At 39.2% G+C, this 244,402-nt stretch overlaps 3 protein-coding genes across 7 annotated transcripts; all 3 read right to left on the bottom strand.

The window, feature by feature from the left end:
* Positions 1 to 1,823: 1,823 nt before the first annotated feature.
* Positions 1,824 to 10,840, bottom strand: pet100 (PET100 cytochrome c oxidase chaperone). The gene is made up of 4 exons (XM_061982269.2): positions 10,686 to 10,840; positions 10,465 to 10,551; positions 10,349 to 10,381; positions 1,824 to 2,333 (listed from the first exon to the last, which is right to left on the bottom strand). Exons 1-4 carry the CDS (start codon positions 10,710 to 10,712, stop codon positions 2,244 to 2,246), a joined length of 237 nt encoding a protein of 78 aa, XP_061838253.2. The 5' UTR covers positions 10,713 to 10,840; the 3' UTR covers positions 1,824 to 2,243.
* Positions 10,841 to 15,911: 5,071 nt separating this feature from the next.
* Positions 15,912 to 127,316, bottom strand: brd4 (bromodomain containing 4). Of its 2 annotated transcripts, none has more exons than XM_072916019.1 (19): positions 127,246 to 127,316; positions 65,618 to 66,029; positions 65,196 to 65,333; positions 64,973 to 65,108; positions 64,550 to 64,890; positions 63,949 to 64,332; positions 63,738 to 63,866; positions 50,011 to 50,241; positions 48,094 to 48,308; positions 44,695 to 45,017; positions 44,518 to 44,613; positions 42,069 to 42,437; positions 38,337 to 39,146; positions 32,964 to 33,070; positions 32,725 to 32,884; positions 32,512 to 32,636; positions 28,500 to 28,705; positions 21,484 to 21,772; positions 15,912 to 16,084 (listed from the first exon to the last, which is right to left on the bottom strand). In XM_072916019.1, the coding sequence occupies exons 2-19, from the start codon at positions 65,891 to 65,893 to the stop codon at positions 16,016 to 16,018; spliced, it is 4,404 nt and encodes a 1,467-aa protein (XP_072772120.1). In that variant the 5' UTR covers positions 65,894 to 66,029; positions 127,246 to 127,316; the 3' UTR covers positions 15,912 to 16,015. The 2 variants fall into 2 exon arrangements, with proteins under 2 accessions (XP_072772120.1, XP_061838028.2); XM_061982044.2 differs by lacking the exon at positions 127,246 to 127,316 and adding an exon at positions 102,264 to 103,183.
* A 9,070-nt stretch (positions 127,317 to 136,386) lies between these two features.
* On the bottom strand, positions 136,387 to 227,290 carry pbx4 (pre-B-cell leukemia transcription factor 4). 4 transcript variants are annotated; one of them, XM_061982041.2, is made up of 10 exons: positions 226,530 to 227,290; positions 203,534 to 203,647; positions 199,747 to 199,820; positions 152,397 to 152,641; positions 147,547 to 147,737; positions 147,316 to 147,451; positions 147,064 to 147,220; positions 139,627 to 139,697; positions 139,020 to 139,106; positions 136,387 to 137,087 (listed from the first exon to the last, which is right to left on the bottom strand). In XM_061982041.2, the coding sequence occupies exons 1-10, from the start codon at positions 226,709 to 226,711 to the stop codon at positions 136,998 to 137,000; spliced, it is 1,347 nt and encodes a 448-aa protein (XP_061838025.1). In that variant the 5' UTR covers positions 226,712 to 227,290; the 3' UTR covers positions 136,387 to 136,997. The 4 variants fall into 4 exon arrangements, with proteins under 4 accessions (XP_061838025.1, XP_061838027.1, XP_061838026.1 ...); XM_061982043.2 differs by lacking the exon at positions 139,627 to 139,697 and having other exon boundaries at positions 226,530 to 227,287; XM_061982042.2 differs by lacking the exon at positions 203,534 to 203,647 and having other exon boundaries at positions 226,530 to 227,287.
* Positions 227,291 to 244,402: the final 17,112 nt, after the last annotated feature.

Here is a 244,402-nt window from a genome sequence, read left to right as displayed (position 1 = left end):
AACACTTTTTACAGTAAACAAATGGTAAAAGAGTACTAAACAATTCCATTAAAAAAAAAATTGGTGTCATTATTAACTTTCTGTCCAAGCTTGTATAATCTACTGCCTTGTTCAATTGTAAAAAAATATTCTGTGCCTAAAATTCACATTTCTATCACAATTATCATACTGTAAACATGGTAAGCTAACTTCATTAAAATTAATAGTCCTGTCAATAGCATGGAATTACAATTCAAATGTAGTTTTTTTGTAAGCCTTTCAAAAGAATTCAAAATATGAAAAATTAATGAAAATTAATTGAAGCCATCAGACACTTGAAAAGTGGCACATCACATCTCTAATGTAATCATTTTAACTTTTCAACAGAAATAGCACTGCAAAAATATTAAGGACATACTTCTGTATTTTGGTAGTTAACATTTAACAAGATTTCTTCAACTTGGACTTGTTTTAAATGTTTTATGCCACTTCAAGTTGTCAAAGACGTGCTGTGAAATACAGCCGACAAGATTGCGCACCAAACACGAAGCAAGGCCAAAGCGCATGGTGCAGGAGAACAAAGGACTTCTTTCATTTAAGGTTTGTGATAAACCATCAAACTCATTCGTTAAAAGGACTCTATAGTAATATAAAGCGAGTTTTTCTGGACATTATCATGCAAGAAAAGTTTATTTTTGGGACCGCGATCACCGCGTAATGATTTTTAAAGGTTGCATTACAAACATTTAACTGTCCAATGTGATCAGCCAGTGCGATTGGAAGTCCATGCTCAATTATTGCCTCCGTAAATAAAACTTCGGCATTTATCACATCCAAAGAATCTGTTTGGGCGACGAAAAACGTTGAAAGTTTTCCACTTGTATCGCTAGCAACGGCATTAGACTTGTGTTTTTTTGTCCCAACGTGGTCTTTTACATCGCTAATTCCTCCGTGTCCGATCGAAAAATCTTGTCTGCACAAGGTGCAATTCGCGTAGTTTTCACCCTTTTTTTTTTTTTTATTAATGAAAAACCGTATTTTTTATCACTGCAACCGTAACCCGGAATAGGTTGATGAAAACCGTACGAATTACGGGAAAACCGGAGTAGTTGGCAGGTATGCTTCTTCCATTTCTTTGTCATATTTGAAAACAGCTCATGTTTTCCATTTCTTCTCTTGATGCTCTGTCAGCAAGTAAACTGTGTGTGGTAACCTTGAGTTCTTTGGAATGTATTATGGCTAGGGAGACGTTGTGCTTGTATTATGGCTAGGGAGGGGGAAGGAAAGAGGGGTTTTTTGGCGTTGGGAAGACAGACCATTTTGGGAGGCGCAATAGAATGTTCTAGGGTTAGACTGGTCTCAAAATGTATATTGGCAAAGCTTTGAAAATATACAACAAAATACCCATTCTGTCTCTGGTGGTTTTTCCAACTCGGATTTAAGTGTCGTAAAGAGCTTGGGAGCGAATTGTGACTTGAATTCCCTGGGAGGAACAACTGGTCCAAAAACGCAACAATGATCATTCAGCCGAGACACTGTGAAGCTTGTCCAACTCCGGTCTCTCCAAACGGACTCTGGTGTGGCAGAGACCCAGCAGCTGGTCTCCATGGCCAAAAGGCAGATCCAGAAGTCCACGAAAAAGCACCGCAGAAGTCACGAAAGTGCCACCCCTTGTCACACAGTCCCAAAGGGACCAGAACCAAAAGGGGGAAAAAAACACACATGAAAAGAAGAGGAACACAAAAGGATGACACAAGAGCACAGAGCTCCTGCCACCAGCAGCCACTAAAAAAAAAAAAAAAAAAATTAAAAGTATTAAATAAACACTAAAAGAACCACTCAAATTCTACTTTTTAAAACACAATAATTTAATAACTTTCATAAATCATGTAAGCCGGTATGGCATTTTGGGAAAAACCACGTTCCACATCACTGGAAATTCTGAGACATTCTCTTCACAATGCTACAGCTTTTATTCTAGAACATGTTTTTTGTCTAATAATGCATTGCAAGATTTTAGGAGGATATTAAAATGCATATTTACAGATAACTCTGGACTGTGTGATGAAACAAATCATTCCAATAAACAATTTCATTAGCTTGTAATGACATGTGGTGCAACTACAAACAAAACAGAAAAGTCCAAAGACACAAACTGACTTCATAACAATGATGTAATAAGGTATTTAGGTACTTCAAAAATCATCATCATTGAGACACACGTGCATGGGCAATATATACAATACACATTTCACTAAATAATCTTAGTTCTCGGAGTCCATGGAGATTTGTCTCGCCAGCCGCTGCTCGCTTCGAACTCGCATCCTCTCCTTGAATTCCTCAAACTCTTTCCTCTGGAAGAAAACACACAATTGGACACAATGTGGCAAAGTGAATGAACACCCCCCAAAAAATTAATTGTATAAATTGTTTTAAGTAGACTGTCGATTTTACAGTAAAAACTTTACATTTACAACATTTTACTGTAAAATACGGTTTTGTTTTGACGACATTTTACGGTAAATGGAAAAAAAAACAGTACCGTATTTTTCGGACTATAAGTTGCAGTTTTTTTCATAGTCTGGAAGAAAACACACAATTGGACACAATGTGGCAAAGTAAATGAACACCCCCCAAAAAATTAATTGTATAAATTGTTTTAAGTAGACTGTCGATTTTACAGTAAAAACTTTACATTTACAACATTTTACTGTAAAATACGGTTTTGTTTTGACGACATTTTACGGTAAATGGAAAAAAAAACAGTACCGTATTTTTCGGACTATAAGTTGCAGTTTTTTTCATAGTCTGGAAGAAAACACACAATTGGACACAATGTGGCAAAGTAAATGAACACCCCCCAAAAAATTAATTGTATAAATTGTTTTAAGTAGACTGTCGATTTTACAGTAAAAACTTTACATTTACAACATTTTACTGTAAAATACGGTTTTGTTTTGACACCATTTTACGGTAAATGGAAAAAAACAGTACCGTATTTTTCGGACTATAAATTGCAGTTTTTTTTCATAGTCTGGAAGAAAACACACAATTGGACACAATGTGGCAAAGTAAATGAACACCCCCCAAAAAATTAATTGTATAAATTGTTTTAAGTAGACTGTCGATTTTACAGTAAAAACTTTACATTTACAACATTTTACTGTAAAATACGGTTTTGTTTTGACACCATTTTACGGTAAATGGAAAAAAACAGTACCGTATTTTTCGGACTATAAATTGCAGTTTTTTTTCATAGTCTGGAAGAAAACACACAATTGGACACAATGTGGCAAAGTGAATGAACACCCCCAAAAAATTAATTGTATAAATTGTTTTAAGTAGACTGTCGATTTTACAGTAAAAACTTTACATTTACAACATTTTACTGTAAAATACGGTTTTGTTTTGACGAAATTTTACGGTGAATGGAAAAAAACAGTACCGTATTTTTCAGACTATAAATTGCAGTTTTTTTCATAGTCTGGAAGAAAACACACAATTGGACACAATGTGGCAAAGTGAATGAACACCCCCAAAAAATTAATTGTATAAATTGTTTTAAGTAGATTGTCGATTTTACAGTAAAAACTTTACATTTACAACATTTTACTGTAAAATACGGTTTTGTTTTGACGAAATTTTACGGTGAATGGAAAAAAACAGTACCGTATTTTTCAGACTATAAATTGCAGTTTTTTTCATAGTCTGGAAGAAAACACACAATTGGACACAATGTGGCAAAGTAAATGAACACCCCCAAAAAATTAATTGTATAAATTGTTTTAAGTAGACTGTCGATTTTACAGTAAAAACTTTACATTTACAACATTTTACTGTAAAATACGGTTTTGTTTTGACGACATTTTACGGTAAATGGAAAAAAAAACAGTACCGTATTTTTCGGACTATAAGTTGCAGTTTTTTTCATAGTCTGGAAGAAAACACACAATTGGACACAATGTGGCAAAGTAAATGAACACCCCAAAAAAAATGTATTGTATAAATTGTTTTAAGTAGACTGTCGATTTTACAGTAAAAACTTTACATTTACAACATTTTACTGTAAAATACGGTTTTGTTTTGACGACATTTTACGGTAAATGGAAAAAAAAACAGTACTGTATTATTCGGACTATAAGTTGCAGTTTTTTTCATAGTCTGGAAGAAAACACACAATTGGACACAATGTGGCAAAGGAAATGAACACCCCCCAAAAAATTAATTGTATGAATTGTTTTAAGTAGACTGTCGATTTTACAGTAAAAACTTTACATTTACAACATTTTACTGTAAAATACGGTTTTGTTTTGACGACATTTTACGGTAAATGGAAAAAAAAACAGTACCGTATTTTTCGGACTATAAGTTGCAGTTTTTTTCATAGTCTGGAAGAAAACACACAATTGGACACAATGTGGCAAAGTAAATGAACACCCCCCAAAAAATTAATTGTATAAATTGTTTTAAGTAGACTGTCGATTTTACAGTAAAAACTTTACATTTACAACATTTTACTGTAAAATACGGTTTTGTTTTGACGACATTTTACGGTAAATGGAAAAAAAAACAGTACCGTATTTTTCGGACTATAAGTTGCAGTTTTTTTCATAGTCTGGAAGAAAACACACAATTGGACACAATGTGGCAAAGTAAATGAACACCCCCAAAAAATTAATTGTATAAATTGTTTTAAGTAGACTGTCGATTTTACAGTAAAAACTTTACATTTACAACATTTTACTGTAAAATAAAGTTTTGTTTTGACATTTTACGGTAAATGGAAAAAAACAGTACCGTATTTTTCGGACTATAAGTTGCAGTTTTTTTCATAGTCTGGAAGAAAACACACAATTGGACACAATGTGGCAAAGTAAATGAACACCCCCCAAAAAATTAATTGTATAAATTGTTTTAAGTAGACTGTCGATTTTACAGTAAAAACTTTACATTTACAACATTTTACTGTAAAATAAAGTTTTGTTTTGACATTTTACGGTAAATGGAAAAAAACAGTACCGTATTTTTCGGACTATAAGTTGCAGTTTTTTTCATAGTCTGGAAGAAAACACACAATTGGACACAATGTGGCAAAGTAAATGAACACCCCCAAAAAATTAATTATATAAATTGTTTTAAGTAGACTGTCGATTTTACAGTAAAAACTTTACATTTACAACATTTTACTGTAAAATACGGTTTTGTTTTGACGACATTTTACGGTAAATGGAAAAAAACAGTACCGTATTTTTCGGACTATAAATTGCATTTTTTTTCATAGTCTGGAAGAAAACACACAATTGGACACAATGTGGCAAAGTAAATGAACACCCCCAAAAAATTAATTGTATAAATTGTTTTAAGTAGACTGTCGATTTTACAGTAAAAACTTTACATTTACAACATTTTACTGTAAAATACGGTTTTGTTTTGACAACATTTTACAGTAAATGGAAAAAAACAGTACCGTATTTTTCGGACTATAAGTTGCAGTTTTTTTCATAGTTTGGCCGGGCTCCAGTGCGACTTATATATGTTTTTTTCCTTCTTTATTATGCATTTTCGGCAGGTGCGACTTATACTCCGAAATATTTGGTACTACTGTTTTGGGGGGGTTTTTACAGAAAAAGCTGGCAGCTTAGTTGCCAGAATTTTTGTGTTGAATTGACATTGATTTCTACAACATGATATTGTTCATGGAAAAAACGTACAAGTTCTTTTTTTATTCTGGCAACTTAGCTGCCGCTTTTTCTACCGTAAAAACTACTGTACTGTCTTTCCATGTACAGTAATAGACCGTTAAAGACAACAACCGTAGATTTTACGGTCAAAAACTGGCAGCTCAGTCAACAGAATTTTAACACAGAAAAAGAGTTAATAATAATAATAACTGATTTATATGGCGCTTTTCTAAGTACCCAAAGTCGCTTTACATGTAGAATTGAGTTGTAGTTTTTTTCAATTTACAGTAATATGCTGTAAAGCAGTGGTCCCCAACCTTTTTGGAACCGCGGACCGGTCAACGCCTGAAAATTTGTCCCACAGACCGGGGAAGGGGGAGGGGGTTTATTTTAAAATTTTTTGTCATAAAATAATACAATCATGTGCGCTTACGGACTGTATCCCTGCAGACTGTATTGATATATAATGTAGAGCAGGGGTGCTCACACTTTTTCTGCAGGCGAGCTACTTTTCAATTGATCAAGTCGTGGGGATCTACCTCATTCATATATATAATTTATATTTACTTATTTATGAAATATATGTTTTTCTTAACAAGTTAAAGGTGTTTAATGATAATGCAAGCATGTTTAACACATATAGTTAATATTGTTAAACAATTAAAGGTGTTTAATGATAATACAAGTATGTTTAATACATATAGTTAATATTGTTAACAAGTTAAAGGTGTTTAAAGATAATGCAAGCATGTTTAATACATATAGTTAATATTGTTAACAAGTTAAAGGTGTTTAATGATAATACAAGCATGCTTAATACATATAGTTAATATTATTAATAAGTTAAAGGTGTTTAAAGATAATACAAGCATGTTTAACACATATAGTTAATATTTTTAACAAGTTAAAGGTGTTTAATGATAATACAAGCATGTTTAACACATATAGTTAATATTGTTAATAAGTTAAAGGTGTTTAAAGATAATGCAAGCATGTTTAACACATATAGTTAATATTGTTAACAAGTTAAGGTGTTTAAAGATAATACAGGCATGTTTAACACATATAGATTCCTTTCTTTCATGAAGACAAGAGTAAAAGTTGGTGTATTACCTGATTCTGATGACTTGCATTGATAGGAATCAGACAGTAGTGCTAAAAACGTCCGCATTTTCGAATGGAGGAGAAAAAAAAGTCCTCCTTTCTGTCCAATACCACATGAAAGTGGTTGGTTTTTGGCATCTTATTTGTCCAGCTTCCGCACTCCTTTGTATACACTTTACAAGAAATACATTGTCGGCAAACTCCGTAGCTTGCTAGCTTGTGCACGCCAGCTTTCTGAGACTCTTGTTTTGTTAGCGCAACTGTGCAACTGTGCAGTCGGTCTTTGGAGTTTTGACGACAGGTACGGCGCCAGAGTCTGTTGAAATAAAGTGTTTCTCGCCTTCCAGTCGGTAATTTTAATGAGCTGGCAGCAGCCAGCGTCATCTCAGAAGACCCTCGGGTGCCGTGAATGTCAATCAAGTGACGAAAGTGACGTCATAGTGAAGATTTATGATCGCTCATTTTTAGGACTATTTTTTTAATGCCTGGCTGGTGATCGACTGACACACCCTCCGAGATCGACCGGTAGCTCGCGATCGACGTAATGAGCACCCCTGATGTAGGTGCACTAAGTGTAAGTGTGTCTTGTGTTTTTTATGTTGATTTAATTAAAAAAATTAAAAAATTCTTGTGCGGCCCGGTACCAATCGATCCACGGACCGGTGGTTGGGGACCACTGCTGTAAAGAACAACATAAAACGTATTATCATTTTTATTAATTTGATGGGTAGTTTGTTTTAAATTTCAGTATTTTTATTTGGACAAAAACATGTTTGGAAAGTATGATAATATACTGTAATATTTGTTGCAATATTGGATGCTACTATTAAAGTTTAAAAGGCATACAATTTCAAGCAGTACATCTATTTTTTTCTGTCAAAATGGAAAAAATGAATCTCATTTAGTGAGAAAATATGAAGTACTTTATTGACACATATTTGCGGGACAGATACAAGGATGTGGCCCCCAGGCCTTGAGTTTGACACCTATAGTCTGATCATTTTAATTATTTATTTATTTAACTTTGACATCCAATTTATACCCGTAGATCGCAAGAAAGACACTTTTTGTTTTCCTGCGTAAGGATTGTGATTAGTTCTTCGTCGAAATGGGAACATATAAGTATCCCATCAGTTTGCATCCCGGTGAGAGCAAACATTGTACAGTAAGGGATTGTTTTATTGTAGTCATAGTTTCATGAATAATCATATATTGTGTCTAACTGGGGCTGCTGAGATCACCCTCCTTCCTTCAGAAGCAGCCTCAGCGACGTAACCAGGGACCTCCCAAATAAATAGAGGAGCACGTGGGACTGTACCTTAGAGCAGTGGTTCTCAAATGGGGGTACTTGAAGGTATGCCAAGGGGTACGTGAGATTTTTTTTTAAATATTCTAAAAAAATAGCAACAATTCAAAAATCCTTTATAAATATATTTATTGAATAATACTTCCACAAAATATGAATGTAAGTTCATAAACTCAGTGAAGCACAAGCTCAGATTTCTCACTAAAATGTCTGTCAAAAAGAACTGTGAAAAGAAATGCAACAATGCAATATTCAGCTAGATTTGTTGTGGACATGTTCCATAAATATTGATGATAAATATGTCTTTTTTTGTGAATAAATGTTTAGAATTAAGTTCATGAATCCAGACGGATCTCTATTACAATCCCCAAAGAGGTCACTTTAAGTTGATGTGTGTAGAAATCTTTATTTATAATTGAATCACTTGTTTATTTTTCAACAAGTTTTTAGTTATTTTTATATCTTTTTTTCCAAATAGTTCAAGAAAGACCACAACAAATGAGCAATATTTTTGCACTGTTATACAATTTAATAAATCAGAAACTGATGACATAGTGCTGTATTTTACTTCTTTATCTCTTTTTTTTTTCAACCAAAAATTCTTTGCTCTGATTAGGGGGTACTTGAATTAAAAAAAATGTTCACAGGGGGTAAATCACTGAAAAAAGGTTGAGAACCACTGCCTTAGAGCGTAGGTCGGATCTGTAACTAGAGTACAGCCCAATACGTCTCTCCTCATTGAGCAAAATGTAACTCTGTCTCTGCATGATTCCTTGCTTCTTGTCTTGTTTAATAAATGTCATCAGTGTTTGAACCTGACGGAATACTAAACGATTTGTGAACAATACGATGCATCGGCGCATGCGTCGAGCTCATAGAGCGAAACCCTGTGTCGGTGCGCGTACCGCTTTTAGAAAGTCACGTGACCGATCATGAGCTGTTTTGGTCACGTGACCGATACGCGAACTGTGTCGCACTGACGCCTCCTCTGTGCCCTGTGAGCGGCTCTTTTCTACAGCCGGAGAAATAATAACTAAGAAGAGAAAGCGTCTAAAATTGAATACATTGGAAAAACTGTTTTTTTTTAAAAATAAAAATGTGTAAAAAAAATTAAATAATAATTTCCAGGTCCACAAGCATCCTCATTCACAACACGTTCTCTTAGATTTCCATGTTATGATACATGTTCACATTATTTATTGACTGTATCTAAAAAAGACAAAAAATATATTTTTATTTAAATGAAGTTATGAAATAATCCTAAATGAAATACAATGACTTGGTTTATATTATTGTATATACTAGGTCAGTGGTTCTCAACCTTTTTTTCAGCAATGTACCCCCTGTGAATTTTTTTTTTAAATTCAAGTACCCCCTAATCAGAGCAAAGCATTTTTGGTTGAAAAAAAAAAAAGATAAAGAAGTAAAATACAGCACTATGTCATCAGTTTCTGATTTATTAAATTGTATAACAGTGCAAAATATTGCTCATTTGTAGTGGTCTTTCTTGAACTATTTGGAAAAAAAGATATACAAATAACTAAAAACTTGTTGAAAAATAAACAAGTGATTCAATTATAAATAAAGATTTCTATACATAGAAGTAATCATCAACTTAAAGTGCCCTCTTTGGGGATTGTATTAGAGCTCCATCTGGATTCATGAACTTAATTCTAAACATTTCTTCACAAAAAAAAAAATCTTTAACATCAATATTTATGGAACATGTCCACAACAAATCTAGCTGAATATTGCATTGTTGCATTTCTTTTCACAGTTCTTTTTGACAGACATTTTAGTGACAAACCTGAGCTTGTGCTTCACGGAGTTTATGAACTTACATTCATATTTTGTATTATTCAATAAATATATTTATAAAGGATTTTTGAATTGTTGCTATTTTTAGAATATTTTTTTAAATCTCACGTACCCCTTGGCATACCTTCAAGTACCCCCAGGGGTTCGCGTACCCCCATTTGAGAACCACTGTACTAGGTCATAAAATCAGTGTCAGTTGAGTCGGTCCATAGGTTGCCTGTAGGGATTTTTAATGTCCAGCAGATGTCAGTATTTAGTGACACAGTATCGACACAGTATCAATACAGTTTTGCAATGTGTCGAAACGCTTCATGACGCCTCATCAACCCATCACTAGTGAACAATATGTGACCATATAAGGCAATGTTACAACATCAACATGAATACAAATGCTCCCCTTATATATTTGTATGGAGTAAAAAGAAAGTAAATAAATAAAATACGTGAATTTAAAACTCACCCGCTGGGCCTCATTAGGGGGTAACATCTCCCTCTGAGTGGCGGGAAAAATTCCCAACATGTTAGTTTATGCGGGGGAAAAAAAGACGGGGATGGTTATTAAAAGAGGCCACCAACCTTCTTCTTCAAGACGTACTCCTCAAAATAGTCCGGTTGATTGGAGATCCAGAACATGGTGACGGGAAAAGTGACATAGAAGATCATCTTTGATCCAAAACAAAAACAGCACAGTCATTACGTCATCATTACTCGCTTCGGTTTACAACACAAACATACGCCTGTGGTGTAACAAATACAACACTTTGTATATTCGCAAGCTTTAAAATGAATCGACTTACTTTGCATATTTCTAATTTTACGCCCATTCTGGTCAAAAAACAAAAAAAATGACTTTCCAGCCCATCAAAAGTAGACCTTCACGCTGAACACTTCCGGGTTACTTCTTCTTCTTCTCTATTTGATTGACGGCACAGGGCCCAAGACTTGAATGTGCATTACCGCCACCTAGCGGAGCAACTGTGTACTACTGGAAGTTGACCTTCTTAGAGGTCCAATCATGCGAAAGACAACGCGCATGCGCTTTGATGATTACTTATTTGACCTAAATACATATCAGTTACGTTTGTGCTTACAAGAAAAATAAGTTATTTTTATTTTAAAACATTGGAATGTATTAGTGTCCACCAACAGGGTTATAAATATACTATTTGCTGAATAATACATTATTATTATTACTAATATGTCCGATAATGGCTTTTTGCCGATGTCCGATATTCCCATATTGTCCAACCCTTTAATTACCGATACCGATATCAACCGATATATACAGTCGTGGAATTAACACATTATTATGCCTAATTTGGACAACCAGGTATGGTGAAGATAAGGTCCTTTAAAAAAATAATAATAATAATAAAATAAGATAAATTAATTAAAAACATTTTCTTGAACAAAAAAGAAAGTAAAACAATATAAAAACTAGGGATGTCCGATAATGGCTTTTTGCCAATATCCGATATTGTCCAACTCTTTAATTACCGATACCGATGTCAACCGATACCGATATATACAGTCGTGGAATTAACACATTATTATGCCTAATTTGGACAACCAGGTATGGTGAAGATAAGGTCCTTTTAAAAAAATAAATAAATAAATAAATAAGATAAATAAATTAAAAACATTTTCTTGAACAAAAAAGAAAGTAAAACAATATAAAAACTAGGGATGTCCGATAATGGCTTTTTGCCAATATCCGAAATCGTCCAAATCTTTAATTACCGATACCGATGTCAACCGATACCGATATATACAGTCGTGGAATTAACACATTATTATGCCTAATTTGGACAACCAGGTATGGTGAAGATAAAGTACTTTGAAAAATTAATTTAATAAAATAAAATAAGATAAATAAATTAAAAATATTTTCTTGAATAAAAAAGAAAGTAAAACAATATAAAAAGAGTTACATAGAAACTAGTAATTAATGAAAATGAGTTTAAAAAAAATAAAATAAAATAAGATAAATACATTAAAAACATTTTCTTGAACAAAAAAGAAAGTAAAACAATATAAAAACTAGGGATGTCCGATAATATCAACCGATACCGATATATACAGTCGTGGAATTAACACATTATTATGCCTAATTTGGACATCAGGTATGGTGAAGATAAAGTACTTTGAAAAATTAATTTAATAAAATAAGATAAATAAATTAAAAATATTTTCTTGAATAAAAAAGAAAGTAAAACAATATAAAAACAGTTACATAGAAACTAGTAATTAATGAAAATGAGTAAAATTAAGTGTTAAAGGTTAGTACTATTAGTGGACCAACAGCACGCACAATCATGTGTGCTTACGGACTGTATCCCTTGCAGACTGTAATGATATATATTGATATATATAATGTAGGAACCTACCAGAATATTAATAACAGAAAGAAACAACCCTTTTCTGTGAATGACTGGGAGGGAGGTTTTTTGGGTTGGTGTACTAATTGTAAGTGTATCTAGTGTTTTTTATGTTGATCTAATTAAAAAAAAAAAAAAAAAAAAAAAAAAAAAAAAAAAAAAAACGATACCGAAAAAACCCTGATACCGATAATTTCCGATATTACATTTTTAAAGCATTTATCGGACATCTCTAATTATTAGTACAATTATTATCTCTGATAAAGTCAATACATACGAAAAAACGTGCGGATTTAGTTGCTGTTCACAATTGCAACCACAGGATGGCGGTAGATCGCCAAAAAACAACGACCTAGCACAATTGTAAATTCCAATTTAAAAAAAAATGGTTTTAGTGAGTTAGTTTGTTTATTATTTCTTCGGTCAGTGGTCAACAAAATAAACAAACAGTTGTACATTCATAAGTTGAAAATGTTGCAGACCGAAAGGTTTTAGGCTGGAGTTGAACACTTATTGCAAGATGAGCTTCCAAAAAATAAATTGTACATATTGTCAGTTAATTATATCTAAATAAATGCACGCCTTAATTTTTTTAATGTTTATATTATGTAATTTAAAAAAAACACAACTACCAAATACAAAAAAACATATTTTAAATAAAATTATGAGGTGGCGACTTGTCCGAATGCAGCTGAGATAGGCTCCAGCGACCCCAAAAGGGACAAGCAGGCCCGGCCCTAACCAATCTGGCGCCCTAGGCAAGATTTTAGGTGGCGCCCCCCCACATCGGCAGTGAAGTGTATATACTCACAAGAAACCGAATAGCTTTGTCTTTGACCTTTTTTTTTACTTAAAGAAAGCAAATTAACAATCAGAATAGTTAACAAGATAAAAAAAATATGAATAAATAAATGAATGCAAAAAATAAAAAATGAATATATGAAATACAATATTTTTTACATACATATTGCTTAATTAACATTAATGATGTGCACTTTAACTACTAGGCTTACAACTATACCTAATATATAAAGGGGTGGAAAAGTGACTATTACCTGCAGGGCAAACATTAGCTAACCAGAAGGCAATAACACCTGCTTAAAAGATCTAATACAAATGTCCCTGAGGAATGTAAGGTGGGAGTACTGTAATTACCTAACGTTACATTATTATTTTCCATAACAATTTAGCCCCCTCCACAATATTAACCCGACGTTAAAACAGAACTAGCTACTTATTGATTAGCAATTGCCGAATCATGTAACATTAGCTTAATGCTAAAAAGCCAGGTTACTATCACATTCTGTAACAGACAAATAATTTCATGTAGGCTAACGTTACCTACCTGCTACCTCTGTCTTTTCTCGTTTCTCCTCCTCTTCTTTTCTCTTTTTTCTTCCCTGGGCACCTGACAGTTTTGGCCGTTTTGACATCTTGTGTTGATTTTTTGATGTGGTGACGTCCAAAAAGAGTCATGATACGGGAAGGGAGGGGGCGCATATATAATATTTCTATTATATAGGCTTTACTTTGCATTTTAATTAACGTGGGATTATTTTTTGTATTTAGAAATAATAGTACCAACTTTTTTTTTTTTTTCTCCAACATTTGTGGCACTGGCGTGGCGCCCCCTGATGGACAGCGCCCTTAGCATTTGCCTATACGGCCTATGCCACGGGCCGGCCCTGGGGACAAGCGGTAGAAAATGGATGGACGGATATAAAATGAATATACTGACAGTTTATTCATTGAGGACAAAGACTACAAGAACCACATTTTTTGTTTATTTTTTTAATTGTTTTCTATAAAAGAGATGAGTTTATTCCATGATCATAACAGATTTCAATCAGAGACCTCATATAATAGCAAAACAATAAACCGAGGACACGTGTGAACAAATAAAAACAACCGGGAAAAAAAAAAAAAAAAAAAAAAAAAAAAGCCGAACACATTGTAACACAAAATAAAATACCTGAATAAAGCAAACTCTCGAACCGAGTCAGCACATTCTCTGGAGAACACATGGCACGACTGTTCTGGTGAAAAGGAGGAAACCCAAGCGAAGAACGAGTTCAGCTCTTTGTCCGTTCTGTGATATATTCTTATTCGCTCGACTTCACTGGGAATTAAAAAGGTGGCTTAAGCAAAAAAAAATAAAAAAAAAATGCTCCTGCTGCTTTTTTCTTTTGTAGAACACTCCTCTGCATCTGTGCATCACACACTTAAAAAACACACACACACAAACAAAGGCAGTCATTCAAATGTACACAATCCCACGCACACACACACACGCACACAAATGTCGCAAGGCTGTGACAAATGTTAAAAAGAGAGAGCGCACACGTTAGAAGTCCAGCTAGAAACTCAAATTTAAAATGTCGGGCCAAATATAAAAACGCTGTCCTTTTTCCTTCTTCTTTTTTTTTCTTTACACAAACTTCAAAAAAATATATATAAATTACACTCACTCCTCCACTAGCCCTGCACCCTCTCCTCGAGTGTAATACAAAATAATAATACAATACAGGCACTGTAGAAAAAAAAAAAAACATAAAAAGGAGACACACTGAGTGAGTGAAAAAAGACCGGATGCTAACTCACAAAAGTACAGAGCCCCTAAAGGGACATGGGGGAATAATTTTTTAAAATAATAATAATTTTTTTTTTTTTAGACATGTATCTCGTGCGAACGAGAAACTTTTTATAAAGTTATCAAAAAAAAAAAAATGTTTATAATTTTTTTTTTTTTTTTTTAGACAATTTTTTAATTTTTAATTTATTTATAACTTTATAAAAAGTTTCTCGTGCGCACGAGATACATGTCTAAAAAAAAAAAAAAAAAAAAAGAGATAAAAAATACAAAATTTCCCCTATGTCACTTTAGGGGCTCCGTACAAAAGAAAAGGAACAAAGATAAACATTTCTAGAATGAATGTGTGACTAAAAATCCAGTAGTGCGACTGCTGATATGAACATTTTTTTGACAAGCAAATGTGGTGCGCTTTGTAGTCAAATAATAATAATAATAATAATAATAACTAAAGCTCCTGACCTATGAAACCTTCAACTGTCAAATACTTGCTGGACTTAACTGTATTATGATGCATATATTGGGGTTTTCCCTATAAATGATGGACAGGAAAGGTTGTTTGGCATAGATGTGTCTGTGATGGAGTGTGTGGATTTAAAAGAGCTAAAGAGGGCAAAGGATAGAAATAAAAAAAGAGTATTTGTAGTATAAGAAAATACTTCTTGACAGTAGATAGTAAAGAGGATGAAGGGAGCAAAGTAGTACATGTTGTATTGTTGACGTGTGTGTGCAGGCCACAGAACCGCATGGTCTTAAAGAGAGATGTGTAAGGCAAACTGTACCTTCTCTATTGAGAAATATACATGATTTACAGTGTGGAAGCCCCCCCCCCCCCCCCACCACCCACTCAGACCGTTTCATGTGTTCACATCCCACAAACAGAACATAAAAAAGAAAAGGGAGCAGTCTTGTTCTCCACTCGAGTTGACGTGTCAGTAAGTATTCAGAGCATATTTAGTCGCCGTCCTCCCGACACGGCGTCACGGTCCCGCCAGAGCGCAGCCAGACTAAAAAAAAAAAAAGGTATCCTCACTCTCTGCGGCCACCGTGATGACGTCATCATCCCCCTTGAGAAGTTCTGTTTTTGCAAGTATGCGGGGGTCCTTTTTTTTTTTTTTTTTTTTTTTTTTTTGCAGTTAGGTTTCCATTCGTCTTCCTCTCAAAAGAGGTTCTCCTCAAAAATGGCCATTAAGTCACTTTGGAAGTTCATGTCGATCGTTGCTGTCATCTGAGGAGAGAAAGAGAGTGTCAGGGAAATTGTTTCAACACCTGCAACCTTTCACAACTGTGAAGTAGTTCAAGCTTAGCAATCTAGTGAAGTTGTCACGTTGTGTAAATGGTAAATAAAAACAGAATACAATGATTTGCTAATCCTTTTCAACTTATATTCAATTAAATAGACTGCAAATACAAGATATTTCATGTTCAAACTCCGCCGCTTCCTGTCTGGGGAACGCTCTCCCTGACCACCTGAGGGCACCACAGACTGTGGATGCTTTTAAAAAAGGCTTAAACACCCTTCTTTTTAAAAAAGATTTTTTTTTTTTTTAGATATATGCATACTAGTTCTAGTTATTTGGCTGTTCTAGTTTTTATTTTTATTTATTTTTTATTATCTTTTTATTTTAATTTTTTAATACACTGTAGCACTTTGAGGTTGTTTACCGTATTTTCCGCACTATTAGCCGCACCTAAAAACCACAAATTTACTCAAAAGCTGACAGTGCGCCTTATAACCCGGTGCGCTTTATATATGGATTAATATTAAGATTCATTTTCATAAAGTTTCGGTCTCGCAACTACGGTAAACAGCCGCCATCTTTTTTCCCCGTAGAAGAGGAAGTGCTTCTTCTTCTACGCAAGCAACCGCCAAGGTAAGCACCCGCCCCCATAGAAGAGGAAGCGCTTCTTCTTCTACTGTAAGCAACCACCCGCCCCCGTAGAAGAAGAAGAAGCGCACAGATATTACGTTTCATTTCCTTTGTGTGTTTACATCTGTAAAGACCACAAAATGGCTCCTACTAAGCGACAGGTTTCCGGTTCATGAAAAGACGCAATCTCTCCATCCGCACACGGACTACTATTTCACAGCAACTGCCTAAAGACTTTCAAGAAAAGCTGGCTACTTTCCGTGCATATTGTAAAAACAAGATAGCTGAAAAAAAGATCCGGCCAGAGAACATTTTTATCAACATGGACGAGGTTCCACTGACTTTTGATATTCCTGTGAACCGCACTGTGGATACAACGGGAGCACGTACGGTGAATATTCGCACCACAGGGAATGAGAAGTCATCCTTCACTGTGGTTCTAGCTTGCCATGCTAATGGCCAGAAACTTCCACCCATGGTGATATTCAAACGGAAGACCTTGCCAAAAGAGACCTTTCCAGCCGGCGTCATCATAAAAGCTAACTCGAAGGGATGGATGGCTGAAGAAAAGATGAGCGAGTGGTTAAGGGAAGTTTACGCGAAGAGGCCGGGTGGCTTTTTTCACGCAGCTCCGTCCATGTTGATATACGACTCCATGCGCGCCCACATCACGCTGGTTTTTAATATATTATTAAAGTTTGACTGACCCATCTGACTGTTTTTTTGACATTCCTTTAGCGCAGTTAGATGCGGCTTACAACACGGGGCGGCTTATAGGTGGACAAAGTTTTGAAATATGCCGTTCATTGAAGGCGCGGCTTATAACCCAGGGCGCCTTATGGTGCGGAAAATACGGTACTCAATGTAAAGTGCTTTTTTTTTTTTTTTTTTTACAAATAAACATACTTGCCAACCCTCCCGATTTTTCCGGGAGACTCCCGAATTTCAGTGCCCCTACCGAAAATCTCCCGGGGCAACCATTCTCACGAATATCTCCCGATTTTCACCCGGACAACAATATTAAGGCCGTGCCATCACCATACAAACAGCGTGCAGGCACTGTCATATGTTATACGCGGCTTCTGCGTACACACAAAAGTCACTGCAAGACATACTTGGTCAACAGCCATACAGGTCACACTGAGGGTGGTATTATCTTTTTTTTATTTTTTATAAATACACTGTAGCACTTTGAGGTTATTTACTCAAGGTAAAGTGCTTTTTACGAATAAAATCTATTATTAATATCATTATTAACGTTGTTATTTTTTGCAAATATTAGCTCATTTGGAATTTGATGCCCGTAACAGGTTTCAAAAAAGCTGGCAAAAAAGACTGAGAAAGTTGAGGAATGCTCGTCAAACACTTATTAGGAACATCCCACAGGTGAACAGGTGGGTGCCATGATTGGGTATAAAAGCAGCTTCCATGAAATGCTCAGTCATTCACAAACAAGGACGGGGGAGGGTCACCACTTTGTCAACAAATGCGTGAGCAATTTGTTTAAAAACAACATTTCTCAACCAGCTATTGCAAGGAATTTAGGGATTTCACCATCTACGGTCTGTAATATCATCAAAGGGTTCAGAGAATCTGGAGAAATCACTGCACGTAAGCCATGATATTACGGACCTTGGACCCCTCAGGCGGTACTGCATCAAAAAGGCACATCAGTGTGTAAAGGATATCACCACATGGGCTCAGGAACACTTCAGAAAACCACTGTCAGTAACTACAGTTTGTCCCTACATCTGTAAGTGCAAGTTAAAACTCTACTATACAACATTTATCAACAACACCCAGAAACGCCGCCGGCTTTTCTGGGCCCGAGCTCATCTAAGATGGACTGATGCAAAGTGGGGAAAGTGTTCTGTGGTCTGACGAGTCCACATTTCAAATTGTTTTTGGAAACTGTGGACGTCGTGTCCTCCGGACCAAAGATGAAAAGAACCATCCGGACTGTTATAGGCGCAAAGTGTAAAAGCCAGCATGTGTGATGGTATGGGGGTGTATTAGTGCCCAAGGCATGGGTAACTTACACATCTGTGAAGGCACCATTAATGCTGAAAGGTACATACAGGTTTTGGAGCAACATAGGTTGCAACATTAAAAAGTGGTACTATGATAAAAAAGTAGTACTAGTACAAGTCAATATTGAGGTTAAAAGTGGTACTATGATAAAAAAGTAGTACTAATACAAGTCAATATTGAGGGTAAAAGTGGTACTATGATAAAAAAGTAGTACTAATACAAGTCAATATTGAGGGTAAAAGTGGTACAATGATAAAAAAGTACCGGTAGTACTAGTACAAGTCAATATTGAGGGTAAAAGTGGTACTATGATAAAAAGTAGTACTAGTACAAGTCAATATTGAGGGTAAAAGTGGTACTATGATAAAAAAGTAGTACTAATACAAGTCAATATTGAGGGTAAAAGTGGTACTATGATAAAAAAAAGTAGTACTAGTACAAGTCAATATTGAGGGTAGTGGTACTATGATAAAAAAGTAGTACTAGTACAAGTCAATATTGAGGTTAAAAGTGGTACTATGATAAAAAAAAGTAGTACTAGTACAAGTCAATATTGAGGGTAGTGGTACTATGATAAAAAAGTAGTACTAGTACAAGTCAATATTGAGGTTAAAAGTGGTACTATGATAAAAAAAAGTAGTACTAGTACAAGTCAATATTGAGGGTAAAAGTGGTACTATGATAAAAAAGTAGTACTAGTACAAGTCAATATTGAGGATAAAAGTGGTACTATGATAAAAAAAAGTAGTACTAGTACAAGTCAATATTGAGGGTAAAAGTGGTACCGGTACTATGATAAAAAAGTACCGTATTTTCCGCACTATTAGCCGCACCTAAAAACCACAAATTTACTCAAAAGCTGACAGTGCGGCTTTTAACCCGGTGCGCTTTATATATGGATTAATATTACGATTCATTTTCATAAAGTTTCGATCTCGCAACTTCGGTAAACAGCCGCCATCTTTTTTCCCGGTAGAACAGGAAGCGCTTCTTCTTCTACGCAAGCAACCGCCAAGGTAAGCACCCGCCCCCATAGAACAGGAAGCGCTTCTTCTTCTACTGTAAGCAACCACCCGCCCGCGTAGAAGAAGAAAAAGCGTGCGGATATACCGTACGTTTCATTTCCTTTGTGTGTTTACATCTGTAAAGACCACAAAATGGCTCCTACTAAGCGTCAGGGATCCGGTTCATGAAAAGACGCAATCTCTCCATCCGCACACGGATTACTATTTCACAGCAACTGATATTCCTGTGAACCGCACTGTGGATACAACGGGACCACGTACGGTGAATATTCACACCACAGGGAATGAGAAGTCATCCTTCACTGTGGTTCTAGCTTGCCATGCTAATGGCCAGAAACTTCCACCCATGGTGATATTCAAAAGGAAGACCTTGCCAAAAGAGACCTTTCCAGCCGGCGTCATCATAAAAGCTAACTCGAAGGGATGGATGGATGAAGAAAAGATGAGCGAGTGGTTAAGGTAAGTTTAAGTTTACGCGAAGAGGCCGGGTGGCTTTTTTCACGCAGCTCTGTCCATGTTGATATACGTATGTTTGTGATTGCACATTTGCGTACATTTTGGGAGTGAACAGAGTTGTTAGAACGCTGGTTTTTAATATATTATTAAAGTTTGACTGACCTATCTGACTGTTTTTTTGACATTCCTTTAGCGCAGTTAGATGCGGCTTACAACACCGGGCGGCTTATAGGTGGACAAAGTTTTGAAATATGCCGTTCATTGAAGGCGCGGCTTTTAACCCAGGGCGCCTTATGGTGCGGAAAATACGGTAGTACTCGTACAAGTCAATATTGAGGGTAAAAGTGGTACTATGATAAAAAAGTAGTACTAGTACAAGTCAATATTGAGGATAAGAGTGGTACTATGATAAGAAGTAGTACTAGTACAAGTCAATATTGAGGGTAAAAGTGGTACTATGATAAAAAAAAGTAGTACTAGTACAAGTCAATATTGAGGGTAAAAGTGGTACTATGATAAAAAAGTAGTACTAGTACAAGTCAAAATTGAGGGTAAAAGTGGTACTATGATAAAAACGTAGTACCAGTACAAGTCAATATTGAGGGTAAAAGTGGTACTATGATAAAAAAGTAGTACTAGTACAAGTCAATATTGAGGGTAAAAGTGGTACTATGATAAAAAAGTAGTACTAGTACAAGTCAATATTGAGGTATGATAAAAAAGTAGTACTAGTACAAGTCAATATTGAGGTATGATAAAAAAGTAGTACTAGTACAAGTCAAAATTGAGGGTAAAAGTGGTACTATGATAAAAACGTAGTACCAGTACAAGTCAATATTGAGGGTAAAAGTGGTACTATGATAAAAAAGTAGTACTAGTACAAGTCAATATTGAGGGTAAAAGTGGTACTATGATAAAAAAGTAGTACTAGTACAAGTCAATATTGAGGTATGATAAAAAAGTAGTACTAGTACAAGTCAATATTGAGGTATGATAAAAAAGTAGTACTAGTACAAGTCAAAATTGAGGGTAAAAGTGGTACTATGATAAAAACGTAGTACCAGTACAAGTCAATATTGAGGGTAAAAGTGGTACTATGATAAAAAAGTAGTACTTGTACAAGTCAATATTGAGGGTAAAAGTGGTACTATGATAAAAAAGTAGTACTAGTACAAGTCAATATTGAGGTATGATAAAAAAGTAGTACTAGTACAAGTGTGTATGTCATGTTTGGCTGATCTTACCGCTTCCCGCCGCCGCCTCTCCTGCTCCCGTCGCCTCGCTAGCTCCCTCTGCTGGTCGAGTGGACTCTGTACGGCGGGCTGCGGCGGTGTTGGGGGCTGCGGGGGAGGCTGGATGACGGCTGGCTGAGGCTCTGGCTGCTGTGGGGGTTGTTGTGGGGGAACCTGGATGTGCTGCTGCTGCTGCTGTGCCTGTTGGTGGTGGTGATGATGCTGCTGCTGCTCCACACGCCTGCGCGGCTCCTCGTGCACTCTTCTGCTGGGCTCCAACATCTCCTCGTCATCGCGACCTCTGGAACATGTGAGCATGACAATTCAGAACGAGAGAACTGAGAGGGTATTGAACTTATTACCAGGCTACAAAGATTTACAACTTGGACTGGGATCTGAACGGAGGCTGTAAAAGTACCGAAAAGAAAAGAGACGCTTTTTATCTTCCTCAGCTGTCAACTTAACAAGCGTGAAGCATCAATAATAACATGGACTTGTACACAACATTGGAATAGAGATACTATTTGACCACTAGAGCAGTGTTTTTCAACCACTGTGCCGTGGCACACTAGTGTGCCGTGAGATACAGTCTGGTGTGCCGTGGGAGATGATCTAAATTCACCTATTTGGGGTAAAAAAATATTTTTTGCAAACCAGTAATTATAGTCTGCAAATGATGTGTTGTGTTGGAATAATTGTTTGTAAGTTATCACAAAAGAAACGTATTATGAATGCTGTCTTTCGAGGCCTAACAAGAGGAAGAACGCTCATGAAACGCCACTGTGATTTCAACACGGACAGATGGCAGGATCTGCTCAACTTCCAGAGGAACTCTCTTTGAAGTGTTAAACGAACTCTCTCTGAAGTATTTTACAAACTCTCTTCCAACTATTTGGTAACCGAGGTCAACGCTATTTACGACCCGCTGCCCTCTTGAAGTTGCCATGGTCAGGAGACGGGAGGGGTTATCCATTGTCCTCCAACACCAGACATCCTCTTCTTGGACTTCAATGAGACCGAAAACAATGACTGTTTTACATACTTCCTATTTCTAATGTGACATGTGTTGGTGCGTGAACATTGAACATCTGAATAAATGAGGAGACGAAAACCTTCTTCGTCAGAGCGTGGTGCAGGACTGTACAGAGAGTGCAGTGGCCATGTCTCTCCTCAATATTGAGTCCAAATTGAATTCTGTCTCTGTTTGATTCCTTGCCTTTTGTCTTGTTTAATAGATGTCCTCAGTGTTTGAACGTGACAGTTGTTGTTGAGTGTCGGTGCTGTCTAGAGCTCGGCAGAGTAACCTTGTAATACTCTTCCATATCAGTAGGTGGCAGCAGGTAGCTAATTGCTTTGTAGATGTCGGAACAGAGGGAGGCAGGGTGCAGGTAAAAAGGTGCTTAAATGCTTAAACCAAAAATAAACAAAAGGTGAGTGCCCCTAAGAAAAGGCATTGAAGCTTAGGAAAGGCTATGCAGAACGAAACTAAAAACCAAACTGGCTACAAAGTAAACAAAAACAGAATGCTGGACGACAGCAAAGACTTACTGTGGAGCAAAGATGGCGTCCACAATGTACATCCGAATATGACATGACAATCAACAACGTCCCCACGAAGAAGGATAAAAACAAAGTAGATGCAGGAAAAGTACTAAAGTACCAATGATTGTCCCACACACTCCGTGTGGTGAAATTTGTCCTCTGCATTTGACCCCATCCCGTTGTTCACCCCCCTGGGAATCATTTTTGGTGATTTAACCCCCAATTCCAACCCTTGATGCTGAGTGCCAAGCAGGGAGGTAATGGCTCCCAGTTTTTATAGTCTTTGGTATGACTCGGCCGGGGTTTGAACTCACAACCTACCGATCTCAGGGCGGACACTCTAACCACTTAGGCCACTGAGACATGAAACTGCTACATGAAATTGCCCAAAAAAAAGAGAAAAAGCCACCAAAATAGGAGCGCAAGACAAGAAGTAAAACCCTATACACATGAAAACAGCAAAAAAGTCCAAATAAGTCAGGGCGTGATGTGACAGGTGGTGACAGTACACCTACTTTGAGACAAGAGCTATAGTCATGCATGCTTGGTTATGCTTTAAAGTCATATCCAACAATTGCAATGACGACTTTTTACTGTTAACTGAGTTTCGTTTTTTAATGATTTCTGCTGGTGGTGTGCCTTCGCATTTTTTCAACGCAAAAAATGTGCATTGGCTCAAAAAAGGTTGAAAAACACTGCACTAGAGGGTGAAATTTGACATCATTATTAAGGGCGTCCAAACTTTTTTCCAGCAAGGCAAATAAAGCAAATTAGTGTGATATATAATAATATATCTTTTCATTCACTCATGTGGTTTTCTACACCAAAATTCATCTATTTATCTTATTATTATTATTCTCCAGATTTTGGCACGCTCTAACTTCCACATTTTTCACCCGATTCAAACCGTTCCAACTTCAAACTGTCGGGAATTCCCTTGACAAAATCCAAAAATTCCCAGAATTCCAGGTTTTTGGGGACATTTTTCCCATTCAAACTTAATTGGCTATTTTTAAAATTTCTACCATTTACACATTTTTCAACCTATTCAAACCATTCTGGAAATTCAAACTACCCTTTATCCAAGTTCCAAAAAATTCCAGGATTTTCCAGAATTCCTGCTTTTCCAAAGTCTTTTTTTCTGGCAACGACTCCTTCCACATTTTTCAATGCAAATTTTGGGGAAATTCCCATTGAAATCAATGGAACATCCTTCAAAGTTCCAAAACTCCCACATTTTTCATCTGATTCAAACTGTTCCAACTTCTAAATATTCAGCCTGTTTGGGAATTGTGCACTCTACTTCAACAATTCTAAAAAAAAAAGTTCCAGGATTTCCCATAATTCAAATTTTTTTCCTTAATTTTCCACATTCAAAATTAATTGGCCATTTTTTAAATTTCCACCATTTACACATTTTTCAACCGATTCAAACCATTCCACCTTCAACACATTCCACCATTCTGGACATTCAAACTACCCTTTATCTAAGTTAAAAAAATTCCAGGATTTTCCAGAATTCCTGCTTTTCCAAAGGTCCTTTTTTCTGGCGACTACTCCTTCCACATTTTTTCAACGCATTTCAACCGTTCCACCGTCCAAACATTCCTCTTAATCAGGACAAAAAACTAAGTTGTTTTTTGAACCTCGAAAAATTCCCTGTTTTCCAGAAATTCCATAATACCAATTCTCAATTCAACATGTTACTACTTCAACATTTCCCGACCGGTTTGAACAATTCCAACAGCAACCATTTTAACTCATTAAGACCATTCAAGTTTTTTACCATTTTAAAAAAAAATTCACGCTTTTCCTGAAGTTCCCAAATTTTTGGGAAATTCCCATTGAAATCAATGGAACATTCTTCAAAGTTCCACAACTCCCACATTTTTCATCAGATTCAAACTGTTCCAACTTCTAAATATTCAGCCTGTTTGGGAATTGTGTGCTCTACTTCAACAATTCTAAAAAAAAGTTCTGGAAATTCAAAGTACCCTTTATCCAAGTTCAAAAACATTCCAGGATTTTCCAGAATTCCTGCTTTTCCAAAGGCCCTTTTTTCTGGCGACGACTCCTTCCACATTTTTCCACACATTTCAACCGTCCAAACATTCCTCTTAATCAGGACAAAAAACTAAGTTGTTTTTTGAACTGGAAAAATTCCCGGTTTTCCAGTAATTCCAGGAATTCCGCAATACCAATTCTCAATTCAACATGTTACTACTTCAACATTTCCCGACCGGTTTGAACAATTCCAACAGCAACCATTTCAACTCATTAAGACCATTCAAGTTTTTAAATTCACGCTTTTCCCGAAGTTCCCAAATTGTTGGGAAATTCCCATTGAAATCAATGGAACATTCTTCAAAGTTCCACAACTCCCACATTTTTCATATGATTCAAACTGTTCCAACTTCTAAATATTCAGCCTGTTTGGGAATTGTGTGCTCTACTTCGACAATTCTAAAAAAAAGTTCCAGGATTTCCCATAATTCAAATTTTTTTCCTTCATTTTCCACATTCAAAATTAATTGGCCATTTTTTAAATTTCCACCATTTACACATTTTTCAACCGATTCAAACCATTCCACCTTCAACACATTCCACCATTCTGGACATTCAAACTACCCTTTATCCAAGTTAAAAGAATTCCAGGATTTTCCAGAATTACTGCTTTTCCAAAGCCCTTTTTTCTGGCGACTACTCCTTCCACATTTTTCAACGCATTTCAACCGTTCCACCGTCCAAACATTCCTCTTAATCAGGACAAAAAACAAAGTTGTTTTTTGAACCTCGAAAAATTCCCGGTTTTCCAGAAATTCCATAATACCAATTCTCAATTCAACATGTTACTACTTCAACATTTCCCGACCGGTTTGAACAATTCCAACACCAACCATTTCAACTCATTAAGACCATTCAAGTTTTTTTTTACCATCCATCCATCCATCCATTTTCTACCATTTTAAAAAAAAATCACGCTTTTCCCGAAGTTCCCAAAGTTTTGGGGAAATTCCGATTGAAATCAATGGAACATTCTTCAAAGTTACACAACTCCCACATTTTTCATCTGATTCAAACTGTTCCAACTTCTAAATATTCAGCCTGTTTGGGAATTGTGTGCTTTACTTCAACAATTCTAAAAAAAAGTTCCAGGATTTCCCATAATTCCTATTTTCTTTCTTCATTTTCCACATTCAAAATTAATTGGCCATTTTTTAAATTTCCACCATTTACACATTTTTCAACCGATTCAAACCATTCCACCTTCAACACATTCCACCATTCTGGAAATTCAAAGTACCCTTTATCCAAGTTCAAAAACATTCCAGGATTTTCCAGAATTCCTGTTTTTCCAAAGGCCCTTTTTTCTGGCGACGACTCCTTCCACATTTTTCCACGCATTTCAACCGTCCAAACATTCCTCTTAATCAGGACAAAAAACTACCGGTAAGTTGTTTTTTGAACTGGAAAAATTCCCGGTTTTCCAGTAATTCCAGGAATTCCGCAATACCAATTCTCATTTCAACATGTTACTACTTCAACATTTCCCGACCGATTTGAACAATTCCAACACCAACCATTTCAACTCATTAAGACCATTCAAGTTGTTTTGTTTACCATTTTCAAAAGAATTCACGCTTTTCCCGAAATTCCCAAATTTTTGGAGAAATTCCGATTGAAATCAATGGAACATTCTTCAAAATTACACAACTCCCACATTTTTCATCTGATTCAAACTGTTCCAACTTCTAAATATTCAGCCTGTTTGGGAATTGTGTGCTTTACTTCAACAATTCTAAAAAAAAGTTCCAGGATTTCCCATAATTCCTATTTTTTTTCTTCATTTTCCACATTCAAAATTAATTGGCCATTTTTTAAATTTCCACCATTTACACATTTTTCAACCGATTCAAACCATTCCACCTTCAACACATTCCACCATTCTGGAAATTCAAACTACCCTTTATCCATATTCAAAAACATTCCAGGATTTTCCAGAATTCCTGCTTTTCCAAAGGCCCCTTTTACTGGCGACGACTCCTTCCACATTTTTCCACGCATTTCAACCGTTCAACCGTCCAAACATTCCTCTTAATCAGGACAAAAAACTAAGTTGTTTTTTGAACTGGAAAAATTCCCGGTTTTCCAGTAATTCCAGGAATTCCGCAATACCAATTCTCAATTCAACATGTTACTACTTCAACATTTCCAGACCGATTTGAACAATTCCAACACCAACCATTTCAACTCATTAAGACCATTCAAGTTTTTTTTTTTACCATTTTCAAAAAAATTCACGCTTTTCCCGAAATTCCCAAATTTTGGGGGAAATTCCGATTGAAATCAATGGAACATTCTTCAAAGTTACACAACTCCCACATTTTTCATCTGATTCAAACTGTTCCAACTTCTAAATATTCAGTCTGTTTGGGAATTGTGTGCTTTACTTCAACAATTCTAAAAAAAAGTTCCAGGAGTACCCATAATTCCTATTTTTTTCTTCATTTTCCACATTCAAAATGAATTGGCCATTTTTTAAATTTCCACCATTTACACATTTTTCAACCGATTCAAACCATTCCACCCTCAACACATTCTGGAAATTTAAACTACTCTTTATCCAAGTTAAAAAAAATTCCAGGACTTTCCAGAATTCCTGCTTTTCCAAACCCCTTTTTTATGGCGACTACTCCTTCCACATTTTTCAACACATTTCAACCGTTCCACCGTCCAAACATTCCTCTTAATCAGGACAAAAAACTAAGTTGTTTTTTGAACCTCGAAAAATTCCCTGCTTTCCAGAAATTCTATAATACCAATTCTCAATTCAACATGTTACTACTTCAACATTTCCCGATCGATTTGAACAATTCCAACACCAACCATTTCAACTCATTAAGACCATTCAATTTTTTTTTTTACCATTTTCAAAAAAATTCACGCTTTTCCCGAAATTCCCAAATTTTGGGGGGAAATTCCCATTGAAATCAATGGAACATTCTTCAAAGTTACACAACTCCCACATTTTTCATCTGATTCAAACTGTTCCAACTTCTAAATATTCAGCCTCTTTGGGAATTGTGTGCTCTACTTCAACAATTCCAAAAAAAACCTTCCAGGATTTCCCATAATTCCTATTTTTTTTTCTTAATTTTCCACATTCAAAATGAATTGTCCATTCCCGCATTTTTCAACCTATTCAAACCATTCCAACATCAACACATTCAACTCATCCTGGACATTCAAACTAACACTTTCCCAAGTTCCAAACCAAATTCGTTTTTTCCTGGAAATTCAAACCCTTCAACAATCAAACCATACTACATTCTGTCAGCATTTCACTTCAACTTCAGCATTGGAGCATTCACACGCAATTCATTCAGGAATTGCCTCTTCTATTTAACAAATATTTTATTTTTGGAATATACTGAGGTCACTTCTGTCTCGGTCTCGCCAAACAATTAAGGCCACAATGTACTTGCCGAAGTTTGTCCTGCTCGCGACGTAGCCTCTCCTTTTCCGCCTGCTCGACTTGTGCCTTGAGGGCCTTCTCCCGCTCCTCCTTCTCGCGAGCGGCTCGCCGGAACTGCTCGAAGCTGTCGCTCGATGACTTGACGGCCGACAAGGGCGTGGACGTGGACTTTTGGGCCAGACTGGCCCATGAGCCCATGTTCTTCAGTTTCACATCCTGAGGGTGGGACATACAAACAATTGTAATAATGTACAAACAATTGTAATAACGAGAAATGTGTTTTCCCATTCATTAATAATATCAGTGCTGTCAAAAAATTAAAAATTAAAATGATCTGATCAACATATTTTCCGGCTACTTTTCTCTCAAGCTTTGAACCCTGCAGCTTATAAAACCGTGCGGCTAATTTATGGATTTTTTTTTTTCCCGCTAATGGCTATAAAGTTTTGTGTTCAACAAATAGTTTTCAAACAATACAGAAAAAAGGTTATTTTTTGTGCTATGGCGCCACCTTTTTGACGAGGTCACTCACAGGTGGTAGAGGTGAACGGCACCGTGTCCCCCCCCCCCTCTCAGTAAGCTGTGGAGTCCCCCAAGGCAGTGTATTAGGGCCTTTACTGTTCCTAATATATGTAAACGACATGTCATCAGCATGCGACTGTGAATTGTTCCTGTTTGCGGATGACTCGGCCCTGCTGCTATCCGGCAAGGACAAGTCACAGGTGGAAAAAACTCTGTAGAATTTTCACCTGGCTCGCTGACAGTAAGCTATCCATACAGTTAGGTAAAACGGAATCCATCCTATTTGGGTCCCACATCAACCTTAAGAAAGTCAGTGACTTCACTATTTAAGTGGATGACATTGTTATCACCAGGAAAGATGAGGTCACCTACCTAGGTTCCATTCTAGAGGCTAATCTTTCCTGTGATAAAATGGCAACCAAGGTAATCAAAAAGGTCAACCAACGAACAAGATTTCTCTACAGAATCTCCTCTCTGGTCAACAAAAGCACCTTGAAGATTCTAGCGGGAACTCTCATTCAACCCTTTTTCGATTACGCATGCACCTCCTGGTACCCTAGCACCTACAAAACCCTCAACTCTAGACTCCAAACATCCCAGAACAAGCTAGTCAGATTAGTTCTAGACCTCCACCCCAGATCACACCTCACTCCTACCCACTTCTCCAAAGTGGGCTGGCTCAGGGTGGAGGACAGAGTCAAACAACTTGCACTGAGCCTAGTCTATAAAATCCGCTACACCTCCCTGATACCGAAGTACATGTCAAACTACTTCCATAACGTAAATGACCGCCATAACCACAACACCAGGGGGAGCTCCACTAACCACGTTAAACCCAGATTCCGATCTAACAAAGGTCTTAACTCATTCTCCTTTTATGCCACATCAATATGGAATGCACTCCCAACAGGTGTAAAAGAAAGTGCATCTCTATCCTCCTTCAAAACCGCACTAAAAGAACACCTCCAGGCAACTACTACCCTAGACTAATACCCCCACCACATCCCACCACCCCGGATTGTAAATAATTAAATGTAAATAATCAAATGTATATACCGTATTTTTCGGACTATAAGTTGCAGTTTTTTTTCATAGTTTGGCCGGGCTCCAGTGCAACTTATATGTTTTTTTCTTTTTTTATTATGCATTTTTGGCGGGTGCGACTTAGACACCGAAAAATACGGTACTTGTTCTTATGCTTTCTGAGCTCACTATGTTCACTGCTCGCTGTACATATCCTACCAAGTCAGACCTACACTGTTACAATGTCCATTTCTCAGATGATATAATTGTTGATGACTGAAGTATGCTGATAGCAACCCATCCACGGTGCTGTGGGTTGAAAATGTACTTCCTGTTTTGTGCTTTGAACCGGAAGTATAACCGGCCATAGCACATCTGCTTAAAATGATTCTTCGTTCATCAGTCCAAGCAACATTTGTACGTTTTACAATATAACTAAAACAATTCATGCTTACTAAAACCGTCCCATGTGTGATGTGTGTAGAAGTGTTTTCATGCATATATGTATGTGCAATTGTAATGTCATCAAGCTGGTGTCGTTAGCCTTTAACCCCCAATTCCAACCCTTGATGCTGAGTGTCAAGCAGGGAGGTAATGGGTCCCATTTTTATAGTCTTTGGTAGGGATGTCCCGATCCGATATTTGGATCGGATCGGCTGCCGATATTTGCCAAAAATTGCGTATCGGCAAGGCATGGGAAAATGCCGATCCAGATCCAGTTTAAAAAAAAACTCCGGTCCGTGTTTTCCAACGCACCGATTTAAATAATACATTCCACTTTTCTGCTGCTCCGTAATTTCCGTTCCGCATTTTCCAGCACACCTTCAACACATCCACAGGTCTGTGAATTCTCACGCAGTTGCTTTTAGCTGCTGGCATTACACGACAGGCTCTTCTCACTCTTTCCTGTGTCTCCCTCTTACAGACAGCAAGCGCACCTTCTTACACACGTCACATACTGTCACGTCATACGTCACATACGTATACGTCCTCCCCGAGCAGAGAGGTAGCAGCATGGCTAATGTTAGCTGTGATGCTAGCGCAGCCGTGCGAGCAACGCTCCCTCTAAGGTGCGCGCCTGTGCAATTGCGCACTGTTTAAGCGTCCTCTGCGCATAGCAAATCTATGCCACGCACAAAATCAAATAAAAAAATAAGCGCATAACAATTTTCGACACACGGACACGACAGAGAAAACAGTTTTCGTCATCATTGTTCAAATATTGTGACGTCTGTCGAGACGCTTATCTCCATTCGGTGCCACACGTCCACACCATCAAAATGCTGAGGCAAAAATTTCCACATCAACACCGTATGAAAAAATTAGTGATTTTTTTAGTTGTGATTTCCTTCTCTGCATGAAAGTTTAAAAGTAGCATATATTAATGCAGTATGAAGAAGAATGTTTTAATGTAGACATGCAAGCCTTGAAAGAACATTTTGAAAATCAAGACTACATTTCCTGCAAATGGGTGCATTTCTACCCTATATTTTAACTTTAGATTTATTCTCATATCAAACTCTTTTGGCTGTCTTTTTGACACTTACATCCGGCGCCCCCCTCCACACCCCGGATTATAAATAATGTAAATAATTCAATGTGATTATCTTGTGTGATGACTGTATTATGATGATAGTATATATCTGATAGTATATATCTGTATCATGAATCAATTTAAGTGGACCCCGACTTAAGTTGAAAAACTTATTGTGGTGTTACCATTTAGTGGTCAATTGTACGGAATATGTACTTCACTGTGCAACCTACTAATAAAAGTCTCAATCAATCAATCAAAACACATAGAATCATCATACTGCTGTGATTATATGCATCAAGTGTTCATTCAAGGCTAAGGCAAAATATCGAGATATATATGGTGTATCGCAATATGGCCTTAAAATATCGCAATATTAAAAAAAGGCCATATCGCCCAGCCCTAGTTTCAATGATGCCATTTCTGTTTGTCATGTATAATTTTGTCTATTTTGTGTTTATCCTTGAATAAACAGGTCAGTTTCTTGTTACCAACCATTGTGTATTATTCAAACTCCCCTAATTCAGCTGGCTAGTTGTTATCAAGTGTACTAAAACCCTTTTCAACATGATTCTGACAACTAAGTAGGCTAAATAACTTTAAACTTTAATACATGCTCGGATAGGCCAGTATCTGTCAGTATCGGTATCGGTATCGGATCGGAAGTGCAAAAACAATATCGGTATCGGAAGTGCAAAAACCTGGATCGGGACATCCCTAGTCTTTGGTATGACTCGGCCAGGGTTTGAACTCACAACCTACCGATCTCAGGGCGGACACTCCAACCACAAGGCCACTGAGTAGTGTAAAGTTCTAACTTATATCTGTTAGGAAACTCGCTATGGAAGCACTAAAAACTACAACAAAACCACAAGGAAGTGTTTTAAAGGTAAAAAAAAAAAAAAGAAGTCATAATATAACCCATTTAAACACTGCTTTTTACCTTTTTGGGTGCGACGGGCGCCTTAGATTCCTGCTTGAACTTCTCCTTCTCTTGCAGGGAGGGCTGTGGTCCGCTGGGCTCAGAGGAGCGGATGACGGGACGAGAGCTGTCCGTTGACTTCACATCTGCTCAACACAAGTGTGCACAAACAACAACAAAAATGTCAATAAAAGTGATGCTTTTTGAAGAAAGACACACGGGGTTGGGGCTTACCATGTCTTTGTTGCTTACTCTGCTGGATGAGAGCCGGCTTGCTGTCGGGATGCTTTAGATGCTCTGGCCTCAAGGCGGGGTTGAATGGCTCTCCTCTAATCACCGCTGACGGAGGAGGCTTGTCCTCTTTGAGTCCTCCTTGGCTCCCAGGAGCCCTTTGCTGTATTGCCATTAAAAAAAAAACCAGTCATCCTCTTGCTTACATTGTAAATGATTCGCCGATCAATGCGGTCTCTCACTTTCTTGGGCTGCATATGGTGAGGGGGAGACTTGCGGGACACTGGAGGGTACTGAGGAAGTTGCGGGGAATGCATCATGAGCGGAGACGGGTTATCCCTCATGTGACCTGTGCACATAAGGACACATAATAAATATGGCGTTTTAAAATCGTGTTTTTTTTCATCTTCGTCTTTTTAGCAAAGGTAAAACCGTTTTTATTCTTTTAACCTTTTTGAACAAGTCGTGCATGCTTTTATTTCAAGTGGCCTGGACTACTGCAATGCACTTTATGCTGGCATTAGCCAAAAAGCTCTCTCCCGGTTGCAGTTAGTCCAGAACGGGGCAGCACGACTTTTAACAGGGGCCAGGAAACGCGAGCATATACTACCCCAATTCTTGAGACTTTGCACTGGCTTCCTGTTCATTTTAGAATTGATTTTAAAATCTTCACTGCAAAAAGTCAGTGTTCAAAAACAAGAAAAAAAATACAAAAATTAGGGGTATTTTATTTTTAACTAAGCAAAATTATCTGCCAACAGAAGAAGAAAATTTGGACTTTCCAAAACAAGCAACATTAGCTAACCTCAATGAACCCAAAAAATACCTTAAAATAAGTATATTCTCAGTAATAACAAGTGTACTTTTCTTGGTAGAAAAATAATATGAGACCTTTTTGCTCAATATGTTGAAAAATATTCTTAAATGAAGTAAATGCTAGTGCCATTATCTTGACATAATGATATGCGCTCGGCATCATGATTTTTTTTTTTAATGCTTGAAGTAAGAAATTATTACTTTAAAAAAGTAGTTTTATACTTGTGAGTGTTGATGACACAGCTTTGCAACAGTTGATATTCTAGTTTCATACCTGCCAACTTTTGAAATCAGAAAAACCTAGTAGCCAGGGTCCAGGGGCAAAGTCCTGGTGGGGGGTTACTTCGCCCCCCGACGCAAAATGATTATTAGCATTCAGACAGGTTAAAATGTTGCTAAAACCATCACTTTTCTATCAGTCACAGTGACTTTTCAAAACAAAAATATTACAGCAAAAATCATATGGGTTGATTGACATGTTTATTCTGTAAGCTAACTTCAATAGTTTGAAATTATTTTGACAGTTAATGCCAGTTATCCTGTCAACCTTTCACAAGACTTCAATTTGTTAATTGAAAGTATAAACAGTATAAACAACTTTTACAGTAAACAAATGGTAAAACAGTACTAAACAATTCCATTAAAAAAAAAATTGGTGTCATTATTAACTTTCTGTCCAAGCTTGTATAATCTACTGCCTTGTTCAATTGTAAAAAATATTCTGTGCCTAAAATTCACATTTCTATCACAAATTTCATACTGTAAACATGGTAAGCTAACTTCATTAAAATTAATAGTCCTGTCAATAGCATGGAATTACAATTCAAATGTAGTTTTTTTGTAAGCCTTTCAAAAGAATTCAAAATATGAAAAATTAATGAAAATTAATTTAAGCCATCAGACACTTGAAAAGTGGCACATCACATCTCTAATGTAATCATTTTAACTTTTCAACAGAAATAGCACTGCAAAAATATTAAGGACATACTTCTGTATTTTGGTAGTTATGCTGTCAACATTTAACAAGATTTCTTCAACTTGGACTTGAAAGCATAAATAGTATAAACACTTTTAACAGTATAACAGTACTAAGCAATTCCAATAGATAACATTGGTGTCATTACCTTTTTGTTTGCTCAATTATTGCCTCCGTAAATAAAACTTCGGCATTTATCACATCCAAAGAATCTGTTTGGGCGACGAAAAACGTTGAAAGTTTTCCACTTGTATCGCTAGCAACGGCATTAGACTTGTGTTTTTTTGTCCCAACGTGGTCTTTTACATCGCTAATTCTTCCGTGTCCGATCGAAAAATCTTGTCTGCACAAGGTGCAATTCGCGTAGTTTTCACCCTTTTTGGAACGGATAATTATTCCCGGATAGGCTTTTGGATATTCTTCACGGAATGACTGCAGTTTTCTTTTCGGTTTAAGACTCATATGCGATTTTTCTCCGGCTGATTCCATGATCGTTCGCTCGTTTGGAAACAATGGCCTCGTGCTTGGCAGCGGTGCTATAAATAGCCTCGCGCATGGCATTCGGAATGGCTCGATAGGAAGTTACGGGAAGCAGTGTCGATTGTCATTGTTGTTACGCGATTTCGTGAATAAAACTTAAAAACAATTATTTTTTTTTAATTAATGAAAAACCGTATTTTTTATCACTGCAACCATAACCCGGAATAGGTTGATGAAAACCGTACTAATTACGGGAAAACCGGAGTAGTTGGCAGGTATGTTCTAGTTTCAAGCATGTTTTACTCAATATAGGTCATCAAATGTCAGCAACAAGCTGTAATATCTTACTGAGATCATTTAGGACCAAAACCCTTAAAACAAGTAAAACACTAACATAAAATCTGCTTAGTGAGAAGAATTATCTTATCAGACAGAAAATAAGCAAATATCACCCTTATTTGAGATATTTCATCTTACTTAGATTTCAGTTTTTGCAGTGTTGCTGTTTGCTTTTAAAGCTTTGCGTGGACTGGCACCTCAGTATATCTCGGACCTCATCCAAATTTACACTCCTGCGCACGCTCTGAGGTCCGAGAGCCAGCTCCAGCTCGTGGTGCCCAAGACCAGACTTAAAACTAGGGGAGACAGGGGCCTTCTCTGTGGTCGGCCCTAAGCTCTGGTACACTCTGCCCCTCCATGGTCCAACTGCTCCTACAGTGGAGTGTTTTAAGTCTCGTCTTAAGACCCACCTTTATTTTCTGGCTTTTTAACACTTGTGTGGTCTTCTGTGTTTTTAAATTTAGACTTTTATTTATTGTTTTAATTGGTTTTACCCTTTAAAATTGTTTTTAATCATATTTATTTTTAAATTGTTTTTATATTTATTTATTTTTTGTTTTTAATCAGCCATTGGTAGGGGTGTAACGGTACGTGTATTTGTATTGAACCGTTTCGGTACGGGGGGTTCCGGTTCGGTTCGGAGGTGTACCGAACGAGTTTCCACACGGACATATTAAGTAGCGTAACGCACGTTGTGTAAACAATGCATAACACACAGCATGCTAGAAGCTAACGGGCTACGATAAACTGACCATACGTCCTCTTTTCACCGGACATGTCCTCTTTTGCGGAGCTGTCAGGGCGGAGTTTCTTAAATGCCTCAAATGTCCGGCATTTTGAGTTAGGGTTGCGCGCATTTTCAATGTACGTTCAGGGTTAAGAAGGGGTTAAAAACAAAACAAACTGTGCGCACAGCACCATTGGTGAGGGAGGGGCAGAGACAGAGAGAGAGAGAGAGTTATGATAAACGCGCATGCGTCGCCAGGCTCTGCTTTTTATCCATAGATTTATCAGATTTAATTTTTTATTATCTATAGCAGGGGTGTCAAAAGTGTGCCCCGGAGGCCATTTGCGGCCCACAGCTAATGTTTTAAAGGCCCACGGCACATTCTAAAAATACTATTAAAATAAACAAAAACATAACAAAAGTGAAATAAAAAAGCTTATAGGTTAAATGTAATTTAGAAAAAGTTGCATTGTTGACTAATAAAACAAAGCTGTTTTTTTTTCTTTCAAACTGTCATTGCTCAAAACATAATATTGAATCAAAATCAATGTTATTATGAATTATTGACCTATCCAAGGTTCCCATTACTTCACATCAAATATTCCACTAAGAAAAATATTTTTGGTGGAAGATTTTGCAAATTTGGTAAATAAATAACCCAAAAATGTGTATTTTGTTGTTTTCTTACTGTACCGAAAATTAACCGAACCGTGACCTCTAAACCGAGGTACGTACCGAACCGAAATTTTTGTGTACCGTTACACCCCTAGTTTTACCCTTTAAAGGGGAACATTATCACAGTTTCAGAATGGCTAAAACCATAAAAAATCAGTTCTCAGTGGCTTATTATATTTTTCGAAGATTTTTTCAAAATTTTACCCATCACGCAATATCCCTAAAAAAAGCTTCAAAGTGCCTGATTTTAACCATCGTTATAAACACACGTCCATTTTCCTGTGACGTCACATAGTGAAGCCAACACAAACAAACATGGCGGAAAGAACAGCAAGCTATAGCGACATTAGCTCGGATTCAGACTCGGATTTCAGCGGCTTAAGCAATTCAACAGATTACGAATGTATTGAAACGGATGGTTGTAGTGTGGAGGCAGGTAGCGAAAACGAAATTGAAGAAGAAACTGAAGCTATTGAGCCATATCGGTTTGAACCGTATGCAAGCGAAACCGACGAAAACGACACGACAGCCAGCGACACGGGAGAAAGCGAGGACGAATTCGGCGATCGCCTTCTAACCAACGATTGGTATGTGTTTGTTTGGCATTAAAGGAAACTAACAACTATGAACTAGGTTTACAGCATATGAAATACATTTGGCAACAACATGCACTTTGAGAGTGCAGACAGCCCAATTTTCATCAATTAAAATATTCTGTAGACATACCCTCATCCGCACTCTTTTCCTGAAAGCTGTTCTGTTCAGTTTTGGAGTTGATGTCAGCAGGCCAGGGAAGCTAGGGTCGATAGGGGGTTTAGCTCGCTCGTCTGCGGGAACAAACTGCCGCCATTGCTTGCCGTGCTACCGATGTCCTTTGTCCCTGAATTGCTCACACACTCCGGCAGATTCAATGGGGGTCTGGCGGCAGATTTCTTTGACTTTATGGTTGGAAATGCATCTGCTTTGAGTGTCGCAGGATATCCACACATTCTTGCCATCTCTGTCGTAGCATAGCTTTCGTCGGTAAAGTGTGCGGAACAAACGTCCAATTTCTTGCCACTTTCGCATCTTTGGGCCACTGGTGCAACTTGAATCCGTCCCTGTTCGTGTTGTTACACCCTCCGACAACACACCGACGAGGCATGATGTCTCCAAGGTACGGAAAACAGTCGGAAAAAACGGAAAATAACAGAGCTGATTTGAGTCGGTCTTTGAGAAAATTGTGGATTGCTTCCCGATGTGACGTCATCGCTCCGAGAGCGAATATTAGAAAGGCGTTTAATTCGCCAAAATTCACCCATTTAGAGTTCGGAAATCGGTTAAAAAAATATATGGTCCATTTTCTGCAACATCAAGGTATATATTGACGCTTACATAGGTCTGGTGATAATGTTCCCCTTTAAAATCGTTTTTAATCGTACTTATTTTTATATTGGTTTTATATTTATTTATTTTTTGTTTTTATTCAGTCATTGGTGGAGCTGAGGATAATATTTGAATATTGTTTTTAATATTGTTGTGCAGCACTTTGGAAACATTTGTGTTGTTTAAATGTGATTGGATGGTCCCATCCTAATCCCGAAGGTTGTCTTGCCGACTCACCTGTGAGGAAAGGGTCCGGCTTGGCCGGGTGAGGGGACAGCTGCTCTGGGGGCTGCTGCTGCAGGATCTGCTGTGCTTTGCTGCTGGGCATGGCCACCTTGTGCGGCGGCCCCTGAGGCTGACCGATGAGCGCGGGAACCTGCTGGTAGCTCAGCTGCTGTTGTTGCGGGTGCTGCTGAGGCTGACTATGTGGCAGGTGGCGCTGGCCCTGGTGGAGGGACAGCTGCTGAGGGGGGGCTACCGGAGCCTGCATCTGGATTGGAAGCTGAGGAGTGGGCAGTGCATTTTGGGAAGAGAGGAGAGGCGGGGCCTGGACTGACTGCAGCAGAGACGACTGTCCTGTCTGCTGCTGCTGCTGCTGCTGCTGACGAGCCTGCGCCTGGAGCGCCTGCATGGGCTGACGGGCTTGCTGGAACTGCTGCAGGTACAATTGCACTTGGTTCATAGGCGTTGCGGATCCCGAGTCTTCGTCGTCCTCCAGCAGCATCTGGGGAGGCTGGGAAGACAACAAGCCCTGGGGCGTGAGTGTCGGCGGGGACATGGGCCTCTGGTGCATGGGCTGAGGAGGGTGCAGGATCTGCATGGGGAGCTGATGCGGTGCAGATGCCGACTGGGGCTGGAGCTGCTGATGTTGCTGCAACGAGGGCTGCTGCTGCGGCTGCTGCTGCTGCTGCTGCTGCAATGTTGGCTGCTGCTGCAACACTGGCTGCTGCTGGGGAGGTGCTGCTTGCTGCTGAGGGGCTTTGGGGTGAAGAGGTGCTGCCTTGTGACTGGGTCGAGAGGGCTGCTGAGGCAGGGAACTGTGCAAGGCTAGACCAGGGGAAAACAACACATATATTAAAATATGCTACCAAGTAGGGTTGCGTGATATAGATGATATGTAGAGATGTCCGATAATATCGGGCTGCCGATATTATCGGCCGATAAATGCTTTAAAATGTAATATCAGAAATGATCAGTATCGGTTTCAAAAAGTAAAATTTAGGACTTTTTAAAACGCCGCTGTGTACATGTACAGAGCGCCAATAAACCTTAAAGGCACAGCCTTTGCGTGGCATACTTGGTCAATAGCCATACAGGTCACACTGAGGGTAGCCGTATAAACAACTTTAACACTGTCACAAATATGCGCCACACTGTGAACCCACACCAAACAAAAATGACAAACACATTTCGGGAGAACATCCGCACTGTAACACAACATAAACACAACAGAACAAATACCCAGAACCCCTTGCAGCACTAACTCTTCCGGGACGGTACAATATACACCCCCCCCCACCTCAATCCCGCCCACCGCAACCTCCTCATGCTCTCTCAGGGACCGCATGTCCCAAATTCCAAGCTGCTGTTTTGAGGCATGTTAAAAAAAATAATGCACTTTGTGACTTCAATAATAAATATGGCAGTGCCATGTTGGCATTTTTTTTCCATAACTTGAGATGATTTATTTTGGAAAACCTTGTTACATTGTTTAATGCATCCAGCGGCGCATCACAACAAAATTAGGCATAATAATGTGTTAATTCCACGACTGTATATATCGGTATCGGTAATTAAGAGTTGGACAATATCGGAATATCGGCAAAAAAGCCATTATCGGACATCTCTAGTCGATAGATCGCTATTTTTTTCATTATCACAGAAACGTTTTTTTGTCGTTTTTGTCATTGTTTACAAACTCAGGAAATAAGAGACAATGTTTTATTATTATGTTGCATTATGCAATGATGTTGTTTACTATACATTTTCATTTTGTTTGTTTATTTTAATTCATTCAAGGTCAAACAAAAAAAAAATCAACCTAATAAATCATGAACTTAGAAGACTCAACTTAGAAGAATATTTTAGATTTTTTCTTCTATATTCATAACATACTGTACATATTTCATAACATACAACAAAATAACTAAACATGGAAACAATAATTTACTCCATATCATCTTTTTATCATCATAATTTTTACATTTTTTTTTCAAACACAGTAATTTACATTGTTTTGTGTCACTGTTAAGATAACACATTTGACTGAAATGCTTCTTTCCATTGTCCCTGTTTTGTATTTAATAAAAGAGAAGATTTGATTATTTCATTGATAGTGTTTCATTCTCTTTTTTTGTCTTACTGTAATTGTGAAAAAAAAATTGGAATCATTCAATAATCCTAAAAACATTTTCAGCATCAACACTGGTATGGCCCAGGGGTCGGCAACTTTTACCAGTCAAAGAGCCATTTTGACCAGTTTCACAAATTATAGAAAACGATGGGAGCCGCAAAATTTTTTTGAAATTTAAAATGAAAAAGCACTGCATACAATTTTTTTTGTTGCTTTGTGCTATGTATAACCAGGGGTCTCAGACACGCTGCCCACACCTTTATGTGGAATTTGAAAGCTGGTGCGGCACGCGGGTTTTAAATGAATGGCGCTTGTCAGCGTCATGCGTGCCGTGATGGTACAGCATATAGCACCCACTACAATTAGCGTGCCTGATGAGCCACACGTTGTATGGGGCTTACGCTTGCTCACGTCGGTGACAGCAAGGCATACTTGGTCAACAACCACACAGGTCACACTGACGGTGGCGGTATAAAAAAAAACTCTTACTAATAATGCGCCACACTGTGAACCCACACCAAACAAGAATGACAAACACATTTAGGGAGAACATCTGCACCGTAACACAACATAAACACAACAGGACAAATACCCAGAATCCCATGCAGCCCTAACTCTTCCGGGATACATTATACACCCCCCCCACCAAACCCCGCCCACCTCAACCGACGCACAGAGAGAGGGGGGGGGGGGGGGGGGGGGGGTTGGTGGTAGCAGGGGTGTATAATGTAGCCCGGAAGAGTCAGGGCTGCATGGGATTCTGGGTGTTTGTTCTGTTGTGTTAAGGTGCAGATGTTCTCCCGAAATGTGTTTTGTCATTCTTGTTTGGTTTTGGTTCAAAGTGTGGCGCATTATTAGTAAGAGTGTTAAAGTTGTTTTATATGACCACCGTCAGTGTAACCTGTGTGGCTGTTGACCAAGTATGCTTGCTGTCACGTACGTGTGCAAGCAGAAAATGTATATTGTATAACAAGTGTTGGGCTGGCACGCTGTTAATACAGATTGTAGAGGGCGCCAAATGTTGTACCATCATGGCACGCCCTTATTATAGCCATAAGGGTGAAAATCGGAGAATATTAATCCCGGGAATTTTCTGTGAGAGGCACTGAAATCCGGAAGTCTCACGGGAAAATTGGGGGGTTCAGCAAGTAATCAGAGTGATCAAAGAGCCGCATGCGGCTCCAGAGCCGCGGGTTGCCGACCCCTGGTATGGCCAATACCGCCCCGTAACTATTTAGTATTGGATCGATACCAAGCTATTATTAATAATATCACCCAAAACTAAAGTGTCAAACTACATTTTAACAGAAGTGTATATAGAACTGCATTACAACAGAAAGTAACCAGATATCAACAGGAAGTCATCAAGTAGATTAATAATGAAATGAGGCAATATGTTACCTCATACGTCAGCAGTTATATTAGGGGCTTTTGTAACTTGTTTTGAAATTATTCTACTGTGTTATCATTTATTATGCCAGATAAGATATCATGATAGTTATTGTTATCGCAAGAGGCTGCAACATAGGATATATTGTAATATAAATTTTAGGCCCTATTGCCCATCTTTACTGCCTTGTAGAGATGACGTACGCCCGCTTTAGAGGCAAACCTACCTGGAGATGGCAGAATAGGATGTTGGTTGAGAAAGGGATGTGTGTCCGGTGACACTGGCCCAGCAGGGTTAGCGCTGAGCTGAGGAGGCGCCGGGGATGCGGAGTTGCCCGTGTGGTGGGAAAGATGCATTAAGGGCTGTCCAAAAGAAGGCAGAGAATCAAAGCTGTTTTCCAAAGTCTGGGAAGACTCCAGGGCAGTGACGGGCGGGGCCATATAGTCCACAGGCGGTGGTTGATGCTGCCTAATCTGAGACTGAAAAGCTGCAGCTTGGGGATGAAGCACAGGCAGAGCTGGAGCACCCTGCATGTGAGAATGCGTCTTCTTCTCCTTAACAGACTGGGCCTTCTTCTTTTGCTGCTTTACAATCCCTAAAAATTTGGACACAATTGTTATTTATTTTTACATTCTCCCGAGGGGTGTAACGGTACTTGTATTTGTATTGAACCGCTTCGGTACGGGGGTTTCGGTTTGGTTCGGAGGTGTACCGAACGAGTTTCCACACGAACAAACTAAGTAGCCGCCTCCGCTTCCTTTTGCCTCTGTCTCTGTCAGTCCTCTACACAGCACCCAGCATTGTCCCACCCACACAACCATCTGATTGGTTACAAACAGTGTTGGTAACAGCCAATCAGCAGTGCGTATTCAGAGCGCATGTAGTCAGTGCTTAGCAGGTAATCATCAGGCAGCGGACTCTCCCCAAATTATAATAAACACCTCCCAGTCAACTACTAGTAACATCACTATGAGCCCGTTGACCTTCTAGAAACACAAAAGGCAGCTCAGCTCGCTCGCAGTCCTGGCTTGAGGTGAAGGCTAATTCGCTTTTAGCGTAACGTTAGCTCATTTTGCGGTGTGTGTGTGTTACGGACAGCAAAGCCCTGTCTGTCGGTTATTTCACTTTACCTTTTTCTGTGTTGATTGAGCTGTGTTGAAGCAGCAAAAAAGGACATTATGTTAAATGAAGAGTTTCTGTCTCTGATAGTTGATATAATAATGTAACTGCATCATTAAGCCTCCATGAACTCCGTGGTGTTCAGGGATGAATAGTCTCTCCTATTGCACCATTTTTTCAGCTATAGTTTTTTTTTCTTTTTTTTTTTTTCTTTAGTTTATTTGGAACATGAACACACTTACATCATAATACATCACACAATTTCATATCATTTCATTTTACATCATGCCCGAAAAGGAGTAGGAAGAAGCAAAGCTTATTTGATCCTACCCCTTTCCCACTTCAAAGCGTTTACAAATATATAGAATCATTTACTGACCTTTTTATATAATAAAATAACATATATGAATTAGTATACAACAGTTTTGTAATATGTAATTAATTAATTAATTCAGTCATTATTAACATACTTAGATGAAGAAGATCTTATTTTCAATAACGTTGAAAGTATTTCTCATAATTCTTCTTTTTTGTACGCTGTAAGCACTATTATTTTGAACAACCTCTTAAACTGGATCATATCAGTACAATTTTTAACTTCTTTACTTAATCCATTCCATAATTTAATTCCACATACTGATATGCTAAAAGTTCTAAGTGTTGTACGTACATATAAATGTTTTAAATTATTTTTTCCTCTAAGGTTATATTTCTCCTCTTTAGTTACATTAATCATTAGTAATGCAGCAGCTTAGTTTTGAATGGCAGGGTCCCTGCTATCACATGTTGATAAAAATATAACATTTACATAATAAAAATCAACTAGAGGTTTCCCAAATGCTGTAATAAATTAAGCATGATGAGTTGACTTGAAACTGTTTAATGTTGCACTTTTTATATGTAGAAGAAAAGTTTTGTCATTTTTATTTAATCTGAGCGACAACTTGAGGCAGTTTAATGTGGATTAACGTGGGCAGAATTATTATAGTGTTCCCAATGTAAAAAGGATAAAGCCATTGTTTTAACATTGGGAACACTATAATAATAATAATATATCCGGAAGCATTTAAAAAAAAAAAATGTATCTCCTTAAAAACATGTAGTAAAAATGCATATCCTTTGAAAATGTGTCTAATAATAGCCACAAACTGGAGGATACGTTTATAATCAGGATACAATAAAAAATAAAAAAAAAGGTTTTATGGAATAATAAATGAACATCATACGAGAAATGCAAATTATTTATGTGTTTGGAAATGAATGACTGATTTAAACATTTTAGAAAAAGACACGTCATGGAGTGATGATTGGAAAAAGGCAAATAAGCCCTACATATTAAATATTAAAAATAGACTGAGTCAACTAAACATCTTGAATAGATTGTAAATAACCCAAAAATGTATATTTTGTTGTTTTCTTACTGTACCGAAAATGAACCGAACCGGGACCTCTAAACCGAGGTACGTACCGAACCGACATTTTTGTGTACCGTTACACCCCTAATTCTCCCTCATTTATCTAAAGGAATTTAACCGGCCTAATGCGTAGCGACTCACCTGGAGCCTCTGTTTCGCTCTCGGAGCTGGAGCCGCTGCTATCTGAAGAAGATCCAATCTTTTTGGTGGAAGCCATGGATTCCAAAGACTTTTCCGCTGCAAGACAGTCAAGTCATGTCAACACAAAGTCTCTGCAACGCAACAACTCACTCACGCAGTAACCCCCTAGAGGCTGACCTCCACCCTTCTTCTTCTTCCGAAGACACGTGGACACGTATCTCTCCAGCTCCCGCAGCGTCGACGGCTTGAGCGTTTCAAAGTCAATCTCGATCTCGTCGGGGTTGGAGTTCTTGAGCGAGGGCTCTCTGGACTGGATGATATGCACCACACGGCCGAGTTTGTCACCGGGAAGCTTGTTGATGTCCAGGCTGAGCTGCCTCTTCTCTTCGTACGTCATAGGCTTGCACTTTTCCCCTGAAGCCAGGGTTGCCAGATCATCCTCTAGGCTAAGAACAGGTGGCAGGTTGGAGGGTTGGCTGTTTTTCATGCCCTCTTTTTTACTGTCAATACAACAGAACAGCGTTTAGGAGGCTGGATCAGAAGGTTCAGGAATAATACACATTTACATCAATATATTATCATAGATTCCCTAGAATTTTCAAGTAAATATGTCTTCAGACTAGGGTTGTACGGCATACTTGCCAACCTTGAGACCTCCGATTTCGGGAGGTGGGGGGTGGGGGCGTGGTCGGGGGTGGGGCGGGGCGTAGTTGGGGGCGTGGTTAAGAAGGGAGGAGTATATTGACAGCTAGTCACCAAGTCAAGTATTTCATACATATTATATATACAGTATATATATATATATATATATATATAAAAATATATATATATATCCTGAAAATATGCAAACAAAACTGTGTTTAGATAATTGATACTTCAAACTTGCATAAATAAATATTAAGGAATATAACATAACTTGGCTTCTGAGAGTTTCAAAATGTAATGAATAAAATGCTAAAGTTGTTGATAAACAAGCAATTATTTTAATAATTAAATATCCATCCATCCATCCATTTGCTACCGCTTATTCCCTTCGGGGTCGCGGGGGGCGCTGGAGCCTATCTCAGCTACAATCGGGCGGAAGGCGGGGTACACCCACCTATGGTCATTTTAAATGAATTATTATGATAATTTAAAATCAATTATTTAAAATATGTTAATTTTAATGTATAATTCTATGGCTGGATGTAATAAGGAGTCACGAAAAAATACAAATAAAAATACAATTAATTTTGATGTTTTTAGCAAAATATAGTAAAAATGTATTTAGTTTTTTTTTTTTTTTAATTAATAAATATATTTATTTTTAGGTAAAATAAACATAATAATACAATTTATCTCTAGTCTGGATGATTTAGTTCTTGTCACCCTGTTGTCCTCCCGTCATGAAAAAAGGCTGTCCTCACTCAGGTCCGCATGGAGCTGGAGGGGGCGTGGCTTCCAGCTCCGGCTGAAAATCGGGAGATTTTCGGGAGAATATTTGTCCCGGGAGTTTTTTGGGAGAGGCGCTGAATTTCGGGAGTCTCCCGGAAAATTCGGGAGGGTTGGCAAGTATGTTGTACGGTATACCGGTATTGGTATAGTACCGCGAAACTAATGAATCATATTCAGTACTATACCGGCTCTAAAAAGTACCGGTCCGCCAACCCCCCCCCCACTAATCCTCGCCTCCATAGCGACGAATAAAGTGAGTTTCTTACAAGCATCATCCCTGCAGGACGAGCAATAGCTAAACATGCTTCACTACATATCGCTAATGACGCCGTTCCTGAATGTAAACAAATGCCATGGGTGGATCTACACCTGACAGCCACTGTAATGATACCAAGTACAGGAGCGTATAGTCCAGGGGTCGGCAACCCGCGGCTCCGGAGCCGCATGCGGCTCTTTGATCACTCTGATGCGGCTCAGCAGCTTACTTGCTGAACCCCCCAATTTTCCCGTGAGACTTCCGGATTTCAGTGCCTCTCGCAGAAAACTCCCGGGATTAATATTCACCGATTTTCACCCTTACGGTTATAATAAGGGCGTGCCATGATGGTACAACATTTGGCGCCCCCTACAATCTGTATTAACAGCGTGCCAGCCCAACACTTGTTATACAATATACATCTTCTGCTTGCACACGTACGTGACAGCAAGGCATACTTGGTCAACAGTCACACAGGTTACCATGACGGTGGTCATATAAAACAACTTTAACACTCTTACTAATAATGCGCCACACTTTGAACCAAAACCAAACAAGAATGACAAACACATTTCGGGAGAACATCTGCACCTTAACACAACATAAACACAACAGAACAAACACCCAGAATCCCATGCAGCCCTGACTCTTCCAGGCTACATTATACACCCCTGCTACCACCAAACCCCGCCCCCACCCCAAGCCTGCTCCCTCACACATCAACCCCCCCCCCTGTGCGTCGGTTGAGTAGGGCGGGGTTTGGTAGCAGGGGTGTATAATGTAGCCCGGAAGAGTTAGGGCTGCATGGGATTCTGGGTATTTGTCCTGTTGTGTTTATGTTGTGTTACGGTGCAGATGTTCTCCCGAAATGTGTTTGTCATTCTTGTTTGGTGTGGGTTCACAGTGTGGCGCATTATTAGTAAGAGTGTTAAAGTTTTTTTTATACCGCCACCGTCAGTGTTACCTGTGTGGTTGTTGAGTAAGTATGCCTTGCTGTCACCTACGGGAGCATGCGGAAGCCCCATTCAACATGTGGCTGATCAGGCACGCTGGTTGTAGTGGGCGCTATATGCTGTATCATCACGATACACATGACGCTGACAACCGCTATTCAATTATAACCCGCGTGCCGCACCAGCTTAAAAATTCCATAAAAGGTGTGGGCAGCGTGTCTGAGACCCCTGGTTTGCACAAAGCAAAAAAAACAACTTTGCATGCAGTGTTATTTCATTAAAAAATTTTGCGGCTCCCATTGTTTTCTATAATTTGTGAAACTGGTCAAAATGGCTCTTTGACTGGTAAAGGTTGCCGACCCCTGGACTAGACGTATAAGATTTCATGGGATTTAGCGATTAGGAGTGACAGATTGTTTGGTAAACCTATAGCATGTTCTATATGTTATAGTTATTTGAATGAATATGTTACGTTAACATACGAGGCACGTTCTCAGTTTGTTATTTATGCCTCATATAACGTACACTTATTCAGCCTGTTGTTTACTATTCTTTATTTATTTTAAATTGCTTTTCAAATGTCTATTCTTGGTGTTGGCTTTTATCAAATACATTTCCCGAAAAAAATGCGACTTATACTCCAGTGCGACTTATATATGTTCTTTTCCTTCTTTATTATGCATTTTCGGCCGGTGCAACTTATACTCCGGAGCGACTTATAATATAAAAAATACGGTACAATACAAGTACGTATTGTACTTGTATTTTAAATTGCTTATCATTATATCCTGTGTAATTTTAATGGTGGATGTTAAATGCGCCACAAAAGGACTACAGATGGAAATTAGCAAGGTGCTAAATCTGGTGCAGCCATCTTCTTAATGTAACTGCTCATTGTCCTTCAAATAAACAAATACAAACAAACAAACAAACCTGGATTTCTTCTTAAGAAGCTCCTTGTTGTTGGTACTGGACTTGGACCTTTTGGACAACTGCGAAACAGGGATCGCATCCTGGATCTCGTCAAGGATGCCCACTTTCTTCTTGTGTTTGTCTTTCTTCTTCTCTTTCTTTTCTTTCTCTTTTCTCTTTGGTTTGCTGGCCTGAGGCTGCGACAGGGCGGCCAGCTGCTCGTGGACAGCCTTCAGCTGCACCGGGACAAGGGGGAGCAAACGTCTTAGCACGAGCAAGGACTTGAAAGGCAAATCTATAGACACACTTGTTTTGTTTTTCTTTGCTCTATGCTTTTTTAACCTGTAAAGCACTTTGGTTCAATTTAAAAGTTGTCGTAAACGTGCTATATACAAACCCCGTTTCCATATGAGTTGGGAAATTGTGTTAGATGTAAATATAAACGGAATACAATGATTTGCAAATCATTTTCAACCCATATTCAGTTGAATACGCTACAAAGACAAGATATTTGATGTTCAAACTCATAAACTTTATTTTTTTTTGCAAATAATAATTAACTTAGAATTTCATGGCTGCAACACGTGCCAAAGTAGTTGGGAAAGGACATGTTCACCACTGTGTTACATGGCCTTTCCTTTTAACAACACTCAGTAAACGTTTGGGAACTGAGGAGACACATTTTTGAAGCTTCTCAGGTGGAATTCTTTCCCATTCTTGCTTGATGTACAGCTTAAGTTGTTCAACAGTCCGGGGGTCTCCGTTGTGGTATTTTAGGCTTCATAATGTGCCACACATTTTCAATGGGGGACAGGTCTGGACTACAGGCAGGCCAGTCTAGTACCCGCACTCTTTTACTATGAAGCCACGTTGATGTAACACGTGGCTTGGCATTGTCTTGCTGAAATAAGCAGGGGCGTCCATGGTAACGTTGGTTTGATTGCAACATATGTTGCTCCAAAACCTGTATGTACCTTTCAGCATTAATGGCGCCTTCACAGATGTGTAAGTTACCCATGTCTTGGGCACTAACACACCCCCATACGTCCACAGTTTCCAAAAACAATTTGAAATGTGGACTCGTCAGACCACAGAACACTTTTCCACTTTGTATCAGTCCATCTTAGATGAGCTCAGGCCCAGCGAAGCTGACGGCATTTTTGGGTGTTGTTGATAAACGGTTTTCGCCTTGCATAGGAGAGTTTTAACTTGCACTTACAGATGTAGCGACCAACTGTAGTTACTGACAGTGGGTTTTTGAAGTGTTCCTGAGCCTATGTGGTGATATCCTTTACACACTGATGTCGCTTGTTGATGCAGTACAGCCTGACGGATCGAAGGTCACGGGCTTAGCTGCTTACGTGCAGTGATTTCTCCAGATTCTCTGAACCCTTTGATGATGTTACGGACCGTAGATGGTGAAATCCCTAAATTCCTTGCAATAGCTGGTTGAGAAAGGTTTTTCTTAAACTGTTCAACAATTTGCTCACGCATGTGTTGACAAAGTGGTGACCCTCATCCCATCCTTGTTTGTGAATGACTGAGCATTTCATGGAATCTACTTTTATACCCAATCATGGCACCCACCTGTTCCCAATTTGCCTGTTCACCTGTGGGATGTTCCAAATAAGTATTTGATGAGCATTCCTCAACTTTATCAGTATTTATTGCCACCTTTCCCAACTTCTTTGTCACGTGTTGCTGGCATCAAATTCTAAAGTTAATGATTATTTGCAACAACAAAAAAATGTTTATCAGTTTGAACATCAAATATGTTGTCTTTGTAGTGCATTCAATTGAATATGGGTTGAAAATTATTTGCAAATCATTGTATTCCGTTTATATTTACATCTAACACAATTTCCCAACTCATATGGAAACGGGGTTTGTAAATAAAGTTGACTTGACTTGACTAAAAGTAACCCCTTTTGCACTGACCTGCTCCTGGAGCTCCGCCAGCCTCTGAGCTCGCTCCTCTTCCGAGTCGTCCGTCGACGATTCGGACTCGGAGGAGGAGTCACTGGAGCTGTCGGAGGAGGAGGCGACGTGGGCCAACGGAGGCTGGGGTTTGACCGGGGCAGGGTGGTGAAGCGGGGGAGCGGGGACAGAGGCAAGCGGCTTGATCTCTGGCTCGTCAGGCATCTTGGCGAAGCGCATCTCAAACACATCCTGACAAGAACAACAAAACAGGTTGGCTTTCTCTTTCATACTCGGAATTTAAACTCTCTACCTTTAACTGGTGTATAATTTACACTAAGCAGGTTTTTAAATTATTGCATCATCCCAAATATACTGTAAGATGATCCTGAATATTCTAAAACATGTAAATAAGTTGTTTAATTTGAGTAGTTTACTCAACATTTAATAACTGTGCTGTCCAGCTGTTATATATTAATTTCTTACACTTCTAAACCTCATTGCGAATATTACACAGTAGACTTTGCATGCAGTTGCAATTCCAAGACGTTAGATGGCAGTAGTGTACAGGCCCTGATGTGTTGCCTAGTTTTGCCATTAAGCTGAATCTAGTCTTAAATTGTTTATACTAAAGTATTGTACTTATTACCTTTCAGCTGTTTGATTGTAACGTGCATCTTATTTGTTTTGCAACATTACCTAGAACAGCGGTTATTAACCTTTTTGACCTCGGGACCCAACCTTTCCACTACTGAAGGGCCCGGGGCCCACTTAAATATTTACACTGAATTAGTAATCTTACTAATCCTCTGATCATATTACAGAAAAGAGCAGTGCGGATCATTCACAACGTTGTTTTTTTTTGTTTTCAAATTTGATGATCTTGTTAAATATAATACATCAATAATCTTATATAAAGCATTTAGCAAATTATTGGTGCCTAATCGACAGAGTTTTTTTTATACCACGAGTGCAGGCTCATAACTTGTGAGGCTTTGGATATTTCTCATTGCCGAGAGCTCAAACCACTCGTAAATGTTTTTGTGTGTCTGTATGCGGAATAAAACTATGGAACAAACTGGACTTACAACACAAGCAATGCCAAACTATTCATGGATTTAAACTATTATACAAACATAGGGTCTGGTTCATATATAGAGATGAGGGTCTTTAAATTGACTTGCTGTTGTACTCTTGTCTCAAAGTGTTAACATGTGCTCAATGTTTCTCTCCCATTATTGCTATGTTGTCTATTACCATTATTACTATGTTGTCTATTACCATTGTTGGTATTTTGTCTATTACCATTGTTGGCGTGTTCATTCTTCCTACATTGTTGAAACTAATTTTTGTTACAGTGTAATTAGGGCCCGCATGGCCCATTGTATAAGGACTCCCAAAGGGAGTCCTTATGCAATGGGACATAAGGACCTATTGAATTTGTAAGGTTTTATTCTTTATTCTTCCGCCGCCACATTAAACTGTAATTTGACCCACTTAGCATGCTTCAAAACTCACCATATTTGACCCACACATCAGGACCTGCGAAAATTGCCTTTTAAAAAAAAAACCGAACCACAAAACTCAAAATTGCGCTCTAGCGCCCCCTAGGTAAAAAAAAAACTAGACTGCCTGTAACTCCCACTAGGAAGGTCGGAGAGACATGAAACAAAAACCTCTATGTAGGTCTGACTTAGACCTACATTTCATAATAGTACATTTTCGGGCTAAAATCAACATGAAGTTGGCAATTCCCCCTTCAAGACAAAAAAGTACTAAAAACAGTCACTTTTGCCTCTTTGAGCTGTAATTTGACCCCCTTAACATGCTTCAAAACTCACCAAACTGAACGCACACATCAGGACTGGCAAAAATTGTGATCTAATAAAAAAACCTAACCCCAAATCTCAAAATTGTGCTCTAGCGCAATTTTTTAATAAAACGCACAAAAAACTGCTCCTCGGATGAAAAAACTGACAAAACTGCCTGTAACTCCCACTGGGAAGGTCGGAGAGACATGAAACAAAAACCTCTATGTAGGTCTCACTTAGACCTACATTTCATAAATTGACAACCCCCAGCAAAAATCAACAGGAAGTTTGCTATTCCCCCTTCAAAACACATTTTTTGTAAAAACCGGTCACCTTCCTTCAAAAACTATCTTCTCTGAGCGCGTTTGTCGTTTCGGCTTCAAACTAACACAGGAGAGAGATTAAACCCTTGTGTATAAAATAACAGAACAGCGTTTTAATACCTGCTCCGGTTTTGATTTTATGACCCTTCAAAGACCCGCTGCGCTGATGCTGCTGCGCTGCTGTTTTTTTAAGATGGCTGCTTAAAAGCAGGAAGCACCAGCGTGCCCACACAATGCAGACAAGGTAGGTACACTAGACAAAAGTATTGGGACACTTATGACTACCACCGGACAAAAGTATTGGGACACTTAGGCCGAAAACTGGACAAAAGTATTGGGACACTTAGGCCGAAAACTGGACAAAAGTATTGGGACACTTGGGACTACAACTTGACAAAAGTATTGGGACACTTAGGACTACAACTTGCCAAAAGTATTGGGACACTTGGGACTAAAACTGGACAAAAGTATTGGGACACTTAGGACTAGCACCTGCCAAATACGCGGGCCCGACCAACGCTGCTTGCAGCTTTAATTATTATTGTTACCTGTGGTAATGCCACTATGATACAACATTTGTATTATAATCCTTGAACAAAGTAACAGTGAAACTCAATGTATTAATCACTGAGTGGAGAACTGGGGGTGGGATTAAATACATTATCTTCTTCCCACTCCCTTTCAGGCAAAACTGGATCATCCTGCTTACATACTGTACATTACCTTTTGCATTATATTGGTATGTGTTGTCTACCTTGTAGTTTTTTTTTTTTATGTCATTGCCTGAAATAAATAAATGAAAATGAAAAAATGAATTGTATCGTATTCAATACTTACAGGGTTTCTCGAAGTATCAACAAATCTAATTTAATGTTTTGAATGCTACTTAAAAAAATGTTAAGCCCATCCCCTACTGTATAATGTATCCCGGAAGAGTTAGGGCTGCATGGGATTCTGGGTATTTGTCCTGTTGTGTTTATGTTGTGTTACGGTGCAGATGTTCTCCCGAAATGTGTTTGTCATTCTTGTTTGGTGTGGGTTCACATTGTGGTGCATTATTAGTAAGAGTGTTAAAAGTTGTTTTTTTTTATACCGCCACCGTCAGTGTGAGCTGTGTGGTTGTTGACCAAGTATGCCTTGCTGTCACCTACGTGAGCAAAGCGGAAGCCCCATACAACGTGTGGCTGATCAGGCACGCTGACTGTAGTGGGTGCTATATGCTGTACAATCACGGTACTCATGACGCTAACAAGTGTCATTAAATAAAAACCCGCGTGCCGCACCAGCTTTCAAATTCCACATAAAGGTGTGGACAGCGTGCCTGAGACCCCTGGTTATACATAGCACGAAGCAAAAAAAACAAACTTCGTATGCAGTGTTATTTCATTCAAAATTTCAAAACATTTTTGCGGCTCCCATTGTTTTCTATAATTTGTGAAACTGGTCAAAATGGCTCTTTGACTGGTAAAGGTTGCCGACCCCTGATATAGACGCAATTTTAATCTTTTGACAATGATAATCTTGAATAGTTAAAAAGTTTAGATTACTGATGCGGTCCGTGTGGACCACAGCTGAAAAACTCCTATTTTCGGCAGCTCGCTAGGCTGCGCTCGTGGCTCGACGTAATGGTTCAGAAACACTGACCTGGAAGCAGTCCGACTGTGTCTGCTCTGAGAGCCGTTTGTGCTTGTTTGTCCGCTAGGTATTGAAATATGGCACCGTTTTGAATTTAGGTGAATTGATACCAAGTAGTTCCCGACGGAATTCGTTCGGTGGCTATAAAAGTACCAAATTCAGTACTCAACCCAAAGTGCATGTATAAATTTCTCAACCCCTGGTAACAGTCCCCAAGGACTGTTTTCACTGCTGGACTCTAGAAAGAGGTTCCGCGGCCTCCGTAGCAGAACCTGCAGGTTCTGTAACAGATTCTTCCCTCAGACCGTAAGACTCTTGAACGCATCATAATAATCTCCTCAATTCCACCCAAAAACGGATTAACTGGCTGGAATATAAAGACAATATAACATACATCCATAAACCTGGATGCATATGCAAAAGTGCAATATATTTATCTGTACAGTAATCTATTTATTGATATCTGCACCTTATTGCTCTCCTATCCTGCACCACAACGAGCTAATGCAACAAAATTTCGTTCTTATCTGTACTGTAAAGTTCAAATTTGAATGACAATAAAAAAGGGAGTCTAAGTCTCTAAGTCTAATGTCTGGGGGCAAAAATGCCATCTTATATTATCTTATATACTCAGTTGGGGACGTCTCTGCGCTGCTGACTTGTCTCTGCTCAAAATGATCTCCTGCTGGTCCCACTATGGACTGGACTCTCACACTATTATGTTGGATCCACTATGGACTGGACTCTCACACTATTATGTTAGATCCACTATGGACTGGACTCTCACACTATTATGTTAGATCCACTATGGACTGGACTCTCACACTATTATGTTAGATCCACTATGGACTGGACTCTCACACTATTATGTTAGATCCACTATGGACTGGACTCTCACACTATTATGTTAGATCCACTATGGACTGGACTCTCATACTATTATGCTAGATCCACTATAGACTGGACTCTCATACTATTATGCCAGATCCACTATGGACTGGACTCTCACACTAATATGTTAGATCCACTATGGACTGGACTCTCATACTATTATGCTAGATCCACTATGGACTGGACTCTCATACTATTATGCTAGATCCACTATGGACTGGACTCTCACAATATTATGCTAGATCCACTGTGGACTGGACTCTCACAATATTATGCTAGATCAACTATGGACTGGACTCTCACAATATTATGCTAGATCCACTATGGACTGGACTGTCACAATATTATGCTAGATCCACTATGGACTGGACTCTCACAATATTTTGCGAGATCCACTATGGACTGGACTCTCACAATATTATGCTAGATCCACTATGGACTTGACTCTCACATTAATATGTTAGATCCACTATGGCCTGGAATCTCACAATATTATGCTAGATCCACTATGGACTGGACTCTCACAATATTATGCTAGATCCACTGTGGACTGGACTCTCACAATATTATGTTAGATCCACTATGGACTGGACTCTCACACTATTATGTTAGATCCACTATGGACTGGACTCTCATACTATTATGCTAGATCCACTATAGACTGGACTCTCACACTATTATGTTAGATCCACTATGGACTGGACTCTCATACTATTATGTTAGATCCACTATGGACTGGACTCTCATACTATTATGCTAGATCCACTATAGACTGGACTCTCACACTATTATGTTAGATCCACTATGGACTGGACTCTCACACTATTATGTTAGATCCACTATGGACTGGACTCTCATACTATTATGCTAGATCCACTATGGACTGGACTCTCACAATATTATGCTAGATCCACTGTGGACTGGACTCTCACAATATTATGTTAGATCCACTATGGACTGGACTCTCACAATATTATGTTAGATCCACTATGGACTGGACTCTCACACTATTATGTTAGATCCACTATGGACTGGACTCTCATACTATTATGCTAGATCCACTATAGACTGGACTCTCACACTATTATGTTAGATCCACTATGGACTGGACTCTCATACTATTATGTTAGATCCACTATGGACTGGACTCTCATACTATTATGCTAGATCCACTATAGACTGGACTCTCACACTATTATGTTAGATCCACTATGGACTGGACTCTCACACTATTATGTTAGATCCACTATGGACTGGACTCTCATACTATTATGCTAGATCCACTATGGACTGGACTCTCATACTATTATGTCAGATCCACTATGGACTGGACTCTCACTATTATGTTAGATCCACTATGGACTGGACTCTCACTATTATGTTAGATCCACTATGGACTGGACTCTCACACTATTTTGTTAGATCCACTATGGACGGGACTCTCACAATATTATGCTAGATCCACTATGGACTGGACTCTCATACTATTATGCTAGATCCACTATGGACTGGACTCTCATACTATTATGCTAGATCCACTATGGACTGGACTCTCATACTATTATGCTAGATCCACTATAGACTGGACTCTCACACTATTATGTTAGATCCACTATGGACTAGACTCTCACACTATTATGTTAGATCCACTATGGACTGGACTCTCATACTATTATGTTATATCCACTATGGACTGGACTCTCACAATATTATGCTAGATCCACTATGGACTGGACTGTCACAATATTATGCTAGATCCACTATGGACTGGACTCTCACAATATTATGCTAGATCCACTATGGACTTGACTCTCACAATATTATGTTAGATCCACTATGGACTGGACTCTCATACTATTATGTTAGATCCACTATGGACTGGACTCTCATACTATTATGCTACCGGTATATCCACTATGGACTGAACTCTCACACTATTATGCTAGATCCACTATAGACTGGACTCTCATACTATTATGCCAGATCCACTATGGACTGGACTCTCACACTAATATGTTAGATCCACTATGGACTGGACTCTCATACTATTATGCTAGATCCACTATGGACTGGACTCTCATACTATTATGCTAGATCCACTATGGACTGGACTCTCACAATATTATGCTAGATCCACTGTGGACTGGACTCTCACAATATTATGCTAGATCAACTATGGACTGAACTCTCACAATATTATGCTAGATCCACTATGGACTGGACTGTCACAATATTATGCTAGATCCACTATGGACTGGACTCTCACAATATTTTGCGAGATCCACTATGGACTGGACTCTCACAATATTATGCTAGATCCACTATGGACTTGACTCTCACATTAATATGTTAGATCCACTATGGCCTGGACTCTCACAATATTATGCTAGATCCACTATGGACTGGACTCTCACAATACTATGCTAGATCCACTATGGACTGGACTCTCACAATATTATGCTAGATCCACTGTGGACTGGACTCTCACAATATTATGTTAGATCCACTATGGACTGGACTCTCATACTATTATGCTAGATCCACTATAGACTGGACTCTCACACTATTATGTTAGATCCACTATGGACTGGACTCTCATACTATTATGTTAGATCCACTATGGACTGGACTCTCACACTATTATGCTAGATCCACTATGGACTGGACTCTCATACTATTATGTCAGATCCACTATGGACTGGACTCTCACTATTATGTTAGATCCACTATAGACTGGACTCTCACTATTATGTTAGATCCACTATGGACTGGACTCTCACACTATTTTGTTAGATCCACTATGGACGGGACTCTCACAATATTATGCTAGATCCACTATGGACTGGACTCTCATACTATTATGCTAGATCCACTATGGACTGGACTCTCATACTATTATGCTAGATCCACTATGGACTGGACTCTCATACTATTATGCTAGATCCACTATAGACTGGACTCTCACACTATTATGTTAGATCCACTATGGACTAGACTCTCACACTATTATGTTAGATCCACTATGGACTGGACTCTCATACTATTATGCTAGATCCACTATAGACTGGACTCTCATACTATTATGCCAGATCCACTATGGACTGGACTCTCACACTAATATGTTAGATCCACTATGGACTGGACTCTCATACTATTATGCTAGATCCACTATGGACTGGACTCTCATACTATTATGCTAGATCCACTATGGACTGGACTCTCACAATATTATGCTAGATCCACTGTGGACTGGACTCTCACAATATTATGCTAGATCAACTATGGACTGGACTCTCACAATATTATGCTAGATCCACTATGGACTGGACTGTCACAATATTATGCTAGATCCACTATGGACTGGACTCTCACAATATTTTGCGAGATCCACTATGGACTGGACTCTCACACTATTATGTTAGATCCACTATGGACTGGACTCTCACACTATTATGTTAGATCCACTATGGACTGGACTCTCACACTATTATGTTAGATCCACTATGGACTGGACTCTCACAATATTATGCTAGATCCACTATGGACTGGACTCTCACAATACTATGCTAGATCCACTATGGACTGGACTCTCACAATATTATGCTAGATCCACTATGGACTTGACTCTCACATTAATATGTTAGATCCACTATGGCCTGGACTCTCACAATATTATGCTAGATCCACTATGGACTGGACTCTCACAATACTATGCTAGATCCACTATGGACTGGACTCTCACAATATTATGCTAGATCCACTGTGGACTGGACTCTCACAATATTATGTTAGATCCACTATGGACTGGACTCTCACACTATTATGTTAGATCCACTATGGACTGGACTCTCATACTATTATGCTAGATCCACTATAGACTGGACTCTCACACTATTATGTTAGATCCACTATGGACTGGACTCTCATACTATTATGTTAGATCCACTATGGACTGGACTCTCATACTATTATGCTAGATCCACTATAGACTGGACTCTCACACTATTATGTTAGATCCACTATGGACTGGACTCTCACACTATTATGTTAGATCCACTATGGACTGGACTCTCATACTATTATGCTAGATCCACTATGGACTGGACTCTCATACTATTATGTCAGATCCACTATGGACTGGACTCTCACTATTATGTTAGATCCACTATGGACTGGACTCTCACTATTATGTTAGATCCACTATGGACTGGACTCTCACACTATTATGTTAGATCCACTATGGACTGGACTCTCATACTATTATGCTAGATCCACTATGGACTGGACTCTCACAATATTATGCTAGATCCACTGTGGACTGGACTCTCACAATATTATGCTAGATCAACTATGGACTGGACTCTCACAATATTATGCTAGATCCACTATGGACTGGACTGTCACAATATTATGCTAGATCCACTATGGACTGGACTCTCACAATATTTTGCGAGATCCACTATGGACTGGACTCTCACAATATTATGCTAGATCCACTATGGACTTGACTCTCACATTAATATGTTAGATCCACTATGGCCTGGACTCTCACAATATTATGCTAGATCCACTATGGACTGGACTCTCACAATACTATGCTAGATCCACTATGGACTGGACTCTCACAATATTATGCTAGATCCACTGTGGACTGGACTCTCACAATATTATGTTAGATCCACTATGGACTGGACTCTCATACTATTATGCTAGATCCACTATAGACTGGACTCTCACACTATTATGTTAGATCCACTATGGACTGGACTCTCATACTATTATGTTAGATCCACTATGGACTGGACTCTCACACTATTATGCTAGATCCACTATGGACTGGACTCTCATACTATTATGTCAGATCCACTATGGACTGGACTCTCACTATTATGTTAGATCCACTATAGACTGGACTCTCACTATTATGTTAGATCCACTATGGACTGGACTCTCACACTATTTTGTTAGATCCACTATGGACGGGACTCTCACAATATTATGCTAGATCCACTATGGACTGGACTCTCATACTATTATGCTAGATCCACTATGGACTGGACTCTCATACTATTATGCTAGATCCACTATGGACTGGACTCTCATACTATTATGCTAGATCCACTATAGACTGGACTCTCACACTATTATGTTAGATCCACTATGGACTAGACTCTCACACTATTATGTTAGATCCACTATGGACTGGACTCTCATACTATTATGCTAGATCCACTATAGACTGGACTCTCATACTATTATGCCAGATCCACTATGGACTGGACTCTCACACTAATATGTTAGATCCACTATGGACTGGACTCTCATACTATTATGCTAGATCCACTATGGACTGGACTCTCATACTATTATGCTAGATCCACTATGGACTGGACTCTCACAATATTATGCTAGATCCACTGTGGACTGGACTCTCACAATATTATGCTAGATCAACTATGGACTGGACTCTCACAATATTATGCTAGATCCACTATGGACTGGACTGTCACAATATTATGCTAGATCCACTATGGACTGGACTCTCACAATATTTTGCGAGATCCACTATGGACTGGACTCTCACACTATTATGTTAGATCCACTATGGACTGGACTCTCACACTATTATGTTAGATCCACTATGGACTGGACTCTCACACTATTATGTTAGATCCACTATGGACTGGACTCTCACAATATTATGCTAGATCCACTATGGACTGGACTCTCACAATACTATGCTAGATCCACTATGGACTGGACTCTCACAATATTATGCTAGATCCACTATGGACTTGACTCTCACATTAATATGTTAGATCCACTATGGCCTGGACTCTCACAATATTATGCTAGATCCACTATGGACTGGACTCTCACAATACTATGCTAGATCCACTATGGACTGGACTCTCACAATATTATGCTAGATCCACTGTGGACTGGACTCTCACAATATTATGTTAGATCCACTATGGACTGGACTCTCACACTATTATGTTAGATCCACTATGGACTGGACTCTCATACTATTATGCTAGATCCACTATAGACTGGACTCTCACACTATTATGTTAGATCCACTATGGACTGGACTCTCATACTATTATGTTAGATCCACTATGGACTGGACTCTCATACTATTATGCTAGATCCACTATAGACTGGACTCTCACACTATTATGTTAGATCCACTATGGACTGGACTCTCACACTATTATGTTAGATCCACTATGGACTGGACTCTCATACTATTATGCTAGATCCACTATGGACTGGACTCTCATACTATTATGTCAGATCCACTATGGACTGGACTCTCACTATTATGTTAGATCCACTATGGACTGGACTCTCACTATTATGTTAGATCCACTATGGAGTGGACTCTCACACTATTATGTTAGATCCACTATGGACTGGACTCTCATACTATTATGCTAGATCCACTATGGACTGGACTCTCATACTATTATGTCAGATCCACTATGGACTGGACTCTCACTATTATGTTAGATCCACTATGGACTGGACTCTCACTATTATGTTAGATCCACTATGGACTGGACTCTCACACTATTTTGTTAGATCCACTATGGACGGGACTCTCACAATATTATGCTAGATCCACTATGGACTGGACTCTCATACTATTATGCTAGATCCACTATGGACTGGACTCTCATACTATTATGCTAGATCCACTATGGACTGGACTCTCATACTATTATGCTAGATCCACTATAGACTGGACTCTCACACTATTATGTTAGATCCACTATGGACTAGACTCTCACACTATTATGTTAGATCCACTATGGACTGGACTCTCATACTATTATGTTATATCCACTATGGACTGGACTCTCACAATATTATGCTAGATCCACTATGGACTGGACTGTCACAATATTATGCTAGATCCACTATGGACTGGACTCTCACAATATTATGCTAGATCCACTATGGACTTGACTCTCACAATATTATGTTAGATCCACTATGGACTGGACTCTCATACTATTATGTTAGATCCACTATGGACTGGACTCTCATACTATTATGCTAGATCCACTATAGACTGGACTCTCACACTATTATGTTAGATCCACTATGGACTGGACTCTCACACTATTATGTTAGATCCACTATGGACTGGACTCTCATACTATTATGCTAGATCCACTATGGACTGGACTCTCATACTATTATGTCAGATCCACTATGGACTGGACTCTCACTATTATGTTAGATCCACTATGGACTGGACTCTCACTATTATGTTAGATCCACTATGGACTGGACTCTCACACTATTTTGTTAGATCCACTATGGACGGGACTCTCACAATATTATGCTAGATCCACTATGGACTGGACTCTCATACTATTATGCTAGATCCACTATGGACTGGACTCTCATACTATTATGCTAGATCCACTATGGACTGGACTCTCATACTATTATGCTAGATCCACTATAGACTGGACTCTCACACTATTATGTTAGATCCACTATGGACTAGACTCTCACACTATTATGTTAGATCCACTATGGACTGGACTCTCATACTATTATGTTATATCCACTATGGACTGGACTCTCACAATATTATGCTAGATCCACTATGGACTGGACTGTCACAATATTATGCTAGATCCACTATGGACTGGACTCTCACAATATTATGCTAGATCCACTATGGACTTGACTCTCACAATATTATGTTAGATCCACTATGGACTGGACTCTCATACTATTATGTTAGATCCACTATGGACTGGACTCTCATACTATTATGTTAGATCCACTATGGACTGAACTCTCATACTATTATGCTAGATCCACTATACACTGGACTCTCACACTATTATGTTAGATCCACTATGGACTGGACTCTCACACTATTATGTTAGATCCACTATGGACTGGACTCTCATACTATTATGTTAGATCCACTAAGGACTGGACTCTCATACTTTATGCTAGATCCACTATGGACTGGATTCTCACACTATTATGTTAGATCCAATATGGACTGGACTCTCACAATATTATGCTAGATCCACTATGGACCGGACTCTCACAATATTATGCTAGATCCACTATGAACTGGACTCTCACAATATTATGCTAGATCCACTATGGACTGGACTCTCACAATATTATGCTAGATCCACTATGGACTGGACTCTCACAATATTATGCTAGATCCACTATGGACTGGACTCTCACAATATTATGCTAGATCCACTATGGACTGGACTCTCACAATATTATGTTAGATCAACTATGGACTGGACTCTCACAATATTATGCTAGATCCACTATGGACTGGACTCTCACAATATTATGTTAGATCCACTATGGACTGGACTCTCATACTATTATGTTATATCCACTATGGACTGGACTCTCACAATATTATGCTAGATCCACTATGGACTGGACTGTCACAATATTATGCTAGATCCACTATGGACTGGACTCTCACAATATTATGCTAGATCCACTATGGACTTGACTCTCACAATATTATGTTAGATCCACTATGGACTGGACTCTCAGACTATTATGTTAGATCCACTATGGACTAGACTCTCACTATTATGTTAGATCCTCTATGGACTGGACTCTCACAATATTATGCTAGATCCACTATGGACTGGACTCTCACAATATTATGTTAGATCCACTATGAACTGAACTCTCACACTATTATGTTAGATCCACTGTGGACTGGACTCTCATACTATTATGCTAGATCCACTATGGACTGGACTCCCATACTATTATGTTAGATCCATTATGGACTGGACTCTCATACTTTATGCTAGATCCACTATGGACTAGACTCTCACACTATTATGTTAGATCCATTATGGACTGGACTCTCATACTTTATGCTAGATCCACTATGGACTAGACTCTCACACTATTATATTAGATATATATATTGGGTAGCCCTTTGAGACACTCGTGATTTAGGGCTATATAAGTAAACATTGATTGATTGATTGATTGATTTACAGTTTGAGTGTAGATTTAGTTCAGGGTTTATCAGTACAACCCAGCAGCAAGAATTTACCTGTAGCTTGCGTGCCATAGCCACCACCTCATGGTCTGGTGGATTATACTTGTAGCAATTGGAAAACATTAGCCGCACATCAGCAGCAAACTCCTGTGGATCGCGGCATTGCCTGTTCTCCAGCTTGGCCTGTTAAGGGAAATCAAGAAAATTAATGATTTTTTTTTTTTTTTTTTTTACCATGAGCTCCCGGTCATAATCTATACTTGACCTTAATGGTGCTTAGGTCCATGGGATGTTTGATGATGTCGTGATAATCGTGCAGTCCCAGCGCGGCCACGTCCACGGGCTTGTAGAAGGGCCAGGCGTACGTCATGTGTTTCTTGGACAACATCTCCCTGACCAGGCTCAGACAGTATCCCATCTGATCTTGCGGGACGGGGCTTTGGCCGCTACTCGAGCCACTTTGTCCCATCCCCATCGCTACTTGGTGCTGCGAGTCTGGCGCCTCCTTCTTGATGACTTTGGTGGGGCGGGCGCTCTCCCGCCGGGGAAGAGTCTTACCCGACTTGGACTCCGCTGGGGAAGACTCATTGAGCTGGTCATTAGCTGTCGGTGTTGTAGTGTCTGCTTTTCGTTTCTGGCTCTTTCTTTGCTGAATAGCAAGAAAACAGCAAGTGAGGAGGACATGTTATTATTATGGAATGAATATACGCTAGCCTCTGCCTATAACCTGGTTGTAAGTGCAGATCTCTTGTGTGCCTAACCTCTGTTCTTATTTATCTAACCTCTCTCTTGCAAAAGACATATTGATGTATGCAAGATAAACCCATTAAAATTAAGTTAATGATTCCCATGTCTGTCGCACTCACTTTGGTCATGGTGATAGGGTTTTGCAGCAGGGGGGCAGTGCTCTGGATGGACGTTGGGGGAAGGGAGGTCTGAGCAGGGGGAGGCACGGAGGTCATCATGGGAATTTGAAGAGTGCAATCCAATTGGCCCAAAGAGTAGGGAGCTCCAAGCTGCGGTGTGTGGCTTGCTATCGTTGGGGGGACGTGGGGAGGCAGGGCCTGCATCAAAGGCTGAGGAGGTAGTGAAGGCGGGCCCGGCACCGGTCCTCTGATCTGAGGTGCTGCTGAGATGTTCGACAGGCCCCGTGTTTGAGGGGTTGTGGACGAAGGATCAATTATAGCCCCTGGTTTTAAGCTGAGACCTGGACAAGAGACATGGAAAGATTCTCAACAGTCTGACAGAGGCACACCATATGATAATGATATGGATTTTAAATCACGTACCGCCATCTCTTCGACCTCGGCCCCTGCCCTTCCCTGTCATGACTGGAATCTCAACTTCTTCCTGAGGCATTTCGGCAACCTTTTGGAGGAAAGCCTTTTCCAGAGCTTTAGCCATTAGGACTATGTCATCTGAAGGCTGCAGCGAGAGACAAACACGGAGTAGAGCGGAGACTCAGTCAGCCTCTGTACGTGCACCTGATAACCAACAGCTGCGGTGTTATACCTTATTGTACATGTAGCAGTTGGTAAACATCTTGTTGAAGTCTTGAATACATTCTTGGGCGTTGCAGTAGTAGCTGTTTTCAAGCCTTTTCTTGATTGTTCCCATGTCCATAGGATATTTTATTATTGTGTAGTAGTCCTGTAGAAAGATCAACAGAAATTAAACTGACAAATGTCGGAGAGAAACTCTGCAGTGGAGAGTTCCTCCTTTGCTTACATCACAAAGAAAAGCAGGTGCTCATGACAAATCTGACAAGTCCATGACTAAACTTGTAAGGGTCCTAAAACATCATCATTGCAAAGAAAGCATGTCTGATGATGAGTGTGTTTAATTGCAAAACACTGTTAAAAATAGTGGGCTATATATTCAACTCAGCATGGATGTAAACAATGGTTGTAGATGTATGCAGCGAACAAACTTACAGGCAGACCGAGTTTGACAGCATCCACTGGTGCTTGGAAGGGCCAGGCAAACTGGTGTTTCCACAGGGCCTTAAACCCCACCTTGAGCAGGTAGTGCAGCTGATTGGTCTGGCGCTTGGGCCTGTCAGGGTTGATGTATTCCGGGGGCGGAGGGTTGCCGCCTGTCTGGGGCTGCCCCTGGCCGCCGCCGCCGCTGCTACTGCTGCTGCTGCTGCTGCTGCCGCCCGACATCTGCGCTGCGTCCAGGCCGTCCCCCATCCTGACGGGGTTGGGCATGGGCTCTGGCCCCGGAGCGGGGGCTGGAGCGAGGGCAGGGGGAGCGGTGTTGGCAGTACACCAGTTCAATCTTGGCCCCGGCACAGACTCCACTGACAGAGCACCACTGATCCCATTGCACTCTTCGCTGGACTCTCTAGGGGGAAAGAAGAGGCAGACGGTCATTTCTACCTCTTGCAAGTGTTTTAATCTATGCTACCCTTAAAGTCAGAAAAAAGTAATTAACATACCCATAGTGGAGAAAAGCACTTAAACAGCTCTTTGCTGCATACAGTTATATACAGGTAAAAGCCAGTAAATTAGAATATTTTGAAAAACTTGATTTATTTCAGTAATTGCATTCAAAAGGTGTAACTTGTACATTATATTTATTCATTGCACACAGACTGATGCATTCAAATGTTTATTTCATTTAATTTTGATGATTTGAAGTGGCAACAAATGAAAATCCAAAATTCCGTGTGTCACAAAATTAGAATATTACTTAAGGCTAATACAAAAAAGGGATTTTTAGAAATGTTGGCCAACTGAAAAGTATGAAAATGAAAAATATGAGCATGTACAATACTCAATACTTGGTTGGAGCTCCTTTTGCCTCAATTACTGCGTTAATGCGGCGTGGCATGGAGTCGATGAGTTTCTGGCACTGCTCAGGTGTTATGAGAGCCCAGGTTGCTCTGATAGTGGCCTTCAACTCTTCTGCGTTTTTGGGTCTGGCATTCTGCATCTTCCTTTTCACAATACCCCACAGATTTTCTATGGGGCTAAGGTCAGGGGAGTTGGCGGGCCAATTTAGAACAGAAATACCATGGTCTGTAAACCAGGCACGGGTAGATTTTGCGCTGTGTGCAGGCGCCAAGTCCTGTTGGAACTTGAAATCTCCATCTCCATAGAGCAGGTCAGCAGCAGGAAGCATGAAGTGCTCTAAAACTTGCTGGTAGACGGCTGCGTTGACCCTGGATCTCAGGAAACAGAGTGGACCGACACCAGCAGATGACATGGCACCCCAAACCATCACTGATGGTGGAAACTTTACACTAGACTTCAGGCAACGTGGATCCTGTGCCTCTCCTGTCTTCCTCCAGACTCTGGGACCTCGATTTCCAAAGAAAATGCAAAATTTGCATGGTTGGGTGATGGTTTGGGGTGCCATGTCATCTGCTGGTGTCGGTCCACTCTGTTTCCTGAGATCCAGGGTCAACGCAGCCGTCTACCAGCAAGTTTTAGAGCACTTCATGCTTCCTGCTGCTGACCTGCTCTATGGAGATGGAGATTTCAAGTTCCAACAGGACTTGGCGCCTGCACACAGCGCAAAATCTACCCGTGCCTGGTTTACGGACCATGGTATTTCTGTTCTAAATTGGCCCGCCAACTACCCTGACCTTAGCCCCATAGAAAATCTGTGGGGTATTGTGAAAAGGAAGATGCAGAATGCCAGACCCAAAAACGCAGAAGAGTTGAAGGCCACTATCAGAGCAACCTGGGCTCTCATAACACCTGAGCAGTGCCAGAAACTCATCGACTCCATGCCACGCCGCATTAACGCAGTAATTGAGGCAAAAGGAGCTCCAACCAAGTATTGAGTATTGTACATGCTCATATTTTTCATTTTCATACTTTTCAGTTGGCCAACATTTCTAAAAATCCCTTTTTTGTATTAGCCTTAAGTAATATTCTAATTTTGTCACACACGGAATTTTGGATTTTCATTTGTTGCCACTTCAAATCATCAAAATTAAATGAAATAAACATTTGAATGCATCAGTCTGTGTGCAATGAATAAATATAATGTACAAGTTACACCTTTTGAATGCAATTACTGAAATAAATCAAGTTTTTCAAAATATTCTAATTTACTGGCTTTTACCTGTAATGTGCTAGACTGGCTTGTTTTACTGTAGAGTAGTAGACCTTTGCTATGCTTTTTAGGAAGTTGTGATACAAAATTGTCTATACAACTTTACACTCAATAATCCACAAAGTCACCCAAGGTGAACAGAAGCCCAACAACATTAAATCATCACATCAAGTTTAATTTGGCCGAGATTAGTTAGTTATTATTAGAGATGTCCGATAATATCGGCAGTCCGATATTATCGGCCGATAAATGCTTTAAAATGTAATATCGGAAATGATCGGTATCGGTTTCAAAAAGTAAAATGTATGACTTTTTAAAACGCCGCTGTGTACACGGACGTAGGGAGAAGTACAGAGCGCCAATAAACCTTAAAGGCACTGCCTTTGCGTGCCGGCCCAGTCACATAATACATACTTGCCAACCCTCCCGAATTTTCCGGGAGACTCCCGAAATTCAGCGCCTCTCCCGAAAACCTCCCGGGACAAATATTCTCCCGAAAATCTGCCGATTTTCAGCCGGAGCTGGAGGCCATGCCCCCCTCCAGCTCCATGCGGACCTGAGTGAGGACAGCCTTTTTTCACGACGGGAGGACAACAGGGTGACAAGAACTAAATCATCCAGACTAGAGATAAATTGTATTATTATGTTTATCTTACCTTAAAATAAATATATTTATTAATTTAAAAAAAAAGAAAAACTAAATACATTTTTACTATATTTTGCTAAAAACATCAAAATTAATTGTATTTTTATTTGTATTTTTTCTGACTCCTTATTACATCCAGGCATTATAATTATACATTAAAATAAACATATTTAAAATAATTCATTTTAAATTATCATAATAATTCATTTAAAATTACCATATTTAATCATCAAAATAATTGCTTGTTTATCAACAACTTTAGCATTTTATTCATTACATTTTGAAGCTCTCAGAAGCCAAGTTATGTTATATTCCTTAAGATTTATGTATGCAAGTTTGAAGTATCAATTATCTAAACACAGTTTTGTTTGCATATTTTCAGGATATATATATATATATATGAAATACTTGACTTGGTGAATTCTAGCTGTCAATATACTCCTCCCCTCTTAACCACGCCCCCAGCCATGCCCTGCCCCAGCCCCGACCACGCCCCAACCTCCCCACCTCCCGAAATCGGAGGTCTCAAGGTTGCCAAGTATGACATAATATCTATGGCTTTTCACACACACAAGTGAATGCAAAGCATACTTGGTCAAAAGCCATACAGGTCACACTAAGGGTGGCCGTATAAACAACTTTAACACTGTTACAAATATGCGCCACACTGTGAACCCACACCAAACAAGAATGACAAACACATTTCGGGAGAACATCCAAACCGTAACACAACATAAACAAAACAGAACAAATACCCAGAACCCCTTGCAGCACTAACTCTTCCGGGACGCTACAATATACATCCCCCCCAACCCCGCCCACCTCAACCTCCTCATGCTCTCTCAGGGAGAGCATGTCCCAAATTCCAAGCTGCTGCATGTTAAAACAAATAATGCACTTTGTAACTTCAATAATAAATATGGCAGTGCCATGTTGGCATTTTTTTCCATAACTTGAGTTGATTTATTTTGGAAAACCTTGTTACATTGTTTAATGCATCCAGCGGGGCATCACAACAAAATTAGGCATAATAATGTGTTACTTCCACGACTTTATATATCGGCATCGGTTGATATCGGAATCGGTAATTAAGAGTTGGACAATATCGGAATATCGAATATTGGCAAAAAAGCCATTATCGGACATCTCTAGTTATTATTATCGGTATTAAAAGGTACTTATACAATCGCTGAAATCTTTAGACCAGGTTTTTTTTTTTATAACAAAATAAATAGACACACAGTAGGAAACTCCACTATTTTGCATGTTTTGTGTTTCTTATGCTTCACTTATAGTGTTTTAGTCTTAGTATTTTAGCTTTGTTTGTGCCATAGCACCTTAATATTTATTTGAATGAAAAGAGCTTAACAAAATAAAAATCTATTACTAGAGATGTCCGATAATATCGGGCTGCCGATATTATCGGCCGATAAATGCTTTAAAATGTAATATCGGAAATGATCGGTATCGGTTTCAAAAAGTAATATGTATGACTTTTTAAAACGCAGCTGTGTACACGGACGTAGGGAGAAGTACAGAGCGCCAATAAACCTTAAAGGCACTGCCTTTGCATGCCGGCCCAGTCACATAATATCTATGGCTTTTCACACACACAAGTGAATGCAAAGCATACTTGGTCAACAGCCATACAGGTCACACTGAGGGTGGCCGTATACACAACTTTAACACTGTTACAAATATGCGCCACACTGTGAACCCACACCAAACAAGAATGACAAACACATTTGGGGAGAACATCCGCAACGTAACACAACATAAACACAACAGAACAAATACCCAGAACCCCTTGCAGCACTAACTCTTCCGGGACGCTACATTATACACCACCGCTACACCCTAAACCCCCCACCCCCACCCTACACACCTCAACCCCGCTCCCCCCAACCCCGCCCACCTCAACCTCCTCATGCTCTATCAGGGAGAGCATGTCCCAAATTCCAAGCTGCTGTTTTGAGGCATGTTAAAAAAAAAGAATGCACTTTGTGACTTCAATAATAAATATGGCAGTGCCATGTTGGCACTTTTTTCCATAACTTTAGATGATTTATTTTTGAAAACGTTGTTACATTGTTCAATGCATCCAGCGGGGCATCACAACAAAATTAGGCATAATAATGTGTTAATTCCACAACTGTATATATCGGTATCGGTTGATATCGGAATCGGTAATTAAGAGTTGGACAATATCGGAATATCGGCAAAAAAGCCATTATTGGACATCTCTAGTTTCAACCTTAAGTGTTGGTTGCATGTTATTCAAAAAAGATGTGAATGCATTGTTTACGTGCTTGTTTGTATCCATAATTCATTTATACCTAATTCCTTTACAAGAAATAACAGGAATAGAGGAAGCTTTACCTGTACTGTCCAGTATTCGGTATTTATTTCTCAGCTTTTAATTTAAATTTTAAAAATGTTAATTTAATATGGTAATACTACCCATCTGGAGTTTTACTGCGGTTATTATTAGTTTGTAGATACATCCTAGTGCAGGGGTCGGCAACCTTTACCAGTCAAAGAGCCATTTTGACCAGTTTCACAAATTATAGAAAACAATGGGAGCCGCAAATTTTTTTTGAAATTTTAAATGAAATAACACTGCATACAAAGTTTTTTTTTGCTTTGTGCTATGTATAACCAGGGGTCTCAGACACGCTGCCCACACCTTTTTGTCGAATTTGAAAGCTGGTGCGGCACGCGGGTTTTAAATGAATGGCGCTTGTCAGCGTCTTGCGTGCCGTGATGGTACAGCATATAGCACCCACTACAGTCAGCGTGCCTGATCAGCCACACGTTGTATGGGGCTTCCGATTGCTCACGTAGGTAACAGCAAGGCATACTTGTTCAACAACCACACAGGTTACACTGACGGTCGCGGTATAAAAAAAACAACTTTAACACTCTTACTAATAATGCGCCACACTGTGAACCCACACCAAACAAGAATGACAAACACATTTCGGGAGAACATCTGCACCGTAACACAACATAAACACAACAGGACAAATACCCAGAATCCGTTGCAACCCTAACTCTTCCGGGATACATTATACACCCCCGCTACCAAACCCCGCCCACCTCAACCGACGCACAGAGAGAGGGGGGGGAGGTTGATGTGTGAGGGAGCAGGGTTGGGGTGGGGGCGGGGTTTGGTGGTAGCACGGGTGTATAATGTAGCCCGGAAGAGTCAGGGCTGCATGGGATTCTGGGTGTTTGTTCTGTTGTGTTTATGTTGTGTTAAGGTGCAGATGTTCTCCCGAAATGTGTTTGTCATTCTTGTTTGGTTTTGGTTCAAAGTGTGGCGCATTATTAGTAAGAGTGTTAAAGTTGTTTTATATGACCACCGTCGGTGTAACCTGTGTGGCTGTTGACCAAGTATGTCTTGCTGTCACGTACGTGTGCAAGCAGAAGATGTGTATTGTTTAACAAGTGTTGGGCTGGCATGCTGTTAATACAGATTATAGAGGGCGCCAAATGTTGTACCATCATGGCACGCCCTTATTATAGCCGTAAGGGTGAAAATCGGTAAATATTAATCCTGGGAGTTTTCTGCGAGAGGCACTGAAATCCGGAAGTCTCACAGGAAATTTGGGGGGTTCAGCAAGTAAGCTGCTGAGCCGCATCAGAGTGATCAAAGAGCCGCGGTTTGCCGACCCCTGTCCTAGATGAAATCATAAAAAAATGAAGCATGGAGTAAAACTGACACATTTTGACAATAAACCTATGTATATATATATATATATATATAAATATATATATATATATATTTGCACTGCCTGAGCGCCTAATGACGGTCATTACAAAGGCTGATGTCCAATGTGTGTTGAATTTGAAAACTCGCACCATGTAGTGTAAATAAGGCAACTGTGACCCAATTTAGTCAAGTGAAGTGAATTATATTTATATAGCGCTTTTCTCTAGTGACTCAAAGCGCTTTACATTGTGAAACCCAATATTTAAGTTACATTTTTAAACCAGTGTGGGTGGCACTGGGAGCAGTAGGTAAAGTGTCTTGCCCAAGGACACAAGGGTAGTGACGAGGATGGCGGAAGCGGGGGTCGAACCAGGAACCCTCAAGTTGCTGGCGCGGCAACCACTTTACCAACGGAGCTATACCGCCACATTTAAACATGAAAACGACTCCTATGTACATGGATGTGACTTATTTGAGTAAAACCTAATTATGGCTCGTCTCTACTATCAATACGTACAGGACCTACTTGAACCCATCTCTTCAAAAAGGCTTTAGGCTTACACGAGTGTGGGTCTGTGAAGAACTGCATTCTTGATGAGTCATTTTTATGGGGAAAGGGAAGGAATTTGTGCAAACACATGACCATCGCCTAGGCCTCCTGGAGAATCTGACTAACTATCTGAGGTCATAGTGCCAAGATGCAATACCTGAAGCAGACCAGTTTGAGTCATGGACACTGCAAGGATACTCCCATGTACTCAATATGATACAGCCCAGGCATGCATCTCAAGCATGCAGCGAACCAACAAATATAGATCCGATGCATCCTGGTAGGATTGAGTGAGTCAACAAAATGCAGTGTGTAAATAACCTTGGCAGGGGCAGAGGGCAAAGTGCAAAAGACAATATGAGTGCCGCTCTGCATGGATTACACAGCCAGGCGTCTCAAATAGTGTCCTATCTCAAGTTTCCTGAGGAGCCCTCAAGTTGGAGGGAAGAATGACTTGGAAACGATCACAACTCTTATAAACGCATGCTGATATGGCTGGGATGACCACAACAAAAACAAGCACAAAAGTACATAAAGCAAAATACATTCTGGAACACTAAGCACTCCACAGGAAGTAATGATCAACACACTCTATTCACCAACTATAAGTTTTAAAAAGCGACAAACACACGATATTAAATATATAAAAGAATGAAGGTGTCTAATAATTAGAAGGTGTTTATATTATTATTATTGTGTGAATGCTTATATGGTTTTCTACACCACAATTCATCCTTCTTCAGATTTTGGCGCACTCTACCTTCCACATTTTTCATCCCATTCAAACCGTTCCAATTTCAAACTGTTCAGTCTATTCGGGAATCGCAGGCTTTCCATTGACAAATTCCAAAAATGTCCACATTTCCCAGAATTCCAGGTTTTCCGGGACATTTTTCCCATTCAAAATGAATTGGCCATTTTTCCAACATTTCCCAGAATTCCAGGTTTTCCAGGACATTTTTCTTATTCAAAATGAATTGGCCATTTTTCCCACCATTTCCAAATTTTTCAACCGATTCAAACCTTAAACATATTCCACGCATCCTGTCCTGGAAAACCTGGAATTCTGGGAAATGGTGGAAAAATGGCCAATTCAAATGATCATTTTTACAAGTTCGAAAAAAATTCCAGGAATTCCCAGAATTCCCGTTTTTCCAAACCCTTTTTTCTGTCGAATACTCCTTCCACATTGTTCAACCGTTCCACCGTCCAAACATTTCCCTTAATCAGGACAAAAAACCTAAGTTGTTTTTTAACTGGAAAAATTCCCGAAATTCCCAGAATTCCCGTTTTTTTCAAACCATTTTCCCCACTTTTGTCTGTCGACTATTCCTTCCACATTTTTCAAACCGTTCCAACTTCAAACTGTACAGCCTATTCGGGAATCGCAGGCTTTCCCTTGAAAAATTCAAAAAATGTCCAGATTCCCCAGAATTCCAGGTTTTCCGGGACATTTTTCCCATTCAAAATGAATTGGCCATTTTTCCACCATTTCCACATTTTTCAACCGATTCAAACCGTTCCACCTTCAACATATTCCACGCATCCTGCACATTAAAACTATATTTTTTTCAAGTTCGAAACAAATTCCAGGAATTCCCGTTTTTTCAAACTCTTTTTTCTGTCGACTACTCCTTCCAAATTTTTCAACCGTTCCACCATCTAAACATTCCCCTTAATCAGGACAAAAAACTAAGTTGTTTTTTGAATTGGAAAAATTCCCGGTTTTCCTGAAATTCCAGGATTTCCCATTTTTTCCAAAACCTTTTCCCCCCCTTTTTTCTGTCGACTACTCCTTCCACATTTTTCAACCGTTCCACCGTCCAAACATTCCCCTTAACCGGGACAAAAAAACAAAGTTGTTTTTTGAACTGGAAAAATTCACGGTTTTCCCCAAATTCTAGGTATTCCCTAATGCCATTTCTCAATTAAAAATGTTACTGCTTCAACATTTCTCGACCGATTTGAAAAATTCCAACACTAACCATCAGAACATTCAAAATTTTTTTGCATTTTCAAAACCAATTCCCTTTTTTTCCCGAAATTCCAATTAAAATCAATGGTACATTCCAAGTTCCACATTTTTTATCCGATTCAAACCGTTACAACTTCAAAATATTCAGCATGTTCAGGAAGTGTGTGCTCCTATTCAACAATTGTAAAAAAAAAATTCCCGGATTTCCTAGATTATCAGTTTTTATGGACATTTTCCCCATTCAAAATTAATAATCCATTTTTCACACTTCCACAATTCCAACCTATTCAAACCATTCTAACATCAACACATTCCAATCATTCTGGACATTCAAACTAACACTTTCCCAAGTTCCAAACCAAAGTACTGTTTTCCTGGAAATTCAAACTCTTCAACTTTTAAACCATTCCAACATTCAAACTATTCTTACATTCATACTACATTCTGTCAGCATTTCAGTTCAACTTCTACTCTGAGGCAGGGTCTAAACTGAGTCCCACAGGAACTAAAATACCTAGGTGTTTGGTTGAACTGACGAGCTACGCGCTTCTCCTAGTCACGACAGAGACCTGCCATATTTTAAAGTTCCAAAGAGTTATATACAAGATCGCAACAGCAACAGGAAAAATGGACGCAGCCAGCGAAAAATGTATATCATTTATTAATAAAATTTTCAATCCACTGCTCATCGGTAAAACTGGGGAGAACCTTTCTCCACCAGTCTTCTACTTCAGTCCAGACCCAGACGGACGGCGAGGAGTGTTGTGCAATGAGTTGCAGCAACATCTGAAATACAACGAGAATACGTGTGTCACACAATGCATAACGTTGCCTTGTGGATCAATAAAGTTTGTCTAAGTCTAAGTCTAAAATATCCACACATTGCAATCTGCTCAATACTAACAGTCAAATACCGCCTGGAATGTTTACTTATAGGATACGTAGGCCTATACAATCAGCACAAACAGTAATTAATAATAAGTGACTTAATCTAAAGAGGTTTATTAGGCCTTCAAAAAACAATACGATTTTTTTTTGTTATTCTTATAGCCAGACCTCTGAGGAAGGCAACAGTTGCGGCCGAAACCGTCAGGTACGGAATTAAACACAGGTCTGGCTGTAAGAATAATAAACTCGAACAAGTGACTTACTTATCTGCGGCGCGTTGTTATCCTTTCGTCTTCCATGAAACAAAGAAATATCGGCTGTCGCGGGATTCCTCGTGCCCTTCCCCCTCGGTGTGCTCTTCCATTAAAGGGGAACATTATGACAAGACCTATGTAAGCGTCAATATATACCTGGATGTTGCAGAAAAAAGACCATATATTTTTTTAACCGATTTCCGAACTCTAAATGGGTGAATTTTGGCGAATTAAACGCCTTTCTAAGAGCGATGACGTAACAACGTGACGTCACATCGGGAAGTAATCCGCCATTTTCTCAAACACCGAGTCAAATCAGCTCTGTTATTTTCCGTTTTTTCGACTGTTTTCCGTACCTTGGAGACACCATGCCTCGTCGGTGTGTTGTCGGAGGGTGTAACAACACGAACAGGGACGGATTCAAGTTGCACCAGTGGCCCAAAGATGCGAAAGTTGCAAGAAATTGGACGTTTGTTCCGCACACTTTACCGACGAAAGCTATGCCACGACAGAGATGGGAAGAATGTGTGGATATCCTGCGACACTCAAAGCAGATGCATTTCCAACCATAAAGTCAAAGAAATCTGCCGCCAGACCCCCATTGAATGTGCCGGAGTGTGTGAGCAATTCAGGGACAAAGGCCCTCGGTAGCACGGCAAGCAATGGCGGCGGTTTGTTCCCGCAGACGAGCGAGCTAAACCCCCTGGATGTCTTGGCTCACACCGTCAAGAGAAGAATATCGACCCTAGCTTCCCTGGCCTGCTGACATGAGGGTATGTCTACAGAATATATTAATTGATGAAAATTGGGCTGTCTGCACTCTCAAAGTGCATGTTGTTGCCAAATGTATTTCATATGCTGTAAACCTAGTTGATAGTTGTTAGTTTCCTTTAATGCCAAACAAACACATACTAATCGTTGGTTAGAAGGCGATCGCCGAATTCGTCCTCGCTTTCTCCCGTGTCGTTTTCGTCGGTTTCGCTTGCATACGGTTCAAACCGATAAGGCTCAATAGCTTCAGTTTCTTCTTCAATTTCGTTTTCGCTACCTGCCTCCACACTACAACCATCCGTTTCAATACATTCGTAATCTGTTGAATTGCTTAAACCGCTGAAATCCGAGTCTGAATCCGAGCTAATGTCGCTATAGCTTGCTGTTCTTTCCGCCATGTTTGTTTGTGTTGGCATCACTATGTGACGTCACAGGAAAATGGACGGGGATTTATAACGATGGTTAAAATCAGGCACTTTGAAGCTTTTTTTAGGGATATTGCGTGATGGGTAAAATTTTGAAAAAAACTTCGACAAATATAATAAGCCACTGGGAACTGATTTTTAATGGTTTTAACAATTCTGAAATTGTGATAATGTTCCCCTTTAACGTTATTAGATGCCAAATTTGACCACCCATTGTTATTATTCCTTGCAAGCAGACGATCATGAACACAGTAGCCTACGAGGTCTCCCTTCTTGCTTGTGTTGTTTCTCTGTTCACTTTTCGCGGGCGGGTTGTTGGTTGTTTCGCAGTGGTGGGTGAGGCGCTTAAGTAATACGTCACGGATCGCAGGCGGATATGCATGTTTCTTACCAAGGTCCCCGGCATCCTCAGCCATGTGTGAACGTGAAAAGGAAAAGTCCCTATGGGGAAAGGTAGTTCCTATAACTAAACTCGAGTGCGCTAGTTCTTAGGACTGCGCCCCGAGAACTAGTGTATGCGAATCCGGCTTATAGTACCGTACCTGTCACGCTTTAAACTCCTTGTGCAGGTCTGGATGTTTGTTATTTAAATGTTTACCTAAATTTGAAGCAACGGTGGTAATGCTGTATTGACACATTAGGCAAAGCATTGATTTTAAACACTTCCATGTTTAAAGTGTCACCTTTATTGATAGTTCTGAAGCCCAAATACCTTCATATTGACTTTCATGCACCCTTTTTATTAACCAGTAGTATTGTTGTTATTTTGTCATTATTACTTAGGATGCTTTTTCTGATTGTATGCGCTCAGTGTGTGCCTTTTGACACACGAATGCGCCCCACGGCAGCACATGTGGATGAAAAATAACTACGGGTGTTTTCCAAAGGCAATAGTACCTTTTTTAATTCTTGAATACTAATAATTCTTATTAGTAGCGATGTACTGGCTTTGATTAGAGGTGACAGAGCTTTCGCCGTTGCTGCTCCCAAGCTCTGGAACGACCTACCCCTGAGTGTTAGACAAGCCTCCTCTCTTCCTGTTTTTAAATCTCTCTTAAAAACATACTTTTATTTCATGGCTTTTAACACTGAGTGATATCCATCCTGCAATGGCGCCCCATAATACACCTGCTGTGAACCTGTTTTTATGTTTTTATTTATTCTATTTTAATTATTTATTTTTTATCGTGTTCTGTTTGTGTTGTGTTGTGTTTGCTCGGTACTCGTTTTATCTTTTAACCTGTTCATTGTACAGCACTTTGGCTACCCCTGTGGTAAATTTTAAATGTGCTTTATAAATAAAGTTGATTTGATTTGATTTGATTAGAATTAAAAAAGTCAGGACACTGACTGAACGACGACAATCTGCAGAACATGCCATCAATGAGTCTCTAAACTCGTGGCCCGCCACTTCATTTTATTTGGCCCTCAAAAGCCTGGAAATAATATGTATCAATAAAGTACTGTAACTTTTCTTACTGAATGTATTCTTTCTTTCTATTTTGGGAGAAAACAAATAGATGTACTCCACGTAATTGCAAATTATGTAACTTAAATATTGTCTAATTATGCAAAAAAAAAATATTATCAAACATTACATTTTTTAAATCAAAATAAATACTAATAATAATGATTTCAAAGCAAGTTATCCATCCAATTGTGCAATGTAAAAGTAACAATAGATTTCATGGTAAATTTGTGAAATTTACTGTGGTTTTTACAGCATTTTTCTCTATATGAAAAAAACAGTATTTTTTTACTGTAATAAACTGTGGTGCCTTTTTGGCATTTACAGTAATACACTGAAAAATCTACAGTTGTTGATTTGTGGGGGAAAAAAAAAAAAAAAAAAAAAAAGGCAGTTCAGGTGCCAAAATTTGACTGTAAAATTGCAGTTCTTTTTATTTATAGTAAAAAAAAACCATACATTTTACAGTAAAATTCTGGCAACTGAGCTCCCTTTTTTTTTACTATAAAAACAGCAGTATTGTTTTTCCACTTACAGTAATATACACTACATTTTGAGGTGAAATTATTGCAACATACCATATTTTTTTTTTACATTTTAGTTTTTTTAAAATCTACTAATAAAATGCATAAAAACATTGTGTAATAATAATAGTATCAATCAATCAATCAATGTTTCAATTATATAGCCCTAAATCACGAGTGTTTCAAAGGGCTGCACAAGCCACAACGACATCCTCGGCTCAGATCCCACATCAGGGCAAGGAAAAACTCAACCCAATGGGACAATGAGAAACCTTGGTATTAGTATTCACTGTTAGAAGCGGCCCTCTGGGGCCAAACATAACTGCGATGTGGCCCTCAGTGAAACCCACTTTGACACCTCTGCTCTAGTGCATAATGTCTTATCCCACTAATAAATATTGCCAGATGGTACTCAAACACCCTCAGAGTGACATTAATCTACAATCTAGCACAAGAGTAAAACTTCTGGGAGCACAACTACACCTTCACCGGATTAAAGCATCTGTTGTCGGCACAGATCCAAACAAATTTAAAAAAAAAAACGGCTCACGAGTCACGATAGCTGTCCACATTGTCACCTCTTCATGTCTATTTGTGTGTGGGCATCGGTTGCCGTCTTATGCAACTAAGTTCCACTCATCAAGTTTCTGACACGTATTGTTCGTATTAGACATCTGGTGTACTAGCGAGCGAAGGGTTTTAGTAAGTTATGACATTTCACAGAGGCTGACATACACTTATGTTGGAATTGATTGTTTAAGAAAATGGAAAAGACAATGTTTTAGTTCCCTATTTGAAAATAGTAAGGTGCATATCACATGTACATTGAAAGTTGAACAAGACTGTCACATTCTCTTGGTGTAGTTTATAGTCTGGTCTAGTAAACTTGGACTGGTGACATTCATAAATAAATACAATGATAAATGGGTTATACTTGTATAGCGCCTTTCTACCTTCAAGGTACTCAAAGCGCTTTGACACTATTTCCACATTCACCCATTCACGCACTGATGGCGGGAGCTGCAGTGCAAGGCCCTACCACGACCCATCAGGAGCAAGGGTGAAGTGTCTTGCTCAAGGACACAACGGACGTGACTAGGTTGGTAGAAGCTGGGGATCGAACCAGGAACCCTCAGGTTGCTGGCACGGCCACTCTCCCAACTGCACCACGCCGTCCCCAACATCGCCCATCTTTTACGTGGAATTTAAAATATTGACTATGAACAATAAAACACTGAATATTAACAACTTATGAACATCGCCTCTCTTTTACGTGGGATTGAAACTATTAACTATGAACAATAAAACACTGAATATTAACAACATGTGAATGGTAAATGGGTTACACTTGTACAGTGTTGGGTTAGTTACTGAAAACCAGTAACTAGTTACAGTTACTAGTTACTTTATTTCAAAAGTAACTCAGTTACTAACTCAGTTACTTAAACCAAAAAGTAATGCGTTACTGTGAAAAGTAACTATTTAGTTACTTATATTTTTTTTTTTTTTTTTTTTAAGGCCCCATTTAATGCCCTTTTAGCCTTCATTTTAGTACTGTTATTGCACTGGAGAATAATACAATCTGTTGATCAACTTGACATGCATTTGCATCACTGAACTCTGCTAAGCAATGTGGTCTACATACAACACACAAAGACAAAGATATGTTTTAAAGGGCCAATTTGTTTCAGACCAGAACAAATTGACAAAACTATTTTAAATAGCTGCAACTTAACATACATAAGTAACAAACAGCATAATAACAACATAGCTGTAAAACAAGAAAGGCACACACTACATACATAAAGCCTAACCAGGCGTTATTTTATCTCAAGGAATTCTGAAATAAAATCATGTCTGAAGCCCAGAACACTCTACACATTTCCCCACTTAGTTTAGAGAAAAGGAAATATTAGCCTGGCCCACTAGTATCCCTCTTTAGGTTTGTGAACTTTATAGTCTAAACATTTAGAGTGATGTGATAATCAAACACTCTAAAAGTCTAAAATGAAAGAGTATATAAGAGAATTGACAGAGTGTGTGTACCTTCAGTGTGCAGTGCCTCATTAAAATCCAGCCGCTGTTGGAGGTGAAGTGTGTGTCTCTTTACTAGCTTCGTCGAAGCATGTTGTTTTTGTCGCTGTTTCAGCATATTTGAAACTTACATTCAACTAAAATGTTCTTTTCTTTGTGGTCGATAAAAGAAACGTACTGAAAATATCTCCATTTTAAGAAACTCGGCTTCGGGGTTCGCCATGACGTCTTGATAGTAGACACAGACACGCCCCCTCCCACACACACACACACACACACACACACACGTACACACAGACAGCGCGCGGCGCGCCTCTTTTTTGTCGCCTCTTCAGCAGCGCTGCAACACTCAGATCTTCTCAGTTTCTAGCCGATACTACATAAAAAATAACGCAAAATATCGCAGAAACGCATCATGTAGTAACGGTAACTGAGTTACTGAATATAAAAAATAACGCGTTAGATTACTAGTTACCGCCGATAGTAACGGCGTTACTTTGTAACGCGTTAGTCCCAACACTGCACTTGTTAGCGCTTTTCTACCTTCAAGGTACTCAAAGCGCTTTGACACTATTTCCACATTCACCCATTCACACACACACATTCACACACTGCCATGCAAGGCCCTAACCACGACAGTAGCAAGGGTGAAGTGTCTTGCTCAAGGACACAACGGACATGACGAGGTTGGTAGAAGGTGGGGATTGAACCAGGAACCCTCAGGTTGCGGGCACGGCCACTCTCCCAAAAGCGCCACGCCGTCCCCCTCCATTCACTGGAGAAGCAAGTTAGCACTAGCTCCCTAGCGAGCTTAAATGCTAACATGAATACTTTATACATTAAGGTCTTTCCCCATTGAGAAACGACATACCCCAATCTAAACTTGTATAAACACTTTGCTGTTTAAGCAACTGAACTCTTCAATTGTGCACATTCAACCTACAAGCTCTACAAGCAGTCATTTGCTAAAATCAAAAAAGTTCATTTTATTTCTCATTAATGTACACTCAGCATCCCATTTTGATAGAAAAAAATGAAATTTTTGCTAATTTATTCAAGAAAAACTGAAATATCGCATTGTCACAAGTATTCAGACCCTTTGCTGTGACACTCATATTTAAACTCACATTCTGTCTATTTCTTCGGATCTTCCTTGAGATGCTTCTGCTCCTTCATTGGAGGTCTGCTGTGTTTAATTCAACTAATTGGACTTGATTAGAAAAGGCACACTATGTAAGTAAGACCTTATAGCTCACACAGTGCATGTCAGCGCAAATGAGAACCATGAGGTCAAAGGAACTGGCCTTGCAAGGAGCTCAGAGACAGAATTGTGACAAGGCACATATCTGGAAAAGGTTACAAAAATAATTTCTGCAGCACTAAAGGTTCCGAAGAGCACCGTGACCTCCATAGTCCTTAAATGCAAGACAATTAGGGCGACCATAACTCTTCCTAGACCTGGCCGCCCAACCATACTGAGCAATCGTGGAAGAAGAGCTTTAGTGAGATACGGAAGAAGCCAAAGATCACTGAGGCTGAGGTCCAGACATAAACTAGGGCAGGGGTCGGCAACCCAAAATGTTGAAGGAGCCATATTGGACCAAATATACAAAAACAAATCTGTCTGGAGCCGCAAAAAATTAAAAGCCATATTACATATAGTGTGTCATGAGATATAAACTGAATTAAGAGGACTTAAAGGAAACTAAATTACCTCAAATATAGCTACAAATGAGGCATAATGATGCAATATGTATAGAGATGTCGGCAGGTATTATCGGCCTATAAATGCTTTAAAATGTAATATCGAAAATTATCGGTATCGTTTTTTTTATCGTTTGTTTTTTTAATTTTGTTTTATTAAATCAACATAAAAAACACAAGATACACTTACAATTAGTGCACCAACCCAAAAAACTCCCTCCCCTCATTCACACAAAAGGGGTTTTTCTTTCTGTTATTAATATTCTGGTTCCTACATTATATATCAATATATATCAATACAGTCTGCCGGGATACAGTCCGTAAGCACACATGATTGGTCCACTAATAGTACTAACCTTTAATAGTTAATTTGACTAATTTTCATTAATTACTAGTTTCTATGTAACTGTTTTTATATTGTTTTACTTTCTTTTTTATTCAAGAAAATATTTTTAATTTATTTATTTTATTTTATTAATTTTTTTAAAAAGGACCTTATCTTCACCATACCTGGTTGTCCAAATTCGGCATAATAATGTGTTAATTCCACGACTGTATATATCGGTATCGGTTGATATCGGTATCGGTAATTAAAGAGTTGGACAATATCGGAATATCGGATATCGGCAAAAAGCCATTATCGGACATCCCTAAATATGTACATATAGCTAGCCTAAATAGCATGTTAGCATCGATTAGCTTGCAGTCACGCAGTGACCAAATATGTCTGATTAGCACTCCACACAAGTCAATAACATCAACAAAAATCACCTTTGTGCATTCATGCACAACCTTAAAAGTTTGGTGGACAAAATGAGACAGAAAAAGAAGTGGCATAAAACACGTCCTAGAAAGTCGGAGAAAATTATGCATGTAAACAAACTACGGTGAGTTCAAGGACCGCCGAAATTAGTAGGACAAAACGGCGCTCGCCAAATACTCGAATCAGTGAAGCATGTTTAATACAAACAGTGTGCTTTATAACAATTAGGGAGGTTTGTGTAATGTTTGTCCTCCTACAGAAACCATATTAAAACAAAAAATGTATTTTTCCCCCTCATCTTTTTCCATTTTTCATACATTTTTGAAAAAGCTCCAGAGAGCCACTAGGGCAGCGCTAAAGATGCGGCTCTAGAGCCGCGGGTTGCCGACCCCCTGCACTAGGGAGATGGGAGAAAGTTTCACCAAGTCAACTATCAGTCCTCCATCAGCCGGGGCTTTATGGCAGAGTGGCCTGACCGAAGCCTCTCTTCAGTGCAAGACATATGAAAGCCCACATAGTTTGCCAAAAAACACACGAAGGACTCCCAGACTACGAGAAATAGGATTCTCTGGTCTGATGAGACAAAGATTGAACTTTTTGGTGTTAATTCTAAACGGTATGTGTGGAGAAAACCAGGCACTGCTCATCTGTCCAAAACAATCCCAACAGTAAAACATGGTGGTGGCAACATCATTTTATGGGGGTGTTTTTCAGCTGCAGGGACAGGACGACCGGTTGCAATTGAAGGAAAGTTATACTGCAGTCAAGTACAGAGATATCCTGGAAAGAAACCTCTTCCAGAGTGCTCAGCACCTCAGATTGGGCCGAAGTTTCACCTTCCAACAAGACCAGACCCTAAGCACACAGCTAAAGCAACAAAGAAGTGGCTTTGGAGCAACTCTGTGACCATTCTTGACTGTCCCAACCAGGACCACGACCTAAACCCAAATTGAGCATCTTTGGAGAGACATGAAAATGGCTGTCGACCCACATTCACCATCCAACCTGAAAGAACTGGAGAGGATTTGCAAAGAAGAATTGCAGAGGTTCCCTAATCCAGGTGTGAAAAACTTGTTGCATCATTCCCAAGAAGACTCATGGCTATACTACAGACCTGAGCAAATTACAGCTCTCTTAAGATGGTCATTCCTGCCCGCCAGACATTTCCACTTAATTTTGATCAAGTATAGGGCTCTCTATTCCATTGGATAGTCTGATGTTTAGCTCGTATCACCATGAATTAATTAACGTGGACCCCGACTTAAACAAGTTGAAAAACGTATTGGGGTGTTACCATTTAGTGGTCATTTGTAAGGAATATGTACTGTACTGTGCAATCTACTAATAAAAGTTTAAATCAATCAATCAATCTGCTTTTTGTAGAAAGATCTACGCCTCTTGCATACTTAGATAGTTTGAGCGCTGTTTTGCTGCACAACATTCATTATTATTATTTATCTTGGCTTGGTGGATAATGATAACTGTGATTATTTTGATCACTGTAACCTTTTAATTGATTGATTGAAACTTTTATTAGTAGATTACACAGTACAGTACATATTCCGTACAATTGACCACTAAATGGTAACACCTGAATAAGTTTTGCAACTTGTTTAAGTTAAAAATTAAAATAAAATCTAAAAATAAAATTAAAATAAATAAATAAATAAATACAAATAAAAATACAAATAAAAAGCTTCGAGGTCGGTATAAACAACCAGAATTATTTCGTACACCGTATCGATTTTTTGAGAAAATGAAAGGCTTTTAAGTGCGCCTTATAGTCCCAAAAATATGGTAATATAAACGTAGCAATTGTGTGGGTGAAAATTGACTATAAGTAACGTTTGGCAAATAGCCAAAGTAAGACATTAGAGTAATCACTTTTAATAATTGGCTAGAGTAATAGAATAGAATAGAATAGAATGGACTTTATTGTCATTATATTTGCATATAACGAGATTAAGGACTCCAACTTAAGGTGCGGTAGTGGAAACAACTATGGGATAAAAATAAATTACACAAGAAGTAATAGATAAAAAATAAGAATTGAAATAAACAGACTACTATCCAATAAAAAATAATAAGCAATCCTGTACAACAGGGGTGCTCATTACGTCGATTGCAAGCTACCGGTTGATCTCGGAGGGTGTGTCAGTCGATCACCAGCCAGGCATTAAAAAAATAGTCCTAAAAATGAGCGATCATAAATCTTCACTATGACGTCACTTTCGTCACTTGATTGACATTCACGGCACCCGAGGGTCTTCTGAGATGACGCTGGCCGCTGCCAGCTCATTAAAATTACCGACTGGAAGGCAAGAAACACTTTATTTCAACAGACTCTGGCGCCGTACCTGTCGTCAAAACTCCAAAGACCGACTGCACAGTTGCACAGTTGCGCTAACAAAATAAGAGTCTCAGAAAGCTGGCGTGCACAAGCTAGCAAGCTACGGAGTTTGCCGACAATATATTTCTTGTAAAGTGTATACAAAGGAGTACGGAAGCTGGACAAATAAGATGCCAAAAACCAACCACTTTCATGTGGTATTGGACAGAAAGGAGGACTTTTTTTCTCCTCCATTCAAAAATGTGGACATTATCAGCACCACTGTCTGATTACAATCAATGCAAAAGTCATCAGAATCAGGTAATACACCAACTTATATTCTTGTCTTCATGAAAGAAAGGAATCTATATGTGTTAAACATGCTTGTATTATCTTTAAACACCTTTAACTTATTAACAATATTAACTATATGTGTTAAACATGCTTGTATTATCTTTAAACACCTTTAAGTTGTTAACAATATTAACTATATGTATTAAACATTCTTGTATTATCATTAAACACCTTTAATGTTTTAACAATATTAACTATGTGTTAAACATGCTTGTATTATCATTAAACACCTTTAACTTGTTAACAATATTAACTATATGTATTAAGCATACTTGTATTATCATTAAACACCTTTAATTTTTTAACAATATTAACTATGTGTTAAACATGCTTGTATTATCATTAAACACCTTTTACTTGTTAACAATATTAACTATATGTATTAAACATACTTGTATTATCATTAAACACCTTTAATTTTTTAACAATATTAACTATATGTGTTAAACAGCTTGCATTATCATTAAACACCTTTAACTTGTTAACAATATTAACTATATGTATTAAACATTCTTGTATTATCATTAAACACCTTTAATTCTTTAACAATATTAACTATATGTGTTAAACATGCTTGCATTATCTTTAAACACCTTTAACTTGTTAACAAAAACATATATTTCATAAATAAGTAAATGTAAATTATATATATGAATGAGGTAGATCCCCACGACTTGATCAATTGAAAAGTAGCTCGCCTGCAGAAAAAGTGTGAGCACCCCTGCTGTACAATATACAAAACAATATACAAAATACTATACAATATACAGAACAAGACAAGAGTACTGGAGTAATAACAATCAGTGTCGGATGTATTGCCCTCGAAGGGTAATATTGGACAGTAGGGTATTAGGGTAGGATATTGTATAGGGGTGAATTATTTATTATAAGTTTGAGTTCAAGATGGTGACAGCTCTGGGAAAGAAGCTGCCTCTAAATAATACTTAATTCTACTTCAGAGTGATGAGTGGAACGAGAGAAAGAACAATGGCAGACACGAAGACACCTGTATTGCTTTCCAGAACTGAAATCAGTATTACGACTTATACCGATGTAAACGGTCAGACAATATATGGTAAAAATCGAACGTACCACACAGGTCCTAACAGCATGTCCCATCCTGCTCATCCAGCAGCTGAGCGGAAATAGCTGGCAGGGGTAGTGACCAGAGAGTACATCTGTGTGCCATTGTAAGAATGATTCACTCCCCAAAAATGTTCCTGTGCTGCCACGCTGTGTGTGTGTGTGTGTATGTGATAGCTTGAGCTAAATCCAAGCATGGATTTGTTCTTTGTTGTCCCTGACTTGACTGGGAACTCACACTAAAATAAACAACTTGCAGGGATTCCACACATAAATATGCTTCAGTTTGGCACGCTAAGTACTTTAAAATGATGGCTCATTTGTATAGACAAAGCTATATACAGTATCGTTAGTTTGTTATGAGACCCTGATGGAATACAAACAGGAAATGTTGGCTTTTCAATGGCACTTAAGAGCCCATATACTTCAAACAAAAATAAATAAAAAAGGGATTACTAACACAAAGTGGCAAACCGCTGGCAGACAGTCAGCCAACCAATAATGCATGAATGAAGAAGCTTAGCATTGTGGCTTTTTTTCGCCGGCACATAGAGCGGAGCCCAAACCTTGGCCTGTGGTTGTGAACATTCTGGCTTGAGATGTCACATTCCCTGCTGGCTCCAAGTCATCTGAACTGAAGTCAAAAATTACTCAGCTACTTGCAATATCCTAACTGGGAAAAAAACACCTTAACTAAATGTACAATAAATAATTATTGGTGCAGATTTTAGACATCTGATATTATAACTTTTAGTAATAGTACCAAATTGCAATGTGCAGTAGGTATTTTGTTTTTTGATGGTTTTTCCAATGCAAAATTTCACTTTGAGACAAGTATCAATCAATCAATCAATCAATCAATGTTTACTTATATAGCCCTAAATCACAAGTGTCTCAAAGGGCTGCACAAGCCACAACGACATCCTCGGTCCAAATCCCACATCAGGGCAAGGAAAAACTCAACCCAATGGGACAATGAGAAACCTTGGAGAGGACCGCAGTTGTGGGGACCCCACTTAAGGCAACCGGTGCAATGGACGTCGAGTGGATCTAGCATAATATTGTGAGAGTCCAGTCCATAGTGGATCTAACATAATAGTGTGAGAGTCCAGTCCATAGTGGATCTAACATAATAGTGAGAGTCCAGTCCATAGTGGATCTAACATAATAGTGAGAGTTCAGTCCATAGTGGATCTAACATAATAGTGAGAGTCCAGTCCATAGTAGATCTAACATAATAGTGAGAGTCCAGTCCATAGTGGATCTAGCATAATAGTGAGAGACCAGTCCATAGTGGATCTAACATAATAGTGAGAGTCCAGTCCATAGTGGATCTAACATAATAGTGTGAGAGTCCAGTCCATAGTGGATCTAACATAATAGTGAGAGTCCAGTCCATAGTGGATCTAACATAATAGTGAGAGTCCAGTCCATAGTGGATCTAACATAATAGTGTGATAGTCCAGTCCATAGTGGATCTAACATAATAGTGTGAGAGTCCAGTCCATAGTGGATCTAACATAATAGTGAGTCCAGTCCATAGTGGATCTAACATAATAGTGAGAGTCCAGTCCATAGTAGATCTAACATAATAGTGAGAGTCCAGTCCATAGTGGATCTAACATAATAGTGTGATAGTCTAGTCCATAGTGGATCTAACATAATAGTGTGAGAGTCCAGTCCATAGTGGATCTAACATACCGGTAATAGTGTGAGAGTCCAGTCCATAGTAGATCTAACATAATAGTGAGAGTCCAGTCCATAGTGGATCTAACATAATAGTGAGAGTCCAGTCCATAGTAGATCTAACATAATAGTGAGAGTCCAGTCCATAGTGGATCCAGCATAATAGTGAGAGACCAGTCCATAGTGCATCTAACATAATAGTGTGAGAGTCCAGTCCATAGTGGATCTAACATAATAGTGTGAGAGTCCAGTCCATAGTGAATCTAACATAATAGTGAGAGTCCAGTCCATAGTGGATCTAACATAATAGTGAGAGACCAGTCCATAGTGGATCTAACATAATAGTGAGAGTCCAGTCCATAGTGGATCTAACATAATAGTGTGATAGTCCAGTCCATAGTGGATCTAACATAATAGTGTGAGAGTCCAGTCCATAGTGGATCTAACATAATAGTGAGAGTCCAGTCCATAGTGGATCTAACATAATAGTGAGAGTCCAGTCCATAGTGGATCTAACATAATAGTGAGAGTCCAGTCCATAGTAGATCTAACATAATAGTGAGAGTCCAGTCCATAGTGGATACAGCATAATTGTGAGAGACCAGTCCATAGTGGATCTAACATAATAGTGAGAGTCCAGTCCATAGTGGATCTAACATAATAGTGTGATAGTCCAGTCCATAGTGGATCTAACATAATAGTGTGAGAGTCCAGTCCATAGTGGATCTAACATAATAGTGAGAGTCCAGTCCATAGTGGATCTAACATAATAGTGTGAGAGTCCAGTCCATAGTGGATCTAACATAATAGTGAGAGTCCAGTCCATAGTGGGGCCAGAAGGAGACCATCCCGAGCGGAGACAGGTCAGCATGTTATTTGTATGTTTGGTAACACTTTAGTATGGGGAATATATTCACCATTAATTAGTTGCTTATTAAAGTAACAACAAGGACTTAATTTAGAGTTATTTGGACACTAGGGGAACATATAAGGGTTAGGATTAATAATAAGCAATAATTCTGAGGTTATTGAGGGAAGACCCTTAGTTAATGGCTTACTGGTTGTATAAGAAGGCCATGCAGAATAAGGCATTAATAAGTACTTAATAATGACTAATTAAGAGCCAATATGTTACTAATTTGCATGTTAATAAGCAACTAGTTAATGGTGAATATTTGTTCCCCATACTAAAGTGTTAGTTTGTTTTTATTTAACTTGGTATTTAAGTTTCAGTTAGAATGTTAAAACATACGAGAAATACAAGTTACCGTATTTTTCGGATTATAAGTCGCAGTTTTTTTCATAGTTTGGCCGGGGATGCGATTTATACTCTGGAGCGACTTATGTGTGAGATTATTAACACATTACCGTAAAATATCAAATAATATTATTTATCTCATTCACGTAAGAGACTAGGCGTATATGTGGAGTTGGCAGAGTTGTTTAGAAGCGACACCGAGGAAGAAGATTTCATGGGATTTAGTGATTAGGAGTGACAGATTGTTTGGTAAACGTATAGCATGTTCTATATGTTATAGTTATTTGAATGACTCTTACCATAATATGTTACGTTAACATACCAGGCACGTTCTCAGTTGGTTATTTATGCCTCATATAACGTACACTTATTCAGCCTGTTGTTCACTATTCTTTATTTATTTTAAATTGCCTTTCAAATGTCTATTCTTGGTGTTGGCTTTTATCAAATACATACAAATTCACATATACTCACATACATAGGTACCTACGCTCCCACATACATACACAAATACAGTACATATTTACATACTCAAAGTTCGTACATCCACACGCACATTCATTATACAAACATACACATACACATACTGTACATATACATTCACTGTACAAACATACATATACACATACTGTACATATACATTCACTGTACAAACACATATACACATTCTGTACATATACAAGTACATATGCATACATACATTCATGCACATAATCACGTTTCATCAAACATATATTAACGTTGTTGTCCTAGGGTAAACTGGGTGTAACACATGGCACACTGACAAAGCTTAACCTATTTTTACTATAACAATCTACAAGGTTACGGTAGGTTGCTTCTCTTTCTTCCCCTCCATTTTTCTGCATTCTTTCGTATCTCAAGTTATCATTACGTATATGTGTTGTTGCATTTGAACAACTGTATTGTTGATAATAAAGGTAAAGTATTGGTATTGTTCATTATCAATAGCGCTATTTCTATTGGTATTTGTATTGATCCATTTGTAGTGTAATAATGCTCATTGTCATTTCTGTATTATTTTCGCTAACTGCTTATTTGCTATCACGTTTACCATCATATTTGTACATGTCGTATTTTCTGATGTTGTTGTTGTTGTTGTTGTTGTTGTTGTGTTTGCTGTTGTTGTCTCTCTGTCTAATCCCCCTCTTGTCCCCACGATTTCCCCCTCTGTCTTCCTTTTTTTCCCTCTTTCTATCCCCTCCTGCTCCGGCCCGGCTGCACCAAATGATAATATAAATACATTTAATAAAGTCAAATACAAATAAGGCAACAAGAGAAGTATCCTCTTTAGTAAAGTAAATCTGAACAGCCGATATGGGCATCTACATCAACTATATGATTTGCCTGAGAAGCTGGACAGGACAAAAAAAAGAAAAAGAAAAAAAAAAAAGAAAAGGATTTTATCAAAAAAATGTCCCCAAAAATGCGACTTATACTCTAGTGCGACTTATATATGTTGTTTTCCTTCTTTATTATGCATTTTCGGCCGGTGCGATTTATACTCCGGAGCGATTTATAATCCGAAAAATATGGCAATTGCATTTGAAAGGGTATACCTCCATTATTAGCATGTATTGTTCATTTTGTTTCAAGATATAATGGCAATAATATCTTTTATCTGCAATAATTTGGAGGTCAAATTTTGTTATCGGCCCAGGCCTAGTTATCGTACAGCCAGTTTTACTGCTTATTTTTCTGCAGAATCAAGTGTCTCAACAAAGAACCTCACGTGTTTTTTTTTGCTTAGTCTTGTGAGGGCTATACACCTCCCTCTTCCGGCTTATAGCACGTACTGGCGGAACTATGCTTGTAAGTAACACACATTAGCTTTGTGTGTGGTCAGCTAATGACTGCCATTTAGCAAAGCTCGGTACTAATAGGGTTGAAATTGGGGGTTAAACATACTTGCCAACCTTGAGACCTCCGATTTCGGGGGGTGGGGGGTGGGGGGGCGTGGTTGGGGGCGTGGCTAAGAGGGGAGGAGTATATTTACAGCTAGAATTCACCAAGTATTTCATATATATATATATATATATATATATATATATATATATATATATATATATATAAGAAATACCGTATTTTCCGCACTATTAGCCGCACCTAAAAACCACAAATTTACTCAAAAGCTGACAGTGCGGCTTTTAACCCGGTGCGCTTTATATATGGATTAATATTACGATTCATTTTCATAAAGTTTCGATCTCGCAACTTCGGTAAACAGCCGCCATCTTTTTTCCCGGTAGAACAGGAAGCGCTTCTTCTTCTACGCAAGCAACCGCCAAGGTAAGCACCCGCCCCCATAGAACAGGAAGCGCTTCTTCTTCTACTGTAAGCAACCACCCGCCCGCGTAGAAGAAGAAAAAGCGCGCGGATATCACCGTACGTTTCATTTCCTTTGTGTGTTTACATCTGTAAAGACCACAAAATGGCTCCTACTAAGCGTCAGGGATCCGGTTCATGAAAAGACGCAATCTCTCCATCCGCACACGGATTACCGGTACTATTTCACAGCAACTGATATTCCTGTGAACCGCACTGGATACAACGGGAGCAGGTACGGTGAATATTCGCACCACAGGGAATGAGAAGTCATCCTTCACTGTGGTTCTAGCTTGCCATGCTAATGGCCAGAAAATCCCATGGTGATATTCAAAAGGAAGACCTTGCCAAAAGAGACCTTTCCAGCCGGCGTCATCATAAAAGCTAACTCGAAGGGATGGATGAAGAAAAGATGAGCGAGTGGTTAAGGTAAGTTTAAGTTTACGCGAAGAGGCCGGGTGGCTTTTTTCACGCAGCTCTGTCCATGTTGATATACGTATGTTTGTGATTGCACATTTGCGTACATTTTGGGAGTGAACAGAGTTAGAACTCTGGTTTTGAATATATTATTAAAGTTTGACTGACCTATCTGACTGTTTTTTTGACATTCCTTTAGCGCAGTTAGATGCGGCTTACAACACCGGGCGGCTTATAGGTGGACAAAGTTTTGAAATATGCCGTTCATTGAAGGCGCGGCTTTTAACCCAGGGCGCCTTATGGTGCGGAAAATACGGTACTTGACTTTCAGTGAATTCTAGCTATATATATAATTATTTTATTTTTTATATATATATATATATATATATATATATATATATAAATAAAAGAAATACTTGAATTTCAGTGTTCATTTATTTACACATATACACACACATAACACTTATCTACTCATTGTTGAGTTACGGGTTGAATTGTCCATCCTTGTTCTATTCTCTGTCACTATTTTTCTAACCATGCTGAACACCCTTTCGCAGGTACCCAGAAAAGTTTCGAGTACCACCAAAAAACTGAATCTCTGAAGACAGTATAAAAATCTGTGTTAAAGGTGTACAAATACTGTTTGTATAATAAGCATGTTATTGTTTACAAATGAGGGTTAAGAGTTCAGTACTAAAAAAAAAAAAAAAGAATGTGGCTTAAGTACAGTTTTTTAATTGAGCTGCTGCATTTTTTGGTTGGGTTGTTTATTTATTTTGAGGAACTTCTCCATTTGTAAAAGGGGAGGAATGTTATAGAGTGATCTATGATGCCATCTCCTGGTGAATGTTGGCTATAGCGTACTGGGGTTACTTTTTGGTTGGCCAACGATTTACGTGGTGTTGCGCACTTGACGTCAAGTGTGTGAGTCTGTTCTGAAGTCTACAGTAAAGAGACGTACTTTATCACCTCGCCTGGTTATTGCCTCCAACTCAATATATTACAACAACATTGCTGTTTACGGCAGACGAACTGCTTTACGGTAGGATAAAACATGACTGCTGTTGTTGTGTGTTGTTACCGCGCTGGGAGGATGTTAATGAAACTGCCTAACAATAAACCCACATAAGAAACCAAGAACTCGCCCTCGATCATTCTACAGTTATAACGTGTGTTGTGGGAAAGCGGACGTGAATACAGGCTGTTGACACGTCACTCAGGTCCGCATGGAGCTGGAGGGGGCGTGGCTTCCAGCTCCGCCTGAATTTCGGGAGATTTTCGGGAGAAAATTTGTCCCGGGAGGTTTTCGGGAGAGGCGCTGAATTTCGGGAGTCTCCCGGAAAATCCGGGAGGGTTGGCAAGTATGGGGTTAAATCACCAAAAATGATTCCCGGGCGCGGCCACCGTTGCTGCTCACTGCTCCCCTCACCTCCCAGGGGGTGATCAAGGGTGATGGGTTAAATGCAGAGAATAATCTCACCACACCTAGTGTGTGTGTGACAATCATTGGTACTTTAACTTTTTAACTTAACTTTTAATATTAGCTATCATTGAATGTTTATTCCCTCATAACAAAATGACTGCAAATTGTTAGTTGCATCTCTGGGACTGCTGTTGTGTGTGTGCGTGCGCTCCTTGCGTGCACGTGTGGACTGAGAAGCAATGTTTATTTAGTGTAGTGTTGCCAAGTTACGACAGTGTGACGTGTCGTGTCGTAAAGCACCGTTTAGCGGCTGAGTGTCATTGCATCCGTTGGTTTAGATAAAGTGGTGTGAGCGGTGTCATTGTCAGTGTGGTCTTGGACGTTGGCGCAAACTGGCATCCACGTGTATGTCAGTCAGGCTACAGCTGTGGCTACAAATGTAGCTTACCACCCCCGTTGTGTGAAATGTGGAGTGAATTTATTAATAGTGTCTTAGTGTAGCGTGCTTTAATAGGGCCGCACGATTTTGAGAAAAAAACGTACCGTATTTTCCGGACGGTAGGGCGCAATGCCGATGAATGGTCTATTTTCGATCTTTTTTCATATATAAGGCGCACCGGATTATAAGGCGCATTAAAGGTGTCATATTATTATGATTTTTTTCTAAATGTAAAATACTTCCTTGTGGTCTACATCAGGGATGTCCCGATCCGATATTTGGATCGGATCGGCTGCCGAGATTTGCCAAAAATTGCGTATCGGCAAGGCATGGGAAAATGCCGATCCAGATCCACTTTTAAAAAAAACTCCGGTCCGTGTTTTCCAAAGCACCGATTTAAATAATACATTCCACTTTTCTGCTGCTTCCTAATTTCCGTTTCGCATTTTCCAGCACACCTTCAACACATCCACAGGTCTGTGACTTCTCACGCAGTTGCTTTTAGCTGCTGGCATTACACGACAGGCTCTTCTCACTCTTTCCTTTGTCTCCCTCTCACAGACAGCAAGCGCACCTTCTTACACACGTCACATACTGTCACGTCATACGTCACATACGTGTACGTCCTCCCCGAGCAGAGAGGTAGCAGCATGGCTAACGTTAGCTGTGATGCTAGCGCAGCCGTGTGACCAACGTTCTCTCTGTGCAATTGCAAACTGCTCAAGCGTCCACTGCGCATAGCAATTACATGCCACGCACAAAATCAAATAAAAAAATAAGCGCATAACAATTTTCGACACACAGACACGACAGAGAAAACGGTTTTCGTCATCATTGTTCAAATATTATAACGTCTGTCGAGACGCTTATCTCCGTTCGGTGCCACACGTCCACACCATCAAAATGCCGAGGCAAAAATTTCCACATCAACACCGTATGAAAAAATAGGGATTTTTTTAGTTGTGATTTCCTTCTCTGCATGAAAGTTTAAAAGTAGCATATATTAATGCAGTATGAAGAAGAATGTTTTAATGTAGACATGCAAGCCTTGAAAGAAAATTTTGAAAATCAAGACTACATTTCCTGCAAATGGGTGCATTTCTACCCTATATTTTAACTTTAGATTTATTCTCATATCAAACTCTTTTGGCTGTCTTTTTGACACTTACATCCAACACCCCCCTCCACACCCTGGATTATAAATAATGTAAATAATTCATTGTGATTATCTTGTGTGATGACTGTATTATGATGATAGTATATATCTGATAGTATATATCTGTATCATGAATCAATTTAAGTGGACCCCGACTTAAACAAGTTGAAAAACTTATTCGGGTGTTACCATTTAGTGGTTAATTGTACGGAATATGTACGTCACTGTGCAACCTACTAATAAAAGTCTCAATCAATCAATCAAAACACAGAATCATCATACTGCTGTGATTATATGCATCAAGTGTTCATTCAAGGCTAAGGCAAAATATCGAGATATATATCGTGTATCGCAATATGGCCTTAAAATATCGCAATATTAAAAAAAGGCCATATCGCCCAGCCCTAGTTTCAATGATGCCATTTCTGTTTGTCATGTATAATTTTGTCTATTTTGTGTTTATCCTTGAATAAACAGGTCAGTTTCTTGTTACCAACCATTGTGTATTATTCAAACTCCCCTAATTCAGCTGGCTAGTTGTTATCAAGAGTACTAAAACCCTTTTCAACATGATTCTGACAACTAAGTAGGCGAAATAACTTTAAACTTTAATACATGCTCGGATAGGCCAGTATCGGTCAGTATCGGTATCGGATCGGAAATGCAAAAACAATATCGGTATCGGATCGGAAGTGCAAAAACTTGGATCGGGACATCCCTAGTCTACATAACATGTAATGGTGGTTCTTTGGTCAAAATGTTGCATAGATGATGTTTTACACATCATCTTCAAGTCGCTTTCTGACAGTCTCTTCCGGATGCGCCGTTTTGTGGGCGGTCTTATTTACGCGGCTCACCTTCGACAGCGTCTTTTCTCCGTCACCTTTGTTGTAGCGGTGTAGCGTGCAAGGACGGGAGTGGAAGAAATGTCAAAAGATGCCGCTAACTGTTTTAATGACATTCAGACTTTACTTCAATCAATAACGGAGCAGCATCTCCTCATCCGGAAACAACAACATCGCCGAAAACGTGTCCCGTGAAAAACCATCCGACCTGAACTCGCTAATAACTAAAGTTCCTTGGGTGAATAATGTAAACTCACTACACCGGTATGTTTTAGCACTTTCATGGCGAGTTTACTGACAGATATAAGTAAGAACTTTACACTACTTTATATTAGAAATGGCAACAGTGGAGGATGAATGTGCCATAACAAGAAGATAGAGAAAAAGAAGAAGCTTATCGACGACGGCGTTGGCAAGGACAACAAAGGCAGACGCACACAATTATTCAGGACTTATGCAGATCTCAAATACAGATCAGCAGGTACCAGAAGGTAAGAAAATTTGCTTTTGCATAATATTGTGAAACAAAACACCAGATAATGTCTTACCTTATACACACACCATAATAATACTTGTATGTTTTAAGCACAGTACAATCCATCAAGTGGTGCGGCTTCATAGCTTACCAAAGTCCTACTAAAACATTTTGAGAGATGTTTGAGCGCCGTGTGTAATGTTCTATATTTTCAATAAATATATTAAATGTTGTTGTTTACTTGAGTCATATTGCCATATGTGTGACTGCCATCATATTGCAGTCTACACGTATCTCTTATGTTTGACTGCCATCTACTGGTCACACTTATCATGACACCATGTACCATTAACCTACTCAGTGGCCTAGTGTTTAGAGTGTCCGCCCTGAGATCGGTAGGTTGGGAGTTCAAACCCCGGCCGAGTCATACCAAAGACTATAAAAATGGGACCCATTACCTCCCTGCTTGGCACTCAGCATCAAGGGTTGGAATTGGGGGTTAAATCACCAAAAAATGATTCCCGGGCGCGGCCACCGCTTCTGCCCACTGCTCCCCTCACCTCTCAGGGGGTGATCAAGGGTGATGGGTCAAATGCAGAGAATAATTTAGCCACACCTAGTGTGTGTGTGACAACTGGTAACAAATGAAGAAAGAAGAATTAATTCCAAAGAAAAAACAGCAGGGGGTCCATCGTCTGGCGGTGGTTTGGCTTCAAGCGGGAATATGTTGAACAGACAACCGTAATATGTCAAGTATGCAGCAAAAGCGTTGCAACACTGCTAATTTGTAGCATCATTTGAAAAGTCACCCGCTACCATTGGCCTGTGGAGAACTGGGACAACAGAGACTCTTACCAGGAGGACTTTGAGTTGGATACGCAGACACGGTACTGTGAGTACGCTTCCAAACATTTGATCGCTTGCCCGTACGTGCGTGCCTCTATGTGCATGTCATGAACTTAACTTTGGGGACTTTGGGGAAATATATGTGCTGTATGAACTTTGGGGAGGTGAACGGTACTTTGGGCTGTGGGATTGAGTGTGTTGTGCAAGTGTTCGAGTTGTATTGGCGGGTTATATGGACGGGAGGGGGGAGGTGTTTGTTATGCGGGATTAATTTGTGACATAATAAATATAAGCCTGGTTGTGTTGTGGCTAATAGAGTATATATATGTCTTGTGTTTATTTACTATTTTAGTCATTCCCAGCTGAATATCAGGTCCCACCCGCCTCTCACAGCATCTTCCCTATCTGAATCGCTCCCACTGCCCTCTAGTCCTTCACTCTCACTTTCCTCATCCACGAATCTTTCATCCTCGCTCAAACAAATGGGGAAATCGTCGCTTTCTCGGTCAGAATCGCTCTCGCTGCTGGTGGCCATGATTGTAAACAATGTGCGGATGTGAGGAGCTCCACAACCTGTGACGTCACGCTACTCGTCTGCTACTTCCGGTACAGGCAAGGCTTTTTTATCAGCGACCAAAAGTTGCGAACTTTATCATCGATGTTCTCTACTAAATCCTTTCAGCAAAAATATGGCAATATCGCGAAATGATCAAGTATGACAAATAGAATGGACCTGCTATCCCCGTTTAAATAAGAAAATCGCATTTCAGTAGGCTTTTAATAACTGTTTAATAAATACACTTTTAGTTGTGATTTCCCTCTCTGTATGAAAGTTTAAAAGTACCGGTAGCATATATTAATGCAGTATGAAGAAGAATGTTTTAATGTAGACACATAGAATCATCATACTGCTGTGATTATATGCATCAAGTGTTCATTCAAGGCCAAGGCAAAATATCCAGATACATGGCCTAAAAATATCGAGATATTAATAAAAGGCCATATGTGAGACCAATGAAGTGTGTGGGAGCATGTCCTAGACGGCCCTCAACTCTGGAATAACAGTTGCCCTTTGACCTGGACATACATCACGGCAGAACCCACTGGAATGTTTAGACAAGCGAACAAGGCTTTGGTTACTGTTTGGGGGGGTGAGGAGCTCACACTAGGAAATGTGCTCTTGAGGAAGAAAGAAAAAAACGAAGCATGATGTCACGATCTCCTATGAAAGCAACTATGAATCATTCATGTAAGAGAAGTCGATTCAAGTTCAGGTAAAGAAGTTTCCACTTGAACCACCAAAATGGTCTAACGCCTAAAAGTAAAGAACTAAATAATTAATTGCCCCTTCCCTGCCTATGCACAAAGACAAGACAGCCTTAACCCGTATCACCGATAAGCAACTTCTACCTAATCTTAGCATGCCTGCTGATAACACGGGTGTGCTCATTCAATATGGAGATGTTGGACAAGGTTGTGATGAATGTAAACAAACAATTGAGGGCTCGCCATCATCCTTAAGTAGGTCAATGGGGTCAATACAGGTAAGGATTGGATGAGTGATTAATCATCGTGTGCGTATTAGGGGTGTAACGGTACGTGTATTGTATTGGCATCACTGTGTGACGTCACAGGAAAATGGACGGGTGTATATAACGATGGTTAAAATCAGGCACTTTGAAGCTTTTTTAGGGATATTGCGTGATGAGTAAAATTTTGAAAAAAACTTCGAAAAATAAAATAAGCCACTGGGAACTCATTTTTAATGGTTTTAACCCTTCTGAAATTGTGATAATGTTCCCCTTTATACCGCTGATAAACACGTGTGTGCGGTACTTAAGGGAAAATTTAACAGGTGAAATTCAGGACAATTGGCTGAAATGTGCAGGAAAATTGAAAGCTGATTACAGCATACCTGCCAACTTTTCAAATCAGAAAAACCTAATAGCCAGGGTCCAGGGGCCGCAGGCCCCGGTAGGTCCAGGACAAAGTCCTGGTGGGGGGTTCAGGCTTCGCCCCCCGACGCAAAATGATTATTAGCATTCAGACAGGTTAAAATGTTGCTAAAACCATCACTTTTCTATCAGTCACAGTGACTTTTCAAAACAAAAATATTACAGCAAAAATCATATGGGTTGATTGACATGTTTATTCTGTAAGCTAACTTCAATAGTTTGAAATTATTTTGACAGTTAATGCCAGTTATCCTGTCAACCTTTCACAAGACTTCAATTTGTTAATTGAAAGTATAAACACTTTTTACAGTAAACAAATGGTAAAACAGTAATAAACAATTCCATTAAAAAAAAAAAATTGGTGTCATTATTAACTTTCTGTCCAAGCTTGTATAATCTACTGCCTTGTTCAATTGTAAAAAATATTCTGTGCCTAAAATTCACATTTCTATCACAATTATCATACTGTAAACATGGTAAGCTAACTTCATTAAAATTAATAGTCCTGTCAATAGCATGGAATTACAATTCAAATGTAGTTTTTTTGTAAGCCTTTCAAAAGAATTCAAAATATGAAAAATTCATGAAAATTAATTGAAGCCATCAGACACTTGAAAAGTGGCACATCACATCTCTAATGTAATCATTTTAACTTTTCAACAGAAATAGCACTGCAAAAATATTAAGGACATACTTCTGTATTTTGGTAGTTATGCTGTCAACATTTAACAAGATTTCTTCAACTTGGACTTGAAAGCATAAATAGTACAAACACTTTTAACAGTATAACAGTACTAAACAATTCCAATATATAACATCGGTGTCATTACCTTTTTGTGGCTAAAATCCGAAAAACGTTGAAAGTTTTCCACTTGTATCGCTAGCAACGGCATTAGACTTGTGTTCTTTTGTCCCGACGTGGTCTTTTACATCGCTAATTCCTCCGTGTCCGATCGAAAAATCTTGTCTGCACAAGGTGCAATTCGCGTAGTTTTCACCCTTTTTGGAACGGATAATTATTCCCGGATAGGCTTTTGAATATTCTTCACGGAATGACTGCAGTTTTCTTTTCGGTTTAAGACTCGTTTGCGATTTTTCTCCGGCTGATTGTGATCGTTCGCTCGTTTGGAAACAATGGCAACAGTTGCCTCGTGCTTGGCAGCGGTGCTATAAATAGCCTCGCGCATTTAAAAAAAAAAAAAATTTAATTAATGAAAAACCGTATTTTTTATCACTGCAACCGTAACCCGGAATAGGTTGATGAAAACCGTACTAATTAAGGGAAAACCGGAGTAGTTGGCAGGTATGTTACAGACTGGACTATAACTTCAATAAGAACGCAATACAATCAGGGATTTTGTGAACTCAAAAAAAAAAAGAAGGATTTTTTAGGAATGTAACATTTGCTCACTCCCAGGAATGTCAGCTGCTTCTCTGCCTGACAGGTTCATTTTGTTTTTGTATGCAAATGAACCCTCTACGACCCACAAAAAGAGGGTCTTGCCAGTAACAGTTAACCATAAACGGAGTCGAAACTCTGTTTCCCCCCTGCTTAATTTGGTCGTAAATAACAAGAGAACGGCCAATCATGTTGTAATAAACATGATAGTTTAGAAGATCACAAGGTTTGAAACCGGAACTGTGCAAATAAAAAGTCAACTGGACAGTTTCCAGTCATCCAAACTGAAGGAGTTCCTCCTCCTGGTTATCATGAGTGTTTACTAGTAGTACGAGTTAGCGCAGGAAGATGCCAAGTGACTCAACAGGCTAACCATGACTCACGGACAGACCGCAACAGAAAAGAAGCCCGCCGGCGCTTTCACATTTAACTTCCAGCTGGACGGGATATGCAAGCCAATCTCCATGAATCAGCCGACACACAACCCCCTTCTTCCTCTGACGTCCCCCTTCCCCCACACCCCCTACTCTCGCACCCAGAGGAAGGTTCACGGCTTCTGGCAGAAATCTGGATCACAAATACTGTCCTCAACACTCGAGACCAACAAAAAACAGACAAACAGGTGAGAATGTTAAATGGTTGTAAAACAGAACAGATAGCGACCACATGACAGTCCCAAGAACCCTAACTTCAGGCTCTCTGTCAGCTTATTAACTACGCATTGTTTGGAACTGATAGTATTAGTAAAATAAACTAAACTTGTAACCGTAAAAGTGAATTCTATTACCTTTTCACAGAGACTGAATGTGCAATCTTTTCCAGAAGGGCATCCAGTTTTTGGAAATCCAGCAAATCATTAGACTTGGCATGCATCTTGTAATCCATTTAAATCAACTCCACGGCACAGAAACAAGCCACAATTCCAAAGGGAGGCGGGCAGAAAAAAAGATTTAAGGAAAGTTTGCTTTTCCTTTTCTGTCATCCAGAGCGCAGATTTTTAAGCCTGTGGCTCTGGTGTGTGTCCTAAAATCCCACAGAACATGATGAGTGAACCCATTGCGTAGTCCTGGTGGATTTAGAGGGGGCGGCCTTTCCAGGAAAAGAAAAGAAATAGCCCGGGAGACGGGAAGAGCGGGTTCAGGAGAGGAGAAGAGGCCACGGAAGCCGGCAGCCAGGCAGGCTGTGTTAGCTGTGTGCGCCGGTCTTCTCTCTACCCCATCCCCCTCTCAGTAGTACAACGGCCCAGTTGCCAAAGGCTCTTCGCTCCATTGTGTCCTCTTCAAGGGCCTCCCCAAATGAAAATGAAATCCGGCAGCCAGAGCAGGAGGTACGCTCGGCGAGCGAGAGAGGATCCCGGTGTGAATCCAGGAGGACTTCTATCCCCTGGGTGGCGCGCTGCCTAGCACAGGCGGACCGGCGTGTAGTTTCTGAAGAGCGAAAATGGCTCTGCCGCTTCCTCATTCAGCCGAGTCTCAGCCCACACACACACACCCCTCCCTTCCTGGCTCGCCTACGTGCTGCCTCATTCCACCCCTCTCCTTGTTCCCCATCAATAGCTGGACGTCCTTGCACTCTCTCACACCTTAAACACCCCCCACCTCCTTCCTGTCTCTGCTTCTGCCCATTGCATCATGCTACACCCACACTCACCCTCTTCCTTTCGGCGATACTGCCTTGCAACTTAGGCCCCGTTTACATTAAGATAAGGTTATCCAGGGTAAATCACACCTAACCTTCTCTGTATCCACACACAACCTCTCCGCATGTCATAGTCACCTCCAGTGTTGCTTTGTGTGCAAGTTCTTAAATGTAACTTATCTGAACAATATCCAGTGTTGTGGTATTTCAATTAACTGGAATCCAGTGTGCTGTGGGGCCCTATTGTAGTGAATCACACCTGAGCAATGTTCCCTCTAATTGTTCATGTGTGTGAGCAAACGCAAAAAGTCCCTGAGCATTCAGTGGAGCTCATGTGAGCAACACTGTGGCTACACCAGCAGCACACCTGTCCCAAACCTGACTAAATAACAAGTTCAATCTCCATCCATCCATCCATTTTGTACCGCTTGTCCCTTTCGGGGTCGCTGGGGTGCTGGAGCCTATCTCAGCTGCATTCGGGCGGAAGGCGGGGTACACCCTGGACAAGCCGCCACCTCATCGCAGGGCCAACACAGATAGACAGACAACATTCTCTTATTATTATAATCAAATGACAGCAGTCATTTCCATGAGGTTATTTCCTAATATAAGTGTTTAGGCCCACTTACAATGACAATAACAAAAAAATATATTGTTTTTCATGAACTGTGTACTTGTATTGTTTGTCTGGGTGGAGGTCCTGCTTTGGAAATAATGTGTACCCCTTTCAGTTGCCATTAAAACATTCACATGTTGCACAATGAGATGTAAGCAGGGGATCATGTGTACATTCCTGCAACTTCCTGTTTGTAAAAAATATATTTTTTATTAGTATTTATTTAATATACTAACAGCATTTCATGATTAATATTTATAAATTAAGATTCCTAATAAATGACACTAGAATAAGCACACATTTGATTGGTAAATCATAGTGTAACGACCTGGAATGACACTTTATATGTGGTGTTGGAGTTGTCCGACTTATTGTGTGGCTGTAAACGCATCACTGGCTAAGTGCCATATGTGTTGGCGCAAGTGAGAAAGAGCGAGCGGCTGCTGTTGATATAACAAAGTTGCTTTTGGTCTGGTCTGTACTGCAGAAAATGAACACTTTTGCTAGATATTTTTTTTTTTACTAATGTTTTGGTGATGTGTTTATGGCCGACAATAAAGAGTTTTGCTCAGTAAAGTGATGATCCGCAACATACATGGCGGACAATAACTGATACAGTCTGCTTTTCCAGTCCAAATGCATTTGCCGTTTCCCTCGACAGACAGGTAATACAAAGCACACGCTACCTTTTTTTTATCACATCCACAGGAGCTCGCATTCTCGTTGACTCTCCTTCGACAAATGGACAAAGTGTTTCATGCATTGGAAAGTTCTCTTGCCGTCTGAGAAGTGTTGAATCCGAAATAGCTGCAATCGCTTTCTCTTAAGGTATTCTTACCATGAATTGATTAATGTGGACCCCGACTTAAACAAGTTGAAAAACTTATTGGGGTGTTACCATTTAGTGGTCAATTGTACGGAATATGTACTGTACTGTGCAATCTACTAATAAAAGTTTCAATCAATCAATCAATCATTTCATGTGTGATTTCCACAAGCGTCTGTACATGTAGAAGAAGGAGAAACACGGGCATGTCTGGATAACTCGCCTTCATATTTCCAGTGGTTAGCTACGAGCTACCGAAACCGCTTTACTATGAAGCTGGGTGTGGCGCGTTCTTTCTGACGTCACTTCTTGTGTGGGGCGTGGTCTTTCTGGTATCACTTCCTCTCCGAACTCAGTTTGTAAACAATCAATGAGTCCATACAAAGCTAAGAGCCGGAGATTCAAGAAATACACAACGCACTTAACCGAGTAAAAATTTGTCCAAGGAGGGGAACCTTAAACGATGGTTTAGTGTGTCTGAAACGGGGCTTAGGCTAAATAATTATTCGTTTAAGGGGTTAAACGACTCAGTAAGTTTCTTACCAGTATCATCCCTGCAGGACGAGGAATAGCTAAACATGCTTCACTACACACCGTAGCTCACCAGCTTGACAATGTAAACAAACGCCATGGATGGATCTACACCTAACATCCACTGTAATGATAGTCAATACTACTATGATTACATCGATATTTTTTAGCGTCACAAAATGTTCTTACGTTTAAAAAAAAATTAATATTATGTTTATAAACTCAGGAAATATGTCCCTGGACACATGAGGACTTTGAATATGACCAATGTATGATCCTGTAACTACTTGGTATCAAATTGATACCTAAATTTGTGGTATCATCCAAAACTAATGCAAAGTATCAAACAACAGAAGAATAAGTGATTATTACATTTTAACAGAAGTGTAGATAGGACATGTTGAAAGAGAAAATAAGCAGATATTAACAGTAAATGAACAAGTAGATTAATAATAAATTTTCTACCACCTGTCCTTAATAATGTTGACAAAATAATAGAATGGGGAATGACACAGTATGTTACTGCATACGTGGGCAGACTAATTAGGGGCCTTTGTTTGTTTACTTACTACTAAAAGACAAGTTGTCTAGTATGTTCACTATTTTATTTAAGGACAAACTTGCAATAATAAACATATGTTTAATGTACCCTAAGATTTCATGTTAATATAAAGCCAATAATTGGCTTCACGGTGGCAGAGGGGTTAGTGCGTCTGCCTCACAATACGAAGGTCCTGAGTAGTCTTGGGTTCAATCCCGGGCTCGGGATCTTTCTGTGTGGAGTTTGCATGTTCTCCCCGTGACTGCGTGGGTTCCCTCCGGGTACTCCGGCTTCCTCCCACTTCCAAAGACATGCACCTGGGGATAAGTTGATTGGCAACACTAAAATTGGCCCTAGTGTGTGAATGTGAGTGTGAATGTTGTCCGTCTATCTGTGTTGGCCCTGCGATGAGGTGGGGACTTGTCCAGGGTGTACCCCGCCTTCCGCCCGATTGTAGCTGAGATAGGCTCCAGCACCCCCCGCGACCCCAAAGGGAATAAGCGGTAGAAAATGGATGGATGGATGGATAAAGCCAATAATGCCATTTTTTGTGGTCCCTTTTATTTAGAAAAGTATCGAAAAGTATCGAAATTCATTTTGGTACTGGTATCAAACTATTGGTATCGGGACAACACTAGTCAGTACCAGAGGTGGGTAGAGTAGCCAGAAATTGTACTCAAGTAAGAGTACTGTTACTTTAGAGATGTATTACTCAAGTAAAAGTAAGGAGTAGTCACCCAAATATTTACTTGAGTAAAAGTAAAAAGTATGTTGTGAAAAAACTACTCAAGTACTGAGTACGGTAACTGATGAGTAACATACACACACATATCATATATATATATATATATATATATATATATATATATATATATATATATATATATATATATATATATACATACATTGATATATACAGTATATAATTTATAGTTATTTATTTTGCCGTTTTTGTTTACATGTTAAAGGTGTTTTAATGAATATACATGCATGTTTAACACATATAGATTCCTTTCTTTCATGAAAACAAGAATATAAGTTGGTGTATTACCTGATTCTGATGACTTGCATTGATTGTAATCAGACAGTAGTGATGATAACGTCCACGTTTTCAAATGGAGGAGAGAAAAAGTTCCTCCTTTCTGTCTAATACCACATGAAAGTGGTTGGTTTTTGGCTTCTTATTTGTCCAGCTTCCATATTCGTTTTTATACACTTTACAAGAAATACATTGGCGGCAAACTCCGTAGCTTGCTAGCTTGTTTGCGCTGGCTTTCGGAGACTCTTATTTTGAAAGCGCAGGCGCGATGGAGCGGCACTTTTATTGTGAAGACAGGAACGGTGCAGTCAGTCTTTAGGCTTTTGACGGGATGTACGGTTGAAATAAAAAAGGGTCTTTTTTCCTTCACACTTTTGACTGATTGATTGGAACTTTTATTAGTAGATTGCACAGTACAGTACATATTCCGTACGATTGACCACTAAATGGTAAAACCCAAATACGTTTTTCAACTTGTTTAAGTCAGGTCATGTGACCCCTGGCTCTGTTTGATTGGTCCAACGTCACCAGTGACTGCATCTGATTGGTGGAACGGAGTGAATGTCACCAGTGACTGTACTTGTTGAAACGCAGGCACTATGAAGGTCTGTCTGACAGACCAAAACAAACAAAGCGTGCATTAACAGATCGATAAAAATTAGTAGCGAGTAGCGAGCTGAATGTAGATAAAAGTAGCGGAGTAAAAGTAGCATTTCTTATCTATAAATATACTCAAGTAAAAGTACAAGTATGTTGCATTAAAACTACTCTTAGAAGTACAATTTATCCCAAAAGTTACTCAAGTAGATGTAACGGAGTAAATGTAGCGCGTTACTACCCACCTCTGGTCAGTACTGCATATTTATCCTCCGAAAGAAAACGCCATACATATGACTGATCAAAATCTAACGAATCAGATTCAACTATAAAAATTCATAGTCAAAGACAGCCCTACAATAGATTGACGTAACCAAAAAAATGTCAGCGGTAAGCTAAACCAAACCAATTTCAGAAGAACAAAGGACAAGTCAAAAGTTTAAAACACACAAACATACTGTATGTCATGAAAACTTTCATAAAACTAACCACTGACACTAATGCGACAAACTTAGCATCACCTGTTTACTCTTATGTTGCAGCAAAGATAGTAAATGAGGTCTTCCCTTCTAACACACTACTTAAAAAAAGGTCAGAACCCAGTGTTTAGTAACCAACATGAACGCTGAGCAGTAAGTAGCAAGTAATGCAGATCATTATTATCTGAGAAGCTGTGATTCCTGAACATTGAGACTTTCCAGAACCGAACTGCTTTGTTTGCTGGGTGACAGGAACACAACCGTATAATTTGGGTGTGGTAGAATTTGGCCGTCAATGCTTTCATGATATTTGTCAACAGCAAATGCGGAACAAAAGAAAACCAATCAAATGGCAAGCAGTGAACTCCACCTACTCAATTACTTCAATAATTATTTTAATTACGTTGGTAGTGACGGTTGCAAATTGCACTAATCCAGTTATGAGAACGAGTCTGAGACAACCCCGAGAGGAAGTCAGCAGTAATGAGAGCAATTGATGCATGGCAAAGGCTAACCCTCCTCTGCAGTGGACATTAGGGCTGCACAATTATAGCCAAAATAATTATCGTTTATTTTTATCAATTAATCATAATTCTTTACAATGTTAGGTAAAACATAGCATTTCCCAAAGTTTGGCAACCTACTTGCGGTGCTGCCGTTGTGTGAACGTGACATCATGTCATTTATAATGAAATAGTCTTATTAACATAATTAAATAGTCTTCATAAAAAAAGCTAAATAAACATTAAACATTTAAAGACAAACCTTTTTGTTTTTTTTTGGTCATTATCAATATTAACTTTTCATCTTTTTCTCTTTACACAATGCCTTTAGTTCTTATTTCCATTTTTCAAAACTCTATTATTTATTTTCATGTCTATTTACATTGTAGATTGTCACTGAAGGCATCAAAACTACACTATGTTGCCAAAAGTATTTAGCCACCTGCATTGACTCACATATGAACTTGAAGTGCCATCCCATTCCTAACCCATAGGGTTCAATATGATGTGGGTCCACCTTTTGCAGCTATTACAGCTTCAACTCTTTCGGGGAAGGCTGTCCACAAGGTTGCGGAGTGTGTTTATAGGAATTCTCGACTATTCTTCCAAAAGCGCATTGGTGATGTCACACACTGATGTTGGTCGAGAAGGCCTGGCTCTCAGTCTTCGTTCTAATTCATCCCAGAGGTGTTCTATCAGGTCAGGACTCTGTGCAGGCCAGTCAAGTTCATCCACACCAGACTCTGTCATCCATGTCTTTATGGACCTTGCTTTTGTGCACTGGTGCAGTCCTGTTGGAAGAAGGAGGGGCCCGCTTCAATCCAAACTGTCCCCACAAGGTTGGGAGCATGGAATTGTCCAAAATGTTGTAGTATCCTGGAGCATTCAAAGTTCATTTCACTGGAACTAAGGGGCCAAGCCCAACTCCTGAAAAACCAACCCCACACCATAATTCCTCCTCCACCAAATTTCACACTCGGCACAATGCAGTCCGAAATGTAGCGTTCTCCTGGCAACCTCCAAACCCAGACTGGTCCATCAGATTGCCAGATGGAAAAGCGTGATTCATCATCGTCATGGAGCTCTGTGCCCATACACAATGGCCTCTGGCATGGGCGGTCCAGTTTCACAGGGTTAAAGATAAGCCGCTGTTGCGAAAGTGCTTGACTTGATATGCAGCAAAGCCTGCTTTTGAAATGTTTATGACCCACGATCATTATCACTTTTGATTATTTATGCAGCCCTACTTTGTTGTGTTGTAATCTCAGTGTTGACAAAGTTATTTTGTTGTGGGATTCAAGATTGCCATCATATATTATACTATTAGCCGCCCATGGTGAGCGGGCCGCAAATACACAAAACCAGTGTTTTTCAACCTTTTTTGAGCCAAGGCACATTTTTTGCGTTGAAAAAGTGCGGAGGCACACCAGCAACAGAAATCATTAAAAAATGAAACTCAGCAGCCGATATAGACAATAAAAAACCTGTTGTCGCAATTGTTGGATATGACTTTAAAGCATAACCAAGCATCACTATAGCTCTTGTCTCAAAGTAGGTGTACTGTCACCACCTGTCACATCACACCCTGACTTATTTGGACTTTTTTACTGTTTTCCTGTGTGTAGTGTTTTACTTCTTGTCTTGCGCTCCTATTTTGGTGGCTTTTTCTCTTTTTTTGGTATTTTCCTGTAGCAGTTTCATGTCTTCCTTTGAGCGACATTTCCCGCATCTACTTTGTTTTAGCATTCAAGAATATTTCGGTTGTTTGTATCCTTCTTTGTGGGGACATTGTTGATAGTCATGTCATGTTCGGATGTACTTTGTGGACGCCTTCTTTGCTCCACAGTAAGTCTTTGCTGTAGTCCAGCATTCTGTTTTTGTTTACTTTGTAGCCAGTTCAGTTTTAGTTTCGTTCTGCATAGCCTTCCCTAAGCTTCAATGCCTTTTCTTAGGGGCACTCACCTTTTTGTTTATTTTTGGTTTTAGCATTAAACACCTTTTAACCTGCACACTGCCTCACACTGTTTCTGACATCTACAAAGCAATTAACTACCTGCTGCCACCTACTGATATGGAAGAGTATTACACGGTTACTCTGCCGAGCTCTAGACAGCATAGACACTCAACAACAACACATCATTTGCAGACTGTAATTACTGGTTTGCAAAAAATATTTTTAACCCAAATAGGTGAAATTAGATCATCTCCCACGGCACACCAGACTGTATCTCACAACACATTAGTGTGCCGCGGCACAGTGGTTGAAAAACCGGGCACTAAACGATAAGAGTAAAGGGCCACAAAATATGAACCGGCAAATGGTCTGCAGGCCCCATGTTTGAGACCCCTGCTGTGAACCCCAAAAAAGCTGTAATAGATGTGGTTTGCCTGGTCACAAACCAACAGTCCCGTTTCATCCAGAGGTCAATCGCAACTGGGCCAAAAAAAAAAGAGAGTTCCCATGGCAACTGGAGAGCATAACTAATAACAGCATCATAATAGGAAAGGGGAAAAAAGCAATAGGCTAAAAAAAGACAGCTCTGATCTGGGACACCAAGCAAGGCGCCAGACAATTTTAGGCCGTTTTCCACGTCTGTAATCACATTTAACAATTGTCCATCAATCTACTTTCGAGTATGGCTGGGCGATATATCGATATACTCGATATATTGCGGGTTCGTCTCTGTACGATATAGAAAATGACTATATCGTGATATTCGAGTATACGTTCTCACGCAGTTGCTTTTAGCTGCTGGCATTACACTACAGGCTCTTCTCACTCTTTCTTGTCTCTCCTTCTCACAGAGATGTAAAACAAGCGCACCTTCTTAAATATGTCACATACGTATACGCCCTCGCGGAGCAGAGAGGTAGCGGCATGGGTAACGTTAGCTGTGAAGCGAGTGGTAATACGAGACAAAGAAGGTGCGAATCTGGTAACAAATGAAGGAAGAATTAATGCCCAAGAAAAACAGCAGGGGGTCCATCGTCTGGCGGTGGTTTGACTTCAAGCGGGAAGATGTCGAACAGACAACCGTAATTTGTCAAGAGTGGGGCAAAAGCGTTGCTACAAAAAGTAGCATTACTGCTAATATGTAGCATCATTTGAAAAGTCACCCGCTAGAGAATGAAGAGTGCTTACTCCGCATGCCAACATCTCTGTTCGATGCCACACCAACAAGATGCCGAGGCAACTATTTCCACATCAACACTGTATGAAAAAAATAGTTAAAGGGGAACATTATCACCAGGCCTATGTAAGCGTCAATATATACCTTGATGTTGCAGAAAAAAAGACCATATATTTTTTTAACCGATTTCCGAACTCTAAATGGGTGAATTTTGGCGAATTAAACGCCTTTCTAATATTCGCTCTCGGAGCGATGACGTCACAACGTGGCGTCACATCGGGAAGCCATCCGCCATTTTCTCAAACACCGAGTCAAATCAGCTCTGTTATTTTCCGTTTTTTCGACTGTTTTCCGTACCTTGGAGACATCATGCCTCGTCGGTGTGTTGTCGGAGGGTGTAACAACACGAACAGGGACGGATTCAAGTTGCACCAGTGGCCCAAAGATGCGAAAGTGGCAAGAAATTGGACGTTTGTTCCGCACACTTTACCGACGGAAGCTATGCTACGACAGAGATGGCAAGAATGTGTGGATATCCTGCGACACTCAAAGCAGATGCATTTCCAACGATAAAGTCAAAGAAATCTGCCGCTAGACCCCCATTGAATCTGTTGGAGTGTGTGAGCAATTCAGGGACAAAGGACCTCGGTAGCACGGCAAGCAATGGCGGCAGTTTGTTCCCGCAGATGAGCGAGCTAAACCCCCTATCGACCCTAGCTTCCCTGGCCTGCTGACATCAACTCCAAAACTAGACAGATCAGCTTTCAGGAAAAGAGCGCGGATGAGAGTATGTCTACAGAATATATTAATTGATGAAAATTGGGCTGTCTGCACTCTCAAAGTGCATGTTGTTGCCAAATGTATTTCATATGCTGTAAAACTTCGAAAAATACAATAAGCCACCGGGAACTGATTTTTAATGGTTTTAACAATTCTGAAATTGTGATAATGTTCCCCTTTAACAACAGAAGGAGATAACGTCCGCAGGAACTTACCAGATAGTGAAGGACATACACTATTTAATTTCCTACTATGCAGCTCATTTTTATTTGACAATTATTGAAATACTTTGTGTGACATCATGCACAAAAGTGCACTTTATTTGTTTTAAACTATTGTAGAGGCGTTCTGTACAAAAAGCGCACTTTAATTTAGTGTTGTTTTGATACGCCATCTTAGTGACATCATGCACAAAAGTGCACTCAATCTTGCACTTTCTGTTTTGAAATGACATGAATGTTTGTGCCACTGCTTAATAACCGTTTAAAAAATACAGTTTTGGTCAATTGACTTAGTTGTGATTTCCCTCTCTGCATGAAAGTTTAAAAGTAGCATATATTAATGACTCTGCAGCATCGTGTGGACATCGGGGGCGGTACCTCTGGATTGGCAGACCGGGGTGGTGGTTCCTCTCTTTAAGAAGGGGAACCGGAGGGTGTGTTCTAACTATCGTGGGATCACACTCCTCAGCCTTCCCGATAAGGTCTATTCAGGTGTACTGGAGAGGAGGCTACGCCGGATAGTCGAACCTCGGATTCAGGAGGAACAGTGTGGTTTTCGTCCTGGTCGTGGAACTGTGGACCAGCTCTATACTCTCGGCAGGGTCCTTGAGGGTGCATGGGAGTTTGCCCAACCAGTCTACATGTGTTTTGTGGACTTGGAGAAGGCATTCGACCGTGTCCCTCGAGAAGTCCTGTGGGGAGTGCTCAGAGAGTATGGGGTATCGGACTGTCTGATTTTGGCAGTCCGCTCCCTGTATGATCAGTGCCAGAGCTTGGTCCGCATTGCCGGTAGTAAGTCGGACACGTTTCCAGTGAGGGTTGGACTCCGCCAAGGCTGCCCTTTGTCACCGATTCTGTTCATAACTTTTATGGACAGAATTTCTAGGCGCAGTCAAGGCGTTGAGGGGATCTGGTTTGGTGGCTGCAGGATTAGGTCTCTGCTTTTTGCAGATGATGTGGTCCTGATGGCTTCATCTGGCCAGGATCTTCAGCTCTCACTGGATCGGTTCGCAGCTGAGTGTGAAGCGACTGGGATGACAATCAGCACCTCCAAGTCCGAGTCCATGGTTCTCGCCCGGAAAAGGGTGGAGTGCCATCTCCGGGTTGGGGAGGAGATCTTGCCCCAAGTGGAGGAGTTCAAGTACCTCGGAGTCTTGTTCACGAGTGAGGGAAGAGTGGATCGTGAGATCGACAGGCGGATCGGTGCGGCGTCTTCAGTAATGCGGACGCTGTATCGATCCGTTGTGGTGAAGAAGGAGCTGAGCCGGAAGGCCATGCTCTCAATTTACCGGTCGATCTACGTTCCCATCCTCACCTATGGTCATGAGCTTTGGGTTATGACCGAAAGGACAAGATCACGGGTACAAGCGGCCGAAATGAGTTTCCTCCGCCGGGTGGCGGGGCTCTTCCTTAGAGATAGGGTGAGAAGCTCTGCCATCCGGGAGGAGCTCAAAGTAAAGCCGCTGCTCCTCCACATCGAGAGGAGCCAGATGAGGTGGTTCGGGCATCTGGTCAGGATGCCACCCGAACGCCTCCCTAGGGAGGTGTTTAGGGCACGTCCGACCGGTAGGAGGCCGCGGGGAAGACCTAGGACACGTTGGGAAGACTATGTCTCCCGGCTGGCCTGGGAACGCCTCGGGGTCCCACAGGAAGAGCTGGACGAAGTGGCTGGGGAGAGGGAAGTCTGGGCTTCCCTGCTTAGGCTGCTGCCCCCGCGACCCGACCTCGGATAAGCGGAAGAAGATTGATGGATGGATGGATGGGTATATTAATGCAGTATGAAGAAGAATGTTTTAATGTAGACACATAGAATCATCATACCGCTGTGATTATATGCATCAAGTGTTCATTCAAGGTTGAGGCAAAATATTGCGATATATATGGTGTATCGTGACATGGCCTATAAATACCGAGATATTAAAAAAAGGCCATATCGCCCAGCCCTAGGGTCCGCTACAAAGTGTTTCAGTCCTCCTCACTAATGCCGGAGCGTTGTTTTCTGCACAACCTGCATGCGACAAAAACAAAGTGGTGAACGCGCTTGTACGCACCAATCGAGAGACACACTGGTAAGCTACATTAGTTGAAAAATGGCGGCAGGACATGGCAGCAAATTTTTACCACCACCACCCCCCCCCCAAAAAACCCTGAAGTGCAGTGTGGGAACATTTCGGGTGGCTAAAAATAACCAGGGAGTCATTGAGGACGATTGCTCACCCACTTGTGAAACCTGCCAAAAGAAAGTTGCGGCTAAATGGTCTAAAACCTCTAATATCTTTTGTGGGATCACCACCCAGCTGTACACGCCAAAGTCAAGGCAAGACATAACAAATATGAAGTATTGAGTTAAATATAAAGGAGTCTCTTACGATTAGTAGCTTTGCTTAGTGTCAGTTAAGTGTCAACAAACATCAACAGGTAGTCCACCAGTGACCATTTAACGTTAGCGATTGCGTCTTCTTGTCTGTGTTGAATAAACTATCGACATTAGAAGCTAATATAGCAAGTGTAAACACTAACATAACCTCAGGATGTTTACAGAGCAGAGGTCATACCTGCCAACTTTTGAAATCAGAAAAACCTAGTAGCCAGGGTCCAGGGGCCGCAGGCCCCAGTAGGTCCAAGACAAAGTCCTGGTGGGGGGTTCAGGCTTTTCGGCCCCCGACGCAAAATGATTATTAGCATTCAGACAGGTTAAAATGTTGCTAAAACCATCACTTTTCTATCAGTCACAGTGACTTTTCAAAACAAAAATATTACAGCAAAAATCATATGGGTTGATTGACATGTTTATTCTGTAAGCTAACTTCAATAGTTTGAAATTATTTTGACAGTTAATGCCAGTTATCCTGTCAACCTTTCACAAGACTTCAATTTGTTAATTGAAAGTATAAACAGTATAAACACTTTTTACAGTAAACAAATGGTAAAACAGTACTAAACAATTCCATTTAAAACAAAATTGGTGTCATTATTAACTTTCTGTCCAAGCTTGTATAATCTACTGCCTTGTTCAATTGTAAAAAATATTCTGTGCCTAAAATTCACATTTCTATCACAATTATCATACTGTAAACATGGTAAGCTAACTTCATTAAAATTAATAGTCCTGTCAATAGCATGGAATTACAATTCAAATGTAGTTTTTTTGTAAGCCTTTCAAAAGAATTCAAAATATGAAAAATTAATGAAAATGAATTGAAGCCATCAGACACTTGAAAAGTGGCACATCACATCTCTAATGTAATCATTTTAACTTTTCAACAGAAATAGCACTGCAAAAATATTAAGGACATACTTCTGTATTTTGGCAGTTATGCTGTCAACATTTAACAAGATTTCTTCAACTTGGACTTGAAAGCATAAATAGTATAAACACTTTTAACAGTATAACAGTACTAAACAATTCCAATAGATAACATTGGTGTCATTACCTTTTTGTGGCTAAAATCCAAATTTATTCTATCAGATTGATCATACTGCAAAAATTATATGGTAACTTTATGATAAGTTTTGGTTCGACCACATCCATATTCTTTGGCGATTTTCGAGTCGGGAAACATTTTCCGAAATAACTGTCCCATGTGATCAGCCAGTGCGATTGGAAGTCCATGCTCAATTATTGCCTCCGTAAATAAAACTTTGGCATTTATCACATCCAAATAATCTGTTTGGGCGACGAAAAACGTTGAAAGTTTTCCACTTGTATCGCTAGCAACAGCATTAGACTTGTGTTTTTTTGTCCCAACGTGGTCTTTTACATCGCTAATTCCTCCGTGTCCGATCGAAAAATCTTGTCTGCACAAGGTGCAATTCGCGTAGTTTTCACCCTTTTTGGAACGGATAATTATTCCCGGATAGGCTTTTGAATATTCTTCACGGAATGACTGCAGTTTTCTTTTCGGTTTAAGACTCGTTTGCGATTTTTCTCCGGCTGATTCCATGATCGTTCGCTCGTTTGGAAACAATGGCCTCGTGCTTGGCAGCGGTGCTATAAATAGCCTCGCGCATGGCATTCGGAATGGCTCGATAGGAAGTTACGGGAAGCAGTGTCGATTGTCATTGTTGTTACGCGATTTCGTGAATAAAACTTTTTTTTAAATATTTTTTTTTAATTAATGAAAAAACTTATTTTTTATCACTGCAACCGTACCCCGGAATAGGTTGATGAAAACCGTACTAATTACGGGAAAACCGGAGTAGTTGGCAGGTATGAGAGGTTACTTTTATTCAAATGATTTTTGTTAATATATATCATTGTGTATTGTTATTATAATGTTACTTGATTAACGTATTCTTCAGACTATAAGGCGAGCATAAAATCTTTTCATTTTCCCAATAGTCGACATGTGGACTGCAAGTTGATGTTCAATAAATGACTCTAGCAAGGACCCGTAAGCAAGCAACACCGACACTTTGACGTTTCATTGAAAATGTAGAACATTACACACGGCGCTCAAAAATATGTCAAAATGGTTTAGTGCGCACTACTTGATGGAACCATAGTCAGACGTACTGCACCGTATTTTTCGGAGTATAAGTCGCTCCGGAGTATAGGTCGCACCGGCCGAAAATGCATAATAAAGAAGGAAAAAACATACATAGGTCGCATTTTTGGGGGAAATTTATTTGATAAAAGCCAACACCAAGAATAGACATTTGAAAGGCAATTTAAAATAAATAAAGAATAGTGAACAACAGGCTGAATAAGTGTACGTTATATGAGGCATAAATAACCAACTGAGAACGAGCCTGGTATGTTAACGTAACATATTATGGTAAGAGTCATTCAAATAACTATAACATATAGAACATGCTATACGTTTACCAAACAATCTGTCACTCCTAATCGCTAAATCCCATGAAATCTTATACGTCTAGTCTCTTACGTGAATGAGATAAATAATATTATTTGATATTTTACGCTAATGTGTTAATAATTTCACACATAAGCCGCCCCTAAACTATGAAAAAAACTGTGACTTACAGTCCGAAAAATACGGTACTTCAACACAGAGGTATTATCATGGTGCAAGCTGGGTAACGTTTGCTGTGGTCTGGAACAACATGGCACACAAACAACTATCAGACATGCAGCCAATGTTACATACCGATACTGTGTCTTGAAAGATGGAATACTTAACTAAACACACAGAGGACATAAGTAAAGGAGATTAAATGAGCTCAAATATACGTACAAACGATATGTACATACAGCTAATACTTGCCAACCCTCCCGGATTTTCCGGGAGACTCCCGAAATTCAGCGCCTCTCCCGAAAACCTCCCGGGACAAATTTTCTCCCAAAAATCTCCCGAAATTCAGGCGGACTCAGGTCCTCAGCGTACCTGCCCAATCAGGTTATAACTGTAGAATGATGGAGGGCAAGTTCTTGGTTTCTTATGTGGGTTTATTGTTAGGCAGTTTCATTAACGTCCTCCCAGCGCGGTAACAACACACAGTTACGTTTTTGTATACCGTAAAGCAGTTCGTCTGCCGTAAACAGCAATGATGTGACACTCTTAAACAGGACAATACTGCCATCTAGTGCATTTGATGAAAGCAGCAATGCATCATCAGAGAGGGTGTTCTGCATGGTTAGAAAAATAGTGACAGAGAATAGAACAAGGATAGACAATTCAACCCTTAACTCAACAATGACTAGATGAGTGTTATGTGTGTGTATATGTGTAAATAAATGAACACTGAAATTCAAGTATTTATTTTATATATATATATATATATATATATATATATATATACATATATATATATATATATATATATATATATATAGCTAGAATTCACTGAACGTCAAGTATTTCTTATATATATATATATATATATGAAATACTTGACTTGGTGAATTCTAGCTGTAAATATACTCCTCCCCTTTTAGCCACGCCCCCAACCACACCCCCGTCCCACCCCGACCACCCCCCGAAATCGGAGATCTCAAGGTTGGCAAGTATGATAGCTTAAAAAGCATGTTCGCATCGATTAGCTTGCAGTCATGCAGTGACCAAATATGCCTGAGTAGCACTCCACACAAGTCAATAACATCAACAAAGCTCACCTTTGTGCATTGACGCACAGTATAAAACGTTTGGTGGATAAAACGAGACACAAAAGGAGTGGCGTAAAACATGTCTTTCTTTGGCAGTGTCGGAGAAAGCTATACATGTACACAAACTGTTGAGTCACAGTCCACACAGCGGTGAGTTCAAGGGCCGCTGAAATTAGCAGGACAAAACGGCGCTCGCCAAATACTCTCATCAGTGAAGCATAAACATAATAAACAGTGGGCTTTCTAACAATTAGGAAGGTTTGTGACATGTTTGTCCTCCCACAGAAACCATATTACAACAAAAAACATATTTATCACTCCATTTTTTTTTCAATTTCCATACATTTTTTAAAAAGCTCCATAGAGCCACCAGGGCGCCGCTAAAGAGCGGCATGTGGCTCTAGAGCCGTGGGTTGCTGACCCCCGGGGCTAACCCATCAACATATTGTGTATTTGTGTACACGTGAAAAGAAAAATGTTGTCATATTCCATTTCATGTGTCAGTTATTACACGTAACAGTGCTGCTAATAATAGTGCGGTCTGCCGTGTAACACACACACACACACACACACACACACACACACACACACACACACACACACACACACACACACACACACACACACACACACACACACACACACACACACACACAAGTTGGGTCATATAGCTGTCATCAAAGTCACTCTTTGATGATAGGAGCTGTTGCTGGCCATGATTAATTCAATGATTAAAGGCTAAGCATCGTCTGGAAGCCAAGTCCCTAACATTAGGCCACAGGGGTTTAGGCTATGTCTACACTAAGGCCCCGTTTACACAAAGCCGGATTAGGTTATCCAGGGTGCATCACACCTAACCTTATCCGTGTCCACACACACAACAATGCCACCATTTAAGACCCCCCGCACCCTCCAGCACGACCTAGTACGCATGCGCGGAAAATGCCCACGTCATAGTCACCTCCAGTGTTGCTTTGTGTGCAAGTTCCTAAATGTAACTTATCAATAGTGTTGTGGTATTTCAATGAACTGGAATCCAGTGTGCTGTGAGGCCCTATTGTAGTGAATCACACCTGAGACATCATAAAATAATCACATCTTTATTAGACACGTAAACAATGTTTTTGTGCGTGGCATAGATTTGCCGTGCGTAGAGGACGCTTGAGCAGTGCGCAGTTGCACAGGCGCGCACCTTAGAGGGAACGTTGCACCTGAGACATCATAAATGAATCACATCTTTATTAAACACGGAAACAATGTGATAAAGAACATTTGACATCAATCAAACTAGGGATCTGGATACTCCTCACTCTTTTGCCTTCACCTTCATTGGCCATTCCTTTTTGGTGACTTTATATACTCTGGACCTAGACGCTGAGTCCGCGACATACATGGCGGACAATAACTGATACAGTCTGCTTTGCCAGACCAAATACATTCGCCGTTTTCCTCGACGGCCAGGTAATACAAAGCACACGCTACCTTTTTTCATCACATCCACAGGAGCTCGCATTTGTTGTCTCTCCTTCGACAAAAGTTTTTCGCTAAGTAGAATCACAGCTGACCTGGCCGGACATTGGAAAGTTCTCTTGCCGTCTGAAAAGTGTTGTATCCCAAATAGCTGCAATCGCTTTTTCTTAAGGTATACATGTGTGTTTTCCACAAGCGTCTGTACATGTACAAGAAGGAGAAACACGACATGTCTAGATGACTCACCTCCATATTTCCAGTGGTTAGCTCCGAGTTACGTAACCGCTTTATTATGAAGCTGGCTGTGGCACGTTCTTGTCACTTCCTCTCCGAACTCACTGTGTAAACGATCAGTGTGTCCATACAAAGCTAAGAGCCGGAGATTCAAGAAATACACGGCTGACTTACCCGTGTAAAAATTTGTCCGAAAAGGGAGACCTTAAAAGATGGTTTAGTGTGTCTGAAACAGGGCTTAGGCTAAATAATTATTAGTTTAAGGGGTTAAACGACTTAGTGTAGATATGGCCTAAGCCGGATAACCCCTTAAACGAATAATTATTTAGCCTAAGCCCCGTTTCAGCCACACTAAACCATCGTTTAAGGTTCCTCTCCTCGGACAATTTTTTACACAGGTAAATAAATGCGCCGTGTATTTCTTGAATCTCTGGCTCTTAGCTTTGTATGGACTCATTGATTGTTTACAAACTGAGTTCGGAGAGGAAGTGACGCCAGAAAGACCGTGCCACAGCCAACTTCATAATAAAGCGGTTTCGTAACTCGGAGCTAACCACTGGAAATATGAAGGCGAGTCATCCGGACATTCCCGTGTTTCTCCTTTTCTACATAAGTGGTTCTTAACCTGGGTTCGATCGAACCCTAGGGGTTCGGTGATTCGGGCTCAGGGGTTCGGCGGAGGTCAAGACACACCCGACTCATCATGTAAATAAAAACTTCTCCCTATCGACGTATTAAGGATACGGCAACAGCAGAAGTCAGACTGATTTGCAGGTGTGTAATTTGTTGTGAGTTTATGCACTGTGTTGGTTTTGTTCTTTGAACAAGGTGATGTTCATGCACGCTTCATTTTGTGCACCAGTAAAAAAACATGGTAACACTTTAGTATGGGGAACATATTCACCATTAATTAGTTGCTTATTAACATGCAAATTAGTAACATATTGGCTCTTAACTAGTCATTATTAAGTATTTATTAATGCCTTATTCGGCATGGCCTCATTATAACCCTAACCCTCTAACCCTGACCCTAACCCTAACCAAATAACTCTAAATTAAGTCTTTGTTACTTAGAATATGTTCCCCTAGTGTCCAAAAAACTCTAAATTAAGTCTTTGTTACTTAGAATATGTTCCCCATACTAAAGTGTTACAAAAAACATCTAATTTTGTCTTGAATTTGAAAAAAAAAAAAAAACATTTTATTTTTCACTGAAGAAGGGTTCGGTGAATGCGCACATGAAGCTGGTGGGGTTCGGTACCTCCAACAAGGTTAAGAACCACTGCCTTAAGAGAAAGCGATTGCAGCTATTTGGGATACAACACTTCTCAGACGGCAAGAGAACTTTCCAATGCACGAAAAACTTTGTCCATTTGTCGAATAATTATTTAGCCTAAGCCCCGTTTCAGCCGCACTAAACCAGCGTTTAAGGTCCCCTTCCTCGGACAAAGTGCGCCGTGTATTTCTTGAATCTCCGGCTCTTAGCTTTGTGTGGACTCGTTGATCGTTTACAAACCGACAAACGGCAAGAGAACTTTCGAATATTTGAGTCAGCTGTGATTCTACTTTCCGAAAAACTTTGTCCATTTGTCGAAGGAGAGACAATGAGATTGCGAGCTCCCGTGGATGTGATAAAAAAGATAGCGTGTATTGATTGAAACTTTTATTAGTAGATTGCACAGTAGAGTACATATTCCGTACAATTGACCACTAAATGGTAACACCCGAATACGTTTTTCAACTCTTTTAGGCCGGGGTCCACGTTAATCAATTCATGGTAGAAGGTGTGCTTTGTATTACCTGGCCGTCTTTGATTGATTGACACTTTTATTAGTAGAATGCACAGTGCAATACATATTCCGTACAGTTGACCACTAAATGGTAACACCCGAATAAGTTTTTCAACTTGTTTAAGTCGGGGTCCACTTAAATTGATTCATGATACAGACATATACTATCGTCATATTACAGTCATCACATAAGATAATCATCAGAGTATATACATTGAATTATTTACAGTATTTACAAACCTGGGTGTGGGAACTCTAAATGGGTGAATTTTGGCGAATTAAACGCCTTTCTATTATTCGCTCTCGGAGCGTTGTGACGTCACATCGGGAAGCAATCCGCCATTTTCTCACTTTCGTCGGTGTGTTGTCGGAGGGTGTAACAACACGAACAGGGACGGATTCAAGTTGCACCAGTGGCCCAAAGATGCGAAAGTGGCAAGAAATTGGAAGAAATTTGTTCAAAATACGAGGGTGTGGGGAAAGACGACGAAATGGTCAGTCGCTTGTTCCGCACACTTTACCGACGAAAGCTATGCTACGACAGAGATGGCAAGAATGTGTGGATATCGAAGAATATCGACCCTAGCTTCCCTGGCCTGCTGACATCAACTCCGAAACTGGACAGATCAGCTTTCAGGAAAAGAGAGCGGATGAGGGTATGTCTACAGAATATATTAATTGATGAAAACTTTATTCATTACTCGCGGTTTTACGTAAATTATTATACATAAACTGTGTTTACTAATAATTTAGCTTAAAAACATTTATTTTTTTCAATCATTCGAGTACATTCGGGTCGTCTTGTGTAATGCAGTATTTTGTGTCTATTTAGGTATGGTTAACCTGAGTGCTGAAATCGTGGAAAAATATATGTTCTTAGCGCGCCTGAAATGGGCTGTCTGCACTCTCAAAGTGCATGTTGTTGCCAAATGTATTTCATATGCTGTAAACCTAGTTCATAGTTGTTAGTTTCCTTTAATGCCAAACAAACACATACCAATCGTTGGTTAGAAGGCGATCGCCAAATTCGTCCTCGCTTTCTCTCGTGTCGTTTTCGTCGGTTTCGCTTGCATACGGTTCAAACCGATATGGCTCAATAGCTTCAGTTTCTTCTTCAATTTCGTTTTCGCTACCTGCCTCCACACTACAACCATCCGTTTCAATACATGCGTAATCTGTTGAATCGCTTAAGCCGCTGAAATCCGAGTCTGAATCCGAGCTAATGTCGCTATACCTTGCTGTTCTATCCGCCATGTTTGTTTGTATCGGCATCACTATGTGACGTCACAGGAAAATGGACGGGTGTATATAACGATGGTTAAAATCAGGCACTTTGAAGCTTTTTTTAGGGATATTGCGTGATGGGTAAAATTTTGGGGAAAAAAATCGAAAAATAAAATAAGCCACTGGGAACTGATTTTTAATGGTTTTAACCCTTCTGAAATTGTGATAATGTTCCCCTTTAAGGAAGTAGTTTGACATGTACTTCGGTATCAGGGAGGTGTAGCGGATTTTATAGACTAGGCTCGGTGCAAGTTGTTTTACTCTGTCCTCCACCCTAAGCCAGCCCACTTTGGAGAAGTGGGTAGGAGTTAGGGATGTCCCGATATTTGCCAAAAATTGCGTATCGGCAAGGCATGGGAAAATGCCGATCCAGATCCAGTTTAAAAAAAAAAACTCCGGTCCGTGTTTTCCAACGCACCTATTTAAATAATACATTTTACTTTTCTGCTGCTCCGTAATTTCCGTTCCGCATTTTCCAGCACACCTTCAACACATCCACAGGTCTGAGGTCTGTGGATTCTCACGCAGTTGCTTTTAGCTGCTGGCATTACACGACAGGCTCTTCTCACTCTTTCCTGTGTCTCCCTCTCACAGACAGCGAGCGCACCTTCTTACACACGTCACATACTGTCACGTCATACGTCACATACGTATACGTCCTCCCCGAGCAGAGAGGTAGCAGCATGGCTAACGTTAGCTGTGATGCTAGCGCAGCCGTGCGAGCAACGCTCCCTCTAAGGTGCTTGCCTGTGCAATTGCGCACTGTTTAAGCGTCCTCTGCGCATAGCAAATCTATGCCACGCACAAAATCTAATAAAAAAATAAGCGCATAACAATTTTCGACACACGGACACGACAGAGAAAACAGTTTTCGTCATCATTGTTCAAATATTGCGACGTCTGTCGAGACGCTTATCTCCATTCGGTGCCACACGTCCACACCATCAAAATGCGAGGCAAAAATTTCCACATCAACACCGTATGAAAAAATTAGTGATTTTTTTAGTTGTGATTTCCTTCTCTGCATGAAAGTTTAAAAGTAGCATATATTAATGCAGTATGAAGAAGAATGTTTTAATGTAGACATGCAAGCCTTGAAAGAACATTTTGAAAATCAAGACTACATTTCCTGCAAATTGATGCATTTCTACCCTATATTTTAACTTTAGATTTATTCTCATATCAAACTCTTTTGGCTGACTTTTTGACACTTACATCCAACGCCCCCCTCCACACCCTGGATTATAAATAATGTAAATAATTCAATGTGATTATCTTGTGTGATGACTGTATTATGATGATAGTATATATCTGATAGTATATATCTGTATCATGAATCAATTTAAGTGGACCCCAACTTAAACAAGTTGAAAAACTTATTGGGGTGTTACCATTTAGTGGTCAATTGTACGGAATATGTACTTCACTGTGCAACCTACTAATAAAAGTCTCAATCAATCAATCAAAACACATAGAATCATCATACTGCTGTGATTATATGCATCAAGTGTTCATTCAAGGCTAAGGCAAAATATCGAGATATATATCGTGTATCGCAATATGGCCTTAAAATATCGCAATATTAAAAAAAGGCCATATCGCCCAGCCCTAGTTTCAATGATGCCATTTCTGTTTGTCGTGTATAATTTTGTCTATTTTGTGTTTATCCTTGAATAAACAGGTCAGTTTCTTGTTACCAACCATTGTGTATTATTCAAACTCCCCTAATTCAGCTGGCTAGTTGTTATCAAGAGTACTAAAACCCTTTTCAACATGATTCTGACAACTAAGTAGGCTAAATAACTTTAAACTTTAATACATGCTCGGATAGGTCAGTATCGGTATCGGATCGGAAATGCAAAAACAATATCGGTATCGGATCGGAAGTGCAAAAACCTGGATCGGGACATCCCTAGTAGGAGTGAGGTGTGATCTGGGGTGGAGGTCGAGAAGTAATCTGACTAGCTTGTTCTGGGATGTTTGGAGTCTAGATTTGAGGGTTTTGGAGGTGCTGAGGTACCAGGGGGTACCGACAGGGAGAGGCGGTCCAGAGTACCGTATTTTCCGCACTATTAGCCGCACCTAAAAACCACAAATTTACTCAAAAGCTGACAGTGCGGCTTTTAACCCGGTGCGCTTTATATATGGATTAATATTAAGATTCATTTTCATAAAGTTTCGGTCTCGCAACTACGGTAAACAGCCGCCATCTTTTTTGCCCGTAGAAGAGGAAGTGCTTCTTCTTCTACGCAAGCAACCGCCAAGGTAAGCACCCGCCCCCATAGAACAGGAAGCGCTTCTTCTTCTACTGTAAGCAACCACCCGCCCCCGTAGAAGAAGAAGCGCGCGGATATTACGTTTCATTTCATTTGTGTGTTTACATCTGTAAAGACCACAAAATGGCTCCTATTAAGAGACACGCGTACAACGCAGAATTCAAACTCAAGGCAATAAGTCACGCAGTAGAACACGGAAATAGAGCAGCAGCAAGAGAATTGAACATAAATGGTGCGTAGGTAGAGGAAGCAACAAGATGACCTGCGCCACTAAGACAGGGAGACAGCGCCGGACGACATACGCCAACATCTGCCAGTGGATTGTAAATGCCTGGGCGGATTTATCGGTCTCAACTGTGGTCCGAACTTTCCGGAAGGCAGCATTCACGGAACTGCTGGACAACAGTAGCAACATTGACTCTGATGACTTCGACGAGACGGAGCCGGCCATTTTGGATGCCGTATTCGCCCAACTTGTTAATTTAGACACTGAAGAAAAATTCGAGGGATTTATGGATGAGGAATAATTTCAGAAAGTGAGCTTTAAATGTTTATTTTGTGTGTTGTGTGACATTAACGTTCGAGCAACGTTGAGTTATTGATGTTGCTATTGCTCTGCACTAATTTGAGTGTTACTATTTTTGTGATTGCACATTTGCACATTACATTTTGGGGGTGAACAGAGTTGTTAGAACGCTGGTTTGTAATATATTATTAAAGTTTGACTGACCTATCTGACTGTTTTTTTGACATTCCCTTTAGCGCAGCGTAGGCGCGGCTTACAACACGGGGCGGCTTATAGGTGAACAAAGTTTTGAAATATGCCGTTCATTGAAGGCGCGGCTTATAACCCAGGGCGCCTTATGGTGCGGAAAATACAGTATATAAAGTCACCAAAAAGGAATGGACAATGAAGGTGAAGGCAAAAGATTGAGGAGAGTCCTGACCAGATATCTAGATCCCTAGTTTGATTGATGTCAAATGTTCTTTATCACATTGTTTACGTGTCTAATAAAGATGTGATTAATTTATGATTCACTACAATAGAGCCCCACAGCACACTGGATTCCAGTCAATTGAAACACCACAACACTGGATATTGTTCAGATAAGTTACATTTAATTGAAGAACTTGCACACAAAGCAACACTGGAGGTGACTATGACGTGCGCATTTCCCGCGCATGCGTATTAGGTCGGAGGGGGGTGCTAAAACGACCATTGTGTGTGGACACGGATAAGGTTAGGTGGGATTTAGCCTGGATAACCTTAGCCGGCTTAGTGTTAAGCACAAAAAGGGCCAACACGCACTTAAAAGGCGTTGTGTTGGCATAACGCACAACTGTTAAGCCCCTTAATGCAGTGATTTGCCTCAAAGTGAGTGTGCGCCATCAGCATCAGACTCCACACAACGACGAGCCATAGCCGCGGAACACGGCGGTCCGACGAGCCACGGCCGTGCTATTAAAGGCGTAATGGGAGCGGAGAATGTGAGCAATATGTCAGCTAGACGCCACTCATGTGCGGTTATTGTGTCTTTTTGTATGGAGACCAAACTGCCAGCTAGCTTTTTAGCACGCTAGCTAGCTAGCTCGAGAGCAGGCCCGCCGTGCCGAGCCAAACGTTCCCAAGCGAGGCCGTTAAAAGGGCTTTGTTTTGCCGCTGTGACTTCACACTTCTCGCAACGCAGCCGTACGCGACAACAACACAAAGCGAGAGAAGAAGAGTTGGGAAACAATGGCGTTTACCTGGTTTTATCAGGTTGCCAGGGCGCGCGGGGTTCTTTCTCTCCGAGAATCGTGAACGCCTCTCCCTGTCGGTGACGTCACACGCAGTGTCCTTACGTCGGCGACGTAATGTGACGTAAGGCGCCGTCCCCCCCCCCCCCCGGCGACTTGACCAAAAACCAAAACAGAAGATAAATATATATATTTTAAATATCTGTGGACATTTTTTTTTTATTAGATTTGCTGTTTAATTAATTTTGTCGCCATTCAGATTGAAATATAATAGCAAAAATAATAATACACATTTAGAGGGTAACTGAGGTGAAAGGAGAAATATGACCTCAAGGAAATAAAAACATTCATATCCATACCCGTTGCATGTTAATATGTGGAGCAACATTATGAAATGATACAATATTATAAATATAATATATATATATATATATATACAATGAGATTGTAAAAATATATTCCAATTGAAAAAAATATATAAAGACAGAACAATAAGATCATATGGACAGCCATAAGTGTTTACATTTTTGCTTTATATTTATTATTTTACTTATTTTTTGCCTGGTTTTGTATTTGTTTTATTTCATCCCGTGGGGTGTATATTACTTTTTTTTTTGTTCGGTTTGTACTTTTTGCACTTGTTGTGTTTTTTTGTTTGTTTTCATTATATTTGGATGTAATTGTTGGTTTATATGATATCATTAAGTAAGACTACGTATTACATACTTGCCAACCCTCCCGAATTTTCCGGGAGACTCCCGAAATTCAGCGCCTCTCCCGAAAACCTCCCGGGACAAATATTCTCCCGAAAATCTCCCGATTTTCAGCCGGAGCTGGAGGCCACGCCCTCTCCAGCTCCATGCGGACCTGAGTGAGGACAGCCTTTTTTCACGACGGGAGGACAACAGGGTGACAATAATTAAATCATCCAGACTAGATAGAAATTGTATTATTATGTTTATGTTACCTAAAAATAAATATATATTTATTAATTTAAAAAAAAAAACGAAATACATTTTTACTATATTTTGCTAAAAACATCAAAATTAATTGTATTTTTATTTGTGTTTTTTCTGACTCCTTATTACATCCAGCCATATAATTATACATTCAAATAAACATATTTGAAATAATTAATTTTAAATTATCATAATAATTCATTTAAAATGACCATATTTAATTATTAAAATAATTGCTTGTTTATCAACAACTTTAGCATTTTATTCATTACATTTTGAAGCTCTCAGAAGCCAAGTTATGTTATATTCCTTAATATTTATTTATGCAAGTTTGAAGTATCAATTATCTAAACACAGTTTTGTTTGCATATTTTCAGGATGTAGACATATATATATATATATATATATATATGAAATACTTGACTTGGTGAATTCTAGCTGTCAATATACTCCTCCCCTCTTAATCACGCCCTTAACCACGCCCTGCCCCACCTCCGACCACGCCCCACCTCCCGAAATCGGAGGTCTCAAGGTTGGCAAGTGTGACGTATTATGTTGAAGGGGGGCAGGAAAATATAAGATTTTTCTTCATCCTGCACCTTCTCAGGCATTGGTGTGTAAATGAATAATTGAGGTATAATTGTCTATCGATCAAAGATGCACATCAATGAAGGAGATAAATAAAAAATGAATGAATATAAATATATATATAAAGTATTATAAAATACCTCAGTGTTTATTGTCTATTGTGAGCGAACTGTGGTGCTGAATGTCCCCAAGTGATCAATAAAGTGCTTTCTATTCTATTCTATTATGGAATGCAACAGTGTCTGGTATAATTAGACATGAGAAGATTTGATATTAAAAATTTAAAAAAATATGCTTCTGTCCCTTTTGGCGTTTTCTTGTCATTCCTTAATAAGCTAGTCAGATATTCAATTAACTATTGCATTTTTTTTTTTTTTTTTACTTTGCCAAATACAAAAAAGGACGTGAACTTACTGTGGTCTGAACCATTACCATAATTGTCTCCTGATCGTCATCAGAAAGATATTTGACATATGCACATAATTGCAATAGAAACATAAACACGGTGCTACTGCGCTAGTCTGTTCAGTGAGGTCGAATGGCGCTGCCGCCCTCTAGTGGCCAACATTATATTACATGAAATTGAAAATAAAAATACGAAAGACGGTTATTACTGCAGTATTAGCACGTTTGAAAACAATATACTGTTGTTGATATAATAACACAAATCAAATAATAATACATTAAATTACATTTTAATTCAATGTAGTTTTCAATGTTATGTTTTTGTAACAAACAGTTCAGGGTGTCCCAAGTTACCGGAGTGTTAGGTAAGGAGAAGGAGTTTTATCCCTCCAGAGTTGCCGTAGGGCTGTGACGTAAGAGGTCTATGAGTGTGGAGATGACATTAAAGAAGTGGTGGAGACCGGACCTGCTCTCATGACTCCCATTTATTATTTTATTATTATATTGTATCAGTACATGGAATATGCGAACCCAGAACGCTCGGTTACATTTTTATTTAATTTATTCAACAATTCCACATTATGCGCTGGAATGCTAATTCTCCAAACTAGCGCGTTACGAATTCTGGCTTCATTTCATCATCATTTCTTATTATTCCTTTCATGAAAATGCATATATACAAGCCATATACAGTTGAAACGTACATTTTTTTTGTTTGTTTTGTTTTTTATAAATAAGACAAATGTAAAAACATTCTATTTTAGTTACTTTGAATTTGAAAAACCCTGGCGCTGTTTTTCTACTGTTTTTTGTATTTACTTTGAATTGATTATTATTTCTCAAAAAAAAAAAGTAAAAAAAAAAAAAAAAAGTAAAAATATTCCGTTCTGCAGTGCATTTACTTCCGTTTTTGTCTTTCAAAATACGTACACATCTGTGTAGTTCCTCCCACAGCCACGAAAAAGCAGTAAATTACAAACGTATTAAGTGTTACGGAAACCTAGCTAATAACTTACACGATGCATATTTTATACGTAAAAGTTGCAAATGATCACAGGTATTTGTTACAAAATGATTGTTACTCCCAGCATTTGAATACATGTTGCAGGGGGGAAGGTTTAGAAAGAGACACACCGGACAGGAAGTGACGGGCTAGTGTGAGTGAGCTAGTTTGGGTTGGAACTGAAACGGAAGTTGATAATAAAGTAGAAGTGAGCAACTTTCCTGCTCTAACTCAACTCTTCATGGCTGGGAACATAATGGACTAGAGTGAAACAGTAATGACTCTTCAATGTAAAAAAACCCAACAAGTTTTCTCTTGTTTCTGTGGACGTCTCAGGCAGCCATCTTGAAAGGCGTCCAGTGTTGTTGTATTTAGAAAGTTCAGTTTAAGGACGCTGATGAAGTTTAAACGGTGGTTTCTTTGTGCTGATGCTTTCCAGCGGCTCGACATGTCAAATTTGCAGTTATTTTATGATGAATACAATTTTTTTTTAATGGAATACTGTATTGGTCTCCAAGCTACGGACCGCGTGCTGGATCCAGCCCGCCAGTGTCCAAAATCCGGCCCGCAGGAAGTCCCTATTTAAAAATTAAAAAAAAAAAAAAAAAAAAAATATATATATATATATATATATATATATATTTTTTTTAAATCTGTCCTTTCTAATCCATTTTCTACTGCTTGTTGGTCTCGGTGTCTCCTAGCCGCTCAGGCAAATCATATTGTCCAAAAATACATTTTCCCATCGATAACATGACATCATTGGCAAAGTGCTCGCTTTTTCAGTCAATTAGTGCGCGAGGAGTATATATATATATATATATATATATATATATATATATATATATATTAGTGTATATATATATATGTATATATATATATATATACATACATACTTATATATATACATACGTACATATATATATATATATGTATATACAGTATATATACATATATGTATACATACATATACATACACATATACATATATAAACACATACATATATATACATGTATATATATACATACATATATATATACAGACATATATATATATACATATATACATACATACATATATATATACATACATACATACATATATACATACATACATATACATACATATATACATACATATATGTATACATACATACACACATATATACACATTTATATATACATATATATGTATGTATATATATATATATATATACACATATATATATATATATATACATATATATATGTATATGTGTATATATACACACATATATATACATATATATATATATAAACATACATACATAAATATATACAGTATATATACACATACATATATATATATACATACAGTATATATACATATATATATATAAACATACATACATAAATATATACAGTATATATATATATATATATACACATACATATATACATACAGTATATATATATATATATATATATAAACATACATACATAAATATATATATATATACACATACATTTACACATATATATATATATATATATATATATATATATATATATTTATATTTATAAGTATAATATATATATGTATAATATATATATATATATATATATATATACATATATATATATACTGTTAGTCCCCAGGCCAAATTGTTTTAACCCAACTGAAAAAGTTTGGGGCACCATGTGTATTCCTTCATCATAACGTAGGTTGTTGTCATTTTCGCTTTAGTTGTGCTGATACAAGTTGGTGAGTAGGAAAATACATTTTAAAAAGTATGTACAGTACAGGCCAAACGTTTGGACACATCTTCTCATTTAATGTTTTTTTTCTTTATTTTCATGACTATTTACATTGTAGATTGTCACATCAAAACTATGAATGAACACATGTGGAGTTATGTACTTAACAAAACAAAAAAAAGGTGAAATAACTGAAAACATGTTTTATATTCTAGTTTCTTCAAAATAGTGACGTGTATTTCTTGGCTTGTCACCCTCTCCCGGGCAGAAGGTAGTCTCTTCTCAAGGATAGGGCTATCACTTTTGGATTCCGAAGTCCCAATTAGGGTCTCTTTCCTACGTGATCCAATCCACCTGTCAAACTAAGGGGCCTTATCTTATTATGTGCTCAAACTGAAATACCACTATTTACTTAAACTCGGTGGTTTGCTTTCTCCAAGATGAATATGAACATTCACCATATGCAAAACACAATAGGAGTTGATTAATTCACTTCAATAGCCACCCTTTGCTCGGATTACTTTTTCGCACACTCTTGGCATTCTCTCCATGAGCTTCAAGAGAGAGAAATGGTTAGGCTAGACTACTGCAACGCACTTCTTGTCGGGATCCCCAGCAAGAACATCCAGAAGCTGCAATACATACAGAATAGTGCTGCTAGGATCCTGATGAGAGTGTGGAAATATGACCATATCACACCAACTCTCAAATCCCTTCACTGGCTTCCTGTTCCACTCAGGATTGAATACAAAGTCTCCCTACTAACCCACCAGTGCCTCTATGGAAATGCCCCCCCTCTACCTCAAAGAACTACAGAAAGCCCGGTCTGTGGAACGCTCTCCCTGACCACCTGAGTGCACCACAGACTGTGGATGCTTTTTAAAAAGGTTTAAAAAGCCTTTTTTTTCTTCTTTTTTTTTTTTTAGATATATGCATACTAGTTTTAGCTATTTGGCTGTTTTTATTTTTTATAGTCTTTTTATTTTAATTTTTTTAATACACTGTAGCACTTTGAGGTTGTTTACTCAACGTAAAGTGCTTTATACAAATAAAATCTATTATTATTATTATTTTCACTTTACGGGTGTGCTTGAAGGTCATCGAAAGAATGCAGAGTGCGCGAAAAAGTGATCAAAGCAAAGGGTGGCTATTTTGAAGAAACTGGAATATGAAACATGTTTGTTCACCTTTTTTAGTAAAGTACTTAACTCTGTCATAGTTTTGATGCCTTCAGTGACAGTCTACAATGTAAATAGTCGTGAAAATAAAGAAAATGCATTGAATTAGAAGGTGTGTCCAAACTTTTGGCCTTTTTCAAAGCAAATTGAGGGACGTCACAAGTCTGTTTTACCATTTTTTTTGCAAGACAAAAGGCCTAAATGTAGTTTAGGTGACGCTGAAAGTGTTGTAAGACTGACACGAATCAGAAAATGGTGCAATCTCTCCTTTTTATTACATTTGACTATCACAAGAGCATTTTTGTGACAACTTATAAAATGAAACACTCCTAAAGTCTGAAATCAAAATACTGGAAGAAGAAGAAGAAAAAAAATAAATCACACTAAATTGTTTTTTTTTTATTAAGTTTCTAATAAGAACACTACAATTTGTCATTCTTCCTTTTTGTTTTTACTCTTTCTTTCTAGAACAATTCTAAAGTTGAGGTATAAAAGGAGTTCGTACAGACGCACAGGTCTGAAAACAGTGGGGAGCGGGGGAAGATCGGGGCTTATATACACAACAGAGATGGAAAGACAGAGGTAGAGAGAGGGGTAAATACAAGGGAAAGAGAGGAGATACAAATATACCAAGAAGAAGGAAATTATCATAAATCCAAAAAAACAAAACAAAAAAAAAAGGGCTTATGAGTCATTTGTACGGAGCCCCTAAAGGGACATGGGGGAAATATTTTATTTTATTTTTATTTTTTTTAAGACATGTATCTCGTGCGCAAGAGAAACTTTTTATAAAGTTATAAAAAACAAAAAAAAAAACAAAAAAAAAAAAACATTTTAAACATTAAAAAAACATTAAGAAAACAAAACATTTTTTTTAGACATGTATCTCGTGCGCATGAGATACATGTCTAAAATAAAAATAAAAATGACAATTTTTTATTATTTTTTAAAAAATAAAACTATTTAAAAAAAAATAAAACATTAAAAAAAAAAATTGTTTAAATTTTTTTTAGACATGAGAGTTTCTCATGCGCACGAGATACATGTCTAAAAAAAATAAAACAGTTAAAAAATATTTTTTTTTAGACATGTATCTCGTGCGCACGAGATACATGTCTAAAATTTAAAAAAATATATATTTTTTTAAAATAAAACTTTATTTAAAAAAACATTTTTTTTAGACATGTATCTCGTGCGCACGAGATACATGTCTAACATTTAAAAAAAAAGATTTTTTTTTTTAAATAAAACTTTATTTTAAAAAAAATAAAACATTAAAAAAAAAAAATTTTTTTTTAGACATGTATCTCCTGCGCACGAGATACATGTCTAAAATAAAAAAAGACAATTTTTTATTATTTTTTTTAAAATAAAACTATTTAAAAAAAAATAAAACATTAAAAAAAAATTGTTTAAATTTTTTTTAGACATGAGACAGTTTCTCATGCGCACGAGATACATGTCTAAAAAAAATAAAACATTTAAAAAATAATAATTTTTTTTTAGACATGTATCTCGTGCGCACGAGATAGTTTCTCGTGCGCACGAGATACATGTCTAAAATTAAAAAAAATTAAAATTTTTATTTTTTTTTAAATAAAACTTTATTTAAAAAAACATTTTTTTTTAGACATGTATCTCGTGCGCACGAGATACATGTCTAAAATTTAAAAAAAAAAGATTTTTTTTTTTTAAATAAAACTTTATTTAAAAAAAAATAAAACATTTTTAAAAAATTATTTTTTTAGACATGTATCTCCTGCGCAGGAGACAGTTTCTCATGCGCACAAGATACATGTCTAAAAAAAATAAAACATTTAAAAAAAATTTTTTTTAAGACATGTATCTCGTGCGCACGAGATAGTTTCTCGTGTGCACGAGATACATGTCTAAAATTAAAAAAAATATATATATATATTTTTAATTTTTTTAAATAAAACTTTATTTAAAAAAAAAAAAAACATTTAAACTTTTTTATTTTATTTTTTTAGACATGTATCTCCTGCGCAGGAGATAGTTTCTCGTGCGCACGAGATACATGTCTAAAATAAAAATAAAAAAATTACAATTTTTTTTAATTTTTTTTATAACTATAAAAAGTTTCTCGCGCGCACGTGATACATGTATAAAAAAAATAAAAATAATAATAATAATAAACATTTCCGCCCCCATGTCCCTTTAGGGGCTCCGTACATTTGGCTGCTGTGGACGTGGTTTCATCACATGAAAGCATACATGCACCTTCACACTGAACACAAGCTTCATTTCAAACCCTTTGGGGAACCATTACATTGTTACATTTCCACCCGTTACAAAATAAAGACCGTTTCCACAGCAGCGAGTGACAAAGCGGCAAACCCCACATTTCCACCTGGTTATGAAACGACAACAAAAACAACCTAATGAATAATAATAATAATAATAATAATAATAATAATGAAAATTGGATACAGAGTTATATAGAGTCCCGTGAGTGTGTGTCAGGGAGGGTTAGGGGGACAAAAAGACCAAATAAAAACGAGCATCTTTAAGCGAGCATTATAAAAGAAATAGTGAAACATTACACAAACTGTACAGTGACATCCATAACAACAGGTAGGGGCGGGGTGGAAAAAAAGAAGGGGGCGGGGCTTGATGACAATTTTGGTGTTTCCTAAAATACACTCGCATGAACCGCCGTTAGTAACAAAAAGTCAGGAGAATTATGCTTTTAAGGACGTCTTTTTTTTGTTTGTTTTTCCATCGTAAGGCGACAACCTAACATGATCACAACTTTATTTTAAAAAACAGCTAAAAATAGTTCCAAAGAGTGTAGTCTTTCTTTTTTGGTAACAGGGGAGGGAAAAAGAGAAGCCCCTCGCCTGATTGGACAGAAAAGAAAGTAGGGGAAAAAAAACAATAATAAAAGTAAATGTGTGAGGATGTATGTTCTTACTGCAACGAGCCCCCCCTGCCCCTAGAAATAAAACAAAAATAATTGAGGCACGAGACCGCCGTACAGAGACAAAGACACACAAAAGGGTGGCGGCGGCGTCATCGCCATCATCTTCATTACTGACTGTGGTATTTTTGGTTTTGGTACAACAGAAGGTGTGCTTCCCCGTGACTCACACGGAGATACGCACGTATCATAGCAACAACACGGTGCACTTTCTCCTCTTTTTTTTTTTTTTTTTCTTTTTTGGTCTTGACTGTCATAATGAGAACCTTTTTAACTTTTTTTTCCCTAAGTTTTTTTTAATTAAAAACGAAGCTAAAAACTGGGTAAAGGGTTATGAAAAAAAAAAAAAAAAAAAAAAAAAAACACGCTTAGAAGTCCTAACATGCATGGAAGACAGTTTTTGTTAACCCCTCCCCTCCCCTCCTTGCTCCCGACGTCGTTCTCGATGCTTTATTGGGAGCGGGTGGATTTTATTTAATTTTTTTTTTTTTGGTGGCGGCTGGTGCATTCTTGGTGAAACAGCGTTAAAAGAAAAAGAAAAAAAAATAGGCTACAATTAAAGAAACTAGCAGACAGAAAGCAAAGAAGTTAGCGGCGCCCTCTGGTGGTTGGCGACAAAAAAAAGGGCTTTTATTGTTCCATCCACGCTCCTCTTTCTTCCTACCAGCTCCGTCCTTTCAACAGCATGAGTGCCCCTCTCATGGCGAGGATGCTAACGTTTGTGCTTGACACAGCAAGTGGAGCAAAGGGGGCTTGTGTGGATGACAATCTCAGGGGTGGTGGTGAAGAGCACTGTGTGAGGTCAACGTGCACGTATAGACGGGGGGGCGGGGTCAGACCGTCCTGTGGTCCAGCACAGTGTGTGGATGAAATGATCCCATGGAGACGGAGGAGGAAAATGGCGCGGTGGGAGGTGGGGGTTGGGTGGGGTTAGAGGAGAGAGTGGGGAGTCAGTTGGAGTTGTCGGAGTGGACACTGCCAGGAGCGCCGGGAGGGGAGGTGACGGAGGGGGGAGTTGTTGTGTCCTGCCAGCTGTTAGCCTGAAACACAAACAGGAGGGCGGGAGTTCATTATGACATCCAATTAGGGTTGTCCCCATACCAAAGTGTATTTCCGTACTTTTCTAAATAAAGGGGACCACAAAAAAAATGGCATTATTGACCTTATTTTAATAAAAGATCTTAGGGTACATGAAATATATGTTTATTATTGCAGTTAAGTCCTTAAATAAAATAGTGAACATACAAGACAACTTGTCTTTTAGTAGTAAGTAAACAAACAAAGACGTTCGACATATTCCCACTTGAAGCCAAACCACCGCCAGACGATGGACCCCCTACTGTTTTTCTTGGGAATTAATTATTCCTCCATTTGTTACCAGATTCGCACCCTCTTTCTCTTGTATTAGCGCTCGCACCACTCCGGTAGCATCACAGCTAACGTTAGCCATGCTGCTACCTCTCTGCTCGGGGAGGGCGTAGACGTATGTGACGTATGACGTGACAGTATGTGACGTGTGTAAGAAGGTGCGCTTGCTGTCTGTGAGAAGGAAAGAGTGAGAAGAGCCTGTAGTGCAGGGGTGCTCACACTTTTTATGCAGGCGAGCTACTTTTCAATTGATCAAGTCGTGGGGATCTACCTCATTCATATACTGTATATAATTTATATTTACTTATTTATGAAATATATGTTTTTGTTAACAAGTTAAAGGTGTTTAATGATAATGCAAGCATGTTTAACACATATAGTTAATATTGTTAAAAAATAAAAGGTGTTTAATGATAATACAAGTATGTTTAATACATATAGTTAATATTGTTAACAAGTTAAAGGTGTTTAAAGATAATGCAAGCATGTTTAACACATATAGTTAATATTGTTAACAAGTTAAAGGTGTTTAAAGATAATACAAGCATGTTTAACACATATAGTTAATATTGTTAACAAGTTAAAGGTGTTTAAAGATAATACAAGCATGTTTAACACATATAGTTAATAAGTTAAAGGTGTTTAAAGATAATACAAGCATGTTTAACACATATAGTTAATAAGTTAAAGGTGTTTAAAGATAATACAAGCATGTTTAACACATATAGATTCCTTTCTTTCATGAAGACAAGAATATAAGATGGTGCATTACCTGATTCTGATGACTTGCATTGATTGGACAGTGGTGCTGATAACGTCCGCATTTTCGAATGGAGGAGAAAAAAAGTCCTCCTTTCTGTCCAATACCACATGAAAGTGGTTGGTTTTTGGCATCTTATTTGTCCAGCTTCCGTACTCCTTTGTATACACTTTACAAGAAATACATTGTCGGCAAACTCCGTAGCTTGCTAGCTCGTGCACGCCAGCTTTCTGAGACTCTTATTTTGTTAGCGCAACTGTGCAGTCGGTCTTTGGAATTTTGACGACAGGTACGGCGCCAGAGTCTGTTGAAATAAAGTGTTTCTCGCCTTCCAGTCGGTAATTTTAATGAGCTGGCAGCAGCCAGCATCATCTCAGAAGACCCTCGGGTGCCGTGAATGTCAATCAAGTGACGAAAGTGACGTCATCGTGAAGATTTATGATCGCTCATTTTTAGGACTATTTTTTTAATGCCTGGCTGGTGATCGACTGACACACCCTCCGAGATCGACCGGTAGCTCGCGATCGACGTAATGAGCACCCCTGCTGTAGTGTAATGCCCGCAGCTAAAAGCAACTGCGTGAGAACGTATACTCGATATCACGATATAGTCATTTTGTATATCGCACAGAGACAAACCCGCGATATATCGCCGAGCCCTACGTTACACCCTTATTATTTTGACATTCGAATGGTAACAGTAACTCTCATGATAGGGAAGAATGTTAAGAAGTCTCGATAATGATGGTGAAAGTTTCACCCTGGAACACATCATTTCTAAAAGTCCAGTTGAACTTTGGGTGTTCCACTGCTTATGTAGTAATGCTGACTACACAGTTACTCACATCCAGGCGATGAGGGGTGTAGAGGCCACTACCTGACAGCTCCTCATAGCCGCCCGTCAGGTGTGTAGCACGGTGCAGGGTATCCACCTGTCAACACAACACACAAACACACCAGTCAGTTCCAATGACTAAACAAAGTCATTATGTAGAACTCCACAACCAGACAACAACATAGCGGAGTGAGTGTCCAAATTCTTGTACTGAATGCGTCGCAGCTACTTTTTTTTTGGTGTCTTTAGAACTCCATCAGTCAACCATGAAAGGTTGTGCTTCATCTCAGTAATAATAACTTACATGACGCATGGAACAAGACTCACTGGGACAAGTTGTGTTCTGTTTGTTGTACACAGGAAAAGGGTGTGTGTGTGGACATATACAGGGATTCATTACAACAGGAAGTGCTTATCTATCGCACCTACGGCAGACATGCTCACACAACTAAAAGGTTGGGACGTTATTCTACTAGCTCCTTGTATGGATCTCGTCGGGAAACACATCAGGGTCAAAGGACTGGGTCTGAGAAGAGGTTGAGGGGGTCGAGAGGAGCTACGCTAAAGGAGAGCTATCCACGGAGGTCAGCGGGCACAGCTGTCCTCAACGCGCGTACCTGCGGCTGTAGAGAGGGTGCGATGTTGATACCCTCCCCGTTGAGCAATCGGAGCCCAAGGTAGGCATCGCCTGCGTGAGACAAACTGTATGACCCCAAAGGCAATATATATATCTACATCACGGGTGCCCACACTTTGTCAATTGACCAAGTGGAGGGGATCTACCTCATTCATATATATAATTTATATTGATGTATTTATGAAAGGTGTTTAATGATAATACAAGCATGTTTAACATTCCTTTCTTTCATGAAGACAAGAATATAAGTTGGTGTATTACCTGATTATGATGACGTGCATTGATTGGAATCAGACAGTAGTGATGATAACTTCCACATTTTCAAAATGGAGGAGAAAAAAAAAGTCCTCCTTTCTGTCCAATACAACATGGAAGTGGTTGCTTTTTGCCATCTTATTTGCTCAGCTTCCACTCTCTTTTATACACTTTACAAGAAAGACATTGGCGGTAAACACGGCAGTTTTCTGAGACTCTTATTTTGTTAGCGCAGGCAGGATGAAGCAGCGCCTTTATTGTGAAGAAAGGAACTGTTAAAGAGTTTTGACGGCAGGTACGGCGCGAGAGTCTGTTGAAATAAAAAGTGTTTCTCACCTTCCTGTCGGTCATTTTTTCTTAATCTCATCTCACAAGACCCTCGGGTGCCGTGAATGTCAATCATGTGACGAAAGTGACGTCTTAGTGAAGATTGATGATCGCTCATTTTTAGGTTTCGACTGACATCGACCGGAAGCTCACGATCGACGTAATGGGCATTTGTTCCCACGTCGTTATTGTTTTATGTTTTTGAATGATTAAGTTTACTAGTAAACGATACAAAACGTGGGAACAAATGAATGGCAAAATGAAGCGAGTTTGTTACAGTAAGAAAGAGTTAGAAAAAGTAAGAGTAGGTCAAAAAACTGTGTGGCTCGATTCCACCATACCTGACTGCCATTACCCATAATACATTGTGTCCAAACCATATTACCACACAGATCCTTCCGCCATATATGCAATTAAACAGTTACGTAATCTTCACTGTATTAAAGCAGTATAAAATAGTACGTCATCAAATTATTCAGACTAATGTAATAATTACAAATAAAGTGTACCTTATAATTATTCTAAGCATGCAATATATACATTTTCGTATTATGCAAATAATACTTTCTTTTGGCTGAATAAACATAAAGCACCTTCCATAAAATGTAAATTAACTTAAACATCATTTAGGCTCCTACACATACATTTAAAAGCAAATCTGTTATTATTAATTAGTATTAACATTTATTTGTATCCTTTTGCCATATTTTCAATTGTTGCTGCTTATTGTACTTTGTTGAGATTTTTTCAAGTGTCTAGAGACTTTTTATTAAAACCAACTAGCAACAAATCTAGCATATTTTAACGGTGTTATTATAAAATGTACTCGTGTTTAAAGACTACTTATGTCCTGACTATAGAGGCGAGCGGCAGCGAGCGTGACGTCACACTTGCACCAGTTGGGACTTTTTCTCTTTAAAAGCCGCCACTGTCCTCTTAATATTTGCAAATTTTGTAGATGGCTGTCCTCGGGTATATCTGGGATATATTAAAATGACGTCAACATTGCAGACAACGCTCTAGACCAGGGGTCGGCAACCCGCGGCTCCGGAGCCGGGGTGTATCCCGGAAGAGTTAGGGCTGCATGGGATTCTGGGTATTTGTCCTGTTGTGTTTATGCTGTGTTACGGTGCAGATGTTCTCCCGAAATTTGTTTGTCATTCTTGTTTGGTGTGGGTTCACAGTGTGGCGCATTATTAGTAAGAGTGTTGAAGTTGTTTTTTTTAATACCGCCCCCGTCAGTGTGAGCTGTGTGGTTGTTGACTAAGTATGCCTTGCTGTCACCTACGTGAGCAAGCGGAAGCCTCATACAACATGTGGCTGATCAGGCACGCTGGCTGTAGTCGGTGCTCTATGCTGAACCATCACGGCACGCATGACGCTGAGCCTTCATCTAAAACCCGCCTGCCGCATCAGCTTTAAAATTCCACATAAAGGTGTGGGCAGCGTGTCTGAGACCCCTGGTTTATACATAGCACAAAGCAAAAAAAAAGCTTTGGATGCAGTGTTATGTCATTAAAAATATCAAAAAAATTTGCGGCTCCCATTGTTTTCTATAATTTGTGAAACTGGTCAAAATGGCTCTTTGACTGGTAAAGGTTGCCGACCCCTGCGCGAGACAATGGCGTGCGTTTTGTTTACATCCGGTTTCGGTAATGAAAGCCTTTTTTCGGTGGTCAGGTTTTCACTTGTCAAAAGTGCGCAAATAATATGCTATATATATCAATTCATAATCTAACGACCAGCTGGTGTTAATGTTTTATGTTTGTGTGGCTTGGATTTGATGTCAGTTTTTCTCATATTTGCAAACAGAGTCCTTGCCTGAAAGGTGATTGGCGGATAATGAGGAAGTGTTGTGTGTCTCGGGAAGCGCGGAGACGAAAGTGTTTGCACAGTAGGTAAAACCTGTTGGAATTGTGCGGGTTTTTTGTTTCGTAATATTGGTAATAAAAGTTAAAAATGTGATTTCTCTTGTGGGCTACAGTACATTATATTAATTTAATTAGTTTTCAAGTAAAAAAAAAAAAACCTTTCCAGGGTATGCCGGTCATGAAAATGCTGTGGCGGCACGCCACATGCAATTACATTAAGGGTGAACCCTGGTTTAGTGAGAAAGATAAAGTACTGAGTTGACGCACATTATTTCCAGACTTTCACAGGCCACATAAAATGATGTGGCGCTTTGAGTTTGACATGTGTGCTGTAGGGTGTAATTTATTCATACAAACTACATCTGATGAAATGATGAGCGGGTTTATTATTTTCAGTATATGTGAATGTAATGATACATTGAATGCAATGTTCCCTCTAATTTTTCACGTGTGTGAGCAAACGCAAAAAGTCCCTGAGCATTCAGTGGAGCCCATGTGAGCAACATCAGACGTGCACACTGTGGCTACAACAGCAGCACACCTGTCCCAAACATGACTAAATAACAAGTTCAATCTCCATCCATCCATCCATTTTCTACCGCTTGTCCCTTTCGGGGTGGCTGGAGCCTATCTCAGCTGCATTCGGGCGGAAGGCGGGGTACACCCTGGACAAGTCCCCACCTCATCGCAGGGCCAACACAGATAGACAGACAACATTCTCTTATTGTTATAATCAAATGACAGCAGTTATTTCCATGAGGTTATTTCCTAATATAAGTGTTTAGGCCCACTTACAATGACAATAACAAAAAATATTGTTTTTCATGAACTGTGTACTTGTATTGTTTGTCTGGGTGGAGGTCCTGCTTTGGAAATAATTTGTACCCCTTTCAGACATTGCATTTAGTTGCCATTAAAACATTCACATGTTGCACAATGAGATGTAAGCAGGGGATCATGTGTACATTCCTGCAACTTCCTGTTTGTAAAAAATATATTTTTATTAGTATTTATTTAATATACTAACAGCATTTCAAGATTAATATTTATAAATTAAGATTCCTAATAAATGACACTAGAATAAGCACACATTTGATTGGTAAATCATAGTGTAACGACCTGGAATGACACTTTATGTGTGGTGTTGGAGTTGTCCGACTTTTTGTGTGGCTGTAAACGCATCACTGGCTAAGTGCCATATGTGCATGTGTTGGCGCAAGTGAGAAAGAGCGAGCGGCTGCTGTTGATATAACAAAGTTGCTTTTGGTCTGGTTTGTACTGCAGAAAATGACCATTTTTGCTAGATATATATTTTTTTACTAATGTTTTGGTGATGTGTTTATTGGCGACAATAAAGAGTTTTGCTCAGTAAAGTGATGGATGGAATTCATGTCCTCAAAGCGTCTCGACAGACGTTACAATATTTGAACAATGATGACGAAAACGGTTTTCTCTGTCGTGTCCGTATGTCGAAAATTGTTATGCGCTTATTATTTGATTTGATTTTGTGCGTAGCATAGATTTGCCGTGCGCAGAGGTTGCTTGAGCAGTGCGCAATTGCACAGGCGTGCACCTTAGAGGGAACGTTGATTAAATGTATCCTGCTAATATACTATATATTGTGAAGCATGTGGTGATAACATATTGTATTGATGACTAAAATCTGATTAGATAATCAGATTTTTAATCATCAATTGCTTTAATATACCGGTTTCACACTATTTCATCTCATTCGTATTTCGTTCGGGAGTCCGAATTAAGTCGGCATCTACATTTCCCTAGAGACCTTTTTCAATAAAAAAGTTTCTTTTTTTCTACCATTAATGCACTTCAAAATGTTCTGTTCTTTCAATTTGTGAGGCAAATAAACGGTCTCCTCTTCATTAAAATCGTGATGGGCCTGGACTTAATACTTTTGCTTCTTCCTGTTCATTTTCAGAGACGCAGTCACTACGTTTCCATTCACTAAATTAGTCAGATTTGTTTTGTATTTTCACACCTACATGTGACGTCCAAGTGTCCATGCTCTCTCTAATGCGATTATTGTTCATACGCCATGTACCTACTAGGGGGCGCTATTTCCTTTTAGCGTGGTTAAATTAATTCCTTTTCTGGTTGACCTATGACATCACCCTAGCCATTTGCGGATCCTTACAACTTTTTTTAACTGATGTCCGCTGTAATATTGCCACATATTACAAATATTAGGTCTCCAATGGCTGTGCTGAAGTTAAATAGCAGACAACATCAAGAAATGATCTTGGATTGCGCTCCGCACATGACGCTACTACCAAGAATGCATCTGGGCGGATGCAGGTCGGATGCAATAAAAGACCGGCGGAGGAGTTTTTTCGAAGGAATTTTCAAACGAAAATCATGGAAATTAAACTTTTGAATGTCTTAAGGTTCATCCAAAAGGCTTTGTGGATTGATGGAAGGAGTTTTAAATCCAAAGGAAAATACCGACTGATATCCAGAGGAAGGTTGCTATTGTTCTGGACTATCTTGCCAGTTGTGTGGAAAGTGAATCAGTTGGCTTGCACAAATGCAGCGTGAAGAGGTTTGCCTTAATGTACCCGCTTCATACTATTTCACCTCATTCGTATTTCGTTCGGGAGTCCGAATTAAGTCGACATATACATTTCCCTAGAGACTTTCTTAAATAAATTCCTGTTTCTTTTTTTCTACCATTAATGCACTTCAAAATGTTCTGTTCTTTCAATTTGTGAAGCAAATAAATGGTCTCCTCTTCATTAAAATCGTTGCTGGGTTTTTATTGAATGGTGTCTGCTTCAGGGGGCAGATAAATATAAGAATAGTATTCTTCCATCTGCTCCTTTCTGATCATGGAAATGTATAAGAAACAAAAAAACAATGAAAGTGTCAACTGTATATGGCTTGTATATATGCATTTTCATGAAAGGAATAAAAAGAAATGATGAATGATGATGAATAAAAGTAACATCGATAGATTTTTAAGACCTATCGCAATCATATTTAAGACCTTTTCTGAGATTTTAGGAGAACTTTCGACATTTTAAGGCCTTAAATTCAAATTATTGGATTTAAGACTTTTTTTAAAGACTTTTTAAGACTCAGCGGATACCCTGGTTGTTAGTCCAACTCATAATGACTGGTGGACAAAAGTTATGGAGGTGATATCAGTGAAAAAAATAGATTAGGTAATGAGTAATATGTTGAAATATGGGACAGATTATATGAATTTGTTTCAACTATTAAATGAACTAATAGGACTCTTTGGTCTTGTTGTGAATTATGGCTTCAGTGTGGTTGTCAAGTTTCTGAGATGCAATGCAAGTGTAAGCCACTACGATGGTTATCCATTCATTCATTTTCTACAGCGCTTATTATCCTCAGGGGTACGCTGGAGCCTATCCTCGCTGACTTTGGGCAGGAGGAGGGCTACTTCCTAGACTGGTCGCCAGCCAATCGCAGAACACAACGATCAATCATTCACACTAACATTCATACCTATAGATAATATAGTCTCCAATTAACCAAAACATGCTGTTCTTTTTTTTTTTTAATTGATGGCAATAAAAATGATAAGTGATAATACCGTATTTTTCGGACTATAAGTCGCAGTTTTTTTTCGTGCGACTTATGCTCAGGAGCGACTTATGTGTGAAATTATTAACACATTACCGTAAAATATTCAATAATATTATTTAGCTCATTCACGTAAGAGACTAGACGTATAAGATTTCATGGGATTTAGCGAATAGGAGTGACAGATTGTTTGGTAAACGTATAGCATGTTCTATATGTTATAGTTATTTGAATGACTCTTACCATAATATGTTACGTTAACATACCAGTTGGTTATTTATGCCTCATATAACGTACACTTATTCAGCCTGTTGTTCACTATTCTTTATTTATTTTAAATTGCCTTTCAAATGTCTATTCTTGGTGTTGACTTTTATCAAATAAATTTCCCCCAAAAATGCAACTTATACTCCAGTGCGACTTATATACGTTTTTTTCCTTCTTTATTATGCATTTTCGGCCGGTGCGACTTATACTCCAGAGCGACTTATACTCCGAAAAATACGGTAATAATACAATATACTTGAATTTCAGTGTTCATTTATTTACACATACATACACACATAACACTCATCTACTCATTGTTGAGTTAAGGGTTGAATTGTCCATCCTTGTTCTATTCTCTGTCACTATTTTTCGAACCATGCTCTCTGATGCATTGCTGTGTGGCACGCACAAAAGTGCTTTCATCAAATGCACTAGATGGCCGTATTGTCCTGTTTAAGAGTGTCACAACATTGCTGTTTACGGCAGACGAACTGCTTTACGGTATACAAAAAAGTGACTGCTGTTGTTGTGTGTTGTTGCCGCGCTGGGAGGACGTTAATGAAACTGCCTAACAATAAACCCACATAAGAAACCAAGAACTCGCCCTCCATCATTCTACAGTTATAACGTCATTGGGCAGGTACGCTTTTTTATATTGTGGAGGACCTGAGTCCGCCTGAATTTCGGGAGATTTTCGGGAGATAATTTGTCCCGGGAGGTTTTCGGGAGAGGCGCTGAATTTCGGGAGTCTCCCGGAAAATCCGGGAGGGTTGGCAAGTATGTATTATTGTAATGAATGTTGTTTGGTGCTGTTTGGTGTTTTTAATCACGGTTATTGATATTATTGTTTTATTGACACTGATGCTATTATTATTATTTTTTTTACAAATTGAATAAGCATTGCATCTGTAGGTATTCTCAATTGCTATGTAAATTTCTATCCCAAGTATTGTAAAGCTGGGAGTGAGTTGGAGTTATATTTTTTGTATTAGATTAATTAGCATCCTGTGTATTGGGAAATCATAAGAAAACAATAAGCATGTGTGTACAACTACAGTGGAAAAACAACAAAATTCAATATATTACTAATTATCAGCTAACGGTGCAGATGGAATGCATGTTACTACCTGAGTTGGGTGTCGCCGGAGAGTTAGCCTGGCTAGCTTGCGCAGACACATTGGCGGCGTCCACTGCTGTCTTGACTGCGTAGAGGTTGGCTTCCTCCTGGAACTTCCCAATGTTCTTCTTGTAACGTATTCTCTTGTTGCCGAACCAATTAGAGACCTGGCAACACATTGATAATGTTAATGGGTAAAAAAATAAAACTAGACAACGGTCCAAAGACGCACTTTTTTTTTGCTTATAGCAGTTTTATTTACCTGAGACACTGTGATCCCACACTTTTTGGCCAGCTCCTCCTTCGCCTCCTCACTAGGGTAAGGGTTAGACAGGTGGGAGTAGAAATACTCGTTGAGCACCTCCGTCGCTTGCTTATTGAAGTTGCGCCTCTTACGTCTGACATGGAGAGAGGAGATAATCACCACCATGATTGGAATGCGCATTGTGTGAATATAATAACTGGCGTTCTGGCACAAAGCAGCCAGACAGACCTGGCGTCGAGGAAGCGTGAGCGCAAGATCATGACTGCTTCGCAAGTGCTCTGCTTAAGCTGCATTTGGATGGAGCTGAACTTGCGGTGGATGATGGCCACCATGCGCTCGATCTCCTTGGGCGAGATGGGTCGCGTTCGAGACTGCTCCCTCAGCAGGTTCATTACATGGTTGGTGAACTCGCTGCATGCCTGCGGAGGGAAGACAGACAGACGCCTTGAAAGCTACTGTTAAGAGACAAAAACAAAAAAAAAAAAAAAACAAGTATAGTGGCTGTCAGGTGACATTTTGGCAAATATGAAGAGAAGGTCTCAGCTTTCTAACTCTTTTTAAGTGGTTAGGCGGCTTGTGTTCAGGAAGTATTGCTGGGAAAGCAGAAAATGTTGCAACCCCACAGGTGAAAATAGAATATCTGTTGGTTTTTTTTATTTGTCTATTATCAGACCGCTTCTATGTTAGCTACCTTTCTTTATTTATAATGTATATTTTCTGCTGGATCTACTCTTTATTTTATGTTGCCCTTTTTTTGCTGCATCTGTTACTTATACTGTAATATTGTACATGGTAATTGGGATTTGTTATATACTAAATAATAATATAATATAACAGTATATTTTATATATTGTATATATAATATGTAAATATTACATATATGTTATATTTTATATTGCTACTATGGTACTTTTTTTTTTATCTACTTTAGAACTTAGTTTACTCTTTTTGTGCCTTTGTGTGCATTATCCTTTCCTTTGTAACTGAGCTACTGTGTGGAACAAACAAACAAACAATTTCCCTCGTGGATCAATAAAGTGTGTCTAAATAAGTTAAAGTTAAAGTACCAATTATTGTCTCACACACACTAGGTGTGGTGAAATGTGTCCTCTGCATGTGACCATACCTGCCAACTTTTGAAATCAGAAAAACCTAGTAGCCAGGGTCCAGGGTAGATCCAGGACAAAGTCCTGGTGGGGGGTTCCTTCGCCCCCCGACGCAAAATGATTATTAGCATTCAGACAGGTTAAAATGTTGCTAAAGCCATCACTTTTCTATCAGTCTATCATATATGTTGAAACTTTCAACAACTTGAAAGAATAAGATTTTTGAGAGTATTTGGTTCAAATTACACAATATAAATAAGACATGTCATTATTGATATTGCAGACATTATTGTAACAAGAAACTTCAGGTCGAAATTTTGGTTTATGAAAGAAATATAAATAAATATAAATATAAAACTTCATGACGACATTTTTCAAATTAATAAAGAGTAATAGAATAGTATGATAGTTATATGTTACTTGTTTTGAACATGTTATCGTTATCACAAATAAAAAGATATACTGTACACAGAAATTATTTTTGATTTGATTTATTGTTTATGTAATAAAAGATTTACTTAAAATTGTATGTTTTGTGAGTTTTTTTATGCTACGAACTGTACTTACCGGCGATGTAAACCGAAGGAGACATTTCTGTAATGAAAGCTGCAACACCCTTTTTAGATCCCATCATCACTGCAGCATTATCGGCAGCAAAGCAAACCAAATTCTGCCAAGGAATTTCGTTTGAGTCTATTTCTTCCGCGAGTATTTTGTAAATGTTTTCGCCTGTGGAAGCCGTATTGCACTCCCTTGCTAATTCCTCCGTGTCCGATCGAAAAATCTTGTCTGCACAAGGTGCAATTCGCGTAGTTTTCACCCTTTTTGGAACGGATAATTATTCCCGGATAGGCTTTTGAATATTCTTCACGGAATGACTGCAGTTTTCTTTTCGGTTTAAGACTCGTTTGCGATTTTTCTCCGGCTGATTTCATGATCGTTCGCTCGTTTGGAAACAATGGCAACTGGTGCCTCGTGCTTGGCAGCGGTGCTATAAATAGCCTCGCGCATGGCATTCGGAATGGCTCGATAGGAAGTTACGGGAAGCAGTGTCGATTGTCATTGTTGTTACGCGATTTCGTGAATAAAACTTAAATTTTTTTTATTTTTTTTTAATTAATGAAAAACCGTATTTTTTATCACTGCAACCGTAACCCGGAATAGGTTGATGAAAACCGTACTAATTACGGGAAAACCGGAATAGTTGGCAGATATGTGTGACCCATCCCCTTTAACCCCCAATTCCAACCCTTAATGCTGAGTGGGAAGGAGGTAATTTTATAGTTTTTGGTATGACTCGGCCGGGGTTTGAACTGACAACCTACCGATCTCAGGGCGGACAATCTAACCACTAGGCCACTGAGTAGGTGATCTGAGTGTAAGTCTAAGTTTTGGAGGAATTTAAGGAATTCTAAACATAGCAAGTAACACATGTACGCCTGACACTATGATTGGATGATTGACAGTCTGATATCAATCATCCACAAGTGAAATTGGCTAATACCAATAACGATCACATTACCATGAAGTGATTAACGTGGACCCCGACTTAAACATGTTGAAAAACTTATTGGGGTGTTACCATTTAGTGGTCAACTGTACGGAATATGTACTGTACTGTGCAATCTACTAATACAAGTTTCAATCAATCAATCAATCAATGTATTCGCTGTAACTTTTTCACTTTATTTACGGTGAATGCTATTGACAGTTTACCAATTTCAACACAATATTCAAACTAGGTCATTATTCTCCTTTGCGACACAGTCAACAAAAACTAAATAAGTCTCTAATATCAATCACATACTGATATTATCCTATAGACACCACCGATTTATGGAACGATCCGCCTGTTTAGTCCTCGCTGACACACCAACAGAGCACGACAGTTGTTATATTATCTTCTCTCTAGACTCTACTTGTTAATTTCCTGTTAATAGCTGCTCACTTTCTGCTCCATCTTGACTTCTTAAAGTCTACTAAGCACTTATTTCTTGTGTGGTTTAAATACCTGCTCTTGGTGTGTAACATGTTTAGCCTCGTCCCCTAGTGATAATGATACTTAAGATACTAAGAAATGCAGTTTATTTGTTACAGGTGATTATACTCCACACGGTGTACACTGCAAAAACTGAAATCTAAGTAAGATTAAATATCTCAAATAAGGGTGATATTTGCTTATTTTCTGTCTGATAAGATAATTCTTCTCACTAAGCAGATTGTATGTTAGAGTGTTTTACTTGTTTTAAGGGTTTTGGTCCGAAATGATCTCAGTAAGATATTACAGCTTGTTGCTGAGATGTTATGACCTATATTGAGTAAAACATGCTTGAAACTAGAATTTTAACTGTTGCAAAGCTGTGTCATCAACACTCACAAGTATAAAACTACTTTTTTAAAGTAATAATTTCTTACTTCAAGCATGAAAAAACAAATCATGATGATGAGGCACTAGCATTTCATTGATTTAAGAATATTTTTCAACATATTGAGCAAAAAGGTCTCTTTTTTTTTCTACCAAGAAAAGTGCACTTGTTATTAGTGAGAATATACCGTATTATTCAGACTATAAGTCACAGTTTTTTTCATAGTTTGGGGGGGTGCGACTTTTACTCAAGAGCGACTTATGTGTGAAATTATTAACACATTACCGTAAAATATCAAATAATATTATTTAGCTCATTTATGTAAGAGACCAGACGTATAAGATTTCATGGGATTTAGCGATTAGGAGTGACAGATTGTTTGGTAAACGTATAGCATGTTCTACATGTTATAGTTATTTGAATGACTCTTACCATAATAATATACTATTTTAAAGCTACGTTAAAAGGATAAAGCCATTGTTTACAAATTTTGGTAAATAAATAACCAGAAAATGTATATTTTGTTGTTTTCTTACTGTACCGAAAATGAACCAAAACGTGACCTCTAAACCGAGGTACGTACTGAACCGAAATTTTTGTGTACCGTACACCCTTAGTAAAGTTATCGAGATGTACTTTTTCGTCCATATCGCCCAGCCCTAATTCCAGCAAAATATTGGAACGGGTAAAGCTATCTATGCACAAAAGTACCGTATTTTTTGGACTATAAGTTGGGTGCGACTTATACTCACGAGTGAAATTAACACATTACTGTAAAATATCAAATAATATTATTTAGCTCATTCACGTAAGAGACTAGACGTATAAGATTTCATGGGATTTAGCGATTAGGAGTGACAGATTGTTTGGTAAACGTATAGCATGTTCTACATGTTATAGTTATTTGAATGACTCTTACCATAATATGTTACGTTAACATACCAGGCACGTTCTCATTTGGTTATTTATGCCTCATATAACGTACACTTATTCAGCCTGTTCACTATTCTTTATTTATTTTATATTGCCTTTCAAATGTCTTCTTGGTGTTGGCTTTTATCAAATAAATTTCCCCCAAAAATGCGACTTATATACGTTTTTTTTCCTTCTTTATTATGCATTTTCGGCCGGTGCGACTTATACTCCGGAGCGACTTATACTCCGAAAAATATGGTACTTATTTTAAGGTATTTTTGGGTTCATTGAGGTTAGCTAATTTTACTTGTTTTGGAAAGTCTTGACAAGCCGAATTTTCTTGTTGTATTGGCAGATAATTTTGCTTAGTTCAAATAAAATAACCCTCATTTTTGTATTTTCTTTTCTTGTTTTTGAACACTGACTTTTTGTAGTGTATGGACATACACAGTTACCTGCTAGCCGCCTGTCAGTCGGGGGACCAAAATCACGGTACTACGGATATTCTATTAAATACTTTTCCAACATAATGTTATTCTTTTGCTGTATACGGGTATAAGTGGGGCATAGTTTATGTTGTGGAACAAGAGCCCCCTTTGGCCAACAGCCCCTTAAAATGTACTTATATCAATGTATTCAGTTCAACAAGACACATTTAATGGATTAGTTAAAAGTAGCCTGAGGACCACACCTGCTCATACTTCTCCAGCTCCGAGTGGTATATCTGGCGAATTTGGGCCAGCTTAGCTCTGTAGTCGGAGTGTTCGATGCTGCTGTCCGTGGGCGAGCCCCCTGCCGCCGCTGCTGCCGCGGCCGCCGCAGCCGACCCCCCGCCCTTCTCCGGCCCTGACACGCCCTCCGCCAGAAGCATGTTGTCCAGCCGCATGATCTGGGGATCCGGAGGGTCTTCCTCCTGCACACCTCGTATACTCAGCACTGGAGGGGAGAAAAGGAAAGTGGTTGGGTCAAGTGATTGAAGTTCTTGCAAAAAAAAAGAACCCTCTCTCTGCCAGCGCACTGGAGGATGAACTGAAATTCAAAAGGAGGTGCGGCTCTGTCAAAACCCAGTCGAGGGGATGCAACCACTGAATACGCAATGAGCCTCAGCTTGCTCAGGATGCACAGCAGAGGGCAGTGTGGTCCCTCGGTGGCAGGCTGCCAGAGATAAGGGCATGAGGCATGGGAGCAGTAATGGGAGTGCATGTGCTGTCACCATGAGCCCCAGTGGCCATAAGTATAGTTATCAGTTGCTGCTCTCCACCACTGTATTATACCAGGACCTCTGTCAGCCCGCAGCCCCGCTCTCATCTCTCTTTCACACATATACAAACCTCCAGATAACACTCTCTTAGTGCAAACTTTCTGGAGGGAGACAACTGTCTTTTACCCCCTCTAACATTTCACCCCATTTGAAAACAGGTAAGAGAAGTCTGTGCTGTGTACACACATGAAGTAGATGAAAGCAGTATGTACTAATGGAGTCAATGAAGACGGAAACATTCCCTCTTACCGTGTGTGTTTACTTGAGTCATTTGGATTTGAGGGCTAATGCGTCAAAGTGAGATTGCAGACAGTTTTTATTAAATCAGGACAATTGCATTAAACGCCAACACAATTTTTCAATGACCAATGAGTTTAGTGTCATCCGGCAATTAATCAGCGACACACTGCAAAAACTGAAATCTAAGTAAGATGAAATATCTCAAATAAGGGTGATATTTGCTTATTTTCTGTCTGATAAGATAATTCTTCTCACTAAGCAGATTTTATGTTAGTGTTTTACTTGTTTTAAGGGTTTTGGTCCTAAATTTTCGAAGTAAGATATTAAAGCTTGTTGCTGAGATTTGATGACCTATATTGAGTAAAACATGCTTGAAACTAGAATATCAACTGTTGCAAAGCTGTGTCATCAACACTCACAAGTATAAAACTACTTTTTTAAAGTAATAATTTATTATTTCAAGCATGTAAAAATAAAAATAAAAATCATGACTTTGACACAATTATGTGTCATATTAAAACAGATGACAGCCAAACGGACTTTGCTGTTTTATTTTCAATGAAACAATAGAAAATACGTACTCATACGTTATTAGTGAGAATATACTTATTTTAAAGGTATTTTTGGGTTCATTGAGGTTAGCTAATTTTACTTGTTTTGGAAAGTCTTGACAAGCCAAATGTTCTTGTTCTATTGGCAGATAATTTTGCTTAGTTCAAATAAAATACCCCTCATTTTTGTATTTTTTTCTTCTTGTTTTTGAACACTGACTTTTTGCAGTGCACAAAAATGTTTATCTTCATAATCCAGGCTATATGTATTTATTTTTTCTCAATGGATGACACAATTAAAGCCGCAGGAAACGGTGTAGTGTTAGTCCTCCCTGAAGAATTACGCTAGTCAAGTCAAGGGTTGCAGGGTGCACAAAGTCGACTCATTGAAAGCCTCTCTGCCTCGCACAGACAATAGCCGTGTTGTGAGTCATTGTGTCGAGGGCGACATGGAAAAACAGGTTAGCGCTTCCACTGCAAATGTGGTCGGTTAGGAAAAGTTCCCCGCTAACATTCTAGATGCAAAAGACAGAGCAGATGAGTTTTATGCTTTTTTTCCACCCCCCTAACCTTGGTTTGATAAATGAGTGTGTTCCACCATTTGTAGCAAACCGTCTAACTCCCTCCCTTTCTTCCCCCTCTCTCTCCGTTCTTTCTTGTTCCTTCTTGCCTGTTTCTTCCCCTCCGCTTAGGTCTCTTCTCTTTCCAAGGCACATTCCTGCTTTGCTGCTCCCCCATCTTAGGGCTCAGGAATGCAGCAGACCCTGCCGCCTGAACTAATGACCCTGATTCGCCCGTCATTTTCCCTCCACTTTTTTCCTCCCTTGCAGCCATTCACCACCAGTCGTCTTCACTACTTAGCCACATAAACAACAACTTACGGACTAAAGGGTACTCTCTTTTGGACCTGTTGTACGGACAAAGTGGACGCAATTTCCATGCCAGCACATGAAAGTGCTGCGGACCAGGTTGAATGTCCATCATGAGAGGGAGGCCAGGGGTTATCTTTTACTGCCCACTCAGAGAGAAATACAGCTGATGTATAGTACAGGCCAAACCTTCTCATTCAAAACACGACCGATGGTCCCAACCCCATTGATAAAGAAAGAAATTCCACTAATCAACCCTGATGAGTGAAATCCATTTCAGGTGACTACCTCTTGAAGCTCATCCAGAGAATGCCAAGAGTGTGCAAAGCCGTAATCAGAGCAAGGGGTGGCTATTTTGAAGAAACTAGAATATAAAACATGTTTTCAGTTATTTCACCTTTTTTTGTTAAGTACATAACTCCACATGTGTTCATTCATAGTTTTGATGTGACAATCTACAATGTAAATAGTCATGGAAATAAAGAAAACGCATTGAATGAGAAGGTGGATCCAAACTTTTGACCTGTACTGTATGCTCTCTTAATTATTTTGTACTTTTCTATTGATTTCCTTCAGAAAACGTGAAAGGAGCGATCACATTAATTATATGACATGAGCATAATGCAGGTTTTGACTCTATGGCATACTTGCCAACCCTCCCGAATTTTCCGGGAGACTCCCGAAATTCAGCGCCTCTCCCGAAAACCTCCCGGGACAAATATTCTCCCGAAAATCTCCCGATTTTCAGCCGGAGCTGGAGGCCACGCCCCCTCCAGCTCCATGAGGACCTGAGTGAGGACAGCCTTTTTTCACGACGAGAGGACAACAGGGTGACAAGAACTAAATCATCCAGACTAGAGACAAATTGTATTATTATGTTTATCTTATATATTTATAAATTTTAAAAAAAATAACTAAATACATTTTTACTATATTTTGCTAAAAACATCCAAATTAATTGTATTTTTATTTGTATTTTTTCTGACTCCTTATTACATCCAGCCATAGAATTATACAGTAAAATAAACAGATTTGAAATAATTCATTTTAAATTATAATAATAATTCATTTAAAATGACCATATTTAATTATTAAAATAAATGTTTGTTTATCAACAACTTTAGCATTTTATTCATTACATTTTGAAGCTCTCAGAAACCAAGTTATGTTATATTCCTTAATATTTATTTATGCAAGTTTGAAGTATCAATTATCGAAACACAGTTTTGTTTGCATATTTTCAGGATGTAGATATATATATTATATATGTATATATATATATGTATATATATATATGTATTAAATACTTGACTTGGTGAATTCTAGCTGTCAATATACTCCTCCCCTCTTAACCACGCCCCGCCCCACCCCCGACCACGCCCCCACCCCCCACCTCCCGAAATGGAGGTCTCAAGGTTGGCAAGTATGCTCTATGGGGAATTTTAGTGACGTTATCATGCATGTAGTGTTGTCCAGATACCAATATTTTGGTACTGGTACCAAAATATTTCGGTACTTTTCTAAATAAAAGGGGACCACAAAAAATGTCATTATTAGCTTTATTGTAACAAAAAATCTTAGGGTGCATTAAACATTTTTCTTATTGCAATGTTGTCCTTAAATAGAATAGTGAACAAACAAGACAACTTGTGTTTTAGTAGTAAGTAAACAAACAAAGGCTCCTAGTTAGTCTGCTGACATATGCAGTAACATATTGTGTCATTTATCTAAAGTGTGGTTAATGTTTAGATTTTTTTTGTTTTGTTTAAATATTGGTCCGTTGGATAAAAGTATAACCATTTTTAACGTTTGGAAAGCAGCGATAAAGTAGCGGCAGACGCTCATCGAGAAAATGCCAAGAGTGTGCAAAGCAGTAATCAGAGCAAGGAGTGGCTATTTTAAAGAAACTAGAATATAAAACATGTTTTCAGTTATTTCACCTTTTTTTTTGTTAAGTACATAACTCCACATGTGTTCATTCATAGTTTTGATGTGACAATCTACAATGTAAATAGTCATGAAAATAAAGAAAACGCATTGAATGAGAGGGTGTGTCCAAACTTTTGGCCTGTACTGTACAGTGCAGAGGGCAACTGTGCCTCCTAAAGCTTTTCACCCACCCCTCCCACCTCATTATGGCCCCCAGCTGTAGCCTAATGCCCCTACATTCCCCTAATTAGTCCAATTAAGCCGTGATTACCTACAATTGCACTCAAGCACAGTCTTGTAGCAGCTGCTGGGATGAGTTGGGATTGTGCACTTGTATGGATTATGGACAAAAAGTTGTGGCTTTTTTTCTATCACTTGTTGCAACTATACTTTCTACCTCATCCACAGCGGTATATGGCAGGGGTGTCCACAACTCCTTATTTGTTGGCTCACAACATGTTGTAAAACCAAACAAATCCTAAAAAGTCACCTATAACACAAAGTTAAGATGTAGATAGCTTAACATATAGAGTGGTCGCTCAGTTTTCAAAGCAAATTTTTTGCCTGAACATTGCATCTGCTTCCGTGCGTATCATCCCACGGAATTAAATGCCCAAACGAAGAATTCCGCTGTTCAAATATTACAGAGATTATACACTTAAATCATACTTGCCAACCCTCCCGGATTTTCCGGGAGACTCCCGAAATTCAGCGCCTCTCCAGGGACAAATTTTCTCCCGAAAATCTCCCGAAATTCAGGCGGAGCTGGAGGCCACGCCCCCTCCAGCTCCATGCGGACCTGAGTGACGTGTTGACAGCCTGTTCACACGTCCGCTTTCCCACAATATAAACAGCTAATGATCGAGGGCGAGTTCTTGGTTTCTTATGTGGGTTTATTGTTAGGCAGTTTCATTAACGTCCTCCCAGCGCGGTAACAACACACAACAACAGCAGTCAAGTTTTCGTCTACCGTAAAGCAGTTCGTCTGCCGTAAACAGCAATGTTGTGACACTCTTAAACAGGACAATACTGCCATCTACTGTACATGCATATGTGACCCACCCATAATGTGTCACATTTTTGTGTTGATTTATTTATTTTATTTTGTGGTTTGAATTCGTTTTTGGAGCTGTCATTACATATTTATCAGTATTCACATTGGTCAGTAGGGGGCAGTAGGGCGTTTCTTCCCAATTGAATGCTATCACCTGCAGACAGGAAGTGTCTTGTCATTCTGATGAGCGCGACCAGTCTGTGAACAATTGAAACGTCCTGTGTGCTTTTTCCTCCTGTATAACAGGTTAGTTTTGGTGAATCAACTCACTGAATAATATCCATGTGATCTTTATAAGTTTAACTCTAAAGTGTTTGTGAGTTGTAGTTTGTATTTGTGAATGAATCCAGTGCACAGCTGCAGTAATCAATACAAAAAGGCGACGTGAGTGCGCAATGTTTATATAGGAACTTCTGATCCTAATTCAGACTCCCAAATTAGAGCTCCCGTTTTCTTATTGATTTTATAATGTATATTTGTTTAATGTGTGTGTTCTGAAATAGTGACAGAGAATAGAACAAGGATGGGCAATTCAACCCTTAACTCAACAATGAGTAGATGAGTGTTATGTGTGTGTATATGTGTAAATAAATGAACACTGAAATTCAAGTATTTCTTTTATATATATATATATATATATATATATATATATATATATATATATATATATATATATATATATATAAATAAATAAATAAATGGGTTGTACTTGTATAGCGCTTTTCTACCTTCAAGGTACTCAAAGCGCTTTGACACTACTTCCACATTTACCCATTCACACACACATTCACACACTGATGGAGGGAGCTGCCATGCAAGGCGCTAACCAGCACCCATCAGGAGCAAGGGTGAAGTGTCTTGCTCAGGACACAACGGACATGACGAGGTTGGTACTAGGTGGGGATTGAACCAGGGACCCTCGGGTCGCGCACGGCCACTCTTCCACTGCGCCACGCCGTCCCTATATATATATATATATATATATATATATATATATATATATATATATATAGCTAGAATTCACTGAAAGTCAAGTATTTCTTATATATATATATCTTAACCACGCCCCCAACAACGCCCCCCGCCCCACCCCCGACCACGCCCCCCACCTCCCGAAATCGGAGGTCTCAAGGTTGGCAAGTATGACTTAAATTCACACATTTGTTTTGAAATTCATTTGAAAGAACATACACACACACACACATACATACGTATATATATTCAGCTGCCATCTGCGGCTTTCATTCTGCCTGACTACTGTTTCTTGTTTTGGGGATTTTCATACGTGTTTTGGTGGGTCTAACCACTGGTACAGGGCTGAAAAAATGGCAACTCCAAATGTAACCCATGTTCAACCCCTAAAGAAAGAACAATACATAAGTTAAAGTCTTAAAAAGGAGGAACTTGACTCCAATATTTATAATTTCTATTTATTGTAATTAGCTACACATTCTTTTGACATAATTCCCCTCATCAATGAATGGAACAACTCAAGCGTGTCCCTTTTTTTTTGGACTGGCCACCACCTTTGTGAGCACTCTTAGGCTCAGTTTTGCAGAAGTTCGCTCTTGGTGCTGATCGTACGCAATACGGACTGCTTGACAATGCTTTTGCGGGAGTGAGACCAACGCTGTTACCTTGCCCTTTGACCAGTTTTAAATAAATACTTATGAAATCTTCCAGAAGACCCGACTTTTGACTGTTTAACAAAAAAAATTGCGTAGAGTAACAACACTGACTGCAAAATAAGCCACAATGGGGATAAAAAAAAAAGTTGCAAGTGACAGAACTAGGGATGTAATGATAAACAGTATTAATAATGACCGCGGTAAAACTGCCAACGATTAGTATTAACATTTTAAATAAAAAGGTTTGAAAAACCGTGATGAATAACTGCACTTTGATAAACTTACAATCTGACTAGCGCCAGCTCGCTGGCTAAAATGAAAACAAGAGACCTAACATTTTTAACCATTACGAAAGGACATATGCCAATCTGAAAGTATATAAACACATTGCTGTCTGAGCAATTAAGTTATTCAATTGTATTCAAGCTGTGCTCTCTTAAAACAGATGATCGTTCTTTACTCAGATTACGAGACAGAGATGTTTCTACGGTAGACTGTCGGAAAGCGGCTTGAAGATGATCTGTAAAACATCATCTATGCAACATTTTGACCAAAGAACCACCATTACATGTTATTCAGACTACAAGGAAGTCTATTACATTTAGAAAAGAAAAAAAGACTCTTTTAATGCGCCCTATAATCCGGTGCGCCTAATATATGAAAAGGATCAAAAATAGTGCGCCCTACGGTCCTACATTTACATAAACAATAAAAAAAAAAACTTTGTTAAAAGATTTTAGTGTGTGTATAAGTACTTTTTGAGCACATTAAACAATACCGTTGTAACTAGAGATGTCCGATAACATCGGCCCATAAATGCTTTAAAATGTAATATCAGAAATTATCAGTATCGGTTTCAAAAAGTAAAATTTATGACTTTTTAAAACGCCGCTGTACGGAGTGCCAATAAACCTTAAAGGCACTGCCTTTGCGTGCCGGCCCAATCACATAATATCTACGGCTTTTCACACACACAAGTGAATGCAACACATACTTGGTCAACAGCCATACAGGTCACATTGAGGGTGGCCGTATAAACAACTTTAACATTGTTACAAATATGCGCCACGCTGTGAACCCACACCAAACAAGAATGACAAACACATTTCGGGAGAACATCTGCACCGTGACACAACATAAACACAACAGAACAAATACCCAGAATCCCTTGCAGCACTAACTCTTCCGGGACGCTACAATATACACCCCCGCTACCCCCTGAAAACCCCCCCTCCCCCACCTCAACCTCCTCATGCTCTCTCAGGGAGAGCATGTCCCAAATTCCAAGCTGCTGTTTTGAGGCATGTTAAAAAAAAAAAAGCACTTTGTGACTTCAATAATAAATATGGCAGTGCCATGTTGGCATTTTTTTTTCCATAACTTGAGTTGATTCATTTTGGAAAACCTTGTTACATTGTTTAATGCATCCAGCGGGGCATCACAACAAAATTAGGCATAATAATGTGTTAATTCCACGACTGTATATATCGGTTGATATCGGAATCGGTAATTAAGAGTTGGACAATATCGGAATATCAGCAAAAAAGCCATTACCGAACATCTCTAGTTTTAGCATCTTTATTACCACTTGAAGCATTTAATCTTTCAGTTTTTCTGTATGTTGGACACCCTCGGTGCATGTGATGGAGAAAGACAACGTCACTCCCGCCAAACTGACTCGACAGGTAAGCTGTTGTCGTTAATTAGATGCGCCGCTCTTATAAATTCGCCGGGGCCCCACAGTACTTTGCACACTTTCCCACACTCGCCGGGCTGCGGTGGCACCGAGAGATGGAGCGAGCAACATATACTATGAAATATTCAGGCGATCCAGCTGGGCTTTTCACTGCATACATAATCATTCTCATTTCGGTCCTGCCAGTGTGGAAGCTGTGACGACGCCAACGCCAGGCTGCTGTAAGTAAGTAAGTAACGGGTGAGGAGCGTAAGCAATACTGTGGTGTGATGTACATTAACCGTCCACACAGAGGGACAGATAAGACTTAAACGCAGTCAGTATATCATTGCTCAGCTCACAGCACAAGCTTTATCCTTGTCTGTCTTTCCCCTCGCTAGCATCCCCTTTTTCACTCCGTCTCCCCCTCAACACACATCCCCTCCCCCCTCTCCCTTTCAGCGCACCCCCCCTCTGTTCTCCATTTCAGTCGAGTTCTCCATGTGAGCCGCAATCCCTCATGCTGTCAGCCCCCCACCCCCCCCTCTCTCCCTCTCTCTGTAGACAGACAGGATTAGCATTTTAATTGCATCAGCTCCCTTGGGTATTCTCAGCCTTTCACTGGGAGAGAGCAAGGGAGCGGGAGAGAAGGATAGGGGAAGGGGAGGAAGAAGGAAAAAAAGGTGAGGAGAGAGAGAGAGGGGAGGGTGGAAGGAGAACCAAGGAGAATTGCAAAAAAGGAGTCACAGGATAGATGTGTGTGTGTGTGTGTGCAAAGGGAGAGACACTGAGCGGTTACAGAAAATATAAAGAATCCAGGATAGAGACGTGCCAGAAAGGGAGAATGCATCACTTAGCCTTTCTTCACACAGATAAAGAGAATTGGGACATGCTATAATAATATGTATTCTTTTGAAAAGATATAAAGTGCAAGTTTACCGTATACTATTGAAAAAGTGCTGCACAGCTATTAAATATTTTTCATAGCCAATTGTTGCTCAAATGAACTCTAATTGTAATGAGGCGTACCAAAACGAACAACCGTATTTTTCGGAGTATAAGTCGCTCCGGAGTATAAGTCGCACCGGACGAAAATGCATAATAAAGAAGGAAAAAAACATATATAAGTCGCACTGGAGTATAAGTCGCATTTTTGGGGGAAATGTATTTGATAAAAGCCAACACCAAGAATAGACATTTGAAAGGCAATTTAAAGCCTTGCATAAATGTCCCCACCAAAGTGTAAAAAAAAAAATTTAAAAAAATTGTGTGTTATTATACTGAGCAGGTTTGAAATAAATAATTCAATCAATCAATCAATCAAAAATACAAAAATTAGGGGTATTTTATTTGAACTAAGCAAAATTATCTGCCAATAGAACAAGAAAACTAACCTCAATGAACCCAAAAATACCTTAAAATAAGTACCATATTTTTATAGTATAAGTCGCTCCGGAGTATAAGCCACACCGGCCGAAAATGCATAATAAAGAATGAAAAAAACCGTATATAAGTCGCATTTTTTGGGGGAAATTTATTTGATAAAACCCAACACCAAGAAGACATTTGAAAGGCAATATAAAATAAATAAAGAATAGTGAACAGGCTGAATAAGTGTACGTTATATGAGGCATAAAAAACCAACTGGTATGTTAACGTAACATATTATGGTAAGAGTCATTCAAATAACTATAACATATAGAACATGCTATACGTTTACCAAACAATCTGGCACTCGTAATCGCTAAATCCCAAGAAATCTTATACGTCTAGTCTCTTACGTGAATGAGATAAATAATATTATTTGATATTTTACGGTAATTTGTTAATTTCACACATAAGTCGCTCCTGAGTATAAGACGCACCCCCGGCCAAACTATAAAAAAAACTGCGACTTATAGTCCGAAAAATACGGTACTTTTGTGCATAGATAGCTTTACCCGTTCCAATATTTTGCTGGAATTAGGGCTGGGCGATATGGACGAAAAAGTATATCTCGATAACTTTACTAAGGGTGTACGGTACACAAAAATTTCGGTTCGGTACGTACCTCGGTTTAGAGGTCACGGTTTGGTTCATTTTCGGTACAGTAAGAAAACAACAAAATATACATTTTCTGGTTATTTATTTACCAACATTTGTAAACAATGGCTTTATCCTTTTAACATTGCTTTAAAATAGCTCTGTGTGTGATGGATGTGAGCCACCACTAGGCTGATCAGTGCAACAGCAGGCAGTCATGAATGGTAAGCATAACAATAACATAGATATACACACAGGGTCCATTGCCAGGGTTATAACAGTCAACAAAGATCAAATATAAACTAAATTAAAGCTGCAAGCAGCATTGGTCGGGCCCGCGTATTTGGAAGGTGCTAGTCCTAAGTGTCCCAATACTATTGTCCAGTTTTAGTCCTAAGTGTCCCAATACTTTTGTCAAGTTGTAGTCCTAAGTGTCCCAATACTTTTGGCCAGTGTAGGTGTCCCAATACTTTTGTCCAGTGGTAGTCCTAAGTTTCCCAATACTGTTGTCTACTTTTAGTCCTAACTGTCCCAATACCTTTGTCCATTGGTAGTCATAAGTGTCCCAAAACTTTTGTCTACTTTTAGTCAGAATTGTTCCAATACTTTTGTCTAGTGTACCTACCTTGTCTGCATTGTGTGGGCACGCTGGTGCTTCCTGCTTTTAAGCAGCCATCTTAAAAAAACAGCAGCGCAGCAGCATCAGCGCAGCGGGTCTTTGAAGGGTCATAAAATCAAAACCGGAGTAGTTATTAAAAAGCCCATCTATACTTTTAATCACAAGGGTTTAATCTCTCTCCTGTGTTAGTTTGAAGCCGAAACGACAAACGCGCTCAGAGGAGATAGATTTTGAAGAAAGGTGACCGGTTTTTACAAACATTTTGTTTTGAAGGGGGAATAGCAAACTTCCTGTTGATTTTTGCTGGGGGTTGTCAATTTATGAAATGTAGGTCTAAGTGAGACCTACATAGAGGTTTTTGTTTCATGTCTCTCCGACCTTCCCAGTGGGAGTTACAGGCAGTTTTGTCATTTTTTTCTTCCGAGGAGCAGTTTTTTCTGCGTTTTATTCAAAAATTGCGCTAGAGCGCAATTTTGAGATTTGGGGTTAGGTTTTTTTATTAGATCGCAATTTTTGCCAGTCCTGATGTGTGTGTTCAGTTCGGTGAGTTTTGAAGCATGTTAAGGGGGTCAAATTACAGCTCAAAGAGGCAAAAGTGACTGTTTTTAGTACATTTTTGTCTTGAAGGGGGAATTGCCAACTTCCTGTTGATTTTTGCCCGAGGAAATTAATTAATGAAAAGTAGGGCTAAGTGAGCCCTACATAGAGGTTTTTGTTTCATGTCTCTACAACATTCGTACTGGGAGTTATAAGCAGTTTTCTTTCTAGGGGGCGCTAGAGCGCAATTTTGAGTTTTGGGGTTCGTTTTTTTTATTGAAAGGCAATTTTCGCAGGTCCTGATGTGTGGGTCAAATATGGTGTGTTTTGAAGCATGTTAAGTGGGTCAAATTAGTGCTCAAAGAGGCGGCGGAATAATAATAAAACCTTAGAAAAACAATAGGTCCTTATGTCCCATTGTAAAAGGACTCCCAAAGGGAGTCCTTTTACAATGGGCCATGCGGGCCCTAATAAGATGAGGCTCAGAATTGGTTTCTTAACAAAACCTTTCTACATATAAAGTGCAACATTAAACTGCTTCAAGTTGTTGCTCAGATTAAATAAAATGACATGTCTTCTACATACAAAAAGTGCAACATTAAACAGTTTCAAGTCAACTCAGCCTCAGATTAACTTTTCTTCCCCCCCCCGGCCTTTAACCCTAGTGACTTTCACTCAATTTTCATGTTTTTTGCCAGAAAAATCAGTTTATCCACATTGTCTGCAGAAAGAGCAGACCTGCTTGCAGTTACAATGTCTCCAGCTGTGGAAAATACCCTTTCACTGGGCACGGAGGTAGCAGGTATGGCGAGGTAGTGCCTGGCTAACTTGGCAGTAAGAGGATATGTGGGCTCATTGTTCTTCCACCATAGAAGTTGGTCAAAATCTAGTTTTTAATGCAATATGGTCTTAAATCTGCTGCTATAAAAACATCAACGGCATTTGTTATTGCTTTAGCCCTGCCTGACTCGCCGAGGAGAGGCTGCTTGAATGCGGTGTTTGTACCACGCTCGTCTTTATCTTCGTTGAAGCGATGTTATCCATTGTTGTATCGCACCGCGAAGCCGAAAGGTTCCCAAACGGGAGATCTTTACGAGGCAAGAGGGTCTTCCAGCGCTGGCTTTTTGCATTTTGTAGTAGCCCGGTCATTGCTAGCATGCCGTGTGTTGTGCCTCGGTGTGCATTCTTTACACAACGTGCGGTGCGCAACTTAATATGTCCGTGTGTAAACTCGTTCGGTGCACCTCCGTTCCAAACCGAACCCCCCGTACCGAAACGGTTCAATACAAATACACGTACCGTTACACCCTTAATTTTTACTTAAACTAATATATATCTCGATATATTTTCCGGTGAAAGTATCCATGAAAAGATATTCATTTTTGCGCGATATTCAGTGAAATTGAAGTGAATGACAACTGTACTGGCACTTTTATTAACCCAGTTAGTCAAGATGGGTATTAACAGCACAGAAAATAAACTGTTTAAGTAGCACAGAATTACATAACGTCAATAAAATAGAAAAATATTATTTCTACGTAAAATAAATAACATAGCTGTGCAATTTTGGGCTTACGTGGTAAAATACTCAAATTAATGTTTTATCCAGACGCATACATTTGTCCAAAAGTGGCCAAGTAAACGCATTGTGGGTTTCCTGGACGTTGTATACATCGCTAAAAGAAAAATCTAAAGAAGAGAATAACTCTGCCATCTTCCACTAGATTTTTCAATATATAAATCGCTCTTCTCTACGACTCTCTCGTCGTCTTTTGGAATGTCTGTTGTGATTTCCCTTCCAGGTTCCATGACCCGCCCTATCTTGCCTCTGATTGGCCTCAACCAATCTCAACCAATCGTGACTCATCATAGTAAACAACCAACCAATCATGGATGTTCTTACACGTGCAAGCACGTCTTGGAAGGAGGAAGAGGAGGGTTTTAGTAGCCCATGGTAGGGAGTGAGGAGCAGGGGAGAACAAGGAACACAACAAATAAGCAGCCTTTGGTCGTTTTAACGTGAAAAAAATTATATCGATATTACTATATTTTCTTATTTATATCTTGTTTAAAAATATATCGATACATCTTAAAAAAAATTAAAAAAAGGTGTGTTTTATCAATGGAATGTACTATCAGATACTACCTGTGGTGTCCTGATACAACTGTCTCACTCCTGATATGATACAGACATTTGAGCCTTGAGGATCGGCTGATACCAATATTGATAACATACAAAATCAGGAGAAACCATGTATACTTTCATTATTTTGTTGTGTGGAATGCTAGAAAATCCTTGACAAAGTGAAATGACTCACACAGCAAACAAAGGTAGGTTTGAAAATCACTACATGAGCACTCTTTGAGGAAAAAAAAATGAGGAGAATTGAGAAAAAAAATTAGGAACATTTCTATTAGCACAAACGGCTGCCACGCAAACCCCGAAAAATTATTTTTGAAAATCAAGACTACGTTTCCTGCAATTGGGTGAGTTTCTACACTACCCTTAGATTTATTTGCATTGACCAAATTATTTTGGCTGTCTTTTTGACACATGTCCCAAGTAATTAGGTTTTTCTTTTTTAGTAAATCATTTACTAACAATACTACAATTGAAAATGTAATGTAAAATTGTATAATATGTATACAAATAACGCATTTGGCAACTGGTTTAATGATAACGTTAATTTCAAGCACACACACACACACAAGTCAATGCAAGCATACTTGGTCAACAGCCATACATGTCACACCATATAAACAACTTTAACACTGTTACAAATATGCGCCACACTGTGAACCCACACCAAACAAGAATGACAAACACATTTCGGGAGAACATCCGCACCGTAACACAACAGAACAAATACCCAGAACCCCTTGTAGCACTAACTCTTCCGGGACGCTACAATAACATCTACGGCTTTTGGAGCTCAGTGCACAACTGCACACACAACGAGAAGGAGACGAAGCAGAAGAACGAAGAAGAGACATGGCGACGACGAGTAAGAAGAAGAAATAGGCTTGCAAGTTCCAAAATGATTGGAAAAAAGAATTTAATTTCATCCAGGACAGCTCGAAAGGGAAGGGGTATGCTGCCTGCACCACAACCCTCCACCCCCAAACCCCCGCAGCCCCATCTCCCGAATTCGGAGGTCTCAAGGTTGGCAAGTATGGTTACTATGTTTACCTTTTAACAATGTGCTACACAAGACATTTAGCTGTAAACTAGCTGTGACTCAAGCCTTGCACAAGTAAACACACTGGGGGAATGCTTGTATCAAAGCACTTACCGTATTTTCCGCACTATTAGCCGCACCTAAAAAACACAAATTTACTCAAAAGCTGACAGTGCGGCTTATAACCCGGTGCGCTTTATATATGGATTAATATTAAGATTCATTTTCATAAAGTTTAGGTCTCGCAACTACGGTAAACAGCCGCCATCTTTTTTCCCCGTAGAAGAGGAAGCGCTTCTTCTTCTACGGTAAGCAACCGCCAAGGTAAGCACCCGCCCCCATAGAAGAGGAAGCGCTTCTTCTTCTACTGTAAGCAACCACCCGCCCGCGTAGAAGAAGAAGCGCGCGGATATTACGTTTCATTTCATTTGTGTGTTTACATCTGTAAAGACCACAAAATGGCTCCTATTAAGAGACACGCGTACAACGCAGAATTCAAACTCAAGGCAATAAGTCACGCAGTAGAACACGGAAATAGAGCAGCAGCAAGAGAATTGAAACAACAAGATGACCTGCGCCACTAAGACAGGGAGACAGCGCCGGACGACATACGCCAACATCTGCCAGTGGATTGTAAATGCCTGGGCGGATATATCGGTCTCAACTGTGGTCCGAACTTTCCGGAAGGCAGGATTCACGGAACTGCTGGACAACAATAGCAACATTGACTCTGATGACTTCGACGAGACGGAGCCGGCCATTTTGGATCCCGTATTCGCCCAACTTTTTAATTCGGACACCGAAGGAGAAGAATTCGAGGGATTTATGAATGAAGAATAACTTCAGAAAGTGAGCGTTATGTTTATTTTGTGTGTTGTGACACTAGGGTTAGCTCTGCACTATTTTGAATTTTACTATGTTTGTGATTGCACATTTGCACATTACCGTACATTTTGGGAGTGAACAGAGTTGTTAGAACGCTGGTTTTTAATATATTATTAAAGTTTGACTGACCTATCTGACTGTTTTTTTGACATTCCCTTTAGCGCAGTTAGATGCGGCTTATAACACGGGGCGGCTTATAGGTGGACAAAGTTTTGAAATATGCCGTTCATTGAAGGCGCGGCTTATAACCCAGGGCGGCTTATGGTGCGGAAAATACGGTATATCGGAGATTTTAGATGCAAACAGATATGATCCGATCCATGTTTCTTTTTGCTAAAATGGGACCAACATCAATATTGAATCGGTACACCACTAGATACTACATTCATTTACTTTATCACCTATAACACAAAGTTGTGGTTTTTTAAAGATAGCTTTTTATATATTGACCTACACTGGATTGGTTTGAGCGTCTTCAACGTACAAAATGTATCGCCAGCATGCACTCGGAATGCAGTCCTTAGTGTAAAAAAGTTTGAACACCCTTGGGCCTGGGACACCTACTTACTCACCCTGTATGACTGGATTTTTGGAATACGCAATCACGGTCACGTATTTGTTCAAATGTTTACATACAAGTTCCTCCCCATACTACTAGAAACGCAGGGCATAAACAATGGGCTTACATAAACATTTGCTTTGTTTTCCAAATAAATGTATTGTCAATAAAGAGTACAGTTTTTTTTTTGGTGAAGTACAGTCAACTTAATGAGAGCAATCCATATGTTCATTGCTACTTTAAGCAGCTCACGCTAATCAGCATCTGTTTGGGGAGCTCACCAGAGTCCTGTTGCACGCAGCCCTCCACTCTAACACACATTCAGATGTATAGTGTACACACCGTGGTCTGATATATGTGTAGAATTGGACAACTCATACCTTGAGCTACACTTCAGCCCCGGTACATCATTAATCAGCACTTAATTAACTTAAAAAGGGAAGCGAATTGGACGCCAGAGAGATGACAATGCCTCGTCCCTCTTTCACCCCCGCCTTGAACGGCTACACACAAACACTGTCGCACTCCAGCACAAACACACACACACACACGTACACGAGCGCATAAAACACTAATGAGGGATAGATCAATTAGTGTTGTCACTTCATCGGCACAAAGCTCAAATCGTTGAGGATCTGCTGTGTCTTAATCATTAATATGCATATTTTGGGTTATCAGGCAAAATGTGCAGGTAGAATAACTTAGTAAAATACGAACCAGAAGGACAACAGACTTTATTTGTGTAGCATTTACATTGAACTATAATTGACAACAGTCCTAATTACTGTAATTACCAGTCACTCAGACAACAAAAAGTAATGGATAAATGACATAAACACATATGATTTATTTTTTATTTTTTGTTGAAATCAGAATAGTAAAGTATAATGGTTTTTGCAAATTCTTTAGACAGAGGCAGCCAAACTTTAAATGCTTTTCTCAAAACTTTTGTGTTAAATATGGATGCACATTTGATTCAATTTACTGAAATAATGTGGTTAGGTCTCCTCTCTGAGCTGCCACCTTAACGTGGTAGAGGAGTTTGCGTGTCCCAATGATCCTAGGAGCTATGTTGTCCGGGGGCTTCTATGCCCCCTGGTAGGGTCTCCCAAGGCAAACTGGTCCTAGGTGAGGGATCAGACAAAGAGCAGCTCGAAGACCTCTATGAAGAACACGAACAAGGAACCCAGATTTCCCTCGCCCGGACGCGGGTCACCGGGGCCCTCCTCTGGAGCCAGGCCCGGAGGTGTGGCACGATGGCGAGCGCCTGGTGGCCGGGCCTGTCCCCATGGGGCCCGGCCGGGCACAGCCCGAAGAGGCAACGTGGGTCCCCCCTCCAATGGGCTCACCACCCATAGCAGGGGTCATAGAGGTCGGGTGCGATGTGAGCTGGGCGGAAGCCGAAGGCAGGGCACTTGGCGGTCCGATCCTCGGCTACAGAAGCTAGCTCTTGGGACGTGGAACGTCACCTCGCTGGGGGGGAAGGAGCCTGAGCTAGTGCGTGAGGTGGAGAAGTTCCGGCTAGATATAGTCGGACTCACTTCGACGCACAGCAAGGGCTCTGGAACCAGTTCTCTTGAGAGGGGCTGGACTCTCTTCCACTCTGGCGTTGCCAGCAATGAGAGGCGACGGGCTGGGGTGGCAATTCTTGTTTCCCCTCGGCTCAAAGCCTGCACGTTGGAGTTCAACCCGGTGGACGAGAGGGTAGCCTCCCTCCGCCTTCGGGTGGGGGGACGGGTCCTGACTGTTGTTTGCGCTTACGCGCCCAACGGCAGTTCAGATTACCCACCCTTTTTGGATTCACTCGAGGGAGTACTGGAGAGTGCTCCCCCGGGTGATTCCCTCGTTCTACTGGGGGACTTCAACGCTCATGTTGGCAACGACAGTGAAACCTGGAGAGGCGTGATTGGGAAGAATGGCCGCCCGGATCTGAACCCGAGTGGTGTTTTGTTATTGGACTTTTGTGCTCGTCACGGATTGTCAATAACAAACACCATGTTCAAACATAAGGGTGTCCATATGTGCACTTGGCACCAGGACACCCTAGGCCGCAGTTCCATGATCGACTTTGTAGTTGTGTCATCGGATTTGCGGCCTCATGTTTTGGACACTCGGGTGAAGAGAGGGGCGGAGCTTTCTACCGATCACCACCTGGTGGTGAGTTGGCTGCGATGGTGGGGGAGGATGCCGGACAGACCTGGCAGGCCCAAACGCATTGTGAGGGTTTGCTGGGAACGTCTAGCAGAGTCTCCTGTCAGAGAGAGTTTCAATTCCCACCTCCGGAAGAACTTTGAACATGTCACGAGGGAGGCGCTGGACATTGAGTCCGAGTGGACGATGTTCCGTACCTCTGTTGTCGGGGCGGCCGATTGGAGCTGTGGCCGCAGGGTAGTTGGTGCCTGTCGTGGCGGTAATCCTAGAACCCGTTGGTGGACACCGGCGGTGAGGGATGCCGTCAAGCTGAAGAAGGAGTCCTATCGGGTTCTTTTGGCTCATGGGACTCCTGACGCAGCAGACAGGTACCGACAGGCCAAGCGGTGTGCGGCTTCAGCGGTCGCGGAGGCAAAAACTCGGACATGGGAGGAGTTCGGTGAGGCCATGGAAAAAGACTTCCGGACGGCTTCGAAGCAATTCTGGACCACCATCCGCCGCCTCAGGAAGGGGAAGCAGTGCAGTGTCAACACCGTGTATGGTGGGGATGGTGCTCTGTTGACCTCGACTGCGGATGTTGTGGATCGGTGGAGAGAATACTTCGAAGACCTCCTCAATCCTACCAGCACGTCTTCCTATGAGGAAGCAGGGCCTGGGGAATCTGTGGTGGGCTCTCCTATTTCTGGGGCTGAGGTTGCCGAGGTAGTTAAAAAGCTCCTCGGTGGCAAGGCCCCGGGGGTGGATGAGATCCGCCCGGAGTTCCTTAAGGCTCTGGATGTTGTGGGGCTGTCTTGGTTGACAAGACTCTGCAACATCGCGTGGACATCGGGGGCGGTACCTCTGGATTGGCAGACCGGGGTGGTGGTTCCTCTCTTTAAGAAGGGGAACCGGAGGGTGTGTTCCAACTATCGTGGGATCACACTCCTCAGCCTTCCCGGTAAGGTCTATTCAGGTGTACTGGAGAGGAGGCTACGCCGGATAGTCGAACCTCGGATTCAGGAGGAACAGTGTGGTTTTCGTCCTGGTCGTGGAACTGTGGACCAGCTCTATACTCTCGGCAGGGTCCTTGAGGGTGCATGGGAGTTTGCCCAACCAGTCTACATGTGCTTTGTGGACTTGGAGAAGGCATTCGACCGTGTACCCCGGGAAGTCCTGTGGGGAGTGCTCAGAGAGTATGGGGTAACGGACTGTCTTATTGTGGCGGTTCGCTCCCTGTATAATCGGTGTCAGAGCTTGGTCCGCATTGCCGGCAGTAAGTCGGACACGTTTCCAGTGAGGGTTGGACTCCGCCAGGGCTGCCCTTTGTCACCGATTCTGTTCATAACCTTTATGGACAGAATTTCTAGGCGCAGTCAGGGCGTTGAGGGTATCTGGTTTGGTGGCTGCAGGATTAGGTCTCTGCTTTTTGCAGATGATGTGGTCCTGATGGCTTCATCTGGCCAAGATCTTCAGCTCTCACTGGATCGGTTCGCAGCCGAGTGTGAAGCGACTGGGATGAGAATCAGCACCTCCAAATCCGAGTCCATGGTTCTCGCCCGGAAAAGGGTGGAGTGCCATCTCCGGGTTGGGGAGGAGATCTTGCCCCAAGTGGAGGAGTTCAAGTACCTCGGAGTCTTGTTCACGAGTGAGGGAAGAGTGGATCGTGAGATCGACAGGCGGATCGGTGCGGCATCTTCAGTAATGCGGACGCTGTATCGATCCGTTGTGGTGAAGAAGGAGCTGAGCCAGAAGGCAAAGCTCTCGATTTACCGGTCGATCTACGTTCCCATCCTCACCTATGGTCATGAGCTTTGGGTCATGACCGAAAGGACAAGATCACGGGTACAAGCGGCCGAAATGAGTTTCCTCCGCCGGGTGGCGGGGCTCTCCCTTAGAGATAGGGTGAGAAGCTCTGCCATCCGGGGGGAGCTCAAAGTAAAGCCGCTGCTCCTCCATATCGAGAGGAGCCAGATGAGGTGGTTCGGGCATCTGGTCAGGATGCCACCCGAACGCCTCCCTCGGGAGGTGTTTCGGGCACGTCCGACCGGTAGGAGGCCACGGGGAAGACCCAGGACACGTTGGGAAGACTATGTCTCCCGGCTGGCCTGGGAACGCCTCGGGATCCACCGGGAGGAGCTGGACGAAGTGGCTGGGGAGAGGGAAGTCTGGGCTTCCCTGCTTAGGCTGCTGCCCCCGCGACCCGACCTCGGATAAGCGGAAGAAGATGGATGGATGGATGGATGGATGTGGTTAGGTATAAAAAACAACAACAACTAGAGATGTCCGATAATGGCTTTTTTGCCGATATCCGATATTCCGATATTGTCCAACTCTTAATTACCGATTCCGATATCAACCGATACCGATATATACAGTCGTGGAATTAACACATTATTATGCCTAATTTTGTTGTGATGCCCCGCTGGATGCATTAAACAATGTAACAAGGTTTTCCAAAATAAATTAACTCAAGTTATGGACAAAAAATGCCAACATAGCACTGCCATATTTATTATTGAAGTCACAAAGTGCATTATTTTTTATAACATGCCTCAAAACAGCAGCTTGGAATTTGGGACATGCTCTCCCTGAGAGAGCATGAGGAGGTTGAGGTGGGCGGGGTTGGGGCGGGGGTGTATATTGTAACGTCCCGGAAGAGTTAGTGCTGCAAGGGTTTCTGGGTATTTGTTCTGTTGTGTTTATGTTGTGTTACGGTGCGGATGTTCTCCCGAAATGTGTTTGTCATTCTTGTTTGGTGTGGGTTCACAGTGTGGCGCATATTTGTAACAGTGTTAAAGTTGTTTATACGGCCACCCTCAGTGTGACCTGTATGGCTGTTGACCAAGTATGCTTGGCATTCACTTGTGTGTGTGAAAAGCCGTAGATATTATGTGACTGGGCCGGCATGCAAAGGCAGTGCCTTTAAGGTTTATTGGCGCTCTGTACTTCTCCCTACGTCCGTGTACACAGCGGCGTTTTAAAAAGTCATACATTTTACTTTTTGAAACAGATACCGATAACTTTGAAACCGATACCGATCATTTCCGACATTACATTTTAAAGCATTTATCGGCCGATAATATCGGACATCTCTAAAAACAACGTATATTTAATATTTTTCTTAATTTGAAATATTTATTAAAATATTAAAAAGTATTGAAATATATTTCGCAGATAGCTGGTTGTAATCATATCTATAAATATTTAAATTAATTATAAATAGGGCTGCAAAAAGTAATCGATTAAATCGATTTAATTAGATAAAAGGTTTTGATTTATTTCCTGTAGCTTCAAATACTCATTTAAAGATGACGACTAATACAAATGTATTCAAATCTAAGCCGCAAGGAGTGCCGAAACTAACTATGCATATTATTAACTGTGCACATATTTAATACCCTCCTCTTCACTCCAAACGGGCTTTTGCTCATTTGGAGTGAATGAACGTTGCCTCTACTGGTTGCAGCCAAGTAGTGCGCTTAATTACTGCAAGATGCAATTAATCACCAATCAATTACACACAATTAACTGAATCCTTAACAATCAATTAATATGCTCATACCTCGAGTCGACCAGCGAAATAAACTAGCTAGGACAGAGGAGCTAATTAATATTTAGTACAACACCAAGTCCAGGGCAGTTGTGCACACAGGGAGAGATGGAAAAGAACTGGATTTTGAAATGTCACAAGAGGAAGAGGAGGCCGACGAAGAGCACCTAAAAAGAAAGAGGCAATGGTATGCCTCAGACCCCCCCCCCCCCCCCCCTCCCAGTCAACTCTCATCAGGCCAGCTGCCTCCTGCGCTCATTAGCGCAGACTCTTAAGGAGCTCCTAAAGACTTTGTGAAAAATGAACGCTCGTTTGAGAGGTCGTTAATTTGCACTGTTATGCAAATGATGCCGCAATTAAGCGATAGATCAGACGAGCGGGCCCTCATTTATAACACGTGAACAAGCATTATGACACAGTCAGATGGTGTCACGGAGCTGAGAGGACATGTTTGGCCTGCACAGGTTGATATACCTCTGAGGAATAAAACCACTGGGCTAATTAGATTTATCATGGATCAAAATACTACTTTACCCACCATTTCTGCATGCAGTTACTCTTTAAGTTCAAAGCCAAACTAATGAAAACAAACCAAACTGCATGGAATTTTCCCTTGTCAAGTGTTACGTAATTTACACATTTAGAAAAGGGATGCACTGCATGTGAAGTTTAATCTTTTTTTGGGGGGCGGGGGGATTTGAACCTGTATGAAACAAGGAATGGGCAAAGATCAATGGTTGCAAGCAGATGGGTGCACACATCTGTCATTTTAAACAACAAAATTATGCCAACTGTGTGGTGCTCTGCAGTGGCCACTAAAGTTGGCTTGTTGATGATTTTTGTTTGGTTTTGTATTGTGTAGTTATATTTATATGGTAATTATTATTCTGTGACTGTAAATTGTTTGCTTGTTGATGCTTTTATTTGTTTCTGTATTGTGTACTTATAATGATATGCTTTTAAAGTTAAAGTACCACTGATTGTCACACACACTAGGCGTGTCAAAATTATTCTCTGCATTTGACCCATCACCCTTGATCACCCCCTGGGAGGTGAGGGGAGCAGTGAGCAGCAGCGGTGGCCGCGCCCGGGAATAATTTTTGATGATTTAACCCCCAATTCCAACCATTGATGCTTTTACTTGTAATTGTATTGAGTTTGTGGACCCCAGGAAGACTAGTGGGTTGTTGTGGCAACCAGCTAATGGGGATCCTTAATAAAAATCAAAAATCCAATCAAATCAAAGCAGCTACACCAGATCTGGGCAATTATTTTGACTATGGGGGCCAAATTTAAAGAGAAAAAAATGTGTCTGGGGGCCGGTATATCTATCTATAGTATCTATGTATACATATACAGTATATATATATATATATATATATAAACATACATACATACATAGAGATGTAAGCTGTGAAAATATGCTGTACAGTATGTGTGCTTGGGTCCTATTTTTAGGAACACTAATACAAAACCTCACAATAATGTCTGATTGAATGCTAAAAATGTTATGACAGACCGCCTTAAAAACGGAATGGAATTTTACATTTTTTTTTACTGAATGAGACGCCCAGAATGTACATGAAAATAAATTTACAATATTAACTATGCACGATAAAACCCTGAATATTGACAACATAAGAACGTCACACCCACTCTCGATCCACATATTTTACAATCAAGCGAAACGCAAGAAAAACCCAACAAAAACAGCGAAATATGAACGCGAAGGGTAAAAAAAACCCACCTATTATCTGATATATCATTAAGCTTTAGAATTTTGTTGTAAAAATCTCCATCCGCGTCTGTCCCTGACACCCACATTTCAGGCTGGCCGCTCTGGAAACACTCTGTGGAAACGCTCCCCGCCCACACTGCTTGGTGCCTCGTCTGAGCTGCTGTGACTTAGATTACCATAGTAACTAATTAAATGACCATAGTAACTTATTAGATTACCAAAGTAACTAGTATATCATGCAAAAGTGCAGATTCCAACCATTGAAATATTTTGTATAGTTGAAGACTTACGGTCATTAGAAAACATCACTGCACATCATACTGGCAGCTACACTTTCCATCTTAAAGATCTAAAAAAATGATTTGGGAATGTCCGGCGGGCCAGATTGAAAAGCTGCATGCGGCCCCATGGCCTTAATTTGCCCAGGTCTGAGCTACACCATTGCCAAAGCCTGCATTACTGAGGCAGCATGAAATATACCAACAAACCATTTGGAACAATCGGCAGAGGGGTGGAAGGCACCTATCAATTATAATTAATCCTTAATTAGTCAGGATTAAGAGCTGGAATGCGAGACTCTCCCACCAACCTACTTGCAAATCCATCTGAGACCATATTTACATGTCTGTGATTACAGAGACCTTTCTTTGAGGAGAAAGCAGTGCGAGAGGCTGAGAATGAGACCAGATGAGATGATGAAGAGGTCGGAGGTCACTGTGTGGGTGATGCTGGTCGAGTATTGACAGGTCACATATTTCCTGCTCTTATGAAAGAAAGAATAATAATAATTAAAAAAAGAAGAAGTGACGGATTCAACTTATAGATGATGGCATCTCGGTAATGTGACAGGATATGGGTTTCAGATTTTCAAAAGCAAAGTCGTTTAAACGTAATGGGGTTGAAAATAAAAAGCAACTGCCAAGTAATAAAGTACAAGTTAGCGATCACAATCCACAACCCGCCATTAGCTGCATACTGGGATGTAACGATAAGAAAATGTTATATTATGGTTACTGTGAACAAAATGATCACGGTATCATTACATGTGAATCATGTTTTATTCTAATAACAGACAGAGAATATACTTTCCTTGGCAAAAGACACAATAGATATCGTTCTGGCCACTTCAAAGCCAAATGATTGTATTGTAGTGTTTAAATGTTAATCTTCTGTTTTAATTTGTAAAGGTTTTAAAATGTTTCTGAATAATAAAAACTAAACGGGGGTTGTGCTTCACTTTGGGTTTAGAAGACGTCACTTTCTGTTGTAGTAACATCCGTGTATGGCTTTTATTCTTCACATCAACGTAGGCCAGGGGTGCTCACACTTTTTCTGCAGGCGAGCTACTTTTCAATTGATCAAGTCGTGGGGATCTACCTCATTCATATATATAATTTATATTTACTTATTTATGAAATATATGTTTTTGTTAATAAGTTAAAGGTGTTTAATGATAATGCAATCATGTTTAACACATAGTTAATATTGTTAATAAATTAAAGGTGTTTAATGATAATACAAGAATGTTTAATACATATAGTTAATATTGTTAGTAAATTAAAGGTGTTTAATGATAATACAAGTATGTTTAATACATATAGTTAATATTGTTAACAAGTTAAAGGTGTTTAAAGATAATGCAAGCATGTTTAATACATATAGTTAATATTGTTAACAAGTTGAAGGTGTTTAATGATAATACAAGCATGTTTAATACATATAGTTAATATTATTAATAAGTTAAAGGTGTTTAAAGAAAATACAAGCATGTTTAACACATATAGTTAATATTGTTAACAAGTTAAAGGTGTTTAATGATAATACAAGCATGTTTAACACATATAGTTAATATTGTTAATAAGTTAAAGGTGTTTAAAGATAATGCAAGCATGTTTAACACAATATAAGTTGGTGTATTACCTGATTCTGATGACTTGCATTGATTGGAATCAGACAGTGGTGCTAAAAACGTCCGCATTTTCGAATGGAGGAGAAAAAAGTCCTCCTTTCTGTCCAATACCACATGAAAGTGGTTGGTTTTTGGCATCTTATTTGTCCAGCTTCCGTACTCCTTTGTATACACTTTACAAGAAATACATTGTCGGCAAACTCCGTAGCTTGCTAGCTTGTGCACGCCAGCTTTCTGAGACTCTTGTTTTGTTAGCGCAACTATGCAACTGTGCAGTCGGTCTTTGGAGTTTTGACGACAGGTACGACGCCGGAGTCTGTTGAAATAAAGTGTTTCTCGCCTTCCAGTCGGTAATTTTAATGAGCTGGCAGCAGCCAGCGTCATCTCAGAAGACCCTCGGGTGCCGTGAATGTCAATCAAGTGACGAAAGTGACGTCATAGTGAAGATTTATGATCGCTCATTTTTAGGACAATTTTTTTAATGCCTGGCTGGTGATCGACTGACACACCCTCCGAGATCGACCGGTAGCTCGCGATCGACGTAATGAGCACCCCTGACGTAGGCGATATATCAATTTTATCGATAAATTCAAGGTTGTTTTTTTTGCAGACGATTTGATAAATCAAAAATTAATGTTTTCCCCCTCTCCGCATATTTTTTTGTCCCCATGAGCTTCCGTAGCCCGTGCCCGCACAATTACTTCTTTAGCGGAGATCCAGAAGTCGACATGGCTAATGCTAACACTAACGAGACGTTTGTTCCAAAGAAAAGAAAAGTGTTGCCAGTGCTTTGGATTTGAGGCAACATGCTTGGAACAAATGACTGTACGCTGCAAAGTTTATCTAAAATTGGCAGCAACACAACAAACTTATTCGAGTTTTTGAAAAAGCATCGAGCCAAGTGGGGGGAAATGCAACTCTTTACAAGGAGGACAAGAGCGCAACAACTTAACCTAAGAAGCAGCCTACTGTGACAAAATCAATGACACTAGGTACCATGTACAGTAACAGTGGAGAACAATGCACAGAGCGATCACTAAAGCAGTGGCTCTGCACATCCAAACCGGACAGCTTGTACAGACATCATCAATAGTGATACATCACATGTGCAATGAAGTGTACAATAGGCTCCAGCAGCCCCTGTGACCCCGAAAGGGACAAGCGGTAGAAAACTAATGGATGTCCTTAACATCAGTACACACTGACAAGGAGCCCAGGATACTTCAGGGAAAAGCCTGCGTTTATCCACTTAATAAAACTATATAGTCATCTCAATGTTTTACAATTTATTTGCATATGTACAACGCTACATTTTTATTTAGGATAGTGTTTTATTTAAAACAGAAGTGTTTTAAGTTTGCACTTTATTGATTTGATTGATTTGTATTACTATTTAATGATTATTGGTACAGAAGATTTTTATTTCAAGACAGAAGTTTTAACTTTGCACTTTATTAATCTGAATGTTGGAGATTATTATTTCATATTGGGGACAGCATGGTTCGGGTGGTAGTGTGGCTGTGCCAGCAACTTGAGAGTTCCAGGTTCGATCCCAGCTTCTGCTATCCTCGTCACATCGGTTGTGTCCTTGGGCAAGACAATTACCCCTTTGAATTTTGCTAAGAGTAAGATGCAGTGTCATTTCAAACTACTAGTTTTTGATCAAATAAAAGCAAAACTTAACCTCTGTTATTTGTATTCATTGGTTTCTTTAAAATTAGGGAGGGAAAAAATCTAATTTTTTTGTGGGAAACTGACATTTTATTCTTATGCCATATCAATCTGTGTTCAAAGAGTACAAGCAGTAGATTTAATGTGCTCAGACAGCACTGTATTTATACACGTTTAGATCGGGGTATGACGTTTGCAATGGGGAAATACGTTGACGTGCATAGTATACATGTTAGCAATTTAGCTAGTCAGTGTTTAGCGCGCTAAGATAGGATAGCAAACTTCTCTAAGAAACGAGCAGCATCACCCTAAGACAGGGGTGGGCAATTAATTTTTGCCGGGGGCCGCATGAGCAACCCGAGCACTGCTGGAGGGCCACACCGACAATATTTTAATTAAATTTTGCTCAAATTATTTCTGATATACCGTAAGATAAATAATAATAATAACTTCATTTAACCTAACTTAACTTTATACAAAAGCAGATTGCTTTTGATGGTTATATTTTTAACACTGTCTTACACAACACTTCCTGATGTATAATACAATGCAAAAATGTCAATTTCTGTCACTTTATCCTGCATCCTCTTTAAAAGTCCAACATTTTTCCCCGTCAGATTTGGACAACCATCTGTTGTCACACCTGCCAGCTTGTCCCATTTCAGTCCTAACATGTCCAAACACCTATGTGAACAAGTCATTACCTGTGGTTGTCTCTTTAATTGACTGCATGGCTGCCAGCTACTCCGTGATTTGAAAGTCTGCAGTTATCCCACGTAAGAAGATGAGCAGCTGGGCGGTGTTACGTACGTCGAAGCTCTCATCCAAAGTCAGCGAAAAACAGTCAAAGTCGGCCATTCTGTTCTTCAGCTGAAGCTCCAAGTTTCCAGCGATGGTCTCAACCCGCCTCATTACAGTACGTCGGGAGAGTGACACGTTCTCAAATGCGCCCCTCTTCTCCGGGCATATCAGCGCAACAGAGTCCAATAAGAACTCCTTAATAAAGTCTCTGTCAGAAAACGCCTGACTTTTTCTGGCGATTTTGTGAGAAATGACTAAACTTGTCCTGACGGCTGCATCTCTGGGGGTGTGAAATTTGGCAAAAAGTCCTTGTTGGGTTTGCAGTTTTACCATCAACGCATCAGCCTTCCTTGCGCACGCTCCATCAGACAGATTCCGGTATTTTTCCTCGTGCTTCGTCGTGTAGTGGCGATTCAAATTATATTCTTTAAACACAGCAACCTGTGTACCACAAATTAAGCACACGGCTTTACCTTTAATTTCTGTAAAGAAATACTTGGCAGTCCATGTCTTGTTGAAAACACGGCATTCGTCATCAACTTTTCTCTTTTTAGCGTCTCGGGGATAACCGGGCATCACTTGTCGCTGTGCACCTTCACTCACAGGTTACACACGGACATACGCCCATAAATAACACTTTTCAAAATAAAAGCAGCACAGTTGTATTGCACGCATGACATAGATGTTTTTTAAAATGTATTTTGTAATTTGTGATTGTCGCTGTTCACATTCGCGCACGAGCATACGTCCACACGGAAGTAATACAAATAACGCTTTTCAAAACAAAAGCAGCACCGTTGTATTGCACACTCGACATACTTTTTAAAATTTATTTTGTAATTTATGTTTGGCCTCACGCGGGCCGGACGTGTGACACATAAAGGGCCGGATGTGGCCCGCGGGCCGCCGAATGCCCAGGTCTGCCCTAAGTTTATCAAAGTGTGGTACTCAATCCCGATGATCAACATTTTAAATGGCAATACTAACCATACCTGTTAACAGAGGTGGGGGGGAAATGATCGATTCTTTGATGCATGACGACTGTAACGTGGACAATTCTGAATCGATGGACAAATGTCCAAATATCGATCATTTATGTATGTTAAAGTAATACAGACAACCGTTTAGTGCAGACGCAAACAAAGGGAAGAGGGGACAAGCTTTGCTAGCCGCAGTGCTAAGCTAGCGAGAATCTTAAGTAGTGAAGCAAGAAAAGGATAAATTCTTTGTACACTTCAACTGGAATTGTGTTACAGCAGAGTAACTTGCTGAGAAGGGGAAATTAGCAAGTATATCAATAAGTTAGGAGACATAATACACAGTGCGACAACACTGTCAGGGGTGGATAATAGATAGGATACCACACACGTCTTTGAGCAGCAAGTTTTGGGTGACTGGAGGCAAACTGTCTGGGCATTCTGTGGTTTTAGAAAGCACAAAGATTAAAACAGGATGTCTGCTCATCAAGTAGGCGTTATTTTTATTTTATCACTTAGCAGGCAGATCCAGTTTTCACTTGTCTAGTCATCTGTATATATATATATATATATATATATATATATATATATATATATATACTGAAGTATATATATATATATATATACTGAAGTATATATATATATATATATATATATATATATATATATATATATATATATATATATATATATATATATATATATATATATATATATATACTGAAGTATATATATATAGAAAGAGGAAACTTTGTATACATGTAACTTTGTATACATGTAATTTAAAATTAAATATAATACTTTTAACATATATAATAATGATATACAATACAATAATAATTAAAGCTGCAAGCAGCATTGGTCGGGCCCGCGTATTTGGCAGGTGCTAGTCCTAAGTGTCCCAATACTTTTGTCTACTTTTAGTCTGAAGTGTCCCAAGACTTTTGTCTAGTGTACCTACCTTGTCTGCATTGTGTGGGCACGTTGGTGCTTCCTGCTTTTAAGCAGCCATCTTAAAAAAACAGCAGCGCAGCAGCAGCAGCGCAGCGGGTCTTTGAAGGGTCATAAAATCAAAACCGGAGCAGGTATTAAAACGCTGTTCTGTTATTTTATACACAAGGGTTTAATCTCTCTCCTGGTTTGGTTTGAAGCCGAACGCGCTCAGAGGAGATAGTTTTTGAAGGAAGGTGACCGTTTTTTACAAAAAATGTGTTTAGAAGGGGGAATAGCAAACTTCCTGTTGATTTTTGCTGGGGGTTGTCAATTTATGAAATGTAGGTCTAAGTGAGACCTACATAGAGGTTTTTGTTTCATGTCTCTCCGACCTTCCCAGTGGGAGTTACAGGCAGTTTTGTCATTTTTTTCTTCCGAGGAGCAGTTTTTTCTGCGTTTTATTCAAAAATTACGCTAAGTTTTTTTATTAGATGGCAATTTTTGCCAGTCCTGATGTGTGTATTGAGTTCGGTGAGTTTTGAAGCATGTTAAGGGGGTCAAATTACAACTCAAAGAGGCAAAAGTGACTGTTTTTAGTACATTTTTGTCTTGAAGGGGGAACTGCCAACTTCCTGTTGATTTTTGCCCGAGGAATTTAATTAATGAAAAGTAGGTCTAAGTAAGACCTACCGGTACATAGAGGTTTTTGTTTCATGTCTCTACAACATTCGTACTGGGAGTTATAAGCAGTTTTCTTTCTAGGGGGCGCTAGAGCGCAATTTTGGGGTTTGGTTTTTTGATAAAAAGTTTTGCCGTATATTACTGATCTGTGTGTAAAATTTGGTGAGTTTTGAAGCATGCTAAGGGGGTCAAATTACAGCGCAAAGTTGCGGAAGAATAATAATAATAATAAAACCTTACAAATTCAATAGGTCCTTATGTCCCATTGCATAAGGACTCCCTTTGGGAGTCCTTATACAATGGGCCATGCGGGCCCTAATAATAATAATAATAATACAAGTAAATGGTCCCGAGTGTGTGAATGTGAGTGTGAATGTTGTCTATCTGTGTTGACCCTGTGATGAGGTGGCAACTTGTCCAGGGTGTACCCCGTCTACTGCCCCAGTGCAGCTGGGATAAGCTCCAGCACCCACGCGACCCCGGGAGGGACAAGCAGTAGAAAATGGATGGATGGATAATAATTAAAGATGCATACATAATCGGTTAATAATCCAGTTGTACCGCCGGAATTGTAACTGAATCGTGAAGTGGTCAAAGATTTTCACCTTTATTTCAACCTTCCTGTTTTTGCCGGTAAATCCCGTTTTTATCCTATCTGGACTGCAGCGATTCGGTGTCTGCTCGACTCGAGCCTCAGCGACACTCGGGAGTGGGCTTGTGAAAGCAGCACGGTCAGTTGCATGTTACGTGATTCTATCAAATCAACAACACAAGAGAGATAGATGGATGGACAGAAAAAAACATGTCTGCGAAAAATCCAAACTTCGTGTAAATATCTTGACAACTCGGAGATTTGTTATCTTTACCTAAAGAAGAGCAGTTGGCTCCTCACATATCCCCAAGCTTTTTGTCGAGGAAAAATGAAATGACATAACCAAGCTTGTAAAATGTCTTAACAGTGATTGCGTAAAGGAGCCCATAATTGTTTTTAATTTCATCATCACGATATAATTTTATATAACAGGATTTGTGCCAGAGCGAATAGCACAGTGGTCAGTGACACTTTCTTGTCATACAAGGGTTTGAGTCCCATTAGTGCATGTATTATTTTATTGATTTTAACAGCAAGTTGTGATGAAAATGAAAATTACTTACAAGTGAAGTTGGCACGCTGTGTAAATTGTAAATAAAAACAGAATACAATGATTTGCAAATCCTTTTCAACCTATACTTAATTGAATAGACTGCAAAGACAAGATATGTAATGTTCCAACTGAGAAACACATTTTTTTTTTGCAAATAATCATTAACTTAGAATTTAATGGCAGCAACACTTTGCAAAAAAGTTGTCACAGGGGCATTTTTACCACTGTTACATGGCCTTTCCTTTTAACAACACTCAGTAAACGTTTGGGAACAGAGGATACCAATTTTTGAAGCTTTTGAGGTGGAATTCTTTCCCATTCTTGCTTGATGTACAGCTTAAGTTGTTCAACAGTCCGGGGTCTCCGTTGTGGTATTTTAGGCTTCATAATGCGCCACACATTTTCAATGGGAGACAGGTCTGGACTGCAGGCAGGCCAGTCTAGTACCCGCACTCTTTTACTACGAAGCCACGCTGTTAACATGTGTAGAATGTGGCTTTGCATGGTCTCGCTGAAATAAGCAGGGGCGTCCATGAAAAAGACGTCGCTTGGATGGCAACATATTTTGCTCCAAAACCTGTATGTACCTGTATGGCGCCTTCACAAATGTGCAAGTTATCCATGCCTTGGGCACTAATACACCCCCATACCATCCCAGATGCTGGCTTTTCAACTTTGCGCCTATAACAGTCCGGATGGTTCTTTTCCTCTTTGGTCCGGAGGACACGACGTCCACAGTTTCCAAAAACTATTTGAAATGTGGATTCGTCAGACCACAGAACACTTTTCCACTTTGCATCAGTCCATCTTAGATGAGTTCGGGCCCAGCGAAGTCGGCTGCGTTTCTGGGTGTTGTTGATAAATGTTTTTCGCTTTGCATAGTAGAGTTTTAACTTGCACTTACAGATGAAGCGACCAACTGTAGTTACTGACAGTGGTTTTCTGAAGTGTTCCTGAGCCCATGTGGTGATATCCTTTACACACTGATGTCGCTTTCTGATGCTGTACCGCTTGAGGGATCGAAGGTCATGTGTATTCAATTTTGGTTTTCAGCCTTGCCGCTTACATGCAGTGATTTCTCCAGATTCTCTGAACCTTTCGATTATATCATGGACCCTAGATGGTGAAATCCCTAAATTCCTTGTAAAAGCTCGTTGAGAAATGTTGTTTTTAAACTTTTGGACAATTTGCTCACGCATTTGTTCACAAAGTGCTGACCCTCGCCCCATCCTTGTTTGTGAATGACTGAGCATTTCATGGAAGCTGCTTTTATGCCCAATCATGGCACCCACCTGTTCCCAATTAGCCTGTACACCTGCGGGATGTTCCAAATAAGTGTTTGATGAGCATTCCTCAACTTTCTCAGTCGTTTTTGCCACTTGTGCCAGCTTTTTTGAAACATGTTGCAGGCATCAAATTCCAAATGAGCTAATATTTGCAAAAAATAACAAAGTTTACCAGTTTGAACATTAAGTATCTAGTCTTTGCAGTCTATTCAATTGAATATAGGTTGAAAAAATTTAGCAAATCATTGTTTTCTGTTTTTATTTTTACGATTTACACAACGTGCCAACTCTACTGGTTCTAGGTTTTGTATTTTTAACAACTTCCCTGGTAAATTTCCTACATTTTGCAGCGAAAATGTGAACAGGTATGATACCAATTTTACCGCGGTTTATTATTAACACCAGAAATCTTTACATCACTACACGGGTAAATTAAGAGAAATTGTTTCTGTGCGGCCACATTTAATATTGTCACATGTAAACCTTTCTGAAAATTGCCAATGACCTAGGGCTGCACAATTTTGGATCAAAATAAAATCCTAAGTATTTTCTCTTAAAACTCAGATTTTCAATCATTTCTTTCAGATTTTTTGATAAAACTACAAGACAACAGAGGGGGAGGGGTTGCTAACATCATCATTGTATTGGAATATAATAATTTAAAAAAAGCTAAAGAAACATACTGATTTTTAGTGTCTTTATTCATTATTTGTATCAACATGTCAACATTTTATTTTTACAATATCCTGTATAAAAAAGCTGTGTTCAATGGGCCACACTTTATAAAAGACTGGTTTACATATGCATTTTACCAGTAGGGCAAAGTGTAGCAAAATGACGTAAAAGTGTCTCTAAGCTCTGTCTTCCAAGTTATCGCCACTTATGGAAGTGATAAAGGTTTCATTGATTCCGGAGGTTTTCTGGTTCTTTTAGAGCAACTACAATACCCAGATGACTTCGCAGTAGAGCGGAACTGAAAGTATAAACCCCGTTTCCATATGAGTTGGGAAATTGTGTTAGATGTAAATATAAACGGAATACAATGATTTGCAAATCATTTTCAACCCATATTCAGTTGAATATGCTACAAAGACAACATATTTGATGTTCAAACTTATAAACTTTTTTTTTTGTGTGCAAATAATCATTAACTTTAGAATTTGATGCCAGCAACACGTGACAAAGAAGTTGGGAAAGGTGGCAATAAATACTGATAAAGTTGAGGAATGCTCATCAAACACTTATTTGGAACATCCCACAGGTGTGCAGGCTAATTGGGAACAGGTGGGTGCCATGATTGGGTATAAAAACAGCTTCCCAAAAAATGCTCAGTCTTTCACAAGAAAGGATGGGGCGAGGTACACCCCTTTGTCCACAACTGTGTGAGCAAATAGTCAAACAGTTTAAGAACAACGTTTCTCAAAGTGCAATTGCAAGAAATTTAGGGATTTCAACATCTACGGTCCATAATATCATCAAAAGGTTCAGAGAATCTGGAGAAATCACTCTACGTAAGCGGCATGGCCGGAAACCAACATTGAATGACCGTGACCTTCGATCCCTCAGACGGCACTGTATCAAAAACCGACATCAATCTCTAAAGGATATCACCACATGGGCTCAGGAACACTTCAGAAAACCACTGTCACTAAATACAGTTTGTCGCTACATCTGTAAGTGCAAGTTAAAGCTCTACTATGCAAAGCGAAAGCCATTTATCAACAACACCCAGAAACGCCGCCGGCTTCTCTGGGCCCGAGATCATCTAAGATGGACTCATGCAAAGTGGAAAAGTGTTCTGTGGTCTGACGAGTCCACATTTCAAATTGCTTTTGGAAATATTCGACATCGTGTCATCCGGACCAAAGGGGAAGCGAACCATCCAGACTGTTATCGACGCAAAGTTCAAAAGCCAGCATCTGTGATGGTATGGGGGTGCATTAGTGCCCAAGGCATGGGTAACTAACACATCTGTGAAGGCACCATTAATGCTGAAAGGTACATACAGGTTTTGGAACAACATAGGCTGCCATCTAAGCGCCGTCTTTTTCATGGACGCCCCTGCTTATTTCAGCAAGACAATGCAAAGCCACATTCAGCACGTGTTACAACAGCGTGGCTTCGTAAAAAAAAGAGTGCGGGTACTTTCCTGGCCCACCTGCAGTCCAGACCTGTCTCCCATCGAAAATGTGTGGCGCATTATGAAGCGTAAAATACGACAGCGGAGACCCCCGGACTGTTGAACGACTGAAGCTCTACATAAAACAAGAATGGGAAAGAATTCCACTTTCAAAGCTTCAACAATTAGTTTCCTCAGTTCCCAGTGTTGTTAAAAGAAAAAGTGATGTAACACAGTGGTGAACATGCCCTTTCCCAACTACTTTGGCACATGCGGCAGCCATGAAATTCTAAGTTAATTATTATTTGCAAAAAAAAAAAAAAAGTTTATGAGTTTGAACATCAAATATCTTGTCTTTGTAGTGCATTCAATTGAATATGGGTTGAAAAGGATTTGCAAATCATTGTATTCCGTTTATATTTACATCTAACACAATTTCCCAACTCATATGGAAACGGGGTTTGTATATAATAATCGTCACCTTTCATAATAGAAAATAGGGATGGGCAACATGGCCTAAAATCTATATTGTGATTTAATTTGCAGCCTCCTGTGGTAACAATACATAATTAAGTAAGCAAATGATAATAGAACCAGGTTACAAAGCCTCCTTATTTGACTGCTGACGTATGTTGTAACATATTGCGTCATTTCCTGTTTTATTATTTTCTCAAAACTATTATTCTACTTGCTCATTTAATGTTAATACCTGATGACTTTCTGTTGTAACATGGTTATTTCTACACTTTTTGTTCAAATGTAATAAACACTAATTCTTCTGTTGTTTGACACTTTACATTAGTTTTGAGCAATACCGGTACTACCAATTAGGCCCCTGCGATATGGCTTAAAAATAGCATCTCTGATTTTTCACAAGATTTTGTCAGATGTTCCCCTTACTTTTTAAAGAAACCAATCAATAAAAATGAAAGATAATTCAAAAGAAGTTTGGCTTTTATTTGATCAAAAACTAAATGTTTGAAATGAAACTGCATCTTACTTTAGCTAGCCCTGGGCGATATGGCCTAAAAATAAAATCTCAGATTTTCTCCCCCAAATTAGATTCACGATTTTTTTCCCCTACTAAAAAAAAAAGAATACCAATGACAGATAATCAAAACAAGTTTTTCTTTTCTTTAAAAAAAAAAAAAAGTGTACTTTGAAATGACACTGCATCTTACTCTAAGCAAACATTTAATTTGAATAATGTTTTTCTTTTTAGACCAGATATAAGTTGTATTTTCAATGGAATAATTTTCAGAGAACTAAATTAAGAGCTTACTCTAGGAAACAATACGTCTGTCTTGAATAAAATACTTCTGTTAACAGAAAATGTAACGCTGCACATTGAGATTAATAGTGAAAACTTCAAACTCCTGCTTTGAATAAAATACTTCTGTAAAAATTGTAGTATTATTCAATGTGTGCAAAAAATCAAGTAAAAAATTAAGAAGACTATAATTTCAGTAAGTCAGGTGGATAAATGCAGGCTTTTTCTTTCATTCACACATCTTGGCAGTGGAAAATTACTTTTGAAACGTAATTATAGTTCCTCCTTACTTTACTAAAAATATAGTTGAATTACTATAGGAATTACTCTTTCATAAAAGTAATTACGAGAGAAAGTAAATGTGTTATTTAAGAAAAAAAAAAATCAAAGATCTGGCTTATGCAGTTGACAGACGTTTCATTTTCCCGCAGTCTGCTGGAGGCGTCGGTTTCAGAAGCAGGAATAACTTTGTTGTGCTGCCGCCTTTTTTTAAACACTTTGCCGTGTGCAGTGAGTTGTTCCACGCCTGTTGCTGCAGAACCAAAGTACTGACAACACTTTTCTTGGGAACAAACGTCTCGCTCTTGTCGGGTTAGCTTTAGCCATGTTTTGAATCCCTGCTAAGGAAGCAATAGGGTGGGCGAGGGCTACGGAAGCTCAGAGGTGAAAAGTATGATAGAGCAAAAGGAGAAAAACATACATTTTTAAGTCCCATCTTAAAACTCATTTGTATACTCTAGCCTTTAAATAGACCCCCTTTTAGACCAGTTGATCTGCCGTTTCTTTTCTTTTCTGCTCTGCCTCCCTCTCCCTCGTGGAGGGGGGCTATGGATGAAGTGCTGGCTGTCCAGAGTCTGGACCCGTGTCGGACCGCTCGCCTGTGCATCGGTTGGGGACGTCTCTGCGCTGCTGACCTGTCTCCGCTTGGGATGGTCTCCTGCTGGCCCCACTATGGACTGGACTCTCACTATTATGTTAGATCCACTATGGACTAGACTCTCACTATTATGATAGAGCCACTATGGACTGGACTCTCACTATTATGTTAGATCCACTATGGACTGGACTCTCACACTATTATGTTAGATCCACTATGGACTGGACTCTCACACTATTATGTTAGATCCACTATGGGCTAGACTCTCACTATTATGATAGAGCCACTATGGACTGGACTCTCACTATTATGTTAGATCCACTATGGACTGGACTCTCACACTATTATGGTAGATCCACTATGGACTGGACTCTCACTATTATGTTAGATCCACTATGGACTGGACTCTCACTATTATGTTAGAGCCACTATGGACTGGACTCTCACTATTATGTTAGATCCACTATGGACTGGACTCTCACACTATTATGTTAGATACACTATGGACTGGACTCTCACACTATTAACTAGATCCACTATGGACTGGACTCTCACACTATTATGTTAGATCCACTATGGACTGGACTCTCACACTATCAACTAGATCCACTATGGACTGGACTCTCACACTATTATGTTAGATCCACTATGGACTGGACTCTCACACTATCAACTAGATCCACTATGGACTGGACTCTCACACTATTATGTTAGATCCACTATTGACTGGACCCTCTCACTATTATGTTTGATCCACTATGGACTGGACTCTCACTATTATGTTAGATCCACTATAGACTGGACTCTCACTATTATGATAGCGCCACTATGGACTGGACTCTCACTATTATGTTAGATCCACTATGGACTGGACTCTCACAATATTATGTTAGATCCACTATGGACTAGACTCTCACAATATTATGTTAGATCCACTATGGACTGGACTCTCACACTATTAACTAGATCCACTATGGACTGGACTCTCACACTATTATGTTAGATCCACTATGGACTGGACTCTCACACTATTAACTAGATCCACTATGGACTGGACTCTCACACTATTATGTTAGATCCACTATGGACTGGACTCTCACACTATTAACTAGATCCACTATGGACTGGACTCTCACAACATTATGTTAGATCCACTATGGACTGGACTCTCACAATATTATATTAGATCCTCTATTGACTGGACTCTCACAATATTATGTTAGATCCACTATTGACTGGACTCTCTCACTATTATGTTTGATCCACTATGGACTGGACTCTCACAACATTATGTTAGATCCACTATGGACTGGACTCTCACACTATTATGTTAGATCCACTATGGACTGGACTCTAACACTATTAACTAGATCCACTATGGATTGGACTCTCACACTATTATGTTAGATCCACTATGGACTGTACTCTCACACTATTATGTTAGATCCACTATGGACTGGACTCTCACACTATTAACTAGATCCACTATGGACTGGACTCTCACACTATTATGTTAGATCCACTATTGACTGGACTCTCTCACTATTATGTTTGATCCACTATGGACTGGACTCTCACACTATTATGTTAGATCCACTATGGACTGGACTCTAACACTATTAACTAGATCCACTATGGACTGGACTCTCTCACTATTATGTTAGATCCACTATGGACTGTACTCTCACACTATTATGTTAGATCCACTATGGACTGGACTCTCACACTATTAACTAGATCCACTATGGACTGGACTCTCACACTATTATGTTAGATCCACTATTGACTGGACTCTCTCACTATTATGTTTGATCCACTATGGAATGGACTCTCACACTATTATGTTAGATCCACTATTGACTGGACTCTCTCACTATTATGTTTGATCCACTATTGACTGGACTCTCACAACTTTATGTTAGATCCACTATGGACTGGACTCTCACAATATTATGTTAGATCCACTATGGACTGGACTCTCACACTATTAACTAGATCCAATATGGACTGGACTCTCACACTATTATGTTAGATCCACTATGGACTGGACTCTAACAATATTATGTTAGATCCACTATGGACTGGACTCTCACAATATTATGTTAGATCCACTATGGACTGGACTCTCTCACTATTATGTTAGATCCATTATGGACTGGACTTTCACAATAATATGCTAGATCCACTCGACGTCCATTGCACCGGTTGCCCTAGGGGGGGTCCCAACATCTGCGGTCCTCTCCAAGGTTTCTCATTGTCATACCACTGGGTTGCGTTTTTCCTTGCCCTGATGTGGGATCTGAACCGAGGATATTGTTGTGGCTTGTGCAGCCCTTTGAGACACTTGTGATTTAGGGCTATATAAGTAAACATTGATTGATTGATTGAAATAGTCTGCAACAAAAATATTTAATTTATTGATAAAATCAATATGTCCCCCAGGCCTACTAAAAATCTGGGCATCAATCCAAAACCAAGTAGTTAGATGGGCAATATTGGTCATACCAATGCTGATACTGACACTTAAAATGTTCAAGAATCAAGTGCAACAACATAAAGTAAATATTAATTTACTACTTTTGGCTCTGATTTAAATCCTTTCGTTTTGGCTCTCAAAGCCCTCGTGTGTCCAGAGACGTATAAAACTAATGAAAAATACGTCAAAAGATTTGTTTGATGATAAAAAATAGTTATCCAACTACTGTAGTATGGACCATATAATGATATTATACATTAGCATATCCTCCTACGGTGTGTCGTGTAGCATGTTTAGCTATTCCTCGTCCTTACAAGTTTATTTGCTGCCATGAAGGCACTCAGAAGTGGCTTTGCACTGCGGAGGGACGTTAGCTGCTAGCTAGAACGTTACATTGAGTTGAGGATGTGTTTGATCCCTTGTTGCTGTCAATTTTGGGGGACAATGTGTCTTCAACATGCATTATCACAATATAATGCTAGTATTAATCCATCCATCCATCCATCCATTTTCTACCGCTTATTCCCTTTGGGGTCGCGGGGGGCGCTGGAGCCTATCTCAGCTACAATCGGGCGGAAGGCGGGGTACACCCTGGACAAGTCGCCACCTCATCGCAGGGCCAACACAGACAGACAGACAACATTCACACTCACATCCACACACTAGGGCCAATTTAGTGTTGCCAATCAACCTATCCCCAGGTGCATGTCTTTGGAGGTGGGAGGAAGCCGGAGTACCCGGAGGGAACCCACGCAGTCACGGGGAGAACATGCAAACTCCACACAGAAAGATCCCGAGCCCGGGATTGAACCCAAGACTACTCAGGACCTTCGTATTGTGAGGCAGATGCACTAACCCCTCTGCCACCGTGCTGCCCCGCTAGTATTAATGTCCAGTGTAATGTAATGTCCAGTGTTATGTATTTTGCTATGTACTGCTTTTATATTTCCTGTATTATATATTATTACTTTGAACTGTTTTATATTTTAAGTTTTATCCTGTAAAGCGTCTTTGAGTACACTGAAAAGCGCTATACCAAATAAAATGTATTATTATTATTATTAAAAGCTCTATTGTCAGCCAAATGTATATCATTTATACCGTGTATCGTCGATATTGCGCATATCTAATAGAAATCCATACAAAGACTAAAAAAATCATGTATTTGCACACAAAATTAAGACATGTGACGATGAGTAGGCTAAACACTTAAACAAAAATGGTCTCTACGAAATATTAAGTGGCATAAGTTGCGCTAAGAGACGTCAAAACTGAGTGAATTAACCAATGAAAACATGGCTAAAGTTGCCCCCATCTGTAAACAGGCATTTTGTTCCTGTAGGAATAAAAGCACATGGGAAACTCACACAGGCCACACACCATTAGGCCTAGGCTGAAGGTTGAGGTGCTATGCTGGGGGGTGGCGGTCGAGGTTTTGGAGGTGGGGGCGGTGGCGGTGCGTCTGTCAGGGCCAGGGGTCTGTGTGATATTAGCCGTCTGCCAATCCGGCTTGGGAAATGGACATCAAGTAATTACTCCTGCTCTTACTGCCTCATCAATCTCCTTGTATCACTCCTGCATCCACCGCTGCCCCCTGTCTCCACCCACCCACCCACCAACACACCATCTTTTTTCTCATTCTCCTCTGCAGAGAGTGAGTGACAGGACACCACGCAACACAACTGAGATGCCTCAAAAAGCAATGATACAATCCTGCTCCACTGCATAGCATTAATATCAAATGGCAGAGTCTCAGCAAATAATTAGAATGCTACTATTGGTCCAGGCGAGGAGCTGGGGTTACTGCAGCTTTAAGGCTTCATAAAAAAAATACTGGATAATAATGACAGCCTGTAGGTTCCTAACAACAATAAAATTTTATGGCACCGTTTTAAATTGGTCTCTTTAAATCTTGTAATAATTAAGCAGCTTTAATGAGGCCGGTGATTCACTGGTCTGACATAAAATTAATAGCAGTCAGGTGATGCTAAACAATGTTGTCAAAACAAACACACATTAACTTTAAATTAGAGGGTAACCTCTATCTAACATATCTCTACCATGGCTACTCATTATCTAACGGCAGTATTATTATTATTATTATTAGTGTAAAATAAGGCTTCTTTTGATCTTATTTGTAATGTTTGGGTTGGCCACTACACATTACAGCTTTAACAACCCAAACGTGAAATTCAAAACAACATTCTAATCACACTTCTGCCCTGAGAATAAACAACTCTTAAGTTAATAACCAGTTTGTTTTGTGTTTTTACAACTTTCAATTCAATTAACATGTAATTGAGGCCCATTTGGTGGCTGAAATAATATTGTTATGCATACAACAAGGGGTGCTGTGAATATACTGAGATTGTTAATGCAAACAGAGGGGGTAGTAACAGGATCCCTGATAAGGAACGGGGCATATTATCACCACTGATTCAAGCTACCCCGCTGTATAGAATAGAAGAGAATAGAATAGAATATATCTTTATTGTCATTGTACATTGTACAACAAAATTGCAAGCAAACTAATCTAGTGCAAATTCATTATACATACGGGTGTAACGGTACACAAAAATTTCGGTTCGGTACGTACCTCGATTTAGAGGTCACGGTTCGGTTCATTTTCGGTACAGTAAGAAAACAACAAAATATAAATTTTTTTGGTTATTTATTTACCAAATTTGCAAAATCTTTATATTTTTCTTTGTGCAATATTTGATGTGAAGTAATCGAATTCTTGGATAAGTCAATAATTCATAATAACATGATTTTGATTCAATATTATGTTTTGAGCAATGACAGTTTGAAAGAAAAAAAAACAGCTTTGTATTATTAGTCAACATTGCAACTTTTTCTAAATTACATTTAACCTTTAAGCTTTTTTATTTCACTTTTGTTATGTTTTTGTTTATTTTAATAGTATTTTTAGAATGTGCCGTGGGCCTTTAAAACATTAGCTGTGGGCCGCAAATGGCCTCCGGGGCACACTTTTGAAACCCCTGCTTAGATAATAAAAATTAAAAAATTAAATGTGATAAATCTATGGATAAAAAGCAGAGCCTGGCGACGCATGCGCGTTTATCATAACTCTCTCTCTCTCTCTGTCTCTGCCCCTCCCTCTCGAATGCTGCTGCGCGCACAATTAAGTTCTATTTTTAACCCCTTCTTAACCCTGAACGTACCCTGAACGTACATTGAAAATACACGCAACCCTAACTCAAAATGCCGGACATTTGAGGCATTTAAGAAACTCCGCCCGGACAGCCCCGCAAAAGAGGACATGTCCGGTGAAAAGAGAATGTATGGTCAATCTATCGTAGCCTCGGTGTGCATTGATTACACAACGTGCGGTATGCTACTTAATATGTCCATGTGGAAACTCGTTCAGTACACCTCCGAACCAAACCGAAGCCCCCAGTACCGAAACGGTTCAATACAAATACACGTACCGTTACACCCCTAATTATACAGTATAGGTAGAATGAATGGGCTATTGTTGGGCATCTAATTGGGGCTATATGAATATAACATACTGACTACATCTGTGGGTGCTGAGATTAAAATGGCACAATGCTTGTCTCCAATTAGTTAATTGGTCTACAAAGCCACTCAAGCTAAGTGCCGTGTGTTTTGATGAAAAAGTGTACTAGTTTGGCAAGAAAACAGATACTTAGAATAGGCTTTACTGTCTCCAAGGTACATTTCACACGCAGTCTGAATAATTATTTTTGAAAAACAACTGTATGCCAAGCACATCTAAAAATAAGGTGTAATAGGAGGGCTGTGACAGAACAGAGTGAGTGACAGGTTTGCGTAAAGGAGGACTTAAAAGGTAAACAGACAATGCCTAGAAGATGCCCAAACTAAAATGTAAAAACTTCTGAGCGTCGCGCCGGTGGTGGCTTGTGGGAGATTTTGGCAAATTGCACTGAGAGCTATTTTTACATAAAATACCCATGAGAGCAAAAACAGAGTTGCAGCCAAGCCCCTAACTCTTCACTCTGATCATTTCCTGTCTCTCTCTGTATACGGTGCCTATTTTCTCCCACAACGTGTGTTTTTAATCAACTATTAAACACTAGAACGTATCATGCAGATGCAAGTCATGTTTAATTTGAGGGTTAAAAAGAATAATAACGGGTGGCTTTGGGGGGGCTGGGGGGTGACGTAAGGCAGAAGGGGGCACTGGCATTTGCGCAGAACATTTCCTTTACAATGAAAACAATCTAACCAACTGCAGTACTCAGAGGAATTCACCTCCCTTCCCCCACCAGCCCACCAGCCCCTCCTCCAACAGCACCATTACATTACCATATCAAAGCCCCGAGTTCAAAGCGAGTCTTCGCTTTCAAGAATGGGAGTGAGCTAGAGGGGAGCGAGGAGAGGACAACACAGAATCAGTAGGAGTAGACCCAAAGATGGCTTTTATCCTCCTTTGCTTTGCTTGTACTGTATGTGCACGAGAGAGAGAGAGTGTGTGCGTGTGTGTGTGTGTAGGCGCTGACAAGTGCATGTCAGTGGAAATAAAAAAGACTGCATAAAAAATCTGTGGAACTACAAGAGGGTTACTGATTGGGTCCTCCGAAAGGCAGTGCTGAGAAGAAGTCAATTCCCATTCCAGCAGCACATAATGGAGCCTGCAGGGGGGTGGTGAGGGGGGGCGGGTCTTGTAAGGAGCAGAGAAATGCCAAAGCAGGTAACTGCACAGCTGAGATGGCACCGTGTGGCATACGGCCAGCAGCTAACAAGCCGAACCAAAATATTTCTGCATCTCACTGTTACCATATTTATTAATCTATTGTTTATCTGCCATTTGTTCCCCTTGTACAGTCTTGAGTGCGAACAGAGCCCCGCGCTCTGGTTCGCTGGGAGCCTCCATGTGAAAATCAAAGTGAATGGCATTAGGGTAAACAGGAGCACCGGTTGCCGGGGAAACTGTGTACCCTGCCCCACTCGCTCAAGCCTATCCTATACTTTTCTCCAATCACTGGAGAGCAATAATACATTATTGACAGAGAGCCACGACAGACAAGCGGCACAGCGTTTTCAAATTGTATTTGAACAAGAGAGGATTTCAGTGCGAGGATGCACAGGAAAAAGGATGGCAGGGAGGGGGGGAGAGATTTCAAAAACCCACCCATTCACAGTACCATAACCATCAATCTGCCAGCCTCCCTGAGCCTCGTCCTTTGAGCCGCACTAGAATCTGACTGGAGCAGCTAACTAGATGGCGATAAACAACTGGTTTCGTTTAAGATAATAGCGAGCGAGTTCTTCATTGAGCTGTGTATGTTAATACATAATATTCTATCATTTTTATATGAGATCCCACGTTACGAGCATTTCTTTGCACGACATGCTATGTTTGGCTGCATTGATATGCATAGCAATTTATTACCAGTGCATAATTGCATTACGCTGCAGTGTGAGTGTAGACCTCGTAAGAGTGCGCCAGAAAATAACATGTGGAGATGGAATAATACACCGACTGTGAAGCAATAACCCCTGCGGATTCTTTTCATGGCGGCCTGTGTGCAAATTGTCCGTTTTTTTCCAGTCTACTCATTTGAATGACAGAGGCAGTAGTTAAGAGAGATAGTTATTATTTGAAATAACAGCTCCCAGTACTTAACTTGGCAAAAAATGAACAAACACAATCACCGTTGTTTTCGGAGTATAAGTCGCTCCGGAGTATAAGTCGCACCGGCCGAAAATGCATAATAAAGAAGGGAAAAAACATATATAAGTCGCATTTTTTGGGGAAATTTATTTGATAAAACCCAACACCAAGAATAGACATTTGAAAGGCAATTTAAAATAAATAAAGAATAGGCTGAATAAGTGTACATTATATGAGGCATAAATAACCAACTGAGAAGGTGCCTGGTATGTTAACGTAACATATTATGGTAAGAGTCATTCAAATAACTATAACATATAGAACATGCTGTACGTTTACCAAACAATCTGTCACTCCTAATCGCTAAATCCCATGAAATCTTATACGTCTAGTCCAGGGGTGCTCACACTTTTTCTGCAGGCGAGCTACTTCTCAATTGATCAAGTCGTGGGGATCTACCTCATTCATATATATAATTTATATTTACTTATTTATGAAATATATGTTTTTGTTAACAAGTTAAAGGTGTTTAATGATAATGCAAGCATGTTTAACACATATAGTTAATATTGTTAAAAAATTGAAGGTGTTTAATGATAATACAAGTATGTTTAATACATATAGTTAATATTGTTAACAAGTTAAAGGTGTTTAAAGATAATGCAAGCATATTTAACACATAGTTAATATTGTTAAAAAATTAAAGGTGTTTAATGATAATACAAGTATGTTTAACACATAGTTAATATTGTTAAAAAATTAAAGGTGTTTAATGATAATACAAGAATGTTTAATATATATAAATAATATTATTAACAACTTAAAGGTGTTTAAAGATAATACAAGCATGTTTAACACATATAGTTAATATTGTTAACAAGTTAAAGGTGTTTAAAGATAATACAAGCATGTTTAACACATATAGTTAATAAGTTAAAGGTGTTTAAAGATAATACAAGCATGTTTAACACATATAGATTCCTTTCTTTCATGAAGACAAGAATATAAATTGGTGTATTACCTGATTCTGATGACTTGCATTGATTGGAATCAGACAGTAGAGCTGATAATGTCCGCATTTTCGAATGGAGGAGAAAAAAAGTCCTCCTTTCTGTCCAATACCACATGAAAGTGGTTGGTTTTTGGCATCTTATTTGTCCAGCTTCCGTACTCCTTTGTATACACTTTACAAGAAATACATTGTCGGCAAACTCCGTAGCTTGCTAGCTTGTGCACGCCAGCTTTCTGAGACTCTTATTTTGTTAGCGCAACTGTGCAACTGTGCAGTCGGTCTTTGGAGTTTTGACGACAGGTACGGCGCCAGAGTCTGTTGAAATAAAGTGTTTCTCGCCTTCCAGTCGGTAATTTTAATGAGCTGGCAGCAGCCAGCGTCATCTCAGAAGACCCTCGGGTGCCATGAATGTCAGTCAAGTGACGAAAGTGACGTCATAGTGAAGATTTATGATCGCTCATTTTTAGGACTATTTTTTTAATGCCTGGCTGGTGATCGACTGACACACCCTCCGAGATCGACCGGTAGCTCGCGATCGACGTAATGAGCACCCCTGGTCTAGTCTCTTACGTGAATGAGCTAAATAATATTATTTGATATTTTACGGTAATGTGTTAATCATGAGTATAAGTCGCACTATGAAAAAAACTGCGACTTATAGTCCGAAAAATACGGCAATATCCCACCAATTCTGTTGGGCCAAGAAAGGGAGTAACTTTGCATGGAGGAAGCCATTATTGCAGGAAAAAGGCGCCACACTACCTCGCAAAACTCCCAAACTGTGCAGAGTGCAGAAAAAAAAAAAAAGAAGGAAATGAGCAAAGTAGAAACTCACCTGTCTTCTCTTTGATCTCACAGAGAACACTGAACAGGGCTGGCTTCATTCTGTGACAGTTCAGGGCATGCTTCCTGCAAGAGACAGAAGAGGGAATCAGAAAGGGGGTGTGGGTGAACGTGTGCAGGAAACACAATAAAAAAAAGAAAAAAAAAAGGAGAATCCATCTCAAGTTGTTCCACGTCTCCCTCTTCTTAAAACTTCCTCTATGCTAGCGCTGTATGTGCGAGTGTTTCAAAGCGTAGAGCAAAACACGGCTTCAAGGCATTCTCCATAGGAAATGCCTCGTCTGTCACTGTAGAAGTATCTCTTTCCGTGGAAAAAAAAAAGTATGATGTCATTTAGATTATTAGCACTGTGAGGCGGAGTAATAGCAAAGAGTTGTAATGAGTTAGATAGTTGTAACTCCTGAGCACCAGGTTCTACTTTGCACGTTGTGTAACTGTTGTTAAGCAGCTCACTATGAATCATAAAATGTTGAGCTTGAGTCACCAGAGTGACTTGCACACCAGAGCACAGATGTGTTTATAATCTTTTTTTTTTTTTTTAACTAAAACTTTTAGTCAGCACCAACAACCACATAATTCTTCTCCGTTCTTAGAGTGCATTTGTAAAAAACCCACATGTGACTTGAAGTTATAAAAAAAAGGAGGGGGGTGTAATGGGGTTTGGCGACTGGTTGGAGCCCCCTCCTTTGTCGGGTTCAAATATAAACAAACCGCCTCACTTTTCGGCAAATTGTTTCCCAAAAGTTTGCCCCAGTTTTCATATTATATCTCAGTTATTGTACGGCCAAACATAGTGTAAAAAAAAAAGACTGTTATTCAGTACAATTGAGTCATTCGGTACAATTGGGTGCCCTAACGAAGAATCCCACGTGTTGGTGACTCAGCCTGTGTTTTTTTTAGTGAGTGCAACTGCAAAATAAGCCACCCTAGGGCCAAAATAATTTGCAAGTGCATGTACTTTGATAAAGAAGGTGAGAAACACTGTTAACTTGTAGCAAAGTAAAAAGGTGGCATCGTGGGGCTCTCGATAAGTCGTCAATAAAAGGTAAAAGTTCATTTATGTATTTAATGTGTCCCGTTTATGAATTTTGCATTGTAATCTGCTTGTTAAACTATAATTATTCTCTCTGAAATGTGTTTTGTGTCAATAGTTTGGGTATCTGTAACATATTAACTGGAGTGGCATTATTTTGTGTGGAAAAAAATGTAAGGAAGTTCCGATCAGGGTTTTATGCTGGCGATTCCAATCGTCCGCGAGTGAGATGAGCTGATACCAATCACATGCATTAACTGTACATTTTTTAATATACATGGTGAGTAACAGTTTAACAATATCGACACCGTATTTACACTAGTTCCTTATTCTCTTCCTCTTTGTGTAACATGTATGATACATGATAATGAGACAAAAGATGCAAAGAAATGCAGTTTATTTTCCGTATTTGAGGTGATTATCATCAGCTTAGGGGAGGGGCTCCACACTGTGTATGGAGGCAAAGGGGATCTGCATTTATGATTGGCAACAAAATGCATAAATCTGCAATGGCGATCACGTGCGTTTTCGTGAAAATCGTCCGATACTGATCAGTGGCCAATTGATCAGCGCATCTCTAGAAAAATGCATTAGCACTGTATTTGATCTGCTGCAAAACAATGAAACCTTTAGGCTGTGTGCTGTACTGCAACAGTTAGTGTTGACTTCAATAGAAGCAGGTTAGGCACACAGCTAATTAATTTCCCATTTTAAAAAAGCATTAACTAAGCATGTAATTTATTTAACTACCTCGGTGGATTTCATTACGTGCAAACACTGTTGAAATAGAAAGACGCCATTTGACTTGTGCTGGAGTTAACACAAGCCTATTATGACACAACAACGGGAAGTGTATATAATATATATGCAGCATATACAGTACAGGCCAAAAGTTTGGACACACCTTCTCCTCATTCAATGCGTTGTCTTTATTTCCATGACTATTTACATTGCAGATTGTCACTGAAGGCATGAAAACTATGAATAAACATGTGGTTATGTACTTCCCCAAAAAAGGTGAAATAACTGAAAACATGTTTTATATTCTAGTTTCTTCAAAATAGCCACCCATTGCTCTGATTACTTTTTCGCACACTCTTGGGATTCTCTCGATGAGCTTCAAGAGGTAGTCATCTGAAATGGTTTTCCCTTCACAGGTGTGCTTGAAGCTCATTGAGAGAATGCCAAGAGTGTGCAAAGCCAGAATATAAAATAGGTTTTCAGTTATTTCACCTTTTTTTGTTAAGTACATAACTCCACATGTGTTCATTCATAGTTTTGATGTGACAATCTACAATGTAAACACCGTATTTTTCGGAGTATAAGTCGCACCGGACGAAAATGCATAATAAAGAAGGAAAAAAACATATATAAGTCGCACTGGAGTATAAGTCGCATTTTTTGGGGAAATGTATTTGATAAAAGCCAACACCAAGAATAAACATTTGAAAGGTAATTTAAAATAAATAAAGAATAGTGAACAACAGGCTGAATAAGTGTAAGTTATATGAGGCATAAATAACCAACTGGTATGTTAACGTAACATATTATGGTAAGAGTCATTCAAATAACTATAACATATAGAACATGCTATACGTTTACCAAACAATCTGTCACTCCTAATCACTAAATCCCATGAAATCTTATACGTCTAGTCTCTTACGTGACTGAGCTAAATAATATTATTTGATATTTTACGGTAATGTGTTAATAATTTCACACATAAGTCGCTCCTGAGTATAAGTCGCACCCCCGGCCAAACTATGAAAATAACTGTGACTTATAGTCCGAAAAATACGGTATGAATAAACACATGTGGAGTTATGTACTTCCCCAAAAAAGGTGAAATAACTAGGTTGATTGGCAACACTAAATTGGCCCTAGTGTGTGAGTGTGAATGTTGTCTGTCTATCTGTGTTGGCCCTGCGATGAGTTGGCGACTTGTCCAGGGTGTACCCCGCCTTCCGCCCGATCGTAGCTGAGATAGGCTCCAGCGCCCCCCGCGACCCCAAAAGGAATAAGCGGTAGAAAATGGATGGATGGATGTTTTACATTTTAGTTTCTTCAAAATAGCCACACTTTGCTCTGATTACTTTTTCGCACACTCTTGGCATTCTCTCGATGAGCTTCAAGAGGTAGTCATCTGAAATGGTTTTCACTTCACAAGTGTGCTTGAAGCTCATTGACAGAATGCCAAGAGTGTGCAAAGCTAGAATATAAAACATGTTTTCAGTTATTTCACCTTTTTTGTTAAGTACATAACTCCACATGTGTTCATTCATAGTTTTGATGAGACAATCTACAATGTAAATAGTCATGAATATAAAGAAAACCCATTGAATGAGAAGGCGTGTCCAAACGTTTGGCCTGTACTGTACATTCTGTGGGTGGTGTTTACATGAAAGACAAGAGTACAAGATTGGTTCTGATGAGCATGGACTGAATGAAATGAAACAAGATAGTTCTTTTTGTAAAGAAAACCAGAAATGAATATGATTTGGCTCCACCTGACCACAACACCAATTCCAGTAGTGAAAGTCCATGGCACTGTTAATGAGTGGACTACATTGTCCAGCCTGAATAACATGCCTCAATATGCGAGGATGGAGGCGGATTATTTAAAAAGTTTTGCATGTGGCGCTAAATGCATCACGGCTGGATTTGAGTTGGGGGGAGGGCGGCCATCAGAATGGAGGGTATGAGCAGGAGGGGGAGAGGGAGGTTGCTCATGCGGTCCTGTACTGACCTGTACTGGAAGTTGACTGGCAGGCCACCCCCTGCCATGCCCCCCCCTGCTCTCCCTCCCTCTGTGGTGTCGTCTGATCCACCCCAATGCGCCGGCGAATCCTCTGGCCAGCATCTAAACATATGGCGACAGGAGGGGTTGGGGTGGTGGGTGGGAGAGGATGAGGGCAGGGCAAGGCAGGGGCAGGGTGTGCAGGAAGGGGCACTCTCCAGCACTGCCCTGACCGCTACCCCATTCTCAGCACACCCTCCACAACAGGAGTGTCATGTCGTCACGCGGTCGTTTGTAGATCAGGACTGAGAAATGGATGTGTGGCGGACCAAAACATTATTAAGCCGACGGCGACCATACAGTTTTGCATTTAGCAGACCTCCTGAACAATCCTAATTTGGATCAGTATCTGTTAGGAATGTAACGTTATAAACGATAACCACGGTCAAACTCGCACTAATTATAGTTTTAAATTCAAATGATCGAAAATCCGTGATAACTGCACTTTGAAAAAACTCAGACTGACTAGCGCCAGCTTAAATGCTAACATGAAAAAAAGAGACATTAACGTCTTTCCCCATTAAGAAACGACATACCCCAATCAAAAATTACGATAAAAATATTGCTGTCTGAGCGACTAAAATATCCAATTGTGCACATCGAACCTACAAGATGTGCTGTCTTCGAACAGTTTCCTTAGAAGAATATGAGACGGAGATGTTTTTACGGTACGTTAAAGGATAGCTGAACGGAGAGGGATGCTACAACGCCCGTCAGAAATAAGAAAAATCTATATAATTTGTTACACACTTCTTAATTAAATCAATCTTAAAGTGCCACAGTAAAAACTAATATTCAAAACAATAAAAGCTTAGCCATTAAACAGATAAAATACTAAGACTAAAACACGATCAAAACAAAACATACAAAATAGTCAGTTTATTAACAGTGTGACTATTTTCTTAGTCATAAGACAATGTGTGTATAAAGTACTTTTTTGAGTATATTAAACAATATGGTGATAATAAGAATCATGATATCTTTATCTTTATAGATACACTCAAAATTTAACACAACACGGTCGTTGGGGTCCATAAAATCCCGTTATTACAGAGCACACGTTATACAGAACTTTTTTTCCCTGCCCTTTTGTTTTCAAAATAAAAAACAATAAAATATCTCCATTTATGTGGTGAAAACAGCGGGTGTTTGCAGACTTACTGAGGCATAGAAGTTTATATTTGTAATTGGGGGAAAAAAACAGGCGAAAATATGGCGTCAAAGGCATAACCACGTTTAAGAAAACATTGCTTAATATTGGACATCATTTGCATTTTCTGGTTTAAGCAAAGTAAGTTTTTAAGGCCCAAAAACTGAAGTGTGGCACAGTGGCAAAGCCTCCCCTCTAAGAAGAACACATTAGACCAGGCCTGGGCAATTATTTTGACTCGGGGGGCCACATTTAGAGAAAAAAATGTGTCTGGGGGCCGCTATATCTATTTTTAGGAACACTAATACAAAACCTCACAATAATGTCTGATTGAATTCTAAAAACGTTATGACAGACCGCCTTAAAAAACGTAATAGAATTTCACATTTTTCTATAAACGATAAAACACTGAATATTGACAAAATATGAATGTCACACCCCCTTTTGATCGACATATTTTACAATCAAGTGAAACGCAACAAAAATGCAACAGTGAAATATGAACGCGAAGGGTACAAAATAAACCCACCTACAATCTGATATATCTGATATTTGCTGAATTCCCCCCAGGGATCAATAAAGTACTTTCTATTCTATATATCACTAAGCTTTAGAACTTTGTTGTAAAAAATCTCCTTCCGCGTCTGTGGAAAAGCTTCCCGCCCACACTGCTTGGTGCCTCGTCTGAGCTGCTGTGACGTAGATGACCATAGTAACTAATTAGATTACCATAGTAACTAATTAGATGACCATAGTAACTGGTATATCATCCATAAGCGCAGATTCCAACCATTGAAATACTTTGTATAGTTCAAGACTTACGGTCATTAGAAAACATGACTGCACATCATAATGGCAGCTACACTTTACATCTTAAACATCTAAAAAAATTATTTGAGAATGTCCGGCGGGCCAGATTGAAAAGCTCAACGGGCCGCATGTGGCCCCCGGGCCTTAATTTGCCCAGGTCTGCATTAGACCATATTTTGTGTGTGTGTGTGTGAGAACTTGAACATCTAGTTGTTATGGCATTTAACACACCTGGAGTACGCTTAGAAAAACAGGGGTCTCCTACAGGTAGCTACTGAGTTAGCCAACTGAGTTTGAGTAGCTCACCAAAAGGGTCAAAAAATATTTGAAAAATTGTTCAATTCAGATATTTTGCTTCTATTTGATAACAAATAACCACAAAATAGCATAAAACAACAACTACTGTTTGAGTGCGTTGTAGAGTACAATTTTAAATGTTGACAGACCTTCTTTGAACCGGCGTACTTTGCAGTGGACATTTGAAGACATGCATAGGAGGGCTATATACATTTCACAAAAATTGTAATACTGACTAAAGACACCATCAACAAATGCTGGTTCTCAGGATCATTAAAATAAAAAACAGATACCTCAACTATACTTTATTTTGCACAAATTAGCTCTCACACACGTTTAACGTTCACCAGGTTCACCACAGTAAAATACAGTGATATAAATTTACTGAAACATTACAACAAATGATTAAAAAATGAGATACACTTATAATTTACAGCAATTAACAGTTACTTCACAATAAGATACTGTAATCATAGTTCAGTATTAGCGCCACAACTTACTGTAAATTCAATCCCTGTAGACTACATTGCACACTCTTGTACAGTATGTGGCAGTAGGTTGTTATAAGGAGAGAGTAAGTCAAAAATAAAAATACAACATACAGATATGTTATTATAATCAATACAATTATTGTAATTAACTGAAAAATCACAGCTCTGTAGTTACAGTACAAAGCTGTAAAGATAGTATTTTACAGTAAATTACTGTAATGTGAAAGTAATGTGATTATTAGCCAGTAGGGGTGTAACGGTACACAAAAAATTTGGTTCGGTACGTACCTCGGTTTAGAGGTCACGGTTCGGTTCATTTTCGGTACAGTAAGAAAACAACAAAATATACATTTTTGGGTTATTTATTTACCAAATTTGCAAAATCTTCCACCAAAAATATTTTTTTTAGTGGAATATTTGATGTGAAGTAATCGGAACCTTGGATAGGTCAATAATTCATAATAACATTGATTTTGATTCAATATTATGTTTTGAGCAATGACAGTTTGAAAGAAAAAAAAAACAGCTTTGTTTTATTAGTAAACATTGCAACTTTTTCTAAATTACATTTAACCTTTAAGCTTTTTTATTTCACTTTTGTTATGTTTTTGTTAATTTTAATAGTATTTTTAGAATGTGCCGTGGGCCTTTAAAACATTAGCTGTGGGCCGCAAATGGCCTCCGGGGCACACTTTAGACAACCCTGCTATAGATAATAAAACATTAAATCTGATAAATCTATGGATAAAAAGCAGAGCCTGGCGATGCATGCGCGTTTATCATAACTCTCTCTCTCTCTGTTTCTGCCCCTCCCTCACCAATGCTGCTGCCCACACAATTTGTTTTGTTTTTAACCCCTTCTTAACCCTGAACGTACATTGAAAATACACGCAACCCTAACTCAAAATGCCGGACATTTGAGGCATTTAAGAAACTCCGCCCTGACAGCTCCGCAAAAGAGGACATGTCTGGTGAAAAGAGGACGTATGGTCAGTCTATCGTAGCCCGTTAGCTGCTAGCATGCCGTGTGTTGTGCCTCGGTGTGCATTGTTTACACAACGTGCGTTACGCTACTTTATATGTCCGTGTGGAAACTCGTTCGGTACACTCTCGAACCGAACCAGAACCCCCGTACCGAAACGGTTCAATACATATACACATACACGTACCGTTACACCCCTATTAGCCAGTATTTGCTGTGAATTTCCAATGGAAATATTTACAGTGTAGTAGAGTTGTCCCGATACCAATATTTTGGTACTGGTACCAAAATGTATGTCAATATTTTTCAACATAAAGGGGACCACAAAAAATGATTCTTTATTATATTTTTATGATTTCTTATTGCAATCAAAGAACAAGTTTTTCATTAAATAAGAGTAGACAGCATCTCTTTTGGTAGTAAGTAAGCAAACAGGTTACAAAGGCTCCTAATTTGGCCGCTGACGCATGCAGTAATCCATTCATTCTATTATTTTGTCCAAATTATGAGGGACGGGTAAGGCTGGGCGATTATATGATCGTGATCGGGATTAATTTGAGTTCGATCACGGTGGTTAGCTGTTAGCATTTCCTCAATCAACCATGGCGGAAAAGTCTGTTAGAAGTTACCGCAGAAGCAAACAGACGATGCTCGGTATAATCCTGCACGGAACAATCCTCCTTTATTGACTGTGATCCTGTGTGTGTCTGTCAATGTGTGTGTGTGTTTGTGTACGTTTGCGTGTGTTTTTGTGAAAGTGTGTGTGCGCGCGCGCGACCTCCCCTTCCAACGTCGCGAAAGTCAGGCTCGTCACGACGTAATTAATGTTCAATCAGCGTTGTGCCTCGTCCCCTTACACAGCTGGAAGCGCAGCCCGGAATAACAAAATAAAGAAATATGACTAACACGAGCATAGAAGTTGAAAGACAACAGAAAAAAACATTTTGTTCCTGAATAATCATTCAACTTGTTTCGTGTGTTAATACACATTATTTTACAGTACCTACAATTCAAACTGCACTTTAATGTCATTTTATTCAATGTATGTTACAGTATTTGAGTACCAAAGCACTGGTGAGAAGCACTAACATACAGTCGTGGTCAAATGTTTACATACACTTGTAAAGAACATAATGTCATGGCTGTCTTGAGTTTACAATAATTTTTACACTCTTATTTTTTTGTGATAGAGTGATTGGAGCACATACTTGTTGGTCACAAAAAACATTCATGAAGTTTGCTTCTTTTATTCATTTATTATGATATGACATCAAATGGACAAAGATAAGACCAGGCATGTGATTTGACCACAATGAAAAATTTCCGGGGGTCTGGGGGACGAAGGTCCAGGGCGGTGCCCTGGTGGGGGGACAAGGGGGGCGATGCCCCCCGAAGCTCCTGGTTTTTCACCAATTTAACATGCTACAATTAACAAAGACAGCACCATTTGAAGAAAATATTTTAGTGTTTAAAGACATGAAAACATCATTAATAGAACATACCTTGCTTCAAGTTGTTTCATATGTTTTTGCCGTTTCGCATGTACTTCCAAAGCCTTGAAACCTCGTGATCCATAGTCAATATTATCATGACACCACGTGCACAAAACCTTTCCGGGACGATCGATTTTCCGAATAAAATCACCGAACAAAGTCGTAACTTCCTTCTTCCCAACAATATCAGTGATTTCCCTTTCCATCCAGTCCCATCGAAACTTATTTTTGACACGTTTAGCAATTTCTTTTACTCATAAAGCGTCCTTTCTCTCGAGAACCGACATCGTTTACATATGGAAAATGGCGGTAATAACCATTATGAATGATGACGTTATTAACGTCATCATTCATAACAGATGTCCTGATTGGTCACAAGGAACATATCGACCAATCAACTACGGCGTAATATAAACTACGTCTCGAATCTTGATTTAGGGTCGGAAAAAAAAACGGAAAACGGGAGATAATTTTTTTTTTCTTCCCGAGATTAAAAAAAACGGAATTCCGACTTTAGACGGAAAAATCACATGCCTGTAAGACCTTCTGGAAGAAAGTACTGTGGTCAGATGAAACAAATTTGAGCTGTTTGGCCAAAATACCCAGCAATATGTTTGGAGGAGAAAAGGTGAGGCCTTTAATCCCAGGAACACCATTCCTACCGTCAAGCATGGTGGTGGTAGTATTTTTCTCTGGGCCTGTTTTGCTACCAATGGAACTGGTGCTTTAAATGAGACAATGAAAAAGGAGGATTACCTCCAAATCCTTCAGGACAACCTAAAATCATCAGCCCGTAGGTTGGGTCTTGGGTACAGTTGGGTGTACCAACAGGACAATGACCCCAAACACATGTCAAAAGTGGTCAGGGAATGGCTAAATCAGGCTAGAATTAAGGTTTTAGAATGGCCTTCCCAAAGTCCTGACTTAAACGTGTGGACAATGCTGAAGAAACAAGTCCATGTCAGAAAACCAACACATTTAGCTGAACTGCACCAATTTTGTCAAGAGGAGTGGTCAAAAATGCAAGCAGAAGCTTGTGGATGGCTACCAAAAGCACCTTATTGCAGTGAAACTTGCCAAGGGACATGTAAGCAAATATTAACATTGCTGCTGTATGTATACTTTTGACCCAGCAGATTTAGTCACATTTTCAGTAGACCCATAATAAATTCATAAAAGAAGCAAACTTCATGAATGTTTTTTGTGACCAACAAATATGTGCTCCAATTACTCTATCACAAAAAAAAAAAAGAGTTGTAGAAATGATTGGAAACTCAAGACAGCCATGACATTATGTTTTTTACAAGTGTATGTAAACTTTTGATCGCGACTGTACACAAGTAATTCAGGTATACAAACAATAATTTACCATTTGAAAGTGTTGTTTAGTAGATGTTAACTTGAAGTAAAAGTATTGTAGTATTCAGTACACCACTGATACTGTTTACTGCAGAATGCCCTTTTTGATGACAACCAAAATAACAAAATCATTTTGAAAGGGGAAAAAAAGGTTGTCTTAACTCCCACAAAATGTACCAAAAAATAAGAAAAACCATGGCCTTAAAACTGAGGTACAGACCAGTGTGTGGGTTACTTGTACCGTTGGCACAATTTGAAATATGTTGTCAGCTGTGAGCATATCTTACATGGCAGAAAGATACTGCAAAAGTAATCAGTAGGGATGCAACGGTACTCGCTATAATCCTGCACGGGACAATCAGACTTTAATTTTTGTTTAATTATTGCGATAATTAAGATTGGATGATATGTAAAAATCATTCATGATCATTTTTTTGGCCATATCGCCCAGCCCTAGGGACAAGCGGTAGAAAATTGATTATTAATCTACTTGTTCATTTACTGTTAATATCTGCTTACTTTCTCTTTTAACATGTAATATCTACACTTTCGTTTAAATGTAATAATCACTTATTCTTCTGTTGTTTGGATACTTTACATAGGTTTTTGCTGATACTACAAATGTTGGTATCAACCCAATACCAAGTAGTTACAGGATCATACACTAGTCATAATCAAAGTTCTCCTATGTCGCGGGACGTATTTCCTAACTTTATAAACAATAAAAAAGACGAAAGATTTTGTGATTATAAAAAATCATTGTAGTATTATCTAGTATGTAACTGCATGTACTTGGTATCGTTACAGTTGATGTCTGTGTAGATCCACCCATGGCATTTGTTTAAATTCAGGAGCGCGAGCTTGCTGTTAGCGGTTAGCTACTGTATCTTCTTACGGTGTGTGGTGTAACATGTTTAGCTATACTTTGTCCTGCGGGGATGATATTTGTAAAAAAAACGTACTTCGTTTGTTGTCATGGAGGCAAGGATTAGTAATTAAGAAGTAGCTAAAATACTGCCGACTTCATATTGCAGTCTACACGTATCTCTTATGTTTGACTGCCAGCTACTGGTCACACTTATCATGACACCATGTACCATTAACCTACTCAGAGGCCTAGTGGTTAGAGTGTCCGCCCTGAGATCGGTAGGTCGTGAGTTCAAACCCCGGCCGAGTCATACCAAAGACTATAAAAATGGGACCCATTACCTCCCTGCTTGGCACTTAGCATCAAGGGTTGGAATTGGGGGTTAAATCACTAAAAATGATTCCCGGGCACGATCCCCTGCTGCTCACTGCTCCCCTCACCTCCCAAGGGGTGATCAAGGGTGATGGGTCAAATGCAGAGAATAATTTCGCCCCACCTAGTGTGTGTGTGTGACAATCATGGGTACTTTAACTTTAACCTAGCTAGCCATGTTTTGAAGCAGCGCTTTAGTGTTTAAAGCTTCATATTTATGTTTTGTTTTTTTTTGCAAAATGCATCTATTCTCCCTCTTATGTTTCCGCTCTGTGCCTGCTTGTAAGAACACTGTGCGTGTGCGTTGCCTAACACACACCTCTGCTCGTTTCACCAGCAATGTCACAATGTGACGATGGTGCACCGTTATGTTCGTTTAAAAAAAAAAGTACCGGTATTATTCAGAGGCAGTATGGTACCGTTTTTTATCATTAGTAACGCGGTACTTTATTAGTACTGGTACACTGTACCACGGATTAGTGATCAAAGTTGGAGACCGCTCTGTTGGAAGTTTGGGGTGGAAAACATTTTATTTTTCTCAAGCTTCTGCACCTCCAAGGAAGTAATATTGTCTTTGAAAACTGCTGGTCTAAAGCCCTAGATTACCTGGTGCAACATTATATCAAAACAAACAACAATAATGGTGCGTTGCATTTGTACTGGGAAGTCGGCATTTTACGGGTTCTTTGTCGGAAGTTTCAAGTGGATCGCCTCTCAAGGTCGGATTCCCTACTCGGAAGGTCGGAGCATTCTCACCACACTCGAGTCGGCTTCAAAGATGGCTGCTCTGAATGTAAACAATAATAAAAGTATCTACAACATTTGTTATTAGCACTCCTGATTAGAGCTGTGCGATATGGACGAAAAAGTATATCTCGATATATTTTTACTTAAACTCCCTCCATTTTCTACCGCTTGTCCCTTTCGGGGTCGCGGGAGATGCTGGAGCCTATCTAAGCTACATTCGGGCGGAAGGCGGGGTACACCCTGGACAAGTCGCCACCTCACCACAGGGCCAACACAGATAGACAGACAACATTCACACTCACATTCACACACTAGGGCCAGTTTTAGTGTTGCCAATCATACATAAACTCGATATTAGACATATATCGTGATATATTTTTCGGTGAAAGTATACAAATAAAGATATTCATTTTTGAGCGATATTCAGTGAAATTGAAGTGAATGACAACTGTACTGTAAACAGTCAGTGGCACTTTTATTAACCCAGTTAGTCAAGATGGGTATTACGGTAACTAGAGATGTCCGATAATGGCTTTTTTGCCGATATCTAATATTCCGATATTGTCCAACTCTTAATTACCGATTCCGATATCAACCGATACCGATATATACAGTCGTGGAATTAACACGTTATTATGCCTAATTTTGTTGTGATGCCCCGCTGGATGCATTAAACAATGTAACAAGGTTTTCCAAAATAAATCAACTCAAGTTATGGAAAAAAATGCCAACATGGCACTGCCGTATTTATTATTGAAGTCACAAAGTGCATTATTTTTTTTAACATGCCTTAAAACAGCAGCTTGGAATTTGGGACTTGCTCTCCCTGAGAGAGCATGAGGAGGTTGAGGTGGGCGGGGTTGGGGTGGGAGTAGGGGGAGGAGCGGGGGGTGTATATTGTAGCATCCCAGAAGAGTTAGTGCTGCAAGGGGTTCTGGGTATTTGTTCTGTTGTGTTTATGTTGTGTTACGGTGCGGATGTTCTCTCGAAATGTGTATGTCATTCTTGTTTGGTGTGGGTTCACAGTGTGGCGCATATTTGTAACAGTGTTAAAGTTGTTTATACGGCCACCCTCAGTGTGACCTGTATGGCTGTTGACCAAGTATGAAATGCATTCACTTGTGTGTGTGAAAAGCCGTAGATATTATGTGATTGGGCCGGCACGCAAAGGAAGTGCCTTTAAGGTTTATTGGCGCTCTGTACTTCTCCCTACGTCCGTGTACACAGCCGCGTTTTAAAAAGTCATAAATTTTACTTTTTAAAACCGATATCGATAATTTTGAAACCGATACCGATAATTTCCGATATTACATTTTAAAGCATTTATCGGCCGATAATATCGGCAGTCCGATGTTATCGGACATCCCTAGTATTAACAGCACAGAAAAAGAACTAACTTAAGTAGCACAGAATTACATAAAATAAATAAAATACAAAAATATTATGTCTATGTAAAATAAATCATTTTGAAACCGATACCGATAATTTCCGATATTAAATTTTAAAGCATTTATCGGCCGATAATATCGGCAGTCCGATATTATCGGACATCCCTAGTATTAACAGCACAGAAAAGGAACTAACTTAAGTAGCACAGAATTACATAAAATAAATAAAATACAAAAATATTATGTCTATGTAAAATAAATAATTTTGAAACCGATACCGATAATTTCAGATATTAAATTTTAAAGCATTTATCGGCCGATAATATCGGCAGTCCGATATTATCGGACATCCCTAGTATTAACAGCACAGAAAAGGAACTAACTTAAGTAGCACAGAATTACATAAAATAAATAAAATACAAAAATATTATGTCTATGTAAAATAAATAACATAGCTGTGCAAATAATACAACATGTATCCAACTCAGATAAAAAAATACATCTGCAGGCAGGCACTTTGTGATTTCCTTTCCTGGTTCTATCTTGCCTCTGATTGGCCTGTCCCTAACCAATCGTGACTCATCATAGTAAACAACCAACCAATCATGGATGTTCTTATACGTGCAAGCACGTCTTGGAAGGAGGAAGGGGAGGGGTTTAGTAGCCCATGGAGGGGGAGAACAAGGAACACAACAAATAAGCAGCGTTTGGTCATTTTAACGTGAAACAAATTATATCGATATTACGATATTTTCTTAATTCATATCTTGTTTAAAAATATATCGATATATCTTACAAACTGGATATATCACCCAGCCCTACTCCTGATTAGTTTTTGTTGCACTAAATCAGCCATCTACAATGTATAGTGGAACGTTTATACATGGTAACGTTACTGTAGTGTAGGCTACATTTATTTCATGTGGTTTTTACATTCTACATTGCAAGCAAAAATGTCTGTGTTTCCTCTTCATCCACTGTGTTTAAAAGGTAAAAGAATGAGTGCATTTTTTAAATTGTATTTAGTAAGGGTGTAACGGTACGTGTATTTGTATTGAACCGTTTCGGTACGGGGGTTTCGGTTCGGAGGTGTACCAAACGAGTTTCCACACGGACATATTAAGTAGCGTACCGCACGTTGTGTAAACAATGCACACCGAAGCACAACACACGGCATGCTAGCAGAGACCGGGCTACAACAACAAAGCGAAAGCGGTTTACCGACATCGTTCAGCAGCGGTAGGGTATGCTTCTGGCAACACGTCAAACATGCTAACCCATTTGAAGCGTCACCACCCCCAAGTGAACATCGCTTCAACGAAGAAAAAGACGAGCGTCGTAGCGTATTCAAGCAGCCTCTCCTCGGCGAGTCAGGCTGGGCTAAAGCAATAACAAATGTTTTTATAGCAGCAGATTTAAGACCATGTTGCATTAAAAACTAGATTTTGACCCACTTCTTTTTTCTGCAGACAATGTGGATAAACTGATTTTTCTGGCAAAAAACATGAAGATTGAGTGAAAATCACCAGGGTTAAAGGCTGGGGGGGGGGAAGAAAAGTTAATCTGAGGCTGAGTTGACTTGAAACTGTTTAATGTTGCACTTTTTCAATGTAGAAGAAAAGTTTTGTCATTTTATTCAATCTGAGCAACAACTTGAGGCAGTTTAATGTTGATTAACGTGGAACCCGACTTAAACAAGTTGAAAAACTTATTGGGGTGTTAGATTTTTTAGATTTAGATTTATTGGTCCCCGTTGGGGAAATTCATTTTCACTGCTGTACATTTGAACAATAGACATTACACATCACGAAACAAAAATAACAAAAAGACATCATACATGACCAACACACATTTACAGGCTTGTCAGACAGGTCGGAGAGGCCTGCTGTTAAGTGGTCATTTAGTGGTCAATTGTACGGAATATGTATTGTACTGTGCAATCTACTAATAAAAGTCTCAATCAATCAAAAAAAGCACTTTATATGTAGAAAGGTTTTGTTAAGAAACCATTCTAAACCTTATCTTATTTAGTTTTTATTTTATATATGTTGACCACATGAACCCTGGCAATGGACCCTGTGTGTATATGTATGTTATTGTTATGCTTAGCATTCATGACTGCCTGCTGTTGCACTGATCAGCCTAGTGGTGGCTCACATCCATCACACACAGAGCTATTTCTATTTTTGGGCAGAATTATTATAGTGTTCCCAATGTTAAAAGGATGTAGCCATTGTTTACAAATCTGGTAAATAAATAACCAAAAAATTTATATTTTGTTGTTTTCTTACTATACCGAAAATGAACCGAACCGTGACCTCTAAACCGAGGTAAGTACCGAACCGAAATTTTTGTGTACCGTTACACCCTTAGTATTTAGACAAGGCAGGCACAATTATAGCGTTCGTGGCTGTGACCTCGGAACTGGGACGCTCACAACTCGGCTGTGACGTCGTTCTCAGCTCCGACATCCAGCTTCCAAGGTAAATGGAACACACCATTAAAAAAAAATGGATGTGTTTTTTTTATTTATTTTACACACTCAAGCAGAGAGGCTAGTTAGCAGGCTGTCACCTCAAAAAAATGTTCTGTGGATAAATATCTAATCAAACGGAATGCAATTACCTTTTTGGGGGTAAAGAGTCTGCACATTAGAAATGTCAGAGTTAAGTTATATGAAGCGAGACCTTATTCTGCAGACCACAGAGTTTAGAGCACTAATTTATGAAGTGTACGCCTGTTGCAGACACACCTTTACTTGCATATATGTGTAACCTGTTCAGCTTGTTACATACATTACTGCGAGTCCCCTCCAGAAATCCAAACATGACCATTCAGTTTGACGCGTGTATAATAAGTATTTTGAAGCAAAACAACAACAACAACAAAAAGGTTCTCAAACTTGTGCGTAAGCAAATGTACCAAAAAAACACCAGCCTGCGTTTGTGCCATATAGCATTATTCCTCCCCCTTCAACACCATCTCATTAATAGAAACTCGATTTGCGGACAGCTGCACTCGCGTACACATTATAGGAGAATTGATTGCACCCAGCACACAATGAAAAGGATGAACACCAGGGAGGGAGGGAGTGAAAGGGGAGTGAATTAATTAAGAGAACCAGGTGGTCAAATGTTGGGTGGAAAATCACTAGCTAATGACACATCACACTGTGGCCACGGTCTCGCAAGTGGACGCCTTCCTATTGTTGAAATGGCGAGGTTTTATCTGGAAGATGACCTTATGCTCCCTGGGCCACATGGGACACGAGCGTGTCCAAATTTGCTCACTGCTGGCATATATATATACATCCATTCCCCTTCAATGGTAATATTAATAACCAAAGACAAGAATGTCTGTGATGCAAACATTAAGTGAGGAAATGAATGAATGGCTGCTGTCATCGCATCACAGTCACTGGGCCAATTGAGTAATCCCTGCATTCATTTTGCCCTCTCATTTGCATTTCATCGGATAATGACATCGACTATCATTTGATGCAGAACGCCTTTCAGACACATTTGGGTGCAATTAGACAGATCTCATTAGGCACAAACAGCAACGGGGTGCAGCTTTATGAACGCAACTTTTGCGGAACCTTTTAAGGAAAGATGGCAGACATTTTTTGCAGCGTGAAAATGGGTTAATAATTATAATAAAAAGGTTTTTACTACTGCTATGATCCAGTGAAGCTGTTATACGATGCATGCAAGTGCAGTTTAAGGCTGTGTCTACACTAAGCCGAATAATTATTTAGCCTAAGCCCTGTTTCAGCCACACTAAACCATCGTTTAAGGTCCCCCTCCTCGGATATATTTTTTTACACGGGTAAGTGCGCTGTGTATTTCTTAAATCTCCGGCTCTTAGCTTTGTATGGACTCACTGATCGTTTACAAACCCAGTTCGGAGAGGAAGTGACACCAGAAAGACCGCGCCCCACACAGGAAGTGACGTCAGAAAGAACGCGCCACAGACAGCTTCAAAATAAAGCGGTTTCGTAACTCGGAGGTAACCACTGGAAATATGAAGGCGAGTCATCCAGACATGCCGTGTTTCTCCTTCTTCTACATGTACAGACGCTTGTGGAAATCACACATGAATACCTTAAGACAGGGGTCGGCAACCCGCGGCTCCGGAGCCGCATGCGGCTCTTTGATCACTCTGATGCGGCTCAGCAGCTTACTTGCTGAACCCCCCAATTTTCCCGTGAGACTTCCGGATTTCAGTGCCTCTCGCAGAAAACTCCCGGGATTAATATTCACCGATTTTCACCCTTAAAGCTATAATAAGGGCGTGCCATGATGGTACAACATTTGACGCCCTCTACAATCTGTATTGACAGCGTGCCAGCCCATCACTTGTTATACAATATACATCTTCTGCTTGCACACTTACGTGACAGCAAGGCATACTTGGTCAACAGCCACACAGGTTACACTGACGGTGATCATATAAAACAACTTTAACACTCTTACTAATAATGCGCCACACTTTGAACCGAAACCAAACAAGAATGACAAACACATTTCGGGAGAACATCTGCACCTTAACACAACATAAACACAACAGAACAAACACCCAGAATCCCATGCAGCCCTGACTCTTCCGGGCTACATTATACACCCCTGCTACCACCAAACCCCGCCCCCACCCCAAGCCTGCTCCCTCACACATCAACCCCCCCCTCTGTGCGTCGGTTGAGGTGGGCGGGGTTTGGTAGCGGGGGTGTATAATGTATCCCGGAAGAGTTAGGGCTGCATGGGATTCTGGGTATTTGTCCTGTTGTGTTTATGTTGTGTTACGGTGCAGATGTTCTCCCGAAATGTGTTTGTCATTCTTGTTTGGTGTGGGTTCACAGTGTGGCGCATTATTAGTAAGAGTGTTAAAGTTTCTTTCATACCGCCACCGTCAGTGTAACCTGTGTGATTGTTGAGCAAGTATGCCTTGCTATCACCAACGTGAGCAAGCGGAAGCCCCATACAACATGTGGCTGATCAGGCACGCTGGTTGTAGTGGGCGTTATTTGCTGTACCTTCACGGCACGCATGACGCTGACAAGCTCTATTCATTCAAAACCCGCGTGCCGCACCAGCTTCAAAATTCATATAAAGGTGTTGGCAGCGTATCTGAGACCCCTGGTTTATACATAGCACAAAGCAAAAAAAATTTTTATATGCAGTGTTGTTTCATTTAAAATTTAAAAAATGTTTGCGGCTCCCATTGTTTTCTATAATTTGTGAAACTGGTCAAAATGGCTCTTTGACCGGTAAAGGTTGCCGACCCCTGCCTTAAGAGAAAGCGATTGCAGCTATTTGGGATACAACACTTCTCAGACGGCAAGAGAACTTTCAAATGTCCGGGTCAGCGGTGATTCTACTTAGCAAAAAACTTTTTCAATTTGTCGAAGGAGAGTCAACGAGAATGCCAGCTCCCGTGGATGTGATAAAAAAAAAAGGTAACGTGTGATTTGTATTACCTGGCCATCGAGGGAAAACGGCGAATGCTTTTGGACTGGCAAAGCAGACTGTATCAGTTATCGTCCGCCATGTATGTCGCGGACTCAACGTCTAGGTCCAGAGTATATAAAGTCACCAAAAAGGAATGGCCAATGAAGGTGAAGTTTGATTGATGTAAAATGTTCTTTATCACATGGATAAGGTTAGGTGGGATTAACCCTGGATAACCTTAGCCGGCTTAGTGTAAACGGGGCCTAAGTGGCAGCCAAGTGGTTTGGAGATAATTAGCAGTGCAGCAACCATTGTCTGGTTTTCAAGTTGGAACTTACGCAATAGATGAATAATATGCTCTGATTAAAAACATATGAAGCGGTCGTACTCAAATAGGGGAGCCGAGGGGATAACAAAGAACTGTCTTGCTTTTTAACGTTGTTGTTGTTGCGGCTGGTGGTGATTTACACCCGCTTAGGTTCGAGTTGTAAATGTATCTGCTTTATTTTGTATTTCAAGTTATCATTACGTATATGTATTGTTGCATTTGAACATTTGTATTGTTGATAGAGGTAATTATTGTTATTATTCAATATCAATAGTGCTATTTCTATTGGTATTTGTATTGCTCCATTTGTAGTGTAATAATGCTCATTGTCATTTCTGTATTATTTATTTCACTAACTTCTTTGCTATCAGTTTTTACCATCATATTTGTACATACTCTATTTGCTGATGTTGTTCTATTGTTCTTGTTATTGTGTTTGCTGTTGTTGTCTCTCTGTCTTATCCCCACAATTTTGTACAGCCGATATGGGCATCTACATCAACAAACCAGTGGCCGCCCTGAGACTGGTAGGTCGTGAGTCATACCAAAGACTACAAAAAACGGGACCCATTGCCTCCCTGCTTGGCACTCAGCATCAAGGGTTGGAATTGGGGGGGGGGGGGGGGGGTTTATGACCAAAATGGTTCCCGAGCGTGGCCACCGCTGCTGCTCACTGCTCCCCTCACCTCCCAGGGGGTGAACATGGGGACGGGTCAAATGCAGAGGACACATTTCACCACACCCAGTGTGTGTGTGTGTGACAATCATTGGAACTTTTACTTTTTTTAAATGAATAATTAGTAAATATTAATTGTATTCAATAACTTTATCTAACCTACTTACAGTTTACAACCTTGTCAAATGAAATGAAATATATTCATCCAACACAAACATTAGGCTTAGGTCAGGCTGGTTAGAAAAATCAGTACTAAACAAAACGTATATATAGAGAACATACAAACCCTTTATCCATTAAATCGAAAATGCTGAAATTCCACGACGTAGCTAACATTATACACAAAGCACACCCAATAATATACCGTATTTTTCGGAGTACAAGTAGCTCCGGAGAATAAGTCGCACTGGCCGAAAATGCATAATAAAGAAGGAAAAAAAACATATATAAGTCGCATTTTTGGGGGAAATGTATTTGATAAAAGCCAACACCAAGAATAGACATTTGAAAGGCAATTTAAAATAAATAAAGAATAGTGAACAACAGGCTGAATAAGTGTACGTTATATGAGGCATAAATAACCAACTGGTATGTTAACGTAACATATTATGGTAAGAGTCATTCAAATAACTATAACATATAGAACATGCTATACGTTTACCAAACAATCTGTCACTCCTAATCGCTAAATCCCACGAAATCTTATACGTCTAGTCTCTTACGTGAATGAGATCAATAATATTATTTGATATTTTACGGTAATGTGTTAATAATTCCGCACATAAGTCGCTCCTGAGTATAAGTCGCACCCTATGAAACTATGAAAAAAACTGCGACTTATAGTCCGAAAAATATGGTACAACAATTCTTCATGACAAAAGAGAAATATTTAAAACATTTGTACGCATGTACAACACTTAAGAGTGTGTGTGTCAATCGTTGGGACTAAAAAAATATATATATTATTTGCCGCTGCTGCTCACTGCTCCCCTCACCTCCCAGGAGGTGAACATGGGGACGGGTCAAATACAGAGGACAAATGTCACCACACCTAGTGTGTGTGTGTGACAATCATGGAACTTTAACTTTTTGAATATGAATAATTAGTAATCTTACGCTTGATATTAATTGTATTCAATAATTCTATCTTACAGTTTACAACCTTGTCAAATGAAATTAAATATATTCATCCAACACAAACATTAGGCTTAGGTCAGGCTGGTTAGAAAAATCAGGACTAAACAAAACACTATATCCATTGAATTGAAAATACTGAAATTCCACGACGTAACTAAAATTATACACAAAGCACACCCAATAATATACAACAATTCTTCTCGACAAAAGAGGAGGAATATACCGTATTTTTCTGACTACAAGTCGCAGTTTTTTGTTATAGTTTGCCGGGCTCCAGTGCGACTTATATATGTTTTTTTCCTTCTTTATTATGCATTTTCGGCAGGTGCGACTTATACTCCGAAAAATACGGTAATCTTGGGAGAAAAATGTAATTTAAGACATTTGTACGCACGTACAACACTTAAGAGTGTGTGAGTCAATCGTTGGGACTAAAAAAAAAAAAAATTTGCCTGAGAAGCTGGACAGGACAAAAAATAAAAATAAATGTAAAAAAAGGTTTAAGTTGTCAGGAAAATCAGGAATAGCGGCGATTCCCTCCCCCCCAATATGAAGTAAAAGAGCAGCACGGTGGAATAAATGTTGTACAGCCGATATGGGCATCTACATCAACAAATCAGTGGCCGCCCTGAGACTGGTAGGTCGTGAGTTCAAACCCCGGGCCAGTCATACCAAAGACTACAAAAAACGGGACCCATTGCCTCCCTGCTTGGCACTCAGCATCAAGGGTTGGAATTGGGGGATTAAATCACCAAAATGATTCCTGAGCGTGGCCACCACTGCTGCTCACTGCTCCCCTCACCTCCCAGGAGGGTGAACATGGGGATGGGTCAAATGCAGAGGACAAATCTCACCACACCTAGTGTGTGTGGGGCAATCATTGGAACTTTAACTTTTTAAATATGAATAATTAGTAAATATTAATTGTATTCAATAATTCTATCTAACCTACTTATAGTTTACAGCCTTGTCAAATGAAATGAAATATATTCATCCAACACAAACATTTGGCTTGGGTCAGGCTGGTTACAAAAATCAGTACTAAAGAAAACGTATATAAAGAACTACAAACCCTTTATCCATTGAGTCGAAAATACTGAAATTCCACGACGTAGCTAAAATTATACACAAAGCACACCCAATTATTCCCGACAAAAGAGGAGGAATATAATGTTTTATATTTAATTTAAAACATTTGTACGCACCTACAACACTTAAGAGTGTGTGTCAATCGCTGGGACTAAAAAAAAATATTTGCCTGAGAAGCTGGACAGGACAAAAAAATTAAAAAAAAGGTTTAAGTTGTACGAAAAATCAAGAATAGCGGCGATTTCCCCCCCCCAATATGAAGTAAAAGAGCAGCTCGGTGGAATAAATGTTGTACAGCCGATATGGGCATCTACATCAACAAATCAGTGGCCGCCCTGAGACTGGCAGGTAGTGAGTTCAAACCCCGGCCGAGTCATACCAAAGACTACAAAAAACGGGACCCATTGCCTCCCCGCATCAAAGGTTGGAATTGGGGGGTTAAATCACCAAAATGATACCTGAGCGTGGCCACCGCTGCTGCTCACTGCTCCCCTCACCTCCCAGGAGGGTGAACATGGGGACGGGTCAAATGCAGAGGACAAATCTCACCACACCTAGTGTGTGTGGGGCAATCATTGGAACTTTAACTTTTTAAATATGAATAATTAGTAAATATTAATTGTATTTAATAATTCTATCCAACCTACTTATTACAGTTTACAACCTTGTCAAATGAAATGAAATATATTCATCCAACACAAACATTAGGCTTAGGTCAGGCTGGTTAGAAAAATGAGTACTAAACAAAACGTATGTAGAGAACATACAAACCCTTTATCCATTGAATCGAAAATACTGAAATTCCACGACGTAGCTAAAATTATACACAAAGCACACCCAATAATATACCGTATTTTTCGGAGTATAAGTAGCTCCGGAGTATAAGTCGCACTGGCCGAAAATGCATAATAAAGAAGGAAAAAAAACATATATAAGTCGCATTTTTTGGGGAAATTTATTTGATAAAAGCCAACACCAAGAATAGACATTAGAAAGGCAATTTAAAATAAATAAAGAATAGTGAACAACAGGCTGAATAAGTGTACGTTATATGAGGCATAAATAACCAACTGGTATGTTAACGTAACATATTATGGTAAGAGTCATTCAAATAACTATAACATATAGAACATGCTATACGTTTACCAAACAATCTGTCACTCCTAATCGCTAAATCCCAAGAAATCTTATACGTCTAGTCTCTTACGTGAATGAGCTAAATAATATTATTTGATATTTTACGCTAATGTGTTAATAATTCCGCACATAAGTCGCTCCTGAGTATAAGTCGCACCCCCGGCCAAACTATGAAAAAAACTGCGACTTATAGTCCGGAAAATATGGTACAACAATTCTTCTTGACAAAAGAGAAATATTTAAAACATTTGTACGCATGTACAACACTTAAGAGTGTGTGTGTCAATCGTTGGGACTAAAAAAAATATATATATGATTTGCCGCTGCTGCTCACTGCTCCCCTCACCTCCCAGGAGGTGAACATGGGGACGGGTCAAATGCAGAGGACAAATTTCACCACACCTAGTGTGAAGGGGGCAATCATTGGAACTTTAACTTTTTGAATACGAATAACTTTTTGAATATGAATAATTATCTTACTCTTGATATTAATTGTATTCAATAATTCTATCTTACAGTTTACAACCTTGTCAAATGAAATTAAATATATTTATCCAACACAAACATTAGGCTGAGGTCAGGCTGGTTACAAAAATCAGGACTAAACAAAACCCTTTATCCATTGAATTGAAAATACTGAAATTCCAGGACGTAACTAAAATTATACACAAAGCACACCCAATAATATACAACAATTCTTCTCGACAAAAGAGGAGGAATATAACGTATTTTTCTGACTAAAAGTCGCAGTTTTTTTTCATAGTTTGGCCGGGCTCCAGTGCGACTTACATATGTTTTTTTTCTTCTTTATTATGCATTTTCGGCAGGTGCGACTTATACTCCGAAAAATACGGTAATCTTGGGAGAAAAATGTAATTTAAGACATTTGTACGCACGTACAACACTTAAGAGTGTGTGACTCAATCGTTGGGACTAAAAAAAAAAATATTTGCCTGAGAAGCTGGACAGGACAAAAAATAAAAATAAATGTAAAAAAAAAAGGTTTAAGTTGTCAGGAAAATCAGGAATAACGGCGATTCCCTCCCCCCAATATGAAGTAAAAGAGCAGCACGGTGGAATAAATGTTGTACAGCCGATATGGGCATCTACATCAACAAATAAGTGGCCGCCCTGAGACTGGTAGGTCGTGAATTCAAACCCGGGCCGAGTCATACCAAAGACTACAAAAATGGGACCCATTGCCTCCCTGCTTGGCACTCAGCATCAAGGGTTGGAATTGGGGGATTAAATCACCAAAATGATTCCTGAGCGTGGCCACCACTGCTGCTCACTGCTCCCCTCACCTCCCAGGGGGTGAACATGGGGACGGGTCGAATGCAGAGGACAAATCTCACCACACCTAGTGTGTGTGGGGCAATCATTGGAACTTTAACTTTTTAAATATGAATAATTAGTAAATATTAATTGTATTTAATAATTCTATCTAACCTACTTATTACAGTTTACAACCTTGTCAAATGAAATGAAATATATTCATCCAACACAAACATTAGGCTTAGGTCAGGCTGGTTAGAAAAATTAGTACTAAACAAAACGTATGTAGAGAACATCCATTGAGTCGAAAATATTGAAATTCCACGACGTAGCTAAAATTATACACAAAGCACACCCAATAATTTTTGACAAAAGAGGAGGAATATAATGTTTTATATTTAATTTAAAACATTTGTTTGCACATACAACACTTAAGAGTGTGTCTGTCAATCGTTGGGACTAAAAAAAAATATTTGCCTGAGAAGCTGGACAGGACAAAAAAATAAAAAAAAGGTTTAATTTGTACGAAAAATTAAGAATAGCGGCGATTTCCCCCCCCCAATATGAAGTAAAAGAGCAGCACGGTGGAATAAATGTTGTACAGCCGATATGGGCATCTACATCAACAAATAAGTGGCCGCCCTGAGACTGGCAGGTAGTGAGTTCAAACCCCGGTCGAGTCATACCAAAAACTACAAAAAACGGGACCCATTGCCTCCCCGCATCAAAGGTTGGAATTGGGGGATTAAATCACCAAAATGATTCCTGAGCGTGGCCACCGCTGCTGCTCACTGCTCCTGAACATGGGGACGGGTCGAATGCAGAGGACAAATCTCACCACACCTAGTGTGTGTGGGGCAATCATTGGAACTTTAACTTTTTAAATATGAATAATTAGTAAATATTAATTGTATTTAATAATTCTATCTAACCTACTTATTACAGTTTACAACCTTGTCAAATGAAATGAAATATATTCATTCAACACAAACATTAGGCTTAGGTCAGGCTGGTTAGAAAAATCAGTACTAAACAAAACGTATGTAGAGAACTACAAACCCTTTATCCATTGAGTGGAAAATACTGAAATTCCACGACGTAGCTAAAATTATACACAAAGCACACCCAATAATATACCGTATTTTTCGGAGTATAAGTTGCTCCGGAGTATAAGTCGCACTGGCCGAAAATGCATAATAAAGAAGGAAAAAAAACATATGTAAGTCGCATTTTTTGGGGAAATTTATTTGATAAAAGCCAACACCAAGAATAGACATTAGAAAGGCAATTTAAAATAAATAAAGAATAGTGAACAACAGGCTGAATAAGTGTACGTTATATGAGGCATAAATAACCAACTGGTATGTTAACGTAACATATTATGGTAAGAGTCATTCAAATAACTATAACATATAGAACATGCTATACGTTTACCAAACAATCTGTCACTCCTAATCGCTAAATCCCATGAAATCTTATACGTCTAGTCTCTTACGTGAATGAGCTAAATAATATTATTTGATATTTTACGCTAATGTGTTAATAATTCCACACATAAGTCGCTCCTGAGTATAAGTCGCACCCCCGGCCAAACTATGAAAAAAACTGCGACTTATAGTCCGAAAAATACGGTACAAAAATTCTTCTTGACAAAAGAGAAATATAATCTTCGGAGAAAAATGTAATTTAAAACATTTGTACGCACGTACAACACTTAAGAGTGTGTCTGTCAATCGTTGGGACTAAAAAAAAAAATTTGCCTGAGAAGCTGGACAGGACAAAAATTTAAAAAAAAAAGGTTTAAGTTGTACGAAAAATCAAGAATAGCCGCGATTTGTTTCCTATATGAAGTATAAGAGTAGCTCGGTGGTAAAAAAACGTCTCTTCGCCCCTTCTTACCTGGCCTGTGCTTCGTCCAGGCTCTCGTCCGTGATGGCCATGATTTGCTGGAGGATATCCCCGATGTCTTGCTGGGGCTGGCCCAGGGACTGCTTCCGAACAGAGTCCGGGTCGCCGACGTCGCCCGGCTGTAGTCCACCAAGTCCGGTGAGACCCGTCAACATCCTGGTCTGGTCGTCCATGACTTTTTGTGCCACACAAAAAAAAAAAAAAAAAAAAAAGAAAAGAAGGAAACTCTGCAAGGTTCTTCCTTCTTTACCGCGGACACGAACACAAATAGCTAGCCTTGTTAGCTAGCTGGCCAACTCGCTTCCACGACACATACACAACGCTTCGTGTCGAATAGCCGATATTTGACCGCCGTCAAACAAATCACGCCTTTTTTCTCTTTTTTTTTTTAAAGTAACAACCGACGACAAAACGTTAGCGAGTGAAAAGGCAGCTAGGTTAGCAGCGGCCAAGCGGCGGGGACACACGGTCTGTTCGCCTCCGACATTGTGCGCGGATGAAAGCTAGCTATGGTTAGCATTGGATGTCGAGTATTACAAAAAAACAAACGGTAAAAAAAAAAAGTGGAGGAAATTAAAAAAAAAAAAGGGGGTGACACGGAACGGGCCGTAGACGAGAGAGAGAGAGAGAGAGAGAAGCGAGCGAGCTCCTGGCGCCGCACACTAACGCTTGGCCATTGTTGTTGCTGTCGCGCGACGTCGTGGGCTGGACTGTGTGCGTGTGCGTGTGCGTGTGCGTGTGTGCTGTGGGCGCGCTCAGGCAACTCGACACTGCTTGCTAGCGGGTGGCAAACAACCACACTTCCGCCCCCCCTCACGAATAACATTATCACACCAAATACAAATGAATGTTGCACATATATTATATATAATGACATAATATTATGTATAACAATATATTATGATTATGTATAATAATATATTTAATATTATATGTGAAACATTCATATGTATTTGGTGTGATTATGTTATTCGTGAGGGGGGGCGGAAGTGTGGTAAAGTAACAACCACACTTCCGCCCCCCCCTCACGAATAATATTATCACACCAAATATATATGAATGTTGCACATATATTATTAAATATATTATCCATCCATTTACTACCACTTAATCCCTTCGGGGTCGCTGGAGTGTATAATATAATAGGTATAATAATATATTATTATTTATAATAATATAATATATATATGTGCAACATTCATATGTATTTGGAATGTTGCACATATATTCTTAAATATATTATATTATGTATAATAATATAATATTATGTATAATAATATAGTATTATTATGTATAATATTATATTTAATAATATATGTGCAACATTCATATGTATTTGGAATGTTGCACATATATAATTAAATATATTATATTATGTATAATAATATAATATTATGTATAATAATATATTATTATTTTGTATAATAATATATTGTATTTAATAATATATGTGCAACATTCATATGTATTTGGTGTGATTATGTTATTCGTGAGGGGGGGCAGAAGTGTGGTAAAGTAACAACCACACTTCCGCACCCCCTCACGAATAACATTATCACACCAAATACATATGAATGTTGCACATCCATCCATCCATCCATCTTCTTCCGCTTATCCGAGGTCGGGTCGCGGGGGCAGCAGCCTAAGCAGGGAAGCCCAGACTTCCCTCTCCCCAGCCACTTCGTCCAGCTCCTCCCGGGGGATCCCGAGGCGTTCCCAGGCCAGCCGGGAGACATAGTCTTCCCAACGTGTCCTGGGTCTTCCTCGTGGCCTCCTACCGGTCGGACGTGCCCTACACAACTCCCTAGGGAGGCGCTCGGGTGGCATCCTGACTAGATGCCCGAACCACCTCATCTGGCTCCTCTCGATATATTATTATTTATAATAATATAATATATATGTGCAACATTCATGTGTATTTGGAACGTTGCACATATATTATTAAATATATTATATTATGTATAATAATATAGTATTATTATGTATAATAATATATTTAATAATATATGTGCAACATTCATATGTATTTGGTGTGATTATGTTATTCGTGAGGGAGGGGCGGAAGTGTGGTTGTTGCTTTACCACACTTCCGCCCCCCCCTCACGAATAACATTATCACACCAAATACATATGAATGTTGCACATATATTATTAAATATATTATATTATGTATAATAATATATTATGTATAATATAATATATTTAACTAACATACATTAAATTGTTGCACATATATTATTAAATATATTATATTATTATACATAATAATATATTTAATAATACCACATAGCGGGTGGCAAACAACCACACTTCCGCCCCCCCTCACGAATAACATTATCACATAATGTATTATATATATGATGTGATATATATATTATATATATTATGCATAATATAATATTGTATGTATAATAATTTAATAATATATGTGCAACATTCATATGTATTTGGTGTGATAATGTTATTCGTGAGGGGGGCGGAGGTGTGGTTGTTTGTGTGGTTGGCATCAACCACACTTCCGCCCCCCCCTCACGAATAACATTATCACACCAAATACATATGAATGTTGCACATATATTATCATACATATTATATTATTATACGTAATATTATATTATTATACACTTATATTATTATGTATAATAATGTAATATATTTAATAATATATATGCAACATTCATATGTATTTGGAAGTGTACTTTACCACACTTCTGCCCCCCCTCACGAATAACATTATCACACCAAATACATATGAATGTTGCACATATATTATTAAATATATTATATTATGTATAATAATATACTATGTATAATATATTTAATTAACATATGTTAAATATATTATATTATGTATAATAATATATTATGTATAATATAATATATTTAACTAACATATATTAAATATATTATATTCTGTGTAATAATATAATATTATGTATAATATAATATATTTAATAATATATGTGCAACATTCATATGTATTTGGTGTGATAATGTTATTCGTGAGGGGGGGGCGGAAGTGTGGTTGATGCCAACCACACAAACAACCACACCTCTGCCCCCCCTCACGAATAACATTATCACACCAAATACATTAGAATGTTGCACATATATTATTAAATTATTATACATAATAATATTATATTATGCATAATATATATATATATATAATATATAATGTGATAATGTTATTCGTGAGGGGGTGCAGAAGTGTGGTTGTTTGCCACCCGCTAGGTGGTATTATTAAATATATTATATTATTATGTATAATAATATAATATATTTAATAATATATGTGCAACAATCATATGTATTTGGTGTGATAATGTTATTCGTGAGGGGGGGCAGAAGTGTGGTTGTTTGCCACCCGCTAGGTGGTATTATTAAATATATTATATTATTATGTATAATAATATAATATATTTAATAATATATGTGCAACAATCATATGTATTTGGTGTGATAATGTTATTCGTGAGGGGGGGTAGAAGTGTGGTTGTTTGCCACCCGCTAGCAAGGGTGAATGTTGTCTGTCTATCTGTGTCAGCCCTGCGATGAGATGGCGACTTGTTCGGGGTGTACCCCGCCTTCCGCCTGAATGCAGCTGAGATAGGCTCCAGCACCCCCCGCGACCCCGAAAATGGCGTTACACATGGCCAAGCCAGTGACGTCATCAACATGATAGTCTTTAAGTGTGTGAATGCTCCAAAGCAGTGTTTACAACAAGCCTGGGCAATTATTTTGATTCCAGGGGCCAAATTTAGAGAAAAAAATTGTGTCTGGGGGCCGGTATATCTGATTTTTAGGAACACTAATACAAAACCTCACAATAATGTCTGAATGGTAAAAACGTTATAGAACATACGTCAGTAGAAGCATTTAAGTCCCATCTTAAAACTCATTTGTATACTCTAGCCTTTAAATAGACTCCCCTTTTAGACCAGTTGATCTGCCGTTTCTTTTCTGCTCTGCCCCGCTCTCCTTCGTGGAGGGGGCACAGGTCCGGTGGCCACGGATGAAGCGTTGGCTGTCCAGAGTTGGGACCCGGGGTGGACTGCTCGTCTGTGGCATCGGTTGGGGACGTCTCTGCGCTGCTGACCCGTCTCTGCTTGGGATGGTCTCCTGCTGGCCCCCACTATGGACTGGACTCTCACTATTATGTTAGATCCACTATGGACTGGACTCTCAATATTATGTTAGATCCACTATGCACTGGACTCTCACTATTATGTTAGATCCACTATGGACTGGACTCTCACTATTATGTTAGATCCACTATGGACTGGACTCTCACACTATTAACTAGATCCACTATGGACTGGACTCCCACTATTATGTTAGATCCACTATGAACTGGACTCTCACTATTATGTTAGATCCACTATGGACTGGACTCTCACTATTATGTTAGATCCACTATGGACTGGACTCTCCACTATTATGTTAGATCCACTATGGACTGGACTCTCACTATTATGTTAGATCCACTAAGGACTGGACTCTCACTATTATGTTAGATCCACTATGGACTGGACTCTCACTATTATGTTAGATCCACTATGGACTGGACTCTCACTATTATGTTAGATCCACTATGTACTGGACTCTCACTATTATGTTAGATCCACTATGGACTGGACTCTCACAAAATTATGCTAGATCCTCTCGATGTCCATTGCACCGGTCACCCAGGGGGGTCCCCACATCTGCGGTCCCCTCCAAGGTTTCTCATTGTCCCATTGGGTTGAGTTTTTCCTTGCTCTGATGTGAGATCTGAACCGAGGATGTCGTTGTGGCTTGTGCAGCCCTTTGAGACACTCGTGATTTAGGGCTATATAAGTAATCATTGATTGATTGTACCACACCATTTCCATACAATATTGCAGAGACTCTCAAACAGTGGTATATAAACCACACCAAAAATATCACTTGAGTGATTAGTGCTACAGTTTCTCATATTAAAATACAGTGTTACTGTTCAAACTGCGTGCAATGTTACATTGGCCCAAATATTAGATATACTTGTTAAATAAAACCTAGGCCTTGTTTTTAATAAATACTTGGGTCTACTACACTCCTGTATTTTAATATTGGTCATTATGGTGGTACTTGTAAAGCCAAGTGTTTTCTGAGGTGGTACTTGGTGAAAGAAGTTTTGAGAACCACTGCTATATTGCATTTATTGCCAGTTGTACATAATTATGCAAATATGTGGCTTTTTAAATCATACTTGCCAACCTTGAGACCTCCGATCTCGGGAGGTGGGGGGTGGGGGGCGTGGTCGGGGTGTGGCGGGAGCGTGGTTGGGGCCGGGGCTAAGAGGGGAGGAGTATATTTACAGCTAAAATTCACCAAGTCAAGTATTTTATATATATATATATATATATATATATATATATATATATATATATATATATATATATATATATATATATATATATATATATATATATAAGAAATACTTGACTTTCAGTGAATTCTAGCTATATATATATATATATATATATATATATATATATGTAAATAAAAGAAATTCTTGAATTTCAGTGTTCATTTATTTACACATATACACACACATAACACTCATCTACTCATTGTTGAGTTAAGGGTTGAATTGTCCATCCTTGTTCTATTCTCTGTCACTATTTTTCTAACCATGCTGAACACCCTTTCGCAGGTACCCAGAAAGGTTTCGAGTACCACCAAAAAAATGGAATCTCTGAAGACAGTATAAAAATCTGTGTTAAAGGTGTACAAATACTGTTTGTATAATAAGCATGTTATTTTTTTACAAATGAGGGTTAAGAGTTCAGTACTAAAAAAAAAAGAAAAAAAAGAATGTGGCTTAAGTACAGTTTTTTAATTGAGCTGCTGCATTTTTTGGTTGGGTTGTTTATTTATTTTGAGGAACTTCTACACATTTCTAAAAGGGGAATAATGTAATAGAGTGATCTATGTTTGTCTGTTGCCATCTCCTGGTGAATGTTGGCTATAGCGTACTGGGGTTACTTTTTGGTTGGCCAACGATTTACGTGGGGTTGCGCACCTAACGTCACTCAGGTCCGCATGGAGCTGGAGGGGGCGTGGCTTTCAGCTCCGCCTGAATTTCGGGAGATTTTCGGGAGAAAATTTGTCCCGGGAGGTTTTCGGGAGAGGCGCTGAATTTCGGGAGTCTCCCGGAAAATCCGGGAGGGTTGGCAAGTATGGCCATGTGAGATGGTCTCAACCCGCCTCGTTACAGTGCGTCGGGAGAGTGACACGTTCTCAAATGCGCCCCTCTTCTCCGGGCATATTAGCGCAACAGAGTCCAATAAGCACTCCTTAATAAACTCTCCGTCAGAAAACGACTTACTTTATCTGGCGATTTTGTGAGAAATTATGAATCTTGTCCTGATGGCTGCATCTCTGGGGGGGGGGGGGGGGGTGAAATTTGTCAAAAAGTCCTTGTTGGGTTTGCAGTTTTACCATCAACACATCAGCCTCCCTTGCACGCTCTGCAGACAGATTCCGGTATTTTTCCTCGTGCTTCGTCGTGTAGTGGCGATTCAAATGATAATCTTTAAACACAGCAACCTGTGTACCACAAATTAAGCACACGGCGTTACCTTTCATTTCTGTAAAGAAATACTTGGCAGTCCATGTCTTGTTGAAAACACGCCATTCGTCATCAGCTTTTCTTTTTTTAGCGTGAGCTGACACCTCGGGTGTAGCCGGGCATCACTTGTCGGTGTGCACCTTCACTCACAGGCATACTTGCCAACCTTGAGACCTCCGATTTCGGGAGGTGGGGGGTGGGGGGGCGTGGTCGGGGGTGGGGCGAGGTGTGGTTGGGGGCGTGGTTAAAAGTGTAGGAGTATATTGACAGCTAGAATTCACCAAGTCAAGTATTTGATACATATATATATATATATATTATCTACATCCTGAAAATATGCAAACAAAACTGTGTTTAGATAATTGATACTTCAAACTTGCATAAATATAACATGAATATAACATAACTTGGCTTCTGAGAGCTTCAAAATGTAATGAATAAAATGCTAAAGTTGTTGATAAACAAGCAATTATTTTAATAATTAAATATGGTCATTTTAAATGAATTATTATGATCATTTAAAATTAATTATTTCAAATATGTTTATTTTAATGTATAATTCTATGGCTGGATGTAATAAGGAGTCAGAAAAAATACAAATAAAAATACAATTAATTTTGATGTTTTTAGCAAAAAATATATATATTTGTTTTTTTTAATTAATAAATATATTTATTTTTAGGTAAGATAAACATAATAATACAATCTATCTCCCGTTGTGAAAAAAGGCTGTCCTCACTCAGGTCCGCATGGAGCTGGAGGGGGCGTGGCCTCCAACTCCGGCTGAAAATCGGGAGATTTTCGGGAGAATATTTGTCCCGGGAGGTTTTCGGGTAATGCGCTGAATTTCGGGAGTCTCCCGGAAAATTCGGGAGGGTTGGCAAGTATGCTCACAGGTTACACACGGACATACATCCATAAATAACACTTTTCAAAATAAAAGCAGCACAGTTGTATTGCACGCATGACATCGATGTTTTTTAAAATTGTGTGTAATTTGTGATTGCTGCTGTTCACATTCACTCACAATCACGCAAGCACATACGTCCACACGGAAGTAGTACAAATAACGCTTTTCAAAACAAAAGCAGCACCGTTGTATTGCACGCTTGACATTGATACTTTCTTAAATGTATTTTGTAATTTATGATCGGCCTCACGCGGCCCGCAAAATGCTCAGGTCTGCTCTAGGTAATGACAAATAGTTTAAATCTTTAAAAAAAAAAAAAAAAAAAGGTTTTCCTACGAGTGTAAAAATCCACTCCAACCCATTGTATTTTTTTTTTTTTTCATGATCGCATATATATATTTGCCTCTAAACCTTTCAAAATATGCCCAAATCTGCACTGATTCAGATAAATAAGTAGTGGCCTAATGGGGCGTTCAGACTCGGATGTGCCTCTAGGTACCGTGACTAACAATTTAAAAGTCCTATTATGAGCCAGAATGTCGTGATCCATTGTTAAAAACTTTCTTAACACTATAAAATAATTGGAACCGCACAGTATCTAAATATGACATCTTGTCATGAGTGGCATAGCTCTCAAATTGCACTCATGAATGTACCACAGCATATATTTACTATCTTGTATCAGTGACGTGCAGTCACTAGAGGCAGGTGAGGCAGGGCCTCACCTGCCATCATGGAAAGAAAAAAAATGTAAAAAGAAAATTTTTTTTTAAATTGTTATATGTATCCAGTGATTATACTATAAAGTTATTTTCCATTTAACTTCACCAGTTTTAGATTATTTTTATTCAAAATTGCTGAATTTTCACATCTGCCGTTCAAATACTGAGAAGAGACGGTGCGGTGATCAGCAGCCAGTTGAGGCACGTCACTCAGTGCCTCAACATGGATTGCGCAATGACTCGGCTAACTGCTGGCCTGCTGTGCAGTGAGACTGTATTGCTATATGAATTATATTATACATTTCCATAGTTTAGTTAGCTGAGGTATATAATGTACAGTGTATTTTGTCAACAACTGTATGTGTGTAAAGTATTTCTTGTGCTGAGCGATCATAAAACGGCTGCAAAAGACGCACTGTGTGAGGCTCGCCTCCTGCACCCCCGCCGTAGAATTGTTATATCAACTAAAGCCCACACTTAAACTTTCCACGTGCAAGATTGAATCTATTTAAAAAAATATTTCATAAGAAGCCAAAAAGTGCAAAAACAATAATGTTGGTGTTGGAGGAGTTGTGAATGACTGCAGGGACACAACATTAGATACACCTGCAGACTGCAGGTGTACCTAATTCACAAGTCCTCCAACACGAACATTATTGTTTTTGCACTTTTTGGCTTCTTATTAAATAACTTTTGTAACCTATTTTCATGGGCTTTCCTCTTTGTGATGTTAAGTTCCTGTTATGCGCTGTTATACAGTATATGCCTTGAGCTCTTATTTTGAAGGCGCTAAGAGCGGAAGTGATGTCACGTTGCGGAGGTTTTTGAAAGAAGGTAAATAAAGTGGTCCTCGTGTAAACTGGAGCCTCCGTGTTTGTTATTTTGTAGTTTCATACAGTATAGGCGACATTTATAAACCCTCGGTTACACTTTTTTAAATAGATTCAATCTTGCACATGGAAAGTTTAAGTGAGGGCTTTAGTTGCGGCGCATGGACTTAATTTATAAGTAAAGGTAAGACCATAATAACGTTTTTTTTATTAAATGTGCTTTTTTGTGTGCTACAGTTTGTATGTGTAAAGTTAAAGTTAAGTTAAAGTACCAATGATTGTCACACACACACTAGGTGTAATGAAATTTGTCCTCTGCATTTGACCCATTCCCTGGTTCACCCCCTGGGAGGTGAGGGGAGTAGTGGGCAGCAGCGGCGCCGCGCCCGGGAATAATTTTTGGTGATTTAACCCCCAATTCCAAGCCTTGATGCTGAGTGCCAAGCAGGGAAGAATGCTGGTATGAGCTTTTAAACATAACCCGTTAACTGCTGCCAATCAAATGGTGAATAAGATACTCTTTAGGGTTCATATGTTTGTAAATCTGACTGTGATGAAGTCAGTGCCTCACCAGCCATCAACCTCACCATCTTGTATGTATTACTTACCTCTACATATGGCAAATGTGTGACTTTCAATCTTACAAAACTAATAAGTCAATAACATGCACCCCTGATTATATTAAAAACTACAACATCCACAACAGAGGACAATGAAACCAACTGTACACAGGGTCTCTGTACTTTTCAACATGTCAAATTTAAGACTATCTTGAAAATAATTTAAGACCGTTTCACATCCACACGGACAAAAAATACAACAACAAAGTAAAATCAGAGGTCCAGAATGAATTGTAAGTACTGTATTTTTTGGACTATAAGGCGCACTTGAAATCCTTTCATTTTCTCAAAACTCGACAGTATGCCTTATAACCCGGTGCGCCTAATGTACGGAATAATTCTGGTTTTGCTTACCGACCTCGAAGCAATTTTATTTGGTACATGGTGTCATTGTTTTTGTAGCTGTTGTTTTGAGGCATGTTTAAATTTTTTTTTTTAAACAATGCACTTTGTGAAAGTCAAAGTATAGTATTTCCCATAGTTGTAGAGGGTATCAGGATTATCTCAGGGAGAGCATGTCCCAAATTCCAAGCTGTTTTGAAGCATGTTAAAAAAAAATAATGCACTTTGTGACTAAAATAATAAATATGGCAGTGCCATGCTGGCACTTTTTTCCATAACTGGAGTTGAAGTTGTTCTCTTATTTTGGAAAACCTTGTTTTTGATTGATTGATTGAAACTTTTATTAGTAGATTGCACAGTACAGTACATATTCCGTACAATTGACCACTAAATGGCATACTTGCCAACCTTGAGACTTCCGATTTCGGGAGGTGGGGGGAGGGGTGGGGGTGGGCGTGGTCGGGGTGGGACGGGGGCGTGGCTAAAAGGGGAGGAGTATATTTACAGCTAGAATTCACCAAGTCTAGTATTTCATATATATATATAAGAAATACTTGATGTTAAGTGAATTCTAGCTATATATATATATATATATATATATATATATATATATATATATATATATTTCTTTTATTATATATATATATATATATATATATATATATATATATATATATATATAAAATAAATACTTGAATTTCAGTGTTCATGTATTTACACCTATACACACACATAACACTCATCTACTCATTGTTGAGTTAAGGGTTGAATTGTCCATCCTTGTTCTATTCTCTGTCACTATTTTTCAAACCATGCTGAACACCCTCTCTGATGATGCATTGATGTGTGGCACGCACAAAAGTGCTTTCATCAAATGCACTAGATGGCAGTATTGTCCTGTTTAAGAGTGTCACAACATTGCTGTTTACGGCAGACGAACTGCTTTACGGTAGACGAAAAAGTGACTGCTGTTGTTGTGTGTTGTTGCCACGCTGGGAGGACGTTAATGAAACTGCCTAACAATAAACCCACATAAGAAACCAAGAACTCGCCCTCCATCATTCTATAGTTATAACGTGATTGGGCAGGTACGCTTTTTTATATTGTGGAGGACCTGAGTCCGCCTGAATTTCGGGAGAAAATTTGTCCCGGGAGGTTTTCGGGAGAGGCGCTGAATTTCGGGAGTCTCCCGGAAAATCCGGGAGGGTTGGCAAGTGTGACTAAATGGTAACACCCCAATAAGTTTTTCAACTTGTTTAAGTCGGGGGGGGGGGTCCACGTTAATCAATTCATGGTAAAGTTACATTGTTTAATTCATCCAGCGGGGCATCACAACAAAATTAGGCATAATAATGTGCTAATTCCACGACTGTATATATCGGTATCGGTAATTAAGAGTTGGACAATATCGGCAAAAAAAGCCATCATCGGACAGCTTTCTGCTCCGCCGCTCCCAGTCTGTGGAACGCTCTCCCTGACCACCTGAGGGCACCACAGACTGTGGATGCTTTTAAAAAAGGCTTAAAAACCCTTCTTTTTTAAAAAGCCTTTTCTTAGATATATGCATACTAGTTCTAGTTTTTATTTTTATTTTAATACACTGTAGCACTTGAGGTTGTTTACTCAATGTAAAGTGGTTTTTACAAATAAAATCCATCCATCCATTTTCTACCGCTTATCCCTTTCGGGGTCACGGGGTGTGCTGGAGCCTATCTCAGCTACATTCGGGCGGAAGGCGGGGTATACCCTGGACAAGTCGCCACCGCATCACAGGGCCAACACAGATAGACAGACAACATTCACACTCACATCCACACACTAGGGCCAATTTAGTGCTGCCAATCAACCTATCCCCAGGTGCATGTCTTTGGGGGTGGGAGGAAGCCGGAGTGTCGGTTTTGAAAGTGCTCCCCCTCTCGTCAACATATGAAATAACAAGTGTTTGTAAAAAATTGAAGTGCTTCCTCTCTGGCCAATATATGTAATAAGTGTGTGTAAGGAATTGAAATGCGCTCCCTTTGGCCAAAATTAAAGAAAAAAATAAAACAAATATGTGTCTAGAGACATATTGTAATAACTTGAAGTAAATAATGAAGATCGAAAACCAGTTATAAACTAAAAATTTAAAAATGACTAAAAGCTTACCTTTTTTATATTTGCATAGTATGTATGTATTATTAATGTTGTAAATACAAATCTTTATATATCTAGAAAGAGTGGTCCTCAAGAGGTAGGCATTTATTATTATTATCTCTAGTAATATTTTAACTATTGAATTAAATTACCATGAAATTACCAAAAAAAGATCTGCTGCTTCCTACTTTTTCGGGTGTAACCTAATTTTCCTTACGCACGTTCAAAACAAACCACTATACTATTACCATCACTAAGGTCTGATCATGAAAAAGTGTTGACTGAAGCATACTTGCCAACCCTCCCGAATTTTCCGGGAGACTCCCGAAATTCAGCGCATTACCCGAAAACCTCCCGGGACAAATATTCTCCCGAAAATCTCCCGATTTTCAGCCGTAGCTGGAGGCCACGCCCCCTCCAGCTCCATGCGGACCTGAGTGAGGACAGCCTTTTTTCACAACGGGAGGACAACAGGGTGACAAGAACTAAATCATCCAGACTAGTGCTGTAAAGTTATTATAGTTTGACTTCTTATACTTCTGAGTCTCATTTGCAAGTATTATCGTACTTGCCAACCCTCCCGATTTTCTCGGGAGACTCCCGAATTTCAGTGCAACGCATATTTGGTCAACAGACGTACAGGTCACACTGAGGGTGGCCGTATAAACAACTTTAACACTGTTACAAATATGCGCCACACTGTGAACCAACACCAAACAAGAATGACAAACACATTTCGGGAGAACATCCGCACCGTAACATAACAGAACAAATACCCAGAAACTCTTGCAGCACTAACTCTTCCGGGACGCTACAATATACACCCCCAGCTACCACCAACACCCCCCACCATCTCCCGAATTTGGAGGTGTCAAGGTTGGCAAGTATGAGTATTATATAGTGGACTCTGAATGCAGTTGCAATTTTAGGAAACGATTGTACTATTATGTTTATCTTACCTAAAAATAAATATATTTATTAATAAAAAAATAAAAAAACATTTTTACTATATTTTGCTAAAAACATCAACATTTATTGTATTTTTATTTGTATTTTTTCTGACTCCTTATTACATCCAGCCATAGAATTATACATTAAAATAAACATATTTGAAATAATTAATTTTAAATGATCATAATAATTCATTTAAAATGACCATATTTTATTATTAAAATAATTGCTTGTTTATCAACAACTTTAGCATTTTATTCATTACATTTTGAAGCTCTCAGAAGCCAAGTTATGTTATATTCAAGTTATATTTATGCAAGTTTGAAGTATCAATTATCTAAACACAGTTTTGTTTGCATATTTTCAGGATGTAGATTATATATATATATATATATATATATATATATATATATATATATATATATATGGGGGCGTGGTTAAGATAAGAAATACTTGACTTTCAGTGAATTCTAGCTATATATATATATTTTTTATTACATATATATATATATATATATATACACATACATACATACATATATATATATATATATATATATATATATATGTATGTGTGGGAAAAAAAATCACAAGACTACTTCATCTCTACAGGCCTGTTTCATGAGGGGGGGTTCCCTCAATCATCAGGAGATTTAAATCTCCTGATGATTGAGGGAACCCCCCCTCATGAAACAGGCCTGTAGAGATGAAATAGTCTTGTGATTTTTTTCCCCACACATACATATATTGCGCTCTACCACGGTATCGAGCACTATTTTTTGGATAACCTTATTAAGACATATATATATATATATATATATATATATATATATATATATGTGTATCAAATACTTGACTTGGTGAATTCTAGCTGTCAATATACTCCTACCCTTTTAACCACGCCCCCAACCACACCTCGCCCCACCCCTGACCACGCCCCCCACCCCCCACCTCCCGAAATCGGAGGTCTCAAGGTTGGCAAGTATGCTGAAGGTTTAATTTGACACGTCAGGTAGGACTTGATCATGTCCTACATGTGTGCTTAGTGTCTTTCGCAGTCCACCACTGCTGTGATGCTTCCAGACCAAACATTTAAATTGCGTGTAATCCATGCAAAAAAAATAGAGTGTTGCAGACAATAAAGGAGCCTGCTAATTAGGTGCATCAATATAAACCTCTCTAATGTGTTTCCGCTCAGCGAGCTGTGAGAGGAGAGAAAAGAGGTGCTCATCATCTCTGATCGCACCGAGAGTGGTCAAATTCACATCAAAAAGGAAACAGAAGAAAGTCAAACGAATGAAACATCGCATCGGTTTTCCAGTTTTTTTAAAAACGATGACAGCACAGATTGAAAAACTAGTGTCCTTGTTTTTTGCTTTTTGCAAACCAGGCAATTCTTCCGCAGTTTATCACTAAAGATCGGAGAGACAGCCTTCCAAGACGAATGGCTGCCTGAATGCACGTGCAGGAGCAAAGGCCGCCGTTCTGCAGCAAGGCCTGGACGGATGTGCTACGAGGAGATGATGGGTGTGCATAAGCTAGCAGCACCAAAAGTGGCGGCGCTTTATGCTGACTCTCCACACACCCATCCGCCGCAATCCACGCCTAATCAATCTAAAGTTGGAAACGGCAGGAAAAGAGAAGCGGGTAAACTGTACATGTGAACTACGATTAAATGCTTATTGGACACTTGTGTCAGGGATGGATACCTTTCACATTTGCATCGATACGGTACCAATTTCCGGGACCTGGGAATTGCATACCTGCCAACTTTTGAAATCAGAAAAACCTAGTAGCCAGGGTCCGGTAGGTCCAGGACAAAGTCCTGGTGGGGGGTTCCTTCGCCCCCCGACGCAAAATGATTATTAGCATTCAGACAGGTTAAAATGTTGCTAAAACCATCACTTTTCTACAGAGGTGGGTAGAGTAGCCAGAAATTGTACTCAAGTAAGAGTACTGTTACTTTAGAGATTTATTACTCAAGTAAAAGTAAGGAGTAGTCACCCAAATATTTACTTGAGTAAAAGTAAAAAGTATGTTGTGAAAAAACTACTCAAGTACTGAGTAACTGATGAGTAACATACACACACACACACACACATATATATATATATATATATATATATACACATACATATACATTGATATATACAGTATATAATTTATATTTATTTTTTTTGCCGTTTTTGTTTACATGTTTAGTGTTTTAATGAATATACATGCATGTTTAACACATATAGATTCCTTTCTTTCATGAAGACAAGAATATAAGTTGGTGTATTACCTGATTCTGATGACTTGCGTTGATTGTAATCAGACAGTAGTGATGATAACGTCCACGTTTTCAAATGGAGAAGAAAAGTTCCTCCTTTCTGTCTAATACCACATGAAAGTGGTGGGTTTTTGGCATCTTATTTGTCCAGCCTCCATATTCGTTTTTATACACTTTACAAGAAATATATTGGCATCAAACTCCTTAGCTTGCTATCTTGCTTGCGCTGGCTTTCGGAGACTCTTGTTTTGAAAGCGCAGGCGCGATGGAGCGGCACTTTTATTGTGAAGACAGGAACGTCCTCATGTGCGGTCAGTCTTTAGGCTTTTGACGGGATGTCCGGTTGAAATAAAAAAAAGTATATTTTTTCCTTCACACTTTTGATTGATTGATTGGAACTTTTATTAGTAGATTGCACAGTACAGTATATATTCCGTACAATTGACCACTAAATGGTAACACCCGAATACGTTTTTTCAGCTTGTTTAAGTCAGGTCATGTGACCGCCTGGCTCTGTTTGATTGGTCCAACGTCACCAGTGACTGCATCTGATTGGTGGAACGAAGTGAAACGTCACCAGTAAGGCAGGCACTATGAAGGTCTGTCTGACAGACCAAAACAAACAAAGCGTGCATTCACAGATCGATAAAAATTAGTAGCGAGTAGCGAGCTGAATGTAGATAAAAGTAGCGGAGTAAACGTAGCGTTCCTTCTCTATAAATATACTTAAGTAAAAGTAAAAGTATGTTGCATTAAAACTACTCTTAGAAGTACAATTTATCCCAAAAGTTACTCAAGTAGATGTAACGGAGTAAATGTAGCGCGTTACTACCCACCTCTGCTTTTCTATCAGTCACAGTGACTTTTCAAAACAAAAATATTACAGCAAAAATCATATGGGTTGATTGACATGTTTATTCCGAAAGCTAACTTCAATAGTTTGAAATTATTTTGACAGTTAATGCCAGTTATCCTGTCAACCTTTCACAAGACTTCAATTTGTTAATTGAAAGTATAAACCGTATAAACACTTTTTACAGTAAACAAATGGTAAAACAGCACTAAACAATTCCATTAAAAAAAAAATTGTGTTCTGTTCCAAGACACTGAATAATGTTTGATGTTTTGGTTCGACCACATCCATATTTTTTGGCGATTTTCGAGTCGGGAAACATTTTCCGAAATAACTGTCCCATGTGATCAGCCAGTGCGATTGGAAGTCCATGCTCAATTATTGCCTCCGTAAATAAAACTTTGGCATTTATCACATCCAAAGAATCTGTTTGGGCGACGAAAAACGTTGAAAGTTTTCCACTTGTATCGCTAGCAACGGCATTAGACTTGTGTTTTTTTGTCCCAACGTGGTCTTTTACATCGCTAATTCCTCCGTGTCCGATCGAAAAATCTTGTCTGCACAAGGTGTAATTCGCGTAGTTTTCACCCTTTTTGGAACGGATAATTATTCCCGGATAGGCTTTTGAATATTCTTCACGGAATGACTGCAGTTTTCTGTTCGGTTTAAGACTCGTTTGCGGTTTTTCTCCGGCTGATTCCATGATCGTTCGCTCGTTTGGAAACAATGGGCAACTGGTGCCTCGTGCTTGGCAGCGGTGCTATAAATAGCCTCGCGCATGGCATTCGGAATGGCTCGATAGGAAGTTACGGGAAGCAGTGTCGATTGTCATTGTTGTTACGCGATTTCGTGAATAAAACTAAAAAAAAAAAATTGTTTTTTAATTAATGAAAAACCGTATTTTTTATCACTGCAACCGTAACCCGGAATAGGTTGATGAAAACCGTACTAATTACGGGAAAACCGGAGTAGTTGGCAGGTATGCAATTATGAGAAGGTGAGTCCAAACTTTTAGCCTGTACTGCACTTCCATGAATTACGCAGAGCCCGCGGTCACCATCACCAGGTAGCCCGTAAGGACCAGATCAGTCGCCCGCTGGCCTGTTCTAAAAATAGCTCAAAGAGCAGCACTTACCAGTGAGCTGCCTCTATTTTTTAAATGTCATTTATTTACTAGCAAGCTAGCTCGACATTTTTAATTCTAAAAGAGACAAAACTCAAATAGAATTTGAAAATCCATGAAAATATTTTAAAGACTTGGTCTTCACTTGTTTAAATAAATGCATTTATTTGTTTTACTTTGCTTCTTATTACTTTTAGAAATACAATTTTAGAGAAAAAATACAACCTTAAAAATGATTTTAGGATTTTTAAGCACATATACCTTTTTACCTTTTAAATTTCTTCCTCTTCTTTCCTGACAATTTAAATCAATGTTCAAGTATTTTTATTGTAAAGAATAATAAATATTTTAGCTTCTGTTTTTTCGACGAAGAATATTTGTGAAATATTTCTTCAAACTTACTATGATTAAAATTCAAAAAAATTATTCTGGCAAATCTAGAAAATCTGTAGAATCAAATTTAAATCTTATTACAAAGTATTTTGAATTTCTTTTAAAATTTTTGTTCTGGAA

The sequence above is a fragment of the Nerophis lumbriciformis genome, linkage group LG24 (assembly GCF_033978685.3).
Source record: "Nerophis lumbriciformis linkage group LG24, RoL_Nlum_v2.1, whole genome shotgun sequence".
NCBI classification, from domain to species: Eukaryota; Metazoa; Chordata; class Actinopteri; order Syngnathiformes; family Syngnathidae; genus Nerophis; species Nerophis lumbriciformis.
Note: the sequence above shows the minus strand (reverse complement) of the source record. Positions and strands in the feature narration are given on the sequence as shown.

Bases quoted from the DNA above. Each gene is read 5' to 3' on its own strand.
- pet100 (XM_061982269.2), bottom strand. From the start codon at position 10,712: ATGGGCGTAAAATTAGAAATATGCAAA. The intron at 10,382-10,464 runs GTTGGTGGCCTC...CCCGCCACTCAG, and splicing joins AGTACGTCTTGAAGAAGAAG to AGGGAGATGTTACCCCCTAA. The intron at 2,334-10,348 runs GTGAGTTTTAAA...GTTTTCTTCCAG, and splicing joins CCCCTAATGAGGCCCAGCGG to AGGAAAGAGTTTGAGGAATT.
- brd4 (XM_061982044.2), bottom strand. From the start codon at position 102,361: ATGGATTACAAGATGCATGCCAAGTCTAATGATTTGCTGGATTTCCAA. The intron at 44,614-44,694 runs GTCAGCCTCTAG...ACTGTCTTGCAG, and splicing joins GAAGAAGAAGAAGGGTGGAG to CGGAAAAGTCTTTGGAATCC. The intron at 33,071-38,336 runs GTGAGTCGGCAA...TTATGTGCACAG, and splicing joins GCCGGACCCTTTCCTCACAG to GTCACATGAGGGATAACCCG.
- pbx4 (XM_061982041.2), bottom strand. From the start codon at position 226,711: ATGGACGACCAGACCAGGATGTTGACGGGTCTCACCGGACTTGGTGGA. The intron at 139,698-147,063 runs GTAGTAACATGC...TGTCTCACGCAG, and splicing joins TCCGGCGACACCCAACTCAG to GCGATGCCTACCTTGGGCTC. The intron at 137,088-139,019 runs GTGAGTAACTGT...TTTGTGTTTCAG, and splicing joins ACACCCCTCATCGCCTGGAT to GCTAACAGCTGGCAGGACAC.